Source organism: Simochromis diagramma, unplaced genomic scaffold, assembly GCF_900408965.1.
Source record: "Simochromis diagramma unplaced genomic scaffold, fSimDia1.1 OVJJ01000216.1, whole genome shotgun sequence".
NCBI lineage: Eukaryota > Metazoa > Chordata > Actinopteri > Cichliformes > Cichlidae > Simochromis > Simochromis diagramma.
Genome location: NW_024386883.1, coordinates 8,032,199 through 8,302,986, shown reverse-complemented (window position 1 = coordinate 8,302,986; position 270,788 = coordinate 8,032,199). Strand labels below are relative to the sequence as shown.

Genomic DNA, 270,788 nt, shown 5'->3' with positions numbered 1-270,788 from the left:
ATCCTGGGCCAACCTCTGACTGTTACTGTGTCCTCTGTATATAGGTAATGCTGTTCATGTGTTTTTAGACGTGCTCTCTCTCTCTGTAAAGTGATCGAAGCCCCATTGGATGACGTACTGTACGTGGGACAATTTATTGCTGTATCTGTGTTTGAATGGTTGTACTTTGAAGGTGTCATCATCCAGGGATGGGCGGGGTGGGTTAGGGTTGATGTTTGTGATGTTTGTGTCCATCTGGAGGAGTAAGGGTGGGGTCGGGAGGGCTGGGGTTTATGGGGGTAAACTATCACAACTGGTCTATACCAAGAGTGTCTTCATCAAGGAAGTGGACAGGACAGGGTCTGTCCTCTTCAAAACAGGAACATTTTTTGCACCAAAGTCATCATCAAAGCGCAGCTTCTTCTTATTCAAAGTCACTACGGATGGATGATATCAGAACTCAAAGGAATTTTTTCGTTCTTTTATTTTTAGAGACAAAGAAACTGTCTTTTTTTTGCATGATTAAGTGTCGTCTTTTTATTGGCTTGTGTGCCCGGTAAAAGCATGACCATTGTGTGAACTCTCACTTACCGGTGTGTTTGGAAAACGTTAAGGAAATTTCTCCATGAGATTTTTTACTTACCTCTTGACATGAACACTCATTGACATTCATAAATCAACTGTTTTACAATGTAGGGGTCCGTAACTGTTTGAAGGCTGCCTCGCATGCAGAAATGCAACTTGCAAGTAACCCATCAAACTTCAAACACAGTTACCATATCTGCATCTCTGTAAAACATCATGGATGTCAATGTCGATTATCACCTAGCTAGCTAGACATTGCAGTCTTGTAAAATCGCTCTTTATTAAAGCGTTGCTATTTTCAATACGTGTGTTTGAATGCTTGCTCCTTTTTCATACTATGCCAGCAGCATCATGAGAGGTCGTGATTGAAAGTCCAAGTACTGTAATACGTGTTTGGTCTGGTCCACATCGTGTGGTGTTCTTTATGTGTTTGCCCAGTCTTGTCCTGTCTGTTGTCATAAACTAGACTTATCAGTTCTTAGTCATACCCTAAAGCACAGACCGGTTTCCTCTTAAGCCAGTCTTAAGTCCATGAGATGCTTCAAGTGTGTTTTGAACAATTTTGGAAAACTAGGACCAGAAATGTACAGATGTGGGGGTTGGGATTTGAGATCAATGGCATCATTTTCAGCCCAACTGTGTTAGTGCAGATGGGTAAATTAAGAATCTGTAGCATTACCCACATCTCTTGGTCATGTCTCTTTTTTTCCCCCCCTTCTAAGAATAGTTTATTAATATTATATTCTTCCTCACATTCCCTCTACCTCGCTTTGGTAGATTAAGGGACACAGCATGAAGCCTTTGAGCCAAACTAATTGTAGTATTTTATCTGTGGTGGGACTTTCTAAAGCCCAATGAAATAAGGTTTGAAAGGCAAAGCTTTAGGAGAAAATTATTTGCCGTCACATCTTACCTTTCCATACAATACAATAAAAAGAACCTCCACTTTCAGTGTACACATTTACCTACACTCTAATGGTGCACAATGGATGTAGAAGGTTAACACAATGTTTCAAAAGTGGATGCTTATATTAAACATGGGTTTCATAAAAATGAAGTGAGTGGCCAAGTCCCCCCACCTCTCTTAGATTGGAATAGTCACACAGACAATATCCATGCAATAATTGCAAGAAATTCATTTTTTTTTTCTGAAACTGGAATGTTTATTGAACCTTCTGACAATTTTAAAATCAATTTGCATTTGAGTTGGTATAATTTCTACTATGTCCATAATTTCTGTCCAATTTATTGCGCCATTTCATTCAGCTTTTTCAGGAAAAAAAAAAACTAAACACACTGATTCAGAAGTCACAAAAACCCATGTATCAAATAGGCATTATAGGGTTAATCTGGTCATCGTAGGAACAGCGTACCAAATTGCTGTTCAAACCATCTGTTTGGAAAGGACAGCCAATCAGAATAAGACAGCTTTAAAAGGAAATGAGCTAAAAAGGTTTGTTTTAGACCCAGGATGGACAGAGGCTTGAACTGAACTGCGAATTGTGCCAAGCTACCCTAGAAAAGAATGAATATACAGAAATGAAAAATAAACACTATAGGTCACCTTTAAAGAGTATGTTTAACAATGGGCATTGCCCAGAATGGAAAATTCCAATTAAATTATTTACTGACTGCACACTCAACAGGAAACAAGTGTTTGTATTCATTAGTGAAGCTACTTCATAAACTCATCTGGCTGATGGAGGCATTTATTACCAGAGTAGAAACTGCTGCATATCCATACCATTATTCCAATGAATGGTGCATGATGTCTCTGCAGTTTCACCTTCACTGTTTCACCTTTGCCCATTTACGTACACAGGCCTACTCCTCATGTTACCTCAGTATATTAGTGTATACTGCTTTCACTACACCCATGCAGTACTGTAGTGTCCATTTGTAAACTTAATTGCTGTTGAGGGCATGAAACTCAGTGAGTATCCATGAAAAGGTCTTGTTTGCAGGTGGAAGTCCGATACCTTCAACTACTTCTTTTGTATATTAAAAACGACTCAATTATCAGGTTTGGATTGTTATCAGAGTATTGGTTTTTATTTGAAAAAGCATAGATTGATGTTTTTGGAAAAAAACTGAATAAAATGTCATCTGATGCTGAGCCCTGAAAGTTTAAATGGCAAAACCCGCCAAGTTTCTGCATCTTCAAATATTCACACAGAGATTGTTTCATTCAGTTGAAATTCATTTTATTGATAATTAAACATTTGAAAGAACATAGGACAAAATGTAATTTAAAACAACATGGTCGCATCCGTGTTCATCGTCATTCATACAAGTTGAATGCGGCATCAAAAATCGTTTTCAGACGGGGGGAGTCGAGCGTTGAACCAGCAACCGATCCTGAGCCAGGTTATTCAACTCTGAAGTGGAGGCCCTACCACTGTGCTCTTACGCAAGGCACTTAACCCCCGAAGAGGCCGCAGGGGCGCTTTTAGAAAAACTAAGACAACCCATCGATCTAAATGTCCCCGACTCTGGCTGTGGTGCTCTTCGGTGATAGGCTGAAACAGGACGTACTTACAACAACATGCCTGCTGCAGAGTGTGTTCAGATTTAGACTAAAGGTGGCACAGATGTCCTCAAAAACTTGTGTGAGAGTGGTCACATTAGGAGCAGGAATGTATGAGCAGAGAAAACTTGAGGGGAGGAGGGAGGGGAAATGTAAGGATTTGAACAGGAAAATTAAAAAAAAAAAAAAAAAAAAAAAAAAAAAAAAAAAAATCTCCCATTTAAAAAAAAAAAGAAAAAAAAAAAAAAAACAAGAAAAAAAAAACAAACAAAAAAACAAAAAAAACCCCAAAACCCCAAACAAACATTAATAAGAAGAAAAAAAAAGATGGGTGAGTTGTTTCAAAAAATAAAAAATAAAAAATTCCAAAATCCAGACAAATCTGAATCCCTGAAGGCAAGTGAGGAGTAAGAAGTATGGACACAGGAGCATCTGTACGGCGTGTGTGTGCTGGTGAGTGTGTAGGCGTGTTTCGGGGAGGGGTCTGAGTGTGTGGTCTGAGTGTTTACCTTAGTGGGGAGACCCCCCATCGTCCACAGCAGTTTCAGGCCTAACGCTGCTTTTTTCCCCCATTCCACGCTACAGCTGCGTGTGCCGTACGTCCAGGGCAAGGGCTCAGTTTGGCTCCCTCCCACTCTAGCTGCAATAATCAGCAAGAGGAAGAAGGTGGCTGGAGCAGCAGCAACAACAAGGCAAGCAACTAACAGTTCACATGGAGAAGGTGGAATAATGTGGAAATGTAGAGAGGCTATGTGTCACTGAAAAATAATCGCAGCACTATCGGTTCACGTGCTGAATGAGAAGTAATGCGAGTAGCTAATGTGTGGTACAATCACATCGGAGCAACTATTGAGAGTCATGAAATGCAAGAAGAATCAGGTGTGCATTAGTATTATTTGCACTGCATCGCACGTGTTGTCTGTTATAAATTATATGAACTAACCCAGTTATAAGGTGAAAGTTGTCTAGGTGTGATTTGGATGCTGAGAAAGCCTGTGTGTGCTTCTGGTGAGATCAGAAGAGAAAAGGAAAGGTCTTCGTGCCTTCTCACTTCTGCCCGGGAAAAATCAGTGGCCTCTACAAAATCCAAAACGACTTTCGCATCACCATCAGCACTGAGAACATCACCTGAAGTCTGCTCAGCTTAAAACCCTTCGATACACACACACAGTTGCTTTCTCTTTTTACTTCACTCGCCAATGCCACTACAACTCACCATCACTCACTACATGCTACAGCACAACTGTAATCCCTCCCTGCCATACAAACGGCTGCCTCTTTTTACAAGTCTGGTACAACTGAACTGTCCAACTACACCAGGTCTCCAACTGTTTAGAAAGAAATACAATCACTATGTTTTTATTAACAGTCAATATTCCTACCAAATGTTGGTTGGCATCTTTTTAAATATTTACATTTGTACCAAATTGTAGATTTTCTTTCCGTCTAAATCACCACAGCTATCCATGAGACCAAAGGTATGACAGCAGCTGATGAGACTTCCAAAAAAAAAAAAAAAAAAAAAAAAAAGTTAACTAATGGAAGATGTCAAAAAAACAAAAACAAAAAATAAAAAGGAGGAAAGAAAAATTAAAAGTTGAATTTTAATTGCTCAAATTCTATTAGCTCCATTGGCCATGCATCGCTTGCTGACATTCCTCCTGGCTCTTATAAATTCACATATATACAAAACCAACAAAAAAAAACCCCCAAAACTATTGAACAACTGAATGTTGCTTATAAGCAGAGAAAGATGTGGATGCATTGAACACAAAACAAGAACTAAGTGTGAATAACTACTAAATTACGTGAAGACTGTTCTGACGTTTAAAGGCAAAACCGACCTTTAAAGCAAAAGCTGACAGGACATATTCAGTTCCTGAGGTTGGAACATATTTTTGTTTGCACAGACCTCAAGATTTACAGAAAGCCAAGAGGGGAAGAAAAGTAAGGTAAATTATAATCATCTACCTCAACTGAAATCATGCACTCTTGTGGGTCTACTCTGCTTTAATCGATACTGCCCAAAATAGCAAAACTATGAAACATCAAGCAGGTTATTCACACACTGCTTATATCCATCAAAAACCAGTCCAACTCTTGTATGTTAGGAGGATGGTCTAGAAATTTACCTCAAAGTCACTCCTCTCACCCTGCAAATGAGTAAGCTCAGGAAATGTTTTCATGTGAACAGCCCCCATTCTTTTATTTTTTTAAGACTACACCGTCAGCTAAAACCCCTTTCAGACACAGCAATCTCACTAGGTCTACCTAGTAAGACTTACATATTTCTTTTAATATAGTGCATGTCTGGATGCATGCTGTCACATGTGCGTCAAAAACAATAATCAAGTGTACGCGTTTGCTTTATTCAGTCCAGAAGACAGGATGATGTCTCTGAGCTTGTGTGGGAGAAGCAGCTCAGTCGGCAGCCCACACACTCAAAATCAGAGAAACCCTGCTGGTACTGACGATGAAGGAGAGAACAAATGTTCTCAAGTGAAACTACATCTACAGAGTGATGCTTACAATGCCCAATGACACCAGTGAGATAGGTCTTTTGGATATATTGAAAGCTGTTTGTGTGCCTGAACGAAGCCGTGAGAAGAATTCATGTATAATCCAAGTGCTGTCGATCTACAAGACTGATGTTTTCTATCCCATGTCTGAAAGGGGCTTAAGTGAAACCAGCCTGATACATTATTTGAGATGCCATCTGGTCAATTTAACAACACAATTTCAATCTGTACGGGATCAAATTTCCTCAGTAAATGAAACAATCAATTTGATTAACCACTCAAACTTCCTTTTACCTCAGCTCTGCTTTCCATCTTCAAACACCATATTACATGTAGAGGTTGCGCGTCTCATCAAAACAGGTTTATTGTTACGAAAGCATCGCTACAAATGACTTCAGACTAAGCCTCATTACATACTCTACAAAAGCCACAACAAATATGCAAGCACAACTGTTTGTACTTTGTTATTGTTGGAGATGTGCTGAGTCAACTTTGTGTTCTTCATAGCAGACTGCAGTTTGAGGTGCTGTCTAACTGAACAACATTATACAAAGAGATGTTTCTTCAACACCCTGACAGATATATAAAGGGGACAAAATTATAGAAACAATTAGTATAAAGCAATACAGCTCAACAGCACATTAAATTGCAGCCAACCCAAAGTTGGCCGTCATGAATGAACATCATGGGCCTGTAGAGAAATTAGTGTTTTATAAAAACAATAACAAAGCCATACAGTCCCAGTTGGACAGGATATGTTTCCATGGATAAAACCGATTTATAATTTACTTATCTGTACTTTGTATTTTTGTCTGCAATATACGATGATGTAAAGAGTTGCCAGACTGCACATTTCATGCAGCAACAATCTTTTATGTAGAGTACATAAAATGGCTTCGCCTGACACCGAACAGAAAGCTCTTCTGAAGTGACAAAAACCCACCTTCTGAGTCCGACCTTGTTTGAGGCAAAATTTAAGCTTTAACATTCAACAAGGAACCAGCTGTGCCTCTATATCACATCTAACAGGAACTATAAATGCTTAACAGCACTCCAGTATCAGCTGCCTCCCTCATCTCCACTACTCCAGAGACCTTGCTAGCTCATAATCATCCACTTAACTGAGTAATCATCCATTGAGAGACTAGTTGGTCAAGATGGAGAAACAGGGGAGAATCACAACCTTGCCCACTCTCTCGTTTTTCGCCTTTAAACTGTCCCTTATGTATGCTCGCCGACGTACACACACAAACACATACACGCGCACACACACAATCACACATCTGCCATGTGTAAGGAGCGTGTGGGAGGGGGGTGGGACTATCGATAAGGGGGTTCTGGCGTGTGGTAAGGGTAATCGTGGCGCGGGGGCATGGGTTGCCCGTGTGCGGGTGTCTGCTCATACGGTGTGGAGGTGGAGTAGCTTCCCGCTCCGTAAGCTCCCGATGAATCATATGCTCCCGGTGCCCCGTAGCCTCCAGATGTGTCATAGCCCGCTGAGGCGTCGTAGCTTCCAGACGAGGCATCGTAGCTCCCGGATGAAGCGTCGTAGCTCCCCGATGAGGCGTCATAACTTCCCGAAGTGTCGTACGTTCCTGGTGCGGCATAGGAATCCGATGCGGCATATGTCGGGAGTGCTGTATATGTCCCTGGTGGTGCAGGGGTTGTGGTGGAAGCAGGTGCCTGTGTGGTTGCCGGTGGAGGCGGAGGTGGTGGTGGAGGATTGGTGTAGGCATACTGGAGGTACTGGTACTGTTGCTGGTACTGTTGATACTGTTGGTACTGATGCATTTGTTGGTAGTATTCTGTATATGACCTTGAGTCAAAATTTGAGTTGAAGAAAAGGTAAGAAATAAGCAGGAAAAAAAAAAAAGGCACACAAATCTCAATAATATGACCATGTTATATTATCATAAACTGGTTTAAGCTTAATTTTCTTCTATCACTATCTGCTGTTTAAATGTTATGTGTACCTCGCAACAGGATCCGCTCCTTCAGGAGTTGTGGTGGTGGCAGCGACGGGGTCTTCAGGTGCTCCAGGTGGTGTTGGAAGCAGGGCACGTCGTTTAGGGCGTATCTGGGCAAATGAACCCTGGAACAGGGTCAGGGAGGAGAGGAGCTCGATTTCCTCGTATTGGGCTGCGGTCCCGCTCATTATCTGAAGGTGCTGCCTTTCTCCCTGCCTGCTGCTCTGCCAGAACCTTGAGTCATAAAAAAAAACAAAAAACAACACAGATAAGATGACCGTTTCTGAAACACAATAATAGACACACAAGCACACAAGACATTTTTACTCCAAAGTTAACAGACCTTCTGTCCCTCCTGAAAGAACTTGGCTCTCGCTGCTTCGAAAAGAGTTGTTGGATCTGGTACAGTCTGGGGCTCCACCTCTTCCTCAACTGCGGCCGCTGCAGAATTGTGATTTGCCAGCTCATGAAACACCTGGTCAGCTACAGATCCATACACTTGGCTGGCAAGAGCTCCATATATGACTCCATCTGCACCTTTAGAACTGGTGATCCCTTTCAGAGCAGCGTAGGTGGGGTCAAAGGATGTGGTGTTGTAGAAAGAGTTATGGACACTTTGTTGAACCTGCAACAAAAGAAAATTCTTAAATCTAGTCCGTCTAAACTCTATGGTGCAATATAGGGAGTTCAAATTAAAGCTCATAAAAGGCTTGACTGAAAATAAAGTTTCCTAAAAAGTTGTGATATTCATTACTTTGAAAAACAAAGAGCAGAAGGCTTTCAAATGGCAGTGGACATCCTGGTGGAGAATATGCTTACTTGTATGGGTAATCCAGCTGCAGCAGCAGCAGCTGCAGCAAGCACAGCTGCTTGACTCTGATGATGCTCTAGTGACGGAGGCGGTCGTGGAAGAAGACCCTCTCTGCCACCTGCTGAAAACATGATTACAACATAAGCTGCATTTCATTTCTTGGAAAACAAATTGCCCTTTCATCATCACCTGCTGTTACAGCACCTGTGGGGTTGGCTGAATTTCCGGCTGTCATAATCTGGTTTATCAGAGGCTGGGCTTTGGACAGCTCTACAGCCAACTGACGCCCCTTGAACATGGTCCCATTGAGTGCCTCAATAGCCGCCAAGGCTTCCTCCTTCCTCTCCATATGCACGAATGCATAGCCGACATTTGAGCATAACCTTGCTGTAGTTTACAGGAAAGAGAAAGGTCAACATTAGTCTGAGGCTGATTTTTACAATGAAATGTGTGCATCCCATATTTTATGTCACATCAACTTGAAAGATTGGACCACGATGCAAACCAGAAAAGTCACTTGCTCAGAGTTTAAAGTCCCCAAATCTGTTCTTATTCAAACCAGCTCAAGTTAATTAAATCCTGATGCAAATTTCTCTCACACACAATCTTTACAGATTACAAGGCTTTATACGTTACCTTTGACTTTATCACAGTCTAAAACTCTTCCGAAGGTTGAGAACAGCCCATGCAAGTCATCTGCTGAACATGTAGCGCTGAGGTTCCCCACAAACACTTTAGTGGAGTTGGGTGGGCGTGCTCGTGACTCTTCGACTACCAGGGGTCTGCCTCGGTACTCTTTGCCATCAAGATGTCGTATCGCCCTGTTAACGTAAGAACAGCTAAATCATAAACACATTCAAAACCACAGATGAGACTATCAGTAATAACATTTAACTGCAATATACGGTCACTGCCTACTTCCCTAAGCACACCTATTCAAAGGCTCATTAATGCAAATATCCAATCAGCTAGTCACATGGCAACAACTCAATGCATTTACATATGTAGTCTTGGTGAAAACTACCTGCTGAGGTTCAAACTGAGCATCAGAATGAGTAAGAACGGCAATTTCACTTTGAATATGGAACACCAACTTCCTGCTATCCAAGACCAGGAAACTGGTGCTACAATTTGCACAGGCTCGCCAAAATTGGACAATAGAAGACTGGACAACAACTGCCTGGTCTCATGATTGAGTCAACATTCATATGGTAAATATTTATTCTGAATGTGACCATCAGTTCACTGTACTTAAATGTCCTTCGGTCACTAGATCTTGACCCAAAATAGCACCTTTGGGATGTGCTGGAAGAGCAGACTCACATTATAGGTGTGCAGGCAGGACAAATCTGCAGTGACCAGATGATTTCACATCAATATGAACCAAAATCTTTGATGAGACCCTGTTGAATCTATGCCATGAAGAATTGATGGAGTTCTTTATGGAAGAGATCAAATACCAGCATAACAAATACTGCTGCAGCCTTTCCTTGTTTTACTAACTGCACTTTAATAGGAAGTAAACAGCTACTGTAATTAGTCAGACCACAACAGTGTTTGGTGAGAGAATGGTCCTGTTCCTGTTTTCTTTTTAGTATCTTAGTTTTTCAGATACTGCAGCCTGTTGCTTCTTTCATACCTTTATAAACTTTGTTACTTTTGTTTGACCTAGGTCTTCCAATTTCTAATAATAATGAAAGAGACAATTCTTGTATCTGAACTGTTTGTCTCCACTCAGACATTTTTTTTAGGGTGTCTGCAAACTGTAAACTATTGCATGTGTTTTAGGCTTCTACTGTATTAGACTAGTATTAAGCAGGAAAGTGAAGCTAAGCAAATGGTCAAATTAAGCTGCTATGCATGGATCTTGGGATTTATAATTAGTCATTACTTTTAAACAGTCAAAGCACTGGAAAGGTCAAATATGTATATACTTGTTACTTTTAACCTTTAATTTATATTGTATAACTCATTGATATGATTGTTGTACTGTAACAAATATGTAGCTCCCAGAGTGGACTCATTTCTGTGTAGTTGTTTTAACACTATAACAAAAACATCATTTATTTACAATGCAGATAGTGCTTACCAACTGTATCGTTTAAGAGGTTCAGAATATGTACTACAATACCAAAAAAATCAAACTGTGAGAGAGAATGACATGCCATGTAGACTAAATCTGACTAAACTCTCAAACATTAAAACTAAAGACATTTCAACTTGTTTCAATTTATTTAACTAAAGTCTAGTTTATGACATGTTTTTTTTTTTTAATGTTTAGTTTTACTTAAGTATAATAACCTTGATGATAAAATAAATGAACGTTTCTGGTTTTGGAATAGATAGATTCTATCTATCATATGATGTTCCTAACTCACAATAGGATTTTGAAGGCCACTGTGCACATTAGTGCAACTGGTCAGAACAAAGTTAAGTAAAGAGACAGAGTATTGCACAGACATCTGCCGTGCATTGCTCTATTTAAGAGTCTGCTGATAAGCCATAATTATTTTGGGGGTTAGCTTTACTTTACTACACACAAATGTTGCATTTCTGACGCATGTTTAAAAACGACAAAGCTGGACTACTTTAAATGACTAAATACAATGAACTCAGTCTGCTCTTATACTTTGAGAAAAGAATGTATGTTTTCATGTAAACTAGATGACTCCTTTTGACATGATTTCCGAGATGTACAACAACATTTAGGAAAGCAAAACACTAATTATATCTAATAACAGTGATGGCCAGTGTAACAATTATACCTGTCTGCTGCCCCCTCTCCCTTCAGGGTAACGAAAGCATACTGTCTCAGCAACGAGCAGGTGTTGATCTCTCCATATGGACCAAAGAGCTTGTTCAGTTCTTCGTGCGTAGCATCTATAGGAAGGTTCCCTACAAACAACTTCACGTTCTCACCGCTCATCTCTGTAAAAACCAGGCATCTGCAAGAGAACAAACATGATGCGGGGAACATACGGTCATTTGTGATTTGAGCAATGGCAACAGGCTAGCTAGACGATTAGTAGATCTGAACAGGAAATTTGTTGTCTTGAAAAAAAATCTCGAAAGGCCTATCAAAGCTGATTGATCCCCCCCCACCACACACACACACACACACACACACACACTATTTGGCGTTATTACCAGGCGGGTTTTTTTTTTATAGCTATTTGCCGGATTGCCACTTGGCAGTCGCCGTAGCGACGCCAGGAGGTATTATTAGCTAAGCTAATAAAACCGTTAAGTTGGGCGGCGAAAATGCCTCCAAATTAAAGTCTGTAAAATGCCTAGGTTAGCCGCAGAATGGCAAAAGACGAAAAATAGCTACATGTAACTGTTTATATAGCTTACTATAAGCACCGTTACACGACCAGCAGCACGCTAAAACTCCAGATACTCCTGGCCATCTTGTTGAGCATTAGCTAATGTTAGCTACGCCAGCTAACGCTAACGTAGAGGGTTTTATCTGAGTGGTAGCAAACGTCTACCAAAGCTAAAGCCAGGTCTCTGTTACCAGTTATCATAAAAAAAAATAACTAAGCCCGTCTAGTTTTCATATTTGTACAAAAATTTTGAATTATACCAGCAAAGTACACAGAAGCCTTACCCAACGCGGTCCTGGAGCTGTCGTATTTAAACCTCACATCCGTATCCGGTTTCTTGAGGCAGGGTGGCACACATGGAGGGCGCAGTTTCACCAAGACGGTCACTTTACTGGCAAGCCACTATTTTACTTGCATATCTTCGCGCTAATGTGCTAAAGTAGACTGCAGCACTAACAAAATGGATGAACGGAGGCTATGGGTTCTGTAACTACAGGACTTTAAACCAATTAACCCCTGTTTAACTGCTCTTCTAAAACGACTTGTTACTATTATCTGTACTAAAAAGTAATACTATAATAATATAAGACATAACTCAAGTCTTATGTGGATCTAGAACACGTGAGTCTGACGTCATGATGACTTGACTCCAGGTGAGATCAGGTGGGTTAGGAGGAGGAGCAAAAGAAGGCATCTTCAGATCGGAGAGCACGCGTCATGACAGGCCAGAGTGAAAGAGAAGTAAACTTCCTATCGTAGTAAAAAAAAAAAAAAAAAAAAAAGCTGGTGGAAGAACACGAAGCATGCCATCATAAAGTGGATCCGGATGTGAAAAAGGAAGGAGAAGAATCGGAGCAGAGAGGTAGTAAAACAGTTTGAGTTGGTTGTTTAAAAATAAGATGAGAGTGCTGTGACACACAATTACATGACTGTAGCGCTAGAAGCCTGCGTGCAGCGCAGTTTGCGGAGGAAATGTGCAAGTTTTAGAGGAATGTACTTCGTGCGGGTCCAGACAGAAGTTGACATGTATAGGCTGCGGTCAGATTCAGCCCATTGATGTGTTCATATTAAGAAGGATAATTGTGTCAGTTTGACATTTGCTCCTTTTTTACTTAACATCTAATGACTGTTGTGGCGTTTGTGTTTGCTGTCGGTGTGTCTGTAATTTAAAGATGTTCACCATAGGTTGCTATTTTATTTAAGCTCTGTCTGAGCTGCTGTGCTTTACCAAGTCTGGACTTGCCGGTCCAATCCAGTCAGATTTATGGTACAGGTGTGTGTCTCTGTTTGTGTGCAGCAGTCTCACCCGTCTTTCTGTCATGACTGGGATCCAGAAGGATGCCATAACCACGTGTAGCATTATGAGACTGCATGGTGATTTGGAGCACATTAACTATGTTGTTGTATGCATATGTGTTTAGATGGCACAGCAAGAAGAACCCCTGTACGATTTCCCAGAGCCCACCCAAGTATCGGAGCGCAAGCTGAGGGGTCAGGGTTCCCTGAAAAACATCAGTGTACTGGATCGTCTCCTGCTTACAGTGCCCGTCTGGCTCCAGCTATCAATCAACCCAGCCACAGCACTGCACATACTGCAGAGGGAGCCTCCCGGGGTCTGAGACACAGACATAACACACATCCACATTTCCTCTCCTACCTTTTCTTATGCACTCCCAGTTGCGTTCAGTAATCACTTGTGTTGTCTTGCAGACGTTCCTGGTGCGAAAGTCTCGCACGTCCCAAAGAAACGTGCTCTGTGTGCGTTTGACGGATGACAGCGTGCCATCGTTTGTTCAGCAGTTTGGTATCAGAGAGGAGCAAGGCAGTAAGAGCATTACCTCAACACTTGGTAGTCTTTGGAAGAGTCCACTCACACTTTAGGAAAGCATCTTAACGTTTAATAAAGTGCTGTGAAAATTATTTAGCTTCTTCCTTATTTCTTTTATTCTTTTTGCATATGTGCCATATTTATGTTAGATCATCGAGCAAATGTTAATATTAGACAAAGTAAATACAAAATGCAGTTTTTGATTAGATCATTTCATTAATTAAGGCATCAAAGATGGGAAGGAAGTGTTTGAATTCAGCCATATTAGAGAGTTTAAGTTTGAATGGTCTGCCATCGTATGACATTTTTGCCCAGTCACTTTCTTATTGATGAATCATGAACACTGAGGCAAGTGAGGCCTGCAGGTCTTTTGATGTTGTTCTTTTGTGACCTCTTGGATGAGTCGTCGATGTGCTCTTGGAGTAATTTTAGTCAGCTGGCCACTCCTGGGAAGGTTCACCACTGTTTACTCCATATGTGGATAATGGCTCTCACTGTGGTTTGGTGGAGTCTCAAAGCACCAAACAAAGTCACTGATAGAAGTCAGTGACTTTGTTTCTCAGCTTTTCTTGAGTGTCTTTATATCATGGCATGATCTGTTGCTTTTTGAGATCTTTCAACCCAGATCACTTTGTCAGACAGGTTCGATTTAATTTATTTCCTGATCCAGCAGGTCGGGCAGTAATCATGCCTGGGAGTGGCTTGTAACATTGAGCAAAAAAAAAAAACAAGTGGTTAATCACAGTTAATTTCTCATTTAACAAGGAGAGGCAACAACACCGTACTCGTGTGCTGGATATAAATGTAAATCAGCATTTTCTTTAATTATATTCTTTTGGCTAGGTATTATAGACACAATTTGCTTGTTTTTACTTTATTATTTATTGCAACAAATAAAAATTTAAAAAATACACGCACACAGACCATGATGAGTGCAGTGTTGTCAGCAATTCTGAGTCTTATTTAACCTAGCTTTAAAATCTTTTCATTCTGAAGATGCTGTAATTAAATATCAGACAGCTTTAAATCATCATCATTACAACTACACACTCATTTCTGTAGTATTACACAGTACTTACACATAAATACTAGAATTCAGATAAAAGCAAAGATTGCCTTTCATTGTCTTCTTTTAAAGTAATACTCCAGGCCAAAGACCCAATATTCTACTCAATAATTCCTCAGATAAACTGTATTATTATTAATACCAGCCAGCGTTCCCTCGGACTAAACATCCCTGACATTTGAATTTTCTTCATCCGCAGCTCTGTCTCTGGAGACTTCAGCCATCAGCTTTCCAGACCTTCCAAGACTAATTTCCTTTTACTGTGTTAGCAGGTAAAATGTTGCCTTCCTCATTCTGTTTCCTTAGTGGTTCTTTGGTATAATTTTGATTCTTTAACCTTGCTCAAGTCCTATTACGTTGTCATCACTTCTTCCTCTTTTTCCACATTAATCCATTCCAATATCTGTTTATGTGCAAGAACTAATGCAGATCTTTTTAATCTCTGCGGCGCATGTTTCTTTTCAGAGATGTGCTACCATTCCCTCTGGAGCTTCCTGACGCAATAGCGAGGGCATCATCGCACAAAGAGCTCGAGTCTATCTCACACATGGGAATAGGTTGGTCATTTCATTTTTTCCCCGATAGAAGATTTTGTAAGCATGCTCAACTTCAAATACTTTGATCTTCCAGGATTTATTTAAGCACATCATTAATTATGTCTCAGCCACAGGTTAGCAAGCAGGCACTGGGGGAAGTTTGTGTGTAGGTGCATCGTTTCTGTCCTCTGCTTACTTAATTCTTTTATGTATAAAATGTGAGTTTAATAAAAAATAAATCAATAGTAAATTACTGTCACAATGATGTTGAATTTATGCAGCTTATAAAATGATAACTTTACTCAAAATAAATCACTGTTCTCATCAGAATCACAGTAAAATTTGGTTATGATGAACTTATTAAAATAACCAAAACATTTTTTTTGTTGTGTAGAGTTTTGGAATTCCCACCTAAATGTCCGTGGGCCACGGGAGACACCTAAGCCCCGAAAAGCTAAGGAGAAGAAGGGAGATGTTGCAACCTCCGCCCTGCCTAAGTCTCCAGCTCCGTCTGACTCAGCTCCACAGCCAGACTCAGACAACCAGCATAAATCTGCACCTGACTCAGATGCTGCCGCCCAGAAATCGTCTCTAAATTCCACCTTGTTCCACGAGTTTTGCCCGATCACCACGCGTAGTCCCTTAGAGCTGGACTGTGGCTCTGGGCTGGGCGCTCTCTGTTTCATCAACCCTCTTTTCCTGCAGTCTCAGAGCACTTTATCCAGACGGCGCATGTTCAAGCACAGCCTCAAAGTCCGGGTTTCAACAGAGACATCGACCATGCTGTCGCCCCCGCTTGCTCCACCACCTCCGCCACCTTTAATGCCAAAAACCAAGGGGAGGTGTAAAGCCCAGAAGAGCGGACAGGAAACACTCGAGCTGAGAAAAGGCCAAACTGCTCAAGATGGCCATACCCAGCCGGTGACGCAAAACGATCCCAGCGGTGGTCAACCGCAGCCTTCATCAGCAATTCCTCAGATCCAGCCAGGGATGCAGGAGCAGCAGATGGAAGCACGCCAAAGTAAAGAGCGAGTGAAAGAAGAGGAGGCTACTGCCCAGCCACCAGCAATAAAGGAGCATCTCCCAGCTGACTCAGACTACATGAAACCCTGTCCAATAATCAGTTTCCCCAATTGTGCCTCACTGTTGTCTAAGCCACCTCCTCTTTTCCCCAAAATGTTTCAATCCCTCTCTCCTCGTGACTCTCCCAGTGATTCTCCCTCTCTTTCCCCTTGTCAGTCCCCATCTGCATCTCCCAAGATGCACATTTTTCTCTCCCCTAATGACTCACCCAGCCTTTCTCCCTCCCATTCGCCTTATCAGTCCCCATCTCTTTCTCCTAAGGTCCCCTACTCTCTCTCTCCCTTCATCTCTCAACCCTTCTCTCCGTTGATAGAGCTGGCCAGCGATACATACTCCACTCCTTCAACACCGGATCAGTTGAGATCAGACAGTGAAGCTGAAGAGAAGGAGGAAGCACAAGTGATCGAAAACAAGGATGGAGAATACAAAGATCAGCACAAAAAGATGGAAAAGGTTGACTTGGTGTTACAAACGAATGCTGCTTCTGTAAACGATAGGGAGAGCTGCAGTACTGAAGAAACAGCAGAAACTCCTGATTAGGGCTGGGTATCGTCACTGATTTTTAGAATCGATTCGATTCAGATTCACAGGGTCCTGAATCGATTCGATTCTATTCAATTCGATTTGAATCTGGGAAATTTTGCCTCAGTCAGAAATATTATAATTCAGATCAGTACATTAACATATTTTTGTATCTATTAAAAGGGAAGCTGACACTTTCCAGACTTTATCAAAGGTGTGAGCATCACAGCAGAGGCCTTTGTGTCAAAGTAGCTGAAGATAAAACACAGAAAAACATGAAGGTGATTTTCCTGGCCTGGATTTTATAAAAATATTCCACAGTACATCAAAAACGAAAGAGAACCATTAATCAACATATGAACATTACCTCTAAAGTTACAGCGGTTTTATTAGAGACACGGCTAAGCGTTTTGCATTTTGTATAATTTTAAAAAGTTTAAATTTGTTCAGAAGCCTATTGAACGGCAGAAATTAGGTTTTCTTTTCGGAAGTAAGTAAAAAGAAAAAAAAAAAACAAAGGCCGACAGCGCTGTAAACAATGGTAGACTTGTGCGTAACAAGCAAGCGAATAATGCAGAAAACAGATTTCGGGGATAGACGGGAAACTGTTCTTGAAGTACACTGAGAAAGAGAGAGAGCTGTGCATGAAGTGTGATTTTTATCGTGGTGGAAGCAAAACAGCAGAAGTCAGAGGGAATTCATGATGATATTTATATGAAGCGTAGTTTGGATCTTCTTTCGCTGCTGGATCGGTCAATATTGTTTGGAGAGAGATCAAACTAACAGCTTTAGAATCAGCGCAAAAAGGGCGTAAACACAAAGCACGGACCCGCCGAAACATCAGAATCAGCGAGCTGTCGGCTTTCAGCCTCGACCGTGTCCGTGCCGTCGGTGAGAAAGGCGACATCTCACAGATTCTGATCCGTCGGCGGGTCCGCGCTTTGTGTGTCTTTGTGCAGAAGCCGTGTACCTGCTCTCATTTACTGTTTTAAATGTTTGGTGGTTGATGAAATTTTGTGAGGCTTCACCTGAGATTCTGGAATTTTGGGCAAAATACATTTATATAAAAAAATCGATTCAGGACTTTAATGAATCGATATCACGTTATCCAAGCCACAATCTATTTTAATCGAAGAATCGATTATTAAAACCCACCCCTACTCCTGATACATCCGACAAACAGGGACGATGGTACAAAAGCATCTAACGAGCAAACAGCTTAAACTGCCTTTCAATCCCTTACTAATCCCTGGGATTACTTCAGAATGCCAGTAGTTTCTTCAGGGTGACTCTTTATTGTTAACGTGTAGTAAAAGTAAGTTTATGAAAATGAAACCTGCTATGATTCTGGAAGGAAAGAAAAAATACCACCCAGATCTTATCAAATTGATTTTTTTTTTTTTTTTTTTTTTTATTTGTTCAGATTCAACATCAAAAATACTTACTAGTCCAACTCACCAGAAAGAGGAATAACACTAATCCAATATGCCTTAATACCAAACTGGGCAAAAAAAAAAAAAAAACCCCATGAGGTTTTACTTTGCCTTACAGTCAACATTAAGTTGTCACTGGAGCTAGTTAACAGTCCTAAACCTCTCAAGTCATTAACACCGAAATGGGCATAAAACTAAAAAGGACCAGCTGTGAAGACTGTAAAATCTGTAGCCATGAGTTGACTGTAAAAAAGTATTCACTTCAATCATTTTGAGTTACCATAAAGATTTGTAAAAGCATTTTTTCAATGCTTTAACTGTTTTTAAGTGTCAGGGTTACATTGGTTTAGTTCTTACTTCATTAGAAAAGTGTTTGCCAAAGACATCTGCAAGAGTGATGAGCTATTAATAATCATCTCACTCACACCGTGTCTGACAATTGCCATCAGAAACAGACGTGACACTGAACCAGAGTGCTTAAGAATCAGTTGGTGCTTGAAAAGTTGTGGCTGCTCTGGTTCTATGGCTTTATTGGATGTAAGAAAGAATCATTCTGCTATTGCATACAGTTGTAAAGAAAAAGGAAAAAAAGAAAAGAAAAATCTGATTTCTGTTGGTACTTTTTGGAAATTGCAAAGCAGATTCTCCCTCCCTCCACACATCAACACCAGCAGGGAGCGTCTTGTTTGCTCAGCTCCAGCAGGCCGGACTCCAGCTGCTCTGCATCGTCTTGGAAGCGCTCGGTAAAGGAACGAATCAAACCTGCTGCGCTGCCTTCGTATTCCACCAGCTCAACACTATCCCCTGGAAATCAAACACACACACAGACTGAATGATTAACTCTGGCAGAACAGAGCTAATTCACTTGTTTGTATGCTTGTATAACTTGTCTGTCACAACAAGTTGAACAGTTAATATATTTTTAATGCCATTTGATTTGATTTGATTTGATATGATATACCTTTATTAGTCCCACAAGGGGAAATTTCATAAGGCTGCCGACCTATTGCACGCAATGGCGGCGCCATCTTTCCCCTCCGACCATAAGACAGGTCAGAGAGGTATATTTGTACAATTGTTAATATTTCTATGCGAGGATGAAGCAGTGCCATTACAGATTTGACACGTGGTCTTTAAGCAAACTCCAAAAAGGTATTTTTGGAAGCTTCCAAATAAAAACTTGGATATAGAGAAGCGTAATCATCCTTTCCATTCATTACCTCACAATACTATATTAATCAGATTTTTTAACTGTAAAATCACATAAATTATGATTTCTCCTTTTTTCAACTGAAAATAATGTAGACATTGAACTCAATCAAGTCAATATGTTTTATCCAACCAGATAAGTTTATATCACAAGTTTTTTGCTGCAAAATGAGATTGACTGTCACTAAAAGCTACCATAAGACCATCTATCAGTCTGTAATTGAAAGGGGAGATAAGCTGCCAAATGCTTTCAACCTGTTTCTGATAAATCAGTCCAAGTCAGACTGCGAATGTTTGCAGAACACTTGCCTTCTATCAGCCAAACTGTGCAATTGGTAACAGAATGTCCAAAAAAAAAAAAAAAAAAAAAATCACATTCTCAGCCCTCTTGTTTGCAGTATTCCAATAGTGTTTTAAAATTGACACCTTACCATGCAAATTATCACGATACTATGCTGTTTCGTTTCCCCCGATCCCAACCCTAATCATCACATGCTTATGAATAGTTTTATAGAAGTGAAAACAGCTAGACTGGTTATCAAACATAAATAAATAAATCAGACAGCACCCTGTTAAAACAGAGTCATTTACATACCGCAGATTCTTGTGTTGGCTTGAACAAACATCTTGCGAGCCTCCTTCCTCAGCAGCACCGTCTCGCGCAGGCGCAAAAAGTTGTGAGCGCCAGTGTCGCTTACAGTGGAGTAGTTGTCATAGAAAGCCCTGCCTCCTTCCACGTCTGCCGTCGACTTAAAGACCTACAAATCAGTTTACAAACTGTGGATTCAGCTTAACAGCATACTGAGTGAAATCAACAGAAAGACGACAATAAAGCTTCGATGATGGCTTAGAGTAAACTTAGGTGGAAAGTTTGGATCAATCTAGTTGCAAAACAAGTTACAAAAGCTTGACTCATTTCATTGTTTTGTTCAACCCTCAAACTAAAATCCTAACTATAAGTTACTACAAAAGTAAATAATACACAAATTCACATTTGCCATGGTGCACCCAATTAAGTTTTAATATATATTTTTTAAACATAAAACACTCAACTGCTAATCAAAATTGTTGCTGCTTAATTTTCTGCTTCTTTGATTTTAATACAAAAACAAGGGTAGTGTAGTGGTGCATGTAGCTGTCAAATCGATTCTAGTGAATTATTCTATTTTGCATCCATTGATTGGAGAAGTATTGATTACCTGCAGTTTACAAAGGAACCTATGGATGGCGTTCTTGCCCACGGTGGGGATCTTGCTTCGGTCCAGTGTAATTCGTGCATCGGGCTTGCCATCTTCTCCCGTTACTTCCTCCAGGCCCACCAGGCCCTCACCAGCCTCCAGCAGCACGCGTAGGATGACGAATCGAGCCTGCATGTGAGCCTGACACAAACACATAACGCCACATACATTTGACATACTGTCTAACAAACAAATTGAAATTTACCATCAGCTTATTTATAAAAATGACAGACGTATCGAGCTGAGGCTGTAAGAAACACATAGTCAACGTTCTGTATGCTTGATTGTAGAAACTGTTCAGCTAATACTTTGCAACTTTGAAGAAGAAGTGAAAAGAGGCCACTAGTAAGAGGAAAACTGCTCAGTGAGCAGACACATTACCTGTCTCCAGCGCTTGCTCTCAGGTGTGTAGAACTCCAGGCCCAGCAGTCCCGCTCTGACCATGCTGAGCCAGTTTATGTACACCACATCATCTGCATCCTGACCCTCATGGCCAAAAATACTGGCAGAGAAACACATGGATGTAAACACACCGACCCCACAGAGAATCAGCCACACTCTTGAACATACATAATGACCACTACCTCCAACCCACTTTTATATATTTAACAAAAAAACAAACAAAAAAAAACAAAACATCCATGTCCAAAAACTGGAGTAAGACTGAAAAATAACTGTAAAAGTGGACTGAAGAGCTGCTTAAAGTTTCCAAACATCCAAATAAAGTGGGCACTATTTCACTTGGCTCTGGAGTTTGTTTTTTTTTAATATTCATTACATATTTAAATAGATTGAAAGCCTTTGTTTTTGTTCCCAAAAGATTCTTGGAGTGATTGTTACCTGTAGACGCCAATAAGAAAACTTTTTGGTTAAGGTGGGATGTGTAAGTTAGTATAACATATATAATACATATTTATTACAAGATACAGTGTGCGGGACATACCTGAGCACTTGTTTGTTGAGGCACAAATAGAGTCCGACACACTCAGCGCGGCATTCTTCATAAGAAGAAGCAATCGTGGAGAACTTACTGTCCCAGGTCTCGCTGCCCCGATACCAGCTGGACACCTGAAACGCATGTTCACACATTAAGTCTCTCTTTTATTCAGCAACTGAAAACTAAAGCATGAAAATGGCCATTAGATTTTAAAACCAAACAGAAAGGTGCACACAAAAACAAACTCACCGGTTCACCGGTCTCTGGGTTGATCACCTTACTTTGGTCAAAGTTAAACTTGCCCTTGTCATCCTATGGATGGAGATTGAGGACACAAAACTAGATTTATTCACTGATAAAAATACTGATATAAGCAGTTACGAAGTACACATGTCTGACAGACCTGGACAAACAGCTTTCCGCTCCCATGACCCAGAAGCTCGTGAAGTCCAACCTGCACTTCGAACGACGGGCCCTTCCATTTGATAAACAAATCCTGGAGAAAACAGAAGAATCAGGAGAATGTATTATTACACAGGTGTGTGAATGGGAAACAGAGATGGTGTTTAAGAGAATCAGAAAAATGTGTAAAATACCTTGTCCCCCTCCTCCAGGAAGGTCAGTTTTTCCTTTTGCGTTGCATAGGCTACAGCCAGCACGTTACCAAGCGACACGTTTTTAAAGCCCTCTGTCTGTCTGATGTCATCGTCTATATACAAACAAACAAGCAAGCAAGCTCAATGCTGTAATTAAGCTGGATTCAGCTGTTTGACAGTGTCAGAGATTTCTGCGCACGTACAGTTGGGGATGTTGATGCCAGCTGGTATTCCACTCCCAGCGAAGGTGAGAACGTCCAGTGAGGTGAAGTCCGGTTTAAGGAACGTGTCCTTCTCAAACTCCTGCGGCCAAGGCAACTCAGGAAGCAAGACTTCTGCTGAACTCACCAGTTTGGCGAAACGCTCACTCATCGCCTTGTTCACAACGGCCACAAAACCTAAAACAGCATGACGCAATAAACTTAGGAAATCAAATCCACCACGTAATTTTTTAATGCTCATTTCCAGGTCTGTATTTTTATTTTTCGACTCTACTGGAGTAGTTTTGCATGACTCACAGTTTAAATTGTTATTCATCCGTCCCTTGGTGCACACACTCAGATTTTCCACTGTTTCAAACAAGCTTTTTTTAGCTCCCTTCCCCCTCCCTTTAACACAAATTTTTGCTGATCGCCATGTGCCTGAAATAACCATATAAGGGATCGCCACTCTCACTGACATCACACAGAGCCAAGAGTAGGTTGGGAGAGAAAAAAAAAATCCTTATCAGTCTCAAACTGATAAGGATTCATGGACACTTGGACATATGCTGCCCAAATTAGATCCAGCATTTCAACAGTAGTACTAAACAACATCCTTTACAATGCGTGTTCATTTAAAGACCACAGGCTGCAATTACTATTGGGGCAAAACACAGAAATGTATCCAGTGGAGATGCTAAGTCCATCTACTTAAGTAAGCTCAGCCAACCAGCAGGAAATAAAACCCGAAGAGACCCATAAGATCACAGCTTGCACAACAATATTCATGACAGTATCGCTCTTCTTCATCAGCTTGGCACTTACCTTCAAACTCTCCTCTGGAGCCAAATGGGTCTCTGTAGCTCTCGATGAAACCTATATAACTGAGAGGAAGCAAGACCGGGGAGGAAATGAAGGGATAATAAGGAGTAGAGTGAAGAGCGGTATTCATTCACAGTGCAAAGGTCAGAATGAGTTTTATGGGGAAGTAAATAGGCAGGAAATATAATAAATCAATTTCACTGTGCAGCAGAATTTAAACGGTGCTAAAATAGTCCCTCTCTAAAATTCATCGGGATCTCATAAACGTACTGTGCTGCTGATTAGTGGACTCACCTCTCCACAATTGGCCCCTTGTCTTTAATCCAGTAGCGCGAACCCTCTTTATGTGCGTCAATGGAGCCTAAGGTGAAGCTGCGTGTGTACTCTTCAAGCATCTTCCTCTGGTTCTCATTGGCAGCATAGGCCTGCAAGACATTCACAAACAAATTCTCTTTTAACAGGGGTTGGGCAGGGCACTTTGTCACACTTGCAACTAGTGCAAAATGCTGCGGCACAACCTTTAACTGGCAGAAGGAAATTTGACCACATCACTCCGATTTTGGCCTCTCTACATTGGCTTCTAATTGAATTTAGGATCCGTTTTAAAGTCCTTTTATTGGTTTTTAAATCTCTAAATGGTCTGGCACCTGTTTATTTGTCTGACTAATGAAGCCCCATGTCCCCATTCGTTCCCTTCGGTCAGCTGAGCAGTTGTTGCTTTCGGTCCCAAAGTCACGGCTGAAACTTGGAGGAGACCGAGCGTTCTCTGTTGCAGCGCCGATGCTTTGGAATAACCTTCCTCTCCATATTAGACATCTACATCAGTGCCAGTTTTTAAGTCCTTATTAAAAACCTATTTTTATTCCCTGGCTTTTAACTCTGTGGGTAACTGACATTTTTATTAATTTTATTGCTACGTCTGGTTTCTGCTATTTTATTACTATATTTATATTTGTATTGTACAACACTTTGGTTTACCAGGTGTGTTTTTAAAGTGCTATATAAATAAATGATGATGATGATGATGATGATGATGATGAACAAAACAAAACTTATTTTAAACTAGAAAAACTAGAACTCTGACAGAAACATATTTTGGTTCACTCAATCTTCTCGTAAAGACAATTACTGATATTTTACTAACCCAACTTTATGTTTTAGATTTAAATGATAAAACTGGTATTCATGTAAGCTCCACTGCATTCTTAGCCGTCTCACCTGTGCTTTTTCAAGATAATAGCAGACTTTTTCCATGACACGGCTATAGTCTCCCCTCTTCACAGTGAACTCTTTGTCTTCAAAGCTGAAGCTGCCACAGCAGGACTCGCACTCCCCATCCACTGCGCAGTCTGTGAACCAATTATTTATTTATTTTCATTAATATATATTGAAATACTTTTTGCATGTCATTTTTCCCCCCTTTGTTTCGGCTTTTTTTAACTGCAGTTTGACCTTTTTGCACAGCTGAAGCCAAGCGGACCTCATAGCAGGCTTTCCCTCCGTCTTCCTTCTTAAACAGACGCGTGTTGTAGGCAGACAGTTTCTAGAAACAAGCGACAAGAATAAACTGAGTAAGACTCAAAGGCAGATTAAAAACATTTATTATAAGAAGGAGATTAAAAGAGATAAAAGAAACAATAAAATATTTATTTTAGATGTGAATTTGCTTACTTTTGAGTCGAGGAACTTCTGAGCCAGCTCAGCATCCTCCAGGCAGCAGTTTCCTGAGAAATAGGTGGTAATTCCCTGAAGCAAACAAAAACAAATTGAGTCAATGAGCCATGCATCCTCTCACAGAGAACAAGCATATTTACTGCTTTCCTAAAAGGCAGATAAAATCTCAGAATTAAGGGGGGGAAAAAGAAGAAGAAGAAGAAGAAGAAGCAGAAGAAGAAGAAGAAGAAGAAGAAGAAGAAGAAGAAGAAGAAGTCGTCAAAATAAAACCAAAGAGAACGAAACTTTTGCAGCTGAGGCCAAAACCATTTGTCACATTTCTCACATCTATGAAAACCACTGGCTATTTAATCAAAATTGTTAACCAGCCAGCCTGCACTTTGCTTTAAATGATTAAAAGATCCCACCTTGTCGCCCAGCCCCAGCTGTTTCTGTCTGTTTTCCAGCGAGTAGAGGAGACAGGAGCAGCTGTCCCACAGAGCCTCCATCTCAGCCGGCTGCTCCTGAAAGGCCTGGCTGGCCCAAACCAGCGCTTTCAGCTTGTCCTAGTGTACATGCCACAGATGCAGACAGATAAACACATCAGATTACACTATATCAGGCACACTTGTTCTGAACACCACTGATATCTTTCAGGTTTCTAAAGTTACATTTCGTTAGCTTCGTGTTTACACTCTACGAAGCTGCTTTTACAGTTGTCCTCAACCTATAATCTGGTTAAAAAGTATCTAAACTAGATTGACAACTCTTACTGCAGGCCTGTTTTACCTTAGGCAGATTTGGGATGAACTTTGTGTCTCCAAAAGACTTGTAGTTGCCCATGTTTGCATACAGACCTGCTGCATACACCAGAAAGGCCTGAATATCATAAACGAGAAAACATCGAAGAAACATTTTTATATGGCTGCAGCCGTTTGTGGATGAAAGCTTGTTTTAGAAAGAAATGAAACGGCAGAGAGACTGCGAGGCCGTGTACCTGATACTCCTCAGAGCTGAGCCCAGCTGCTGTGGCGACCTGTTCCAGCTGTGCAGGCGTCTGCTTCCTGAAGATTCTCTGCAGCAAGACAAAGATGTTTGCAGACTCGGGGGACGTCTGCAGCAGTACTACCAGACCGCCATACCTAAGACAAACGTTCAAACAGATGTATTTACATTTGTTATTTTTAAAACCAGCAGGATGGCAAATTTTAAATAACCTGAAGTCTTTTGTTGTTTCAAGAAGGTGAAACATGTAATTTCAGAGTGTTGACATTCTCACAATTTTGCATTAGTAACATACCAAGATGCGCGTGACAGGTAGTGGGCGTACATCTTCTCCTGAGGTGAAAGCAAACGAAAGGCCTCGCTGCAGTCGAGTGCGGAGATTCCAATGTCATTTGGGAGGTAGTACTGGGAGTCCACCATCTTGAGTCTGAACGTTAACACTGGCGATAATGTACTGTATTAAAATAGCAGGGAAGGAAAGTGGGGAACATGTTAGGAGGAAATGTGGGACAGCAAGATAAGTGGTGCTTCAAGTTAGAACCTACAACTTTCTTTTTTTTTTTTTTTTTTTTTAAAACCGTGGGTATTTGCACACCTGTCTCTGTCAGGCAGGACATGCAGTGTAGAACAGCTTGTGTACGATACAAACACACTGATATTTACTTGCAACAGTCCTACAGATACTAGAATGACTTCTATGTATAATTATTTTAAGAGTCTTTTTAAGAGTTTGTTTAGAATTCTGTATATAGAAGATAAAATCTTGAATAATCATCAAGTATAGCTTTGATCTTAAACTGTTTGGGTTTGCCAGCTTCTTGTCCTTCCTCTTCTTTTGGTTGGTCCCTTTAGGGGGTCACCAGGTCATCTCACCTAATATCTAGCATCCTCCTCTGCCACACCAATCCTTTTACTTCTTCTGTGGTTGTCTTCTTTTTCTCCTCCCTTTGCAGCTCCATATTCAACATCCTTTGTCCATTATATCCACTATCCCTCCTCTGCGCATGTCCAAAACATCTCAGCCTTGTCTCTCTAACTTTGTCTCCTAACTGGTGACTGTTAGTTCATTTCTGAACTTATCCATCCTGAGAGGTGAGGGTGGGGTGGTGGATAGGTGTGGAAAGGGGGGGAGACGAAGGGGATGGGTGCGTGTCTTTATGTAAAACTGATGTCTGTGTGTCCCCTTCCATTTTAATATCCATCCGATTTTCACTCATACTCATCTTTTTACACATCATACGCTCACACACCAACACATACACCGAACGTTTCTCTTTCAACGCAGAGGGCACATGGTTGCCATTGAGATCTGTAGCCTTGGGTCTTCAGTACTCTTGTGGTGGAAGGCCCCAAAAAAACTTCTCTTTGGCTTGTTGGTTGCGTTATTGCAGTTTCTTGCCATCATTATCAAGTACATTATCATGACACGCGTGCACATTTGGGCAACCCACTGTGCTTTTCTACATGTGCTCTGTCTCCTCTTTATAGTTCTCTTATTTTCTCCCCCTCTCTTTTTTCTTTCTGTCTTTTCCCCTGCCTGTTAGCTCTGACATTGATATATTTTGGAACTGCTGTGAAAAATTATAGTATTAATAATAATAATAGAAATTAATAAATAGATAAAGGAAGAAGAAAAATGAACAAGCAGCCTATAGAGCCGGGGTGGGGGAACTCCAGGCCTTGATTCAACACAGCTGATTTAAATGGCTAAATTACCTCCTCAACATGTCTTCAGTTCTCCAGAGGCCTGATAATGAACTAATCATTTGACTCAGGTGTGTTGACCCAGGGTCCTATCTAACACAGCACGACACTGGCCCTTGAGTTCCCCAACCCTGCTATAGAGAGTCTACAGAGCTCCTCAAGCAAACATGTTTGTCACAACAGTATATTTAGATCATAAATGTAATTGCAAAAGCTGCCAGAGCGGACAGGCTTAAAAAAAAAAAAAAAAAAAAAATTACATACCAGGTCTCACTCTTGCACATCTTCCCCTTCAGTTTTGCTGCTATCCTTTTGTCACAAATTATTCCTGGCACTCATCTCCACCACTCCAAGCTCAACCCTGCCTGCACTTGCTTCTTGACCCCTCTTGTGCACAGTTCGTCCCTTTAACGTCTTTACTGCCTCTACTTCATGCATCTTCACTGTTAAAAGTGCTTCCTTCTCATTCCCACACACATGTATTCTTGTCTTGCTTCAAAGACTTTCATTACTCTTGTCTCCAGAACATACTTCCACCTCTCCAGTCTCTCTTCCACCTGCTCTATATTCTCACTGCAGCCCCCAAAGCTGGAGACTCCCATCTGACCTCATCTGTCAGCCTGTCCATCAATGCTGCAAACAAGAAAGGGCTCAGATCTCTGATGTAATTCCACCCCCATCTTAAAATCATCTGTCACCCCTACCACACCACACCTCACTTACCTCATGTCCTTCACCACCCTCACATTCTTGTCTGCCACTCCTGAATTCCTATCCAGTACTATAGTTGCTCTCTTGGTACCCTAATATACTCAGATTTTCAGTTTGCAATAAAACACAAAAGGACTTCACCTAATGATTTTAGTTCCCAAATAAGTTTTTAATGATTCTTAGAAATTAACACTAATTCTTTAATAGATTGCCCTGTTTACATATTTTTTAATATACTTCAATTGGGAGCTGTAGTGGTTAAAATAGAGCATAGTGCAGTGGCAAGTAAATTAAGATAAGATAAGCTTTATTGACATTGTAAGCACAAGCGTACAAAGAAACTGGAATTACATGAATTGAAGTGTGGTTATATTTCATATAAATATATTTCGGAGAAGCAGTAAAGAGAGAAGCTTTTGTGACAACAGGCGCTGATCGTCCAGTGAACCTTGACTTGCAGGACCGTGGCACAGATTCAAAATCAGTTAATATTACTCGAGCCTGTTTTATTTTCCGTTTCACTTTCCCCCCCAAAAAACTACAGTAACTGATATGAAGAGAAGCGTCTACACACGAAAATAAATCCTGATTGTGTCTCTTTTAAAATCAGCAGCCTACTATCACCAACACAACGATAGTACGTGTCTGAATTAAGTATGCATACAGAGGCTACAGCTAACTGAATGACGTTAGCTTCCTGAGTGCATGCTAAGACGGCTGCATTTAAAGACTCGGCGACTTCTGTAAACAAAACAATTAATCACAAAATGTGCAAGTCATTAATCGGTATGACTGTCTGCTAACTGATACACAAGTGAGATAAATATAAATAAAGGTAAAAGTCAACTCAAAAACTCGTTACCTTGATTCCGTTATAGCGCTGAGCGAATGTCAAATTGCAGTCTCACGCTGCACACTTCCTATATTCATTCAACGAGAGAATCAGCCCTCAGCCAATCAGAGGTTGTATATCGTGGCCGATGGAAACTTTAGCCAATCACTGAGCAGCTATGCCGAGCTTTTTAACGCGTTTCACATTGTGAATTTGAACAAGATTAAGTTTGAAGAACACCGCCGTTAACCACAGCAGGAAGGTTCAGGAAATGCTAACAAGAAACAGAGACTATAGCAGTCAGATAAGTGTGTATATGTACCAAAGTCTTCGAAAAGGTAGAGCACATGACGAGGTGGCCGAGTGGTTAAGGCGATGGACTGCTAATCCATTGTGCTCTGCACGCGTGGGTTCGAATCCCATCCTCGTCGGTCTCATTTTACAAGCACGAAAAATTTTGAACATTGTTCGTCCCTGATACATTCTCCCTTAATGGTGCTAAACATGAGTTATTCAGTCGCACAACCGGAACATCGAAGGTTCAGAATCCTACAAACTCGTTGGGCTATCACTCAACAGCGCCTCCTGCCCTTCCTGACAGCCCTACACCATCTCCTCCTCTTCATTTCTGGCCCTGATATTGAAAATTTGGCTTAGGAAAAATCAGCAGTCTTTCAGCTGCTTAGCACACAGAGCTATAAAACCACAACCACACATTCTTTCCTTTCATCTTCATTTAAACCAACACAAAGCACACAAAGTTTTTTCAGTTTTAAAGGTTTTTATTGAATTCTAAAAAAAACAAAACAAACAAAAACAAAACAAAAAAATGATGGCAGACTACATTATTTACAAAAGCTGTGCAAGAGGACAAAAATGAAAAGTTTTCTTGATGAGTGGATAGCAGTTTTAGACAAATCTTAACAGACATTTGCATTTTAAGGACATCCGTGCGTGTTTGATTATTTTTGGTTTCATGCTTGGGTTTTCACTTCCCTCCTCTCAGGAGGCGTTGTGGGGAGTATCCAGCGATAGCAGTCTGAAAAGCGAAGGCTCTTGTCCACAGCACAGCTGGTGCAGTAAACAATCCCCAGAGCTAGCATTACTACCAGGAACACACACAGGGGCACCAGGAGGGCCACGAGCAGCCAGCTCTTGTCGTGCTTCCGTTGACCTTCAGCAGACTCTGCTTCTACCGTAGCTTTGACGCTAGCTTCTTCTGCACCATCCATGTTAGGTTCCTCTGAATTTGAACCATTTGCAGTGTCCTCTGCCACACCTGGACCAGAGTCTCTACTTCCTGCATCAGCATCCACGCCATTATTAATTTCATTGTCTATGTTGCCTTTTTGCGTCGGGGACGGGGATGTCTGATATCCCCTGGGTGACAGGGTGTCCCACTGGTTTAGGTGATTTCCTGACCTGTGAGACCCATCAGGGGGAAGTCCTTCAGGGGCCTCTGTCACCCAGTCAGCATCAAAGTTGGTGTCAACTTCAAAGTTTGGGTCAGGAGTGAATGAAGAGGACCAGGGAATATCATGGTCAAAGATGGCTACATGAACAGAGTTACCCGGGTCGGGGGTCAGAGTAGAATACTCTTCGTCTTCAAGCGAAGGCTGGCAGGTGTGTCTGTCTAACTGCAGGTCGTAGCCATTGTCGCAGAAACACTTGTAATCTCCGATGAGGTTGAGACAGTGCTGTTGGCAGGGCGACCTCCTTGCACACTCATCTATATCTACACACTCTCCTTCGCTGCCCACCTCATAGCCAGCACCACACACGCACCTGAAGGACCCCACTGTGTTTTCACACACACCCTCACAGCTGCCATCATCGAGGCATTCATCCACATCCACACACTCGCCCTCGTCGTCTGGCTGATACCCTGAAAGGCAGGTGCAGTGGAAGGTACCTGGGATGTTGACACAGAGCTGGGGACACGGTCCTTGCTGACATTCATCTACATCGGAACACCTGCGGCCATCTGGAGCCATTTGATAGCCTGGGGGGCATGTGCACCGAAGACCCCGTTGGGTCTCCATGCAGTTATACTCACACCCCATCTCCACACAGGCCGGGTTGATGTGAGGCAAGTCGGTGGGACCTGCAGAGTCAGATAGCTCAGGTGGGTTGGTTTGGCTCAGCGTGTCAGGCTTGCAGCTGTATCCATCCTTATCTACTGTGAAGCCCTCAGAGCAGTAACAGTAGTAATCTGTGTCTGTGTTCTGGCAGTGCTGCTCACATCCGTGGTTCTTGCTACACCAGTCTTGGCTCTGTGGTTCCTCAATGGGTGGACAAAGTGGAGAATCGGTGGACCAGCCCACTGTTTCGTCGTCTCTCTGGATGCACAGAGCGGTCATCTCAGTAGGATCTGGATTTGCGCCGTCTGCAGGGCATTGCACGGTGGCCACAGACCCAAATGGCACATGAGTCAGCAGACTGCTGACAAGGTAAAATGGGGTGGTGTAAACAGGTGGACCTCTACCCTCATCTTCAAGAGGTGGGCACATGCCTTTGTAGTTGTATTGGCAAACATAGCCATTCAGTGGAACCGAGCAGGAGCCGTCAAGCCACTGGAAGTTTTCTTCGCTCTCACGCCCGCTCTCAGATGTGTGAACAATCATGGAAACGCAGCGATAGACTCCACAAGTTGATGGGGAGTATTCTTTGAGCCAGTCGGTGAACTGGACATTCTGGTCTCCTGTTGTAAAACACAAAGACAAAGATTAAAAAAAATAAAATAAAATATGCAAGTTTACTGTGTATTTGAGTTTTGAGAGCTACTTGACACATTTAAAGGATGACCTTTATCATAAATAAAGATCCCATATTTACAGTCTACATGTGCTGATATTGTCATATTTGGAAAATGTTCTGTGCAGTCATTAATTGCATTCAAATGTGTATATGTGTGTGTGTTTGTGTGTTTTAAATTTGCCCCTAGGAGTCGCCAAAGTCAAAACAAAGTCTGACTCACAGGCACTTAAAAAAAACAACAACGCCACAGCAAAATAATGTTGTATTCTACCCCCCACGAGAGTGGAGGTGGGGGGTGGGCCCAACAAAATGATGGGGAGGTTTGCCTCTAAGCTGTTCTGTTAACAAGCAGGCTGCAGAAATGCCTGCAATATATATTTAAGGAGTTTGTTTACTCTCTCAGGAATGTGCTGCAGTGGTACAACCTAGCACAACCGTAAACACTGAATCCAAGGTTAACTGTATCATATGGAGACATCTGAGTGCACACATATGTACATTTACAACATTCACGGCCAGTTCCTCCACAGTAAATAAACTGTTTGCAACAAACTAGGCAGAAAAGTCTGCATCTGCAGTTACCTTAACGGGTGTGAAGTCTTAGTATCTAGTTACCACTATATGGAAAAGAGAGCAAACATGGCTTTGTCCTTTAAATTATGACTGAAGAATAATAAAAACGGTTGCATTTCTCTTTGGATTTGATTTCCAGCAGAAGAACAAGGCAGACACTTTGAGTGATGATAAAAAGCATCTGTTTTTTAAGTGGGTGAGGTTTCCATAATGACTAAATCAGACTGAGGGGTAGCAGTGAGGTCAAAAAATGGATTCCACATTGTCTACTGCACCAGCTGTGTCTGTGAAACAAAAGTAGTTCATCTAAATACCGTCCAGCCAGACTGGCCGAGGTATCAAAGTCTGACAGAGAGATTATAGAGGAACATATAGCGTGACACCTGTAGGTTATAATTTTAAAAAAACTAAACATATCAACATCAAAGTCTATTCAAACACTATTAAAATGGTGAATGGATGTCAATGTTATAAAGAGCGAAAGCTCAAATTTCAAAAAAGATGAGACTTTGCCTGTGACCCAGACGAATCCTCTGAGCGGTCGGGTGGATGAACACTGACGTGGAGGTCTGTGCAACCCAATCCAGAGGTAAAGCTTTGACTCAGATCCCTGTGTCTCGATGGCTGACAGCAGCTCGTGGACGACAGCCGCAGCTTCTTGGTTATAAATCGTCGCCAAGGTCCCTCCGCGCTCCCGGCAGCTGCGCCCAGCCTCCCTGAACGTCTTCTTCTGGAGGAAGACAGCGTAACATCCTTCTTGGTAACAGACTCCATCGCTCTCCATAAGCGGAACTTTCTCTGCTGGCTTCTCCCTCTCTGCTTCCCTCAGCCTCTGAGCTCGGCTTCCAGGAGCCAGACAGACCGTCAGCAGCCACAGCACGCACAGAAGACTCATCCTGCTGCAACTGCTGCTGCTTCTGATGATTGTTTGCATCCTCCAAGACATGAAGTTTAAACTACACCAACATCTAAATGAGAATGCCAACCTTGCTGTCAAAATAAATACTCCAGTAATGCAGCTGGTTTCTTTTCTGCCCTGTTATTGAAACTCACCTGAGCCAAACTGAGCTTCTATTGTTAGTTTTACAAATTACCGCTTTCTGCTCCAGACTTAACTTTTTTTAAAAGAAATAAATACATAATTTGGTCTAAAGGAGCTATTTGAAGCTATTTTTCTTTGCCTTATTTTATCTGGGATGGCCAGATTCTTCAAAAATTAAGGAACTGCAGTGTAAAATAAATCCATTCAAACTGCCAATACTGCTGCCTCAGATTTTATAAGAGCTTACTACAAAATAGATTGAACTGAAAGTCCGATAGAATTAACCCCAGAATGTCCAATTTAGTCCAGTAGAGTCCAAAAAACAGTCCAGTGAGTTACCAGTAGAGTCCAGAATTTTAAAAAAAATGATTGAATGGGTCTATCTATCCTTGAGCTAAGTCCAAAATAGATAAAGTTGATCCTTGTATGAATTTAGGTGAATTTCTGGGACAGAAATCCTGCACTGCATCTGATCCTGCTCAGGCTTTCAAGCCTCTGCAAAGTTCTGAGAGAACCTTAGGAGAAGAGAAAGATGGGGGTGGGGGGTTGGGGTGTAAAGGCGGAGAGGCTACGTAGAGGAAAAAGCAGAGGGGGCTGGTAAAGTATGTGAGACTATGAGGGAATAGTTGAGGGGATGATGGGTTAGTGGGGCTTGGGAGGTGGGGAGCAGGGTTGGTATTGAAAACCCTCAGAGTGTGTTATGAAAACCATACGGCACCATTCTGTCCCCCATCTTGCCAATGGCTTTGGACACACGTATGCAGTCTCACGCAGCCTTTAAGCCCTGCACGGCATCCACAGGATGGAAAGTGTCTCCAGCATTGTGAGATGCAGAATTTGTCCCTCTTCTTCTGACTCTTTCCCCCACCTGCCAGATTTTCTTCCTCTCAGTCTGTCATCATCTTTTTCATTTCTCTCTTCGCTTCTATTTTCTTTTTTACTCTTTTCTCATTTTCTTCCATTTCCCTCCCTCCTCTCTTTCCCCCGTCTTTCTACCAAGTCCATACCAGCTGGAAGACTTTACAGTCCAATGGAAACATTTGAGTGTGGAACAGAGGTCTACCTGTTGGACTGTTTGTTGGGTTCATTGCTGTTATAAAATAACTTTGAATGTGCACAGATGTTTAAGAGAATGAGTAGGTGTCCTTGTGTGTGTGATTTTGTGTGTATGTATGGGTGTATGTGTGTGTGGTTGCCACTCGGGGGCATATGGAGGAGAGGAAACAGGAAATGCCAGATGTGCATCAGCTTGACCTCTCAGTAACTGGGGAGCAGGAGTGACTTGAGGGGGTACCTCCCGTCACATGATCTGGACGTGATGAGTGGCATGTCTGGAAGCAAAGTCAAACATTGAGATGGAATTTTTCCAAAGAAAAATATGATCTTTCTATTTTTCCGTGAGTTTATGTAAAGAGCGAAGCCAAAGAACATTAAATGAAGCCGACAGCTGCAATTTGAAGATTCAGGTACTGAAGGGAAGGCTGCTGATGGGCACAAACAGCTATCAGCTGAAGGTCCACCATGCACAAGACTGCTGAACTGCTGAAAGCTAAAACACTGTATGGATGCTCATCGTGTTTCTTTGTGGGAAGCTTGACCTGCCACATGTCAATTACAAGCAGCTTTATGTCATTGCTTCACTCTCCAACTTTCCTCTTGGTCTGGCGTAAAAAGGCTTTTTGATACAAATTTAAACATGAAAGCATGATTTCACCTCTGTAGCCTCTTAACAAAGGATGATGGGATGGAAAAGTCACACTGCATTCAAAGTTGAACTTATTAGCTACACATTGTGTGGCTAATCCAAGCCACACATCCAAGCCCGTGTTTTCCCAGTGTACAGCAGATGAGTCGGCTGGCTGTGCTGTGATTGTGTTGGCAGGCAGACCATACACAATCTTACTATTCAGCAGTCTTTTCCAGTTATGTAACAACCACTGGAACTTGGGGGAGAACAAACATAAAACCTCAGGATCCTGGAGAACCTAAAGAGCCTTTCGATCTTGTTCCCCACCTCCCTTTCCTCCTTTTCAACATCCCTCATCCTGCTCCTGTCTCCCCACTTCTCCTGCTTTTCTTGGACTACCCCAACACTCAGCTGTTTCTCCCTTTCCTTATTATTCTTTCATTCCCTGTGTCTCTCCTTTATTTTTCTTTGAATTCTTTTGCTTTCCCCCCTCTCCTTCTTCTCCTCAGGTTTAGCTATTTGAGCAACCAGATCAGCAATCTTTTCTCCAGAACCCCAGTTTTCACCCCAAACTTCTGTTTATTCAATCATGGAGCCTGATTAGCCCCGCCCCCTGGCCTTATAGCCCCGCCCCAGAGACAGATTCCAGAATTGTAATTGACAGAACAGACAAAACCTCTCCTTTCCATAGCCCTGCGCTCCCAATCCCCCCTCTTCACATTAATCTAAACACAGTGTGTCCAAGACGTCTAATGGAACATACAGAGCTCTTGATTTAATATGTGCCGCCCCCTAGGTCACAGCTTACTTTCTACCTCCTTGACTCCGAGCCGCTTGCCACATATCATTACTGGCTCTGATACATTCTCAGATTCTGGATTCCAAGCAGCTGAACTGTACCTTCCAGCTCCAAAACCTCTCCATTTCTTTTTAACCACTAATTCATTTTTTAACAGCCCGGTAGCTGTTCTTGATCTGATGTTCTTCTGTGGCCACTAAACCTTATATGTCTTATATGTATTACACACTTTGGGCTCTTTTTTCCATACGGAAAAGAACACGTGACATGAATTTTAATAGACTGCAAGAAGCTCACATCTCCCCTCAGCAGGTAAAATTTTCACCAAATTCCTAATAAACAAATGCAAATGCCAGCTGAAGCTAAATGCAGTGCCAGTGTTGATGCTTGCACACGAGCACAATGAAAGAAAGACAGAAATCTTACTTTTGTGAACATGAGTGTCTGCACCAAATTCCATTCCAGTCTGAGTTTGTTTCACTTAAAAATCACAGATGTGAAGCTCACGATGGCTTTACAGGGAAAAACAAAGGGATTGCCAAAGTCAGCACAGTTCATGCGGTTGAACCTGTGAACTTTGACCTTCCAGGGATAAGCCAAAACTTCTGGGGACCATAAATATATGGACACTAAATCATGGAATGGAATCCAGTAGTTGTTTGGCTTGAAACACTTAAAAACAATTAAACAGTTACTTCACCTTCACTAGGATCCCCTTTTTTTAAATGGGAAATATTCTCTCAGATGAAAGGACGAGCCCGAAAAGTGTTATTTTGAACTCGCTGGACTAAACTGTGTCTGTTCTCCCAGAAGGCTGTTGGATGGATCAGTGAGTCAGTAGGATAAATCTGGGCAGATACATTGAAAGAGCCCCAGATGCTTTAGCGGAGCTGCTCAGTGTCAAACAGATCACCCTGCAGTTATACTGAGGAACTTTCAGGTGTGAGTGTGAGAGCAAGGCATTCCTGGCAGAAGAGAGCTCTGCTGGAAATGCCTTCACCCACATGGATTTTTACATTTAAGGACTGGTTGCTTTTGCACAAGAATCTGTCAGTAAATGGAACATAGAGTGCTGTATATAGAAACGTTTAATTCTTATGTTGTGACATAATTGAAATATATAAAAACGCAAGGCTTTAAATGCTAATAGAGGCTTTTTGGGACTAAACAAATTAGTTATGCCTCTGTTCCTGAGCTCGTCTGATGCCAGTGAAACTGTTTAGTTATTTCCTCATGGTCTTGGGTCACGGGAGTACAGAATCGCACCATTCAGGCCTGTTGCAGCATCTGTGCCATATCAAGTAGAGCAGGACACGTCACGTTGTTCATTTTTCCCAACCGCTGGTGTTTTAAGACACACACACACGCACACACACACACACACACACACACACACTGAAACAATTAGCAGTGGCCTTGTGGTTAAATAATAGACTGTAGGCATTCCTGGTAATTTCAGTGGAGGAAAAAGAGGATACTTTTATCCACTTCTTCTACAACGTCCACATGCTTCATCTTTCACAGCAGACACAGATGCCCTCCATCCACACCCACACTGTCAACAAATCTATACCACAAACATCTGAACCGACCTGGGTCGCTCTCCAGTTGTTAAATCGAGAGGAGATCAATTCCCGTTGGTTATAGTCTTCAATTACTGGATGCATCGGCTAAAAATGTATGGACGGTTTTGACAGCTGCAAGTCAGTAAATAAGCATTGAAGCTATGTCAAAGCAGTGAAGGTGTCTCATTTGATTTTTAACCTTTACGTATTAATAGTTAAATCATCACACAGTGCAAACATCGCCTCAACTGCAGGCTGAAAATGCTAAAAAGTTCCTTCATTACTTGCTTACGTGAAAAACAAGATTAAACATTCTCCACCAAACTCTGCAGGTAAAAAAAAAGAAGCTTAGCATGGCGAAATAAAAAGGAACATGAGTAGCAAAGGATAAGGAGGCAATGATTTATGTATTATTAACTGCAATAGGAGTCAGCTGCATGTACAGAATCACACATGTATAAACAAACCTCAGACAAACAGCGAGTCAAGGTTTAAAAACTGCTGAGAGGCAGAATGGGAGGACAGAAAACTGGGAAAGGATAATTCCTGAAAGATTATTTCTTTACCAGATGACAGGCTCAGCTTTTCCATAGACACACGCATGCACACATGGATGACACTTCTCTGCTCTGCATTTCACGATACAGTAATATTTCTCCAGGGAGGGAGCATTCGTGTGTGCGCGCGTGTGTGTGTTTGTAATGGCAAAAGCATCAACTGCGAAAAGAAAGGAGAGGACACAAAAGGAGAAACAAAGAGACAGACGGGCGTCTGATGTGTAGAACGGTCATGTGTCTGACTCATTTCTGCACCGTTTAATATCCTGGAAACTTCACATTTTGCACACATCCACGTCCCTCATTTGATCCGGGCTCATTTTCCTACTCTTTTTCTCCCAAAAAACAGCTTTTCTAAAGTAAATAAGAAAAAAAGAAGTCTAACCAAAGTAAATCACTCCCTAAAACAATGCAAAAATATGCATTTTCCCTCTACTGTCTTTGTTTAATACTCCCAGCAATGAAGCAGGTTCCACCTTTTTCTTTCAGAAGCTTCTTACAAAAACCTGCTGCCAAGTTTGAGTCAGTGCAGCAATGTCCCACAAATTTAGTAGACCTTGTTGAGCTGGAAAGATGCCAAGGATCACTGAGTTGAAATGTAGGAAAGCGAAGCAGGGAAGGAGCATGCTGACAAATGAGCAGTCTATCCCTGAATAAATAAAGATCTGGAAAAAAAGTTTTTTAATCCTTTTAAATCTGAAATATTCAATCCATCCAAGTGTGACACCCGCGGCTGACGCTACAACGTGATAAGGAGATGCTTGTATATCATATATCGTGAGCCGTGTGTCATTTTCAGGTGCAGACAGCTGCAGTCGGATAAAGCTACAAAACTGCCCAGCGCCAAACACTAAAGGTGAAGCTGCAGTGCTGTGGTATCGGCGACAGGATGAGATTGACTTATGAAGTGATTTTGGTTTGGAAAAATGTGTAAAAGTGAAGGTAGGGCTTATTTTTGTTCTATCTCTTTTCTGTGTTTCATTTTGAAGATGATCCCTAGTCCCCATCTTAGCCAGCAGCACTTTGAAACCAGTGTTACTTGCCCAGCTGAAACGTTAGTCAGGGTTCAAATCTGTTAATATTGTAGGTGCAGTATACTGTTGCCATATGTGCACGATTTAATGCCAATTTGAGAATGAATTTGGATGCAAAAGCATTTTGAATGCTCAGTGTAGTTAAACGTGGCCTTAATAAATCCACTTAAGTCAGGATGTTTTTGGATAGAGATGCATTTTTTTGGAGTTTTGCCTCTGTACACCACCACAGGTGATTTTAAATCAAACAATATAGATGTGATTGAAGTCAGATTTTTATTTATTTTATTTTTTAAAGCTTTAATTTAAGGGGTTTAACAAATGTATTGCATTTACCGTCCCCCCATTTCAGAGGGTTGAAAAGTAATTGGGTAAGGGCCCTTACCATTGAAAAATATCCCATTTCTTTTCTTTAAAAAACTCTTGGGTTGTTTTGAGCCAGTATCTATTTCACCATGAAGCGCTGTCGAATCAGTTTTTGCAGCATTTGGATGAATCTGAGCAGAGTGTACAGCCTTGAACGCTTCAGTATTAATCCTGCTATTTCTACCAGGAGTCACTTCATCAAAAAAAACCTCCACTAGTTACCTGGTTTCACTGAAAGCCATATATTATCATATCATAACATTACCTCCTCATGCCTGACACACTGTTTCTCTCCTTCTACTAACATTTCTCTTGCCATCGTTCTGGTAGAAGTTATACTTTGTTTCATCTGTCCAATATTTTTTTTTCTGAACTGTGCAGGCTCTTTTAGAGACTTTACCTCTACCTCCCAGAGAATCTTCTTACATTATTAGATATTGTAAAGTTGTTTTCCTTAACCATGGAAATAATTCTGTCATCATCCACTTTCATCTTCTGTGGTCTTTCAGGTCTGTTGGTGTTGCTGAGAGAACCAGTGCATTCATTCTTTTTAGAAATGTAACAGACTTTTGATTTGGCCACTTCAAAAGTTACAAATTAAACGGTTTGAAACAACTTCCAGTGTTACGTGTGCTACATTTATCATGAAAACAGGCCTCAGTGTGGCACGAACCTGCTTATGAGTCAACTGTCCAATTCATTTTGAGCTTCTGAAAATGGGGAACTGTACATAAAAAATGACTGTAATTCCTAAACAGCCAGTATAATATGTTTGTTAAAGCCTTTGAGTTAAAGCTGAAAGTCTGCGCTTCAATCACATGTTGATTGTTTGATTTAAAATCCACTGTGGTGGTGTCCAGAGGAACACTACAAAAATCTGATCTTTTTTTGCTGCAGGAGCGTCTGTACATGTGGTTAAACAGGCAGCCCGTATGCCAAAGGCTGTTTGTGTTCATATCTGCCACAGACCATCTCCTGCGTGCCATTTCCCCCACTTTTCTCCTTTTCCATCTAATAAAGGCTTAAAGAAAACCTTACCAGTTGAAATGGGATTCAAAAAAAACTTTAGTCAAGACCAGAGTTTACTGACTGAAGAACAGCTAAGATATGCATGTAGCACATGTGCAGAAACATGCGTGACTTTACCCCCACTGTTTTAATTTGTAAACATCTGTCTGACTCATAAATCTTAATTGTCCAATGCAACCTTTAACCATTTCCACAGACCCTGAATGACCTCCTCTCCCTCATCTCTGCTACTTCACATTTTCAGTTTCCCTGGGGAAATACTTTAAGCTTCTTCCCGCTCCACTTTTCCTTTACATTTCTCCTTTATTTTCTCTGCTTTCCTTTTCTCTGCCCACTCCAACCATTTTCCCTCACTTCTTTCTGTATTTACTGCTACAGTCTGACTGTCATAGCCTTATTTGTCCTAATAGCACACGTTTTAGTTGTGCCTCTCACTTTGGTTCCCTTTGTGTATTTTCTGGCAACATCGTCTGTGTTTGTGTCTGTCTCCATCTCTCTGTCTGCATGTGTTTTTTTCTACTGCCTTCCCTTTCACAGTTCATCTGTTTTTCTCAGCCATGCACACGCACACACCAACACACACACACATACCTCTTTTTCTCCCTTTTAACCGGGGAAAGTTGTACTGGCATTGAGTTTCAATACAGTAGGAAATATTTTTGACCATGCAGGAAATGTCTAAACTGCTCTAATCATTCTGCTCTCATGCTGACCCACCCACGCATAGCCATATATACACGCATAGATTTTTAGTTTTGTTAAAAAGAAAAAAAAAAACAGCAACTTTTTACATCACAAAATGAAATCCAGAGTAAAAGAAGGAGAGCTGGAGCGCATTTAACTTAATTCGATTTCATTCAGCAAACCGACCCTGGAGGGGGAGCCAGGCTGCAGATGGGAATGGGACCAGAAAAGTACTGGTCTGTCAGCGGGAAGAGCAGCACCAGAAACAGCAGGCCTCCCATCAGATATGAGAAGAGCAGAGCTGAACTGTGAGGGTGTTGCAGGGCAGAGCTGATGTCAGGCAGGCCCTGACTGTTGCAAAATGAATGGCACAAAACTGGACCGACAACATGCCCTTAAAAAAAACAAAACAAAACAAAGATTTCAGATGAAATGGGTTGATTACCGTAGGCTAATTATCGTATAGATCACATATCTTACCAGTTCTCATGAATATAAAGGCAGTAAAAGCACCAAAAACAGTTGTGTACAAGAACTGCATCCCTGTGAGAGAAAAAAAGATGCGATCAAAGTGCTCAGTTTTAGTTTTATCAGTCCATGTCACATAAAGATGATCAAAATCAAGCTAAAAGAAATGAGTCACCTTGCTCTGATCATGACAACATGGTTTGCCTTTTCAGCTAACTGACCTGTCACCAGAAGGATGACACTCATGCTCTCTTTCCCAAGGCGTCGCTCCTCAATGACATGGTGGAAATGAGCTAAAATGAGGCAGTTGACATTAAAGGCAGTCAAACCAAATGTAATGTAACACTTGCAAACATAGATTTGGAAGAAAAAATGAGGCACAAAATGCAACATTTATTATTCTCTCCTCCTTGGTGCAGAGGAAGGGTGGCGACTGGATTGGACAAAAGAGGGTGAATATGGAGCTGCCAGGCAGGAGGAAAAGAGGAAGATCACAGAGAGCGTTCATGGATGTAGGAACTGCTGGGAGAAGAAGAAGTCTCTCGAACTTGGTTTTAAAGTTTAATCTGAAATAGTTCAAATATATGCAAATATGGGTTTTTTTTCTGTTTGAAAACTTTTTCACATACCAACTCCAAAGAACAGTGGAGCGGTGACGATAGCGCCTGTGGGTCCCGTGCAGGGCACCAACATAGGAAGCATGGCCCCTCTGAACACCAGCTCCTCTGTCACTGGTGCCACCACCTGGTTTCTGAGCCACACTGCGTCCCCCGCACACCGCCTCCATGACTGAACATCTGAGAGAAGTGCATGAAAGCACACATGTGCAGCTCTCTGATTCCAGTTAACCCAACATAACATTCAGTTATTATAGAGACAAACGTACCCAGTGCACACTGCATTTCCCCGGTGAAGCCTTTGGGGTTGTCTATAGCGGAGTGAACCAGTGGGCCGAGATAAAAAACCTGACGTGGGAGAGTAAAACCAGTTGTTTATAAAATCTAGAGGATGTAAATTAAAAAAAAAAGATTAAACTGGAAACTACAGGGTACATTTGTCAGTGAGTGGTTTAAACTCGCCCATGGGGATATTACTGCAGAACGCAGACATTTAATGGAAGTTGCAAAGCTAAGCTGAGGCCACGCTTAGCAGGAATGGAAATAAATCTCTGAAATGTCAAGCATGCCTCAGCTAAGCATAAATATATTGCTGTATGAGAGAAACGGGATCTACAGATTACTGTTTGAAGCTACTGAAAAACTCATTGACTATGGTTTTCTTCATTTCTGACAAATCTTATGTTAATGATGTAAATGTAAATAAATCCTGGGTTTTCATCTGTAAGTATTTAATGTGCGCTACATATAAAACTTCAGAGATATTTGTGCCCTCAGTTAAGCAATTTGAAATCAGTACTATTCTTTTCCATCTCTAATGAAGCAAAATGTTACAAATGTATGCTAAACAAAATTTATATTAATATTTTGAATGCAGAATCAAGTTAATCAGATATGGGATCCCCTGACTTACCATAGTAAGTAATAAAGGTAATATGGATGCAGCAACCAAACCGTCCATGCGAAGTCCCATCAACTCCCACACAGACACGTCCGCCTGAAGGGCAAAATGTGTTTTAGAAACCGTGAGAATGACGTTTAAATGAGTCACTGAAGTGAAACGAGTCACCGAACTTCATGTGGCCTTCAGATTAGCTCAAGAACAGCGTGCAGAGAGTTTCATTGAATGGGTTTCCATGGCCGAGCAGCTGCATCCAAGCCTCACATCACCAAGAATAATGCAAAGTGTCATATACAGTGGTGTTAAGCACTGCGCCACTGGACTCCAGAGCAATAGAGACGTGCTCTGGAGTGATGGACAATCCGATGGGTCTGGGTTTGGCGGTTGTCTGACTGCATTGCGCCAAGTGTAACGTTTGGTGAAGGGGGGATTATAGTCTGGAGTTGTTTTTCAGTTGGGCTGAGCCCCTTAGTTCCAGTGAAAGGAACTCTTAATGCTTCAGCATATCAAGACATTTTCATGCTCCCAACTTTATAGGAAGAGTTTGGGGACGAGGGTGACTCCTTCCTGCTCCAACAGGACTGCGCACCAGTGCACAAAGCAAAGTCCATAATGACATGGATGAGCAAGCTTGGTGGGGAAAAACTTAACTGGCTTACACAGAGTCCTGACCTCAAACTGATGGAACACCTTTGGGATGGAAGAATGGTCAAAAATTCCCATAAACACTTCTTCTGTGGAAAGCCTTCCCAGAAAAGTTGAAGCTGTTATAGCTACATCATAGCAACATCACATTAAACCTTACGGATATTTCAAGTTCAAGTTGAGTTTGAAGAAAAAAAAGCAAATACTTTTGGGAATATTGTTCATAACATTTAATTTTAGATGAGCAGTAATCACAGATTTGATTTGATTGGTATAGATTACTGATGGAAAAGATCCTTTACAAAGGTAACAATCGGGACAAATAAACAAACAGATACAGAATTGAACGTTAGGTGGAGTTTAAATTGTCACAGAGTTGAGTTAAACTCATATTGCTGAAACTTGTCGGGTCACAAGGTAAATCCTCCAGGGGAAATGTTACTATCTACAGTATACTCACCTTGACATCAGCCCAGTGTATCCATGTCTTCACAACTGCAGGTGACACTACAGAGACCAGCAGCACACTAGCACAGCGACGCTTTATCACACTGGGATGATCCCTGCACGCACAGTTTAAGTTTAGTTGTCTGGCCTAACAGCACTTCTCTCATGCCTGTTGGTGAGCTGTATACCTTGGTGAGCTGCTTCTCCAGACGTACAAACTGCCAACGTAGAGACCAGCCAAGAATAGGCAGCTCAGCAAACCCAGAAAACACCTCGGGTGGGTGTTCTCTACCTGCATGACAAACGTGAGGGTTTGCAATCACAACTTCAGCTGGTTCTCCAGCTAAGCGGCGGCTAACAAAGGAGTGCAGGTTCACCCCGCTTTGGATCGGCTCGATCCTGTCAGTCATTTCAGATTAGTGAGTCCTGGTGATTAGCTGATTAGCTCTAATGCTCTATGAAGTCCAGTAACTGCACGCAAAAAACAAGCTCATTCAGGTAAACGGTACGAGTGTAAACAAGACTACGTGCAAACAAACATAATACATAAAAGTAAATATTCAGTTTTGGTTATGACTCAATATTTTTATACTAGGGTCAGAGATATAAAAAAAAAAAAAAACAAACAGGTGAAGCTTAGCCTCTCCGTGCCAGTAGAAGTAGTTGTGTAATTGGAAAACAAACATGTAGCCATCATAGAACACGAAAAAGCTAGTTCCCTGACCGGGAATCGAACCCGGGCCGCGGCGGTGAGAGCGCCGAATCCTAACCACTAGACCACCAGGGACATGCTGGAGATCGTTATTCTGCACCTTACATCCAATCGCATACAAAAAACGATTTTCATGCCTGTATTACAGTTTTTTCTGAATGCTTAAACCCTAACTGTGATTCCTGTAGCACAATCTCTAAAACTATTCAGACTTATAGCAAAACCACTCACTGAGTTTGCAAAACTAAAAGCACAAAAACTGCTTTGCACTCAGTTTGCAATTTTGTAACACACACTTTGCAAAACTGTAGGCACAATTCACTGCACAACACTCAATTACCAAATTTCCAACACACTCCTAGCAAAAGTATACACATGTATGGCTATCATTAACACTAATTTGCCAACTGTCTGGCACACTTTCACATGTGAAAACTTTTTTAGATAATTAGTTCACTTCGCAATCAGCCTAAGCACTATAATACAGGTAAGCTGTGTGTGCGGAGTACAATGGAGGGAGCAGAAAGAGTGAGAAGTAGAGGAGGCCGAGGAAGAGGACGTGGAGGTGAAGAAGTAGGATGAAGAGGACGACAAGGACAAGGAGGAGCAAGAGGAAGACGAGGAGGGGGGAGAGGAAGATGAGGAGGGGAGAGGAGGGTAGGAAGAGTAAGAAATAGAACTGCTGATGACATCAGAGCTACAATAGTGGACCATGTAATCAACCGTGGAATGACCCTGAGGGTAGCTGGCCAACGGGTCCAGCCTAACTCGAGCCGCTACACTGTAGCAAGTACCATAAGGACATCTTGAAATGAGAATCGGTTAGTACAGTCACTTCGCACAAAGAGTTGTAGCACTGCCATATGCCAATGAGAAACACACCAATACCACTGATGTAAAAATACTGAAATTGTTACTTTACAGAATTGCTAGATGACCAGATGCTGGGGGCAGAGGAAGCATGTTCACTGCAGACCAAGTAACCCATATAGTCATTATGGCGATTGCAAATAATCCTATACTTGGAAATAAACACTTGTGTTTGTTTTGATGTGTTTGAATAAACACCAGTACTTGAAGTTTGGATCCCTCTATGCTTATGGATCTATGACAGAAGTATGAGCTCAAACTGACATAGCCTACCTTGTGCACAGAGAAAGCAAAAGCCAGATGTGTTTTGTATTCATACCATCAGTGTGCAGTTGGCGCATTGTGTGCTTAGTAGATGATGGCTTGTGTGTACTGTTTGATACGGAAACACCATTTTTACGAAGGTGTGAAGAGTTAATCTAGCTGTGTTTGCTTTTGCAAGAGAACTACAATGTTTTGATTATTGGGTGACAGGTTTTCTTATTTGTGTGAAGTGTTAGGTTTTGTATTGTTGATTGTCATTTATGCTTAGAAATATTTACCCACATATGCTTAGAAGTGTATAATCATTTGTAGATTGAAAGAATGTCTCATCCTAAGGAGGTCTGTAACAGCTCTGAGTAGCATGAAGGGGGAGTGCGTTCACTCCCTCTACAGAGTGTTCTGGCATAGATCACACACCTCCTAGGAGAGGTCGTATCTTCTCTTGCTGATATATGGTATAGCAAACACACGTATATCTGTTTAAGTATAAGAGTCTTTTGTTCAGATGGACCCGCTCCTGGCACCAGCGTTTGGGGAGTCTTCACAGGGTCACACCTTGACCCCACACACACACACACACACACACACACACAAATACACACACACACACACACACACACAGTATTCTTTGTTCACATGTATACCTATGTAAGATGTCATATGTTAATGACCCTATGCATATTCATGTAACCACAATAAAAGGAGTGCTATGGGGAGCCTGGCTGAGAGTCTGACGGAGGTCAAGTGGTGGAACGACACTCGGCTCCAGGCAGGACTCCCTCATGCATGAGTAACATGAAGAACTTTGCCTACTCGTGTCTTGCTTCGCTGTGTAATTATATTGTCCTCAACGTTCCAGCGGATAGGTTCAAGCTACAAACCTATCATGAAGAGTTTTGCAAAATTAGCCAATAGTTACAAAAAATGTGCTTAAGCAATCAGAAAAAACTGTAATCTAGCTGTGTTTGCTTTTGCAAGAGAACTACAATGTTTTGATTATTGGGTGACAGGTTTTCTTATTTGTGTGAAGAGTTTTGCAAAATTAGCCAATAGTTACAAAAAATGTGCTTAAGCAATCAGAAAAAACTGTAAGATCTTTTGGGGCTGCATCAGTTCTAAACAGTGGCTCTGACTTATAATTTCTTTTATTAAACTGATCCATTTGATTTTTGTTAGCTAATTTATCAGTATCAGTCTACACGTCAAATAGATTATACAATGCCAAAAATATATAGTTAAGTGTATATATTCACATTTTAATTCATCAATATCTTTGGTTATATTGATAGTCTGCAGTCAGCAGGATTTACGAAGGTCTTATAAATAAAATAAAGAAATTACATGTTTTGTAAGAATCTTTATGACTCTGCGTTATTGTATGTACTTCTGTGTTCTACATTATAATCAATCCAATCGTTTTTGGCACTTAAAATATATTTATACAACTGTTATGTTATGGTTGTTGCTTCCCTCTTTGCCAGATCTCTTCTGAGAAAGACATTTTTTTATGTTAATGAGAGTATCATATTCATAAATAAAGCATAAATAATTGCCAGGAACTGATTGCAGCTTCTACTCTTTGGCAGAAATTATCTTTCTGGCTTAAAGTGGCTCGATCCCATTCACAAGAGATATATTTGACATATGTTTTACATATTAAAGGCCAACAAGTCATTTACAACCGTTTAAATACCGCCAATCATAAATACTGGAAATCACTTATTGGCAGACGGTCAAAGCTGGCCCACTGGACAACTTTGGAAACTTTAAAGAAGAGCATAAATTTTGGCCTTTTAACTAAAAGAAAAAGGTTGTTTTTTATGCATAAACAATAGCTTTCTGTTTTATAATTACAGGGCAGTCTGGGAAATAACTGTACACTGTTAAAACTGTTAAAATTACACTTTTTCCCCCTCTTATGTTAAGATATCTCAGAGATCACATGTGTAGTTAAGCTTCTCTACACTGGTCCAACCAACTTAACCCTAGTGGGCTGTATGTGGCCCATGATGTAAAATGAGTTTGACGTCTTTGGCTTAACAATTTAAGTAATTTCCTCACAGCTGGATTGCCAGTTGGAGATGCATTACCAAACCTCATTTGAGACACACCAAGCAAGGTAAAAACAGATATATACCCTGAAGTGTTGTTAAATTTAGATTTCAGCTGTATTGATCACTATCCAGCAATGTCTGTTTTGTGATCACTGCAGCATCACATTAGGGGATATTTTTGTAGCGTCCAATGCCTTTATGCTATTATGTGCACAGGGTGATTTTAGCATGTTATGACTATACATTTGGATCATATTACAGTTACTGCCCTGGGTTACATAATCTATGAAGTGTGATGAAGACTAAGTGATGAAAACAGTCATGACAGATGAGCAACCAGCCGATATGTTTTTATTTTCATCATCACAAACATCCTCGATTCATTATACGCAGCTACAGTATGAATACATAGTGGTGCTGTGGAGCACAGTGCCACTTTATTAGCACACCTCCATAAGCATGCATGCAGCAGTCGACACAGAAATGGAAAGCACTTTGATTTCTGTGAATATTGCAGACGTGAGCAATCACATCCACAAAGACTGCAAGTTACCAAGGTGTAACTTTAGGCTGGAAACATCTTTGAGCTCCATGAGGCTGCAGGGGGTCATCCTGAATCTGAAAACACGTATCCTCTGATAACAACATTGGGCATTCGAGTCCAGCTCATGACTTACCACATACTATTTTGATATCCAAAATGCTCGGGCGTGTTTATGGACTTTTTCCTCGGGGAAGTGACAAGTAGGGTGACATTACTAGAAACCTGCAGATTACAAACAACTGTAAACTAAACTTCCCCTCAAAGCTGCAAATATTTTGGCCTCGTTTTTCACAATGGAGAATAAGCCAGTGTTTGAATACTGAAAGTCACAGATTAGAAACAGAAACACACAAAAAGCAAATGTGCAATAGATGTAAAACAGTCAGATACATAATTTAAATAAATAAAAATAGGTGAAAAGAATCAATCAATACTTATATATTAAGACACACTTAAAATAATGAACATTTGAATTTCTTTTTTTTTTTTTATCAGAGAAAATGACATATTTTTTGCAGTGTCAAACTCAGAGCAGTCCTCAAGGCACTTTAAATACAAGAAAATACAGAGCCCCAGCATCCTTAAAAAAACAGCTTTCTATTTTTAAAAAAAGTACTCTTTTGGGGCTTTGGAGTAAAAGCCGTTTGTGCTTGTCCTCACTCGTCTCACTGTAACACACATTTTTCTTTGTTGCTGTATTTTCTCCTCCTCATTTCGAGACCACGCTCCAGACGCTCATCCTCCTCCAAGGCCCTGCAAACACAAAAATACGGTACGGTGCTGAGCTCATGGATATCTGCACCCCTCTATCATAGATAGGCATAAAGATCCAAATAACAAACTAATCTCTTTTGTTTTTTGGATGTATAATCTTCCTGTAACCCACTTTGTCTCTTTCACATAACCCTACATATACTGACCGTCTCTCCTTGGTGTCGATATCCCTGATGATCTCGTCCCTTTGGTTGACCAAAGACACCAGCTCCTGGAGGAGCAGCTGCTCCCTCTGCTGCTGAGCGGGTGACTTCTGCCAGTCTGCACAAAAAGCAGCACTCAAAAAGATCAAATTCATTGTGTTTTAATTTTTTTTTTACCATTTACATTTGTATTATTATCTGTAAATCATTTTGACTGATATTGTACAGATTACTTGTTTCCACTACTTTAATGACCTTCAATAGCCATGATTACGCGCAGTTCTCTGGTCAGAAGGTCAAATCTCCTCTCCAGATCCTGCTCCTCTTGTCTATAGATGCAGTTAAGAACGAGTCGGTTTAAAACAAATGTAAAATATACGTATATGAGTATGTGTATACTGATATGTGGGAGGTCTTACAGCAGTTCCAGGTTGTCTTGTCTGCGGATCAGAGCGTTCTTCTTGTTTACCAGAGTGAACCACTCCTGGATCAGTCTCTCCTCTTCATCACGGTCACTTCCTGCAACAGCAGAGAAAAGACATGAAAGCCTGTGAATATTTGAATACAGATAAAGATAAAGATCATTAAACATAAAGATCCACATGCAAGATACTATTATACTATATTTAACAACAAAAAAAGTGTAAATTAGACTGAGCTGGATCTGGAATTTACTTCATTATAATCACAAGTAGAAGGCAGGTTAGCATCATGGCTGAGGAGGGTATTCATCTGCATGCAGGTCAGGAGATTTAAGGTTCGGTTCAATTTAGTTCATCTTTTTATGCATTTACATGTATATTTTTTGGTGTCTTATAGTGCCACCTTCCCCTCTTACAAGCACTTGGTGATGTTGGAGAGGAAGAACTCCCTTTTGACGGGAAGAGACCATTAACACAGGCCTGCTCCTGACCTCCTTCAGTAAAATATATAAATCCTGTCCTTCTACTACTTCCTGCAAAATACTGCATTAATTCTAAGATTCATCTTCTTACTTTCAAGTCTCTCCATAACCCTGCACCTCTGTATCTCACCGATCTTCTGCACATTGTCACAACTTGCTCTACTCCACTCTGGGATCCTCCACCTCCACCATCCTCTGTTAGACCCCAGTTAGAGCTTTCGGACGATTGTCAGCTCGTCTTTGAAACTCTCTCCCACGCCACATTTGCAAAATTGATTTTCTCCCAATCTTTAAAGCCAACCTTCAAACACATTTTTAATATTGTTGATTTTTTTCATTCTCTGATGTGTTTTTAATCGCCATATACTCGATTTTGTTATTTCGTTGCTTGTAAGATGTCCTTGAGTGCCCTGAAAGGTGCCTATTAATACAATATATTATTATTATTTTATTATTATTATTATTAACAGAACAATGTTCAGGGAGGGGCAGCCACCTGCTATGACCAGGGGATAGAGAAGAGAAAACAGGAGTAATCCAGTGATGACACATAACTGCAACCACTTAATCAATGCAAAAGTCCATTGGATTAAATCTGCTTAGTGAATTCTGCACCGTTCACTTCTTGCTTATCAGAGGTTTAATTAAGTGACTCACCTGTTTCCATGAGACTTCGCAGTCGTCTCTCCACCACTGCAGCTCTGCTGTCGATGTGCTTCTGTTCTGTCTCCAATGCTGCCAGCTCACTCAACACATACTGGCTGGTGTCCTGCAGAGACTGACCACAAGCCACCATCATACACGTACAAAGACACGCAGACGAATAGAGGCAAACACACACAACCACACACGAACATACAGAATGACGACAGAAAGCCACAAATAGAGGAAGAAAAGAGATCAACAGAAAGAGGGGGTCGGACAGCAGAAAGGGGAGGGGGACATACGAAGAGAAGCAGAAGAAGAGGGTCAAAAAGATTAGAGAGGTCAAAGGATGGAGAATATAAGATGTGAATGATGAACTGGACAGCTGTTATTCAGTACTTTTTGGAGCCATCAATTAATGATGATGTGAGAATCAAAATGATATAGAAATGAAATAAAGAACAGAAAAGGGGAAGAACACATGACTGACCATTGTTTCCTCGTCTTGTTTTGGAGGCTGGGGCTCATCTGCACGCTGAAACTCTGCAAGAATTGAAATACACAAATCAGAGTAGGGAAAAAAGTGAGGGAAAGATTGCTAAAACAAATGCTTCAAATGTTAGAAAAGGCTTACTCTGCAGGCTCATACCTGTATTACTCGTGTTTTCTGTTGCAGAGTTAGACATTGTATTTTCATCCTGGAGAAGAAATATAAAACTTTCATATAGCTACAGTAAAGCAGATGTATAAAGTTAAACAGAGGTGAAAATGCAAAGTAAAAATTGAGAGTGTTTCAAGTATTTTTTGGCCTGAAAAGTTTGTTTGCTGATGGAAATAATAAAGGAAGAAAGACAAAGTGTTACCTGAGCCGGCCCAGGCTTGACTACCTTTGTAAGAGACCGTGGGGGCGGGACTGGAGTTATGGACTCCTCCACTAAAAGCAGGACAGACAAATGATTACATGTTATATTTCTTTAATTGTTTTAAGGCCTCAGAAAACTTGGTACAGAGTATTTATCCATGTGTACTTAATCCAGTAAAATGAAAAGCCAAAGAAAGAACTATCAAAGTGAAAGTAAAACATGTATCTGAATCTGCTCCATTGACACTTTGTGGATGTCTGTGATTACCAGGAGCCACAGCAGAAAATAATGCCCTAATGGTCATGACATATTAAATATTACTACATCGTGATTGAAGCACAGATGTACATGACATCACTTACTGGATGTCCTAACTGGATGCCGACCAGTCCAAACCATTGATAACAGCACAGGAGGGAAAAAGGCTGAGACGGTTTTCTCACATATGAAATCATCAGAACTTTTCCAACTTTGACAGAACACGCAGAGTTCATGCCAGACCTCATCGCTCATGAATCTATTTGAGATAACGTGTCTCCAGGGACATTCAGGAGTTTTAAATAAGAATAATAAATTTCACAGCTGTTCTACTGGGACTAATATTTACAGCCAAAATGAATATTAAACACATTTGCACTAAAAAGGCACATCTGGTATCTCTGGGAACCAACAAAAATCTTAAGCGAGGCATTGTGAACTTGATTTATTGATCTGTTTTCTGTGCCTCTTGTCGCCTTAGCTCTAACTTTGCTACTTCACATTCCTAAGTTACCCTGGGAAACACTAGTGTTTCCACCTTTGCTCCTTTCCTTTCTGCTCTCCTCGCTGTTTTTGCTTTTTTTTAACCCAGGTTTATGGTGTGAAAGGGCTTGCATAATAAAAAGTTTTTAACTATGCCTGCACAGTTTGTTATGGTAAGACAACAGAAACTGTAAAAGTTCCAAAAAACCAAAGTGGGCAAAATTAACCTTATTTGGTGAATATATAATAAAATAATCATACAGAGGGAATAATGCTAGTACCTTTAAGCTGTCGTTTAGCTCTTGGCGGCGGGACCACCAGCGTGCTGCTTCCTCCCTCTTCTAGACTCACTCCTTCATTTAGTCTGGCCATGCAGAAAGCAGCAGCGTCCACATTCGTGGGAGTCGGGCCGGTGAGAGCGACGCCGTAACTGGACTTACTGCTGTTGTGCTCTATCTGCAGCACGCTCAGCTCCTGGTTGGTGAAGTGTGAGCGGATCTGGCTGAGGTAGGTCATGACTATGAGCCTGTCAGGCACGGACAGAAGGACCATGTCTGACGGCTCCAGCAGGCGAGAGATTCCCAGCGCCTCGAAGCCATCAAACGCCTGATGTTGTTAGGAAACACAGGATTACAAAAGGAGATGGCAACAATTGCCCTAGCAACACTCTTTTAATAGAACAGCAGAATATGTGCTCTGGAGCAAAGCCTGGAAAACTATCATTCAGGACCACTTTAAAAAATACAAGAACGTCTGGCTGCTTGTAAGCAAAATATAAAGAAATAAGGGGTGGGCTAAGAATTATACTTATTGCTCTGGGTGTTAATCATCAAACATCTCTGACTATATTGCATGAAAAATATTGATCTAAAAGTTACCAGAACTATGTCATCATCCTTTCATGTGGCTGCAAAAACAAACTGATGGCACAGTGCACTAAACAGCCAAGAGCTAAAAACATTAAATCATGCTCACCTTTTTATTGTTGAGTTTGATATCATGAGGGTCCAACTGGTCAAAATCTCTAATGGCACAAAAGCAGGAACAGAAAAGTAGCTTACAACATTAAGATTAACAGTTTGGTAATATTTATCATTTCTAAAGAGAATCTACTCAAAACTAGTAACTTTTGTGTAAAATGTCGTACATTTTGTCTGGATGGAAGTGGTGTAGGATGGCACAGAAGGCCAGCCCATTTCTCCAGGAAGTGCTGAAGTTTGTGACCTTTACCCCCTGGTACCCACTAGTGATGCTCTGACACCACTCGAGCAGCGATTGGCTGGAGTTCACCAGATCCTGGAGAAAGAGGGAAAGAAATGTTGTTTCTGTGCATCTATGCAAATGAAAAGCCAAATACTTATGATGAGTAAAGTAAAGTATAAAGATGAGTATTCATTAAATTTACCTCAGCTGTGTCGTCCTTCCCATCAGCCTCCTCCCGGACCACTGTAACAGGATCCGGGGTCCTGGGGTCAGAGGTCTCTTCTTCTGGTAAAGTAGGAAGACGAGATGATGTGATCTCACAGTGATGGACTGTGCTGGGCGAGTCGTCTAGCTGGAATGGTGGTTTCTTAACTACGTCATCAGGGAGGTCAGCCAGCTGGTGTTTTGGCCTAGGAAAAAAAAGATATATGATGTGAAAAAAGCTTAACTTAGAAGAAATGAAGGAGGTTATCGATGCCGTTTCATCATTGCCATGTGCAATTTTTCAGATTTGACATGCAAGCTTGCCATGATGATGATGATGAACTGAACAAACTCACAATGTTAAAAGAGCGTGATGGAAAACATACAGCAGTCGTGTGATTTGCATCAGGATTTGCAGCATGGTTGCCTCAATGCAGGCCTACGCTTTTTGAATTTTATGGGCATACACTCATTTTTAAGCATCTCAGTTTGCCTTTTTGGGTCACATCACCCATGTGTGACCTAAGCAAAAGCCTTAAGCCAGCTGGTTGTCATCAGGGCCTGATTTTGACAGATCTTGCAAGCCTCTTTCCTCACTGTCACTCAGCCAAGCATACATCACACACCTGACACATTTTTTTTAGTTTAAATAATCTTGCTGATTATGATGGCCTTGAACACACGCCCTCTTTTTGTTGCAAGTTTTAGCGATTTGTAACAAAATGGGGTCTCATCCGGGATCTGCACCTAGGGCCTCTTTTCAGCGTTTCGGTGTAAAATACTCTTTGAACATAAAGTTGAAAAAAGTGACTTCTAGAACAGCCACATGCACTCATGTGTACAGATACACAGACTACACCAGAGCTTGTTTTTTGGGGTTCAGCCAAGTTCAGCCAAGAAAAGACAACATTAGATCTCAGCACACAAAGCTGTACTAAAACATTGTGCTTTATAAGCCAAGTCTCAAACGAGTTGGTCTAATAAAACAGGACAAGATAACAGCCTATCCTGACTTACGCATTTTCCTCTGCCTGTGGCTCTTCTGTTTCGGTTAGTGATATTTCCTGCAGGGCATCAAAGCTGGGAAAAACTAAGTGTTGATTGACAACAGTGAGATCTGTGGCGATGTCCAGTTGTTTTTTTGGCTGCTCAGTGTCACAGTCAATATCCCCCGGGGCCGGGATGAGTCGTTTCATATTGTGAATGCTGGACACCGGGGATGAGTCACCTGACATCAGGCGAATTTTAGCCAATAGGAACTTTTCCTCTTCTTGGAGTTGTTGGTCTTTGGAGTGATTCGTGCAAAGGTTGTTCATTTGTGCACTGTCACTCTTTTGGCTGTCACTGTCACTCTTGTTTAAACTGAAAGTCTTGGAGTTGTTCACATCTCCCTTAACCTTCATTTCAAGACTTGTGTGTGATTGTGTGACTGTATTTATTTCACTATCTACTTTAGTGACGCTCATGTCTGTGTATGTCTTAGTATGTTTTGTATCAGACTGTATGTTGGAAGTGCTTGGAGGGAGAGGCCAAGGAACCACTGACGACTGAACAAGTTCTCCCTCCTCATCAGCTGCTACCTCAAAGCTATGGCTAGTATTTGTAGCAACAGCTTTTCTCTGTCCTTTTAGCAGCTGTTTCTGTGATTCATTAAGTTGGGGAACGGGTTTATTCCTCACTGTCTGATTGACTGATATCCCCTGCTGAGACACAGACGGAGGGTTAGGATGTGGACTGTCTGTTAGACTGGTTAATGACTCAAGAACTTCTGGTTTATTTGGCTGACTGGGAGCAGGGCTCTGGTAAAGTGTTTGTTGGCTGAAAACAATTGAAGAGGACTTCTGGTTTACAGCTGGGGAAGGGTGGCTTGGTCTGAAGACAGAAAATCAAATTTCAGATCTCGTGTGTTTTTCACAAAACTCAAGAACCACAAACCTAGCCAGCATCCTTTTCATGCCCCATTCCCTTTCTTTGCAAACACACCTTCATTCATCTCAAGCAACCACATATTTACCCTTTCAAGATCACAAACGTCTAAAGATTCAAGGACAAACATTTTGATGAACTAAGGGTAGTGCATGGTGGATGTTAAAGCTCACTGTGCTTTTCCCACACTCAGCTATTTTTATGTCATTCCTTGGACATCTTGTTAGGAAAAGATTTTCACAGAGAGTCCCGGAGCATTAGTAGAACCGAGGCCTAGCAAAGAGATTATACTAGTTTTGACTTTCTCTAGCCTCGAATGCATCACAGCATCTGAACATCAAAACAATCAATGCATCCACGCCACTTGACATTCTGTGAAGCTGCACTGATTACAGAACTATGTAAGTAGACGTGTCATATTCATGTAGACAGCAAAAATAACTCATGCAGTAGATGCACATACATCCATTGCATGCCTTTTTATTTTCATGCTTGCAAGATTTACTGCTACACATTTGTCTAAACAACAACTGAAAGCCTATGGTTAACTACTAAAAGTTCATATTTGCAATTTTTCCATAGATTTACAGGAGACTATCAATGGGCTACACTGACACTGAAACACTGAAAGATAACATAATCTTAACTTTGATTATTACCCTCCTCAGTTTACAGTAAATGGAAATAAAGAACTGTTCAACTGAGTAGAAGCGTGCTATGTAAGTACCAGTCGACTCCAATAAGCATGGAGTTTAGGTCACAGTGAATTAGGAAGCTGAGGAGAAGATGGGACATATATGAAGTGTTTAGAGCACTTTGATATCCCACGTAAGTCCATAGCCAAGGCTGTTCTTTGTCTGCTCAAATAATACTAATAACTCTATAACATTAATCCAGAACAACAATAATGGTCTAATGATGTTCTTTGGAAGGTTGCATGTATGATTCACATGCAAATACATGACTCTTTCATGAGAAGGACATGCACGGCCAGGCCAAACGCTCAGTGGGGTTTAACTAACGTGATTTCCCCCCGAGTTAAAGAAAACACAGTCCAGAGATCCATTAGAAGCAACGAGCACAACTCTCTCATCTCAGCTCTATTTACTCACCTCTCTCCCTGTGGCTATTTATCTCTCCCATACCCCTTACTCACCCTGCTTCCCCTTCCATGTACAGCTCAGCCAGCCAGATGGATCCAAGATCTTCCTGTCCCCTCTCATATGATATTTCCTCAACATCATCCTCTCTCAGCCACTCTGGGATGGCTCCATGTTTAAGATAGGATTTGCCTTTTTTAAGTGATTTGAAGCCAGGATCATCCATGGTTTTCTTAACAATACAAACATAGTCCTCAGCTTTGCTGGTTTTAGTTTTGGCTGCAGGGGCAGAATCAGCCGGTCTGGTCAATACTTCAGCATTAGATATTACAGTGTTTGCTAGTTTAGGATCAGAACTGAATCCTGATTCCTCATTATTACCTTGTGACCTCTCATCATATGCAATATCCTCTAATTCTACCTCCCTCAGTGGCGGACAGTTGTTTTGTTGGCTGCTATCCACTTTTTGGTTGACTTTTTCTAAAGCAAGAACAGGAAGGGCCTCTGTCCTCCACTGTGGGGTTTCTCCATGGTTGTCCTCCTTTCCTTTTCCTTTCTTCTCTTTTTTCTTTACTTCCTCATTGACATCCTTTCTCTGTTGCTTTGTTTCGGGCTCTGTTTCCCTTTTCTCCTTATGCTCATTCCCTTGCCTTGTTTCTTCCACTCCATTCCTTTCTTCCTTTCCCTCTTTTATCCCTTCTCTCTCACTCATCCTCATCTCCTTTCTCCCTTTTTCCAACCTCTTTCTTGCCTCTTCTTTTTCCCTCTCCAACCTGTGTTTCTCTTTCTTTGCTTCCTCTTCCCGCTCCTTCCTGTCTCTCACTTGCTTCTCTGCCCTCTTGATGTTTTCCACCTTTTCTCTCTCCTCTCTCTCCCTGTTCCCTTCTCTTTCTTTCTCCTGTTCACTAGCAGCTCTTCTCAGAATTGCCACCAGATTGTGTGCCTCGTTTAAAGATGAGCACTCTTTTTTCTGAGTCTCAGAAACTTTTTCTTCTGCAGTCGCCTGACTCTCTGCTGTGTCAGAGAAGTCTGTGGGTGGCAAAATGTCCACATCAATGGGAATCGGTGGATCATTATCCGCCTCAGAGGAACACAAGATCTCCGGATCTACTTCATGTAAACATGGCTGGAGTTCATTATTTATAAGGTGGCATGGCTGTTTGATAGAGGGTTGCGGTTGACCTGCAAGAGTCGATCCTGATGTGTTCAGGATGGAGGCCACTGTCTCGTAGCTAAAGGGCAGATACGAACAACAGGAAAACTGTGAGACAGAGCTCACCCGAAAACGACCTGCTTCATGAGCTCTGAACACTGTGACAGAGGGTCAGACAACATGCTTGATTAAAAATAGTTCCTTCCCAGACTTTGTTTTGGTGCTTTTCCAAAATGCCGTGCAAAAGCACCCAAAAGAAACACTGTTTGCTACAGCGAGAGCAACTCTGCAGAGCATACCGATTTTTCTCTTTGACGGGATTAGGAACAAGTGAAATACTTTCTGGTGGCACAGAGCTGAGAGCTCAGATCGGCCACAAACAAGCCAGCAGCTACATATGCAAGATGAATCCTCAAAGAGCCACTCAATACTTAAAAACCACATTGGCAAAGCCAGCCCACCACATAATCAAAACAATCACAAAGATCCACTGGATGGTGCATTCTCCAGCGATGGATGCTTTTATATGCAGCCAGTTTAAATGCCACGAAAGCAGTTAATAAACATCAAAATGTTTCAGTACTTCACTGAAGGTTGCCACGCAGCAACTTTTGTAGAGATGAGGTAATAATGCATTAACGTGTAGGCTCTTACATAATGAGGTTAATGTATTAAATGTTTTACCTCGTCTAATATTTCTTCGGTCTGTTACACTACCACCCTTCATTTCTTTACATTTTGCTTCCAAGGAGCTAGAACTTTATTTTTTTTTGTGTGTGTAATTTTTAAAATCATGATGAGCAATAGTTAATAGTTCGTTTTTTAACATATCACAACACTGACCAATGAATCACTGCAGCATAAATAAGGATCCTAACTCGAGGGATGAACCAGTGTTAGTGTCTACCTCTCTGCACTGAATTATACTTGTTATTAATCTCTGGCTGTCTTCCACAGCATGTCTTTTGTCCTGTCTTCCCTCACTCATCCCAGCCAGTCATGGCAGATGGTCGTCCCTCCCTGAGCCTCGTACTGCCAGAGGTTTCTTTCTGTTAAAAGGGAGTTTTTCCTTTCCTCTGTTGCCAAAGTGCTTGCTCATATAGGGGGTCATATGATTGTTGGGTTTTTCTCTTTATGTATTATTGTAGAGTCTACCTTACAATATAGGGCGCCTTGAGGCAACAGTTGTTGTGATTTGGCGCTGTATAAATAAAATTGAATTGAATTAGACAACAAGAACCAATTTTAAATGGTATCTTTAGGGGCTTTGTTAATAGCAACCCGTTGCAATAAAAGCATATCTGGATAGAAAAACACACAGTAGAAGTCCACACAGTAGCACACACACATGGACACACACAGAGAGACTCACCCTCTGTATAACACCCCAACTACTGCTGACATGAAACCAGCAGGCGCCTCCCTCTGCTGCTCTGCAACACACACATCTGCCTCTGTGTGCGCACATTTCTCAGCACTACCAGACACACACACACACACACACACACACACACACACACACACACACACACACACACACACACACACACACACACACACAGGTCCATTATATACTTGTGTAAAGCTCTCATCAAACCGCTCCATTTGAAATACCACTGCAGCACTGACAGAGGTCAATATAAAGAAAACAGCTTCAGGTGAGGTTAGTTGCAGTTGCTGAGTAAGCACTTGATAGGCTGCAGCACCCAGAGGAACGTTAGCCATTAAAATGCGCATGTGGTGTCACGCCATGCAGCAAACACTGCAAGCAACCATCGCTGACTCACCCCCCTATTACACCTTCCTCCTCTTTCAGCTTCTCCTCCTTCGCTTCCTTGCTTTCACTACTTTCCATCCCTTTTTCCACTCCTATCTCGGTGGTGGTCTCCTCCACAGCTGCCCACAGCTGTTTTTCTGCCTCGCACACTGGGTCCTTATTGTTGATGAAATGCTCGTGACCACCAGGCACGGCATCGGCTGGTTTCTCCTCATCTGCTCCCTCCTGTTGTGGTTTTCCTGATGGATGAAGATCTCGTTCCGGCCGCAGTTCTGGTTCTGGTTTTGGTTTCGAGGGCTGAAGTGGCTCCAGCGCCAGAGTCACATGCTCTCCAGCTTCTTGGGGGGGAACCTCGACTGAGGGTGCTGATTCCACCCTGGGTCCCTCTGGCTCTTTAGGCTCCTTTTTAACTGCCGGTGCGCTGGGCTGAGCAGAGGGTGCGGCAATATGATGTTCATCTCCATCTTTTGCTTTAACTGGTTGGCTCTCTTGCCTAACAGGCGTGTGCACCTCAGCAGCATCCTCTCCGTGTGAGCTAGAAGAGAGGGAAAACCACATGAAGGATATATCCACTAATTGGCATTTCGTACAAACATGGTTAAGAAACCAAACAATTAGCGAGGCATGCGAAGCACAAACAAGAGGATTAGGCAGAGAAGCAGACAAAGATGTGCCCCCTAGTCTGTTCTTACCCTCTGCACAAAGGTTTTGTACCCTCCTCGGCAGAGATTTTTTCAGGTGTACCTTTCCCACTTCTCCCTTCTAGCACTTTCCATAGAGGAATCTCTGCATCAGACAGCCTCTGTTGAGGTGGCACCACCATCGAGACCTCTAATATAACTGCTTTATTCTGGGCTGTTGGCTGAACAGCAGGGCCAGGCAGAGTACATGTGGCAGAGACTTTCTTTTCTGGCACAACAATGTTTGACAGTGAACCCTCGCTTATGAGAGACAGTTGCCCGAGACTGGAGAGAAAGAGGAAAAGTGAATAATAGAAAGGAAAAACAGGAAGAAAAGGAGCAGAGGACAGCCATTATTAATTATAAAAAACAAACAGAAGTAGGGGTGAGCGATGACGGACAGCTGAGATATACCAGGGGCAAGATCACCGATATCAGTACCAGTTATTACAGCAGGATGCAAACCTCCACCAAAGCTGCTCACTCTCTGGGCAGTATGTACTTCTAAGGGAACAGTACTGTGTTTTGTATATATTCACTTTATTAAGCTGAATACCTTCAGCTTATTATAAAGCATTATACTATATATATTATATATATATATATTACATAAATTATATTTGTCTTCAAAGATGTAACACATTTTGGGATTAACTTAAATAAAAAGCAGATGTGAAATGTAAAAGTGAGGTCAGAGGTCAAATGTGACCTGATATTTGGATGCAAACTATAATTTAAGTGTTATTTATAATCCTCATATACCAGTATCATTTCCTGAATGTTGCCAATACAAACAAAGGCAGCTTATTTAACCTTTCACAAGAGGTCAGAGGTCTAAAGTAACCTTATACTTAGAATCGCCATTGATCATTCCATATATGGATATATGTTGTCAGTACAAGCAGTGGCAGTAAGAAACATAGTTTTAAATAGATCTATATAGCATTATTATAAATTTGGCCATCAGATCAATATTTTGAACTTGAAAGTGAGATGATATTTTAAATGTTTATACAGTACTATGTTGACAACACATAGCACACTTGTAAGAATCATACATTATAAATTTTAAGCCTTTTGTTGACTTTCAACCAATAATTCATCTTTGTGTTTAAGTACAGAATAACACACATGGGAAAGCTACAAAAACATGACCTCCTTGGCAGAAGTATTAGGCGAGAGAGCAGAGAATCCTGAAAAAATCACCACAAAGTAATCAGACGGATTCAGCTTCACGCAGCTTTAAGTCGGAAATAAGTGATTTTTAAGATCATGAACTCAGTTTCAAGTTTTGAGTCTCTCTGATTTCATTTGCTGATTAAGGAAGAAGCCATCTGTGTTTACAGACCACACAAAGCGCAATCAGCACGCACAAAGTGAAATCACCACTTATTTCAGAACTATAACTCACCGCTCGCTGGAGTTTGGTTTACGAACTGATGGAGGGGCATTCTCTCTGTCTTGTGATTGGTTGGGAATTTGTGAGGGAAGCTGCTTGGATGCAGTGCTGCTTTTGACCAGCGGAGGGAAGTGAGGAGCAGGAAGTTTTGTTTGTGTCACATTTTTAAGAGCCGTGTTGGCGTGTTTGGTACCAGCAGGGGTCGTGTGTGTGTTTAACTCAGAAATGGACAAGGAGGAAACTGTTTTCATCTTTTCTTTGTCTTCATCTGACTTGTTGGCCTCCAGACTGCAGACCGATGCTGCTCGAGCCTCCTCCTTCTTCTTTCTTCTCTCCATCTCCTCCTCCTGCAGCTTCTGCTTTTGTTTTTCTTCATTCTTTTTCCTGTCTTCTTCCTCTTTCACTTTCATTTCAGCTTTCTCTTTCTCCTCTCTCTGCCTCTTCACCTCATCTTCCTTCTTTTTTCTCTCCTCCCCCTCCTTTTTCTTCTTCTCTGCCTCCTGTATTCTCAGCTCCTCTTGAAGTCGCCTCTTCTTTTCTTCTTTTTCCCTTTTGATTCTCTCCATTTCCTCCCTTTGTATCCTCTCCTTTTCTTTCTGCTCCTTTACGAGCCTCTCTCTCCTCTCCTCCTGCCTTCTCATCTCCTCTTGTAGTTGCCTCTTCTTTTCTTCTTCTTCCCTATTAATTCTATCCATTTCCTCCCTTTGTATCCTCTCCTTCTCTTTCTGCTCCTTTAAGAGCCTCTCTCTCCTCCCCTCCTCTTCACGTCTTTTCTCTTCATCTTCCTTTTTCTTCCTCTCCATCCTTTCTATCTCCTTCTCTCTCTCCTCTTTGAGTCTCTCCTTTTCTTCCGCTTCTCTCTTCTTTCTCTCCTCTGACTCTTTGAGTTTTTTCTCCTCCTCCTCCCTTTTTCTTCTCTCTTCCTCCTCTATTATTTTCTGCTGCTCCTTCTCTTTGGCCTCTTTCAAGCGTTTCTCCTCCACCTTTCTTTTTTCCTCTTCCTCCGCGAGCCTCTTTTTCTCTTCCTCCCTTCTTTTTCTTTGCTCCTCAACTGCTCTCCGCTCCTCTATCTTTTTCTCCTCCTCTTCCTTCATCTTTTTGATGAATCTTTCTCTTTCAAGTCTTCGCTCCTCCTCCCTCTGGAGTTTTTCCTTTTCCTCCTCCAGCTCCAGGAGTCTCCTCTCTTCCTCTCTTTTTCTCCTCTCCTCCTCATCTCGCTTCCTCATCTCCTCTTCTACCCTCAGTTTCTCCTGTTTCTCTTTCTTCTCCTTCAGGAGTCTCTCCTCCTCACGTTTCATCCTTTCTTTCTCCTTCTTGATCTCTTCCTCCTCCTGTAAGAGTCTCTTCTTCTCCTCTTCCAACAGTCTCTTCTTCTCTTCCTCATGTTTTCTCCTCTCTTCTTGCTTTAAGAACATGGCCTTTTGCTCTTCCTCTTTTCGCCTCCTTTCCTCCTCTTGTTTCTTTTGAATTTCTGCCTCCCTCTGCTTCTCCTGCTCCTTTGCGATTGCTGCTCCCTCTAATTGCTTTTCTCCGTACTTCTTTTCATTGGTTTTTTGTTCAAGACTGCAGAACAGATACACAATATACCTTAAGGCTTTATTTCTCTGTCTGCGTGTATCACCTTCATCATCACTTCACATTCTGCAACCTTAGCATTCGTTTTCGAAAATAATTATTCCTGATTGCATCCTTGAATATAAATACTCACCCTGGGGGACACCTTTTGATAGTATCGTGCTTAGAGTCATCCTCTTCCAGAAACAAACCCCTTGATTCTTGTCTCTGGTTAGGCGACTCAAAGATGACATCATCAAAGTCAGGCTCTGGCTCTGGCTTTGCCAAGGGCGGCTTTTCTGTGTTAATGGAGCTACTAATACTCTCACTGGAAGGCTTTTTAACATCAATTTGCTCTGGAACATTGGGCTGTTTAGGAGTTATAAATGCTGCCACGACAGTGGTGGAGGGCTGCTGGGGAGTGGCGCGCTCGCAGGAAGCAAAGGGCCAAGGAGGGGGTGGCGCTATGATCAGCTCTGAGCGGGTCTGGGGAGGACTAGGGACAGAAATATTGGAGGTCAGGCTCAACAGATAAGCAGCTGAGATTACAGAAAGCTGAGAGTGCAGACCAGACCAGGATATCAAGGCAACAGGAGGCAGAAATCAAAGCGCTTTGCAACTGTTGGCATGGAAGCACAATCACAAACAAGAAGCAACTGTGATGCGCTGGGGAAGTGCACACTGACAATTATCATAGTCCTTCATCTAGAAACATGAACAGCAGGCTGAAGCACTAATTTGGGGATAATTTGGATGATTGTTAGAGCTGATAAGCCAATGATCAATGCTCCTTATTAGGTTTTTATAGTTCGTTCCATTTTTGTTTGAAAATAGGACCAAGCAATTGTAGGAGCGTTGCTGTCCAGCAGCTATGTTATCAGTGGTATTGAATAGTTAAATCTGGGTGTCTTAGATGGCTGTTTAGGGAAATATGCTTATTTGTTGTCTTGCAGCGTTCACAGATTTCCACTAAACATGAAGCCTCCACCAGCAGACGGTTACCTTTGTACAGCATCAAAGTCCAGACTGACACATCAGACTGAGTCGATGAGCTCTTCTAAAACTCGCTTATTAGGAGCTCATATCTTGTTTTTGTTGCCAATCCAGGTAAACTGTTTCCCCTGCTTCCAGTTTTTATGTGAGCATAACAGCTTGAGGTCATTTGGTTAATACTTGAGGTCATCAATTGAATTTTTATGTTTAAATCTGCCAAAAAAAGATTTCCTTATTCCTTAAAACAGTATCGCAAATTCAAACATACAGCACATCTAAGACTGCCTTTAAAAACAAATCAAAAAGATTACAGGAAGACGAAAAAAAAAGGAAGTGAGCCTTCTAACTTTTTGTCTTTGTTTCAATATGAACAAGTGTTGTCATCTTTGCTGTTTCTCCTGCACTCAGTTAGATCTGCTCCCAGTCCACAAGACACAGCGTAACCTTTGCGGTCTGACAGAATTTCCACTCACACAGCAGTTTCAGGCCAAACATATCTTCAAGGCACCAAACCTTGCAATCTAAATTTATCCCTTCATGTGATATCGTCCCATGACCTCACCTGATCCGCACTGGTCCAACTTTGTTTTCTGCGATGGTCACCTTTGAATCCTGGGCTGCTCTGACTGGCTGATTGGACATCTTGCTGTGTAAAGCTGTCCCTTTGTTTTTGGGGGAATCCTTGGATTGGTGCAGAGGGCTTGCGGCTGCTTCTTTCACTGCTGAGGTCGTTTCCTCATCCACCTGAGCGAGGGGGAATGTTAAGCCTATACAGAATGAGAAGGAAAGATCAGAACATACTTTGCACAAAAGGAGGAAAGACTGTTTTTGCTTTAAACTGGATATTTTCAGATAGAAGAATGAGGAAAATGTCTTTGAAATGAGGATGATTTGCAGGCCAGTGTACCTGACCAACTGGAGCTGGTATGTGCTGGAGGAGCAGAAGGACGAGTTACAGTGAGAGGTGAGGAGAAAAAGGCAGGCTTTAGGTAGAGAAGAGGATTGAGCGGGTGAAGTGCAGAGGATAGAAGCAGGACAGACTGGAGCCACTGGGTCACAGAGGGCATCAAGATCAGGACTAGTTAACAGAGGAACAGGGGCGATGTCCCCATCAGCTCTAACAGAGTCAGATTTCAACTTTGCTCCGTGAGCACCTGGAAAATGAGAAGGAATGACAGGAAGGATGATTTCCAGGATGAAGACAGAGGAGAAACACTGAGAAATAACTACAGAACCTATGAAAGATCAGAAATAGGAAAAGCTGCCTTCAATTACCTGACTCTGAGCTAGAGGTGGGAGATTTTGGAAGAGGGGGTACGGATGAAAGAAGAGGGGCATCAGAAGAAAAAGGAGAGGGAGAAGTTGGGCGGGCGACTGACTTGACAATTTGAGGTCTGAAAATGTGAGAATGTCCTGCCAGAGGATAACATAAAATGTTTAAGTTATTAAACAGAGAACAGAGAGGATAAGCATTGCTTTTGTTAACACTGTAAACACAGAGACAGACCAGAGGCTGAAGCAGAATCATCTGCAGTTTGAACCTCTGGGGGGCGCCGCTGGTATGAAACAGGAGCTGAGGAGAAGAGAAGTGTGAACATAAGAGGAAGAAAGAAAGACTAAAGTTGGTATGAGGAAAGAGTGAGCTAACAACATTATTCCAGTTTAAAGACATATAGAAAAGAGTTATGTACAATATTTTATTTTATTCACTTTATAACTATGAAATCCTTAAAAATGCCTTCTCGGGTCTGTATCTGTATGTGTTTTTGCATGTAGTTTTACAGGGCCAAAAGCTTTTTTAATTCTTTTCATTTATTAAGCCACTTAAAAATGACCTATGAATCACTGAAGGATAAAAAAGGCACCTAACTCAAGGGATGGACCAGTGTTGTGTTTAAACAGAACAAACCTAGAAAATAAATGGTATCTTTAAATCTTTAGGCACTTTGTTGCTGGCTGCCTGTCGCAAAAACACATCTTTTCTTCATTCTTATCTCTTCAAATTGTTGTCTATATGAAGAGCTACTGTCAGAGTCAGTCAAGTATATATTTGTAATAGTACATAAATGACAGATGGGTGGCTCATTTAAATATATAGATGTAACTAACGCCTGTACACGAGCCACATGGATTCAGTTACATGAAGGATTAAGCAAACAGCTAATATTAGACAGACAGAGCAGACTTTGAATGTTGACAGATGTTAAATGAAAAGAGGCAAACTATTTAAAAAATGAATATAAGAATGAGCATAAACAACTAATTTATCTTGCTCTGAGACAGTCACACAACATTCAGATGTTTCACTCAAAATTCTGAAATCATCACAACCTGAACATGCATGTAGCTTCCTCCCAACACAACACAACAGTCCATTCTCTGTTTCACTCTGTTTCCATGGGCATGAAGCTAAATCATACAAAAGTGGAAACGAAATCAGACGGTCACACATCATTCATCAGTTTGTCTGAAGCATGCAGCATGCCTACCAGCCAGCCTCTCATTACCTTTTGCAGAGCCTGACTGGAAGATTTTTGGCAGAGAGGGAGGCTGAGAGATGGTCCAGGTGAGTGGAGGGTGAGATGATGGAGGTTCAGAGGACAGGGTAGATTTTGTTGGGAAGGAAGATTTGATAGAAAGGGGCTGGGACCCAGTGGATTTGGGTTTATGCGGGAGAGAAGTAGATACGGTTAGTGAAGACTTCTGTAAAGTGATGGAAGATGATGTTACAATGGGCTCTGGTGATGACGGTGAAGTGGAGGGAAGTTTGGGAGGTACAGAAGAAATGCTCGTGGGAGGTGCACAGGCAGCCTTTGAGGACAGAGAAGAGGGTGTGTTTGAGTCTGCAGCACCTTCACTGCAACTGGATGAAGAATTCACAGGAACTGACACCAGTGAGGCAGGAGGTAAAGGAGACACAGATTCAGAGGATTTAGGAGATGGAGTGTGGGCGGGCACGTCAGGCAGAGGAAGGACAGAAGGCATACTCTGGATTGAAGGAGCATCTGCTGTGATCTGGGAGCTTGGAGCTTTAGAGTCAGTCAGAGAAGAAGCTTCAGGAAGAACAGGATTGGCAGATTTCTTATGCTTGGACCTGGGTGATGGCTGAGGGGAGGGGCCAGGGGATGGCTGGATCTCTGACTGGACAGGAGTAGTGGACAAGGGATGTCGCGAGCGGCGTGGAGAAGGGCGGGGGACAATTGGTAAAGGAGGCCGGGAGTGCACAGCGAGACTGGAAGGACCACCATCACTTCCACTGGCTGCATTAATACATGGAAGGATGGATAGAAGGATAGATTAATGAAAGTAGATTAGAAAAGAAAGAGTAAGAAAGAAAAGAGAATGAAATGTGCATATGAATATGATGCAATGGAATGGCAAACTAGGTTACTCTTGAGATAAGCCTATGGGTATTCTTTCTTAAGTGTGATACAAGAAGAAATAACCCAAAGTCCATTTATAAATCTTCATTTGGACAGTTGTGGTCACAAGTTAATATCTGACCATCATTGGCATGAACGTCATGATAATTTTGGGGGTTTAGTGATTTCTTTTGAATTGTTCTTTTTCCAGGGTGAAATAATTGTGCAGTAAACGTCTATAACGACTTTATTTAGGGTTTTCTCTAATTAACACAGGGTCAAAAGAATACATTCAGGCTCAAATACACCCCCACAATTATTTGGTTAAATGCTCCTCTTGACCTGATGATTTTGGTAGCCATCAACAAGCTTCTGGCATAATTCTGGCTGGAAGTTTTCAGCAGTCTTCTTAGCAGAATTGGCAGAGTTCATTTAAATTGGTTGGTTTCCTGGCACAGACCTGACTTTTAAGTGTAGTTCCCAAACCTTGTGGTAAAGTTGAAGAATTTGGAGGTCATCCTCCTTCTTCATTATTTCATAAACGTTGTGTAATCTACCAGTAACACTGGCAGCAAAACAGTCCCAGAGCATGACGCTACCACCACCACCATGCTTGACAGCTGGTGCATTGTTCATAGGTTTGAAAGCCTCGCCTTTAGTACTCCAAACATACCTCTTGTCATTTTGGCGAAATAGCTTCAATCTTTGTCTCGTCTGATCAAAAACTTTTTTTCAGAAGATATTTGGCTTCTCCATGTGAGGAGCTGCAAATCAACTTTGGAGCAGAGGCTTCTTTCTTGCTCTGCACCCTCTCAGTTCATGGTGATGTAAAACTCACTTAACTATGGACAGTGATGCTGGTGTTCCAGCACTTCCTGGTTCATAGCAGGCCTGAGCCTTGATGGTTCCTGGTTGTTCCTGAACACCTCAACCACATTCCTCTCATCCGACAGTGACAGTTTGGATTTTCTTTAAGACCTTGGCAAAATGTGCTTTTATACAATTATTTGAACTGATGATCTTGGAATTGCTGTTTAGAAGCTGTTCACAGCTTGTATAACTCTACAACCTACAGCTATGCTGCAAAGAGAAACTGCAAGTTGTAGTAAATCATAATCACTAAAGAAAAGCTAATAGGCACTGTCAAGCTAAAAGATACTGTAGAGCCTTCAGCACCACTTGTTGAAATATTTAATTGGAAGAACTCCTCTGTCTGAATGTCTCTCCAAATTCAAATACAACGTAGTTGCAGCAATCCAAAAAAGAAAACCGTATGAAGCAACGCTAATGTCTGTTTGGACACAAAAACCTCAGTGTGTTCAATGCTGTCTCCGTGTAAACTTCAGTATATTGGTGGCAGTATTTTACCATCACATGATTCTTAATCGTGTTTAGTATGTGGACGAGAAATATGTGGTGTCCAAAGGACTGTCCATTCATGCAGTAAGGACCACAGAATAAATGACAGAAGTATGTGAAATACTGCAATATATATAAACTTAGCTAGCCAGTGAGAGACAGGCAGAGATGCAAACAGTAAGTGAGAGTAGCAAGGGGGGAGAAAGCGCTACCTGAGGATGGCAAAGTGGATGCCGTGGAGTGTCGCTTGTCAGGTGGAGGGGGAGCAGGGCGATTTGGACGGATAAGAGTGTGTGGGACAACTGGAGCAGCAGAAAAAGGGCAGAGTGGAAAAACATACGGAAATAAGAACAGAAAAGGAAAGCAGAGGAAAAGGAAATGTCAAGAGGTCAAAAAACTGTGTTGGTGTAATCCTGCCTACCTGTGGCAGTCACAGACTTCTTATCCTCTTCTTCATCGCTCTCATTGAAGTCGTCCAGGTTGCCGATATCTGTGGGTTTGACGCTCATCAAGCTGGCAAGACTTTGCATGTCTTCATCACTGAAGAACAAGAAAAACACGCACCACAACCTCATTACCAACCCCACCAATAGGAAGCACTCTTTATGAAAAAAAAGTGTTTTCAAATGCTTTTACTCTTTAAGCTATGACTCATTTATTAAACTCAGGTTAAAAGTGCTATTGTCACACCTCCCTGATGTAGAACAGCAGTAAGAGTAAGTAAGTAGTGGTGACTTAAACTACTCACGTGGCTTTTCCCTCTCGAATAAAGACACATGAGAGGGACAGCTTGAGCGTGGCCTCCACAACTTTGACAGACAGTGGCTTCAGCTTCAGCGTCAGGTCAGTCTGGGTTAGCGTGGGGCTAGCAAACCGCTTCAGGTTGATGTCAGCGGATGCCAGCACCTTACGGTGACCCTTATTTTCCTGTAAATAACACAAACAAGTATTATACACCATATTCTTTGATTTCTACTTGGTGATTAAGCTGAGTCTGAATTTTATAACTGGATGTCTGAGCTATTTAGGTTTGGCTATTTTATTGGCAAACCTTTTGTTTATTTTTCTACTTATAAACAGTTTTAGTCAGGCATAGAGAGATACTTACACCCTCAATGACAAAGGTCCATTCTTTGTCTTCAAATTCATCAGCATTGGCATCCTGAGGGGATTATCATAAAAATACAGACTGTTTAGTGGGACATCCTCCTAAAATTGTATCCGCATATCCACACATATGTCAGAGTCTTCAGGTGTACTACATAAACTCTATAAAGTCCTGTGAAAAACAGGAGTACATGCAGTACACTGTTACTGTGTCCAGGAGGGAAGGAATTATCTGGTTTTAATTCTAGGAGACGGTAAGTAGCAGCCAAGTGATACTTATCAAATTCACTTGATTAAATAATCACTAACACATGTGAGCACCTCAATAAAAGCTGGAGTTTGGGCAGTTTCCTGGTCTGAAAGACTGGACTTTGCAACGCTCAGAAAGCTACTTTCAGTTTTTTCCCTTATTCACAGGGAGTCACCAAAGTAGGTAACTCTGCATATTGAATGTGGCAGCATGGCTTAGCTTTGCAATGCTGTATCTTAAAAAACTACAAGACTTCTGGAACAATGAGATGATACCAGAATAGAGATGTTTAGCCATATTGCACAGCACCGAGTTTGACTGAAACTTCTGTCTGACAGCTACAGTCTGGCTAGAATTATGCAGTTTATCAAGCACAGCAACAAATCTCCAACAGAATGACTGAAAAAAAGTCAGAATTCAGATCTCATCTTGATTTAAATGCAGTGGCAGGACCTTAAGAGCGCTGTGGATAAACAAATGGAAACTTCTAGCAAAAAAAGAGTAGCCCAAATTCCTCCACAGCGATGTGAAACACTGATAACGTTACACAGAAAACAATTACTTCAAGTTATTTCTGTTAAAGATGGATTATAAGCTGATGATTCATGGACTGTACTTAGGACTGATTTGAGTCCTGTGGAAATAACCTTTTTCACATGACTGTATATTGAATTTATTTAAAAGATGGACTTAAAAGCAATTCCAGTGCAGCCAGCACTTAAACATGCATTCTTTTTAAAGGCCAGCAGAGAGCAGCCCCTTTAGCAAAAAGAAGACTGGTTGTTTGGAAGTCTATGGAATAATAAGCCTCTGTTCCCTTGTCTGTGACCTCAGTCAACACTTTCCTGCTGAGTTTACGGTCTTAGATGCTGGTCTTGAGTCTTATTTACTAAAACACATTTAAATTATAGTCCCTTTTGGAGATACAAAGGATGATAATGAAAGGTATATCCATCATGTTTGGCTTCAGAATGCCAAATTGTCAAAATGCTCAGTTCGAAGTTTTACAACAGGACTTTGTTAACCCATGTTTAATGTCATAGTGTCTATATTCATCCTTATATATACTTACCGACCGCTTTTCCCGCATATATATTCTACATCTCTTTTATTCTGAGCAATTAAACTCTTTATCTATATTACTTCCACACCTTAAATCGATTCGGAATCACCAAACACCCTAAAATGACTAGGCATGACTAGACAGTGGGAGGAGTACCTGCAAAAAACCCCACACAGGAACAGGGTCCAGAGTCACACAGCAGACCAGTTAGAACATTTGAAGCCAGAACCTTCTTGCTATGAGATAATGCGACTAACCACTAACTAACCATGGTGTTAACTTGACTCTAAGGAAAGCCTAAGTTTAAACTTTGGCTTAATAAAGTATTCTAAACTACTGAAGGATTAAAAATGATCTTTCTAAAAGGGACTTTTCGTAACATTTAGGGCCACAGTAAACCATTCACACAAGGATTAACTTGTTCAAGCCACCCAGAAACAACTTGTGCCCTGACCTTTGTTATATGTTTCCCTCATTTATTCAGGTTTTTCATTTACTTTGTTATTACATTGTAAATAGTACACTCTGTACACTGGGTGTTGGTACCTTGAAGAGAGTAACAGAGATGTCGATGTTTTCCGGAACAGGCCACACTACCATGCCTCTGTAGGGGTTCTTGATTCCAGGTTGCCAACTGTGGAGCTGCAGAAGAAATAACGCATTAACAGAGCTGTGAGCAGGTGTGTATGTGTTTATGTGTGCGGTGTTTTGGTGACTTCACCTTGGAACACATTCGTCTGTTCCTCCTGGTCCACACCACCCTCAGCTTGTCTGGTTGCCTAAAGAAACACGAACACACATCAAAACAGAAGTGCCATTTTCCCTCAGGCCATTGTACGTCAGTCATACCTAATACACTCTTTGTTCATAAGCAAGCGAGTTCTCAGAACAAAGTAGACACGATCCAAACTAGATAACACAAGTAAGAGATCTTGTGACTGCTGAATAATAATTCCTCTGTGCCAATGAAAGAACATGATGTGTGTTTATTTGTGAAGATGGTTGTCGGCAAATCTATGCAGGTCTGTGAAGATGTGATGCTGTGCATTTACGTGTTAAAGTGTTAGAGTACAACAAGTTACCACATGAAACATGTTACAAGTGTGTACCTGTCTTTTTGTAAATGTGTGTTTTATAACATCTGTTTCTGTGTTTCTATTGCATTTCTCAGCCCTCTGTGGCACAGGAAGTGAGACAGGAAGCTGCACAGTCATATGACCTAAATTTGTATGACTATAAGGCGTGCCTATGACAGGAAGAGAGGAGCCCCCATAACAGGACACAAGATACTAACAAATGCAGGCACCGATCCACATAATACCCCTTTGGGCCGCCACTAATACTACTACTAATAGTAGTAATAAATGTCAATAATAGTGCTATAACAATGTTATAGATTACTCATATTTATTCCTTTGTCTGGGCCAGGGGAAATAATAATTCTGTATGTTGTCTTGCAGCACTTTACCGCACTATTTTTGAACATTTTTAAAAAGTGGACAACAAAAATATTGTAATAATACAGAGAAAACCCTAACAATCAGATGACACCCTATGAGCAAGCACTTGGTGTCAGTGGGAAGGAAAAGCTCCCTTTTAATAGGAAGAAATCTCTGGCAAAACCAGAATTATAGTGCATCATGGGAAGCCCTGAGCAACTTAGGTCTATTGTAAGTGTAAGTAAGGGAGGGTGCAGAGTTATTTGATCCAGTCATAACTATAAGCTTTATCAAAAAGGAAAGTTTTAAGCCTAATCTTAAAACTAGACAGGGCGTCTGTCTCCAGAATCCAAACTGGGAGCTGGTTCCACAGAAGAGAAGCCTGAAAGTTTAAGGCTCTGCCTCCCATTCTACTTTTAAAAATCCCGCAGTCTGAGAGCCAAGTGCTCTCTATGAGTCAAAGAGCACCGCTCTCACCGCTATGGAGGAATAACTCATAATACTCTTTAAATCTCATTGCTAAGCCCTACTACATTACATTTATACATGAAGTATTCCAATACATACAAAAACGACAGCAATAGTTTTTAGATGGTCCGTGTGGTCTCACGTTTCAGTGCATCAGTGTTCAAGTATGGCTGAGAAGGCTTTGTGAGCACATGTGTTTGTGCGGTATGTGTGTCAGGGGGTCAGGGAGTGCCATCAGAAATAGCCTGGTAGGCACAGAGATGCAGAGGAGACGGGAAGAATACATTAAATAAAAATCAGAGACATCAACATTTGCCGAAAGGAAATATAATCTACAATACGGAGATGCGAAAAGATCTATTGGGCACAGTTACAATGGGCAGCGGTGGAGAGTTGACACTGGTTTTAAAGAAGCAAACAATGGTGGTGCAATACAGCTCAGTAACATGTGATTACTGCACACCACAGCTCAACAGACAATAGTTTTCTTATCCCACGACTGCTTAGATGAGTGGTAAACATGACTCGCCTCTGTGTTGAAATGTCCGCATGCAGCGCTAAGTGTTAGATATAAGCGTAGCTGTTTCCTCAGCAAACCTGCTCACTTACTCACCAACATCTCTCATGGTTTGGTCACATGAAGCGTTTCTAAGACATAAAAATAGTCTTGTTGCTAAGTCTTTTATTATGCCTGTGTCACTTCACCGCCTCTGTCAACATTAGTTCATTTTCTAAATGTTGTCTCCGGGTCCTTTTTAAATCCCCTCCCCCCCTCTGTATTTTTGCTTCTTTTATCCAACCTGATTGACCCTAACCTTTCTTTTACTTAAAATTGCCACCTTTGTTACTATTGAACATGTGTCTCAGTACAGAAAGTCGATGATCTTAAATAATAGGCTAACACCCCCTCAAACACAGACACATGCGCACAGAATATTTGTAGAGGGACCCACATGTGGCCAAAGAGTTCACTTCCTGTCAGTAACCTCAGAGTTTAATCACGTTCAAACATGTGTTGATCACCAACACATACATTGAGCACACATGACTGAAACTTTGGATGGATCTCTGGTGGTGTCCTCACTTCCTCTTTACTCCTCCCTTTCCTTCTCTGTCTGTGGTTTCTGTTTTTTCTTCCGTCTCATTATCACAGTGGAAGTTAAAGACTCTGATTTCATCACTCTGAATGTAGGAAGTAAATCACTCAGTTGCCTTTATAGGTTTTACACCACAGATGTATACCTGTGTCTTTCTGCTGTTGATCAAACTCTTTAAACCTTTTTGAGCCAGTCTGGTCTTTATTGAGGTCTGTGCTGGAAACCCAATTAATACATCATTTAATGTAATCTGAACAGATAAGAAGGTGCAGTGTGGTCCAAACTGACAACTGGGTGAAAGTTTAAAGATGTTGCTGAAGCTGTTAACAGAGGAGATTGCATTTGGGATTTTAAGATTATGATAATGTGTAATACCACTTCCAGTCACGTGAAAAAGAAAGTTTTCACAGTCCTCGTGCAGTTATGTGAAACGCTAAGTACACACAATGATTCAGTAGCTTGTAGAAAAACGTTTAGCATCAACGACTTAAACTGAGCTTTTCTCTGTATCTTTATTGGTCTCGTACATCATTATGGGGGATTTTTAGCTCACCTTTCTTTACAGTGTTGCTTCAGTTCATTGAGGTTTTTTAGCATTTGTTTATACGCAGCTCTCTTAAGGTCCTGCAGTAAATTCAATCAGGTTGACTTTGAATGGGCCGTTGCAACACATCGATTCTTTTCCTTTTCAGCCACTCTTGATAGATTTGCTGCTGTGCATGGGATCATTGTTCTCTTGCATGACCCAGTTTGGGTCATGCAAGGACATGACAGATGTGACAATGACAGATGGCCTCATATTCAGGAGTTCATGGCTGATCCCATGTCTTCAAGGTCTCCAGGTCCTGTCGCTTCAAAACAAGCCCAAATCATCACACCTCCACCACCGTGCTTGGCAGGACTGCACAGAGTCCTGTGAAAACCTTCTGTTTCACATGACTGCATGGCAATAGTTTTACTTTCCTTTTTTTTAATGCCAGTGCCTCACACTTTTGCTGACAAATTAACATTTCTTTTTGTATTTTTTTTAATCGCATTGTAGTGTCTTTTCTAAGTTTTTGTTTTATTTGCATCAACTCTTTTATTATCTCTCTTTTTTTAAGTAGCTGGCTTAGTTAGCTATAGTCTAAAAACTTTGCCCTTGACCCCTGAAGCTGACACTTTTGACTTATTTTGCTTTCAGTATATCAGTTTGAGTCATATAACGTTTCAGCTTCCAAAAGTTTTGTGTAACCTAACGAGCTTTAGCCTCATAAAATAGTTTATTTAAATCCCAGACATGAACTAACAACGATGAGCATGACTGGACACTATAGAGGGTCCTACATGCGCATGGTCACAGCAGTGGACATATCACGTCCACGCAGGCGGGGTGGGGAATCGAACCCGCACTGTCAGCTCAGCACATGGGGGACGCCCTCATCGTCCTCAATGTAGCGGAAAACACCCACGATATGAGATAAACATCGCCGGGAGAAGGCTTATTATAGCTAATAACAGGCTTCACACGGTATCAGGAGGCTACTCACATCTCCAACAATAAAAATCGTGAGCAAATAGATGCAGAAAAGCGCATTTACTCACCATTTTTTAGTACACTCCAAAACGAGTTCCTGGTAAGAAGCGATGAACTGAAACTTTGAAGCCTTTTTACCAACTCGCTGCAGTCTTTTCCACACCGAAGTCATAACTTCCAGCGGTTAAAATAAAACCTAAGAAAGAGGAAAACTGAAGAAGCCCTCCGCCTGACAATAATCCAACTTTGTCCGCTGCTTGTGCTCCTTATAAGGCTTTCTTCTTCCTTCTCTGCTGCTGCTGCTCCTGTTGCTTATAATGAACTTCACACAAGCTGTGACTTGCGCTCATTGGCACCGAGTTGAATCACACATTGACACACAACAAAAAGGACAGAAATGTCGCCATGTACCGAGAAGCAAGAGCCGAACACCGTGAACAGGCAGCTGAAGAGTCAGTAAAGAGGAACCGATTCCGCTCTGTCATTAACACAAGCTTCAAATTAATACGACAGCAGCCCGAAGTTTCAGTCAGACCACTGCAGGAGCTCTCACTGACAGCTTGTCCCTCTCTTTCTGCCAGTAATCCACATGTGGAGACGGCGCAGCTGACTCAAGCGTGGGGTTGTTGTAATATAGGTCTGCTTCCTTTAGAGTTAGTTAACCCTCCCTTTTTTCATGGGTGAAAGCAGCCAGCAACAGAGAGACAGGCAGAGTCAGACAGGATATGCAAAGACTGATGCAGTGGTATGCAAACTCCTTTATCTTGCTGCTTGTGTGGAGGCACTGAGGTGACAGTCCTCAGTTATACCTGCAGACTTTGATCCTAGCTATCTTGAACAGCCTTATCTGACATTTAACTTAATCAGCCGTTCATAATCTCATCTCCAGCATGCTGAAAGCACACTGTGTCTTGAAATTGCGTTTTTCAAATTGGGTATATAACTGAAATCACTTTCTGAGTTTCGGCTGCGTCATCCAACGCTCACTCAGGAAAGTGTGGATCATGTAGTTAGAGGAATAGTTTCCACTGAGGAGAGCCAATAGACTACAGACCAGTGTGTGTTTGTGTGTGTATGCGTGTGTGTAAGCTAGGTCAAGGCACAGGGATTTTCCTCAGTGAGAGCAGGAGTGTATTTATAGGATGGAGAACAGGGATTGATGGATGGACAGAGGCAGCTGGAGTAGAGGAGTGTGGGGCAGCAGCAGCAGGGGGGTAACTCTCTCATGACTCAGAGTTGGGCTAATGTTACTCTTTGGTTTGGTATTCAACACAGCATTATACCTCTCAGTACCTCTGCCCAATCCTACTCTAAACATGTACACACACACACACACACACATAACAGCCTGCGGTGTCATCTCATCCCCTCATTTGTTAATTGGTGCTCTCTGCAGTCAGTAAAACTAATTTCTGTCTACTGTAAACACTTGCTGCTGTCTGGCCTCTTCTACTGTAGCACAAACATGTAATTTTTGTGTTGTCTCTTTTATTTTCATATCACTTTTGTTTCTCTTTGCCTATCTGGGTTATTTCCCAGCTGTAGGTACTGACCTCACAAGTCAGTGTATTGTAGCTCTGGTAGTATTATTCCCCTTTCCAGCTTTGCCTGCTGTCACCACCCCTTCTGATGTCTATTTGTTTTACTAATCAGCGACTGTTGAATTTACAGTAACTGAGTCATATGATACCAATAGAGATAACAAGGCTTCTATGAGACGAGCAGTGAGCAGTGGGAAATATGTGAAACATAAAAATTTACATTTGCATTGAGCCTAAAAGGCCAAACCACAAAAACATTCTGGTGATGGATGAGATAGAGAGCATGAACACAGACACACACACACAGAAATTCAGCCCAACTGTCATTTAGAGTGACAGAGAGGCATATTCTAACAATATCCACAACATGTGTTGATTATAAATAGAGAACAGCTTGAGACGTTCTTCTCAGACATCTCTCCAAAGCAAATGGTTTTCCCCATGCTGCAGCCATGTAGGATGACCTCAGAGAAGGAGGAGGAGAAGGTGGAGGACTGCAGGAGCTCTCTCTTGGCTGAAGACAGCATGTCCCCTGTTGGTCATATTTGGCAATACCACCCCCTGGTTGTCTTTAACCAAATTCAGGAATACTGTTCATGTCTGTGGCACACGCTGAAGTTATATTCCAAGACTTAAATGCAAAGTAGAAAGAAAAACCATGATGTGCAAAGTCACTTGTTAAACACAGACACTGACTTTCAAACATTTAATGACAGCTTAATATATCTGCATTCACCACCTCTGAACAGGATTCCATCAGGATTTACTCAGGAATCATTTCTGATAATCTGAAGGTCGATTTTGTTATCGCTGGAGTCTCAAGAGGAAGCAAAATGGTTTGTTTTGTATGCATAATTTTAAAAAAACAGGTTGTTTTCCCCCATACACTGCTGTTGAAAACCTATGGTCATTTAACACATTGAAGTGAAGTAAGAAAATCTTGAAGAACTCACAAACCTCCCTGATACTACTGTGTGAAGGATAAAACTCTAGGATTGCAACTCAGAGTCTCTAAAACCTCCCACTGTATCACACACAGTGGCAAACATCTGATTAGGAACATGAAAGCATCCTGTTCGACATAAAAAAAACAAGTAAGTTTCTTTGTATTAAACATGGACAGAGAAAAATGACAAAATCCTCATGAAACCACAAACTGCATGCCAACATTCACATCTCTGTGAATGCAGGCATGCATTTTCAGAATCAAACAACAACAAGCACGTTGGAGCATGTAGATGGCACAAAATATGCCTGAACAGTGCTAATGTCTGATCTTACTCGTCTCTCTTGATTTTCTTCTCCAGCAGTGGTTGTAAGTTCTCCTGCAGCACAGCGAGTGCAAGTTAGTGTATTTTTGCTTGGAGTAGCATACAACTTTTGAATGAGTGTTAATTTTTACCAAGTTGCAAAGTTCTGGATCCCACATAGATTAGGGAACCTTTACACAATTCTCATATCAAGCATGCAGCACGACGAGAGAAAACGGACTTTACAACTTCATGTTTTCAGATAAATTGAACTAATCTAAGGTTAAATTTCAACCTGAGGTTTATAAGAGGAAGAAACGGCCATATAAGTTGTTATAAACTGTTTCAAACTTCCCCTCTGACATTACCAATCACATCAGGAGAATGGCAAATAAAGCTGTCATGGATATACACACCAGTCAAAAGTTTGGACACAGCTTCTCATTTAATGGTTTTTCTTTATTTTTACTACTTTCTACATTGCAGACACATACTGAAAACATCAAATACATGAAGCAAGGAGTCATGTAGCAAAAAAATAAATAATTGATAAATAGCTCTAATTATGTTTTATATTTTAGATTCCTGAAAGTAGCCACCCTTTGCTTTGTTGACAGCCTTTGCCTTCTATCAATGAGCTTCCTGATGTAGTCACCTGAAATGGTTTTCGCTTCACAGGTCAGGGTTTATTTGTGAAATTTCTTGCCTTCTTGATGGGGTTGGGACCATCAGTTGTGTTGTGCAGAAGTCACAGCTGGTACACAGCTGACAGCTTTCTTTGACAACTGTTAGAATTCATATTATGGCAAAAACCAATCAGCTAAGTAAAGAGAAATGACAGTCCATCATTACTTTAAAAACTGAAGGTCAGTCAGTCCAGAAAATGGAAAAACTTGGAATGTGTCCCCAAGTGTAGTCGCAAAAACCATCAAGTGCTACGATGAAACTAGCACACATGATGACCGGCCCAGGAAATGAAGACCATGAGTCACCTCTGCTGCTGAGGATAAATTCATCCAAGTCACCAGCCTAAGAAATCGCAAGAGACAAGGAAGAAGAGAGAACTCTTGTGTGCTTATCTTTCTCCACTTCCTTAGAGAATCCATTATCAGTATTTTGAGACGCTGTTATGGAGTCATTAGAATGACTGAGTGTTATTGACAGGGCGTAGTAGTTTAAATTGGGTATAGGTGTGGATGCAAGGTAAAAGAAGCTCCGAAGTGCATAGAATAAACTGCTGTATAAATATTTGTGTGAAAAGATGTGGCTTGCAAAACAGGTCAATTTTATTTTATATGAAAACCCCTCTGTAATTCTTGTTATCTATAATGTTTACCAATACAAAAAAAAAAAAAAAAAAAAAAAAAAAAAAAAAAAAGCAAGATGATCACTTTTGGACTGGATGCTTCCTCACCTGATGTGCAATTTCTCCGAGCCCCAGCAGCATCCCCTGCTGGAGGTCAGGATGTTGCAAGTCCTTGGGCAGCAGCAGCAGCTTCAGTGATGAAAAGACACCACCCAGTGGACAGTCAGCTCCATGACACAAACTCTTCCATCACATCATCGGAGACGCAATGGCACAGATAAAACATGCAAAACAAACCTTAAGTGGAAACAGTCTTTATGTATTTCTGTTTTATTCTCACAGAAAATAGCTGCCCCATCGTACCACACTTTCCAAGTGCAAAGCAGACTAGATGTAATGTACGAGTAACAAATGTGAAGTCAAGCTTTCAGACAGCATCCCTGCTTCACCCGACTGCAACAGCACCATGATTGTCCTGATTTTCGGATAAAGTGCACAACTGTGTTTTCTTTAACTGAAGCACTTCTCTAACTCCAGTTAAATCCAGCCTGCCACGCAATAAGTCAAAACTTGCATGGAGATGATGCAAAAGCCATAAAAATTTATTTTGTACTTGCTTCAACACATCATTCTCACATTAAAACTATATTTTGATGTGTTTCTGTGCCCCTGTAAATGACTTTAAACCCCGCCTTGTGTGTAGATTGTGTTGTGTATGGATCCAGCTTTTATGAAGCCCTCTTGTGAAAAGAAACAAGCTGCAGAGCTCCTGAACAAGAAGTGCTTTATTGTGATACATTATTAGAAATCTTTTACTACCTTGATCAACACTGAAGCTGGCTTTTCCTCTATCAACAATACAATTCAGAGTATATTTGCTCTCAGCTTTTTTCAAAGTATTATGTCTGACTCCCAAACTCTGCGCGCTCTCATAGAGACATCGGCGAGCCACCTGACCATCACCATTAGGCATCAAACACATATACAACAAAAACTTTCTACAATGACCATCTTTGCACTGCCACAATGGCAGAGACAACAGAAACAGAGCCAGAATGAGCAGCAGGCTTTGTGAGACAATACAGGGCCACATTAGAGGAATGATGCGTTTTGGCAAAAATACTGACTATAAATCTGAATGTAGTAAAAGATCCCTTCTAGCTCTTTTCCACCGACATGTGACTAGTGTGAAGCCAGTTCTGCCCAAGGAGGACCATCCCAAATTTCCACAGGTTTGACAATCGAGTGGTAAAGAGAGGAAGAAAGGGTCATTTCTAAGGGGAGATAACAACGCAGGACCGACTCTGTTGGCTGCTTCAGCAAATCAGTGGTGAATATCTGGTGATAGCCCCTCTATCAGACACTGACATCAGTGGTTTCAACTCAGGGTCCAGCATTTGTGGTGCTGTATCAACAAAGCTGGCTTTTTCTCAATGGAAATGCATAGAAACATGTGTTAACTGGCATTTATCTCTTTGCTCTATAGATTAAACCATATTAGAAGAATTTAATCACAGAATGGGTTAAATTAATTGTGTTTTTAGATTAATATCAGCTCCAACTTCCAAAAGAGTGAAAAAACAGTCAAATTTGTAACATTTCTGCCAGCTATACAACTACATTAATCCAAGAGTAACCGGTGCACTTTTGATGTTATATTCCTATTTTCATAATACTTTCTGACCAATTTTCAAATCATCTCTAAGCAAGAGAGAAGCTGAACCAGAGTCATTACTCCAAGACAGAGGCAAGCAGAAACAGTGTTCCAGGGTTTCAGCCAGTCTGTGGCAGCTACTGGGTGAGCTCCTTGAGGCTGCGCAGCGAGTTGGCACAGCTGTTGATGAGGCTGCAGAGCTGGATGCTCGCTTCCAGTGAGGCTGAACTTTGTAACTGGTTAGTGGCCCAGCGAAGTTTGGTGAGGACAGCTTCCTCGGCTTCCTGCAACACAAGTCGCTGGGCAGAGCTCTGTGGAGTAACTGAGGGACGAGCTGGTGCCAGGGCTGCAGTGGAGGCTGGAGTTGAAGGAGGAGGGACAGCGGGTGGAGGCAGAGGAGTTCTTCCACCTGCGGCAGCCCCCTCACAGTGCTCTGGTCTAGGCTGGGGAACGGACATATTTCCCTGACTGCTGCTGGGGCTGTCATTGAGCTCAGGAGCCTGGGACGGTGTGGGGGACTGGGCTGCGAGCTGCCTTTCCCTCACCTGGGACAATGCAGCCTGAGCATTCAGGGCTGGGAGGAAGAAAGAAAGGGCAGACAATGTAACAAGAACACAAAGTGGGCTAACATATGTATGTTTTTTGAAAAGATATTTATAATTATTTACATGGAAAACATAAGACTATGTGATTTAAAAGGTTTAAATATCTATTGTGCAGACAGTTTGTGAAAGGGTGGTCGAGTAGCAATTTATGTTCAATTTAGTTTTGCAGTGTAAATGATGGTTTCCAAATCTTCTTCTAAACAACTTGAAATTTGTAACTTTAAATGTAAATTTGTCTGGTTGAGCTGAAGGGTTTTAAACAAATTCTAAGGACACTGGAGAAAGCATCATTGGACGGCTGCTCCTACTCTTAATGTGTTAATGCTACTCTTTGTTTTTTTAAATTTGTTTTATTTTTTCAGTTAATTGTTTATATGGATTCTAATGTTTTAAAATGTAATTCTGTATAGATATTTAAACAGGTCAATCTTGAAGATATGACCCCATGTCTCAATGAGGTTTACCTGTATAAATACATTTTAAATACATTTTTTTAAATGCATACCAGGGTTGTCTTTGTCAATATCAGAGTCCAGCTCCTGGCATGAGACGCAGTAGTTTTTCTGCTGTTTGTCCTGGAGAAGAATAGTCTGAAAAACACAAATACATAAATGATGCCACTCCTCACCTTCTGTTCATGATAACACCTGCATACATTTTACACAATAATAATAATAATAATATTTAAAAAAAAAAAAAAAAAAAAGTGCCACTTTGCACCATCAATGACACAGCAAAACCATGTTTTTATATTTCCTAGCACAGACGATGACACAAGCCCAGACATGTTTAACAAGAGATGATGATTTAGGACCCAAAGGAGCTACTTAACAAAAGGAAGAAAAAAATAAAAATAAAAATAAAAAGTTGTTTCACTGCTTGAGGCAAAAATACACTGTGTAATACAACCAGGCTATGAAGCCAAACAAAAAATAGATATCTGCAGCTGGTGATGTGAAACCGAATATAAACATGACTCCACTGAGCATCGCTGGGGCACTCCACATGACAGGAAGAGCGTACAGTGGATTGAAATTACTGATGCAGTTAACATGGTGGTAAAGGAGGGTTTTAACCCTCTACACCCCATAACAGTTGCTCTAAACATCCCCTTAAATGCACGTTTCTACTATTTGTATACACACTATATTTTAAAATATCTGAATAACAATTACACCTAACAACAAATTGGGGGGGGGGGGGGGACACACACACACACACACACACTTCAGTTAAACATTAGGCGATAATTTACGTTTTCATCCCAGTCACTTTGCCTGGCATTCATGTGTAGTAAGTGAAGACTCTCGGATCACCGTTTACCTCAGCTGTCAATATGCTGGGTGAGAATCCCCCACATGCATTTACAGTGGGGGAGTTTTACAGCTTCTGAAGGAGGCTGTAAAAGTTGGTGATGAGTCAATGAGTCAGAGAAAGTCACTCCTTCCTGATGACAGTGATACTGAGGTGAGTTGTTGAGGATATCCTGAACTTCTCTGTCAGTAACCACTGCTTTTTCTTTTTTCCCCCCTGATGTGAGCTTGTGTCAGAAGCTTTCTTTTAGTGGATCTAACGTTGTCAGCCTCTATGAATAAAATCTCAGACGATGTGAGAGTGTAATCAAACTGTTTATGGGAGGGATTTTTTATTTAGCTGGCACAATGTTAGCGTATAACCAGGTGGTGTTGTTATAGTTGGTATGTTGCCAGCTGTCTGGAGACAGGAGTGTCTAATCTGCTGACAACCAGGTGAAATCTGGACTAAATAAGTATTTTTTATGGACATTTTCTTATGTTAAAGCATGTAATTCAGTTCACAAGATGAGACTACAGGTGAGCAGGAAGAGGATGAGGTGGGCATAAGGGAGATGAGGCAGATGAAGAAAAGAAAAAAATGATGAGGAAAATATAAATGTACAAATCTCATATAGTTTGAAAGATCTGTGCCATCTTTACATTAAAACTAACCTATAAAATTCACACTTTACCCTATTTATTTAGTTTGTTTTTTTTTCAATATTTATGTGTTTGTAATACTTATCAGATTTCCCCTTTTTGGACATCCTAACAGAACTGTAACGCTTATAGACGATAAACACTAGAACCCTCAGGAGGGGTGATTTTGATCACCCAATCTGTGTGCTCACTCCTCTGCCTGCAGCTTTTCCCCCTCTCCTGCTCAAGACTAAAACTGATTTGGTTGCTGTGCTCTGGATTTCACTCTTTATTTGCTCGGATTAGCTCTCCATTCATTTCAGCTACGGCTCCTCTGCTGCTCTGCACAGCCATCAACCTTCCTGGTTCCTCACACATTCAGTCACACAGTGCTTCTGTACCACTCCACTTCGGCTTGAAATCCCATCCTCAGCTTTGCAATAATTATTTACTTTGGATCTAACTACAGTCCCCCTACATAGAGTTTTTAATCAATCATATCTGGCAAGTTCTGGCTCAAGTGTAAACATGGTATTGCTGGGCAACCCTGTGTGCTACAGCAGTGGTTTCACATCAGTTTCTATGGGGTCAAAATGATGTCCTCCGTGGTTCTAGATAAAAGCACTCATATTTTTTTCCCTTTTGATCCCACACTCAAAATTCAGTATTAGATGAAATACGAGATGATGAGGGGGTTTTAATTTAACAAAGTCACATAACTTTTAAAATGCCAAGAGGGTCAAAACGACCTCCTTGTGTTAAACAGGTGGTTAAAAAGCTCAACTAAGATATGACATCCCAGGTAGAAAATATTATTCAATTTTATTAGGTGCAGGTTAAGTTCCTTTAGTTGGAATAATTGTTGCTGCTATTGTTTTAACCTTTTTTTAAGCTCTTACTTAAAATTTCTAGGGATTACATTATTTAAGCCATTTCTGGGCTTACATTTGGCCTTTGCTCTCTCACTGTTTATCATGCAGTGTCAGTACTATTGCACTATAACCCTGCTGGCATCTTGTGACAATAGATCCATACTTCAAATTAGGCAGTCTTCATTTTGTTTGCTGCTGGCTGGGAGGTGCAATCATCAGGACGTTGATATTTTCTATATACTTAGAAATATAATTATTGCATATTTAATAAAATACCGTGATAACATATCAGAGGCTAACTCACCCAACCTGACAAACACAGCACAGCGTCCTGCTTCACTCACCCCACACACTTCGCAGGCTTCTCCAAGCATCTTGTACCCTTTCAGCAGGTAGTCTCCCATCAGCTTGCTGATTTTGTCTTGCCGCTCCCTACGAGCCTGGATCACCTTCATTTCTGCTTCTGTTGGAGGCTCCCACTTAAAATCCTCTTCATCTGCAGGTCAGTAACAGCCGAAACGTTTAATTTAATTTAATTTTATTTTCAGATTTCAGACCACAACTATCCTTCTTTCGTATTCTTAATACTTTAGGATTATAAACAGTCTTAAGCGCTGCTCTAACTTGTGGATACTATTATATGTCTGCTTCTACTTTACCGTTTCAGCGGGATTATAACAAAAACCCTTTTGGCACTGTTTTGAAGTATGACTATCACAGGTGAACTGCTCTGCTAGGAAATGACAAGCTAGCTAGCAAACCAGCCGGGCTACCGTTTGGCTAACAACATGTTTACGCTGGCAGCGACGAATTTAAAAGCAAAAATAAAGTAACCCAGAGGAACAGCCTCAATAAAAAGAATTTCTTTTTTTAAATAACAATGTAGAAAAGCAGCAGAAATGTCAAAGTCAGCTTGTTTTTATAACAAAAGTTCACAAACCTCCATTCAAAGCCATGTTTCTTCTGTGCTACACGTTGGACGTGATGACGCAATGCAACGCTCCTTCTTCCTCTTCGTCCGGCAAATATTTGAGCACAGCTACCTGCCCCTAGTGTTAATTAGTGGTAAATACCACAAGAGTGAAATTTGGTGGGCAGCGTTCCCACTCCTCGCTGTTATAGTCAAAAATGGTAGCAATAGCGCCACCGTATGCTGATTAGTTAATTAACCTAAACAATTAAATCGTTTCAGCTAAACTTCTCATATGAGGATTAAGTGGATGATTTCTTCTTCTTTTTCTTTTTCTTCTTCCTCTTCTTCTTCTTCTTCTTCTTATTAGTATTGTAATAAATTATTAAGAGAGTAGGAGCAGTGTGCTTTTTAGCACAATTTTGAAAATTGGAAGGGTGCCTGAGAAATGGAAGTGCACTAGAGAGGGATAAAGCTGATGGCTACACCATGAAGCCACCCAGCACATCAGCTGTTCTCCTTGTTACCATCTGGCAGACGTTACACGAGTCTGTCTGCTCGGACTACAAGACTTAAAAACAGTTTTTACCACCAAGCCATACGGCACCTCAACCACAACACTTAAACACACACACACACACACTCCACAGGACACACTCAGAAGCTACCTTGCAGCTTCACAAGTACTCTGTTTAATCTGCACTGGTCACTCCACTTTATTGTTATTGATGTTTATATTTAAAAAGTGCAATACTGTAATTTTCTGCTGCTCATTTCTGTGCAATATCCCATCTGCCAACACCCCCCCCCCCCCCCCTCATATTTCTTTTCAAGATTTTCTTATTTAATCACTAGTGTACATATATTTATATTTATAGATACATATATATTTAGTCATCTTTTCTCTTTTACCACATCTCTAATATTTTGCTCTTAACTATTTTTCTATTTTTTTTATTTATTTTTTTATTTTATTATATTTTATTATATTTTCTTCTACTGTACCATGCTGCTGAGTGACTGCTGCTCGTCAAACACATTTCATTGCAATGTTGACCCTGTGCTAACTTGCATATGACAAATAAAACTGAAAACTGAAAACTGTGGGAAAGACTTGAGGAAGCTAAATTACGAAGAGAGGTGACTTTTAGTGAACAGCAGTATGGCTTCAAGCTGAGAAAGCGCACTACATGTGTGATGTTTGCTTTGAGAGTGTTGATGCAGAAGTACAGAGAAGATCAAAAGGAGTAATGGTTGGAGCAGGACATGTGTAAGGACGGTGAGACAGTGGCGAGGTGGGTGGTAAGAGTCGGGTTTAAGATGGATAAAGATTTTAAGATTTCCACTGAGAGTGACGATAAAGGAGAAGATTAGAATTAGATCAAAGGGACAAGTATGGTTAGAAGAGCAAGGCTGTGATGGTTTGGACATGTGTAGAAGAGGCAATGTAAATATATTGGACGAAGGAGGTTGACCATGGAGCTAGCAGGCAGGAATAGAGGAAGACAACACAGGAAGTTCGTGGATATGTAAATATGTAGGTGTAACCCAGACATGATGTTTTTATGTCGAGAAGACATCTGCTATGGCCTAAATATATTCAACTTTAATTGAAATTACACATCTAAACTATTACCTATAGGCAGCACCTACATCCCATAAATTTATAGAACAGTTGTCTTTGGGAGCATTTGTTTAGAATCCAGTCCTTCAGTTCCAATACAGAATATAGTAGTGTTTTGATAGTGTTTTCTTGAAAGTCTATCTTTGGCATTCGTATTTTCTAAAGTAGTCCTCTGGCCATAAGTAAAGTGCCCTCCAGTATCTACTCTTATGATGTGAACAATGAAATGAAAACAAGACAACGAAATTAAGAAAGAAAGAAAGAAAACATTTAAAACTGTCTTTCAGGCGATTTTATTGTATTTTGGGATGTTTCATGTGTCCAGTCTAAACCATAATCCAGCACATTTCACATGGAGAAGTACATCATTCAAAATAATGAATGAACGCACCGCAATAATCAAAAGCACATCAGCTTTTGAGGGTTTCTCTCTGATTTTCTGTTCATTGCCTTCCAATCACATCCTGCAAACAGGCAAAGGATAATCAGAACATGCTGCTACAGAAGTCTGGGGTGTCTAAATGTTGGATACTAACATGCAATCCAAGCATTCTCTCTACGGCTAAAATTACATTTATTCAACATGACCACGAAATCTGCAAGAGGACTGATGTTACATCTGTACGCATATCCTTGGTGTGTCTGAAAGGTAGATGTCCTCGGTTGCTCTGTAACGACTTGGTGTGAGGACACCAGTCGTGTTCTTTCTTCTTTGTTTTTGTCACTTCCTTTTCTTGTGTTCCTGTGGGTTTCTTTTCAGTGTCCAGGGTAATATCCTCTCTTGAGAAGTAAACAGAAAGAGATGTTGGAATCTGTGATGTCATTATATAATATACTTCACTTTTTAGCATCAGAATTTCCTCTTTAAGAGTATAAGGTGTCATAATCATTCCTCATAATCTATTGCTTTCATGTATTTGTAATTGCAATTTACATTATTAAAAGCAAAGCAGTTATCAACTCAATGTCCTGGAGGAAGTTCTATATAAAACAGTGCATATCCTGTCAACGCATTTAATGACTTTAATTTTCATCTTACAAAAATTCATAAATATAGCAGATTGCAGGTTACATAGTAATAGCTGAATCTCACCTTGACTATGGGGGTGTTTTCATTTAAGACACTGTAAAAACAGGAAAAGGATACAGATAAATTAATAACAATGGCTCAATTTATTAATGAAATAATAAGAAAAAGAAACATAAAAACAAATGACACATATGGTCCATTTTTTAAAAAGGTAGAACTCTGTGTAATTTAAATAAAGAAGAATGAAATCATTGTTAATGAGTTTAAAGACTATATAATTAGGACAAAGACAACATGCTCAATATTGAAACTGACAGTCTGTTGGCAGACTAGTTTAGACTTTTTTTTTACTACACAGATATCCTCCTTTCATACGTGTAACATGTGGAAAGACCTTCAAAGTAACTAAGTACTTCTAAACTTTTATATTTTGTTCAGATATATTGTTCCCAAGAGCGTGATCTTCAGACATATTTTATAATGTTTTTTTCCCCTGTGCATGATTTTCTCTGGGTTTCCCACATCTTTACTCTTAGGATTAAAAAAAAGGATCGTTCCTAAATTATTCTTAACTTCATGCTGAACATTTTGACCAAACAATGCCATATCGAGGGGGTTAACTTCTTCCCATCTTCATTCATGAAACACAAAGTTGTATAAAAAACCTATTCTAGCTTTTTAAACATGCTGCTGATTTCAAATACAAATTGTTTTAACATTTTATATGCTTATGTACATTTTTCATTGTATTATATTTTACACTTTATGCAATTTTTAAAACATTTTCTTAAAATTCAGCTTTCATTTGTTAGCTTCTAAGTCAAGTCCTAATAAGGAAATGTCTAGGTGATAGCACCCAAAACAACATGTAAATAATAAAGTATTAAACACAACTTACATCAGTTTATACTCCTTATTCTGCTCGGTGTAGAAAAAAGATTAGCACAAAGGCGAGAACGTAATTAGGCATGAGAGTTAAAATCATTTTAAAGGCATTTATATAAATTTTTAGGAGTCTTTTAGGCTCTACAAGGTAAAAAAAATACCTTCAGGCTTGGGGTGCATGAGATTCAGTGGGAGCTCCAATGTGACATCACTGCAGAGAAAAATGAGCCAAATAATGTGAATGCATGCAATCATCATTTCTGTATGGATTGTGATAATATTGTTACTAAATATTACTCACCTGGAAGTGAGGCCACCCAGCAGACTACATGGAGAAAAGAGGGAAAATGTAAGCCGGCCTTTGCCGTTTCGTTCTGTTTAATCTTGAACGGGATTTACTTGTGTCAAAAAATACTTACCCTCCTCCAGCCACCATGAGGTTAATCTTAATCTTGTAGGAAACCAGGATACCCAGCACCTCTTTTTCTACTCCCTGCCGCAGCCTGTGGAGGACGAAGCGCAGGGATTTGAAGGATTAGAGGGGTTTAAATTAGCTGAGTGTACTACTGTAAGACATTGCGGACACTGAACAAGAAAGCGGATGGAAATGTGAAGCAACAAAGAACCGACAGAGAAGAGTGTTTCGCCCAAACTTTACACCAGTGTGCACTTACATGGTGGTGGAGGCCAAGTTGGTGTCCTCGTCCTTCAGTCGACCGTCCAGCGCCAAACCTCTTTTCTCCTTGTTATCAGCGAGCAGAGGTGTGATGGTCAGAGTGTTGTCGAAGCTGCCGTTAGAGTCCACCGTCTCTCTGCAGAGAGTGAAAAGAAACACATGAGCAGATTGACCCAATATTATATTTTCATTTTGCTTCTGTGACATTTGCTGTGCTTTCAGTTTTCTGCCCACATACCCGAACTCTTGGTTAAGAACACACTTGGTGTATTTGTCTGCCGAGTAGAGGACGATGTCTGTGGTTTGGTCCACTGTTGCAGGGAGGAAGATATAGAAAAATGTTATTTCTTTATAACATTTTCAGGATTTATTTCAGTATTTCAGTGAATAGAGGTACCCACCACTGATTTTAATTTTCTTGACTGTTTTGTTGCTCTCGTTTTTGATTTTGATCTTGATTGGGATCGCTTCACCATGAAAGTACAGCTGCGGCAAAACAGGAGAGAGATTTTAATTGGTTCACTGCACAGCTCCCAATTCAACATGGTGAAGCTAAAATTTTGCTGCCGTACATCTTTCTCCATTGAAGCTTCTAGATGAACGGGCTTGTCAGACATCATGAAGCTTTTGCAGATATCAGCCTTGGGCCCGGCGCCCACCTGAGACGGGGCGTACTGGATTTTACGAATGACGAGACGGGCGGTGTCCCTGTCAGGGCGAAGGAGAGGGAAGGGAGAAGAGATGAGGTGAGGAAAAATGAAATGGAACAAAGAGAGGCGAGATAGCAAGGCAAAGACATTAGTGGAAGTAAACTCACTTCTTTTCAATCTTTTCATCGGGGTTGTTCTTTTCCTTGGCAAGATAAGTTTTGATCTCAAAGTCAACGCCACAAGCCTGCAAAGTACAGTGCAGTTGTAAACAGCTGATATTTAAACAAGTGACATCCTTGCCTATATACTCTAAGGTAAAGGGATGCCTCACCTTTCCCTTGTCATCAGGTCCAGGCTGCAGAGAGACTGAGCAGGGTAGGTTGTTTGGAATCTATGGAGACAAAGACTAAGATTTATAAGAAAACGCAAGAGCTACTTCCATGAAATTACAAAATAAAGCCTAATTTTAGATATTCAGGAAGAAAGAAATTGTTAATTTGAGCTTTTCCTCGTTAAGAAAAAATACATAAATGTCTATTAAATACTCAGTATTAAAGTGGAGTAACATCATGTGTCATTGAATGTTACATGCACAATTTCTAAAAAAAAGCAAAAACAACAACTCTTTCTCACATGGCTGAGGTCATAAACTGCTTGTCGTGCTTAATTTTGTGGTCCTGAGTCACACACCTCAAAAGAGAAAGGGTGTGCGTTGTCTCCTGCCTTCTTCAGCAGGGTGTCGTGCATGGCACTCAAGGCAGGCTTCTCGCCATTAGGATAGAGTTGGGTTTGCTGCATCCAGATGTCCTTCCTGAAGCACAGGCCCATCACATCCAGGTCATCACTACCATAACGGAAGGCACATGCCAGCTGCACGAACACTGCAGACAGGTGTAATTACATCAGCTACTTCACAATGATTGGCAAAAGCTTCTATTTATAGAACTGAACCCAATTTAAAATGGCGCTTTTTGTGACGCTACCTTTTCTGTCTCCGAAATCTGCTGGGTCCAGCTTTACGACGCCGTCTGCAAGGGAGCAGGATTACAGGCACAGTTATTGTCTTCAAAAGTGACCGCAGGCAAACACAAATACAGAAAAAACACTCTGTAATAGGAACGTACCAACTCTGTCCACTTTGTCCACATGATCCACATAGTCTCTCTTCCCCAGGTAGAGGGTCAGCTGTCACATTGAAGAAGGGAAAGCGTAGTGTTTCAGAACCTTTTAAGTTTTACCCCTTTTTCAGTCTATTAAAAAAATGTTTTAAGAGAATAAAAGAGAACATACCCCTCCGTTTCCACTGGTCTTCTTGAAAACCCTGTGAAGCAAAAAGGAGAAACACCACTCAACCTTTAAATTAACCTTTTTGTATAGATTACAGTTAAAATATTAACCTCCTTATCCTGGCAACCAGGGCAGAAATAAGTGTGTGAAATGTTGAATAAAGCTGGAGAACCCGTGTTTTTAAAAGAAGAGTACATCCACTTACATCCATGGAGTTACTGTCAGGCTTAACAAGATAAAATAGTGATTCAATTTGGACCCTGTGGGTAAATTTGGTTTCTTGGCAAATGACAGAAGGGCTGGTAATCCTTTATTCCTCGTTATCCAATTAGTAATAGCTAAGCGTGGAGCTGCTTTACCTCATCAAGCCCGGATTGAGAGGCTGGCTCAGGTGAGGGAGCTACAAATGCTGTCAGAGGTTCCCCCAAATAACCAATTACCACTGTCATCAAATAAAGCTCAGAGCTGTGTTACCATATTTGAAAGAGCATGTTGAGAGACTAAGCCTATTACAGACCTTAAATAAATACTTTCTAATAATTGTCCCTTTTAGGAGTTGGCTGACCATCCTGTCTACAACTCCACAAATTTCAAAGAGATCATGATTCTTATCAACCTTTTGGCCCCTGTCAGATTTTCTTTAGGTAAAAGGGAAACATCTTTCCACTAACAATAGCTTTGGATTGTTATATTTTTTGAGTATGAGAGACTCAGCAGTTCCTCTGGGACATAAAGATAAAAACAAAATGTATCCAGTACTTACTTTGCCATCTCTAGAAGGTTTTTGGAAGTATTCTGTTGGAAGAAAGGTGAAAAAAACAAATGATCAAAAAGTGATGAGGAGGTCACAGATCTATAACTGAGAGCTCTCTGGCAGCTGGAGTGATACTTTTATTTGAGGGTACAGACGGTTAATCCTCTGCAATAAGATTACGCCACTGGTGTTAGGACTCTTCCACCAAACTGGTGTTTCTCTGTCTGCTAACTGACCGCCGTGACCTCACAACAAACAACCAAAAATTTACATTGCAAACGTGGTTATGTCACAGTATGTTTCTCCTAAAAGTGCCAAAGTCTTTGGACTATTCAAGGAACACTAAATGGATAAAACCCATTCATCACCTTTGATAGCATTCCAGGACTTTAGCTCTCTACAGCTCCGAAATAAAGATTAGTCCTGAAGGGTTAAGAGCACTACAAGCATTTAATTAAATACGTATTTTCAAACACATCTGCTCATCATCTTCCAAAATAATCTCCAGTGTTTAGGTTGTTTGGTCTTATATATTTTTAAACATCACATCATATTTCTCTTTAGAAATTTGTTGTTTTTTTTCTATTGGCACCTTCTGTGTCAACTCCAATCTCCAATACAAAGATTATGGATAAATGCAAAGAATGAGAATAAAGTCTTTGTTAATTACCCAGATGCCTTCAGTCTAAAGTTGCTTTGGGCTACAGTTACTTATTTCAGTGCCAGGAGCAGGTACAGCAGCTTCCTGCCTCTCTTCTGATTGGCTAATTGCTGTGCAATTTCAGCATATGTGATTGTTGCACACCTCTTCAAAAATACTGAACTATGCCTTTGTTAGATTCTTGCTCAAACCACAGAGCACTATATTTAATATTTATTGGTCGATTACTCTATTTTACAGTGATTAAATAGCATTCTTGTCTGCAGATAATTTAGTAGACATACTGAAAGCCACAGAAAGCAGATGTTTTTGTTACGTATGTATTATTGTAGCATCTACCTTACAATATAAAGCGCCTTGAGGCGACTGTTGCTGTGATTTGCCGCTGTATAGCTAAAATTGAATTGAAAATTGAATTGAATTGAACTTGCATTCTTATTTTCTTCTTATTTTGCACTATTTTGGCTCTTTTTTTACCTGGCCTCCATACACAAGCATTCTTACATATGTTCACTGATTGTAGATATGGCCTCAGAGAGAACCTGTCGGTTAACTTTAATGGCCTATTAAAACAATGCAATACGTATATACTGTAATGACTTCCATCATCCTTATTCAACCCCACAGTGGAGCATAACTCAATGATTTTCACCATTGCACCATTTGACCTTTGACCTCTATTCATTTTCATAGCCACTTATCCAATTCAAGGTTGCAGGGGGCTATCAGGCATAAAACTGTACTTCATAATTAGTTTCACCACTACACATCCATCCTTTCATTCATTCATCTGTGAATATGAAGAATTCTTACCTCTTCTTAGTAGTCTGGGACCGTGGTGGAGGATGTCAGGATAAGTTGAGAGTGCAGTCTACAGCTGAGCTCCCTTTTTATACCTGCCTCCCTCTGTGCATCCTTCAGGCTTAGCCAGTTCACTATTGCTGTTTTTGCCTGCTTCATAATCCTGTTAAGCAATCAGAGAGCAGCTTTTTTCGGACAACAAAAGGTGCAGCCATCTAAATCACAGGGACATAAATACAACCTCACAGTCGCCATGCGGCCGTAGTAGGCCGATAATCCCCCTCTGCACCTCCACAAATCACTCAAATCTCCTTTGATTCAGAAAGCACAACAAAACAGGCCATTTAAAATCAACGTTTTCTTTCTCTGATGGATTTTTTTCCCCATCAAAAAAATTGTGTTGAACATGTTTATAGCTTGCATTAAAAACTGCATCTGTGAGCAGCACCTTTATCTGTAAATATGGGTTAGCTGGGTATCTATGTGTTATTCTTTTTTATTTTCTTTTACAATCATAAAAACACAAACATTTTAAAAAATATATCAGATTCAAGAGTACTGCTATATGCTTGATAGGGAGATGAAATGATAAACTAACCTATATGATAAAGGTTTCAAATGTTTTCTTATTTTAAGCCTGTGTGCAGCCCTGTGTAGATTCCTAGTACTCCAGTCTGTCTGCTCTCAGCAGATTAACAGTTCCCTCTCCCAATATGGTACAGATGACGGGAGTATCAACGGTGAGGTCAGAATAAGCTTTCTTATTCAACAGTGTCTAAGTAACGTGCCAAAGATTAAGGAGAATCACCAGAATCCCCTTTGACCCTTGAAAAGCTCCTAATCCTCCAACAGGTCCATTATAACTAGCTTATGTTAAAAGAATGAAGAACACAGGAACGTAAAGTAAAACATTTTAGGATTGATGGGGATACTAGGGAATATTTTTTAGTTAAAAAAGATCCTTGATTATGAGACAGAAAGCTTTAAAAATGTAGTAAATGTAAATGTAGTGTTTTTATTGCATCCAAAGGATGACAAGACCTTTGCTGGAGTTAAGCCGAGGTTAACAGAGATTAGGCCACCTGGACACCCCACAAGTCAGGGGTTACTGTGTTGTACCAAACATGGCTTAACGTAGTCCTTAATGACAATCATAATCCTGGTGAGGTGTTCTGCACAGCCTTTATGAGCTTTAGCATTTTCCAGGTTTTGTTTTCTTTATTCGTTTGACGCAATGGGAAGATCTGACGCCAAGAGGGAGATGTTACTTAATGCCTTTTCCACGTTGGACTTTAACCACACGTATTCTTGATCTGGGTGGGATGAAATAAAACAGAAATAGTAGGTATAGGTTTTATCTGTCACTTGCTGATGTTTCTTGGAAACTGTGTCTCTGGCTTGCGCCCTTTAAACCATCAACCTAAACACAATGTGACAGAGCGATTGCCTCTAAGGAGGATCGCCCTGTAGGACAAACACACTCATCTGTATCCAAAAAAATGGTGGAAAAAAGTATCTTTGACTTTTGAATATCTACTAATAGTATATGTCTGGCATTAGACAAACTGAAAATATGTTTTTAATAGTATTTAACTTTAATTTAAGCAAGAAAGTGGGGCCGTAGAGATTTAAAATCTAATCTGCAGAAGTGACTTGGCCTTATTAGGCAGCAGTTTGATCAACAGCAGTTGCTTAGACACAATATGCACATAAATACTCAGAAGAAACAAAATGTTAGTATAGTACACAGATTTTATCTTTGAAACAGATTTAGTCTGAGTAGTTTTTGATTGGTTGGAAACTGGAATCAAAGGAGAAAATGAGACAAAGAAGTGGGTTAAAGAGAGAAAAACAGAAATACATCCCCTACCTACTTAATGTATTGTAAAACTTCATATAATAGATGCTAATTAAATGGCATCGCTGTACCTGCAATTGTTGATTATGTTCAGACAGCTTCTTGAGTCCTGGGGACACATTTGGATGCAGTATAATTACTGCTCTTAAATCATGCCGTGAGTGTTCCAGTGGCCTAAATTCATTTTATTTATGTGAACATTTGTTCTGCTAATACAAGCTTATGTATCCTATTTTGGGAAACAGTGCCACAGGTGAATAGGCATAAATAACATGCCTGAAAATAGAAGTATATGTGGTGTAACAGGTTTCAGCACCTGATCGATAAAGACCGAGTCGGTGCCTCTCGTGCTCCTGACAGGCTTTATTTTGGGACCAGCTGACTGAAGGCACTGACGGAGGCGGCTGAATCTTTTTAAGGCACACACTCCAGACTAAACAGACTAGTAATTATGAGGAGTGTCTGATGGGGGGAATCAGCCAAAGGCCAAATCCAGCTTAATCAATTATTTATGGGCTAAGACAGAATGAAATGACACGAGGTAAGGCACACGATATGAAGTATAAACAAACATAACAAGACAACATTACATGAGCTCAGATAAAACATTAGGCAAATGAAACTAATTTAAAACATATATATTTATCTGTTTAGGAGCTTTTCCATTAATTATGAGTTATGTGATGAAGACGCTTTTTTAAAAAGTTGAATTACCTGTGAAGCAAAGCAACAACTGCCCAGGGGCTCGGCACCCTCCAGGACCCCACAAGGCCAGTTTCATTGTATGCCAAATGATTTCTGCTGATTTTATTTACGGACACCTTTGCTGCAAATACAATAATATATAAACAAATATCTAAATAAATAGGTAAATAAAATAAAAATACCAAAGTACTGACTAACCTGTTGGCTGTGGCATGAGAAAGACTAGTCAGATAACATTTTTTTAAGACATTATCAATCTTCATGATTTTCTACAGGTTTCCAAGTTCAATATGTATGTATGTATATATATATATATATATATATATATATATATATATATATATATATATATATATATAGCATCTATAGCAGATGCTAATTTATACTTTGCAGCGTGAACATCACATTACGTGGACAGAAGCACTGGGGCACATGCAGATTACACCTACAGGAGCTGCCAGCACACATGCCATGAAGCTCCCAGCACACAGTGTTAGTGCTGAAGTTGGAACTTTGAAGTTCGTCAGAGCCTCGGCGACTTTTTATGTATTCAGTGACCCCCTCTCTGTAAGTTTACGTGTTCCTCTACTCGCTAGATGAGCTGCTGTGAATGCTTTCTGAACCCTTCCACTCTGCAGTAATACCACGTACAGTCAGGTCTGCATAAGGAAAACAATCAGCAGTGCTGCATGTGACAATTAAAAGCTACACTTTAGCCATTAGCAGGGGTCAAAGTCAAAGTACGCATTCATTTTAGTTGAATCCTTGAATCTCTCAGATCTTAATTATGTCCCTCTTAATTATTTTCTTACCACTTTACCACCTTCCTCAGTCTCTTCTTCAGTTCTCCACAGCTGGTACTAGCTATAGAAACCCTTTGTGACTGTGAGGGCTTGTTAGTTGTTGACAGTTAGCATGTCTGTTAATTTAACACATTTTATTCAATTTCTAGTTTCCTTTTCTCTCTTTTCAGCTACAGCTTTTCGCTTTTGTTTGTCTGTCTTTAATAGCTGTTATGCACTTACACATCTAAAATGTACAGGAGCGCACAGGGGTGAAGGGGGCGGGACGGTTGCGATAAGAGATTTGATTGGTCAATCCAGTGTCAGCACTGCCCTTCCTATAATTAGTTAAGACATTTTTCTTACATATTGATACAGTATTTGTTTTTATAGACCTGGAATGTAAATGTGCCGGGCTTTGGGTCACCTTCGGTTATTTAAATGTGCTATAGGTGAAAATATTTTTTCACTAAAAAAGATTAATTTAAAAAAATTATTTGACACAGTTCACTGAGATACAGTGGAGTTCGGTTAATTGGTGATTCCAAATTGCCCGTAGGTGGGAATGTGAGTGTAAATGATTGGCTGTTTCTGTGTGTTAGCCCTGTGACAGACCTGTCATTGCAGAATTGCGGAAGAGAATGTATAGATGGCTGGACAGCAGGATAAATACTGGACTTTGAAGATAGAAACAAAGATACTGATGCCAGTGTTTGTACCAATACTATCGATATTTGGATCTGCTGGTAGCGCTTCAGCTGTGGGATATTTTTCCATCTTTACTTGTCATTAAATTAATCTTTCCTCCCTCATACCATGTCAATAAATAAATATCATGCATGCATTCATTAATTCAGTGTTATACGCCTCTTAAAGTGACACCTCTATCTTCAGCTGTGCTGCCCCTAGATTTCACTAATGCCTCTGCTCCCTCATGTTCACGTGCTTCTGATGCCAAAAGGTGATCCGCAGGTGACTCATCGTATCCTGAGTTTCAAGCGCCATCTAGCGGGACCAGTGGCATATTTCCATACAGCTTTCAATGTTATTTATTTTTTAATTTATTTTTTGTACACCTGTTTCATAGATAATCTTCCGGTATCTTATGACTAACGATCAGTGTCAGCGATGTGAGATTTAAAGTTAATAAATTATAATACAAATATAATATTATTGTGCAGAGTTTGTCAGTCTCCGAACAGTAAGTCGAGTGATTTAATTCTAATTTCGTCTGGTCACAGGAATAATGATGATAATGTAGACTTGTGTAAGTGTAAAGCGGCCAACTTCCTTTTGCTTTGACGTCAGGTGAAGCACACCCCACCATCCTGGTCCAGAGCAGAAGTGCATCTGCTGAGGTGCGCGCCGCTCTGCCTATCCGGACACTGCAGTGGAGGTTACCGTGCCATCTCTGCGGCTGCTCGTCCCCGACACCACGTCCCGCTGCGGACTTTCCGGGTACCAGTGAGGACAGGGCAGAACAAGGAAGCGCTAAAAAGCCATGGCCGAGTCCAACCCGCTACGGGGGTTCCCCCGTCTGCGCCGGGCCGCGGTAAGATCCGCCGGGAGGTGGGAGGCTTTAAACGGGGTGGCGAGAATGAGGATGCTGCAGCGGAGATATAGACGAGCTTTTCTTAAGGCTGCTAGGTGCTGCGACACAGAGGCTGGGATGTGTTCGCACCGCATTACATATTTAACACGCCTAAGAAAAGGGGTCGCGGTTGGACGGCAGTTCAGTGTTAAAGAGCCTGTGTCGGGGACCAGGACAGGCCAATGACAAATGTTTGGGCTGTAGCTGCAGGTGCAGAACAACAAGAGGCTGTATCAGCTCTGGCTCTGCAGTCTGCACACACAGAGGGATCAAGTTGTGCAGCTTTATGTAACACATTTTGAAACCTGTGTATTTAAAGTACTCACACAAATCTCTGTGCAGTTGTTTGGTGCAGATGTGCCTACAAGTCTGCAGCTATCAAGTTACCTCCATCATGGCTGCTGTATTAGTAAATATCAAGAGGGACTGTGTGCAGTTGGGTGATTATTTACCTGGGACATTTGTAGTGTGCGCAGAGTATCAGTCTGTGTATTTGGTGTCCAAAAAAAGCTCCACAGCTATAGTTGATAACAGACTTGATGGCTTTTAATGCGCTTTAAAAAAAAAAAAAAACAACCTAATGAGGCATCCTTGAGGTTCTCCTTGTGTATTAGATTACACTGCACACGTCAGTAGATGAGCAAGTGAAAATAATGCATCATGAGACACAGATAAGCTTCCCTCCAGGTTTCTCAGATTTGAAAGAGACTTACATTATATATAGAAGTCTTCTCCATTTTTATTAACTCCTCAGCCTCATGTTATCTGAGCCTGCACACAGGAGAGGGAAACTGGATAAATGGAAACACTGGCAGGCTTATGAAGAAAGAGTAAACATGCTTGATGACTAACCTTGCAGCATGTGGAAAAAGTAATACTTCAGTGGCAACAGAAGGTGTGGCATTCTTTGAGTTTGTGAAGCGGATGCTGTTTACAGTCTGTGGTGTGGGAGGAGAGATGTGGACAGGTGATGTGAAAAAGAGAGAAGAGTGACCATAGATCAGAGTGAGCCAGAGAAGCTGACCGTCAGACCTTCTGAAGTGCTGCAGAGGCTGAAAGACTCCCCAGATTGACACAGAGGGATGCTGAGGCTGTGTTGAGCTTTGCTAGACTCCATGACAAACAACATCCAGCTGTCAGTGACTCTGAATGATTCGTCTGACTTTTTTCAACCCTCTCACACTGCAGTCCACAGTAACCACATTGTTAGGCTGTTGTTTTTTCTGTCCCATGAATTAGAGTTTGTTCACATTTCTGAATAAGACTGTTTTAGACTTCATTAGAAACCAATTAGTCCACCTAGTAGTAGTTAATTACATTGGCCCAACTCAAGTAGCTACCAGAAATTGACTGCTGTGCTTGTACATGAAGAGGGCCTTTTCGCATATTAGATATTGCATTTGGACACGTTGCAGCAAGTTTTTTCTTTAATTCTGGTGTTGTCAATCTGTGGGGTGAGCCCCCTTAGCAGGACACATAACCACAGCAGGGGGAGCATGAACAACATGGGAAAAATATCGCTTGTGCTAAATAATGCTTATCTTTATTTCACAAACATTTAACATACCAATCATTTCTTTAAATGACTGATAAATTGAGGGAATGATATCGTTTCTTCTTTCAGACCTCGTTTCCAGGCAATCTACATTTGATCCTGGTGCTCAACCCCAGCAGTTTGTTAAGCTCTGCGCCGAGTCCATCATCGAGCACCGACCTGGGCTTTCGCTTCAGTCAGGATGACTTTCTGTTAAAGATGCCGGTGAGAGAAGGGGTTAAAAACTAGAGCACTCCTGTGCATGTATATTTAATTTTGTCACCTTTTAAAATGCCAGCTGCAGTGCAACACTGGTCAGGTAACAGCCGGTTACCTCGCGTTTGTGTTTTCTAGGTGGTGATGCTGCGTTCTGTTGGCGACCTGCTGCGCTACATTGATGAAAATCACTTGACAACAGACTTCACTGCTAAAGTGCAGTTCTGCCAAAGCGACTGGGTCGTCCTCCGAACAGTACGCACTTCAGATACTAGATAATCCACTTTATCTAGGCATGTTTTCTGTCATGCTAATTCTGTTAGTATCCAGGACAACTGTCTATGCTGCTAAATTTAACAGGCCATGATAGCTTGTTCTGGGAATGTAAAAATGTGTCTTTATAAATATTCTAAGCCTTCATTTTTGATCTTTTACTTTATGTTTAATTCTTTTGTATTATATACTCGTGTGAAACAGAAAGTTTTCATATACAGTCATGTTACAAACTAAGTACACGTTTAGTGCTTCCTTTGGAGTTAAAAGGTTAACTACAATCCGCGTCCCACTAAACAAATGCACTTGATTAATTGATAATTGGCAAGTGTAACCAACTCTTATAAAAGGAGCATTTAAGTGGTTGTAAACACTATGCTACACTCTTCCCAGGAGATGAGTCTTAGCAAATTCACCCCAAGATCAGACATTGCAATGCTCAGAGAAACCTTAAGAGAGCTGTGCAAAAACAAATTCCTGCAAACCTCAAAGAGTGGACCAAAATGTGGGAGTTGATAAAGTCGTATAAAAAACTTCAAGTTATTGCTGCTAAAAGTTGTTCAACAAGCTCCTGAATCATTAGGTGTACTTAGTTTTTCCACATATTTATATGCCTAATTTTGAGAACCATCAAAAAACTGAAATACAAATAATTTATTTCTGTGTTTTTTTTCTTCTTTTTTTTTTTGGTTTGGGTGAAAATGTGTAATCCTGCAGTCCATCGAGACGTTTGCAGTGACAGTTAAAGAGATTGCCCAGCTGCTCCAGAGCTTCGGATCAGAGCTGTCAGACACCGAACTTCCTGATGAGGCTAACGCCATCGAATTCTTGCTGCACTCCCACACACACCGATACCGACAGATGAAGGTGGTGTTTTGCTCCCAATCATTTCCTGCCTCTCTCTGCTCACCCACACTGTATCTGTCACTTTCTGTACTTAATCATTCTCTCTCTCTTTTTTTTCTCTCTCTTTTTTTTGCATCAATTTGTACTGATCTAGGATGATATCAGGAATGTGCTGAAAGAAGGACGCCTCCTGCTGTCAAACCTGGAAACTGTCAAAGCTTCTAAAAGAGATGCAGAGGAGGAGAGGGAAATACAAGCAGACATGGACACTGTTAAGAGGTAAACCATCAGAGGATAAGTGAAGCTCGGCTTGAGTATGAAAGACACACTCTCGGTTTAATACCCTTTTCTAATGTTATTAAATCGTTCTTTTAGTAGACAGTTGTGTCATGCGGCCTGTGTGTTTTAGGCTCCTGGCACAGCTCGGAGACATGGAGGAGGCATTCGATGGCTTCTTTGAGAAACACCACCTGAAGCTGCAGCAGTACCTCCAGCTGCTACACTATGAAAGTAGTTTCCAGCAGGTGTGATAAATGGTGCCGATGTCTTTTCACGAGTCGTAGTAGTTCATGATCAGAGTCACACTGTTTTGTATTTGGTATCGTGTGTGTAGATGGAGGAGGTCCTGGAGCGGCTCTCTGCCCAGGAGAAGGAGATTGCCTCTTTGGGGAACACAGTGGTTCAGACAGAACAGTTACTTAAAGACCTGGATACACTGGACAAACGTGCTCAGGTGACACACATGCACACACACAATTAACATCTCACATGTGACTTGAAGAAATTAAGCAAGTGGGCCAAAATGTATATCTGTTTATCCAAAATAGGATTTATTCTCCTTCAGCAGTAATTACTGCTGAAGGAGAATATGTGGAAAGCCCAAAGGCAAAGAGAGCATTCCTCCTGCCCTTCAATGCTCATATATTGAATCCCTGCAGGCAGCGAGAGCAGCAGCAATCACCCACACAAGCAAACACACAATACCAGACAAATCTACCTTCCCTTCCATGTGGACACATAGGAAGCCTGAGGCAGGGAGAGCAGCAGGCCGAGTCATTTCAGTGATATCTGTAACTGGGTTATATACCCATGAAGTCTATTCTGGCCACTGGCTATCAAAACCAATTCGCTTTGGTGCACAACCTAGCATCCCACAGATTCTTCTAAACTTCAGCTATATGCACTTTCTTCAAACCATCATGAGAACTCTCAATATTGTGTTGGTAAAGTGCAATTTTTGTTCTGGCCAAAAACAGCTATGAACTCCAGCAAATATGACGTCATATCTCTCCAAGCACTTGCAAAGGCATTCTGCTAGCAGAAAACTAGTAGCAAGAGACCTCCGCACACAGAGCGGGTCAAAGTGGGATTTTAATTACTCTTTCACACATAGCGTGGTGTAGAGAGGACCCGTATGCAGGACCCAGAGACAAACAAATCAAGAAAATGCAATCCTTTTATATTTCTGTTCAAAACTAGACAAAGTTCACCATGAAAAAATTAGGATTAGAAAGACAGGAGTGCAATAGATAGTTCGAGAAGGACAGGAGGGAAAAGCATAACTATATATAGGTGAGAATGATGAGACACAGGTGGAAACAGTCCACAGCAATTAGAAACTATGAGGGTTGGGGAGACGATTATATGATGGAAATAACCTTTAGAGTTAAACAGGAATAAGCTAAAAACTAAATAATTAACATTAAGACATGAAACCTAACACCAAGTCTGACAAAGACAGGAGAACACAAGAGGAAGGAGAAACTAGATGCACAACAAAACTCACCAAAACATAACAAAGCCAACATAACACCCTTATGGCTTTTGGCAGGCTTTTCTTATAATTTGTACTGATGGAGTTTGCATGTTGTTCAGGTTCGTTCTTGTCTGACCTTTTCGTCATTAAAACCTCAAACCTCTGTCTCTGCTTGAATCAGGAGGAGATGGCTCGTGCCCAGGTGTTGATTCTACATGGTCACCAGTTGGCTGCAAACCACCACTACGCCCTGGCGCTCATCATCCAGCGCTGCAATGAGCTGCGACATTACTGTGATGTCATCACCATCGCCATACGCACCAAGAGGGCCTCGCTCACTCGAACACGAGACCTGCTGGGCTGCCTTGAGGAGGTAAAAATGTTCACAGGCCACTCTCACATGTGCAGAAATGCAAAGATGTGTGCATACAAACTTAAATGAAAACAGCAAAATTAATACACTGATGATTGTCCATTTTTGACTGAATGAGCTACTTGTGAATCTTCCTCTTGCCATTAATGAAAATCAGGTCATTTTTATTTATACAGCCCCAAATCACAAATATGCCTCTATTTATAGTTGTCTATAAATCTATAAATCTCTAGGCTCTTCTGTCCTAGAGAAACATTTGACAAAGAAAAGTCTCTCATCTGCAAGTCAGTTGTTGACTGAAGCAAATATTTGCTCTGTTAGCAATCATTCACCTTTCTTGTAGCACAAAGTGTTGCCATGGAATCGGTCTTGTATTTAGCAGTCTTTTGTGAGCAGGCCCTTCGCTGGTGCGACGAGGGCGCCTATCTACTGGCCAGCCAGATGGTGGACAAGTTCCAAACCAGAGAAGGAGCTCAGGAAGCATTGCAGTACCTCAGCTGCCACCAGGAGAGGGCGCCATCAGCCATGAAAAACAGCCAGGATACTCTCAGCTTTGAATTTCAAGCCATACTCACCCCGCAGCTACAGGTAACCTGAAACTGCTGACACAAACACACATATATTTGACACCACTGTTGTTTACTACAGTAGCTCTGTGTCTGTCCAGTCCCAGATTTCCATGGTGACAGAGAAGCTGAACTCAATGCAGTGCATGATCAGAAACAGGGAGCAGTGTCTGAGGAAACTGGCGGACGTGCAGGTCCGACCCATACAGCTGGTGGCCCCTCGGCCAGAACCGGACCAGACTTTCCAGCATTGCAAGTCACCCCTTTTCTCCCCCAAACATGGTATAACATCTTCCATTGCATTCTTCTTAACACATACTCAACAATTCAATCCTAATGGGGTTTCTTCCTGTTTTGCAGTAGAAAGTATGATAAAGCACAGGAGATATTTTGAGCATTGAAGAGGTTCATGTCTGTTGTTGAGTAGGATGTTCTTGGGCACAGTTATCTCCCTATCCTACCTCCATGTCCCTCTTGCATTCAACAGTTTAACCAAGCTTTGTTCTTGACTGCGCTCTAAAGGTCTTGAGCTGTTGCTCTTTTGCCAGCATTTCCTTTTTGTTCTTTCTTATATGTGCGATATCCTCCACAGGTGTAGACTTTAATGTTTTGAACTCCAAGTTCTCGTTTGATCTGCTTCCCGGCAAGAGGGCTGCAAGGAGGAACAACAGCCAACTCAAGGTGTGTGTCTATATATATCTACACATTAGGGGTGCAACGATACACAAAATTCACGGTTCGGTTCGGTTCGAAACTTTGGTGTCACGGTTCGATATTTTTTCGATACAAAAAAAATGTTCATGCCTTTTTAATTTGTCATTTATTAAAATTATAAATATATATTTTAACTCAAAAGTACAGTTTTTAAATTTAATGTTGCTGAAACAAAAGTAATTAAAAAAATAAATATATCACTGTGATTGAGGAATCACTCATCTTTGGAAAAGAGAGTTTATTACAGAGAAATGGCTCTTTCCAAAATAAAAGTTATACTATACGCTTCTTCTGGGCTATATTCTCAGCAGCATATTGTAGCGGGTCAGGGCTGTTCGGGGTTCTGTTTGTATAGTTATGTTTTGCTTATGTTGCCATAGTGACAGGTGACGCCCTCTCGCTGCGACGGTGTGCGGTGTGTCCTTCCGGGGTCAGAGGGCGCCCTGTGTGTTGTTGTTGTTGCTGTGCGGTTGCCACGCTGAGCAGTTAGCTAGCGGCAGTGTTCTTCTGCAGATGTCAATAAACTGCTGTGCTCCCTGGCTAGCTCACGGGAAGCAAGACCAAACAACACCCCCGTCTCCTCATTGTCTGAGCTCGCCACATTGGTGTCAGAAGTGGGATGATGGTGGCACCCCATGTTCTGACCCGAGTGACTTTTCCCCCGCCAAAGGCACCTGGACATTTGCAAAGTGAAAGCAAAAAACAAGCGCAAATTCAAACGCGATTTCAATATGTCACATATTGACAGTGGCTCACTGATGCCAATGACATAATTACCCAGCTACATTTCCGAAAGAATGCAAAAGCATTGACATATATTTTTCCTTGCTACAATACCCCAACGGGCAGGGCAGAGATAGATTTTGGTAGCCCGACTGGAAAAATCGCTAGCCCCGGGACGTCGGGCTAGCGATTTTGCAAGCCCTGTGTTACAGGCATGGCCCTTTAAGGATGAAGCCTGATGGGAAATGTATTCGGGATGTGTGTTAGCGGGACTGCCTGGTGTGTGTGTGTGTGAAGAGAGAGAGCGGAGAAGGGGGAAAAGTAACGGTTAGCTACAGAAGAGACGGAAAGAAAATAAATAAAAGGAATATAATAACTCCCTCGACAGCCAGAGTTGTGTCGGCGATGCTGGCTGTGAGTAAACTGTTTTAGCCCACTGTACGCGGTGTTCGTGCCTTAGAGAAGAAATGAAGTTCGGTGAAGCAGTTTCCTACGCCTCCTTCGATCTTTTTGCTAGCGGAGTTGACCTGTATAGTAAGCTGTTGCCGGCTACGAGTCAGTTACGGAACCTTCAAGTAACTGCCAGAGGTTTCCTTACTATGGTTCGGGGCCGCGGATCTGGCGCGGTAACACCTGTATCTGATTGAGGAATCACTCATCTTTGGAAAAGAGTGTTTATTACAGAGAAATGGCTCTTTCCAAAATAAAAGCTATACTATACGCTTCTTCTGGGCTATATTCTCAGCAGCATATTGTAGCGGGTCAGGGCTGTTCGGGGTTCTGTTTGTACAGTTATGTTTTGTTTATGTTGCCATAGTGACGGGTGACGCCCTCTCGCTGCGACGGTGTGTCCTTCCGGGGTCAGAGGGCGCCCTGTGTGTTGTTGTTGTTGCTGTGCGGTTGCCACGCTGAGCAGTTAGCTAGCGGCAGTGTTCTTCTGCAGATGTCAATAAACGGCTGTGCTCCCTGGCTAGCTCACGGGAAGCAAGACCAAACGACACCTCCGTCTCCTCGTTGTCTGAGCTCGCCACATTGGTGTCAGAAGTGGGATGATGGTGGCAGCCCATGTTCTGACCCGAGTGACTTTTCCCCCGCCGGTTGTGACCGGCCGGTGCGCCAAAAGAAGGCACCTGGACATTTGCAGGACTTTGTGTGGGGCAATGGGGTCTTCGGGGACGACTGACCCCTTAGGTGGGGGCTATGTAGCGGGTCAGGGCTGTTCGGGGTTCTGTTTGTACAGTTATGGTTTGCTTATGTTGCCATAGTGACGGGTGACGCCTTCTCGCTGCGACGGTGTGTCCTTCCGGGGTCAGAGGGCGCTCTGTGTGTTGTTGTTGCTGTGCGGTTGCCACGCTGAGCAGTTAGCTAGCAGCAGTGTTCTTCTGCAGATGTCAATAAACGGCTGTGCTCCCTGGCTAGGGAAGCAAGACCAAACGATACCTCCGTCTCCTCCTTGTCTGAGCTCGCCACAATATTAAACATATCAGGTCCCCATAAGGAGAATCATGTGCTAACGGCTGTCTAAATGACCCGGGTAAAGTTTGTAGCATGCATGCTTGTTGTTTTTGTCTGCTTCCACTTGTCTTTGCACTAGGATGATGTCGGCGTAAATGTGCAGTCATATTCGTTGTGTTCCCACTAGTGCTGTCAGCGTTAATCTCGTTGAAATGACGTTAACGCCACAACACGGCAAATCTCTGTTAACGAGCTACCCCTGCGTGGGGCTAGACGGCTAACACGTTAACGAGCTAACTGTGTGCTAACACACTAGTTCCCACCCATGTAATTGAGCATTGCGTGGCACATCCAACATACTGTTTTACTTTAGTCCATGACCAAAATAATTCCAAACGCCAGATCTGAATGAGGGTGGGGGAGATTCAATTTGCCATGTTGCAAGGAGAGCTTAACTTCTGTCTCGCTAGCTTGCCCTGCTCTCTTCCTTCTGATGATGCTGTCTGTGTTGAGCGCTCAGTGGATCTGCGCTCGACAGTGCAGCCTAGGCGGAGTAGTCGAACGCAGATTCACTGAGCGCTCAACACAGACAGCATCGTCAGAAGGAAAGTTGATAAAATAAATTTCAAATTTTGTATTGTTCGATACATATGCATACCGAACCGAAAGCACTGTATCGAACGGTTCAATATCGATACGAGTATCGTTGCACCCCTAGTACACATATACATGTGTGTGTGTGTGTGTGTGTGTTTTCTCTTTCACTGCAGGAGAAAACTTGAACTTAGTAGACATTACCCAATGGGCATGCGACATTAAACAATTTTTAATCTCCCAGCATGCACCAGAATAATATTTCCAGTAGAAGGAGTGTGTCTCACTGCTGTGTGCTCTATGAGAAAGGGCAACTTTGGCAACAGATCTGCAGACTCTCTGTTTATCACGTGTTTAAAACGCGTATTTTTACTCACTTTTCCACGGAAAGTTTAAGCTGACGTGATATGTATGTGTTTCGTCAGATCGAGGTGATGCATGATTACCAAGGCAACCGCAGCTGTCTATATGGACCCAACCCTGAAACTGATTCAGAGGCAGAGGACAACCCAGAGCAGGTCACACGGTACAGTCTTAAATGTTAATTGTGACTCTAATGTTGCTAGTTGTTTTAGGTGTATGTGTGTGATCCGTTTAGGAGCCTTTCAGCTTCTTCCTGTGCGAGTGTCAGAGCTTACACAGTAGTTTTACATTGTTTTTTTTTTTGTCTGTTTATGTTTACGTTCACTCTTTTTAGCCATATTATGAAGGAACTGATAGCTACAGAGAGGATCTATGTGGATGAACTGCTCTCCGTCCTTCTGGTGAGTTAGTTTAGATCATTTGATGGTATTGTGTGGTTTGTTGGATATTTCATAATTTTTATAGATATACAGAATAGTAATGGGCAGTATTTTAGGTACAGGGGCTTTCTAGATTTAATTTTTAGTCTGGGTAACACTGACAGAATGAGAAGGGAATATCTTGAAATCTTGGGCAATCTTGAAACCACTGGCTATTACCTGGTTATGATTTAGTTGTTTGTTAGCTTTTCTAGTTTGTCTTCATCAACGTCAACATTAACCAGGGCACAGAAGAACAAGTCTTGGCCAGAGTATCCACGGAGTGGTCATCAGATGACAGGGTTTCCAGACTTGTTTTGTCATTTTGTATTTCTTGACTTTTTTAATTAAAACTTTCTCCTTTTCTTTGGCTTGCATTACCATCTCTCCTCTCCCTTGACTACCTCTCGCCCCTGCAATTATCAGGGCTACAGGGCAGAAATGGAGGACCCCTCTGTGGCTAATCTTCTTCCTGTAGCTTTGCGCAGCCAGAAGGACGTTCTGTTCGGCAACATGCCAGAGATTTACCAGTTCCACAGCAGGCAAGCCGCACACACAAACACACAGAGCTCACAAGCTGTTCCTGTCCCTTTCTGTCTTTTCATGCTGATCCAATTTCCTTTTATGTTCCTCTTGGTTTCTCCTTGCAGGATCTTCCTCCAAGATCTGCAGAGTTGCCTGGAGACACCAGAGAGTGTGGGGGCTTGCTTTCTGAAAAGGGTGAGGGAAGATGTGATGAAAATCACGAGAACTTTACGTGTGATATAACATAATATGTTTAAATGTACATTTGTGTGTGAGCAGAAGGAAAAGTTCCAGGTGTACGAGCGTTACTGCCAAAACAAGCCTCGCTCCGAGTTGCTCTGGAGACAGTGTGCTGATTCGCTGTTCTTTCAGGTAGTTGCACACGTTTAACACGATGCACTCACTTTCACTTTGTAGTTATGGCACAGTTTTTGTTCAGAATGGATTTTGTGCTGTAGCGTTAATCTCATTAAAATGATGTTAACGCGGCTAGCCCCGTGCGAGGGCTGCATAGCGTCAGCGCGGTTAGCTCGTTAACGCGCTAGCGCTGTGCAGCCCCTCGCACGGGGTGATCCGCGTTAATGCGGTTATGGAGTTAACGTCATTTTAACGAGATTAACGCTGACAGCACTAATTTTGATCTCTCTGTCTCTGTGTCCTGTTCTTTCTTTCTGCAGGAGTGCCAGAAGAAGCTTGATCACAAGTTAGGTCTGGACTCTTACCTCTTGAAACCAGTCCAACGCCTCACCAAGTACCAGCTGCTGCTCAAGGTTTTCTACATTTGAGCTATAAAAATTTATTAGTAATGCAGGTCACTCACTGAAATGAATAATTTTTAGTCTGTGTTCAATGTATAATAAAGAAATGTAAATTTTGACTTATAATTTCATTAATAGCCCGACTGACGTATCCGATATTTTTGATATTAGCTATTTGCTGATTTATTGCTATTCACATTTATAAAAACGAGACACCGGAACACACTTAAACCATGTTATGAGTAAATCAATACATATGACAAATATCAGAGAAATCTGTTCGCACTTTGTGTGTCGTGTGTCTGGAGAAATATCATAATAGCAGATTTTTATAATACTGATGTTCATCAAATATCGATATGCCTATCGGTCTCTGTATAGGTCAGCTCTAATTACAACTGCTGATAACAAAAAACTTTCATATACCTAATAAAGATCAGTATGCTACTAACATAGCTACTAAAGCTTAAAATCAGATATTGTATTACAAATGAACAGTACATGCAATACATGATCTTTCACTATTTTCACTATTTTCTGGGGGTTTTACCGTCAACTTAGCACGACCCCTGCCAGTCACAAAATATTACAGCAATCAATGTTTTTACAACATGCAATTGTGTTAAAAAATCCTAACTTTCTCATGATTTACAGTGTGCATCTGTATTCATAGAACAAAAATATTCAGGGAGATCTTGAATGATTACTGATTCACGAGTCACTCAGAAGCTCAAATAAATACTCCGGTGGTGAAAATGTTAATATTTGCTTTCATCCACTATGTTATTGTGTATTACTTGGTAAGTCATGTACCAAAATCTTCTCAGACATTCATCATCCAGGCCATAAAATTTAACAGCACCCTCATACAGCGCAAAGTGTATCAACTCATCACCAGAAAAAAAGTGCTTCTAATGTTATTGGCTACAGCAAAGTAGGTCAGGAAAACAAACATGTTTCATAATTGAAAATGTCTGTGCGTTGAACTTTGAGCTGCAAGAGGGAGTATTGATAGAAGACTGAGCTCTGTGAGCCTGCCGTTCTTGTCCTGACCTCTGTTTTTTTTTTTCTTTCTATTAGCGGTAATTATTATTTTTGCTGTGCTTTTTTAATAGCAGTAATATCTCATGTGGACGAGCCGTCCATACAGTAATTGCTTTTGTCTGAATTGACGCATGGACAAAATGACGCTGGCACAGAGAGACAAGGTTATTTCAACAGAAACAGAGATGCAGACAAATAAAAAGGACTTTTGTTGACACGCACAATTTTAAAAGGCACAGAGACTAATCGACAGCAACAGGTTGGATCCATTTATTCAATTTGCAGAGTCACAGACAGGCTGACAATGATTTACATGTGCATAAAGCCATTTAAGTGGACAGACATCAAGGCAGACCAGATTAGATAAAGTAAGATCCACTGACATGTCATGCTGTGTGCCTGTCCTTGTTCAGGAGCTTTTAAAGCACTGCACAGAGGAGCGATACCGCTGTGAACTCCAGGAGGCTCTGGACTCCATGCTGGAGCTGTTGAAGTCTGTCAATGACTCCATGCATCAAATAGCCATCACCGGATATCAGGTACCAGCCAGTCAAATCAACAAATAAAACAGCAGACACACAATCACATTACTGGTTCGCAGATTTATGACCTTTCATCACACTTAATCTTATTAGAGCAAAGCACAAAATCTTTCTTACTGGTTGTGATGAGAATAGATTGTGCGTGTGGAAAAACCTTCAGTATATTACTTTGCTGGCAAGCTGCAGATTTGAGTCTTGAGTGTATCCATCTGTCTGTCTCCATGACACAGGGTGATCTCAGCCATCTGGGTCGTATCGTGATGCAAGGCAGCTTTAGCGTGTGGATCAGCCATAAAAGGGCAGCGGTGCGAATGAAAGAGCTGGCCAGATTCAAACCCATGCAGAGGCACCTCTTCCTCTACGAGCACGCCCTGCTCTTCTGCAAGCGCAGAGACGAGGACAACCACGACAGGACGCCCTTCTACAGCTTCAAATCGTGCCTCAGAGTAATAACACGAAAAACTCTCTCACATTATCAGGCGACTCAAACACTTTATGTTTCCAATTTACGGTTTTTCTCTCTGTCTGTAGATGAGTGCAGTGGGAATCACGGAAAATGTGAAAGGAGATGTGAAAAAATTTGAAATCTGGTATAGCAGCAGAGAAGTGGTGTACATAGTTCAGGTATGTGATGCTCTTTTTTTCTATTTTAAGTGTAACTGAAAAGACTTTTCAGTGTCTTAGTAGTGTGTTATTTTCACTCTGTGTCTCTATTAGGCTCCCACGGTGGAGGTCAAAGTTGCCTGGCTGATGGAGATTCGAAAAATTCTCAACAACCAGCAAAAACTACAAGGTTTCAATTAATGTTGATGTTGCTTTGTGACCTTTTCTTTTTCCTTTTTTAAAAGCCTGAGTTCATTTATATGACTCGTGTTCAGTCATGTTTTTTTTTTTTTAGTGCTTTGTGGTTTTTGTTGAAACCTTAGGCTCCTTCCTAGCAGTGTAATTTCCTTTACTCTGTTGTTTATGGATTTTTATTCCTTCTACATCTAACTCATTCCTCTATGTCATCTCATCTTCTTAGATGAAGCTTCTCTTCTGCTTTCAGACAACCCTCTCTCTGACAGGTGATTCTCTCTGCATGACCTCACATGACGTAGGGATGTGCAAAAACATTTACATAAGAATCATGAAATGTTTTTATTCAGGTCACACAAACCAAAAAGATTCAGTTTTTTTTCAATAGCTTTTTTCAAAAGTTGGGACGCTGTGTAAAATGCAAACATATCAAAGGTACAAGCTGAGGCATTTTACTGGTCCATGAAAAATATTTGCTCATTTTAACATTCATGATGGCAACTCGTCTCTATAAAGCTGGACTTTAGAGAGGTAGAGTTTCTCACGTGTGTTTTGACCCTTAAATCCAATTTCTGGAATGACTTCCCGATCACATAACACCCGCCTACAAGTCAGGATATCCGCCATCGCCACAATCATAATTCTCATAATAATCTTTTTACAGTTTATTGATGTTACTGAGTCAGTGTGCATGTGCGCAGTAGCTCCGTATGTGAATGTATCAGCATCTTTGTCGTTACCCTTGAGATTTGAACTGCCAAATCTTGCAGATGGCACAACATTGTCTTCAGCTCTGATATTTAAAGCTGCTGGTTTTCAGCACCATGGACAGTGCCATTCACTTAATTTAGGCCTGCTACACTTTCTTTCTGTGCTGCCGGGCTTTGATTCCTCTTCATATTCATGCATATTCACCTCACTGCAACAGTCCCTGATTAGATGCTTTAAAGTCCTATTGACTGTAACAGGGAGGCTGTGCATTACGTTCTTTTAAACACATTCTTTTAAGTGACTCTGTCAGATACATTCTTGATCCCGTGGTGACCATTAAAGTGATAGGATGTGCTAGAAGAGGTAACTGTAAGTTAGACTACTTTTAGAGCGGTTTTCTTTTTAATATCTTGCACTTGTTGCTTTGATGATCGCAAGCTATTCAAAGTATTGTCAGTGATGGAGCTTTGCAGTGTGTTGGAGTTTGCGGGTGTGTGTTTGTGGAGTTGTTCTGGAGATAACAGTTTTATGTTTACAGGTGGCATGCTAGCATGTTGTAAGGTCAAGTAATGGCTGAGCCTTGTGTGTGTCACAATATGCAAGATCATGGAGATTCAGTTTATGGGAAATTTATCAACACTGGTATATTTTCTCTTTGTCAGCAGCTTCCACAAAGAGATCAAAACTAATGTTGTTATTTGTAGTCTCAGCCGGGTTTTGCTTGGACCTCCACTGTTTATGAAACATTTTTAAACATATCAATGACACATACTGTTGCAGTGCTGTAATCACTGGCACTAGGTTACAACAGTTGCATTATTTATAATTCAAAAAATAAATAAATAAATAACGTGCACAGCTATAAAGAATTATTAAACCTTTGATGTAAAATTAAAATCCATATTTGTGAGCATTTATAGAAATCTTTAATAGGGAACCAGGAGATTCTAAAGGGTGTTAGAAGGTGTTGACAGAGACAGATGAGATGGTAGATTTGAGGGCCAAAATGTAGGATGCAAAACTAATTTACACACAAGCTTTAATGGCTGATTTCAAAATTCACAAGTTGAAAAGAGAAACAAAAGGTACCAGAGAAAAACAGGAAGAACCATAAAGCAAACCGGGTCCTTATGAAGCAAGCTCAGCATCACCACGGGGAAGTACCCAAAAGACAAATTCTAAACACAGAGAGAGGAAGAGTTTGACTGAACAACATGAATGAGAAAAGTGAGTACTGCTGCGTTTTCAGTCAGAGAAGCACTTCATAACACATCAGAGTGATTTCTTTGGTCTCAGTTGATGCATTTTTTCCAAAACATGTCTCTGTGGCTTTCAAGCTCAGAAGACCTTACACCCAAAATTGGTTCACACCAAGGATCCTATCCCCCGGTAAAAACAGAGTAATATAGTGTACACTGTTAAGTGCCAGGAGGATCGCTCTCAGTTATACATCAGGGAAAACTGATTAAGCAGAAGAGCTGCATCCTCTGGAAAAAACTCTATTTACACCTACAGACCGGTGGCCCTTGTTTTAGTGATAAGAATGTACACGTCCTGGACAGGGAGGAACGCTGGTTTGATCCGGCAGTCAAGCAGGACATTTACCTGAAAAAGGGAAAAATCATCTCTGAACTGAGGAAGGGACCGTAGCTACAGTTCTGTGATTGCATCCAGGATTTCCTTACCTGGATCCAGACTGAGGGTGAAAAGTCGTATGCAGAATATTCTGTAAATTCAAAAAACTAAAAGTCATCGTACCACAGGAATGAGGATTAAAGAGTTTTAAAAAGTACAACAAACTTTAAGCACTAGAATGATTAAAAAAAAAAACCCAAACAGAAATTCAGACTAAAATGTTTTAACACAAAACTCAAAGAGGACCACGACCCATTGTTAGTGTTGGTCTTATCATGGGAGTTGTTGACATACATTAAATGATACCAGCGATTTCTTTTAAGAATTTGAGCATGGTAAAACCCCGATCAGACATTGTCTTGAAGCACTTTTGGGTTCTTACTAATATACAGTATGGATGATGAAATACTGTAAGGATTGCCACTCTTTGAATGATATGTGGATCTAACAATTGTGTAGGCCTCACAGTATTTGTAAGTAATTGCAGTGTTTGCTTTATTTAGCAGATGGGAAGGCTTAAAACATTCGGACAATTATTATTGTACTGCGTTAATGTTCTTTCTAGTTATTGCATTAAATGGGACAAGCTTCATCCGTCTACTACATAAAGCAGGTTGAAGCACACGTGGAAATTATTTGCAAATGCCCTTTAATCAGGGCCTGTTATGCGTGTTTGTGTAGAATATTGTAGAAATAATAGTTCCATATATTGCAGCGATCTATGATATAAATGATTTTCATGTGATAACCTCGAACATCCTTTGAAATCAGGCGCTGAAATATATGTGACTGTAACCTGAGTGGAATGTTGTGTTAATTTACAGACTGTGTTTGAGGTAACGGCTCGTTTTGTGACACCGTGGATGTCGTTGTTGTTGTTTGTTTTGTTTGTTGTGCTCGTTGGTCTTGTTCCCATTGTGATGTGGTTTAGTGCATCAGAGATGTGTGTGTCGTGGGGCAGCGTGCCGGTGGGAGGCTGCTCAGCGTGTCTCCCTGTTCCTCACAGCTCCTCTACAACAAGCCACTCCCACATTCCCAGAGGGGAGGAGTCGCTACACACTAGCCCCGCCCATTCTGATCCTGTGGTTCATTCACCTCGACGCAGTGAGTTGGACAAATGGAATACAAACACACACACTTGTTTTTACACCTTAGCGAGGACATCAAATCGACAGGAGCTGTCCCTAGCCACTTACCTGAACCATAAGAAATTAATATTTAACCCTAAACCTAACCATAACCTAATTGTAACCTTAACCCTGAAACCGCAATTTCAGGTGTTTGTGCTGATATGCTGTATTTGATTTTTTATCATGCCCTACCATCTTTTTAGAGATTAGAGGTTTTCCCCTTTTTCTAATTGCACTGTCATGAACTTTAACATTTAACATGGGTATTCTGCAGCTTCTCTCAGCATTGCATGGTCTCACTTTAATGAACATTTTCTAGGATGTCCACCCCTGGGAAGATTAGCATCTGTACTGCATGTTTTCCACTTGTGGATGACCTTTATTAGTGTAGAATGATGGACTTCAGATTGTTTGGAAATGACCTTACTGACCTTTCTTTTTTACCATGAGTATTTCATTACTAACACTTAACTGTTCAATTTTCTCATTTACAAAACAAAGAAACAGAAAAATTCTGCAGTTTCACTTCACTTCTTTTAGCTGTCTTTCATCTGTAGGTTGGCCTGTGAATGCTCACTCAGTGGCAATCTGTGAGGGCCTGGAGGACTGGGGTGCTACAGACCTCTCCACTTTATCAGACTCAGAGGAGGAGGATGAGGACCAGCCTGCCCCACTGGTGAGATTTTGTTACTGTCACATGAGATATGCACAGAGTTCACACAGAAACTGAGATGTGGTTATGCAGAGAACATTGACTACTAAAAGCAGTCTAAATATGCTTGCCTGATGGGAGGGACTTACTAAAGCTTTTAAAATTCTAGCTCTTATTTTTTGTTTGTTTCTTTGTGTTTGCATGAAGCCTACCGCCTCTTTAAGGGAAAACTATGAACATTAAGCTGTGCAGCTACAGCAGGTGGAAGGTCCTACCTGAACCTAGTAGACCTCCCTCAAATGAGTGGTGGCATCCAGCCTGACATTTTCTTACACCAGAATTCAAAATATCATTAGGATAAGAGCTATAAGTCTTATGTCTTTGTTTTTTTACAAAGATCCTCCAGCTTTCTTTTCTGGCAGTTCCTTCCTCGTCTTCCTCATCTTCCTCTTTTCATTACCTCCTACTGGAGACTGATATTAGATAAGACCTGCCTTCTTGATATTTTTCCCCCATCCAATATGACTATGAAGGACACTGTGACTGACGTATCATCTATTGTACACTGATACTTTGTGCGATGATGCTCTTTGCGGCCTGTGGTGGTTTATGAGTTCCTAAATGAGTAAATATGTATTTTTCTTGTCTATTCATTCACGTGGCAAAGGGTTTTATACACTGTTCCCTCAGTTTTAATTGTTTTTACTCTGTTCCAGGTGGCGGGCAGGTACAGAGTGATGGTAGAGAGCACCATGGCCAGCTCTGATGACATCATCTTTAACTGTGGTGATGTCATCCAGCTGCTGCATGAGGATTCATCAGGAATGTGGTAAGACAGGCCACATTCTTCAGAAATCTTGAATTCAACCATTTTTAAATGTTGAGATGTTTAAAAAGATTTTCCGCGTTGTGTGTAACTGCAGGATAGTGAAGAATATAAGTCGTGGCGAAGAAGGCCGCGTCCTACCCGAGGACTTGCATAGGATTCTGGGAGAGACGTGCTGAGAGCCAATCAGGACAGAGGATGAATGAAGAAGTGTGCCTGTTTGTTCCTCACACTTTGCCTGAATATCCTTCCATGCGTACAGACACACACAGACTTATATATTCCATCAACTTCCTGAAAAAATGGGCATCTGAATCTGCTTGTCAATCAGAATGAAGCACAACATCAGCCACAGACTTTACTCCTCAAACTGCTGTGAGAGTTTCACCTCTGAAGACTGTGACCTCCAGAAAGAACCTCAGAAGACTTTAACAGTGGAAAGCACATACAAGCCATCCGTTGCTCTGCCTTCTCCGGCAGCAGTACATCAGATTATTTTGGACTGAAGACTTTAAACAGGGGCTTTTATTTATATGTTCAGAGTGGACTTTTGTTCTAGACGTCAAGCTGCATAATTTCTATTTTCTTATGAAACATCATGTCTACCAACATATCATTACTGTTCTTGTGCCAAACAGCTAAGCTAACTGTCATGCAGAAATGCCCTGGTTACGTCGTCGCCGCCTCTTAGCAGCCAAAGTGAACACTGAATGTCTGTCAGTTTTGTTTATGTGATAGAAAATGAAAAAAAAAAAAATGAAAATATGGCATTTTAGTTTTCCAGGTTTCAGCTTTCATACTAGCTCTAGACAATTTGACACTCAGTACTCATAGTGTGGGAAAAAATTACTGCATACCCTTGTTTACACTTAGCTTAATTAAAAGGGACCGATTATGCTTTACTTTTCTCTCTCCTTAAATAATTACCTGTTACAGCAGTGCTACTCATATTAAGCATGGCCAGAGTAATCCCTGTAAGCTAAAAGATAAGGCTTCAAATAGCTCCAAATGCTTGGTTTCACACAGCTCCTTCTACTCTCGGTCTTAATGACATCAGTGAGAATGGGTTTGATGTTTATGATGTGCAAATGAGAAACGAGCTAGCTTAAAGGGATGGGACAGGAAACTGCACTATTAGTGTAATTAGTATGAGATAAATGATTATTCTGAACTTTGAATCATACCAAGCTGCTTAAGTAGATTCCAAGAATAAAACATATGGAGCTGGAAATGAGAATAATCGGTCCCTTTAGTGACGTGTCATAGCAGGAAAGGCAGAGGCATAAAAACATTGTTGAAAGTTAGTTTGGGAGTTTGAAGTTTTTATAAACAATCTGCCAAAAATTTAGAAAACCAGAACATTTGTAGTTGTTATTATTCACACAGTATATGACAAAGTGAATCATCTTGGTGTGCCACCCCAAACTGTGGAAGACCAAATGCAATACACAAAATTTCGCCCCGGGTCATAACAGGACACCAAAGGCCTCGACCTCAAAGTCCTTCACCTGTAATCTCTGATCACAATTTTGGTAATTAAAAGAACAAGAAACCTCTGTCAGTGCACTTTGAACAACCAGATTAAATTAGGTCTAAATCCTACATCCTTGCTACTGTGTGCTTTGGAGTCCAGGAACACTGATACGAACAGATCCTCTCCTGGTATGACAAGTTTAAATATTTCCTGTATTTTATTGAAAAAAAGCATCGGTGAAAGTTTCAGTTGTGGCGTGATTCACTCTTTTATGAAGAGTCTATACTAGGACTAGGTTGCTGTTATTTATGGTGATAATATAGTTTTTAATGAAAGTTATATTCTCTGCTATGCTTTTTTTATTCATTTGATTCAGTAGCTTTTAGAGCTAAAACCCTTATCACTGTCAAGCTTTACCATATTGATTGATTGCTTGCTGCTGTGCACGGGTATCTTACACCCTACATATGACTGTAGCTTTATTTCCACCTGCAATGAGAAACGATGCTCAGTGTTTGGTACTGCCTTTAAAAAGAATAATGTGGAGTTGTCACCTGAGCATATTTGTGAATATGAAATTTGAGGGGGTTCATTGAGAATATGGAAATGCATTTTGAACTGCCTTGTTTTACAGCTGCCCAGAAAAGTGTGTGAAGTGTGCAGAGTGCTCACAAAAACACTGCCACTCAACCGGAAATGAGCTGAGAGCTCATCTCTGACTGATGTAGTGTAATTATCTGAGTTGCTGGCAGCTTATTTAGAGCAGCAGACTGTGACCATATAAACATTAAAAATAGAAACTGTAGACGTTAAACACCATTTTAGTCAGTGTTTTAGTCTGAATGGTGGTACTGCTTTGGACAGACAGACGCTCATACTCTGCTATCAAGTGAAGAAATGAATTTATTGCAAGAATATTTTAATCAAATCCTTGTAGTAGCCGTAAATCCAACATTAGCTTGTACACTAAGTAAAGATTAATTTTCACGGTATTCAGCACCCACAGTGGGAGCATTGAATCGTTTGACAGTGAGCGCTCGACCATCCAAATGAAGCATGTTCACTGATACGCAATACTAAATAACATTTCATCACTTTAAATTGATTTGAAATCCACCCACCGCTGGCTACACTGTAACATCAGAAGTTATTAATGGATTAGTTCAGTTAGGCTTTAGCGTTTTTCGTGGCAGTGCTTTAACTTGGTGTTTGCTGCTTTTGCTTATTTGCACTGTATTTTTTTAAATAATACTAATTATGTATAGAATTATTTTCTGAAAATATAAACACTGGACTTGTTTCAGCTTGACTGATGTGATTTGTCCCTTTTGTATAGCCTTTGCTTGAACGATACGTCTATAGTCCTCTTGTTAGTTTTATGGTGCGTCTTAGAGCAGGATAATGGCCAAGCAAAATTCACTACCACTTCATTTCATTGATAAAACGGGGTATTCATATAGAGCTTCCTGTTGATGCAAATTTGCTTACATCATATTTGTCATCATCATATGATACTCAAACGGTCAGATAAGTTGATATGTTTTATTGAGGTACTAAAAAAGAACACGGGGGATTTCTCACTTCATTCACTTCCTTGGGGGCTAAACTCAACACATGCTACTTGTTTATTTTTACAGCTGAGTCATGAATCCTGTTAATCGTTTATATTGATCTGTGTTACGTTACTGATCCATTTGTAGTAGTGTGAGACCCGGGTATAGATGCCATACTTCCCGTCTTTGGCACACTCCTCTCCCCAGCTGACGATACCTGTCAGGAACCAAGTTCCTTTGTAATTGGTGGCATGCGGCCCACCGCTGTCCCCCTGGCACGAGTCCTTCTGTTCACTTTCAAAGCCTGCACAGAACATAAATCGGGTGATATGGTCTCGGCTGCTCTGTTTACATTTGGTGCGGTCCACATAGGGGACTTCCAGCTTCTGGAGCTTGGTGGCCTCGGGGCCTTGAAACCTTATCCGGCCCCATCCACTCACAAGGGAGACCGTGGATTCTCTCACAATGTTCTGTATGAAGTCTTTGGGGCCCAGGCAAATGGGACGCCGCTTGTTGGACAAGTCCACTGGACTGCCAAGCTTTAGGAGCGCAATGTCATGGTTATATGGCGAGGTCTTGAAATCATACTTGTGGTGGGGATGCCTTTCGGCCACCTCATGGTCTCGCTCTGGACCCTCATCTTTGTTCACATCATGTTCACCTGGAAGCATAGATTAAGATAAAGATTTTCTAAGATAATGTAAATTTCTGCACAAGGAAGCAAAGTCTAAAGTACTAGACAACTTGTAAAAAAACATTAAAGAAACATAATTGAAACATAATTTGTTAAAAAGCCATGAAGCTGAAACGAAAAAGGATTTGCCTGATCCCTAATACTTTAGGACAAAACGGTATTATTTGTACTTTAGTTCAAGTGAAAGATTTAATGTTAAAGAATGCAAGTAGCCTTTGTTCTTCCTACCAGCTCTGATGAAGAATTTACGTTCTGTGCCATCGTTGTTCCACAGACAATGGGCAGCAGTGATGACCCATAAGTCAGCGAGCAGGGATCCTCCACAGAAGGGCCGCGCTCTCTGCACGCTGTCTGGGCGGGACATCAGGGCCACCTTCAAACACAGAAAGAAAGGCAAAGAAAACTTGCAACAGAAGAGCAGTTTTAAAGAACCTACCATTTCTTGCACATTTTTTGAGCAACTGAAAACAAAAAACACTCAAAAGCAGCACGTTCTCTCTGCATGGCACAGGCTTCAAACACGGGTCTAGACTTACACCTCTAATACATCTTTATTAAACCTGGCGCTCAAGTGCAAGTTTAAATGTCAACGTCTATTCAAAAGTCTTTCTATTTAAACTATTGCACAGATTTAAAAGTTGCTGACTATTTGAGGATTACAGCTTACATCTTACAGCTACATCTAAAACTCATGCAAATGTTCTTGCCCTGCTGGGATTTTTGGTTCCAGTTCTTCACACATTGGCCTTCACTGCATCCCCAGCTCTTCCCTCTCCAGCCTATATCACAGTACCTGCCAAGGTATCTCTCCAGGAATGGCCGTATCTCCTCCCACAATTCTTTGGTCAGTTTTCTCTTGAGCTGTGACGTTGGGGAGTGTGGCATACCCCCAGGACGACATCTCTGTCTTTGTTTTTGGTGTATCGGTGACACTTCTCACATGTCGACTGCCAATCACAGCCTCAGAGTCCAGAGAGTCATTGCTCGGGTTTGAGTCGGTCATGGGATGGTTCAGATAATCATACTCTGATATATCTTCATCATAGAAGTAATCGTTTCGGGTATCGTTGTAGGAGAAGTTTGACGATCTTGGTTCGAGAATGGACCTGGTGAGAGAGCTGGAGGACAGATTCACATGACCACAGCTGAATGGCTCTGGAGAAATAAAAGTGAAATAATAGGGGAAATATTACATTTTTGCCTCATAGATTTGTTTAAATTTTACATTGTCATTTTTTATGGGGTTGGAACTATAGTTCTTCAGATTTTTTCTCACATGTGCAGATTGCTGACCCAAAAATAGAAAGAAAAAAAAGAAAAGAAAAATACCTCTTTCCTTTCTGTTCCCTTTGAACACTTCATCTTTAGTAAAGTCCGGTTATATTATGTTTAAGCAGTGTATCATAGATGAATGTGATTACTGTTAAGTTCCCTGAATGTTTTTTGTGATAAAAGAAAAGAAGAATTTTTTCCCGTTCATATGATTTACTTAGTCCGGCTGCTGAAGCATGAACGAGTGTAAAAATGAGAACTATAAATTTTGCACCCCACCACTTCCACTGGAGACGTGTTAGGAAGACAACTTCAGGAGAAGTATGAGGAGGAGCAATTGCATTATGAACAATCATCATGAATATTTACATGAAAGTTTATTTCCTTTATGATTGTTGCCTCTCTGTGGAATACAAAATTTACATGTATTCATGGTAAAAAGGAAACTACACGGTTCGTCCTTTCTAAGGTTTCACGCATCAGGACATCGTAAAAAGCTAACTAATCTGTACTTGGTTTTTAAATGAGGTAAATACAACCATGGATAAACAACAACAAATGAAATATTATTCCAAGTCATTACTTATGTAACAAAAACTAAGCCGAAACACAGACGCAATATAAAAGAAACTATATACTTCTGTAATTCAGTAGCTTCCAGACCACCATTAGCAGCAATATCTTAAATTAATGGTTTTTCTTTGTGGCTTTATCAGTATCTCATGTGGCTGTGGAGCAATTTTGGCCCACTCTTCTTTACAACGTTGCTTCATTTCATTGAGGTTTGCAGGCATTTGTTTATGCACAGCTCTCTTACTGTCACACCACAGCATTTTAATCAGGTTGAGTTCTGGACTTTGACTGGGCCATAGCGATGCTTTGATTCTTTTCTTTTTCAGCCATTCTGTTGTAGATTTGCTGATCTGCTCAGGATCATTCTTCTGGACACATATGGCCTCACACTTGGCTTTAAACACTTTGGTATACAGAGGAGTTCATGGTTGACCCAGTGACTACAAGGGACTCAGATGATCTGCTTCAAAACAAGCCCAAATCATAGCCAATGCCATGCTTTACTGCCATGCTCTTTAGAGGCTTCTAAACAAGCCATAGTTGTTCAGTCTTTTTTTTTTCTAACTGTATTTAGCAAATATTAAAACCTGATAAAGATAAGGTTTTTTTTAAATTATGTCTTCATATGTAAAACCTTAGAAACTGTATTGTAGTTGAAGTCAGAATGAAAAATAATCCGATGTTAATGGAAAATGTATTTAGGAAGTTAAATTTTAAATTTAATGTGAATTGAATTTCTTCTATGGGTGCAGATGTTTCGCATAGACTGTGGTTACCTTTTTAGAAAGCACTCGTGCAGAAAAAAACAAAACAAAATGCTCTGAGCACTGCACTAAATGCTGTGTGTGGTTTTACCTATGGGCTCACAGCTCTTCTTGTTTGGCCCAAGTATGTAACCAGTTGCGCACCTGCACACAGCTTGATTAGCCTTCATTACACAGAAATGAGAACATTCGCCATTGTTCACCAAACACTGCTTGTTCACTTCTGGAAAAAGTCAGGAAAACAGAATTAGCTTTCGTTGACAAAACTTTATGGTCTTAGCTCAAACGTTGTTTCAGCCGAGTTATTCAGATCCACACTCACCGATCTCACAGTTCTTGCCACTGAAGTTTGGTTGGCACAAGCAAAGATAACTGTTGATCCCATCTTTACACACACCTCCATTCTGACAGGGGGGTGGCTTACACTGGTCACCATCTACACACCACAGATCACACCACAGGTTTAGAGAAGACTGTGTGCTATAAATTCTCAGCAAACATGAGAACTTGTACTTTGTTCGTCTTACCGATATAGCCTGCCCAGAACTCCATCTGCAAAAGGAAGATCAAATTAAATGGGAAGTTCACCAACCATCCATCAAGCTCTGATCACTAGACCACTGTAACTGCCCACTTTTGGAGATATAAACAGTCAAGATCTTAATACTGGTAAAGGCATAGGATTGTGTGTGTGTGTGTGCATGTGTGTGAGAGAGAGCGAGAGAGAGAGACCTACAGTTTTCTCATCATCCTCAAACACCTCTCTGGCCTCCTCCATGCTGCAAATTTCTTCCATACATTCCCGCTCCAGGTTACCTTGTTTAAGTTCTTCAAAAGCAGTGTTATATCTGCGCTTACGATGCAGCACGGTGTGTGCCGTCTGCTGAGACACGAACACAGCTCCTGAAAGGGTAACAAAAGACAAAGAGTCCTCACTAAGTTTAGCATAATTATTCAGAACTATTGATAAAGGCTGCTTTCAGGGAGATATATGTATATAAAACCTATATGCATAATATAAAAGTACATCAAAGATGGACAGGTACCAGGACTGAAAGTGAAACCAGCGCGGAAGTGTCTTAAATCTGGCAGCAGGGTTTGTTGGAAGCAGGCTGAGATTCTGTACTTTTTCATTCAGATCGACAATGCACTCATCAAAACACCTTTATGGTGACCAAAAAGCTCAGCTTGAGGCTGAAAATGTACAACTTTGCTGTCCAGTGACCATCTTCTATGTACAGTCTATGATATTCCTCTGCAGTAATCATATTATTGGTGTTCTCACTTGTGTAGAGAGTCTGCTATGGTCTCATCTTCATATATCTGGTGATCCCTTTGACACATGATGCTTTACCTTAATCATTTAATTGAGCCAAACAAAGAGCTGATACTTGCTACAGTTTTACATCCGCTTAGGATAATCCAGACTTTTTACCTGTGTTTTCTTCTGTGATCTCAGCACCCAATCCATACACGTCCAGCAAAAAACCAGCAAAGCAAACCAGTGCACACACTCTGGCCATCTTGTCGTTGTCAGTTGTCTGTCTGACTTTGACACTAAACTCAAAGCCTTATCCAGCGCTCCAAAGTACAGCAACACAGTGTTTGCTCACCGGTATGTCTGCAGTGCATGTGTGTGTAACTGTGGGTGTTTGTTTTTTCAGATTTGTGTGTGTGTGTGTGTGCGAAGTATGTTTGAGGGAAGGATGTGGAGAAAAACTTCATGTGTGCATGGAAGAAAAGAGAGGTGTCCCATAAAAGAATAAAAGAAGGTGCTTTTTTTCTACACGTCAGGCTGAAATTGAGCAACATCAGATATTGACTGCTGATGGGACAGTTTGGACATTAGCGTGTGTACGTGTGTGTGTGTGCACGCGTGTGTGTGAACATTACCAGCTGTTGTTTATCATGATGAGTCTTTTCCGATAAGCAGCTTTTGCAAGGCTTACGTGAGGTTTCAGATGAGTTGAGTGCACTCACACAGGCACATTTACGAAAACACCCACCCACAAGTTTGTACTTCTCCATTTCTGGGTAAGTTTGTACTGACGGCTCAGGTCATTGAGCTAGTGTCCTTGATCAAGTGACCGAACCCAAAGTTGATCCCAAAGGCAAGTAAGAACCTTGCATATCAGCTCTGCCACCTCTGGCACATAAACAGGAATTTGAGACTTACTGTAAAGCATTTTTAGAACTGATGCCACCATGCTAGACAGTTAGTACAGTGTTCTTAGGTTTGAAAGCCTCACATTTATGCCTCCAAACATACCTCTTGTCACTGTGAGCAGATCAATCTTTGTCTTGTCTGACCGTAAAACTTTTCAACAGAATTTCATCTCTCCAAAGATGAAAGTTCTTTTAGACCTTGGCGAAGTTAAAAGGCCGTCTCAGGTTAAAAGACACTGTAGAACCTTCAGCACCAGTTATTAAACTATTGAAAAATGATTTTATGTTTGGATTACAGAAAATCCAAAATGAATTCAAACTTGTGGATCCAATTCTTGTTTCTTAAAGTCATTAAAGATTTCCACCTTAGGGGAAAAAAAGTATTAATTAAACCACCAAAATTACAAAATTACCAAAAAAGTTGAATATATTAGGAAATAAAAAACAAAAAACAAAACTCATGCTTAAAATGTTTGTCTGTCTGGAGGATCCAGTAGTTGAGGGTGGATAAAGTCACCAACTTTGTTGTATAAGATATTCTTGTACAACTGACGCCACCAAATCAGGTTTTCTGAATATTGGATTTATTTCTATTTCTGCTCTCTAATGTTTTAATCCATTAGTCCATAAATTTGCGGTGACTGGGGCTCCTGTTCAGAGTTCACTTTAAATCTGAAGAGTAAATGTCCCCGATTTATAAAAATGCTCACTGAAATCTTTTTTTCTGTGTGTGTATACTCACATGCACACACACCTGGAGCATTTTCACAGCTGGCAGTTGAACCTTCCACTCTAATGTTTGTTAATAGTCCTTTTGTATGGAAACCAATATGTGTGTATATATTTATGTAATATTTTTGTCTTGTTTACTCAAGACCGTAGCTCTGGTGGAGGAGCAGGTCACCCACTAACACCAACATTTGATTAGCAATTATAAATGGCCTGTATTTGTAAAGCGCTTTTCTAGTCCCTAAGGACCCCAAAGCGCTTTACACAACCTGTCATCCACCCATTCTCACACACACATTCACACACTGGTGATGGCAAGCTACATTGTAGCCACAGCCACCCTGGGGCGCACTGACAGAGGCGAGGCGATTATAATTTAACTGCATGCTTTTATCAACAACGAACTGACAGGGATAACAATAGCAACATAATTGAATTACTTAAATGCAGTTACCTGCGTGTAATATTACAAATGTAAGCAGGGAAGTCACCTGAAAGCCATTCAGATACAGCAAGAAAAGGAAGAAACATCAACAGAAACTCATCAGTTGATGCTGAAACTCGCACACTGAAGTAAATAATGTCAGATCTGTACTAAGTGTTGAAGGCTGTTTGATTAGAACGTGAGCTACGCAGGGTTTGACTGGTGATAAATCACTGTGACTGACAGCTAGGTCAGCTGACCTTGAGCCAGCAGCTCCTTAGCAACAGCGCCCGTGTGGTCATTTATTGGCTGACGATGGCTTAGATGGAGCGAGCAGGGGGTTGCAGCCCTCTTTTTATGGCAACTTATGTAAGCCTTTAAATTCATCTCACTCGCAAATTAGATATTAGAGCGTAAAATGGGAAGGGGGATTTCACAATTAGCAGGTTTGTAGCAATTATGATTAGATCGCTGCCTGCTGATTGGTGTCCTGGGAACAGATTTGATAGCTCTGAAGATGAGGAGGGTGGTACTGGTTTCAAGCTTTACAGATGACAGAGAGAAGTAAAAAAAAAGAAAAAGTAAAAAAGTGGGTTAAAAGCAGGAAAATCCTATTACCACCAGTGTTTTTGATGGACTTTTATCTATTTGATATCAATGTTTGCTGTTAACAGAGCTGCTGAAATCTTGGTTTGATTTGCAGGACTCGATGCTCCAGATCTAGTCATGACATCGAGTCAATTACCTCCTCTATTCATGTCCCCATTTTCTCCAGTCAGTACAGAAGTGCCCCCTCTCATTCCCATTAAAATCATTCAGCTCGGTTGCCATTAGTGAGTCATGAGGTCATTGCTGTTCCCTCAACAACACTGAGTGGTGTGCAGCTGATCTCAGACACTCACACAGTGCGGAGGAATTATGACTGGCTGAATGAGAATATTTTGACTAATACACCTGCCCCTGGGTACAGTGTTTCCACTGTGGCCAGGTGTTTGCCCCACTTGAAAACATGCTGAAACTAATGACATGAACATGATCAGAGATGGTTAATCTAATCCCCCTGTAGAGTAAAGAGTATAATTCATTTCTCATTTCCACGTCTTTGCCCCAATGTGGCAACACTCACAAACAAGACAAGCAAACTCCCCTGTAATGGTTTCTGTGTTTAACTTGCGCTGCATTCAAACACACATGCACGTGTTACCTTTCTCTGTGTGTGAGATCTATATTTCTGGGCAGAGTGGGTTTGACTCCCCCCCGGAAATGAGAGTGGGTTTGACTCCTGGGAAAAGGAGCAGACTTATGTACCACTTTTTGTTCTAATAGAGCAGCTGGTCCCAGATCAGTAATCCTCCAGAAGGGGGATCTTACAGAGGGACAGCTGTGCTTTGGTCTGTTGGCTTAGAGTCAAAAAGCCACTATGACGATGTCACAGCTCCATTATACAAAGTCGTCATTCCAGAAATGTAGTAGCAGCATTTTGAAGGGTCATGCAAGGACAAAAATCTTTAACAAAACACAGTGACATCATTTTTCGTGGTGAAGGAGGAAATTTCCCTGAAGCAAATAATTCTATTCATGATATTCAGTGAATGCAGTGAGGTGAAGGTTTGGGAAGAAGCCGCTCCAAATAGACACTCCTTGAATATACAGGCTTGAATCAGTGTGGCCTGAGGATGCATATTTTCTTTTTTCACTGGCTTTTTTTTTTTTTTAAATTCATTCATTTTCTTTTGCTTATCCGATTTAAGGGCACAGGAGAGCTTCAGCCTATCCCAGGGCAAGAGACACAGTCCTTCCTGGATGAGTCGCCAATCAGTCGCAAGACTAACACAGACAACCGTGCTCATATTCACACCTATAGCCAATTTAGAGTCACAATCCAAAGACCTGAGGAAGCCAGAGTGCACTGAGAGAACCCATGCAGACACAAGGAGACCAACACAAACTCCACACAGAAACTCCCAGACTGGATTCAAACCAAGGACTTTTCTCCTATCAAGTGAAAGTGCTAATCACTGTGCCATTGTGCCTTTTTTCAAATCTCTAATATTTAATTTTCATGTTTTTATTCCATTGTACCCCTTCTTTAAGGTTTAGGTATTGTTTTCCTTTATTAACTTCCCAAGAAGGTTAATGCTTGCATGCATATGTGTCATTCTGTCTGTAAACAGGGTAGCTCGAAAGAATTCTGATAAAACTAGGGGTGTGGCCTGGGATTGTCTTAACCATCCATTAAAATTTTACATACATCTACCAAGGTCTTCAATGTCAACTTGGTTGAAAATTGACAAAAACTCTTATAACAACACTTATAAGAAACTATGATTCTTACAAGTGTGGTCTGTTTTGTCAGCATATCGAATGCACCATATCATGTCCCATTTGACCTTTGAACTATCTTAAAGGTCTTTAGATTGATTTGAAGGTCCAAGTGATAATAATGCTATATAGAGCTATTTAAAAATATGTGTCTTAATGCTTGTTGCGCTCTCTGAGTGCTTCTTGTTCTCAAATGAATGTATCTTGCATACACTTGTAGAGTGTTGTTGTGATTGTTCTTACTGCTGTTTTCAATGTGAACCAGTTATTTTTCAGGTCAAGTTTACAGAGAGGCAATAAAATAGTTTCGACCATCATAATTGCTGGGCTTCTTGTCAGCCCTTTTGTTTTGCCTCTTCAGATTACAACTGAAGACATGAAGGGGGTGGAGGAGGAACTGCCACTGTGACAACACAAGATCAAACTGGTTAAACGTGTGATTCATTTTAGCCAATGAAGTCACGCATTTGCAACCTGTTAGTGAAAATCAGGAGACACATAGGTTGCCTTGAGCTCAGCTCTTTATTCTCACTTGCTATTACCCTCTGCCTGGGTCATTTCACAGTTTAAAAAGTCCTTTATAATTCTTGACAATCTGCCACAGAAACAAGCAAAATCGAAGCTACTTCCAGCATCACACTCCTGTTGTGCCATATAAAAGCTTGATGTAGGTTAACAGAAGAAACTAAATTTATCTCTGACCCGACTTCTTTACTACGAACAACCATCACACAAACAAACTGAAGCCTTTAGCACGTGAAGCCACTTTTCATTCAGTCAACAAGAAATTAATCAAAAACAGGCCTTTAGGGCAGAAAAGTGCTGGAATATTATAATATGGAAAAGAAAAACACATTACCCAAAACCAATACTAAGTATGAAGTTTAAATGGGATCCAAAACAAGTGTTGACCACAGAAAAAAACACACACAGAAAAAAGGAAAAACTACTTTTCAGCAAAAATTGATTAAGTGATCAATAAATGGATTCATTTGCATAGTGCTAGAGTGCTGAGTGCAGTAGTGGATTTGCATTTCTTGGAAAGAAGACAACCTTGTGATTACACTGATCTTCTTTTCTTCAGTAAGAGCAAAAATGTGCATCTTTCAGTTTCTGTATGTCTGCTGTAACCAATGTCTTCATTATTGCTCAGTCTTTTAATGTTTGATGCAGTAGAGGCGTTATAAGGAGAACTGTTTGCTTTGTCAGCTGGTGGAAAGTCCTTCTCACTTGTTTTGTCTTTGTTGTATTTATAGCTGTTAAATTTGTTTCAAAGATCCCCTGACTACTCGGAGAAAGAGCTGCAGGATATCTGCAGTTTTTAAAAATATATCAGTTTAACGTTTAGAAATAGCGAGCCTGCAAAACACTTTATTAATGACGTATTTATTTAAACATGAAGGACTGCAGGTTTCCTATAAATCACCAATTCTTCATTATCTTCTTCATCTTTTTGCCATGGCACCTGGGTTGTTGACCCAGAGTTTTGGGTTTTGGAGAAAAAAAAGATAAAAAGGAAGAGCTGTGTGTTTCTAAAATAGGTGCTCATCAGCAGGTCATCAGATCTCCCTTTTTTTAGTTGAACCTGCCTTCCCAGTGTTACCCATGTATTGTCTCCATCTGTGATGTTCCTCTGTTTAGTCTCTTCCTATCTTATTTCTGTAGTCTTTGTCTTGTGTGCTTAGTGTTCAGTTTTAGTTTTCCCCAGTCTTTTCCCCCCTTTTTTTCAGATAATATCCACTGAACCTTCCCTGCCCATGTTCAAACCATCTCAACCTTGTCTCTCTAACTTTGTCTCAACACCGTCCCTCTGATGTACTCATTTCTAATCATGGGTGTTGGTCACCCATGAATACATGGCTGTGTGTTTTGTCATTTCTTTCGGACTCCGCAAAAGGCCATGAGGTCAGTGGTCCAACAGCCAGCAGCAAAAATAAGCCACTTACTTAAAAATATAGTAGAACATGAACAAACGCCAGTTAAGCCCGTGTAATGTTTTCAAATCCCTGCAACACAGTTACAGATGAATCCAGTGACTGCATCTCTGCAGAGCTGATGGAAAATGATAGGCTACTTTTAATTCCTCATTCAGTCAGAATACAATGAGCTGTCTTTGGCTCGTGCCCCCCCCCCGCGCGCCATCATCAGTTTGTCACTGTGCGCGTGCGAGTGCAGTTTTCGCGCGTGCAGGATCGGAGGGGAAGCGCTCCTGCTGGTACATGGTGACATGTAGGAGCACAGACAGAGTGGAACTGTGCAGAGAGCAGCATCAGAGGAGCAAGAGACAGGGGGACAAGGAGAGAGGGGAAAGAGCTGGACCGTGCGCAAAGGGACCGGACACATTAGAGGAGGATGAAAAAAGTGAACGTTTCACCTGAAGTTTGATTCAGCGACCGGTAGAAGCGACGGAGCTCCATGAACGTGATAACGAAAAGCAGAGAGGATAAAGATCATGCTTCCAAAGGTGAGTAACGGTGAACCCGAGTCAGGAGGGAGACATTTTATGTATTTATTTATTGTTTATAGAGGGAAGGAAAAAAAAGAAGAAAGATGTGGTAGCCAAAAGGTGTGCGATGATGCTGAGTCCAGCACGCTCCGTGGCCACTTAATCCCATTGTTCCCACAATACAGGGCATACAGGGCATACAGGGCATTGTGTGGAAGCTTCAAGATACACACTTAAACCATTTGGAAACGTGTGTTTAGGTATAATGCAAATGAAACACGTGGGGGTTTTTTTTATTATTATTTCGTGGATGTTTTCTCTCTATTGGTTTTGTATTTAACAGCTTTGAGGTATTTTAAATATGTAAGGAGAAACACAAACCTGTGAATTTATTGCTTTTGTTTAAGATTGAATTTCTTGCGTTCCGAGCTTGTAAAATCGTTCAAATGTGGTGTGTGCCCCCCGTGCACAAATTCATTCATTCCTCCCCCCTGGACAGCAGTAAAATCGACGTGGAGTACACCGCAAAGGAAACTGGGAAACTATGATTGCCATGGAGACAAAAAAAAGGGAGTTGCCTGCAAGCTGTGCTCTATCATGAATAATAAGCTGTACGTGAAACCCGTGTCATTCATGACTGTATCTTGCATGCATTTTATTTGCTTTATATAGCACTAAGAATTTGGCCAACATAAAAATACTAATTTTTATAACTTAAGAAAGACAAATTTAGCAGATACAGGAAGAGTTTAATATAACAAAAATCCAAAGATTGCAGTTTAAACAAAATATTAAAAGAGACTGGAGATCTAAAAGGTAAATGTGGGTCTATAACACAAATAAGTCACATTTGTGCTTAATGCTGGGGAAAGAGGCTAACGCTATCTGTTCTAAAAACATATGGAGTGCAAAAATAAAAAACAAGCATTGAGCCAGAAAGCTGTTGTTGGAATTATGAATTAACAACACATTTACTCAAACGCTGTAGCCCTGCTTAAGGGGAGGTGGATGGGACAGTTAGCCAGAGCACATTGGCAATTTTATTTAGTTTTTTATGTATTATTATCATTATTAGTGAAAGACACTGTTGTAACCTAGCATTTGTGGCTATGATTGGTTGTTTAGTTGACAGGCAGCTGATATATTAAATCTAGATATTTTGAGCATTTCTAACTAATCTTTAATGAGAAATTGTCTTAAATTTCAAGTATTTCTTCTCATTAGTTCAGCTGATTTATTTCCTTTTTGCATAAACATCACTTTGCACTCAAAAGCTCAGAGTTTAATATTTGCTGCTTCTTAATTGAATAAAGTCAAAATCTAGGCTACTTAATTCAAATAAGCTGTGGCCAGAGAGACTCGTCGTCTCTGGAAACTCTCTGACAATGGGTCCAAGGATTTCATAGCAATACTTAAAAGCAGTCAAGGTGCTGTTGCCTGACCTGTAAGTCTGTGTGTCCTAGACCATCAATCACAAACCACCAAACTGGTCATGCTGAACGATGTTACAGGCAGTTACATGACCAGTTACAGGCAGCTGCTCCAGACCCTTTCAGGACTGTCACATGTGCTTACGGTGAACCTGCACACATCCGTGAAAAGCACAGAGCATCAGTTCTGTTATTCTGGTCCTGCTGATGGGTCAAAGACCTTCTACAGCCTTGTCCAGCTTTCCTACAGTAACTGCCGGTCTCCTGGAATCTCCTCCATGCTCTTGAGTCTGGGATTTGCTGCGCCTCCCAGATGCAGCAAATCCTTTTAAAATAGCATGTACTGCTGTAAGAGCTGGACCTTTGTGCAAACTTTGTAAGGTCCAGGTATTTGCTAAGGCTCAGCAAAAGTTAAAAAACAGATGTATTTTGTTTAATGTAGACTATGCATTTACCTTTGTCTACCTTTGAAGAGTACAAGAATAACAATATTGAGCTAGAAATGTGCATAGTAGATCCAATTAAACTTCAGCTTCTTTGTACCATATTGCCCAACAACTAGTGACAGTGCTGTAATAAACCAGGTTAATGTTAACCTTTACTCACCTATATGGAACAAAGCAAACACATCAGTACACAGAAAACCCAATAAAACCAGAGTAGGGCGAAACCCTTATACATTGCAATGGATACAATAAAAGCACCTTGAAATATTGCTTTTGAAGGAACGCTTATTTTTTGTTTTTTATAAACAGAGTATTTGAAGTTATGCAGTATTACCTAAAACACCAGGCTTTGAATTTAGTTTGAATGACATTATATAAATACAGTGGGCAAAATAAGTATTGAACACATCAACAATTTTCTAAGTAAATATATCTCTAAAAGTGCTATAACGTGAACTTCTCCGCAGATATCGGTAACGACTCACCCAATCCACGCTTCAAGTCAAGTGGCTTTATTGTCATTTCAACCATGTGCAGTGGTACAGTACACAGGGAAGCGAGACAACATTCCTCCAAGACCATGGTGCTACATATAACATATAACAGACAATCAACACAGGACTAAATAAAGTGCAAGTGTGCAAAAATTGCAAAAAACCAAAACAAAGACAGAACAGAATGATACAGACACAAGACAGTGCAGAGACAACAGTGCAATAGAAAAAAATGCAACATACAAGACATCCAACCATAGACGTCCATAAATTAAGTTTTGTGTAATAATGAGAAATGACACAGGAAAAAAGTACTGAACACATGAAGAAAGGGTGGTGCAAAAAGACATGACACCAGCTGAAATCTATCAGCAATTAGAAAGCAATCCTGCCACTCAGGGCAAATTACTGTCAGCTGGTTCAGTCCCAACTGATTGCCTATAAAAATGTGCCTCATTACCAAGGTGCTACACAAGAACCATCTCATGATGGGTAAAACCAAAGAGCTGGTGCAATACCGTCACAACCTTATTGTTGCAAAACATGTTGGTTACAGAAGAATTTCAAAACTGGAAAGTGGAAAGAACATAATTTAACATAACCAGATGCTCCCCACAAGATTTTAGGCAAAGGAGTGAGAAGAATTATCAGAAGAGTTGTCTAAGAGCCAAGCAGCGCTTGTGGAGAGCTACAGAAAGACCTGGAATTGGCAGGTACAGTTGTTTCTGAGAAAACGAGTAATGTACTCAGCCACCACAGTTGTATGCATGCTCGTCACACAAGATGATGTTTGCTTTTCATCACTGATGAAGGAAAGCATGATGAAATATGTTTAAAATATCTTGTCTAAATGTTGCTCTAAATGTGCAACATTTGGACAAGCCTGTGAAATAATGGGAGAATATCGTCGGGTCAAATGAGACCAAAATCGAACTCTTTGGATGCCGTAATAAACACCATGGAAGAATGAACCAAAATCACACCTGAGCAATCCATGCAACTTGCTTTTCCGTACAGGAGGCGTCTTCAATAAATAAGAAAAAATCACTAAGGTTGTTCAACTTTTTTTCCCTGTTTCAGCTCTCATTATCACACATAACTTAATTCTGTGGTTTGATTTCTCTGCATGTGTGGATTGGATGAGTCGTTACTGACATCTGCTGAGAATTTTATTTCAATAGCACCTTTAGAAATATATTTAATTAGACAATTGATGATGCGTTCAATGCTTATTTTACCCACTGTATATAAAATAAAGAGACATGCCTCCATAGCACAGACTGAGGTCACAGTTAGTAAATGCATCAACTTATTGTGGCTTGTTCATGAACACAACATAAATTAGACACACACATGCACAGTCGTGTTTTCATATTTTAGTGGGGACATCAGTTGAGATGTTTTCCCTAGCCGCTTACCCTAACCATCAGAAATGAATGCTTAACCCTAACCTTTAGTCTAAACCGAATCATGTCCAAAGGACAACCCTGACATCAAAACCACATTTTGAGTCTCAAAAATGCCTTCAAAGTCATGCGGACAGGAATTTGTCCACATAACGACTTTTGGTCCCCACAAGTATAGTAATATTTCAATTTCTGGTCCCCACGAAGAGATGTAAACATGGTACACCCACACTGTGAATGACCACGGCAGACCCGATGGCATGAACATGCTTTGCAGCATACTTTATTCCAAACACGGTTGCTGTTACAAAACACAGAGCTGCAGCTCTCCCGCTGCCAGCTCAACATACCAACGATGACTATCACAGGACCCAGTGCAATACTTAAGTCGACGGGGCATGATTGCGGATGCCGTGCAGGCGCATCTGCCTTCCCTGCACATTCACATTTCGTTGTCTCCGAGCTCAGAGTACTGCTCAGCCTTTCCCATAGCTTTTCCCTTCAGCTTCCTGTTTTCCAGCATTATGTTATCTGATGGTGCCATCCAGTGGCTGATCGCTTACAAAACTGGTGACATTACATAGTTTGAAAAATCCAAAGGGAAATACATTTGCAGATGTTTTTCTTTTTTCTTTCTTTCTTTTTCTCATTCTCTTTTTTAATAGACTGAGGTTATTAAATACTGGCTACCTGCCCAGGAAACTGTCTTTGAAGTCTGAGCCAAAACATGCCAGCTGCCATCTTTGTAATTTGCTATTCAAAGGCAAGGTTACAAAGTTATTTTGGGAAAAAGAAAGAATTTTGGTACACAAAGAAAGAAAGAAAGAAAGAAAGAAAGAAAGAAAGAAAGAAAGAAAGAAAGAAAGAAAGAAAGAAAGAAAGACAAAACAATAATAATATCGGTTCTCTGGAAATGTTGATTCTGTAAAATCAGAATCTACAGAGTTATTTCAGAGAGGTTTTGTTTTAAATTACTTGTCCTGCTAGGGATGTTCTGTACTGCAGTGCATGCAGCAGCAGATGCTGCTGTCTGTTATTCTTTGCGTATCATGTCAGTAATATGGATGCTGCTGTCTGTTATTCTTTGCGTATCATGTCAGTAATATGGATGCTGCTGTCTTTTACCAGGCAGCTTCACAGGAAGAGCTCTTAGAGGACAGCAGTGTAATGGGCTTATAATACACAGTTGTGGATAATTGTGTAGAGTCTCTATATGGTTCATGGGCATGTCTCTGAGTGAGGCTGCTATTTAATGTGCTATGATGTGGAAAGCCCACTGTGAGAGAGCCACTAATGGTGTGTTTGCTTGTGTATTTGTGTGCACACTATGTGAGTTTGCCTCTGAATTAAAGTTTTTAGTAGTTTCACTTCTAGTTGTTTATCTTAACAGAATTGTGTGTGTGTGTGTGTGTGTGTGTGTGTGTGTGTGTGTGTGTGTGTGTGTGTGTGTGTGTGTGTGTGTGTGTGTGTGTGTCTGCCTGAAAGGCTCCAACAGCGAAACAGTGTAATCAGTTTTCTATATGAGACCTAAAATTTGAATCACCAAGCATGTTGGCTCCACTGGTTGAACTTGTAATCAGGGTTTAATTAGAAGCAAATATAAATAAGAATTTCGCCTGGAGCTTGTTTAAGGTCGATAACTACAATTATGGATTGGTGCAATTTAAGCTGTGACAAATACTGAAAAGAGCGATATCTGATGTAGACCTTGTTTCCTATTAATCTGATTTATTTCACCAAGTACAGCTGAGAAATTTCCTGCTTCTCTTTGTTAAAACTGTTTAGCTGGATTTGACATGGCATTTTAAAAAGGGTTGTGTTTAATGACTCACGCCCCAGTTTGGGCAGTAAGCACCAGAGTCTCTGTTGTAATGTTTACTGCTTTTTGAGGGAATGGAAAACATGAATCTGATTGCATGATTTTGGGGATTAAAACCTGATTATTTCTTTTTGTTCGTTTACATTTTTTTTTTTAGCAATTTTTTAAATAACCATATGTTTTGCTGGTAAATTAATTGTTTAAGTAACAAAAAACAAGTTTGGATACTGACCAGAATAGTCACAGGAGGCCCTTGTCATGTTTTTGGACAGAGAATAACTGTGTTTAAGTGTTGAAAGAGGTCATCAGAGAGTATTTATATGTCGGCTGCAGTAACATAGATTTGGATGAATGTGTCTCAGCCACATTACAAGGAAAAACAAACACAGACAGCGTTTCCTCGATAGGTCCTTGGATTTGGGAAGGGCCTGCTGGCTCTCTCCCTCTCCTATTGTGCCAGATCAGCGGGGCCTCGAGATGAATCATTAATGACCGGTTCCAACGGCTTAATGGCCTCTAATGTTCTGTAATGATCTCCCGTCAACGCCATGTACGCGGCCTTAATGGATCCAATGCCGTGGAGAATTGTCTGGTTTGAACTTCCATAATTCGCCCTGTTTTCGACGAGCGGCGCACAACAGGAAGTGCAAAAAGCCAGGAGCAAAAGGCTCCAGAGCTCCGCGGGCGCAGCATGACTTTCCCTCTCCGCCGATCCACTTCAGGTAAGATGAGAAAGGACAAAGTTAGCTAGAAAAAGGAGCCACATCTGTGCCTAAATATCACCAATATGTTCTGGTAATAAGATGTGCAAACGAGACGCGCTAAACTAAGTTCAAACAGCGCAACTCAGGCGCCGGACGTGTTTGAAGTGGCTTCTGAATTACGAATGTGAATTGTGGACCTTAGAATATTTAAAATGCTTAACTTAATGTTGATAATTTTCTATTTAAAAAAGTTTAACGTGGTTTTTTTTGTTTTGTTTTTAAATAAAATGGGTTTAAAGATGAAACGCTGTCCGTGGTGCTGAAAACACGGCAGGACGCGCCCTTCTGTTGGGAGGACAGCTGGACTTCAGCACACCTTAGCAACGCGCTGGCTCCTTAAAACACAAACACATTCACAATGAATCGCCTCGGCTCTGAGTTTATTTCACGGGCTTAACTTAAAGAAAAGAAAAAAAACACAACATGAAACTCAACAGAGAAACATTCTGAGTAAGTTTTGGGAGTTTAGTTAATGAATTCTATTATAAGTTTGCAACCAGTCCGTTAAGGCACAGCGAAGACTCGGATAATCCCTTTAGTGTAGAATCGGCCTGCAGTGCAGTTTCTTACACGGTCTCCTCCACTAAAACCACTTTGCATCCAAAGTTTTACGTTAAATAAAATATTCCAAGCGCGACTCAAACAACGCATTGATGGATTAAATGCGCAAACAAATTCCGGGTCTGAGCATTTCACTGAAGCTTTTGGCCTCGTAATGTCGTGGCGGCCAGTCGCAAAGAATTTAAAGTGTTGAATTTTGTACCACAAGCTGTGAATGTTGTTGTGCGTGGCTGATTTCACTATTTCCGACTCTTGTGTGGTTAGACTGAGTTTCTCACAGTTTTTAAAAAAAATCTTTTTAAAGTTTAGGCTGCTGTTTTTGTTTTAAGTATTTTTCTTTTTTCCAACTTTTTTTTTAATGTATTCAGTTCTTAAACTGCCAATTGGTGGCGCTAATGAACTCCAACCAAAGCTTAAAGACCTTCACTTCCTTATCATAGAGTACATACTACTCACATTCTTCAGACTGTTTGTCTCCATTTCAGACATCACTGTGTCATTTCTAGCTACACCTCAAATAGATGTTAATTATGGATAGCCATTTATTTATTTTTAAATCTTTGTACCTTGTCTCTTTTTTCATTGCTTTTCTGTTGGTTGATTTTATTGATTTGCTTGTTCTCTGTAAAGATGAAATGAGTTATTGTGATGGCTGAAGGCTGTGTTAATGTTCCTCAGGATCACTTTATATCTGATGTTTTTTACGTGGCTCTTATTTTGTGTGGCTCAAGCTTTTAGAGGCCTGTGGTTGGGTTTAAAGCCGTGAGCTCATAAAAGAAACATGAAGAACTAGATTTAGCTTTCAGTCACTTCTTTGCTCCAGCTGTTTTCCTTCATGTGATTGATGTTTTAGTTGACGTTACCGGTTAGTTATGAAATATTTTTGAATGTTGTCTCAAAGAGCGTGGGTTGAACTGCAAAGTAAAACTATATTTATCTGTGCATGTTTACAAGAGTCCTTACCTAACCAGAAGGCCATCGGTGGTACTTCAACTTCCTCGGTCAGCGGCAGGGTAAATGCTCCACTTTAGCAGTGTGGAGACCTCAGTGTCTGTCCACGGTCCATCACGTTCTCCAGCTGTCTTATCCTCACAGTGGGTTACAGCTCACTGGGTTTGGATCCTCTTCATTCGTGTAGTTTACTGCTCACCACATCCTCTTACTCCCCCAGCCATCGATCTCTCCCGCTGGAGAACAGCATGCATCGACTTTGCCCGCTGTTCAGCGGCTGTTGCCACATGCAGGTCGACCTTCGTCTGCCGGCTGTGTGTCCACCGCCTCCTCTTCCTCAGTACCAGTTGGAATTAGCAGTCACCATCCGCCACTGCAGCTGTTTTTGTCTCTGACAACTGTGCATCTGTTTTCCTGTGGGGGCTGCCTGTGGCCAGCCGACATGCACCGAGTGGCTGATTGCTGCTGCCTAGTGTGTGTGTGTGTGTGCACCTCTGCTCTGGTGCAAATGCAAAAAGGGAACATCTAGAGAACTACACAGCTCGCAGAGACACAAGTGCCGCCGTCTTTTTCACCTCCTTCTTGCATGCTGCAGCCTTTTCAGCAGTGGTGAACCTCTGCACCAAAATATTAGAGCCCCTCCTTTCTCTACCCCCCTTCTGATTTCTTCCCCTCATGCACACTTGCTGGGTCTTTCTCTCACTCTCTCTCCCACCCTCTTCCTTCATTGTCCCTTCACTTCATTTCTCTTATTTCATTATCATGTAGTTCCCCCTCATATACGTCATTTTTCCTGATGTGTGGAATAGTCTTGCACTTTCTTCTCCTGTCTTCTACTGGATTTATTTTTCCCTCCTTTTTCATTCATCATTCTCTTTTCCAATCCATTTGCAGGTTATTTTCTACAAGCGTCTCCCTCTCTCTCTGCATCTCTCTCTCTTTCTCTCTCCAACACACTCAGTATCTCATTTTCTCTCTGCCGCCCACCCCCTCTTTCATTATTCCTCCTCTCATTCATTCACCTGTCTGTCTCCTCTCTTATTTCATTGTTTATTCTCCCACCTCCCATGTTATCCTCTCCTTCTGTCTCTCTCAGTCCGCCTATCACACATCAGCATATTTAGTGTATCATGTAAATATCATGCCACGTGGGGGTACAGGGGCTACAGGTGCCCTATGAGAAAGCACTGCCCAACCCCCCCCCCCCCCCCCCCCCCCCCCCCCCACACACACACACACACCATCCAGCCCCCATCAGTCTCATCCGACACCCCCTCTCCTCACACACACACACACTGCACGGACACGCATACACACACACCCGCTCCACCTCCCCTTCCTCACTCTTCTTCCTCGCGGCGGGCAGGGCTGCAGCAGTTTTATGAACGGCACGGCTGCACCATGATCCCTTTCCCACTGAGCCAGCCCCGAGCTGTTTCATTGACAAACATCCCAGTTGCTGCATTTCTGTCACGGACAGCGTCAAGAAGAGGAGCATCGCCGGGGGAACGGTGCAGAGCGGCAGCAGCAGCAGAAGAGGAAGAAGGAGAAGAGGAGGCAGCAGCAGCTGCAGCGACCGTCAACAACCCCCGGTGTCGTTCACGCCAGCTTACACTCTGTTGATTTGCCACTCGGACCTGGAGAATCTCACGCACCGTCCTTCTCCGTCCACGCTCTCTCTCTCTCTCTCGGGACACTCGGAGGAATCACCAGAGGGGGGAATCAGAGCGCTCTTTGCCACTCAGACCCCTTGCGGGGATGTGAGGCGGCGTCGTTAGCGCTCAGTCACTGGCACGGTGCTGGATCTAACGACTTCCATGAAGCGCCGGGACGCACCGATGGAGGATTCTGGACGCTTTTTAAAATCACGGATATCCGCGAGACTGCATCGGTCGGTGTGTGATGCGAACTGAGCCGTGGGTGGTGTAGACCCCCACCCCTCAACCCCTCTCCCCGCGCTCCACACACCCCGACCGCCTCGTCCGCGATCGCCCTCTCCAACCCAGGACGCGCAGCCTTGTTTCACTCCACCGGGGGAACATGTCCCGGGCAGCGGCTATCGCCAGCTCCCTGATCCGCCAGAAGCGACAGGCGAGGGAGCGGGAGAAGGCAAACGCATGCCGCGGAAGCGGCAGCCCGAGCAACAGCAAAGGCGCAAACGAGAAACCGAGCAAACTGAATGTGTTTTCGCGTGTCAAGTTGTTTGGCTCGAGGAAGAAACGGAAGAGAAGGCGACCACCAGGTCTGTGAGGAGGGGGGTGGGGACAGTCGGATAGCCGGCGGGTAGCATCACCACCTCGTCCATCTTCACCATCACCTTCAGCATCATCGCCATCCTCATCTCTGCCACCATTCAGCATTATTTTTTTTTCTCATCACTAAGCCAGGTTCTTCATCACTTCATCACTCCTCACTCTGAGGACAGTGTCACAATCCTGTTGCATGAACCCACAAACGTCTCACATGAGTAACTTTATATTGTCCCACAGCAAAGTGTTGAAAAGCACAACCCTAAGTGATCCTACTCATGATACATGCGTCAATTATTAGCTGATTTATTTATTTATTTTTTTTAAAAAGGCATCTTTTTTTATGAGTTCCACAATGTTTAGTGGAACTGCCACGGATCGATACTGGTGGCCAGGGCCCTCAAGCATCAGTGACGGGAAATACAAACAGCGTCTCCTCCTCTGACACTTCTGGCTTCCTAGAGGCTGCTGGATTTGATGCATGTGATCACATGACAGCAGTAAGAAAAGAATGCACTTAATGTTTCTGTTTTCCTCTTAGAGCCCCAGTTAAAGGGCATTGTGACCAGGCTTTCCAGTCGCCAGGGCTTCCAGCTGCAGATGCAGCCTGATGGCACCATTGACGGAACCAAGGATGAAGACAGCACCTATGGTGAGGCTGGCTTTAACTAGATTTGTTGTGTGTGTGTGTGTGTATTTTACCCAACTCAATCATTTTGACCTAGGTTAACTAGGTAACCTAGAACTAGGTTATTTAGATTATTTATACTTTAACATGATTTATAAATAAAAGCAAAGCACAGGCTGAAACTGACTTTCTTCAGTGCAGATCTATATTACTTCTCGCTACAACAGAATGTTGCGACATGTTACTGCTTTAAGGGTCGATTTAATTTAATTCCCACATCCCTATTGTTGAATTTCATCTTGTGGAAATCTGTTTACTGCAGTGACTTTAATTCAGTCAGTCACTCAACAACAAGTCAAGTACTCATAATTAGCAAATGTCAAGTGGTGACACTGCAGTCTTTCTATATGAAATGCTTCCTGGTTAAAATCGTTGATCAAATGTCTGCACAACATACAGTGCCACGTTCAAATCCTTAGCATTCAGAAAGCTACCACACCAAATCAGACAACAGATTCATTTTTACCCACTCCATTTCATTCTCTCCATCACACATGCGCGCGCACACACACACACACACACACACACACACACACACACACACACACACACACACACACACACACACACACACACAGTGCAATGTTTGATTGATACGGCTAATTCAATTCTGTTGTTGTGGTTCAGACTGCAATCACTCTCCTTATGCACAGTTGGTGTTGCCAGCATCTCACATTAATCTCTGCTACTTCTCAGGCCACCAACTGTTGTCTGCATGCGGAACGACTACAGAGGAAGCACACTCTTTAATGAGATGATTACATGGTGTATACATCATGTAAACGCCTACCCACATTAAATCAGTCACCCGTAAATGCGTTTGAATACATAATCCCCGTAAACCACGTCTTCATATATTATGCACAGTTATTGTAAAGAACAGTATTGACTAAAAATGATGATGATTAAACAAGGGTCCTGACTCACAGAGCTATGGTTCGGTCTAATCTTTACGTTGATATGTTGCTACCATCATGGAGCCTTTAAGTGCTCATCCAGTTTGGCTGGAAATGCATTCAAATGAAATCTGACAGTCTGCGATTTAATGTCACATTCGCTGTAAGAGCCCAGACAGCTTAGTTTTGCTTGGGTAGCTTATGCTTATAAATCATGCTGTAAAAATTCACAAACAGACAGAGCTCATTGAATTTGCGGCGTTAAAGAAGCTCGGGAATGCACTGTTTACTCTGCATGCTCAAAACATTCGGCGACGGAGGACCACTTCTCCAGCAAATCGTCAAACATTTCCTGATTGCAGCTTCTTAACCGCAAGATTTGCCGCTTTTCTTCCGATTCACATCGGTGTAAAGTGAATATATTTCGAGGGCTTTTGGAGTGTTAATCAAACAGAAATTTGAAGGCATCGCCTTCTGTGTGGGGAAAACTGTAATGGGTACTTTTAACTACCATCTGACACTTTATAGACTAAATGAGTGATTGAGTAGAAAAAATAGCTGAAAGTGATCATTAAGTGCAGCTCTAGCAGGAACATTTTTCATTTGTATGACAGATGAAATTGCGCTGATTACTGGCTCTCTGGCTTTTCTGTTGAAGCATGTCCTTGCACTATCAAATGTTTACCAAAACTTGCTCTGCTGCTCGCCTTTTGATAATTTTATCCCACGCTTAATACCAGGAGCTAAATTGTAAGCGTAGTTCAGCCTCCTCAGCGCCCGACCTTCTAAAATAGCTTCTCTGTGGCAAAATGGAGGTGTCATCATGCCATTGATATTGATGAGTACTTTCCTCTGTTTCCCTCTGTGTTCGCTGTGTGAATGCTTGTTTGATTGCTTTGTGTTGTGCGCGTGGCTTTGCGTGTGCATTTGCAGCTGTGTTCAACCTGATCCCAGTGGGGCTTCGTGTGGTAGCCATCCAGGGTGTCCAGACCAAACTCTACCTGGCAATGAACAACGAAGGCTTTCTCTACACCTCTGTAGGTCACCACAGACACACACACACACACACACACACACACACACACACACACACACACACACACACACACACACACACACACACCATCACAACCAGCGTCATTAATGCTACAGACTCAAACCTGCTCTTTGGGTCAGGTTGAGTAATGAAGCAGAAGCTTTCACCGTGAGCAGACTCATTGTCATCACATCATCACATCAATACTTTAACTACAGTGTTGCTTTGTGAGTCAGCTGCCACGGGGTGTTATAATCCAGTGTCTGAGCCTCCCTTATCTGTCTCCTGATATTGTGGCTTCTCAGGATTGATTTCAGATCATCCCCCAGCCTCCTTTTGTTTATCTCCCTTCAGTGATTCTGTGATAGGAAGATTACTTTGTGTCTGTTTACACACACAGCTCCTAAAATTTGTTTTCATGTCTTTTCCCACTCAAAACACACGTACACCCCCCCCCCCCCCCCTCCTCCTCCTCTCCAATGCTACTGTGCCTACATTTTCTCAGACAGGTCAGAAGGTAGTGCTGGCTGCAGTGCAGTGCATTAAGTGCCTCACTTTAGCTGCACAGCTCTGATGGTGGGTGGTGTGGAAGCAATAACAACAACAGAATCAACAAAAATAACAGCAATCTGAACAAAACTGTGAGACCAGCAGATAGAAAACTAACAAAGAGGAAATAGAAGAATGGCACAGACCCCGATGTAATAAGAGCCACGCTGCTACGCCTGTGCAGACACGTATACCGCCACAATATCTGGTCCATCATGTTGTTATTGTGAGGGCTTCAGTCACAGCACTGATATCGCTCGTTCCATCTTCTCACCTAGTATTAAATGCAGAATACAGCCGCGCAATATTTCTGTGCCCGGGTCATATTTCTTTATGTTTTCCTGCTTAATCTATTTCAAGATCATGCATGCTGAAACTTCATCAAAATTTACTTAAGATTAATGGATATCGAAGAGAAACAGCTTTCTCTCTGGGCACCACCGTTCTCTCAGTGGGCTGGTTGGTATTCAAGGGAGTAGCCGGTTGCTATGGAGACGCAGGAATAAGGAAATGCAAATGTCAGCTGTCCTAAGTTGGTGCAGTTTGTTCTCGGAGGATACAGCCTGGCCGAGATAATGATTCAAAGAGCAGACCAGCTGATGGATGAATACACTGATGACTATATGGTGGAATGACTGAACGCTTTTTAATGGAGTCGCCGCCAGCAGCTAACACTTCACTCTCGCCACGTTTGCTTTATCACCTTCTCGTCTTCTTTCGTGTAGGATTTGTTCTCATTTCTATCACATTTTTCTCACAGGAGCATTTTACCCCGGAGTGTAAATTCAAGGAGTCGGTGTTCGAGAACTACTATGTCACCTACTCCTCCATGCTCTACCGGCAGCAGGCATCGGGCCGGGCTTGGTACCTGGGGCTTAACAAGGAGGGTGGAATCATGAAGGGGAATCATGTCAAGAAGAACAAGCCTGCTGCACACTTCATACCGAAGCCACTCAAAGGTAGGACTGATAGCCTTACTGACTTAAATACCGACATAATAATTCAGAACACGTAAAAGTTTAAATGTAAAATGAAGCGTTTATTCTGAAATTCCTGTCGCATGTTTAAAAACCCCCAAGAAAACATCAAAGACTGTTTGCTTGTTGTTGCTTCACTTGGATTTTCGTCATCATTTTGCATCATTAAAAGGATGTCTTTGCATTCACCTTCGCATTTCTCTCAGCTCGAAAGTCAGACCCTACACATCTTTTTATAGTCAAAACTTTAAATAAGAAGCTCAGCATGTGCACAAGTACGAGTTCAAGGCTTACTGTAGGTTTCAAACTGAGAAGAGAAAAGCTGTGTTTAAGAGACGCAGCCAATCAGAAGAAAGCTGGCTTAAAGGGAGGGTGGTCTTCCTGGGTGAGGGGTGGTTTGTTTCAGATAGTGGATGCAGAAAGGCCTATCATAAGATAAACAAGAATGTCTTTGAACTGTAAATCATGCAGAGGTACTCAAGTAGAGTCCAAGAATGAAAACCATGAGTCTGGAAATGAGCAGAGTAGGCCTGCTTTCCAATGAAACTTGCAGTATTTACATATTCATATATTCTGAGTTTGTCAGTGAGGGAGGAAAGAAGTTAAATTAAGATATGTGTTGAAAAAGAAAATCGTTTTAAGAAAAAAAATAGAGTAGCAATTTTTTTTTAAGTTTAAAACATGTCCAGAGGGGCTGTTTAAATATTAATGACTAAATATGCAGCGATCGGTGTTAACACTGGGAAAAAGCTATAGATGAGCTTATAACCCCCGTGTGTTCATGTAGAACAAAATAGACAGCTAATTGTGAAAATGGTTTTGAGCACCTCGGGGTGAGTTTGGCAGCTTAGTGAAAACAAAAGCAGAATCTCAGCGAACCTATAGCACTCGCTATTAAAGTGAGTCATGCTCATAAATGATGAAGTATAAAACTGTGCAGGTACCATTTACACCAGCAAAGCAAACATGGTGTGTCCGTTACCCCTGACCCTCGCAATTTCAGGGCTCTAGAAACTATGGCTGTGATGTATTACGTCACAAGTATATGTTAGGTTAAACAAATGAAGTTGTGATAGCATCTAAGAGAGCAAACTGTACTAAGGCTTCATTGATTAAGAGCTTGGGGCCGCTCTTGGAAAGTTTTCTCCCCTATAGAGGATTTAGGATTCTAAAAATTCAGAGGACCCCTGACCTATGGAAAATATCTGCCTTCCTGGACTAACTTAGAACCCATCTGCTATTTGCACTCTTTGCTTGAAGGTCTTATCGTCTTTAAAACTGATTTTGTGTCTTGTTAGTTTATAAAAGATTTAACTGGATTCTATACAAGGAAGGTCATTGTAGATGGTAATATATAGAAGCTTTACAGATTTACAGGCTAGAGTGAAAGCACACTGAAAAGAATGCCAGCGCCAGAAGATAAACATTGAAATGTAAATGCAGATTGGGTACTCATGAATAAAAACAATAATTGAGTCTTAAATGGCATAAAAGGAAAGTTTATGCCCAAATACTCTCGAGGAGGGGGAAAACATCAATAATTACATTCCTGGCCACCAGATATGATAGTGTTAGGCGACCCAATTCTCAGGTTTGATTTACCAGTGCCGGTCATCCAGAAAAACAAGAAAATACCAGGAAAATAGGAAAAGAGGGAATAATCAATATTTCTGAATAGCAAGGCGATAATGGATCCACAGAGATTGGTTATCTGACTCTGCTGCAGCATTTCTGACCATTTAGTATCACCACTTCTGGATGCATTAGATAGCTGTTTCCATTGAAAGAGCAGTAAAATGCACTGTGCACCATCTGACAGGCAGCGAACAGCAGATACAAAAAGTTAGCTGAAGAGACACATATTTCCCCGGAGACTTAGCGGAGGGCAAAACAAAGCTGAAAAGGGAATGAATATTGGAGTTACATCCATCAAACGGACATGAACACGACTCCATATAACGCTGCTAATGCAGCTAATGGATGTGTTCAGTGTGTGGCAACTGTTTGGTAACAGGCTTCCAGCCTAAAGGCTAATATGTCAGTGACCAGAAGCCATCAGGCATTATATGAAAGTGAGGAAAAAGGAGAAAAAAAACCTGAACTCTTAGTTAACTGTTTATTTTTTTTTCCAGTTATTGAAATTAAGATTATAATTTACCCATTTATGGAGTGTTACAGTCTTTAAATTTCTCTCTGATGATCAAATAGCGTCTTAAAATCAGAAATAATTAGTCTGTGGAAACTGAATCTCCCAGGTGCAGAGGAACTGACTGAACAAAGCTGTGCAGACTACACCCATGTGACAAAGACCAGTGGCAATAACTGAATTAATGATTCTTGTCTTGTCTTGTCTTGTGTGTCTGTCTGCATGTGTGTGTGTGTGGGGGTGTAGTGGCCATGTACAGGGAGCCCTCCCTCCATGACTTGACAGAACTCTCCCGTTCAGGCAGCGGCACACCGACCAAGAGCCGCAGCGCTTCGGCCCTACTTAATGGTGGCGGGAAGACACCCAGCAACAACGACTTATCCTAGCCCCCCGACCCCTCACACCGTACCACACATACACATGCACATACACATGCACACTCAGACACACTCCCATGCAGACGCACACATACACGCACAGATCTCAGGCCGACATGCCCACACATCAGACTGGTGAGGGGTGGGAGAAAAAGAAGGAGGACGGGGACGTGTTCTTCCACTAAACGGAGCCCACTGTGACTGACTGTGATGTAAATAAATCAAGGACAATCAATCCGTCTGGCTCTGCTGCCCCTGGTGTGCAGAGGGACGGGACCTGCGACTCTCTTCCCTCGGACGGGTCCTCCTGCTGTATCGTGAACAGTTGGATCAAGCGAGGGAGCGATAGAGAAGAAGGGACAGAGGAAGTCAGACAGTCAGTCACGCAGTCAGATAAACAGACTGTTACAGAGAACCAAAGAGTACAAGTATTAACCCACTAGGTTATTACTACGAAATGGCACGCGGCTGGAAAGTTACAGGGAGTTACAATGGAAGGAAGTCTTTATCTAATCTACCGTACGCTATGTTTACACAGAGCTCATGGGTTTAAGTCATATTTTTAAAACTGACAAACATATTCCTTGTACACTTATAAGGACTTATCATTTGTTTGCATGCAGGTGTGCCTGTGCATGTGTGAGAGAGAGCGAGAGAGAGAGAGAGATTGAGTACATGCTGTGCTTGCGATAGGCGTGCTGTGTGTGTGTGTTTGTGTGGGAGAGAAAGTGTGTGTGTGTGCACGCATGTGTCTTGAGGGTGGGGGTTGGGATTTTACCTTTTTAAGATCTGTTGTATATTGGACAAACCCCCCGCGGGCTTGAGCAGGTTACTGTAAGGTTTACTGTATATGCTTCCATGCTTACTTCTTACAAGCAATGCTGTCGTTTCTCTTTCCGTTCGTCGTTGTTGTCCCTTGCCGTTTGTTTGTTTGTTGTTGCATGGAAGCTTGTGGACCTCTGCTCAGTAGCAGCATGCTGAAGGTCCTTTTTCTTTCCCCCCCTCTCTCCTGGTCTTACGTGTTCCTGACCATAAGAGAACACTAGTGAGCCAATAGTGTGATACCAGAACACTAGTGAACTAATGTGAGGGTGTTAGAACACTACTGGACCAATAGTATTGCACCAGAACACGGGTTGACCAATGGTGTTGGACCAGAACTTTGGTGAACAGCACAGATTAACTTAATATTTTGGTTCCTGCTGTGGACAAACTAGAAATGCACTAAATAAACTCTTTCTAAGGAAGTGAACTGTCTCCCTTGTGTATTTATTCAAGCATTTTGCACCTGGCTGATGTCATGTCTGTTTCAAATGTTTGAAGTCTGGCTTATAATATTTGAATTTTATCAACAGTCAAGGCAGCGCTCACATTTCTTTTTTTTATTACATAAGACATATTTTTATTCTATTGCTCCAGTGGGCTGCTGATAGTTTTGGTTTCATGCCCAGCGCCGACGGTTTTACCACCACCAAAGGCGGAAGATGAATTAGTCCCTATGAAAACGTGCTGATAGTGGCTTGTGTGGATTACCGAGTGTAACAGTGCTGATTTGCTAGCACTCCATAGCGGGGGTCTGTGAATACAACCTCGCGGATTAATGTAAGACTTCAGGCATGAAAAATAATAATTAATGTAAAACCTCACCAACTAATCATGGTAAAAGCTCATTAAATAATTATGCAAACCCTCATGAATTATCAGGAGTACATAAATAAAACAGCTCTTGCATGAAGCGGTGCGTTAATTAATGCCACATGTATGTTATTCATCGTGAATTAGGATATATTAATCATGTTCATAGTCGTCTGCAGTTTACAGGGTGGGCTCCAAAACAAAATTTGCACATGTTTATTATGTTTAATTCCAGATGTTGCAGTCATGATGAGTTAAGCATGGCTCTTCATGTTTTTGCTTGTTATTATAAAGTGGTGACCTGCTCCTTCATTAACACTGTTAAATGCTAAATGATGAATAATGGTGTAAAATCGAGTGTACTCATTTATAGAAAGGAGTGGCAATGCTAAATGCTTACAGAAGAAGCACAGCATATTTAATTTTGACATATGAATGAAGGGAAATGACTCTTAATAAAGTAAAATATTTATTTTACATTGTCTTAACTTTGTAGTAATTTACAGTGGATAATACAGTCATGGTATAAAAAAAAGTGCAGCCTCTTTTCTATTCTAATGTTTTGCATATCAAATAATAAAAATCATCTGGTCCTTGGCAGGTCTTATAAACATACAAAAGAGTGTGTCATTATTTATTTAACGAAGATTAAGCCAAAACAAAAGCAATGTGTGAAAGCTAGCACCTTTACTGGTTCCACAGGGATTAAGATGGTAAGAAGTAGATGCTGCTAATCAAAAACACTTGATTGATACTGATAACCAACCAAGTGTGAGAACATCTATAAAAGCAAGTTTTGGCAGTTTGCTGGTCTGGAGCATTCACACGACGCCAATGAGGAACGACATCAGCACTGATTGTAGAAAAGCAATTGTTGCCGCCAATCAGTTTGGCAGATTTTCCAATTTGCCCTTCCAAAGTGTAAACAATTGAGACAGTGGCCGATGATCCCAGAAGTGGACTACGAAGCAAATAAAGACAATTAGAAAAAGGCTGAATAAGTTTATTCTTTTTCTGGAAGGCGTGCTTTAGGAGAAAGCCTCTTCTCTTTAAAATCAACATAGTAGCACGTCTTAGGTTTGGAAAGCTGTTTCTGAACAAACCACAAGACGTCTGGAACGATGTTCTTTGGGCATATGGACAAAAACCAACCACGGAATATCAGCACAAACTCCTCGTACTGACTGCCAAGCACAGTGACCTCAACCCGACTGCTACCCTCAAACAACTGAAACAACGCTGTAAAGAAAAGCGGGCAAAAATTCTCCCACAAAGATGTGAGAGACTGATGAAGTCATACAAATTATTATTTCAAGGTACTTCAAATTATAGCTGATAAAAGTGGTTCTACTAGCTTAAGAATCATGGGCGTGCTCAAATAAATAATGTATTATGCATTGCTTTTCTTCATCTGAGGTTGTATTAACTTAATCTTAAGAACTGGTGAAGACCAGATCAATATATTTAGTTATGCCCTGATCAAATGATGTAAAACAAAGAATCGGCAGAGGGTGCACTCTCTTTTTACCGTGACTGTATGTTTGATACAGATATTAAAAACACGCAAACCACTTTATCTGAAGGCTCAAAGAAGCCATGCTTGTTATTCAGACATTTGGAGTTTAACAGAGTACGTGAATGATGATGATCGAAAACCGCATGGTGCTGCACTGAACATATGCGTAAAACACTTAAGTTAATCACTGTAGGATCCCAACAGGATTCTGGATAAAGTGAATTTGTGTTTTTCATGCATGAAAACGTTTTTTATGAGTTGTACCATGAACAGAAATGACATTTACTGCCTTATCTAGCAGACGAAGAGAAAGAATTATAACGCTGTTTTATTCACACTCACCTAACGTTCAACTCCAACCAATAAGCCTTTAAAACACTTTCTCACTGTCTCACAATCAGTGAGGTCAGCTACAGTATTGGGCTCCGTAAACTGTCCATGGAGACCTCAACAACATGCAAGCTGGAGGAGCTGGGCATTGAACCACTGCCCTCTCACATAGTAGCTTTGACTGTAGTTATCTTCACATTAAGGAGCTCCTTGAGCTCTTATAAGAGAGGAAAAAACCTTAAGTATTGACTTATTTTAATGTTGAACTTAGCATAATTAACTTCAACTTGCCTTTGGAAGGAAAACAAGAACATTAAAACAAAAGTGGTATTTTATTTGACCACTAGGTGGTGCTTCTATTTCAGAGCTCTGTTGCTATTATTGGTAACTCATCTTGGGGGTGGATGAGAGGCAGCAATAAAAGAAACTCTGGTAAAGAATCTTAAAAGTCTAAAGAAATGAGGGAAAATAGACACGGGGGACATAAAATAAACAGTCCCAAACACAAATATTCTTTATAAAATTATTTACTCCAACATTTGCGTGTGTTCGTTTCTCAGTGAAGGGCAGGTAAAGCAGACACAGGCATTTATCTTCAAATGATTCAGCTGAGAGGGGCCGAGGACACATTTATGCAATCACAAAATACAACAAGATAAAGTGCAAAAGTCAAATGTGAAAAATAAGAGTCATATAAAGGTTAAAACCAATTGTTTCACATTGCAACAACAAACATTTATTCATTGCTTTTAGGAACAGTGTCTACTCGATATTTTTTATTAAACGTATAAATACACAATTAAGATATGAGATTCTGTACTTCTCTTACTAATAATGATAATTTAAGATTATAACTAAAAAAATTTCTTTAACCGGGTTTTTCATTTTTCATTTCCAAGTATCAAGTATAAAAATAATACAAACCAGTGGGTGTAGCTAAAACGTCTTGCCTGTAACGCTGAACTCACAGTGTTGAAGAACTACACTCTCCCTTTGCTACGCTTTCCTTTTTTTTTTTTTACTTTCTGCAGCCCTGTGCAAATGTAAACACGCATGCAAACTCACACCAACACGTACACATCACGTTCATAGTGATCCACATTAACACGGTACTGATGTATCAGCTGAGCATGTCGTATTTACAGTAGCTGGTGCAGCATCACGCTGCCTGTACTTTTCCTTTAGATGAAATGAGAGCGCAATGCCTCAGAGTCCATCCTTTCTCTCTTCAGTGCCAGTTTTCTTGCTCTTCTTGCGTTTTCCTTTCAAACGTCCTCGTCTCCATCTGTCGATCTGTTTATGATCACTCTATGTCCCCTTCTTTGACTCCCACTCCTGGAAACAGTAAAACGGGAGCATGTGAGTCAAACAGTTTTTGGTCCTCGCACACACAAACACACGCGCACTCTACCTTTGCCTTCTGCATCACATTCCCCTTGGAGGAGGCGTAAAGAGACGGAGGCCGCTTTCGAAGCTCAGATGCCGCGTTGACAGGCACAGTCTCCATGTAAACCTTTTCAACCTTACTGCCCTGCGCCTACGCACGAACACACAGGCAACCCCCCCAAAAAACAGTAAAAGTTTGATTTCACTTATTTGAGCCCAGTGATGTTACTTTAAAAACAACACAAGAAGACCAAAAGTTCTTCCAGTCAAAAGCAGATGGATTACTAAAACAAGCATACAAGAACACAGAAAGAATGAAGAGAGAAACACCAAAACAAGCAAACACAGAAACTCATTATAAATGTCTAAAATGAGAAACATATGTTAGCAAACAAACATATAAAGCCTGATAAAATAAAAGTCATATAAATAAGGGCCATATGGTCAAATAAATGACTTGTCTGGTAACAGACACTGCACACTGATTTAAAGGATTTGTCTTAATACAGTCCCAGCTGTCCATATGAGAAATCCCTCAGCTCATGTTCTGGACAAAAATCAACCGTAAATCTTCACTGAAGCTCATATGAACTTTTAGCAGTCGTTGATATTGATGTATTTTTAGTATCATCTTTTTACCTCCATCCTAAACAAAAAACCTCACGACTGCATTTAAATGTATGTATGTAAAGAACTCTTATAAGAGCGTTTGTATATATTTTAAAGTACATTCATTAAGAGTTTTCTAAGGAGAGCTTCAGTTCCAGCTGTAAACAGATGTGTGTGTTTGCTGCCTACCTTGACGTTGATCTTGGTATCAGTAGGTGGACCCAGTGCCCCTCTAGCCAATGACTTCTTCAGGTTTTCTTTGACCTCTGTCAGTCTCAGCTCCAGCTCCACCCGTTCCTCCTCCTTCTGTTTGCACAGTGTTTCCAGCTCAGCTAACTGCTTTTCCACACTATTACCTGAACACACGCACACCCACACACACACTCATAATTAGGACCGCTATGAAGCCTACGACTGAACAAGCGCTGTGTGTGTGATTCGTCTCTGACCTGTGCCGCTCTTCCCCTCCTCCTTCAACTGCCTTTTCTCCTTGCGCAGGGAAATCAGTGCATTTCTGAGGTCCTCCTTCTGCTTCTCCAACTCCTCTTTCTCTCTCAGGTACCGCCTGGCATCCTCCTCTGCCCGTGTCTTCCCATACCGCCCATACTGATTCACATCTACGATGTGAAAAAGAAGGAAATGAAGACAGATTTGGCCACATTTGAACCCAAATCACTTTCATGGAGACAGTCTAATGAATTATGAAATTAACCGAGACTCACTGGAGCCATGTCTCTTAATGGCAGCTTGTTGTTCAGTTTTCTCAGAGTCCCTGCTGGAAAACGAAGCGTGACGTCTCACCTGGCCTCCTCTGCTCTCCACATCCACTTCCTGCAACAGAATAATTTAATGAATTCTAATTAACAAAATGTAATAAGGGAACTTTAAGGAAAAGGAAAATACTATAAATACTATATGTTTGTATGACTGATAAATATAAGCTTTTTAAAGATCGGATTAAAAAAGAAAAAAGAAAACATATTTTGTTAATCTATTATCCAAAATCTTATTAGTAGTTTCACTGGGGCTCCAGTGAAGCTCAACACAGAATGGTATTAAAATCCTAAGTTACAAAAAAATGGTGCTTGTATTCTGTAAATCTGCAATAAATTTCAATGAATGAATGTAAGAGAGAGGAGAGGATCAGTGAGGAGAGAAAGAGAGTAGAAGCAGATTTAAACATCTCTGTGTCTGCTGTGTTCAATATAAAGGTTTTTGTATCTCATCACTTGCTTAGAATTAAAGAAAAATAAAGTTTTCTCACCGCAACACTTTCATAGACCTCATCGTAAGTTCTGGAGTCTATTGAAGCACTACTGGAGGAGTTAGCTGTTGTAGCCCACCTGGGAGAAAAAGAAGAGGAAGATATATGAATATAAAAATGAGTATTTCAAAATAAAAGCTGTAATAAAAGACTGTTGGGTAAACATATGCACAAAAATGCATACTGTTGACTCACAAGAAGGAGTGTCTGGCAGCATGCCGTATGTCAGTAAGTGTGTCCACATCGATGTAATCATAGTGCAACTCTTCAGGGAGAGTGCTGCTGCCGGTCTCTGCAAATAAAACTCCAAGCCAGCGGCCAAGATCCTCAGAGCAGCTGGCCTGAACAACACGCAAACACGAACAGACACATGCACATTTGTTAGTCCATGAGCAGAAAAATGTAAGGTGTGGCATGCCTGTGCGCACACTGATGATACCTCTCAGCTATATCAACAATGATGTAACCAAGTGGCACAAATAAAATCAGTCTGTATACACATTAAATCTCCTGTGCTGGATAAAATGGTTCAAGGTCTCCTGCTTCACCTCCAGAGCTGCCAGCTCGTTGCCTCCCTGTAGGATGCGGAAAGAGAACGGATGTTTAGGTCCAAGCCCGCCTGGCATCACCTCTGCCCCCTTGAGTGGCACCACAATGATTGGGGGTCGCTGGTCCCCAGGGTCCTTCTGCAGGTACAAACTTCCACCCCGGAGCACGCACCACCGCTCCCTCCAAGAGCCGCTCAGACACACGCTCAGATATCCTGATGAGTGTGTTAAAAAGAACGTGAACTGCAGGCATATTTACATTTTATTCATTGTCATATAATGTACCCAACACTGTTCGATGTGACGTTCGGTTTCTGGATCTAAATTAGATGTTATTATCATGAAATTAAAATGATATGATGTTTTTATAAGTTGTTATATTGGCATGAACACTAAAAATGAGTCATTTTAGCTTGTTCTTAGGTGTTGGCTAGGCAAACTGATGATGTCATAACAACAGATATGGAATAAAAACTTCAGGGACTTAATATCTACTTGTGCCCATTACAGCACATTATAATTGTTTAGCTCCTGATCATGGAGGAGGAATTTGTGGACAAATATTTGGTGTATTATAGGAAGAATATGTACAATAACTTTTACATCTCTACAGTTATAAGTTTTTTTCCTAAAAGGCATTTTTATTGTTCTGAATTGTGCATCATCAGCATTAATTTGTCCTTTAACACTCTTTGACACTGATGTCAAATTACAAATGCTAATGGAAAACAATCTAAACATCAATCAGCCACTTAGATGATTCTCTAACTAACCAGCCATTCAACAAAGTATTCATCAGGTCTTCTCACCAGAGCGGGGGTTGTCATGCTGGCCAGAAGACAAAGGAGACTCTCCTGGTAAAGGAGGTTTCCGCTTGGAAAAGGTGATGATCCGATTGATTTTCCTCCCAGCTGCTCGGCTCATCGACCCGGTCAGCTCTGAAAATGCTCCACGCTTCCCCCTGTCTGAAGTCAAACACATCCTGAAGTTGAACTTTATAACATCCAGCCAGTAAAACAGACAATGTTGCCTCATCATTTAAGTATCATGCTGTTATTTTTTTTTTAAGTTTTACATTTTATCAGTTACAATGTAACAAAAACATGATGAAAACTGGAATAAAGTAAAAGGTCTGAATTCTGGAAAAAATACATTTTTGAAAAAGACCCTGCACCCAAACAGGACTCATGAAGCTTTTGAAGAAATAATATCTTGTTATTTCAGAGATGGCTTGTATTTATTCAACCAGACCCCTACAGCCGGTTTGCAAGTTCACTCTGAATGTACCAGGTGCTGCAGTGCACTGTTCACACTACTTCCTGATGATGTCAGTGGGAGACAATTGCAGGAAGAGGACAGGAAGGATGTCATATCTGCTCGAGCCTCACTTCCTGTCTCTCCCTCTCTCTCATGTCTCTTTAGGATCAGAGTTCCTTCGTCCGTAAACAGATTTGAAACAACTGTTTCCCAATTTCACTGTGTTTGACCTATTTTCTAACCCAGCACCAAGGATCTCCCTGGTTTATCCTTCCTGATTTTGTAGATAGAAAAACAAAAATATTGTGTGTGTGTGTTTGCTTTTGTAGCCTTGTGGGGACCTGAGTTCCAGACCCTGAAAGTGGGGACTCTTAGAAACTGAGGAACCATTTGAAGAACCCTTATTTAAATATTTATGGTTTAAAAAGATGCTAGACTACGTAAAACACTATTCACACAAAACCCATCAACAACCACTAAACTTTGTAACAGACATACAGTTATCATTTACTACAGAGAAGTTGCATCACAGTCATTTACATTTCTCTTAAACTGTAACTATGTTGGTTTCTCTATGTTTAAGATGTAGAATAATGGAGGGAAAAAATCGTCTCCCTGACAGTTATTAGTTTACCTTTTTTTAAATTTGCTAGAAAGTATCAATGAATGAGTCAGAATAGTATTACTCATACAGTGTTCCTCTCTTTTCATAAAAATGGTAACATAAATTAAGCTAGAAGAGCAATGCAGTATATGATGTGTGTTACAAATATACTGAAATGAATCCTTTACCTCCTAATCTTACAACACGTGAGAGGAAGGTGTTATGCCTCTCCCCACAGATCAACAGTGTGCTGCATCTGCGAAACTGTGCCTAAATACCCTTTAACAACCATCTATCTAAATGTTTGTTTTCACTGTGAAATATGCCAACGAGACCAGAAAGATGCTTTGCTGTGATTTTAAAGAGCATGTAAAGTGTAAATCATGTTGAACTGTCCCAATATATCTGTGGTAACACTGAGAAATTACCCACAGACACTAATCTAACGTTAAATCTCACTACAACCACCGATTTAACCTGCAATAACATGTCTTGTGCTATAATTACTGAGAGTGTACACACAAGAAGCTTATTTCAATGAAGCAACCACAATAAAAAAGAGTCGGTTGCAACAAAAACATCTCAAAAACTGCTGGTGAAGGTTCACGTACTGAGTGAGTCAGTAGTGTCTCGTCCTGACCCGTGTGCAGTGGCCTGACTGTCTGCTGTTGGCCCGCTGTCTGAGTCTGAAGCCTGTCTCTCAGACTGTAGCACCTGGCAACAAAAGGAACAAAACACTTTTACTTCTCTCTTTTATAACATTTGAAGAGAGGAGACAAGGAATAGCAAAAATTGGCACATTTGTCTTTCCGTTTTCATGTTAAAAATAAAAATAAATAAAAATTAATGTATCCTCTGGGAGTATGACTATTTCTTTCTGCCAACGTGGGGTGTAACTGCCATGTCAGCATGCATTCAGTTTGTTCAGGACTTGAAGCTCTTTGAAACCAAGGCAACTCAGCAACCGCAATAATCACCTCACTCACTGCTTGTAAACTAGAAGCCAAAGGAATAGTTGTGTCATGCGTGGGCTGAAAGAGGGTGATGTCAGCGACACTGAAATGTTAAAACTGGGGTATATATTCAGTATGCCACAAATTACATTTGTCATAGTAAGACACAGTAAGAGCACAGCGTTAGACCGGCATTGGGGCTCCTCATTAAGACTGTTTTATGGGAAATTTTGGTCTTTGTGGCAAAACCACAAAGAGAACACTGCGGACAAACAGTCTGACATTCAAGGACATACGCAGATAAGCACACTCACCTTGTCGAGCTCCAGCTTCCTCTGTATAATTGGAGAAGTTGATCCATCCAGCCCCTCAGTGTTGCTACACTGGCTGCCAACATCGTGGACCACCTGAACAGAGAAAAAGAAAACATTCATTTACAGGCACAGCCTTGTGTCTGCTCGTCTGTCTCAGCACCGTGCGTCTAATGAGGTGAAAAAAGGTACCTTGAGCCATCGCTGGGCCTGTTCTTTACTCTGGACTGCCAAGACTAGCGCTTCGCCCCCAGGTAAAGAGAAGCGCAACTCGTGACGCTTTTTCCGGCCTTCCTTAGGGACATAGATGACGTTGCAAAGATTCAGTGGGAGCTCTGTGTTGGGAGAGCTCTCTTTGATGCTTTTAAAACACTGTGAAGGAAGAAGTGAAGAACATGCATTATTTGAGTAAAAGATAATCTATGTAAGCCTAGCCTCTTACTGTTATAAGCTGGAAAATAACTGTGTAAACTGTGGCTTACAAATAAGTGTGTTCAACTGTCTGATTCACCATAAATAAATAAGGATTTACCTTGAATAACACCAGAAAAAGACAATTCTTTGATTTGAATGATAAAATAAACATTAATAAACAGCAGCATCTATTTACCTGCAGTTTATTGTCTCGGACAACAACAAGCTGCTTAGCCCACTGGCCAAAGCGTTTCTTTCGCAGTAGGAAGGCACAGATGCGGCAGTCTCGAACCGGTCCATCTGTTCTTTCCTCGGCTGTCCATCTCTGAGGTTGGTCTCGGCCCTTTGCTTCCTCTTCCTCTTCTTCGTAAGACTCGTAGGAACTACTCAGAGCATCTGAGTCATTGTCTGAGTACCAAAGCAATTATTGTTTTACAGAAGATCCACAAAACAAATTGTGATTCACAAAATCCTAGCTCTACTACTAGACATAAACTAGCATGAATAAGGGTCAGATTAAGACTCACAGGAGCTTTTGGGAGGCCCATTCATTCTGGTGGTGGGGTAGTTATTGTCAGCATCTTCATAATAGGCGTCCTCCACAGAGTTCCTGGATGCTACAGGTGAACAGATAGAGTATGTGAGAAAGCAGAACCAAAGGTACTGATCTGATTACCATTATACATGAATGCGCACACACATGTGCGTTTGTATATGCATGTGTTCATACTGGTGGTAAAGTACTGAGGAGTAGATCCGGGATCTAGAGGAACAGCTTCTTCATAGTAGTCATCAGGAAGGGGTGTAGTTGGCAGAGGAGGAGGAGGTGTGTCAGTTGGGGTCTGAAAACCAAAGGTAGCTGCTGAACCAGAACTGGGGGTAAAAGGAAGGCTGATGTAGGTAAGTAGTTTCTGTGAATGACTTACAGATTTATTGGGATGAGTCTTCTCCTCTTCATCCTTGTGCTCTTTCTGCTCCACTGGAGATGCACTGAGCATGTGCAAATCACAGCCTGATAGGATTAATCATGATTAACTTTATAATTTTATATAAACAGAGGTATAATGATTGTAAATACATACACAAAGGATTTTTTTGTAACTGAACTGAACCGAAGGTATTTTGAAGGACTACTAACCAAAATCCTCAAACAGAGACTCTACAAAGCTCGTGCCATTGCCATAGAGACAGCTGTTCATGTAGACATCAGAGCCGTTCACTGTGGAAAAGACAAATTATGGATTAAAAACAGGATCAGAGTTAGGGTTACATAGCCTATAGCTTTTAGGTCAGGATTAAGAAGGGCCATAGAGACTGAATAACGAAGTATAAATAGTATTTCATCTGCAATAAAAATTAGATCTATGGTGACCTATGTACAGGGAGTACAGAACTGAGATTGAAAATCTTTGTACAGCAAGAACAAAGAAAATGTGTGTGAAAGGTCACAGAAAGGTTTGACAGAAAAAAACAGATACAATGATGCGAAATACACAGCAACTATTTAAAAAAGATGAGTATGGACACGACAGACTGGGTCCAGTCTAATATTTGTGTTCTGAGACCATCGGGATGTTTTGCTGTTCTCATTATCCTCTTTGCATTTCATTATCCTCTTACACGGATCCTTTTATCCTCCCCGACATCCTGTATTCTTCCAGATAAAAAGGGATTTGTCTGTAAGGACCTCAGCAAGATTTCATGTCACAGAGGCTGCATTTTGTAGCACAACAACTGCTGCACTCTCTCAAGTTGAGCAGTTTCCGTGTGGTTGGCTAAACACAGTAGGGTCACACCATTGCAAACAGACAAAAAAGAAAGACATGCTGTAGTACTGTTGATGTGACACTTCTGACTTTTATTTTCTTTTTTCTTTTTTTGGCTAAACTGCTGCCATCACACTCAGCCGAATTCATCCTGAATAAATAAAAAAACACTTCTACATTGAATATTCTTATTTCTACATTGTATTGAAATAAAGTGCTGCTTTTACTATTTTTGTAATGCCAGGACATCAAATGCTGCTGTTCTATCTGACCTGCTGGTGTGCAGAAGGTGTTTCTTGGCACTAGTGAGACAAGTCTGGCAATCAAACTGTTTATAATGCATGACTTTTTTCTAATGAAACACCATTTTAAATACTGCCCTGATGTTTCTGCAAGTCATATTTCATCCTAAAATCGTTTTACCAAAACCTAACCAAAATGCAGATGTCCAAAAGACAGAAACTTCAGTCTCTAGATGTCCAATCTTACAGTAGAACTATGCATGCTATAAGAAGCCAGTAGCACCTGACAGAAGAGCAGGAAATAAAATAAATAATAAAAGTAACACAAAAGGGCAATTTTATTATTACTGGGCTCTATCTGAAAGATCAGTTCTTTATTATCTTCAAGGGAGAATATATTACACAGTCAGTGGAAATCACAAAACCATCAATCAAACAGCAACATCAAAATCATAGTGAGTGACTTAAAAACAATTGGAAGTTTGGACAAATGAGTTTTTCACTTTATTGATGTAGTCTATCTGCAGCCAGACCTTAAACTGCTTAGACTACGGCTGGCTGGACCAGCCAGGACTGAGTGGACCTTCTTCGAAGTCCTAAATTTATACAATTGGGAAAGGTCATTCAGTGCAGTTGACTAAGTAAAGAACTGTAAGTTATTTCTGTGCTGTGTGAAATGTATTAACCTGTGCTGTACAAGAAACTGTACATGTTAAGAAATATTGACCTGGGTTATTTACATTGCCATCCTAACATTGGAGATTCTGTACCTGACAGCTGCAGTGAGTCCAGGATGTTGCGTATGGATGCCATTTTTTCAGCGGTGGCAGGACTGACCGTCTCGTGGTCCAACATCTTCAGCAGAGAGCCTAACTCATTTACAAGTCGTTCCATCACAACTAGAAACCACAAAAAAACAGACATCATGTAATACTCTTCTGATTTCAAGAACCACCAGGTTATTCACTTCAACTAAATTTTATTTATATCAATTCATCAAAATATTGTAATGTAAAGATCCCACAATATTAGAGAGAAAACCCCAACAATATGATGATCCCCTATGAGCAAGCACTTGGTGACAGTGGGAAGGGAAAACTTTCTTTTGACAGGAAGAAACCTGCAGCAGAACCAGGCTCAGGGACAGGCAGCCACAAACGGGGTGAGGGGAAAAAGAAAAAAGGAGGGCACAGAGAAACAAGGACAAAACACACACCGTGGGAGGGATAACACAAAGTGCAATGCCTTACAAAGCCATATAATGAATGGGGAATGAGAAGAGATAAGTGGAGAAGAACTGCTCAGTGCATCATGGGAAGTCAGGGAGGGATCGTTCTAACTGTATGCTTTATCAAAACGGAAAGTTTTAAGTCTAATCCTAAAAGTAGAGAGGGTGTCTGTCTACTAAATACAAACTGGGAGCTGGGTCCACAGAGGAGCAGCCTAACAGCTGAAAGCTCTGCCTCCCATTCTACTTTTAGAAACTTTTAATAACCACAAATAAGCCTGCAGTCTCAGAGCGAAGTGTTCTGTTTATGATCATATGGTACTGTGAGGTCTTTAAGATATGACGGCCCTGATTATTCAAGACCTTGTGTGTGAGGCGAAGTTTAAATTCAACAGGAAGCCAATGAAGAGAAGCTAATCTGGGAGAAATATGATCTCACTGTTAGTACTCTCACTGCAGTGTTTTGAAACACTGAAAGCTTTTTAGGGAGTTTTTAAAACAGCCTGATAATAATGAATTACAAGAGTCCAGCCACAAAGTAAAAAAGTATGAACTGTTTTTTTTAGCATCACTCTAAGAAAGCGTGTTTCCCATTGAATTTAGCACATGAAAGAAAGCATTCTCACATATTTGTCTAATGTGTGCACTAAAGGATATGTCCTGGACAAAAATGACTCAAGGATGCCTCACAGTGTTACTGAAGGCCACAGTAATGCAATAGATAGAAAGTATCTGGTTAGACAGCATGTTTCTACGATTTTAAGGATAGCAGTACAATAACCAGATTTGTCTGAATTCAGAAGCAGAAAACTAGAGGTCATTTAGGCCTTTATGTCTTTAGCTGCTGTAGTCACATTTTATAGATAAATATAACTGCGTACAATCTGCATGGTAATAATGCTTTATGCAGTTTTTAAGGCTATAATATTGTCTAAGGGAAGAATGTTTAAGGTAAAAGCAATAAAGTAAAATCCTGAGTGCTCAGCATGGCCATCAGATCATCACAAGGCCAAACTGTCAGTTCACAAGTGGCATGAAGTCAGTTTGGAACTCAGCTGTCAGCTGCTGCAACAGCTGACAGGGAAAAGATTTTTAACATCCTCTAATGTCACCCTGGTGATTTTGTCCCGCTCGGAGCAAGCCTTTTTGGGAACACAGCGAGTTTTCTGTGTGTCACTACTAAGCGTTAAATCCGACTTTCCACGTTGATATTTTGTGCTTTCTTTGAAAAACTTACTCTTTTCACTCCTACATCCTGTGTGGGTCAAGCGTGTGTGTCCGTGTGTGTGTTTTGTTGACCTTGACATTGTTTCAAATGCCCTGACACACTCTCACACATCCTGCCTGCTCACAGCCAACAAAGAGGAGGAGGAGGAGCAGGAGAGGGAGCCGGAGAAAAAAGAAGGTGAGGAGGAGGAAGCTTCCTTCCCTAAAGGAAATGGAGCCAAAGTGAAGAGGAAAATGTATAGCTTCACCACAGAGGACAGGAGATGGTTACCAAACTGCTTGAAGCCCCAAGTTAGTTCATTTACTTGTTTACTTCTAAATATAAGAAGATTGAAAGGCGTATCTTAGGATTAGTCTGAACCCGGAGCAAGCAGCTTTTCTTCTGATATTGACTTTTAATTAAACACTGAAGACATTAGAACTGCTTCTCTGATATTATCCACTGTTATTTGATGAAGTATTATTCATACACTTGAACAGGTCAAGTGCAACCAAGTCTAAAATAGTTTCATGTCACTTTGGTTTCCAGTGGGAGGTTTTAATAGCCTGTGGTTTTTATGTGGCTTTATCCACACTGGAAAGATTATAGTTTGTGGAAACATTTAAATTTTGTATTTTTTGGCATTAAAAATGTCAAATTTACAGTTCAGTTTCATTCATAATACAAAGCAGAAAGTTCATAGCTGGAAAGCTGGAAAAGCAACAGGATTTTTCAGGAATGATTTGAAAGAGCAGACTCTTTCGCCTCGTGTCCCTTTTTACAATCTGATCCACTTAATTTTATGGCTTTGTTAAGAAGAACATGCTTCACAATGATTAGTCAGATCAATAAGCTTTAGTATGTTTACAATTTATTATGGCATAAGTACACCTAATAAAAAACATAAATAAATGAATTGCCCATTCCCAGAAAAGAAATGGAACAAGGGTTAAATAAAAATAAGATCAAAACAGTCTGTTTTCCTCTCACACAACGTGAAGACAGAGAGAGTGAGCGAAAAAGCCCTGACTCTCCCACAAGCCTCTTCCGCCTTCCCCTCTCACTCGGACAATACTCTATTGTCTCCGCAAGCGCCAAAATTAGATGGCCACAATGCTCGGCAAGACCAGAGCAAACAATCGTATTGTCGGAGTCAGAGACTCCCGGAGAAAACAAAACAGGAACTAACACACAGTGTAAGAGGGGCGTGGTGCAACGCAGCTGCGCGGTCTCAATCCACGGGCATGCAGGGTTGTATCTCCAGCAGCTGTGTGTGTGCGTGCGTGTGTGTATGAGTGAGTGTACGTGCGAGTGCAGCTGTGGTTTCCTGTCTTTGCTGTCGACAGGAGCTTCTCTCCCCTCCTTCCTGATCTTGACTCTCCATTGCATTATGAGCCTCACCTCCTTCACTTCTTCCCACTTTCCCATTTTGTGTCCTGCTGTTTCTGTTTCTGCCCCAACATCTTCTCTCGCTGCATGCTCTCCTTCCATCTCTTGCCCATACTCTACATTTCTCCCAAACCAACTGAATAGAAAGATTCCTATCTGATGGGTGCTCAATTTGCAGATGCATTGTGCTCTACTTGAGGAAACGTCAATTAAAAAACAATCAACAAAGATCTCGAGTAATCAGACCAGTGCTCTGATCTATTTTCTGCCGGTCTCAAAGACACGCACAGTCAAGGACATCAGTCTGCTCTCTCTCTCCCCCTCATCTCTGAGTCTATATCTTTATTTCTCTCTCCTTCTATTTCCCTCTCTCTCTCTCAAGGGACCTGAGGGTTCAGAAGCTGAGAATCAGCTGTTCTGCAGGATTGTGGTCTGTCTCACCCACAGAGGGATCTTTGTAATCCCCCACTGCCCCACACACCCCCACTCCACCCAGAACCACACACATGCAAGCACATACACACACACACACACACACACACACACACACACACACACACACACACACACGGCACAAATTTCCTCTTCAAATCCTTTTTTCCCCACTGATAGACACAATCATTCACTTAACTAAGAGGAAGCACAAACACTCACTGTTAATTCGTCTCTCGCTTCCTCGTCTGAGTAAACATACAGTCACAAGAGTACAAAGAGGAATGTGTTTGTTTGTGCGTCTTCACGTTCCTTTTTCTGTGTGTTTCCACAGACAGACTTCCTGATGAAGATCAGTCATGAGACTCGGGCCATGCGACTCTCATTTGGACTGATTTAGTGTGTTTGGTTGCAGCTCAGAACAAAACAACTGCTACTTACTGCTGCTGCTGCTGCCGCTTTTCTCGCCACATAATACCTATAAGCAGCAGGTCAAAACAGGAAAGACACTTTGGCTCTCCTAAACTGAGGCTTTCGTTCCCATCCATTATAATTCGAACACACCAATTAACATAAATCCAAGGCTACCCATCCTCACTTGCCTCTCCCATTCAAAATATCCCTCCATGTTATAATTTTACCAACACTTCATGACTCAGAAGTACTCTATATGAATGCACTGAACTGTACTGCTTTTTGCTTCCATAGATTCTGTTACCTGATTGACATTAATATGTGTAACAAGGGTAATTTAAGACATATACTCTTTGCAAAAACCGTATGAAACTGTCCTCTTCCTGCCTCCCCCACACTCCTCAGCACTGAGGTCCCTCCAGATTGCATATTCTCTCTGCCACTCCTTTCTTTCCCTTCCTCTGAGATCCTTTTCCTTCAACTCCTCTCCCTTGCCTGTCTCCCTCTGTCCCTTCCCCAGACACCCATCCTCTTCAGACAGAGGCCAAAGTTCAAGGCTTGGCAGGCCCAGCATCTCCCACTAAGACAAAAGTCTACTTCAGAGACACAGCATCCAGTAATTCATATTTTCGTGACAACAAAAGATGGTGTCAGTGCTTGCCTGGGGTTAGCGTTCAGTCAGACACTTTAAAAAGTCCACAACAAAGATAGCAAGATACTTAAAAAGAAACAGCTGGGGGGAAACAGTAGACAAATTCTTTTCGCATTCTTTTAGTATCTTATCATTTTCTGCAGATAGCAAATGGTGTGGAAACACAGGAAACAGAGGGGCACAAACAACTTTTATAAATACTGAAATTCTTTATTTGCCCAGAGTGGAATGAAAATGGTTTGTAAAGATAACGCAGCAGCCAGAACACAGTTAGTATGAGTTGTGAAGGCATGAAATCTGGAAATTAGCTAGTTTTGTTTCTTTTCTTGAACTAAGTCTGCAATAATCCTATCAAGTGCACACGATTTAAAATGACTGGAAAAGTCCACACTTTACTGTTACTACCTGTCATCACTGTCTTTCACAAATGCAAACACTGAGGCGTACGTACACACACAGACACACGCACCCACTCAAAGGTTTTATTTTTTATTGCTTTTACGGGGAGTGACAGGGTGATGATGAGGACAAAATATCAGGATTCTCTGTTTTTCCACTTTGGTGGCGAGGGGAAGCTGCTATCATCACCACATCAGCTTAGCTTCCACCTACACCAGACACACATGGGACACATGTACAGACCTGCTGCTACAGAAAATGTAATCACAGCTGATTTGAAGCGCAGCTAATTCTGGCTTTGAGCTGCAGTCTCACTTCCATTCGTGAAGGTTATATTTCTGTGTGAAACACAACTTGAAATCCAATCAAGAGGGAGTTGTGCACTTTCTGAAAATGGAGCGAGGGGGTGTGTAGCGCACTGGAATGAATCGTAGAGGAAAAGGGATTGTAAGGCAAACGTGGCAGAGGTCAAGGCTTGTGACACATATTAAACTGAGGAAAATCATATGTGCAAATGCAATAAACCACTTATAGGCAGAATGCACGCAGAAACAGTGTAAAATTCAGTGAGGGGTATGTTTACCTTTTTAAATTAAAATAGGGTTGTGAGAAAACTTTGCAGCTCTTTAATCTCTCCTTTATCCACAGCTCAGAATCTACCAATTTTTCCCAGCCACTGAAGCTCTTGCAATATTTTGCCAAATCTCCAGTATCAAGTATTCACACATTTACTGTGAGAATATTTTCTCCTGCAGTGTACAGCTGCTCCAACCATTTGGCTGTGGATTTGCTGCTTGTGTCTGAGTGCTCTATGTTTTTCCCCTCCAACACATTTTCACATTGGAAAAGCAAAAGTGTAAATAAAATAACTAAAAGGGCAGCGAGCCCAACGTCTGCCAAGGCCAATGCAGCATTTTCCAGTTTTTAAGGAAAGAAAAAGAAAGTGATCCAGATGCACAACAAAACTGAATCAGTTCTTCAATTTGTCCATGCGCAACTTTTCATGAAAGTCAGGCTGATAGTTTTTGTTTCATCCTCCTGACAAACAGACAAATTTACAGACAGAAAGGGGACAATCTAAAGGAGAAATCCAAACCCTGACTTTGTTGGTGTTCCCTGCTTTTACAGGGAAGAATAACATAGCTTTTATCCTATAAAGAATCACTTCTGATTTGAATGGCCTTTACTAGTTAGCAACATCCGTATCCGTAAGACACAGGTGGCCAATGAATCTCTTAATTAATAATTTATAAAAAGTGATGTGTATAGTGTGCTGTAGGCTTCACAATCACCTGGTCTCAAGATGGAAGAACATCTATCTGTGATTTTAGATCAGCTTGTTAGACAGTGTGAGCACCACCATCACTAAAACACCAAATGAGTGAGAATCAGTTGGAAAAGAGACCTCCATTAGAGATCCAGAGATATTTAAGTTTAGTGCCATACTGTGGCATGTAGTGGCCCAACAATGTTATTTCTTTCCTTTTATTTGTCACCTGTCCATAAGACAAAAAAGATTGGCTTATTTACATTTAAATGCTTCAAAAGACGAATTATCAATAAATTCACACAAATCTTATAATAAAAAGAGATGAACTGCACACTAAATCAAAATACAGTGAACTGGGGAAGTTATGTGTTATAGGATGTTAAGATGAGATGAGATAAGATAAGATAAGATAAGATAAGAGTCCCAAATTCCAAGATAAGATGCTTAGAATTTAATTCTGCAGCTGCACTGAGCTATGCCATTGACATCCATTTAAATTTCCGTTTAATGCAAACTGCCTATTTAACCAGTTACCTCTGTGACAAACGAACCCCCTTTCTTATTATCTTTCAAATTAAGCCCCTTCTTCATCACCTGGTCTCCCGTAAAGAAGCTTCCTGTTTGCCACACAGTGGCCTGAAGGGTTTTGAAACAGAGCAGCCATTCAGCTGCTGCTGCTGCTTCCCACCAGCAGCGCTGCTTCCAACAGGGCACTTTTCTGTTGGTATCAGATTGCATCACTCTACCTGAGGATACCTCCTCCATCCACTCACACAGCGCACCACCCGGCGCGTGGCTGTATGACATCACTCCCCAGGAGTCAACCGGCAGCGAGGCGCGAGTCGCTCTGCTCGCTCACTCAGAGAAACTTGAGACAGATGCTACTTCTCCATTCACGTGTGTTTAACGAGAACCCAGATGTATTAAAACCACCCATAACATCGCTTTTGTTTGGAAAAGAACTGTATATCGTATCTGATACGGTGGATAATGTTTTTTAATGTAGCCAGTTGTTTCTGTTTGGGTTTATGAATGTGGCCTCGCTGTGGAGGAGCTCTTGCATTTACACTGGTGCCCACCCAACCTATGGAGGCTTTATCATAAAGTATTTACAGTTACCGTGCGATACATGGATATTTACTTACCACTCTGTCGTTTGGAGTCCATGTCTTCAGATGTTCTGAAGTCTGTGCCGCCCGTTTCCAGTAATAATCCCTCAGTTGCTTCGGTTACAAGTTCTGCTCATATGAGAAGAGTTGTACCCGCACACACAGCGGAGGTCTGTCGGCCTCTGTGCGGCCAAGTGAGTCAGAGTGGCCGCTACACTTTTTGAGTAGGGGCTGCTTGTTCATCATCAAGAGTCCCGCTGGGTCCTAGTGCTGGTGGTGTTCTGTTACAGATCCACAGTGACAATATTCATCATAGCATTACAGCTTGGTAGTAACATGGCAATACCGGGGTAGTAGTTTGGTACGGAAGGCATAATACTCACATGATCATGTAATTCCTACAGTATTAACCAGACAACAGGTTTTTATTAGCAAATATATCTGGTTGGAGGCTGGGATGCATACTGTTGGGGCCAGAAATATGCACTTTCTTACTTTAAGAGATCATAAACCATAATTGTTAAAGGTAGAATTGTTTTTTAACGTTAAGAAGGTCCTTACTCAAGGGTCATGCACATGTTTGAGTCTACAGTGCTCTGGAAAAGTTTTAAGCAATGCCTGATTTCCAGGAGCCAGACTTTCTTGGAATTTTTTTTTTTTTTTTTTTTTTTTGAAGCAGTCTTGAGCAATAGTTCTCCAGGATTTCTGAAGGTCTTTCTCTTTTTTTCCATTTTCTTTGAAAGTCATTCATTGACTGCTTTTGGCTCCTTGGACTTCACCATTTTCAGAGGAATTTTATTTGTTTGGTTGTTTGTTAGGACCCGAAGTCTGAACCACTCAGTCATAAAAAATAACCTAACTAAAGGAATGAAACAGTTTTGCTTCTATATATAAGTTAGCAAAGAATCAGTTTTAAATTGTATCTTTGGTCAATTCACTGCAAAAACACATAATTTGTTCCTATTTCTTTAGTCAAATCTATAATACAAAATGGCACTGATATCAAGGTTTGACAGGTATAAAATTGTATTTTTTTTTTTCATCCTTAAACTTGGGATGTCCCACTATGGTGTGCAATGTGTCCCTAAAAAATCTAAAGGAAATTGGAAAAGTGGGGGACAAAATAAGTAGAAGGGCTAAAAATAAATAAATAAAATCTACCTACAGCAGATGAACAATATCTGAAAGTCACATCATTGCAAAACAGCAAAATATCTAGTAAAGACCTGACACGGGACCTGAGAGATGCATCTGGCTCTTCAGCTGATTATCTACTGTTCACTGAAGCATCATCAGAAAGGAAAAGTAAGTGGGAGAAAATACTGAGGTATGCTAGATTATACAAGAACTGGACTGAAAATTACATTTTTGGTTTAAATCATATATGAACAAAGGCGATCAGGAGAGAGGTAAAACAGTGAGTTTCTAAAGCCGCCTAAAAACACAGTGGAGGTCTTTCAAGAAGCCTGGGAACTATTTCTTGAAGATGACTTATTAAAGAAGAGTTTGGCTGAAGGAGTTCAGTCTCTCTCAGACAAAAAGTCAAATATTAGTGTTGATGTTCTTTAGAATGGTGAAAACTGTCTTTTTGAAGAAAAAAAAATCAAATCCAGATAGTTTTGAAGCTGTTGAGATAATTACTAGAATTTTGTTCAGCAATTTGTCATATGTCACGATGGCTCCACCATGAATACGAGACTATTAATATGAAATAAAATAATAATAACAGTGAAAATAATGTTTCATCATACAGAGTAACCCACTGAGGTCTTCATGGCTGGCTGTGTTCTCTTAAATATGGATACTAATGGGTAAATTCAGCTGGTAAACCATCCATGTCAGGTGGTAAAACCAAAGTACAACCAGAAAAAAAAAAATAAACGTCTATGTTCATGATACCAAATAACAGCTAATACAAGTTTATGAATAAAAAAGATTGTAACGGTTGGGTGCTGTTGGGTGCTAATTCAGGTGGTGTAGCTGCAATAAATGTCACTCAGTTAAATAAATAATTGTATTTAAACCTCTCAGACTATGTATTATATTTCTAAAATGCACATTACTTTAATTAAAAAATGTTCATATAATAAACTCATATAAATTATTATTATTATGTGCACAAAAATACAAACCTGCCAAGAGATATATTCACTGATAGTCCTCCACTTTCCTAAAGCGTTTATCAAAATTCATATATTTTCCAGATAAGGAAGCAGCTCTCCGTACCCCCAGATCTGCAGTAAAACTGAACACTCTGAGAGATAAGAGAGGTCCAGGTGAAAGCACTTTAAAGATGAGCCCTTGATTAATGATTGTGTCAGTGAAGTCTAAAAATACAAACCATAGAACAGATAACATCATAACTTCTATTGAGTTGCATTCGAGGGTTGGAAAAAAAAATACCGCACACTAAATAAATCAGTGCATCATTTATTTAAGAGTAGCAGTGAAAGACATTAGGCTGTAAATGAAAACTCCAATAAACAAAAAGGCAAACGTTGTATATGTGATTAATTGCTGCAGCCTGTAAACACAAAAACCCTCCACTTGGTTCAACGGCATTACTTCACCTTTTACAGCCAGTTAAAACAAACTTGAGTCATTCTTTGCAACAGCTATCCAGTGATTTTTGTTTTAATTAGACCACTTTTAGCTCAGTCACTACATATTGCATCTTAATTAATCACAAACACAAACCTTTACTTCATATTTTCATATTTCTTCCTTCAATATTTCCTTTCTTGGCGTTCCTTATATTCAGAGTTCTTCACTTTGTTCAGATGGCTTTTAAATATTAATAAAAAAAAAAATTCTTGATTAACTGTTTACCATCATCAGTCATACACTCACACCCTCACACATACACGACACGTCAGAAAAACAGTGTTTCAACTGTTGTCCAGCATCTGAATTTCGGGCTTGTTTCTTGAGAATAACTGCAAATACGAACAAAAAGCTTGGATTTCCATATATAAGTGAAACGCACACATCTTATTTTAAAGTGTATAGTACTAAACCCCCACTTCTAAACTAACACCTCCCAGCTCTGAGCCATGACGCAGCTCATTTATGTCAAATGTCATTTCAAAGCAAACGTCGATGGACTGTCCAGTCTGCTTGCACATGTAGAAAAGAAGTGTGTAATATGGCTTCAGAAATACTGACATCAAAAATCAAACATGTTGTTTGAAAAATGTAGACGAAAACCTTTGGTTTTCAAGATGTGCACATTATAAAAACACATTATTTATACACCATGTTCAGTAACCCCAATGCTGAGAATCACACAGTGCTCATTTTCTTGTCTTGCCAGTTTATCAGACTTTGCAGCAACTCTCACCCCCCAAAACTAGATTCTAGAACAGCTGACATACTTCATAAGAATACACGTTTTTTGGCAGACCTGGAGTTTCTTAAAAAGCACATCAGTAGTTCAGACAAAAACTGTAACGCTCGTGTAAACACACTGCCATCTGCTGGTAGGAGAGGCACAAGCAACCTGTTGTAGCTCCAGTGAAGCTCTCTGCTCCTCTTTTAGTTTTCTACCACTCAGTTTTCCCTTCTTGGTGGGGATTTTTCCTCAATTTTGGCCACTTGGCAGACTTCACAAACATTGCTTAAGAAGTCCAAACACACAGCAGCTACAACAAGCCAAGAACATCTCTCTTCTGCCTTCTTATTTTGTTCAGTTCTTCTTCCGCTGAGCCATGGACTCAAGCTGGGTTCAGTGAAAGGATCTGTTGACTTTTCTCAGAAGAGTCTGACCTGTTTCTTCAGTTCATTTTGTTTCCACTGAGCAAGACGGTCAAAGGCAGACATGGACATGCTGAAGACTCTATAAAACTCCTCTGGGGAGAGATGACGCTGTTAGCAGGAAGAGACAAAGAAGATTAAAACACAATCTAATTTTTACATTTAATAAACCATAGAGAAAAAACATTAATAATGTGACACGACCAGTTGCACAGAGTTTCTAAAATTCATAAGTAGTGACCTTTACTGATATAGTACCAAATGAAAAGACATACAGTACTATACAAAAGTATCGAGTCACCCTCATTTCTATAAAGTTTGCTTTTAAGTAGCCTGGCTTTCTCGTAATTTTTAAGTGGTTTGAGCAATAACTATCCAGGCTTTCAGAAGCACTTTCAATTTTTTTCTTAGGACACTGGCAGTTTTTTCTTAGTCCACTCCTTGTACCTGAGCCTGGAATTCAACATTTCTGAAGCAGTGCGGGATCATCTTGACAAACAACTGAACAAAAGGCAGTCAAAATCTTTGAATGTCCTTCAAGAGGCCTAGAAAGTTCAAGCTCTTTGGAACTGTAAAAACTCTGTTTTTGCTTTGTGCACTCTATTTCCATTTACGTTTGCACGTGTTTCAGTAAATCACTGCACCTATTTCCCATTTTGTTAGCAAAATATAAAGAAATGAATGGTGACTCAGGACTTTTGCACAGTGCAGCACACAGGGAACACTGTGCTTTAAATGTTTTTCTCTGCTAATGATCAGTCTGTCCATTCAGCTTTACATTGCAGGTTGTTTGAGGCTACGGGCAACAACATCTGCCACTTAGTGCTTAGAGGAAGGCTCTGTATTCTGCTTTCTTTGCTGCTCTATGACTCGTAAAACATCTGCAGTGCTCATTGTATCCAACATGAGGGACACTGCAGGGTTTTTTGTTCTTTAGTGTTGAGAGCTTTCATCACAGTCTGAAAGATCAAAAGCAACGCTTGATGTAGACTTTGTGAAAGAGTTGGGTCCTATAACAGGTCACCTCTAGTCTGGCTCGGTCCACATCACTGGGGAGGCGCTGCTGCCCTCTGACTGACACCACAAGGGCTTCATATGGGTAGATCTTATGAAGAAAGAAAACATATTATTAATACCTGTCAAAGGGTTGTTTTATTATTAATATTCCTGTAAGGTTCCTCATCAAAATGCACCATGGGTGATTTAGCTGAAATAAGTATGAAACGCTAAAAGGACTTAAAAGGACTTTAAATGCTGACTTCTTTCTAAATTCTTTACTGAAAATGATTATTTGAATGAGAATGAAAACAAAAACATCAGTAAAAATTTTGGAAATTCAGTATATATTTTAACATGTTTGCATCAGAAGAATCTGAATCATTTTGCATTTGTTTTACCCTCTAGTGGTCAAATGCAGTTACAATGCCAACAACCCCTAAAACTGTATATGAAGAAAAAAAAGAACATTAAGTTTATTTTTTCAAATTTGTGATTTCACCAATGAAAATGTTAAGAAATGCTGTTTTTTCTGGTGTTAATGAAGTTCTCGGTTGATTTTCTTTTTTATCCTAAAATGATGACTTGTAAAGAACAAGTGAGAATTATTTACAATAATTACGCAGCAGAATCAAGTCTGCTGATGTCTGTTGTCAGCATAATTCTGATCTTCCTGAGCTATAAATTATAATCATCTAAATACAAACAAAAAAAAGCTTGAACGGTTTTACTTTACATGTATTTTTAATTCAGTGCCAAAAAGTACAAAATAAATAGGAGCTTTTTCAGGATACAGCATGTGAAACCAACATGTAACATTGTTACATAAAACTAAAAAGAAGAAATATATATTTATTGTGATTATATACAAAATAGCTACGCAATCAAGATTTGAGCAACCAAAATCTTCCCTGAAGGTTCTCATCTATAGCAGGTGTTGTGATATCATCATGTTGCCAAGAAACCACCTACCAAGTTAAATGATGCCTTTGTAGTTTATGTGCCTATAACACCTTAAAAGCGTCATGATTAAAATTTCACGACAATATCATGCAATTTTTTAACCACAAAACTTGAATTATGCATGCTATGTTGAGATACCATGTTGCCTAGCAACTGCCTAAAAAGGAGAAAAACTACAGACCAGACAATACTGGAGAATGGCCATGCACTAGTATATACACAATACATGACTATTATTTATTATTAACTTTCCAATTAGGCAGCTTGATCTTAGAGAGTACTGTCATAGTACTGTCAGCCTGTGTTTACTCATATTCATGAGTACAAATATACTTATCTTGCCATAAAAAGACAAGGCTGGTACTACCTCTTTTGTTAACGTCTATTTGTGGGTTTGACTTTGCTGTCAGTAAAATGAGTCTGTCACCCTTACAATTTCTCTGGTTGAAGTGGGTGCTACTGAGTGAGATTAATTCATTATTCAGATTAAAGAAGCAACATCATCATTCTTATCCACTGATACAAACCTGTCACTCTTTGCTCAGCAACAGATTTCTTACTTTCTTACTTCTTACTAGCAACTGGATCTTACCTTATATTCTAAAAAGAAGGAGAAAAAAAGGAGTCACTGACAATTGCTGTTCCAACAGTTCTGACTAACATGTGTTAAGGTAGGCAATCGATCAAGAGAAAAATTCAAGTAAGCAGATTGAGCTGAGCAATAGGCTTACCTCTTATCTGCCAATTAACTGCATTAGTGCTGTCATACTGGTAATAATCTCCACCAACACTCCCAGGCTGCCGCAACAGGAAAGTGCATTTTAGGAAAACATGGAATAAAAATACACATTTAATATTTTACAATATTTTAGTGTTTTTTAGTCTAACAACTTATCACACTAATGTATCGACAGCATCATGCCACTTGTCTCACTTGGCCTTAAGAAGCAACTGATACAAATGGGTTTCAGGTCAGTAGCAAATGAAGGACTTTGCAATGTATTACAGTTTAGCAAATGGCCATGTGTATCTTATTCTCTCTCTGACTCTTGAGAGGAAACCTACATTCATTATCTGTGGACTGCAATCATCAATTATGGGAACTTGGTTTTTGTCTCCAAACACAAGGCGAGTCATCACACACACTCATCTGGTGTTGCTATCCTCGTGGGGACATCTCATTGACATAATGCTTTCCCTAGCCGCTTACCCTAACCATCAAAAATAAATGCCTAATCCCAATTGTAACCCTGACACTAAAACCACATTTTGAGTGTGAAAAATGCCTTCAACTCCGTGGGGACCTGGATTTTGGTCCCCACGAAGGCTGTTGGTCCCCACCAGTATAGTAAATTTCAGATTTTGGTCCCCACCAAGATAGGAAGAACCGGAACACACACACACACAGCCAAAACCCATTGATTCCTTACCCTGTTCAGTGCATTTCTGCCGTAGCCTGGCAACGAGGCTGATTTGGCAATGTAGGAGTCTGGCAGAACAAACAAAAACACATAAACAAGCACATGAAGAATGAAAACTGATACCGACACACTTAAATTAGAATCGAGAGTACACTGCCTCTATTGTCTGTGGTGCTTTTGGTTTATTTATTTAATTATTTTTTTTGGGGGGGAGAGAAGTTACTTCACAGCTTCAAAATTTTTAATTTGATTTTGTCAAATACAGCAAGAAATAAACTACAAATACATTTCTGTATCTGATTTTAAGAAAGCTATGGGTTTTGAGCTGTGGGTAAATGGGGGAAAAACATTTTGCTTTTTTTCTGTCAATGAGCAGAAGCTATATTTTGCTGTTTCATCAGGTTTTCTTTCCACTTTTTTTCTACTGAAGTCTTGCATAAGAAATGTTTTCATGTCTGAAAAGTGATAATCTAATGGTTTTTCTGTCTTATGCTCATTTTTCTATCTAATATCTTTCACCCAACTCTGATCTTGAAACCTCTCATCTCAATAGCTCAAACAGCGAGTTACTGACATGTTGCTGGGAGTTTGGAAAAAGGCCTCCGATCAACTTTCTATCGTTTCATATAAGAATTCAAAGCAGAAGTGCCCTTTTTTCATATATTTGAAATCTCAAGGCTACAACACAATGTCTCAAAGACCCAAGCTGTGATCTGAGATGGCTTTTAAGTTGCAGAAAAGAGTTGCATTACTTCCTTTATACCAACACAGCACCTGTCTTGTAATCAGTGATAACCACTGGTGGCAACCAAGTATCTCTGGGCATCCTTGCACTTGTTGTGTGCACTGCTGCAGTGGAAGCAGCAGTGGGCAGTGTAATCCCACTGTTCCTCTCAATTCATTTGGCTTATCAACTGCCTTTACTTCACTATCACTGTTTCCTGTTCCTGTTCTTCCCCTGTCACTAGATTTTCCCTCCTTTTTCCACTCCTCCCTCTAACTCCTCTGTTCATCCTTCCTCCCTCCTTCTCTCTTTTACTCTGGTGTTGAAAGGAATTAAATTACCCTGTAATGTCAAAGAGCCCTGGCGAAACACCATGATGCAGCAGAATACAGGCTGCTGTGTATTGGCAATGCACAGTGTGTGTAAAATACTGAAGTATAATGAGTTTGTCATCTACTACTTTCTTTCTCAACAAGAAATGAGATATAGTCAGTGTTCATCTCAGATATGTACTGCTCTGTTGCCAGCATGAAAACTACTAGCATAAGCATCTCATGTATCACAATTTTTGTTTTGTTGTTCCTTCACTATAATAACTGAATCTTTGAATCTTTATAGCTAACGTTTGGTGTGTTTAGTGCACCATCAAAATTACTTTATTGGGCACAAATGCACAGTTTTCAAAAACAAATATGGAAGCCCAGTTCGGACTTTAATGCCTTAAAATTCATTCTAATTTGTGTTGTACAGTTATTTCATTTTTAACGTTAATTTATATTTTATTCTGTCCTAGTTAAATTTACCCTTTTTAATTTTTCATATTTATTTCCTATCTTATTCATAGCCTTTTCCTTTTTTTTTTTTTTTTTTTCTCTTTAGGTCACGAGCAGTTGTCTAAGCATTTCACTGCATATCGTACTGTGTATGACTGTGTACGTGACAAATAAAATTTGAATTTGAATTTGAATTTAAAACATAAACAACTATTAAAAGCAGAAGAACAGCATCGGAATTCCCCAAAATCTTTAAAAATATTGTCACATGTAACAACAGCTTATAGAACAGATCACTGTGGATGATGCAGCTTCTGAAAAAAAAAATAAAGACAGGCCTTGTTGTCATTCATCTTCCTACCCGTAACTCAAAAGATAGAGGTGTCTGTTCACGCGTCAGTGTGAACTGATAAAAATCTCCTACTTAAAGCTCTGCTGCTGTCACAGCAGAACTAACAGGATGAAGAAGATGAGGGGAAAAGCCGTCTCTCTGTGCCGCGGCTCCCATTGGGATGAACAAGCAGATCAAAACACATTGATGAACCACTCACCGCTGTCAGCGCTGCAGAGGGACCTGGGAGCTGAAAGACAGACAAACAAAGGAGTGGGGAGAGGGGCCATATGAAAATATTGTAATTTCACCAGTTTCATACTGTGAAAATTTTGTCCCAAGCCCCAAAAATGCAGTTTTTTAAAAATGATTTAGAATAAGAACTTTAGCTCAATAAACACTTTAGTGGAGGGACTTGTTTCCCAGAAAAGAGATGCTAGTAAAGAGCAGAATAAAATACTGCTAAAGAAAAACAGCAAGATGGATTTTGAATCCATCTCCGGTTCAGTTAAAACACTGAGGAACAAATCGTGCAGTGATCTGTGGAATCTAGTGAGAAAGTTATAGTATGTTATGGGACACAAAGAGAACTTTAGGAGGTCACTACATCAAATTATCTATCTCCATCTCCCTAGCACAATCTTTTCTTTTCTTCCCGCCTCACATCGTCATTTTCAATCCTTTGTCCAATATATGCACTATTACTCCTCTGCACATGACATCCTACTTAACACACGTAAGAATCCAGGCATTCTGTTGTATATATCTTAAAATACTGAAATTGTAATAGTAATTAGGATATCTACCAAATGAAGAGGACTCCATGTTAAATATAATGCAATGAATTTGAACATTTGACAAAATAAAACCCATGAAAAATACATTATATGCACAGTGTGCGAGAACAAAGGCATAGCTGAAGTTAATATTGGGATATTCATTCTCGTCTTTAAAAAGCATTGGCAATCAGCAGATGTTCTTCATCCTGATCCATTAAACTGACTAAAGCTGCAATAATGCTGCTGTCCTTTGTGGACCATGTTGGTCTTTTGGTTTAGTGTGCGCATAAACATGCATATCAGTTGCTGGGACAACATGAACAGATGTCACACTCTGTTAAGTAGGGTTAATAAATCTACCACATAGTAAAAGTATTAGTTTTCAGTGGCGAGGGTATACATATTTAAAAAAGCCAGTTGTTTTGGGAGATGTCTATAAAACATCAGCTGTGTGAGAACATGTCCCTAAGAAGATCTGCATGCAGGATTAATCACTACCAAGACCTATACATCATTTAAAATATGAAGCACTATGTGCATAGGCATGCAGTACGTTAGATATTTATATGCTTATGGCACATACCCACTGCACTTATTTCGAATAGAGTTTTGCAGTTATTTTTTCTCAAACATAGATAAACAAACAAATAAATAAAGGAAAAAGTTCTTTCCCTTTTTTCCATTTTATTATAATGACTTACTAGCAAAGCTTGCTACTGACTGTTTCTGTCACTATGGTGAAATAATTACAGTGAGAATGCTAACAAGTTTAGCAGCCACAATTTGCTTAGTTTCGCATGATAGCGTGCTAGCAATTGCTAATTACAAAGCAAAACTACAGCTGAGGATCTTGTAAAAACATCTTTAAGTCTTTAAACTGAACAAATAATCAAAGATAATAATGATTTATTATAAAAAAAATAAATAAATCAAAAGCACTTAGTTGTTAACCTTGCGCTTTTACGGCTAGTTTTCTACTAATTTAAATGCAGCTGCTTCTCTAGTATTAGTGCTAAACTTAAGACAGCTGCATCACTGCTGAATATTAATTATTGATCCTGTACACACTTAAGTACATTTGAATGATTATGCAATCACTTAACAATCTACAATCAATGACTCTGAAGGCTGAATCAGAATAAAACAAAACAACTGCAATGCTCAGTTGTTAAGCTTTGACCTGATGACTTAAGGTCATCACTGAGAATGATATAAATGTGTTTACCAGCTGTCATCCTCTGGTGAACATGAAATGTGAAATTGTCATGGCCATACCACCATGCTGAGATATATTAGACCGAAGTGATTGACTAACTAACTGATGGACAGATACTGCCATCCTTAGGGTCACGCTGCTAGCGTGGATAAAAATGGTCCGAATCAATTCAGTGAGAGGAAGTCACCAAGCATGTCAGTCAGTTTGTAGCAGTTCATTCCATTTCTGAAAAATGGTGAACATCCCATTTTGGAATTAGCTTCCTCTGAAGAACAGATGAGAGTGCGCCTGTCAGGATTTTCTAATCAGTGTAATAACAGCAAGCACCATAAACCCATAGTGATTACACAGCACTGAGCACCCACATTATTCATACCTCTCTCTCTCTCCGTGACCTCCCTATGGACAGAGCTCATTTCCCTCTTTTTCCACCGCTCTCTGACCCTGATTTACTTCTAAGGCTTCATGTCTTACATCTTCTCTCAAAAGCTCCAAATTGCTTTAGCTTCTGATTCTCTCTCTCACCCTTATATCTATACACTTTCTATAGTGTTCACTCTTTGTTCCGCTTTAACAGGCTTCCTTTTATTCCTGCTGGACCCCCAGCACAACACAACACAACGCACGCTTTCTTTGCCTTTCTCCGAATCTCTCCATCTTTGTCTCGCGTTATCTGCTGAACACAATGAGGAATGGGATCAATTAAAGAGTTAACACAGAAGCGGGAAAACCCCACCTGCTCAGGCTCGGTCAGCAAACAGTACAACACCCAACACTGTTCCAGCTATAAAGGAAACTACATTTATTTCCTAACATCTAACCTTCAGTCACTGCATCCTAATCAGAATTAGCCCAAACCAAAACTAATGTTGTTTTAGCTACTAAAGCCTCAAACCTTTTAAACATTAAATAAATAAATAAAATACTTCAGGGACTGGGAATATATCCATAAGCCATGCAAACTTAACATCATTAACCTTTCACCAGAAGAGAGACAGAAAGGACGTAGCCAGGCTAGCTACTATTTGAAGCTAAAATTCTTTATGAACACCAGCATGCTAACATGGTCACACTGATAATGCTAACATGCAAATGTTTAATGTTTTATTACTATATAAATCATATGGCAAACAGAAGATAAAACAATGGAGTCCAGTAAATACGGAGATACTTTAGAGAGATGGTTTATCCCGTAGACAGGGAGATATTTCTCCAATATTAGGAACAAATGAGGGAACAACCAATAGACAGACTTTCGTTACTTAACCAGATAAAAGGGGTGTTTGTAGCATTGCCGCAAAAACAGTCTGTTGTGGCTCCTTTTCCTGTCTTTTTAAGTAAGCTTTCTTCTCATTAGCTGTCCTGCAAAAACAAACCGTTTGAACAACGGATGACTTAGGCTGCCCTGCTCACAGTCCTGTGTGCCTGAGATGACCATATAAGGGATATTTGCTCTCAGTGATGTCATATGAAAATACGAGTATAAAAAACTGTGCATTTAGAGCTATCTGAAGCCTGTGTTGACCTCATTATTTCAAACTTTAGCCACGTTTAATGTGAGCATTCACCAGTGTAACAGTATTTATATATATACACCATAAAATAAGAAAAAAGCAGAATACATCCACTTGAATATTTCTGCTTTACTCCAGCTAATCAACTTATAGCCATGGCACCACCTCTTAAAATCATCAGACTTAGTTTGTTTTTTCTATAATGAATTACAATATAGACTTTTACTAATATATCTGCAAAAAATCCCACATCAAATTCATCATACTAAAGACAAGATTACGAGCCTAACCTACTGTCATGTGACAATGCATGGTAAATAAAGTTGATCAGCTTACTGGCATATTCAAGATGTAAATAAACACATGTACACACACACACACACACACTTACAGCCATTAAGGGAGCTGTATCCCAGATTGCTCAGCGCCTCCTTGCTGCTACAGCGGGAGCTGTGTCTGCTACCCCACTGGTCATTGTCGTGACAACCTGCTCGTGCCTTCATCTCCTCCTTCAGGATCAATCTGCCAATTCCCTGCATGGAGTGAAGGAAAGTAGAGCAGAGGGGAGGAACAAAGAGAGATGGGAAAACAAGGTGGAACAAAAGGACAGATAGATGGAGTAATAAGAGTTGATTGAGTGGGATGGGTGCATGAGTTGACAGATGGTGATGGAATAATGCAGGATAAAAGCGAAGGATGGATGTGAGGACAGAAGAAGAGAGGAGTACAGGGGCATCACTTTGTATCATGTCAAGTGAGGCTGGAAAGAAGCATTTAATTAACTGGCTCATTAAATATTAACCCTCACTTAAAATATAACAGGAAGAAGCAACAGATGTATTTTTACCCTGTTTATATTATGATTCAGTCCATCCTCCTCTCCTCCAGATGAAAACCTCCTCACCCTGGAGACTAGACAGAGAGATGGAGGAAATGAAAGGTAACAGGGAGCAAGTGAGAAGACTGAAAAAGTGAACATCAAAGTGAAAAAACTGTCACTTGGCTCTCTGGGTTCAGTTTGTGTATAGCAGTAAAACATGCTGTTAAGTAGAAGGTGCTTTACCTTTTGGAGAGCCAGTATATGGGTAGTAGTTGGAGTTCGGGTGATAAATGCTGTTACAGTTTGAGGTGGAAAGGCGATTTGAATTGGTGAGATTGTCATTGGTCCTACTCTTATTGGCTGTTGGAGAGGCTGATATTTCTGACAGGAAAATAATTAGAGAAGCTGTTGAGGGTATTTTTTAAAATTTATTGTTAAAGACACACTTTGAACATTTGATTTGTGACAGAAAATCTTTTTGTCCTAGGATCTTGTGCTGAATTTCATGCTAGAAATAACAACAAAACAACCAGAAGTGAAATGTCTATATGGGTAGAAAACCTTAAAGATGTTCTTGTTTAATGAAAGTGTCTTTTTCCTCCCCCTCCCATTGTTGGCTTTAAAATGATTTTCTGACCAACGTGTTTGCTGATGCGTGAGTGCAAGAGAAACAAGACAGATGAAGTAGTGCATATATTTACAGAGAGGGGAGAGAGCACAGTATGTGAGAGGAAAGGAGGAGAAGAGGGGAGACGCATCAAAAACAGGGGAATGGAAAATCGAAAAGAGGTCAGAGACAATGGGAGGGGGTGTGATACAAAACTTCAAGCAGGCGATAATGCTGACTCTGAATAAAAAATATGGACAGAATGAAACACTTTAAGGTATTATACAAGTGTGTAAAGTTTCTGTTAGGGCTGAAATCTCAGTAATTAAGTAATTAAGAAAAATGCCAGCAAACAGAAAAACACTGTAAAAGCACACAAACCACAATGGAAACACGAAATCACAAAACACAATGGAGTGTTTTTGGAAGACAGTAATGTGACAGCACAGCTGCACACGTGACAGAAACCAAACCACACGAATACACATGATACACAGAAGTGGAGGAGTCATCTGTGCTGTCAGGGACCAATGACTGTAGAAAAGATGTGAAAAAGACACACGCATGGTGGGTTTTTTTTTAATCAGATGATTCATATAACACTGTAGATTCATATTTGCTATTAACTGCTAGTTTGTCACTTCTGCAGCTGGTCCATCACACTGTTGTTTCCCCAAACGGCCCTTGTGTTTTGTGTGCTTTTTGAGCATTTTTCTATTTGCTGGTGTTTTCTTAAGACGCAGTGCATTTGTACCTTCAGGGCCACTGTAAACTAATCATGTGTATACATGAATGGCATTTTTCTTCTTTGAAGGACAAATAAAATCCATCTGTTTGTGTGAATTTGTTATCATTTTTGTATTGTGATGTTTTTTTTCTATTTAATTTGAGCATTCATTTAACTTAAGCATTTGATCAAGTGCAATATGGCTCCACCTCACCCCCATTTTTAGTATCATTTTACATCTAAAACTGATGCTACCTTTCAGATGCACTAAAACAGATGCAATGTATTTTTGGCCTGACTTAGATCATTTGATACAGCTGGAGCTGCTAAAACATTTTATTTGTGATTCCTTCTGTGGTATATCTAGATGTGGTAGATGTGAGGAAATAGATGAAATAGTGTTATTGCATAGTGTTATAGGCAGATGTGGCTGCCACATCTGCCTATAACACATTATGGTATCAATGTATCGTATATACACCTGATTATGGTATTTTGCCTTAATATGAAACCTGCTCTATACATGATTAATGGTGTAAATGTAAATCCACATCCACACAGCCCAGTTTGCAGACTGCCCAACAGGAGGGAGAGAGGCTTGTCAGCACTTTGTGGCGCAATGTAAATCATCCAGAGGTCTTTCAGAAGAACTGTAACTCTGTTGGACCTGCCATGTGAGCACAGATAGATCATCTAGACACTATTTGGCACTGCTTCTCTCAGTTCCACCAGCGGAATCTGTAATCACAGGTTTGATGTGGCTGTATCAAAACTGCGATCAAACTTTACATCCACCTCAAGTCTGCATACCTTTATAGTTGAGCCAAGTAACCTTAAAGTAACTTTATCAACATGATGTATGGGGAATGCTACTGTCATAATTAGGAATGCACCAATCCATCAGCTCTGACTGTGATTTAGTATGTGCATTTTTCCAAAAGTCTCATGAGGTAGCATTTGGCTAGAATGCTAAAAAACTGAGCAGACTAGTCAGTGTGACTGGGTGATACAAGATTCAGTCATATTAAGGTCAATCTGGGAACTCACTGAATGGTCTTCTGACTTATGAGATATTTGGTCATACAGAGAAAGGGGCTGGCAGAAATCAACCTACATAGAAGCTACGGAGAGGCATTTGCATTCAGTTCTCCAAACTGCCAACAGCTCATATCTTAAAATTGATGTTGTTATGCTCAACTCCAATGTCGATTGTTTGAAAAATTGAGCTGCTCGGGAAAGGGAGTGACGCTGGAACTCATCTTGAAGATGAAGAAGTGCAAAAAGAAAAAAAAAGCATAGTTTTGCATTTTATAAAGTTTATGGCTCTCTGAATTTTATATTTTAAGTAAGTTTTTGAGCTTTTAGTCTTGAGTTGTGGTTACTTTTTATCATCTGAGATCTGTTTATATCTTGAGTTTCTTAAGTCTTCTTAAGTTTTTGTCTCCGTCCCCCAGTTGTTAGTTCCTGATTTTTTTTTGTTTGTTTGTTTGTTTGTTTGTTTGTTTTTTTTTGGGGGGGGGAGTATTTAGTTTTATTTCCTCCTTATCTTATTACATACAGTGGCTTGCAAAAGTATTCGCCCCCCTTGAACTTTTCCACATTTTGTCACATTACAGCCACAAACATGAATCAATCTTATTGGAATTCCACGTGAAAGACCAACACAAAGTGGTGTACACGTGAGAAGTGGAACAAAAATCATACATGATTCCAAACATTTTTGACAAATAAATAACTGAAAAGTGGCGTAATTATTCAGCCCCCTGAGTCAATACTTTGTAGAACCACCTTCTGCTGCAATTACAGCTGCCAGTCTTTTAGGGTTTGTCTCTACCAGATTTGCACATCTACAGACTGAAATCCTTGCCCATTCTTCTTTGCAAAACAGCTCCAGCTCAGTCAGATTAGATGGACAGCGTTTGTGAACAGCAGTTTTCAGATCTTGCCACAGATTCTCGATTGGATTTAGATCTGGACTTTGACTGGGCCATTCTAACACATGGATATGTTTTGTTTTAAACCGTTCCATTGTTGTCTTGGCTTTATGTTTAGGATCGTTGTCCTGCTGGAAGGTGAACCTCCGCCCCAGTCTCAAGTCTTTTGCAGACTCCAAGAGGTTTTCTTCCAAGATTGCCCTGTATTTGGCTCCATCCATCTTCCCATCAACTCTGACCAGCTTCCCTGTCCCTGCTGAAGAGAAGCACCCCCAGAGCATGATGCTGCCACCACCATATTTGACAGTGGGGATGGTGTGTTCAGAGTGATGTGCAGTGTTAGTTTTCTGCCACACATAGCGTTTTGCATTTTGGCCAAAAAGTTCCATTTTGGTCTCATCTGACCAGAGCACCTTCTTCCAAATGTCTGCTGTGTCCCCCACATGGCTTGTGGCAAACTGCAAACGGGACTTTTTATGGTTTTCTGTTAACTGCTTTCTTCTTGCCACTCTTCCATAAAGGCCAACTTTGTGCAGTGCACGACTAATAGTTGTCCTATGGACAGATTCCCCCACCTGAGCTGTAGATTTCTGCAGCTCGTCCAGAGTCACCATGGGCCTCTTGGCTGCATTTCTGATCAGCGCTCTCCTTGTTCGGCCTGTGAGTTTAGGTGGACGGCCTTGTCTTGGTAGGTTTACAGTTGTGCCATACTCCTTCCATTTCTGAATGATCGCTTGAACAGTGCTCCGTGGGATATTCAAGGCTTGGGAAATCTGTTTGTAGCCTAAGCCTGCTTTGTACTGACATTAGATTACACACAGGCACACTCTATTTAGTCATTAGCACTCATCAGGCAATGTCTATGGACAACTGACTGCACTCAGACCAAAGGGGGCTGAATAATTACGCACACCCCAATTTGCAGTTATTTATTTGTAAAAAATGTTCGGAATCATGTATGATTTTCGTTCCACTTCTCACGTGTACACCACTTTGTATCTGTCTTTCACGTGGAATTCCAATAAAATTGATTCATGTTTGTGGCTGTAATGTGACAAAATGTGGAAAAGTTCAAGGGGGGCCGAATACTTTTACAAGCCACTGTAGATTATGTTCACCTGTGTCTCGTTTCCCTCAGCTGTGTTCACTTCAGCTAATCCCCCCTCTTGTGTATATATAATGGCATCTTTCTGTCAGTCCTTGTACAGTGTCTGTTATTGTGTCTTCTGTGCCTGAATTGTTCGATTCCTGTATACTCTTTAATATTTATAGTTTGTACTTTTCAACCTAGTTAAGTAAAGGTGTGTTTTCAATTTCTGCTGCTGCCTTAAGAGTCTCCATATGAGTCCTCCTCCTACAGATACATGACAGCAAAACTGAGAAGCACAGACAATGGCTGCAGTGGTGGTGTAACAGATTGGCTATTTTTACTGTTTTTAATATTTTTAGTTTCTCCAGCCTCATCTGTTCTTCTGCCTCTGGCATCATATTTAATCTTTACTCTGTATTATTTGTCTCTTGGTCACTTCTTTTTGATATGAAGTGAAGGTTAGTTTCTCATGTCTCTTTTTATGGATAATAGTCAAGTAGTCCTAAAATTGACTCCTACTTCCTTTTACCTGATTTTGATGGAAAACATCAAGGAAAGGTGTCCAGAAGAACTTATAAGGAAACAGGAGAAGGAAAGCTTTTTACTCAGAGAATCTGAATGCACATATTTGTAAATGGTGTACCATGTTAAAACTACAATGTCCCATAGCTGGACTAAATTACAAGAAGAACTAGTAAAAAAGGCTGAAATTCTATAAAATTAAATGAATCTTATTTTATTTATTTTTTTCCTGCCTAACCAATGATGCAGTAACTCTTATCCTACCTACTGTTGAAATTTTCTGTGACCAAAGTAAAATTCCCTCCATCAACAACTTAGGCTGGAGCCTTTCCCAGCTAGCCCCAAGTAAAAATGTGTATCATATGATGATGATCAATCTAAAGGGTGGCAATACAACCACAGACATGACTAATGTATATCTTAAACACACTTTGATATAGTTCATATAAGTGAAATTAGTGATTGAAATGTATGGGCAGAAATCTGTGCCATCAGAAACTGAATTTGAATAAGTTAAATTTGAATTTGAATTGCTCAGATTGAATCTGAATTGTAACTTGAATAAATGCTTTTGAAAACTGAATTTGAATTAGTCTAATTTGAAATTGAATTTATGGTTTGAAAATGATCATCACTAAATTGAAATTGAATTTTATATTTTGAAAATGAATTGATTTGCTTTGAAACTGCATTTTATCCTTTAAAAATTCAGCTCTCGAATAATTTCAGTTTCACTTCTCACCATTCAATTTCAGTTCTACAATTCAATTTCAGTTCCAAAATTCAGTTTTTTGGAACTTACATCCGGTTCTGGTTCAAGCGCAGATTAATAGAACTACGTTTTACTAGCGGACCGAAAGTGTTACCGACGGGAATCTACAGCATCTTGAGCTGAATTAAGACTTCAGAAGTCATTCGTCATGTCGAATGACCAGCGGATAAACTCTCAGGTTGGTAATAAATGTATTACATGTATAAGAACAAGCGTCATGTTAACAAATGATAGCCGTACGGTAACTTTTATGCTTATTGTAGCTGCTAGCTAAAAACGCTAATTTAGCGTAGTTTGCCCTGAATTCAGCTTTGACGACAAATATGATCGACTGTTTCTAGTAGAATTCCAAAGTTGTCATCTTGGACCCTCTCAGAGTACCCCCTCTGTATGCTTGCAGAGACCCCTACAGTAGGGCAACATGCAAAACAGTGTCCAAACCTTTGTATTTTAGCTTTATTTATGTCTTACACAGCATCCCAACTCTTTAGCTAACTTAATAACTTTAGCTAAAGTGAATAATTAGTCTAATTCATTAGTGCAGCATTACTGGATCATCTCTGTTTGAAGTGATATAATGTGATATACAACTATCACTGAAACAGCAAACTTTGTAAATAAGCAAACAACACTTCTCATTCTCTAAACGTTTGGCCACAGCTGTAGATTACACTATCAGTGCTTGTTCACTCTTGACAATAATTACATTTCTAAATTTACTTTGTGCATTTACAGGTAAACAATATCTAATATTTTATGTAAATGACTGCTTTGTCTTTGAAAAGGGTGAAGAGCCTGAGGCCGGTGACAGTCCAGTTCTACTCTAAGTACATCCTTACAGTGGCTCACAGGACAAGGCCACATTCCTGTCCTGCCAGAAGAGAAGAGAAACTTCAGTCTTCATGCAGTTCAACCACACCTGTCATATTCCATATGACAGGGGTCTCAAACTCCAGTCCTCAAGGGCCAGTGTCATGCAACTTTTCCATGCCCTCGAGGACTGGAGTTTGAGACCCCTGCCATATGGTGTTCATGCTGTTTTCCACCCCACAGTTACAGCATGTCTGACTGCCTGTTCAGCATATGCAAAAATATATGATGAGTTTAAGCATGTGATGACTAAGGCCTTCCATTATGGTGTTTGTCATCACATATCACAGACATCTGGATGATCATTTGGAATAAACAAAAAACTAAAAACTTGTTACTTCATCTTATCTTTATTATTATTATTGTTCTTATTTTACATTGTTAGGCATTAGGTTTATTTGTAGTAGTCCTTTCCAACTTCTTTCCCTCTTCCATGTTACTGTGGCAGCTTGTCAGCATCTATTTGTGGTTGGGAGTGGAACAGAAAGTAAGGAAATCCAAAGTGCCATTAAAACCAGGAGAGGTTCTTATATTTCAGAAGAAGGGATTAATTCAAAAGACCTCAATGCCATATTTTATTTAGGAACCCGAGAGAGCACTTTGCAAAATAACACATTCTTATAATTTCACCCTCAGATGAGCCAAGCTACGACTGTCAGGGAAGGTGATGTAGGTACAGAGCATATGAGAGTGGTTAAATTTGTCTCTTGTCTAGAAGAAGGCACAAGAGGGATCGATGGCAAGGCGTAGAGATTCAGTATCTTCAGTCTTCAGTGGACACTCCATTTCTGGCACAAAACACCTGTAAAAGATGGTCGATTTAGGAGGTGACCCGACAACTTCAGCCTGTCAAACATAGTAATGGAGCAGTATGTTTTTAAAAAAAAAAAAAAAATCTAATTAAGCATGCACTCAGCACCCTAAGAATTATTATGGTAGTTAAACACAGTGATAGTTGTATATCACATTATATCACTTCAAACAGAGGTGATCCAGTAATGCTGCACTAATGAATTAGACTAATTATTCACTTTAGCTAAAGTTATTAAGTTAGCTAAAGAGTTGGGATGCTGTGTAAGACATAAATAAAGCTAAAATACAAAGGTTTGGACACTGTTTTGCATGTTTCCCTACTGTAGGGGTCTCTGCAAGCATACAGAGAGGGTACTCTGAGAGGGTCCAAGATGACAACTTTGGAATTCTACTAGAAACAGTCGATCATATTTGTTGTCAAAACTGAATTCAGGGCAAACTACGCTAAATTAGCGTTTTTAGCTAGCAGCTACAATAAGCATAAAAGTTACCGTACGGCTATCATTTGTTAACATGACGCTTGTTCTTATACATGTAATACATTTATTACCAACCTGAGAGTTTATCCGCTGGTCATTCGACATGACGAATGACTTCTGAAGTCTTAATTCAGCTCAAGATGCTGTAGATTCCCGTCAGTAACACTTTCGGTCCGCTAGTAAAACGTAGTTCTATTAATCTGCGCTTGAACCGGAACCGGATGTAAGTTCCAAAAAACTGAATTTTGGAACTGAAATTGAATTGTAGAACTGAAATTGAATGGTGAGAAGTGAAACTGAAATTATTCGAGAGCTGAATTTTTAAAGGATAAAATGCAGTTTCAAAGCAAATCAATTCATTTTCAAAATATAAAATTCAATTTCAATTTAGTGATGATCATTTTCAAACCATAAATTCAATTTCAAATTAGACTAATTCAAATTCAGTTTTCAAAAGCATTTATTCAAGTTACAATTCAGATTCAATCTGAGCAATTCAAATTCAAATTTAACTTATTCAAATTCAGTTTCTGATGGCACAGATTTCTGCCCATAGAAATGACTCAAAAATGAGAAACACACACTTAGTGTTAACATTTATGTGACCAAAATCACCATCAGTTTGATTTAGGCCTAAATCACAGTCATTGTTTTGGTGAACAGTTGGATGGTTTGTTGCACGTAATAAAGGAAGGGTCTTTTCTTAGCAGGTGGAGAATTTGATTTGTTATTATGGCTGCCATACAGATACTTCCGGGTCACTTCTATTTGTTAGAAACCTTCCTAAGCAACATTAACTGCACAACCACACCTCTAATTTTATTTCATGGTCTTTTTCTCTGCTGTGACTATCTGCCAAATTATTGCTTTCACCTGTGCCTTGTTCCCACCTGTGCTTCACCTCCAGTCACCCCTCTGTGTATATGTGTGTGTGTGTGTGTGTGTGTGTAGTCCCGTATTGTCCCCTTTGTCAGTTTGTCGGTTTACCCCAAGAGGTGCTTTGCTTTGTGTCTGCCATCTTGCTTTATGTTGGGTTCATTTCTTGTAGTTTTATCATTTTTCACTTCACTATGAAATTGCATTTTAAACATGTATTTCTTAGGCTTTTCATAGATCGTTTACCCCATTCTACCAAAGCCTACTTAACAGGGACAAGTGATCAGTACCCAAAGGCCATCAACCTTTCTAGTTTCAGAAGGTGAAACTTATCTAGTGGACAACTGACAAGAGCTGAAAAATTGGGGAACAAAATTAGAGTTAATTCACACCATAAACTTTTTAACTGAACGGGATGGGTCAAACTGCAGCTACTTTAAGGCTGTGTAAGGATCCAGAAGAAATTCTTTCATTTATTCTGAGTGTTTCCATGTTGAGAAAATCCTAAGAAGACTGAATCTAATCAGAGGTAGCAGATTACAGACAACAAAGAAGTGTGTCCATAAATCTATACTGCAGCTTTAACTCAGATCTTTTCTGTAACTGGTTCGTTAAGTCAGACACACAGAACTATCACACTAAGACTATGCTACAATGAACACAAGAATCAACTAACTGGACAGATACACAGCCCCAAAAAAGGTTTTGAAATCACAAAAATTTGACCAATTAACCAACCTTGTCTCTTGTAGATGGGTGGTTTTCTATAGATGTTAGTTTCTTCAGAAGCTGAGAACAAAAGAGAGTCAGTTGGTGAGAAAAAGCAAAATAAACATTCAGAGAAGAGGAGAACTTTGACCTTTAACTAATTCTTTAATAAACCAATTTCTTTGTACAATTAGACAGACACTTTATTGATCCCACAAAGGAAAGCTACTGTACATATTTACAACCCCAACCTGTACATAGTGTGGCTACAACACATAAATATGTTCAGAAAGTGAGATCAAGTGATCCACAAGTTACTCTGCAGAGGACATTTCTATCACTCCAAAATCGATACAATCATCCACATGAACTCTATTCAGAGAAAAGCAACCACTGGACTCTGCCCACCTTCACACAGAGGTGACAACAGAAATGCACATCTGAGCCAGTGATATCCTCCCAAGAAAAAGTTAGCCAGTCCTATTTGTATTTCCTTTAAAAGTGTACTTGAAGGTTCAACAACAGTCAAGTGGCAACAAAATAATTCACAACCAAATACCTCATCCTATAGTCAAACTGTTGCTAGATGGTTTGGGCAATGATTTTTCTCCTCTGAACCCTGTCAGTTTCTTTTCAGAATATAATTTTTCCAAAAACACAATTTTTTTCATCCCTTTCTGCTCCAGTGCATCCTAGATGGAAGTGCCAGCTGCCATTTACATCTCGAACCTTCTTCAACCAGTTAACTCTTGGAAAGGGTGTGCTCACATATTTTAGTGGTGTTTTATGCGATCATGTGCAGAATTGTTATGACTAGTAATCAACACAGCTGCATCATCAGCATAAGCAGGCACATTAGTTCATGTATGTGAAACTGCAGCAAAGGTTAAACCTGTGAGACCCCATCTAAGCTGATTTAAAAGGCAACAGCATATGGCTGACCACATAGGGGCCAACCCTGCCTAATGCCTCTTTGTACAGTGACGTAGCTGCTAAGTCCTCTTATTTTCAACAATATAGCAGTATTTGAATACAACAGCTTATCCCATGAAATAGCATCTGCAACAAAGATGATCTGCTTTTTCTTCCTCTAGACACAAAGGCCTAAATTGTCCAATAGTGCGAGTTATTGAAAGTCTGAATATAATGAATAATGGCTTCCAGACCATCCTTAAATGTATTTAAAAGATTCAGCTATTTTTATAGTTTGTACAGTGAAGTGAAGCTGGTCTCTGATTTCTTAGCAAACCCTAACATCTCTCTCTCCTTTTTTTTGTTGCCTATAGGGCTCTTCAGGGAGTCACAACTGAGCTGCTGAATGGTAGTAAAAAAAAGTCTTCTCAAAGGAAAGTTCAACTTCAGTGTAGGTAATCCCTCCATCTACATGACTGGCATCCATTCAATTCAGTTCTATTTTACTTAAATAGTGCCAAATCACAAGAAGAGTCGCCTCAAGGCACGTTGTATTGTAAGGTAAAGAGTCTACAATAATACAGAAAAAAACCCAACAATCAAACAAGTGCTTGCTTTGACCAAGCACTTGGTGACAGTTTCTATGGTCTTGCCCACTTAAAATGGGTTGTATGTGGCCCATGATGTAAAATGAATCTGACATCTCTGATCTATATCATTAACAAAGATTCTAATCAAGAACCTCTTTGCCTTTCATGTGAGATTTCTTTCCTGTCTCCTAGCTTTTTGCAATTCTTATTACTGATGACGATGTTGTGTTTTTTACCAACTCCCAATGTTGAAATAATGATATTAGTGATCTTTTCTTAATCTCCACTGACTTCAGAAAGACTGACAGGAGGGGTCTGCTTCTGAATGTTAATTTGCCACAGTTGGTGCTGAGGGTGTCTTCTGTAGCTGTATGGTGATCTGGAAAATCATTAGGGTGACATCATGGCCCTAATGTGCAATATTGAGTGCAGAGCTGTGAATGGCACACTTGAATTACAAAGCAAGATTTTTATTCAGGGTAAAATCAAAGTCCAAAATGTTAAAAATCCATAATGTGGCATTAACAGAAATCCAAAATAAAACACGTAAGCAAAGGAAAACAGGAGACCAAAGAAGGTGCACACAGGAAGAAAGGGAACAGGAATATACCATATGTTGTGAACACTGATGGTGGGGAACGAGGTACAGGTGAGAACATACAGGAAGTAAACCTAAAACATATGCTTTTATAACACAAACCCAAGCTCAAAACTACTGACTAGACCTCCAAATCAATGAAATTTTCTTCTCACAACACTGAGGTCATTTTCCTTCACCACACTTGACAAAGGTGAAACGAAGGTAGGTCGGATACGTTTGCCTTGACAGAAATGCTGATTATCAGAACTATAGTCATCAGTAATTATTTTTTTTGCAGAAGTCTAGAATTTGCTCAGATGCAGGGAGGGGGAAAAAAACAGTATTTCCACATTATGTCAACCATCATCCACCATTTTTTCATCTTTAATCTCATACAACTGAAGCTGAACCTGCTGCATCACCTGCCACAGCGACACTTTCTCCTTCAATTTTTTTTTCATTAGTTGCACTATTTGTGTTGTTAGCATCACTTGCTTTTCCCCAGAGAGGGACACCATTTCTGGGGAGAACACCAGTACCTCAATGCATAGCTTTACACCAACAATTAATGAGATAATTAATTAAATTACCCTCACGTTTCTTTAAAGATATCATGCAAACTGTACATAAAGGTAAAACTATACCAACCACCTTCCCGTACAAAATCTCAGTATGCAGTGCACAGAGGAGAGCGGAGGAGTTAAATATTCTGGCTTTCCTTGTTTAACCTCCCCCACCAAATTAGTTGTATACATTTACAGTCTTAAGCACGACAGAAGCTGACAGAACAGGTGATAAACTGGTACTGCAGAGGTGCTGCCTTGCATCCAGACAACCTGACTAACATGCCGAGGTTGATTAATACAGCTTCCCAAGCTTAATACAGGAAAGAAAAGCAGGCGGCACAAGAATAAAGATGAGGGTGGAGAGCAATTGAAGTTGATCCAAATTAAAAAGAAAAAACTAAGAAGAGACAAGAACAGGAAAGCGGCACAGCAACATGCCACAGTAAACTATAAATGCCTTTTAGCCTTTAATACAACAATAAATAATGAAAAAAACGGAAAACATTTCCATTCACACTGTGTGCCACAAATGCAACCAAGTTTGCAACCTTATTTGTATGCACTAAATGTGTATGCACATGACACTCTGAGACACTTTGAATAAAAGCATCCAGCAGATACATTTCGTACTCTGTTGAAAGTAAGCAGGAAATGCTGTTTCAGGGCTGGCGAGAGGAAAAAAAGCATGAGGAAACACAAATTGAGAAATGGAGTGGGGGCAGGAAGAGGGAATGATGGAGGGAAATCAAATATGCAGCTCATATTGAGAAGAAGAGGCCTTTTATAGTGAAGGGAGCAAAGACAGAGTGAAGCATTCAGAGAGGAGAGAGGCGTTAAGTTGTTAAAGTGGAGGGTTGATGGGCTCTTAAAATAAAATTAACCGATATTTGTTGCAAGATGACAGTGCTAAAGTACTCATATGTTACACAAAAGCTGCAAATGAGTAAGACAAAATAGACAAAGAGTGCCCATTGGTCAATGAGAGAGGAGGATTAATACATTGTATGGTTGTTAAAACATCAATGAAATAAGGACAAAGGCAAAAGGATAAAAGAAAATAAAAAAAGATGAAAATGAATGAATTACAGAAAAACTTTTGTTCCTCTATCTAGATGATGATGGATGGATCGTGCTCATTAGTAATTAAGATCTCAAATTACTTTTTTGTGACTCATTTTTTAGGGGGGTAGATAAATTGGAACCAGCAAGAAGACTGTTCTTCCATCACAATAATTACTCAATATTCAAATTTACTCTTTAGTTACAGTCATGGTAAAAAGAAAGTAAATCCTGAATTTTAAGGTTTTTACTATCACGACATTATAAAAAAAAAAAAGAACATTAACAAAAACAAAAATAGTGCTACCCCCTCAGCCTCCTAGATACAGCTATACACCTATCTGAAACTCCTATGTCACTTATCATATTCACAAACTTGGGTGTCGATGTCGCCCACCCGCCCCCTCACCCATGGATCCCCTGAAATCTGTCACCACAAATCAATAAATATATAAAATTACAGAAAAGGTCTTGTAGCTCAATTTTGATAGTAGATAGTGGAAAAACAGTATATTTTCTGTGTTTTATTATCAATTACTTAACTACTTGTTGTAGTACTAATGGAAATGTAGGAGATATTTATTGAGAGGAAAAACTTTAAAAGTTATGAAAATACAGTTAAAAGTCCAAAAGCAATCCCCTCCTTCACAAAGGAGGAGATTCAAAGCCGTCCAGTGGACCGGATTGGAGTCTTTCCTGGGCTGATTCTGGCCCCAGGCCTTATGTTTGACACCCACGGTCTAGAGCATTCAGATGGATTAACACAATGGCAAAAAAGAAAACAGAAGTGCCAGGAAAAAGCTGATTATTTCTAAAAATTAATATTATACCATGGCTCAGGTTTGCAAAGGTGAATCTGGAAAACCCTCAATACCTTTGGAACAATGGCTTTTGGACAGATGAGACTAAACTGTGGGTATTTGGCTATAGTGCACATAATGCACCATGTTTGGTAAAAATCAAACACAGCATACCAACTGTCAAGCACAGTGGCAGAGGGGTGATGATTTGGGTTTGTTTTGCAGCCACTGGACCTGGGAACCTTGAACTCCTCTGACAGCTAAAGCTTGAGAGAAATTTGGCCATGCACCAGGATAATAAACGAGCACAGCAGAAAATATATGAGAGGATGGTTGAAAAAGAAAAGAATCTAGGTTGCTTTGGCCAAGACAAAGTCCAGACCTCAACCTGAATAAAATGCTGTGGTGGGACTTTCAAAGAGCTGTCCATGAACGAATGCCCACAAACTTCAATGAACTGAGGCAACGCTGTCAAGCAGAGTGAGCAGAAATTCCTCTACAATGATGTGAGAGATGAATAATGTTGTATAGAAAATGTTTACTTCAATTTACTAACGGTGATTCTACAAGCGACTGAATCATGGACCGTATTTTCTCTTTCACACACAGCTTCTACATTTTGGCTCAGCTGTTGTTAGTTAGTTGCTTGTTGTCCATCTGAGGTTGTATTTACCTCATTCTAACACCTGCTCAGGACCACCTTATTTTTTATTATGTCCTCATATGTAAAACCTTAGACTTGAGACAGTGTACTTTTTTGCCATGACTATAAAGGATTTTTTTATTTCAAAAATGACAACAAAATATCAAATTATTATTTTAATCCAATTAAAACATGTGTGCATGAATGCAGGAGAACAGCTGATAGCTGATATATAGTAATAACAAACGAGGTCCATCAGTGAACTGTGGATTAGTTTTGGTCTGACGTGGTGAAGTTTTGGTTAGTTAACAGGTTAGGGTCAGGGCTACATACACAGTAACGGCCTACCTGGCACATGGAAATGCTTGGGGGCTTGGAAGGTGTTGGTGGGTGTAGCACACCTGGGCTCTGGCTGACTATAATAAGGAGAACTCCTGCCACTTTCACTGCCTGCACTCAGCCCAGCCAATCACAATGAGAGAAACCAAAGCATCAATGACCCACATCCACAAACAGTAAGACAGACAGGGTATTGAAAGATACACTGACAAATAACCCGATGGATTACATGTGCATGCAAATGTGAGTTGCACCCACACAAAGACTTTCTATCCAGCTATTTTTCTCTGTGTGTGCGTGTGTGTGTGTGTGTGTGTGTGTGTCTTTGCTTGAGTGGGAGTATTACCAGGGACATAATAATGCAGTGGGGAGCCTCCGTGACGACTGTGTACAGGTGAGTCGGTATAGGGGGAGCTGGAGGAACGTCTTGTTCTTAACTCCATGCCATCCAAGAGATCCTGAAAGGAAAGGCTGCTTTAGAGGCTGTCTGAGTAATGTGCTTTAATTTACTAAAGGCAGTAAAGTAGACCACAAGGTTACTTCCACAACACAGTTTTAATCATGCTGACAGCAGTTTATTAACCTACATGGTGCGTATGCTGCTAGCAGTCCTAGTGCACAAACATGTGCAGATGTAGTCTAAACACAGACAGTGAAGACTATCACGGTGCTGTTACAATGATGGCACAAATTAAAGAAATACTTGGATGGTTACTTTCCTTCATGCCAAAACTGAAACAATAATATTAGCATATAAATAGATGCGCATTAAATATGAAAGTGGTTAGGTTAGCGTAGCATGTAGACTGGAATCAGAGGAAACATGCAGCCTGATGGGAACAAAATCCACCTACCAGCACTTCTATAGTTTACTAATTAAGATGGTATATCTCAAGGGTACAAAATTATGTCCCAAAATATCAAACTATGTCTTTTTGTATCCTTTTTGTATCCAATCTGCTATTATTGGTAATTAATTTTCATCAAAATCTGCTTCCAGAAACCCAACACTTTACAGTACCTCAGCTTATCTGCCAATAGTGAGACACCGGTACCTTATATTACCATGAGTTTAATGTGTTTAAAGTACTGAATACACTAAAGTAATCAACCTGTTATCATTTCGATCTATTCAAATGTTGCCGGTGTTTGATATCACTCAACTTTACTGTTCTGAGTTCTAAAATTAAAACCGGTTTTTCTTTTGTATTTAATACTTTAGAGTAAGGATTACCTTCTCAACCATTACACAAAGAGGTGGGGGAGTACTTACATGAGAGTATGGTGATAAGGAGCCCAATGACTGGATATGAGGAGAAATAAAAGATATTTGTTACTGTTCATTATTCTTAATATGTTATGGTTAATTTATTTTTACCGGAAGAAATTCAAATAGTGAGTTTGTGCGTGTGTGACTACCTGCCTACGGTTGCATCTCTCCAAAGTGTCATCTGAGAGGTGCGTCTGTGCATGGTCGGCCTGATAAGGAATAATGTCGGGCCGCTGAATGTCATATATGGCTTTAACCCTGGGAAGTGCTGCCACCTGCTTATATTCCAAAACATCCCCATCACCCTTAGCCTGTTAGAGAGAGACAGGTAGACAGGGATACACATTAAATGAAGACCAAACCATAAGTAGAAGACTGGCTGTAAACAGCCAATCTCGATCACCAACAGAAGAGGCACCCAAATTCTTGCATAGAAAATCACACATATGGAAGCATACAGGAAGGGAAATGAGGCAATGGTAAACATTCAGGTGAGCAGGTTAAACTGAAATCTTTGATGGGCCAGTAAAAATTTAAACATGACATTAAACGATCTAAGATAGAGCTAAAAAGTGTGCACTGTAAGACAATAACTCTGGATAGGAAACTAAAGGGCTTAAGATAAAAGCCTGCTTATTATAAAAGGCATATTAAGGCTTTAGTAGTCTAGCACTTTGCTTTTAGTAGGCATACAGTAAGGCAGGGAGAGGCAACAGACAGACAAGAAGTCTGCTGAGAGACTGATAGCACAGACCGCCTGAGCTTTAAGGGTCTCTTTTGTGCTTCTGTCTATGCTGGTTATGTTTGAGTGACAGATGTGACTGTGACAGCTGAGGGCGCAACCATGGCGTAGCCATGGTGACGGTTACTCACACAGATGAGCCGGTGAGGAGAGCCAAGGAGAGGAGAGGAGCCTGGAGGAGAAATGGATGCTGTCTCGGAGGTACGTCTCAGCTGGTGGGACAAATGTCAGTGAGAGCAAGAAGGTGAATAAAGTTAGCTTAAATACAACAGTGAGCGCAGAAAAGTACTTTAATTTAATGCATTACTCAAAAAAGTGAACCTGGAGCAGTAACTCAAATAATCACTCGTTACAGCCAAGGTATCCAGAAGATCATCTCTGAAAGCACATCACCTCAAACCTTGAGTTGGTTACCCAGTACCACCAGTACCTCCAGTACCACAGGAAACTGAGGCTATAATTTACATTGGCTCACCAAAACTGGGCGGCAGACAATTGGAAAACGGTCACCTGGTAATAAGCCTTGAATTCTGCTCAAACATTTGAACGGCAGGGTGAGAATTTGGTGTAAACAACATGAAAGCCTGGATCCATCCTGCCTTGTATCAACACTTAAAGTGGTATAATGATGGTGGTATGATGGTCTATGGGGGATATTTTCTTGGCACACTCTGGACTCCATCCTTACTACTCAGCATCAAGCCTCAGTGTGCTCATCTTCTAATAGCTGTAAGTTAACGCACCAAGTCACACCAAGCTAAAACCACCCCAAAAAGGGTTTCTGGAACATTACAATGAGTCCAGATGGCCTCCACAGTCACCAGATCAACATCCAATAGATGTGGTAGAACAGGAGATTCACAGCATGCAGGTGCAGCTGCAAAATCATGCATCAACCGTGTGATATTAAATGTCAATATAGACCAAATTTAAAATAAATAAGTAAACTAAAATACTTTATCTAGCCTCTCACTTAAAAAAGTGTGTTTTGTTAATGCTGCTTTTTTGTTTGTAATATAAAGCAAGTGGATGGAGCTTCTCTGCTCACAGCCAGAACTGTGTAATATTATAGATATCAAATCTGTTTGACTTCATACAAAGACTTAAAAAGGCGGATACCTGACTTTTTCTTCAGTATTAATCTTTCAGGATAGAGAACCACTTTGTACTGAATATTATAGCTGCAAACTAACACTTCTGTACCTGTTATGTTTTTACTGTGACAGCATTATTAAGCCAACTCTTACCGTAATCATGTAAGTGTTCTTGTAAATGTTCCTCTATGTGCTGGAATAGCTGAATCTCACTTTTTTTCTTGACGTGTTCACTTCCCGGTTGAGCTGAGCAATCATTTAACAACAAATGTTAATTTCCTGCTTTTAACATTCATATTCCCTGTGTGTGTGTGTGTGTGTGTGTGTAGGTGTGTGTGTGCGTGTTGTAAAGTTACAACTTCCTCTTCTGCCATGGTGTGATGATTATTATTTGCATGTTCAAATGGCTGTAGCTCAGGTGGCAGAGCAGGTCAGCCACTAATCAGAAGGTTGGTGGTTCGATCCCAGGCTGCCTCCTGGCTGCATGCCAAATATCCTTGGGCAAGATACTAACCCCGTGTTTGCCTACTGGTGGTGGTCAGAGGGCCCGGTGGCGCCAGTGTCCGGCAGCCTCGCCTCTGTCAGTGCACCCCAGGGCAGCTGTGGCTACAATGTAGTTTGCCATCGCCAGTGTGTGAATGTGTGTGTGAATGGGTGAATGACTGAATGTAGTGTGAAGCGCTTTGGGGTCCTTAGGGACTAGAAAAGCGCTATACAAATGCAGGCCATTTACCATGTTCATGATAACACCAGGCTCTGGCAAGAGCTGTCAAAGTGCAGGTCTGCAGCTCTACTTTCGATGAAATGCTTTGAAAAAATACAATAAGACTTTATGAGCCTCTTTGGACAATTTCTGTTAAATAAAGCTGCAACAATAGTATGAAAAATCTGGTGACGAACTATATATTACAATGAAATCTTTTATAAATGAACAGCAAAATAAAGTCTATTTATCCAAATTTTTATATATACAGGGAGTGCAGAATTATTAGGCAAATGAGTATTTTGTCCACATCATCCTCTTCATGCATGTTGTCTTACTCCAAGCTGTATAGGCTCGAAAGCCTACTACCAATTAAGCATATTAGGTGATGTGCATCTCTGTAATGAGAAGGGGTGTGGTCTAATGACATCAACACCCTATATCAGGTGTGCATAATTATTAGGCAACTTCCTTTCCTTTGGCAAAATGGGTCAAAAGAAGGACTTGACAGGCTCGGAAAAGTCAAAAATAGTGAGATATCTTGCAGAGGGATGCAGCAGTCTCAAAATTGCAAAGCTTCTGAAGCGTGATCATCGAACAATCAAGCGTTTCATTCAAAATAGTCAACAGGGTCGCAAGAAGCGTGTGGAAAAACCAAGGCGCAAAATAACTGCCCATGAACTGAGAAAAGTCAAGCGTGCAGCTGCCAAGATGCCACTTGCCACCAGTTTGGCCATATTTCAGAGCTGCAACATCACTGGAGTGCCCAAAAGCACAAGGTGTGCAATACTCAGAGACATGGCCAAGGTAAGAAAGGCTGAAAGACGACCACCACTGAACAAGACACACAAGCTGAAACGTCAAGACTGGGCCAAGAAATATCTCAAGACTGATTTTTCTGAGGTTTTATGGACTGATGAAATGAGAGTGAGTCTTGATGGGCCAGATGGATGGGCCCGTGGCTGGATTGGTAAAGGGCAGAGAGCTCCAGTCCGACTCAGACGCCAGCAAGGTGGAGGTGGAGTACTGGTTTGGGCTGGTATCATGAAAGATGAGCTTGTGGGGCCTTTTCGGGTTGAGGATGGAGTCAAGCTCAACTCCCAGTCCTACTGCCAGTTTCTGGAAGACACCTTCTTCAAGCAGTGGTACAGGAAGAAGTCTGCATCCTTCAAGAAAAACATGATTTTCATGCAGGACAATGCTCCATCACACGCGTCCAAGTACTCCACAGCGTGGCTGGCAAGAAAGGGTATAAAAGAAGAAAAACTAATGACATGGCCACCTTGTTCACCTGATCTGAACCCCATTGAGAACCTGTGGTGCATCATCAAATGTGAGATTTACAAAGAGGGAAAACAGTACACCTCTCTGAACAGTGTCTGGGAGGCTGTGGTTGCTGCTGCACGCAATGTTGATGGTGAACAGATCAAAACACTGACAGAATCCATGGATGGCAGGCTTTTGAGTGTCCTTGCAAAGAAAGGTGGCTATATTGGTCGCTGATTTGTTTTTGTTTTGTTTTTGAATGTCAGAAATGTATATTTGTGAATGTGGAGATGTTATATTGGTTTCACTGGTAAAAATAAATAATTGAAATGGGTATATTTGTTTTTTGTTAAGTTGCCTAATAATTATGCACAGTAATAGTCACCTGCACACACAGATATCCCCCTAAAATAGCTAAAACTAAAAACAAACTAAAAACTACTTCCAAAAACATTCAGCTTTGATATTAATGAGTTTTTTGGGTTCATTGAGAACATGGTTGTTGTTCAATAATAAAATTATTCCTCAAAAATACAACTTGCCTAATAATTCTGCACTCCCTGTAAAACTAAATTCGCTGAGGGCAGATTTGAGCACATTTCTTACAATGCTAAGAGCGACATACCTGCTTTTAAAACAACAGTGAGACATTTCAGACACAGCATGAAAGAGAGAACCACTGAGAGGACAAAAACAGAAACAGAGAGGAAGAGCAGGGGCTTGCAGGTATTTTGAGTAACACTCACCCTCAGTTTCCTCTCCAGCCGAGCTGCTTCTTTACACATGGGGTGCCAAACCTCTGAACCTGCACATACACACATGCGATTTTATCTCAGTTTACTTTGTTTATTGCGTGTGGGCAGCAGCCATACAGTTTTATGGGATCCTATGAAGAGCAGATCAGCTTTTCTCAAGTGCATCAACATCAATCAAAGGCACACACACACACACACACACACGAGACACTGTGTGTGTGTGTGTGTGTGTGGAAGCAGTTTATCTAAACTGATAAGAGAGGATGTAGCTCTTGTGGTCTCCTACACAGATAAATATCAAGAGGGAAAAATAAAAATTCTGTCCACTCCTTTGTCTAAACTGAAATATCCCAACCATAATTAAACAGATGTTTTTCTCACAGTAACTCATCTTTTTAGTTTGGCCAACTCTTATTCATGTCATCATCTTCACCTGTCATTAATATTTAGTGACATTCTGAATGTGTGAAAACAATTTAAGACATGTGATCCCCAAATTTTGTTGTTTTTGCCATGTCATCTTTTAGTGACTCCCTATTTTATTTTGAAAGCCTGTCCCTCATGTAGCTCTATTTCCTGCCTTTGCTCATTTCCCACTATCCTTATTGTCTAATTTAGTTTATATGAACCTTATACTAGCCATTTCCACCTGGTGGGTCTTTAGCATGTATGACTTCTCAGTCTGTCATTTTATCAAGCTTTTATCCTGTGTCTTCTTTCAGCTTTTATAAAACGACTTAGAGTTGGAATTTGCTGCTAACGCTCTGCATTGTGTTTTGTTAACAACTTTATGGTCAATAAAGTTACTATTTGCAACCTGCCTCTCTACCTCCTTGTTGTGGTTTTGCCTAAAATGCAACAGATATTAGCAAATAAGACACAATAAACAGTATTGCACAAATAACAAGAATGGAACTGAAAAGAATGAACAAGTGAATAATGCTGAACTGCATGTTGTATGTTTCTAATAATGTCCACAAAGTTATTAATATTGAAGTAGAAGCCTTACTTTGCTTAAACTTGGGTCTTCTTGTATTCTATAGCAATGATTTAGCCAGCTGATTTATCATCAACCATATGGAAACTTCTATCGCTGTACTTGATTATAAAAAATACATTCAGTACTTTTTCTTTAGTTTTGCTATCATGTTTTCATGCTGTGCTTCTGTGAATACTTCTCATTGCTTATATTACATTGTAGACTAAAAAAAAAACTAAGTACGTTTCAAAATTGTTCCATTAAGGAAGCCGGCATGATTGTACCATCCTTTTTAAACAGAAAAGGGAAAGTAAAACAAGTGTTAAAGCGCAAAAATGTTACATCAAATATTGCAGGATGCAACATTATAATTGTGTTGTTCTTTATATTTTTTGACTGCGTTGGCATAATTGTGCTTTAACAGTTATGGCAAAAGAATTTTGTGAATGAAAAAGAAGTGAAGTAATTAAGGGGAAAAGAGAGAAGAATGAGCAACAGTAAACAAAGAAGAGCAGGGTGAACTACAGCGCAAGAGAGGAAAGAGGCAATGAATGAGATCTCGTAGCTCTTATAACAATCGACCACTAATGTCAGGATATTATATCCATGTAGATCTGATAATGACAGTAATATATCCACCCTGAGCACACGTGTGCACACACACACGCACGCACACACACACAAATAAATGCATGTGTACACACACGCTGCCTATGTATCATTTTTCTTGAGCCCTGGGGCGGTGCAGGCCAGCTAAAAGAACTCAGTTAGTTGATCATGACTCTAATATACAACCACTATCAACACCATAAATCTGCAACACACATACACACACACACACACACACACACACACACGCACACAAAGCAGGAGGCTATGCACGCCCAATAAGTAGACACACCGCTCTCACACAAACACCCACACAAAATCAATAGTGTAGACAGGAACCATGCGTGGTGATTCAGAGCACCCCCGTCCCACCCACGGTCTTCAACTCTGCTGTCGAACAGATGTGTGGCCTTGGACTTGAAATCCTTTTTCTACAGGATGAGGAGAATTTAAATTGTGCAGTGAAAAAGAATTCAGTCTCAAACACAGTGCAAAATAAACTCTGAGAAAACTAGCTGCATGCCTATTTATTTTTTCTTTTAACAATAGTGCCATTATAAAGTAACCTGAGATATTTGGGTTTTTTTTTCTTACATGCAGATGTGGGATGTAGGAATGAAGGCTCTGCTGTCTTTGTACAGACTTTATGCAAAATAAGGGTAATCAGTGGAACAAACTGGCCATGTGATCTTAACTCTATTCAAAAATATGGGGCGAAGGCAACCAGTGTGAAACCCAGGGAAGTAGTAATAACATTTATATATTTGTACCATTTGAAATTCTAAGTGTAGTCTATAAAAATATATTTAAATATTCAGAAAATTTTCCTTATTGCTGAGCCATGCTGCCAATACAAAGTGTGTACACACTGAGCACATGAAATGCATACTGTATGTCTTTTGAAATTGAGACTACACCGAGTAAAGAGCAAATATATGTGGTTAATCATCAGTTTCTACTTGGAAAGGAACATTTCATTCAAACAAAAATGATTCTCTTTGGCATCGCTTATCACTCAGCTGTGGTCAGAAATACAACCCACAGGCATCCAAATACTCTTGTGTAGTCAAAAATTACTGTGAGCATCAAATTAATTCTTTTCACCATTAAAGTCTTTTTCACTACAATGCTACATTGATTGGCTGTATCCTGAGTCAGTGGTTTATTCTGTTAATTTTAATTTAATTTAATAAAACTAACTGACAGCAGCGATCAAACCGCTTCTAAAAGATGTGCTTTCTTTTATCACCATTATATTTATGTAATGATGATAAAAGGAATTAAAAGACGTCTTTTAAGCAGCGGCCCCAAACCTGAAGGAAAAATGTAATTCATCATTTAAACGAAACACAAAAAAACAAAAACACCATGGTCTGCTGCTTATTTTTAAAGAAAGGAAATTACTTAACATTAAATCCAAGTTTTTGTTGAGAATGTTGTTGCGAATGAAGCGAAAAGGAAAGCATAACAGCAATTCGATCCTTTAACTGTTTTGAATATGCTAGCATCCATTTTTAGCTCATAAACCGGTTCTTGCACTCGAATTACAATCAGCTGATTTCAGTTCACGTGTAAGAGGAGGAAAATAGTGACGCAGTCTAGAGCGTGGATATGAACGAGATAAATGGCAAAGTGGAAAATGGCATCCAGGACAGAAACAACTGCTTTATGCTGCTAACATAATTTTGGTTCTTTGCAAGCATCCACCAAGAGAGCATGCTAATGCTAAACTAGCCAAGAACCCCGAGTGAAAGCTCAGTCAATACCGACCTCAGCAGCCAGACCCTGAACTTCAACAGGTAACAAGCAGAGGAGCAAACAGGCTGCAGCCTCCGTTTCTACCTGTTCACGTTTCTAAAGCGGAAGGCGATTGCTTTTTTGTGCTGGTTTTCATCTTTGCTTTGTTGCAGCTAGCTTTGGATTCTACTAAGAGAAAGATCTTAGAGATCTGTGTTCTCACTGGGAATTTGTGTTGGTGTGTGTGTGGGGTTTTTAGATTTTTACATATTGTTATGAAATTAATATAACGAGTAGGATCACAAATTACTTTTTCCTGGGAGTAATCAAGTAATGTGCCACATTACTTGAAAGAAGAATGTCCCGTGTAATATGTGTAATAATGACTTTTTTGAGTGACGACTCCAACACTGATCAAAGCAAAGAGGGCAAATACCTCAGCAAACATTTGACCCACAGCATGCAATTAATTTGCATGAATGTATTTTCTTTACTGCTGCTTAGCAATGATGGTGACTCTTGAAACTGAGCCAATGAGAACCTCATGACAATCAATAAGAGAATCGATAAGGGATCAAATAATGGAATTGGAATCTCTAAATTCTCATTAATTCCCATTCCTAATCCCTACCACCACACAAACCTGTTTTTGTATGCACTTGCACACACAAACCACTTCTTATTCTAGACATGTGTCATGAGATGGATTTCGAGTTTGTGTGTGCATGTACGAGTGGGTGTACGTGTGTGTGTGTCGTAATTGAGTGTGCCTCATGTGGGTGATTGCTCGGGCCTCCTACATGTCTAAAGTAATCAAAAGGAGTGAATGTAACCTTGGGGCAGTTTACAGGAGCTCAGCACACAGACATACATATTAGTCTCAAACACATCTATAAAGAATATAATGTACACGCTTACAGGTATAGATTAAAAAGCTCACATATGTGGTCTTCAAGTACTATATGCAAATGCTTAGTTTTACTGGTGGCTTTGAGAGGTAGAGCAGCAGAATGACAATGAGCTGAAACAGGAGGTGCCACCCTGTGTGGCAACTCTGACACTGTGTCTGTCGGCCACATGTACACCACGGTACAGCAACTTAATATTAAATTTAAATTTCCCTCCATTAAGCCAAGTGTTCACAATTTTTTTTCTTGTCCTGTCCTACTTTTTTTTTTTTTATCACTTGCACTATTTTATAATATCTGTTTTCATCTTGTATTTTCTTGGTGTGTGTTCCAGCCACCCACTCCGGGTCTGTGTGTGCTCCTTTGGTCACTTCCTGTTTTATTCAGCAGTCTCCTTTCTCATGTGTCCAGTTGGTTTGCTTCTTGTCTTTACTCACTGCTGTGATTTGCTGCTTTTTCCTAATTGTTTTCACCAATTAGGTTCCACTTGTGTATTTAGCCTCTGTTTAACCTCAGTTCTTTCTGTGTGCAGTGCACCCATGTTTTTCTCATATGTTCTTCATAGTATGCCTTTCAGTACACTTAGTTTGTTATTTGTTAAGTTTTTGTACATATTTTCTGTATTTTTGATTTTTTTTTATAATGTTTCACTCCCTGTTTGTTATTTGTTTTTCTTCTTTGCTGTTGTCTGCTAGGCAGGGCAGCATCAGCACCAGAGATGCCAGTAGTATCAACAAATTGATTCACAAGGCTGGAACCATCACTGGCCAGAGTTTGGAGCCGTTTGAGTCAGTGAGGGACAGGAGGTCACTGAACAAACTGCTCTCCATTATGGACAACCCATCACAACTCCCTCCACTCCACACTACTAAGGAAGCAGAGCTCCTTATCCCTCTGACTGATTCAACCCGATTACCATAAATAACGCTTCAGGAAATCTTCCTGCTGTTCTCTGTCAGACTGTATAAAAACTCTTTGTTCTATGACAGATGAACACACCTGTCAGGTATAAGAAATCTGCCAATTTTAATACATACTTAGCAGTATTATCATGATATAAATGTTGCGTGCTCTTTGAATATGTGGGACTCAAACTAGATTCATCATATATATACACAACAAGAGTTTTCTTTATCTTCATGTATCTCCATGATTGAACTCATTAACTTTAGTCATTGTTATCTGATTTGTAAAACAACATTTCCTGGATGATTCAATTTAAAACCTGGTGATGGTAACATCATTTAGGATAATTCTGTCAGTGACAGCTGAGAGTAATGGAAACAGTGGAGGAGGTGAAGGCTGACAGGTAATTGACTGTGTGACAGAGGAGGGGGATGTGTGGGTTTCTGTGTATTTACCACAAGTGTTATACTTGAGATCAATAACCTATATAATGGCTGTTACTGCAATCTTTTATTAGGTCAAGGTATATTTCACTGACATTCCTGGTCTTTTTAAAATATATACACATACACACACACTCAGACATAAACCCCCAAATCCTTCTCGTGCAGTCCTTTTCAGAGGTTTCAGGAAATGAAGCATGGTACATTAGTTGGAACTGAGGACATTTTAGCCAAGTACCAAGATCTAAATCTTAGTCTTATGTCTGTGTCCACCACAGATGTAAACATACACATACATATACACTTACCTAGAAGTCATTAAATTATTATAAGTATTTGCTTTTGTCCCCAAATGGGAAGCTTGTCCTCAAAATATGAGTAAACATGTTAATGTCCCCACAACATTAGTAATACCAACACACAAAAACACACACACACACACACACACACACACACACACACACACACACACACACACACACACACACACACACACACACACTTCCACAGATGCAGAATCACACAGAGGCCATCTGGATACTTGCAGGGTACTAATTCAATTGAAGCTAGAAGTCTATTTTTATGCCTGTTAACTGTACAAATGCAGAAGCACATTTGTGACTATAGAGACATAAATTCAGACTAAATTGATTTCCTAACAAATATATTCAGACTTTTATATTCAGAAGTTATAATTATTATTAAATGTTAAGCTTTGTTTTATCCAGGTTCAGGTTGATAGTGGAATTTTCTTCCACTTCATACAAGGGAAGCTTATTTTGCTAGTTACCACACACAATATCCTGATTACCTGTCAGGTACATTTCTTCTCCTTCTAGGAACATCATGTGACAGCGGGCACATCTCGCACAGCTGGGGTGGTAATGTTTTCCTCCAGCCTGCAGGAAAGGAAAGGAAAGGAAAATCAGACACAAAATGGCAAAAGCAAATGGTACAGATGAGAAAACGGGAACAGAGTGGTGATAAGAAACAGAAAAACAATGCAGAGTGAAGAAGGAGGAGAGGCATGATAAGAAACAGGGGAAAAAAAGATGAATAGTGTGAAGGAGATGGGGAAGTGTTGCTTTGTCGGGTTTCCAAAGCTGCTTCGTCATCAGTCAGCACTTCATTTAAAGAGGGACAGCTGCATTTTTTTGCAGCTTTTTATAGACCAGCTCACACTGACAAGCACAGAACACGCACATTCCCACTGTCGTTCCCAGCTGTCTTTAAGCATGCATGCATATTCCCAAAAGCACACATACACAACAAAAAATGCACTCACCTCAAGTACTTTGCCACTTATGTACCTGTTACAGCTCTCACACCTGATCCCAAACTGACTGTGGTAGTCAGTCTCACAGTAAGGTATCCCATCTCTGAACAGTGAGAAACAGTGAGAAAGACAAAAAGCTCACAGTTTACTCCACAACTATTCATCCTGTAAAGATTTACAAAGCAAGTGCTACATTTCAATTTAATTTTGATAGTAAATAGTAGAAAAATGGGTAAAAAACAGCAACCTTTCCACAACTTAATGGCAAATGTTTTAAACGTGCAATTTTCTAGTACGGTAGTTTCAGAATTAAAAGTCTGGATACAGGAGGCAGTTTCTGTGCAGTGGCTTTTGATGTGGATTGCTTGAAGAAACGTTTGATATTTGCCCAAGCACACCTATGACTGACTTGAGATAGGAAGGATCAAGCCACCTACTTGCTGATGTACTCTCCAGTGAGGGCGCAGCCGCATGTTCGGCATTTAAAACAACTGACGTGCCACTGTCTCTCCAAAGCCAGCAGAGACTGACCCTGTTTGATCTCCTCACCACAGCCGGCACAGTCTGGAGGGGAGGGGAGGAGAGGGGAGAGGAAAAGCAGGAAGCGCGGTAATGAGAACGCACACATGTACGATAGGAACAGGCAGGAACACTTTGAGCATTTATGCATTTATCACTCCCCTTTTATGTCCTTGCCTTTCTGCTCTGCCAACCTCTCATCACTTCTCTACCTCCTCCTCCTCTCTTCCTCATCCCTCTCTCCTGTCGTGACAGTTACACTGTCTCTGCCAGATGGAGCTACCAGGACTACCTGAAGCAGCAGGCCACCTTCTGTGTTTGTGGGTGTGTTTGGAAGTATCTCCCTGCAGCTACACACCTACAAAGATGCTGTGTTTTTGCAGCGTTCAGCAGGTGGACTGTGCAACTCTAGGTGTTCATTTGTAGGGGAACAAACAGTCTTACATGCTGGATGAATCACAAAGATATGAGTCAGTTAAATATCATTAGGCAGGGAAAAACCATAGCTAATAGCTTTTTAAAAAACAGATGATCTGGCAAAGTGCTGTAAAATGAATCTTCTTCTGCTTGTGTTAGGTTTGATGAATGGGACTTGATGGGATTTAGTTACACACACAAACTTAAATACTCAAAGCTGGACACATATTTATTTCTTCCATTTCTTTAATTTGTTGGAGTATCAAACACGACATTTTGCATATTCTACAGGCTAGTAAATGAACCTTTGAGTTGAGTATATTCTATTTAAAACACCATGCATTTCCTTGAAATATTCATAGAAAAATAATTATTACAAAGTAATACCTGCACAGCTTTTGAAGAGCTGGATAATGTGTGTTGGCTTATCCTTTATGTCTAGTGAAGAAAATGTGAGATATGTTGTTGCTGTGTATGATGTTGTACACGTCAGTGAGCGTATATTTTCATTTGTGTGTGTGTGCGTGTTTGTTTCTTACAGCTTGGTCCGTGGACCTTGACGGGCTTGTCGCTGTTCAGAGAAAGTGAACACTGCTGACACACACACTTTTTCCCACAGAAGGTCACTCTGTCTCCAATTGGAAATGGGCTTCTGAGAAAGCACGCATAAAAAAAACATTTCAGTAATGCCATGCAGAATGCAGATAGGGTGATAGATAATTCACAGTTTACCCAATCAGAAAACACACGAAATTCCAATTTGCTTGTACTCCCAAGTTGAACAGTATCGATGTACGTAAGTAGTATTGGTGCAGGTAATTCCAAGTTTCTTTAGCAGAAGTTTCACACAATATTTGCCATTATTTCTGCTACCCTTACATTATACATGAAAATTTGTCTTTCCCAGCATTGAAAACGAACATTTAGCAAATTCTTTTTTACACTGGGACATTTTTAATAACATAAATACTGTCAAAAACTACCATCGGCAGTGTCAGAGGAGTATTTCTGCAGTTTGAATGTAGCAAAGAATAAAACGAGATCTCCAGGCTGATGTCAAAGTTGCGAGGATTAAATGTTGCTCTCAGCTCTGGAAATCTTTGTCAGATTCTCAGTGCGTAACAGTTAAAATGAATAACGCTTCATACCCAGTGAGGTATGGGATAATATTTCAGGGTAAAAGCAGAGGCGAGCACAGAGCCCGTGAGGCAGACACAGGAGCTGTTCTTAAGAAACCAAGAACATTTTAACACACAGCTTACTCGTACACAGTAATCTAAGCAGGCCTCTTCTAAAGTCGTGTGAGAAACAACTACGATGTCTTACTTTTAAAAAAATGCTGCCTTGCCACAAGGGGTCACCACAGCAGGCAGCTCTGCAGGTTTAATTTGGCTGAGCTTTACACCAGATGCCCTTCATGACACAACCCCAAAGGGGATCTGTGCCTCCGGCTGGAAATGAAGCAGCATCTTTTCACTTGGCAAGCAAACATGTAAACCACTACACTCAGGCCAGGGATTATTTTTATGTGCAGCAGAATTTCAACACAAACATCTTGCAATTATGTTTTTAATCAATCTTTTTTTTTTTGAAAGGTTTGCATCTCTGTGTTATGACAGAAAACATTCACAAAGAGTAAGTCTGTTAATTTTCTGCGTAGTTCATTTTGCTCACAATATCTACTTGTTGATCGTCATGTTTAAGTTGTACTTGTGGAATCACAGCACTTCTTTAAGGTTAGAGTAAGATAATCCCCTCGGTTAAATAATACTTTTATGTCATGATCCATAAATCTGCTGACACCAGGAGCACCAGAACACTGAACCTTGCCACTCGAGTAAGTCATCAGACAACCTGTCCTGACCGGTCTTCAATCCCCACTGTGATTATTAAACTGTGGATTTTATTCTTTCTGTTTTTTTTGTCTGATCCCTTCGTCTGAATTTATTACTGATCTCAGACAGACTACTACCAAGTATAGATTTACAAGATGAATGCGAGTCCAAATAACTTTTTTTTACTTTGACTGCCTGACTCAATCAGTCTGTCTGTTTGACTATCTGCCTGCCAACATTTAGGTCTACATGAAGAAACACTCATTCTTTACTTGCAGATGCTGCAGACAAAGCAGTCTGGGTGGTACGTTCTCCCCAGGGCAGACACCACCTCTCCGGTGATGTACTGGTTACAGCTGTCACACTGGGTCCCGTAGAGCCGCTGGTAGTCCTTTGTACAGATGTACTCACCAGAATGGTGGAAGAAACCCGCATGCACCAAGTCACAGCCGCACACTAAACAGAGACACAGAACTTCATTTCTCATAAACAGAAGCAAAAAAAAGGATGTATAGTTACAATGTGGCAAGGTTGCTCATGATAGTCATGTTATTGAGGGCAAACTGTCATGACTAATAAAAGAACAGGGTGTCAAGTTGGTCAAATATGTATGTGATCAGTATGTATGATGTTCCACAAGCTGCTGAAGTAATTAAGAAACTTTAATTGACAGCCTTCTTTGACACAATCAACAGTATTAATCCACTTATCCACATAAAGGTTTCACCGGCTAATTTAAACTCACAATTAATATTCTGTGTGTGTGTGTGTGCGTGTGTACTGTTTGTGGGTGTAGATTAGTACAGTACGAGCTGTTGTCCTTTCTGAGCTCAGAAGGGTTAATACTCTGATCTGCTTTTAGGGATTAGACCAGCGACCATCGTATCTTAACTCATACAGTGTGTTATGCTTGTCCATCCAAATGAAGGTGCAATAAAGTTTCAGCCACTTCAAATGTTTGGAGTCTCACCGATTATGTAATACCATTAGGGAGGCTTCTGACTGGCCTCACATTGTGCATGGAGAACAGCGACTCCAAACACTGAGTAGGAGACACACAGAACTATCTTCAGGGACAAGAAGAACAAGAAGTCCTGCAACAGACGGTACAGCATCTACAGAACCCTGATCCTAATTTGTATTGCTTTTAACTTGCACGTGTTGTGTTTTATATACTATATATGGAATTTTGTCTCTATCTGCATGTGTCCAATTACAAATCACAACTTTAAATACATTTATGTGGAGGCAGAGCTGTGTGATAAGTGCATATCCAGCAAAAAAAGGGCACACAGATAGACACAGTGTTTGCGAGATATACTGGCAGTATGATCTACGGCTTTCATTTAGCTAATACAAAGTCCTTCAGCCAAGTGACTGCTTCTAGTCCGACTGTGTGTGAAGGTTAGGCGGCCTCTGCTCAGCTGGTTGATTAGGTGTTTTAAAAGGAACTGAACAGCTATTTGCTCCAGCTGGAGGGAGCTGAGTCCCTCGTCTGCCATCAGTTGTGCTTTATAGTATTTATTACAATATGTGTCAGCCAATGGCTTATATTAACCAAAAATTCTTATGTAGTGGAACCAGTGTAAAGATATTTTCCCATGAAAGTATCTAAAAAGAATCAAATTACTGCTATGCTTTCACCTCTGCACGTCTGTCACTGACAGATAATTTGTAACGGACTTGCCCAGGATACGCTGCATTATCCACAGAGGCAGTATGATGAAACCTTTACGTACTTTAGGTTAGACGACTGAAAGGCAGCCAACGGATCAAGATATCTGACAGTGAATTGAACGTCTAGTCTCTAATTAAGCTAATGGCTCTAAACCCAACAGAGTGAGTGGGTCTAATCTGAGCCAGTGTGTTAAGAGGCTCAGACGGATAGAGAGGAGCGAGAGAGATGTATAGAACTGTATAGGAAAGCTGAAGACATCATAAATATGGTAAAGCAACATTAAGTAACAATATGAGCCTGCAGCCAAACTGAGGAATTTTCATTTAAATATATTTAAAGGGTTTTGAAAAGGATCCAACTCGCTTTACAATTACCTTATAACACCTTAAAAGTTAGATTTATATGGTATTGCTGTTCAATATACATTTTATTACAATAATGCCCGTAATCATTTGTGGACTGCTGACCATAAAAAAGAGTGGAATAATAGTAAACACTACAGAGAACTATGAGAAGTTTATTCAATCCTTATTCATTCAGTGCTTTAGAAATAAATGACAATATTTTAAATGAAGTGTCTGACAAATAGGATCCCAAAGTAAAGACAACACACTGACTGCTGCATTTAAACTGATGACTTTTACAGTAAGGTTCTAATTTCTCTCTGACCCGAATTAAAGCACAAAGCTCACACTGTGATAGACTTTTTTGTAACTCTTCACAGTGAAGGCTAACAGTCTGTCTTATGTACTAAGTATTTCGTTACTTATTATTTAGTTAGCCTGAAGATTCTGAAGTAAACTTTTGTAGTGTAGGACAAAAGATAACAATACTGTATTAACCGTTCTTTGGGTGGGGGTGGGGGGTTCTTTTCTCCTCTGGCAAAGCGGCTGTTGTACAACTTTGAAATGCCAGCCTGACCTTTATCAGTCGGGCTGAGACTAAAGCAGTTCACAGAGGAAGAGTTACAGTTACTGAAGCACTCATTCTCGCACTCATTGTACTCACATACTGCATGTCAAAACAAAAGCCCATTTTTACGTGACATATAAAGGGTAAATATTGTCAAGCCAAGCAAGTCAACCTGTCATGGTTTTGAGTTTTTAGGATGTTTTGGGATTTTTCTCATTTTTGATTATTTTTGTATTATAGTTCTGCGCTTCTGTAGGTCTTTAGGTTCATTCTAGGTTAAAATGAGTTTTGTGTTTGAGTCCTTTGTTCATGTTCTATATTCCTAGTGCCTCTGAGTTTTAATATCGATTATTGTGGTTCGAGGTTTATTTTTTTTAATGTTGGTTTCCTTTTGTTTCCAGTCTCTGTTCCTCATTAGGTTATGTAATCTTTAGTTATCATCTTTTATGTTCCCTTTGTGTCTCCCCAGTCAGTCATGTCGCCATGTTTGTTTATCTCCAGTCACTGTGTCAAGTTGGCGTCTTAGTCCTGGCATTAGTGTTTATTACTTCTTTTTTTATTTTAATGGTCCCTCGTCTCCTGTGTGTTGTGTTTGGTTTTGGCACCCCTTGTCTCGTTAGTGTGATTGTGTTCAGCTGTGTTCCCTGGTGTTTCCCATTTCCCTCATTACCTGGTGCATCTATATTGTCTGAATCTCCCTTTGCTCTCTTTTACATCATCCATCATGGTTGTGTCTTCTGCAGCACGTTTTCCCAGTTAAGTTGAAAGTTTGATTTTCCTCATGTTGTTTTGTACTTTGTTTTAGTTAATAAAGCCACTTTTTAGTTTTCTCCTTTGTGTTTCCCAGTCCTGCGTTAGGGTCCAACTCTGCCAGCCACACAACCAGCCTCAAATACACATCCCATCATTTCTCACCATGCAGTTAACGTTCACACATTCATCACTGTCTCAATGGAAAGCTATTAAGATATAGAGGAAACAGGGAAGAGTGGGAGCTGTTAAGACTTGGCCTCTCCAGAGGCCTCTCTGTTATTTTTGGATTTCAAATCGTAGGCCAGTTTCCAAAAGCTGTTCTCGCTGACAAAAATCAATGCATGAATTTTATACAGGCTGCTATCCTTTCATATTTATTTTTCAAATAATCAAGATCACCAGAGAGCATTCAACAAATATTTATGTCATTTTAATTTTCACTGGTGAATTTAAACATATTTAAACCTTTTTATTAGTTTTATCTTACTAGGGATGGCAAAAGCAGTCAGTTAGTAAGTCTAATCCCACTGCTGGTCCAGACTGAAATATCATTTCAACAATATCCACGACAGACCTAGTGGCATTTTGATCATTTGTATTTCACTAATGACGGTTGCTGGACACGCACAGCTGCAGCTCTCCCGCTGCCAACTCAACATAACAACAACCTTAACTCAAAATCCAGACTTTTAAGCCGGCAAGGTGTGATTGTAGAGTATTGTACAGGTATTTATTGTCGAACTATTTGAACCTGGTATTTAACCAATTCTCCTTTGATGATACTCACATTCAGCCACTGCTTTGGTTTATGACTAAAACACAAACTTATCGTTATAGTGTCAGCTTTGTGTTCAGTGATAACTAGCAATTGTTAGCTTAGTAACAAACTAAACTAAGATAGTAAATACGCTTATCCAGTTTAATATTTGCATGTTATACACATATCAGCTGCTGGCATATCTTTACACAATGCTTTGCTATTTTTTTGCGAAACTGATATAAACCCACTTCAGGTCCAATCCATGTAAAGAGGACTTTTAGGAAAGTTTAACAGACTAGGCTTCATGTGCCCATTCAAATATTAGTTAGCTTTAAATGATTGTTTTCTGAAGCATTCAAATATTTTGAGTCTGGTGAACCATGAGCCGTTGGGCTACAGTTACATTGTAAAGTTTTTAAAACTGGGCTAAAAGACCTGCTGCACATAGTGCTGCACATTTTATTAGCATGCTAGTGCTAATAAAAAGCCAGAGAGCCTGACATTGACCACTGATTATTTTTAGGGGCTTGTTTACATCACATAAAAGAAGATACAAAGCATTAAAGCACGTTAAAAAGACAACGGCTTTAATGAACACAGTAGGACCCAAGACCTGGAAGGAGGGCTGATACATCATCAAGTAGCTCACCATATCTTATAAAAACCTTTTTTTTTCCTTTGCAGTCATTTCTTTAAAATGTACGCAGATACTGCCACAAAAGGCCCTTCCCTATATGTAGTCTTTTAAAATACAAGGGCATGCCTGACCACAAATAATTCCATTGAACTAAAAATTTCATTTGACACATTTACAGTGTAATTATAATAGAAGACGAAAATGTCACAGCAGTGAACTCCCAGAATATAAATGAGCATGTGCCGGCCTGCTACCATCCATTATTCTCCCTCTGTCACATGACATTTTACTCTTTCATGGACAGTTGGAGCAAATCTTCCCACTGCTACTTGAACTTGCTGACTGAGCCTTAATGTTCATATAGGTCAGAGACTTGTCAGGCACTTCTATCCATACCCTGTCAAACAAGACCTTAGGACAATGTGACCTTACCCCTGACACTCCGTGACCCTCACCTGCTGTCCCAAACTGAAGGAGGGTTTTTTTGTTTTGTTTTGTTTTTTTAATATTTAGACTGCTCTGTGTGTTGAATCAGCATTAACCAGTTCCTCCAGGAGCTAAATAAAACCTGACATATCAGAGAGTCCTATATGCAGTGTAAGCCACAAACGATTATTTTGATAGTCGACTAGTCACCGATTATCTTTGCGATTAGTCAACTAATCAGATCATGCATCCATTGGACGTAAAACTTACATCTTATTGCACCAGCATGCATCTGCTCTTATATAACTATCATTAGCTTACAGCTTTAAGTGTTTAAGGTATGCGCTAACTAAAAATAAAGACAAGACGATAGTTTATTGAATTTAAATGAAATTTGCAGATTGTTTCGGTGAAGTTTAATAAACTCCTTGCTATCTAAAATATAACAGGACACCGGAGTATATTCTCCAGCATCTCACACTTCTGATAACCAGTTGTCTGCTTGACGTTTATTCAGCTGTGTAAAAGTTGCTTTTATATTATATTTTGTGCAAAACTGGGGATCTCAGTCTGCATCATGCCTGCTTTTTCAAAGTTGCCTCACATTTGTCTTTTATTCCTTTAATTAAACAGGAAATCAAGTAGTTTAATAACAAGAAGCTTAAATGGGTACAGATGAATATATTTCACATTAACTAATTACTTTGGTTTCTTAATAAGAAAAGCAAGTGAAGTGAGAGGGGTTTGAATAAATTCTGTTTAATTAGCTCATTCATCTGCAGTTCAATCCATGTGTAGAGAGCAGTTTTTGAAACCACTTTAACTTGCACGACTTCTCACTTGACATAAATAACAATCAATAGAAATCTAATTTCTCTAACAAAGTCTCACTAATAACCCTAATTTGTGATTTGCAAAGCAATGAAATTAAGGCACTATTGAGGTTATAAAATTGTCCTGTAATCACAAGGCCTGCAGAACAGTCTATAAATATCAAGAAGTAATCTATTTATCTTCATCACAACTCCTAAGGCCCAGAACATGATTATCCATGAGTCCACTCTGATATGTACTTATGGAAAGTTGAGGGAAAAAAATTGGAGGTTGGAGGAGGGGTGCTGGAGGTGTAAGTCATCTTAACCTTACATACATATCACAGTTTTTTCATTATCAATATGTATCTTGGTTAAGGTTAGGCATTAAAAGTACTGTCAGTTAAAAGTGTTTAGGCTTAAAAAGTTTCACGGCTTGGGTTAAAATATGACACGTCTTTCAAAACTTGTTTTCCTGATTGCCGTGGTCACACCTACCTGCTTTGTGCCCATAAACATGGAAAAATTTTATTTTTTATGATTTTTTCACAAACTGCCGTGAGACTGGGCTATTCAAGAAAACAATAAAAACTATTCCCAAAGCACAGATAAATAAATTAAATATTAACCATTAAATAAATTTGCTTCGTAAACTGTATTCCCTTTTTTCACGCCCTGCTTCATCGATTTAATTGTTCCCCAGCCTTCTATTTATTCTCCCTTTAAGCGACAGGTTCAGCTGCACTTTGTCAGAGGCACTCAAGTATCCAAGTACTTTTTCTTTTTACAGCTGTTAATAGTGATTTAAAGCCTATTAGACTGAAGTGCTTCAGGTGTGAATGCATTTATCCACAAACACACGATATTGGCAGAAAGACTGCAAGTAATGATTTCTTTATTTGATGCCTGAAGCAAAGCATTGAGTGAATGAAGGAAAGATTCAAAGAAGAAAAATGAATAAGATTTAATAATAATAGATATAATGAAGATGCAAGACAAAAGGAACTCCTGGAGGTGTGGTGTGGACTGTCTCATCTTTGTGATTTGGCTTTCAGTTACACGTACAAACACAGAATACAAGCATGTATGGAAACAAACAAGGACATCAGCAAATGTTCATACAAAACCACAAAAAAGTGCTGAAAAGCAGAGCTGATACAGCGATTAATGCTTTAGTTTGCCCTTGAAGTCTGTTCTGAAGAAAGAGCCAGGCCATCCATGACTGTGTATGGCTGAGCACACACTAATGGTGATAAAATACACAGACTCTTGCTCCTGGTATGTTTCACTTGTGAAACACAAACTTGTTTTATCTTAAAGTGGGTCAGCCTTGGCAGCAAGCTTCACTAGAATCATAGGAGTCTGTTTTAAATTCATTTGAGAAGGCAAAGCACCTGCAGCTGGATGATCTATCAAAATAAATTAGTGCGTGCCGATATTTCACCGCCTTTGAGGGAAGACATTACAAGCCTTGTCTTGTCTTTTTTTCAATACAAAGGAAAATTCCGAGCCTTTCCTTATTGCCAGTGTTCGAATAGATTTACCAGAAAAGAGATGCTGGAAGGTTTTAGATGATGTAGATGGGGAAGTTTTCTTGCCTGAAAAAGCAGAGATGTCGAGGAGAGAGGATTATTTCAGACACAAGGCTCAGACAAGACAGAGGAAGACGAAGAAGAGCAAGATGGGAGTCGAGGGAGAGATTAGAGGAAGCTGAATAGAGAAAGAGCATCATATGTGAGGAGAAAGGAAAGCAGACAGCAAAGTGAAGGGATGAGGACGTAGAGAAAGATGCGGGGGGACTCTAGGGAGGTATCAATGAGGCTATTGATCTGTCCATCCAGCACACATCTACCATCCCGTCACTGTCTTCCCTCATCTATTAGCATCATCAGTTTAAGATGGATTTCCTTTTCTGTAGCCCGTCTGGATTTGCATGAGTGTGTGATCGGGACAGAAGGATCAAAGAGAAACTGATGAGGGGAAAAGGGAAAAGCACGAGTCTAATCAGTCTGTGGTCTAACTGTACAAAGGCAGAATTATGTGCTACAGCATGGATTTTGGCAGTATTGTTTGACGCTGAGGTTGTGAATAGTCAACATTTGTCAGTCAGATTTTAAATGAAATGCTGTATGAGAGATTTTCAGAGAAATCATTATGTGCAGCCACATTTTTTTTATCTGTTTTATGAAAATTCACATTGATGACAAGTATATTAGAATGTGTACAAGGCCATTTTTTTGGTACAACTTTCAGCTCTAAATTGCACATGGGATGAAGTTACTTCTGCACGGTAGTGAGCTTAAGTTTAAAAAAAATTGGTTATATACTGGACAGAGTGTTACATACAACGCTCTGACCAGTCCTCTAAAAAAGTACATCTTTACTGCTTCCATAGGAATTAAGAGGGTAAGTAGCAGAAGGTGCGGCTAATGAGATGCACTTCATTAACTGATCATAGCAGGTGCAACTCTCTCTATAACAGCAGATGTTTGCTGTTCTGTAGCATTCAGGTGTGTTAACACAGTGCCCTGGTGTTCCCAGGAGTGGAGTTTCCATCAAATTTATGCCAAGATCAGACCGTGCAATGGCTAGAAAAACTGAAAAAACCCAAGAGCTACAGACTCTACAGGTCTCAGTTAGCATACCAAATGTCAAATTTTATGATAGTACAATCAGAAAAAACTGAGAAATTATGTCTTTTTTGGAAGGGTTACCAGAAGGAAGCCTCTTCTCTCTAAAAAGAACATGGCAACACAGCTTAGGTTTGCAAAGTTGCATCCAGTGGCCACTGGACAAATGAGACCAAAGTGGAGATGTTTGGCCATAATGCACAGAGAACACAGTATATCAGCACAAACACCTCATACTAACTGTTAAGCATGGCGGTGGATGAATAAGGATTTGGGCTTGTTTTACAGCCACCGTACCTGGATACCCTGCAGTCACTGAGTCGACCATGTACCAAAGTATTCTAGAGTCAAATATGAGGACATCTGTCCAACAGCTAAAGCTTGGTCCAAACTGGGCCATACAAAATGAGAATGATCTCAAGCACAGTAGCAAATCTACAACAGAAAAAGAAAATAATTGGGTGTTGGTAAATGATATCCTGTGGTGGGACTTGAAGAGAGCTGTACATAAATGAATGCCTGTAAGCCTCGATGAACTAAAATAACTTTGTAGAAAAAGTGGTCCAAAATTCCTCCACAACCATGTAAGAGACTGATAAAGTCCTAGAAAAAATATACCTTGATGTTATTGCTGCTAAGTCACCAAATTACACAAAAAATTTACTGAATACTTGTTGAGACATTTCAATAAAACAAACTGGTTAATATTTTCACGACTAAAAGTGTCAGAAAAACCGTGCACGGTCTTTTCTTCATGCATCACATCACAGACTTCTTATACTGCCAGTCTGATCTAGATTTCTATTCTCTGACTCAATGAAAACTTATAATTAAATGTCATTAAATAGTTCCAGGTTTTCAATACGTTTAATTTATATGTCATTAAAAAGGCCCAAGATCTTGATTTCATTGCATACCACCATCACCACTAGTCACTTCACAACACATTAAAAAACAATTTGAGTCACTCTAAAATAGAGTGTAGCTGCCTCATCCATCTCACTCTAATGTCTTTGTTCCCTAAAAATACCCCTGTTCTTTCCTGAATAGTCACGTTAACAGGCAAGCTGTTTACCAAAGATGCATTGTAACTCACTGACATTCACATCTACAAAACAAAGAAGGTGGGACGAGAGAGTGACAGCACGGGAGAGCAGAAGCAAGAAGAAGATAACAAGCAGAAGAGTGGAAAAACCAGACATCTGTGTACTAAAAGCTGACGTTTTGATTCTTATCTGCTCCATCAGCTGACGTCTCCTCTGCTGATGAAGTACTAATGGACTGTGCCATTAGCTAAAAGTCATTAAGCTTACTCTGCAAGATCAATTGTCCATAATAATATGAACTTTAATATCAAACGGGACACTTCTGTCAGTACATCTGGCTTATGTCCCGTCAGGAGGAGTGAGTGCTTCAATCGAGCAGATAATCAATTATTCATCCAAACAACCAAAAGAGTCATTTCACCTCAGGCTATTTTAAGATCTGCATCTGTAAGTAATGGTGTGTGAGATAAAACATGGCGTTCCATGAAAGAAAAGAAAAAAAAATAGAAAATCCTCTTCTTCTGTTCTTTGTGACTGAGTGCATTGATGCGATGCTTCTGTCAGATCAAACAGAGAAAACTGTGTTGTCTTGCAGTATGCTTTGGGACTGTGTAGGTCCCGGCCCGTGAAAGGAGGTTAGCTGGTTGGAGTCTGACTAGGGGCTGAAAACCTGCTGACTGCACTGCTAAGCTAGCTGCTGACTGCAAAGCTGTGTTAGTGCCTTCTGTCCCACCTGCTCGCTGGTGGAGCTCAACCATGCAGAGACATCAAGTGACATATATAGTTCCGGGTTTGCACGCACAACTACATGCACAAATGCACACTGTCATGCATAAACATGTTTTTAAAAAAGCGTATAGCTGTGTTACTAAAAACAGGGCCTCACACTAAATCTAAATGATTAAATCTTTCCTCTGCTTCTTTACACCTGCATCCACTGCTTACAGCTAGGATTTATTTTTGGAGATTTGCTCACTTTATACAATTTTTTGCCTATGTGTTACTACCTTACTGCTAACCTTAGTTGCAAGAGGGTCAGTTTTTCTTTTGGAGAACAGCGATATTCATACCCATGCTACCTGTTTCACCCAGACTGTGTCTTTGTGCTATGCGAAACTAATAGGCAAAGCTAAGCTTTATCTCTGCAAGCAAGCGTGGTAAGCGTATTTTCCAAAAAAGCCGCTTCCTTAACATCGATATAATTTAATTTTCCGCTAGGGTAAATTAGAAATCCTTTATTTATTTTACTTTATGCATGGCATTGATGCAGCGCTGCAGCTCATTTTCAGTGTCAAATAAGCCACTTATAGCTCCTGTTTCTTTAAGACTTGCATCCCTGAAAGCCTCTTTTTTTTCTCATTGGCTGCCCCTCGCCTGTTTTTATGTACAGAACCCAGAGCTTATAAGCCCTGTCCCCATATAAGGAAAACCGTGGCTCATCATTCCAAGATTTCAGAGCAGTCTCAGGCATATGCGTTTGGTTCACACGAGCTAGTCTTTAAAGCTGAAAGCTCTTCAGCTGAAAGAAGAAGAAATTTTGACTTTGAGTTTTAACGGGTGTTTGAGAACCGAAGAGACCAAATGTAGTGGTTTTCAAACAACAGTGTCCCCATTCCTGCTTGAGATTGAACTGTGTTGGCAACAAGCCACAGGGTCCCAGTTTTCCACTACACTTCAATCCTCCTTAAATCGGCACTTCTGGAACTTGTTGATATGTGATTCTTTGCATGGTGGAGTTTTCCATTAATGGCTGCAGCTACAAACTGTTTATTTCAGTGTCTCCTGAGGGCCTGAAGATCACAGTCATTCAATCAGTCATTCTGTCTTTTTTTTCTTACTTTGGTGCTTTTTCGAGCATCCCCGAGAGACTGAACTCTCAGGAATGCTCAGTCAGGTGACGAATTAACCTTGTTCATTTGTAGACGTTATCATTAGACCATTTTTTTCTGAAACATTTTGCAAGAATCAAATTCTATAAGAGGACAATAAAATAAAAAACAAAAACACATTTCTTAGTATCAAGTCACCTACTGTTTTCTTTTAGTTAGTTTTTTTAGTTTTTTTTACTGGGGGCATTTTCTATTTAAAATATATGTTAAATGACTTCAAAACATTGCAGTCTTTTAAATAACTTTCTACACAGGACCTCAGTCTGTCTAAAAACACAGTTGTACATATTTCAGTCTCATTTTCTGACCAATTAACCAGGTTTTTCGTGAGTATCCAGAATTGGAACAACATGAAAAAAGGAGGAAAGTTATTTAACAGACCTTGAACAATTATGCATAGCAGTTTTCTTTACATGTGCATCTGGGTGATTTAAAATATGATATTATGCATGTTATGTGGCCGGAAAATCTGGACAGAAGTACAATGCCTTATATGTTTAAATGACCAACGATCTTTCCACTGTGCTAAATGATATTTCCTACATCAACATAATTTTTGTCTCTGGAGACAGAACTATTTTCCAAATCTGTGTCTCTAATTTGTTCTGGCTGTTCCCGGTGAAGTTGTGGTTCAGCCTCCATTTCAGTGAGCAAGAAGAAGCTAGCAATTATTCAACTGCCTTGGTTCCTTCTTGTCTGAGTAATTATTTAATATTTAAGTATGTAAATTGATGCGGATGAAATGCATTAGACCAAGACTGAAAAACAAATGAATTTAAACCCTTGTATGTAAGGGTAAGAGTGGAGTACGGAAGCAGATATAACTGTGGTGCACACTTAATGAGTTTTTTATGTGTGTGCAATGTAAAAAACAAACAAATAAATACATACATAAAGCATGTTTGTGTGTGGGTTTATTAGTTTTTTTTCTTTTACCTTTGCAAGTGAAGCAGTTAACGTGAAAGTGTGTGTTCTTCACACGCACCACCTCCCCACGACAAACCTCCCCACAGCGCTCACACACGATGGGTGAATTTCCACGGCTGGAGACGGGAGAGCTGCTGCTGCTGTTTCCTCCATAGAGGCTCGACTGGTACTGAACTGCTGGCAGAGAAAAGAAGAGAGGCAAGGATGAAAAAGCATGTTACTTGTTATCTTTTTGCTCCACAGCCTCAAAATGACAAGGTTTTAAACGCCTTTTTCAGCCAAGCATGTTGTTACAGGGATGGCAAAACAATGAATCTTAATGAATTTGAAAACAGTTTCTCAATTTTGCCTCATGAGTTAAGATGAAAGCAATCAGTTCTACAAGGCAACAATTACTTTCCAACATCAACCGCTCAAAAAAAAAACGTCAGTGTGGCCTTCAGATGACACTCTTGTTAAATGGTGCACAAACACTATGGCAACCAATCCTGTTGGATCAGTAAGTCAGAAAACATGAATAAAAACATTTACAGTAATAGAACAGACACACCAGCGTACACACTTGATTGAATGTTCACAAAACATGAAGAGATTGACTTTGTACCCAATGTCTTCAGAAGCCTCTTAGTCTGCAAGGGAGATCAGCCTGACTTACAACCATTATTATTGCAAGGCACATAGACAACATCTATCATCTGTCTTCTTCTGTCTGTCCACCATTACTATGTCCATGTCCATTATCAATGGTTAGCCATCACCAGTTTATCTGGAAGTCCCGCAGCATCTTAGCTCAGTCATTCTCAATCATCCTGGAGGGGGGTCTCACATTTTGACCTCGGGACTTCCAGGTTATACTCAGCACAGATGTTCCTCTATACTATGCCGGCCACTTGGTTATGGCGTTTCATGTATGCCCTGCCTGCTAGCATCTTGCACCCGCTGTTATGTGCTGGATTGTCTCAGGGGCATCTTTACACAGCCTGCACCCGGAGTCTTGACTGGTGTAATAGACCGCAGCCTCTATGGATCGTGCGCTCAGAGCTTGTTCCTCTGCTGCCATGATTAATGCCTCTGTGCTGCCTTTCAATCTAGCTACTGGTAGGATTTCCCAATATCAGCCACTTCTTCTATGTAAAGGTGGTCCATGCCATGCAAGGACCTGTCCTTCCATGATGGTTCCTCTTCTTGCTCCTCTTCTTTCTCAGATTTCTGCTGCCTGTGGTATTGACTAAGCAAGTGGTCAGTCGTGGTCATCTTCCTGATAATAGTGGTTCTGACAATCACTAGTCCTCCACCTACTTCCTTCCACTTAGCATACAGTCTCAGGGTGCTGGACTTCCATGCATGGAAAGCAGCTTTCTTGCCTTGATATCAGTGGCTTCTATCTCCTCCTTTGATCAGCTGATTATCCCAACAGGATATCTAACGGGCAGCAGGGCGTAGGTGTTGATGGTTGTTCTTCCCATTCGACTGACTCCACAGGATTTGCCTTAGTCTCTGCAGGTATTTGGTGGTTGCAGCTTTTCTAGCAAGCTCTTCATGTTTCCCGTTTGCCTGTGGGATTCCAAGTTCTGTCCTCTATGTCTACAATGTTGCCTTCAGGTAGTGCAATCTCCCTCAGTCCTGACTACCTTCCCTTTCCTATATATTTACTTTTTCCATTTCTAATCCTGGATGGCAGCAAACCACTGCATTGCATTTTCTGACTTAATCTTTTTGCATATGTCAATAAAGCTCTGAATGATGTCAAATCTCAACATACATGCAGAATAGCAAAGATACACACACTGCTGGAGAGAGAACAGTGCACTCTGGGGTCTTTGTGAGATTACACCTCTGTCATCCTTATGAAACTAGTCAAATCCATTTTAATGAAAAAGGCCTTTCTTTAACTTCTCCCAGACACACATGTCCATGTACCACATCTGTGTGATGAAAGGACAGCACAGGAAAAGAGCAGTGGGAGGATTAAAATTCACTGCCTGACTCATTAAATTTTGTTTTGCCATAAAAGTAAATTGCGCTCAACAGACCGTACAGCACTCTGAGCAACAATTCTACTGTATTCTGCTCAATTCAATTACATTACAGTTAATGCTGCTGCATCTCAGAGTATTATGCAATCACAGCAAACACCACGCTGGCAGGTTAAGCTGGTGACAGCAGGAGAGACACGGAAAGAGAGGGTTGTGAATCTAAAAATGTTTTCATGATAAAGAAAAGGTAAAACTGGGACAAAAATGTTTCCTAACAAATTGTATCATCAAGTACACGTGTGTGTGTGTGTGTGTGTGTGTGTGTGTGTGTGTGTGTGTGTGTGTGTGTGTGTGTGTGTGTGTGTGTGTGTGTGTGTGTGTGTATATCACAGAAGCTGGCATTGGTTTTGTAGCCAGATGGCAGCACAAGAACTGGAACAACAGACATAGAAAGATTTGAGCCACCTGTGTGTGGCTGAGAAATTAAATGTGTTACTGTGTGCGTGTGTGTGTGTGTGTGTGTGTGTTATTAGCAGGTTTAAGTGATCTAAATTTTGGAATTTGAACTCGTGCTGTGTGCGTGTACTGTATATGCAGTGTGTGTGTGTGTGTGTGTATGTAGCATGGGTACTGCTTTCTTGATAATGGAGATAGGAAAAGTTCTGTCCACACAACAAATAACTGCTCTGTATAACATTTGCTTCTTTAAGCAATACATGACCAATACAATAATCAAAAATATCTGTTTTTATTCAAAAAGGGCGGTCTTCCTAACATATTACCCTGACTAAAACTTTCAGGAATTTGCAGATTTGTGATGAAAAATAAGAGGCTCCCATTGGAGGAAAGGAAATGAAGGAGCTAGTTAAAGGAAATTAACATCACATGACATTATTACTATTTAATAATGATGATAATACTGACAATAACACCAGAGTGCAGTGAAAAAATACATTTTCTTTCCAGTTACAGATGAGAGAATCGCTGTATCATTTATATATACAGTCAGAGCCACCTCATTAGGTACCCTGTGTACCCCTTAATGCAACCTGCTGAAGCTCAAACTGAGCATCAGAAAGAAGAAAAAATGTGATTTAAGTGACTCTGAATTCAGCATGGTTGTTGTGCCAGTCTGGTCTGAGTTTTCCACAAACTGCTGATAAACTGGCATTTTAAAGATAAAATATCCAGTGAGTGGCAGCTCTCTGGGAGAAAATGCCTTATTGATGTCAGAGGTCAGAGGAGAATTGCCACATTCCTTCAAGCTGATAGGAAGGCAACAGTCGATGAAATAACCTTTCGTTACAGCTAAAGTATGCAGAGGATAGTCTTAAAATGCATAGCACCTCAAACCTTGAAGCTGATGGGCTACAGCAGCAGAAGACCACACCAGGTGCAGTTCCTGTAAGCTAAGAAAAGGAAACTAAGGCTACAGTTCACACCAAAATTGACAATAATAAAACTGGAAAATGTTTTCCTGATAATGAGCCCGATTTCTGCTGCAGCATTTGGATGGCAGGGTCAGAATGTGATGTAAACAACATCTTTACATCACAATTCAGGTGGTGGTGGCGTTATGGTGTGTGCGGGGCCTTTTCTCGGACCCCTTAGTACCACCTCAGCATCATTTAAACGCCACAGCCAACCTGAATATTGCTGCTGACCATGTGGATGTTTTTGTGACCTCAGTGTGCTCATCTTCAAAACTCAAATCATCTCAAACTGGTTTCTGGAATGTCACAATGGGTCTAAATGGCCTCCGCAAGTCCCAGATCAAAATCCAACAGAGTAACTTTTAGATGTAGTAAAACAGGAGATTTACATCGTGGATGTGCAGCCAAAAAATCTGCAACAACTGTGTGATGCCATGAAATCCACATGGACCAAAATGTCTGAGGGATGTTTCGTGCACCTTGTTGAATCTATACCATGAAAAAGTAAGTCAGTTCTGAAGGCAAAAGCGATGCAACCCAGTAACAGGCAGGTGTACCTTGTGTAATGGCTGGTGAGTGTTATTGATATCACGGATGTATGATGCTGATAAATTATTAAAAGTAACTAGAATTTCCAATCTCTCTCTCACTTGGCATTTGCCAGAGAAGACCAGAACTGGCAGGTCCACCAGAGGTGCTGTTCTCTTCACAGACATCTGCATATCCTTGGTGAATGCCAACTGAGCTGCATTGTGCTTGATTGTGAGCACAGATCCCATTAGAGAACATCAGCATCTCATGCAATGCTCATGGAGTCTGTTTGTAATAGTTAGGTCAGAAACATGCACATGAATTGCTCGCTAGAGGTCATTTAGTAGGGCTCTGGCAATGCCAGGCCTCCTGTTTTTATTCAAACCACAGCTGCGTTCAGTACTCCTCATTTCGCCCAGTCACTCTGGAGACTGTGCTGAGAGACACAGCAAACCTTCTCATAAAACCACGTATGAATACGTGCTGGAGCTGGACTACATGTGCAATCTCAATGAGCAGCAGACATCATCTGGTGCTAAAAGAATTGACAAGGACACCAGCAAGAAGCCGAAGTACAGAAAGGAGGTCAGGAAGGATAAAAAGAGACCACAACAGTGCACCTGTTGTTGCATTCAGCTGCACTAAAGCAGGTGAAATGCTTTCTGACTGGTCAGATTTATGAAGTTTAACTGATTTCATGTTATATTGTGATGATCAAGAGTTCCCTTTATTATTTTTGAGGAGTGCATTAGTGACCCCTTGAAAATAAAATGGCACAAATGATGCCTAATATGCAGTAACTCATAAGTAAAACCACTGAAATTTTTACGTTTGTATAATTGAGACCTCATGATGGGTCCCAACGAACGACTGGAAACCACTGATTGAACAAGTTAAATTATTTGAATAGTTGAGTTGCAGTAGAGTTGAGATATCCAGTGATTCACACAAAGCATGCAAAAAATATAAAAAACATCTAAAGCATGAATCATTTAACAGTCTGGGGATCCATCCGATTTATCTCGTGACTTCATAAGTCACCCCAGTTATTCTGCTCTGTTTGAAAGCGTCTCATGTTTATTCTGACCTGTGACTTCATTGGTAAAAAGCATGAATATACCAATAAAGCTCTGAACCAAATCAGCCAGCAAACAGATAATCCTCTTCTTTTCTGTGGCAGAGTTTGTGGGGGTTACAGTCACTCAGCTGGGGGTGGCCTCAGCTATACTGACATGGTACTACTTGTACAAGTGTAGCACCACCAAAGCCCTTATAAGGTTAACTATTCCCTGTGGTGGGAGGTATAAAATTGAATGGCTGCTAGGAGGAGAAGGCAGCTGCTTGGTAGCTCTTACTGGAAAGCACTGTGTAGAAGCAGCAGATCCACTTTGTTCTATGTTCCTTCAGAGATACAATTCTGGGATTAGGTGGTTTCACATTAATAAAAAACCTGCTTTTATTTGGTGCTATGTTGAGTCACTGATGCATTTTAATATGTGCACCCAGCACAGTGTCAACTACAGATGAGCTCTTTTGTCTTCCAGCTATCAAAGAACAGCAGGCTTCTTCTCTCCAAAATACATCTGACAATACATCTGACAAGCCATCACAAAGTCTTCTGAACGTCTTACTTGTATTGACTACAAAAATGATGTCTCTCTTTCACACACACACACACACACACACACACACACACACACACACACACACACAAAGAATAATAGAATAAGAATAATAACAATAAAATCTGCCTCAAAAAGTAAATGTTCGAGTAGTGATTTTAAATATTGGGTCAATAAAAGGAAACAGCCTGCTGGGTGATATGACTTTGGAAATTTCTCTACTGTTGGAGTCCTTCATGAGTCAGTTCATACTGCTGACAGTCCTCAGATCTGGCAATGACATTGAGGAAAACATTGATGAATCCGATCTATAACCAATATCATGCTCTGTTTCAAAATGCCACAGCCAAAAAAAAGCTAGTTAACAGCCTGTCAATAAGTGAGCCAGTGATCAATAACCTTGGCGAGGGGCTCTTTATGTCTACTTCAAGCTAAGCCCTCTCAGGACACTGTGGTATTGATCAGGCAGATTCGCGCACACTGCTTACCGTCCGTCGGTCCGCTCATGGTGCGAAGTTAATTCCCAGAAGCTTGAATGAGAGTCGCCCCGGGCTCTGGAGCAGATCAGTTAAACCTCGAGTGGCAGGGCAAAAGCTCCGAATATGACAACTCTCTCGTTCCCCGTCCGACTTAAAACTCTCCCTCCCTCACTCTGCCTCAGCCTTGAAAGGGCTTTCCCTGCTCCTCCCGGGCAGAGGATTACTGTCAGGCGGCGGATCGCGCTGCCTCTCCACCCTGCGTAAAGGCAGGAATTAAATGGAAACTGACGATTTACTACTTCTCCTCAAGCTTACAGCTTCTTCTGCCTCCTCCACCTCACAAACCTCAGTGGTCCTCGGTTCCGGTGCAGACGTGTCCATTGCAAACTGTTCTGTCACAGCAGCGCCTCTGAGGTCGCCTGTAAACCGGTGCGCTCCGGCGTCAGGGCTGAAATGCTGGATGCTGAGTTTCTGGGGGTGTTCGCAGACTCTGGAGATGCCGGAGCATCTTTGGCCGGGCAAGGCCGGGGCTTTTCTCGCGATGAGAGAGCGCCGAACAGCGTCCGAATTCCAAAGTGCGTCAAAAATAGTCAATAGTCGTGCCTATATTTTTGTGAACATTTCTATCAGCTTTGCTTCGGTGTTTCTTCGCCTTTGCTCTTTTATATTCCAGTCAACAAATGTGCATCTTTTTTTTTTTTTTACACTTATTTTAAATTTGTACCTCATTTTTAGCTCCACAGGGGGTGTAAAGAGTGGAAATTCTAGTCATACGTATTTAAATTAGATTAATTTTGTAGCGGATAAGTGATTCTGGCGAACAAATTATTTCTGAAGTTCCGCGTACCAAGGATTAAAACGAAAAAAATATGAACTATTAATAGTTTATGACTTTGATTCCAACTATTAAGTGTAAATTCCCACACGTAGTGAAGTAGCTGTCGTTACTGGTTTACAGTCGCTTATGTCGGGTATATGAGCTAAATTTGGACACCCAAGTTTGTGAGTGCCATTACCTGAGAACGAGGCAACGTAGGATTTTGAAATGTACACCATACGTGCATTTACTAAAAAATCCCAGAGGAGAAGAATCTCGACCTCAAGGTCAAGGTCAGAGTTCAACTTTTCTGAAAATCACCTAGGATTTTCACATTTATACCACAGATGCAACTGTCTACTAGTTCATGCACCTATTTGATAAGTACAGCTATGAGGAGGCTGGGCTGCCTATATTTTTCTTACTTGTGTTCAAGTACAGTTCTGAGCCTGGTTCTGCAAGATATTTTTTCCTGTGTTAAAAGGGCTGGGCGGGCTGTATGATTGTTGGGAGATTTTTTTATAATATTGAAGTGTCTTTACCTTGCAGTATAAGGTGCCTTGAGGCAACTGTTGTTAATAAAACAGAATTAAATTGAATTGAATTATTCCATGAATAGATAATTCTATTAATGTATAGCTAAATAAATAGCTAAAAAATTGACAGGACAGACCAAAGAAAATATTATCTGTAGATATAGAGAAACACCAAGAGGTGGCAGTGTATGTCTAGAAAAAAAGCACTGCACTATTAGTAAAGTCTATAAGTTTGGATAATATTAAAGTAAGATGTGACAAAAAGAGAGAAGAAAAAGTGAACATAGCTGGAATGCATTTATTATTGTCCATAGAAGAAGAACTGGGTATATTTTTGATGCCGCTGAACAAAATCACAGGAATATTTGGATTTATTTGGTATATTCTACTACTCTTTGAATTGCCAAACAGGTGTTCTATATATATATTTCTTTTGAAGACTTTGGCATGTGATTGTTCTCTCCTGCAGGCAGCAGCCCTCCAACCAAAACATGTTTATACTGTTAACTCTCAGTCTGTCCTGGCTCACTTCCCTGTAATTGAGAAACAATGCACAGGATATTTCCTGCAAATGCTGAAACTCATCTAACCTCTACTGCAAAGATGAAGTAAAAATAAAGTCGGGGAACGCCTAAGCTCAAAATCTAACAATCCTCAGTATATTAAACCTGGCTGAGGTGTGTGTTTAGTTTTTGATCAGTTTTAAGACATTAGCAGCAGCAGAGGTTTGAATCCTCCTGGGAGATCGCTGCCGTGTCTGCAGCGGCTGCACTCAGAATCAAAAGGTCAAAGCTTTGAGTGTCTGCTCATGCCTTCAATCGTGAGTCCACCAAGGTCAAAAAAACAATATGTCATGCATGCAGTTTGTGTGTCTCCGGCGACTCTCAGATGTGATTAATGACCCATTGTTAAGTCAGTCTGTCAGTTTAAAAGCAGTTGGGAAGAACTGAAGTACACAGTTAGGCAAGTGCACCGTGCGTGTTTGTCTAGTTCATTGATTTTCTACAGTTAGCTGATGTATTATGTTCCAAAAGAGGACGCATCTGTTGTTTGTAAAAGATGAAATTACACTGTTTTTGGTCAGAGCAGACACGCTGAGAGGAAGTTAAAACAGTAAGATCATCTGAACAACGGGATTTATGTACATGCATAGGAATATTGTATATCAAGAAGGAAGAAACAGCATACTGACCATTATATGTGTAAATATAGATCGTTACATAAATGTTAGTACTGGTGTTAGCACTGTTGTCTTAAAGTAAGCAAGTCCGGAGTTCGACTCCACCTCTGGTCAGAGGCCTTTCTGAGTTTGTTTAGTTCTCTGCGTGTGCTCCCACAGCCATGCCTTCCAATACCTCCCACAGACATACAATTATTGTGAATGTGAGTTTGTCTCTATGTCTTTTCCTGCATCAGGCTGCAGACCTGTCCAGGGTGTACCCCGCCTTTCTCCCTGTGGTACCTCGGACAGGCTGTGGTCAGATAAATTGAAATTTCATTATATCCTCTGGACTAAAGCAGAAATGGACAAGTGCTGTTTTCAGCGCTCAGTTGAAAAATTGCATCTCTGATGGTATGGGGTGCATTAGTGCCTATGAAATTGACAATTTGTGCATCTGGAAAGGCACCGTTGGTTTTAGTACAACAAATGCTCCCATCTACCAACAGAAGGATCACAGGCTTACCTCTTTTTCAGTGAATGCCTTCTGTATTTCAGCATGACAATGCTAGACAGTATACTGCATATACAGCAGCAGGGCTTATAGTAGAAGAGTAGAACGTGTTAGGACGTCATGGAATTAAAAATAAAACAAAGAAAATCCAGAACTGTTGAGCAACTGCATCTTATATCAGATAAGAATGGGAAATTTCTCTCCCGCAAGTCCAGCAGCTGGTCTTTTCAGTTCCCAGATGTTTACAGACTGTTTTTAAAAGAAGAGGGGACGCTACACAGTGGTAAACAAGGGCAATGTCCTAACGTGTCGGTGCCATCAAACCATGTGCTTATTTTTTGGTGCATTTTCTTGGCTTAAACATTTGATATGTTTTCTATTTTCTACTCTGAATAAATGTGGGTCTATGAGATTTGGATTCTGTTGCATTGTTTTCATTTACATTTGACACTTTTTTGGAAATGGGCTTTCAGATTCAAATCTCTGAGTGATATCATTCGTGTTGTTTCTGCACCACATTTTGTGTTACACACAGTTAGACAACAGAAAATCAGCAGGATTGACAGTGTCATAAAGAGGGCGCTGCTGTTTTATTGCAAGCAGTTCCACCACTTCCCCTGCGCAGTACAGAAGCTTACGGGATGGAGCAAATAAGAGACAGACAGAAGTACAAAGATTGTGTTGTGCCTTAGCAACAAGTCACCACATCCTCCTGGACAGGAAGTAACTGGCTTTGAAGGAAATATGACATAACACCTACCTATAAACAGCTCTGCAGTAACAGTAACATTTACCCTTACTACTGTTTCATTTACTTGCACAGTTCTAAACATGATAATGCCAATACTATTAGTAAATAATAATGGTAACTTCATTAAATAATAATAGTAAAGAAACAAACTGCAAACACAATACTGATATTGTATTCATTGTAAAATTGCTTATGACCTCATCTGTCAGTTATAAATAATTTATGACAGTAAATTCTTTTTGCTCTGTTTTTGGTCTCTACCAACAGAAGGGATTGTGAAGGTCTTTATCTGCTGAATGCTTCTCTGTGTTTAGATGTGACCTTGTGCTATTTCTGTTCAATGTATAGCATACAGTGGGTGTTTCAAGCGTTCTTGCTCAAAATAGCTTCCCGATGAGATCAGTGAGGATGAAATAAAACGTTTAACCCACTGACATAGACAAAATCAGCCAAATCACCCGTGTAATGGATAAGCAAACTCACGGGTGGATGATGGTTGAGCAACAGGCCTCTTTGAAGTCAGAATTGCAGGCTTGCAGCCCTAACAAGGTTTTTCTTTTCACCGTCCATTTTGCTGTGTAAAAAACCCTTAAAACTGTTTGAGAATAATTCTGTGCAATTGCTTCAAAACCTTTATTTACAGGAACACACACAGAAAAGTGAGACTGTGCACTCTTTGCACTTTTTGGTTTTGCAACTACTTTTACCTTTAACCCATAAAGTTGTCTTCACAAAGACTGGGTATTCTGTGTGTCTATTTATAGCAGAAAGGAGACACAAGTCTGTACATAAAGTCACACTGTGGAGACTTTCTTCCCATCTGAAGACAAAAATTATGATCTTGACTTCAAGGAACAAGGCCTTGGTACATATGTGTTTACTTGTGAGTTCATCAGTCAGGAAATGAAACAAGTTGAAGGTGAGGTCAAGGCTATTGTGTGTTTCAGTATAATAAGTGATCCGCCTCTGCTTCCTTCATTAAAGGGTCGTAAGTGGACTCTGTGGGTCAGGATTCTGTTCTTTATTGAAGGATTTGTTACATAAATCATAATCCAGAGATCAAGAGTTACAACATACGCCCTAAAAGCTTCAGATTTATAGATATACGGGATTAAAATATGCCTGAAAAATCAAAAGGTGATGCTAATTATATATCATGCAGACATCCCCTGCAGCTGTCTTTTGTCTTACCTCGGGGCTTTCAATGAGTGTCTTTTTCATGAGTTCCATCATAACTGCTTGTTTGTGTTATGCTAGTCTACAATGTGCAGATTAAAATGCAGTGAATAATTTGGCTCAGAAACAGCTGTATTTCTCACAGCTTCTTGAAAAGCTTGTGGTACTGAAATTTTCTCTGGTAGTGGAGTAGAACCATCGCCCTTGGCTGACTGCCACTTTCTTTTCACACATTGTTCAAACCTGGATGCCGAGCGAGTTTTTCACAGCTTTGGTTTTTATCCTTAGTCGTTCTAGCAGCTGTGTTTGGACAGATAGGAATTCTCTCAGCCTTTGGTCTACGGAGGCATAGCAGGCGAGTGCAGCAAGTAATGTGTCTTTGCCTGCTGTGCACCAAAGAGGAAGGTGAAACTCGGGAAGTGACAAACAGCACTTAAAATGTGTTCATTCGCACAGAACCCGTGGAGCTTAGAGATACAACCAGTTTTAAATCACGCTGAAACACGAAAACCGATGAAGATTTCCTCTGACGAGCAAAAATACCAAACATTCCTCACACCCAGCTTCTCCAATGTGATGATTTGTTGTAAACGACATGTAAAACGCTAACATGCACTATGACAAGTAGTCTGAGTAGAAAAGAAAAAAACTGTTGCATGCTTGCATTTTAGTCTTAACTGAAGCATGTGCAAAAGTCTTGAGTCAGCCATCATTTCTTCACCTTTTGCTTCCAAAGAGCCAGACTTTCTGGAAATAGAAAAAAAAAAAGGTTTTCTGAAGGGCTTTCAAAATGTTTCATTAAGGGTTGTTTTTAACTCATTTTCTGTTGTGTCATATATAAGATAACACTTGGCAAAGAACCAATTTTAAATTGTATATTTAGTCTCTATATTTAGCCTGTCACAAAAACACAACATTTCTGACCAGTTCTTTAGGTGAAAAACAGCTAAGAAAAATGCCAAAGATAACAGTTACAGATAACACAAAATAGGATTTATATACCAACAAGTTGATTCTCAAAAAGCTATTAGCCAAAACCTTTGCATATCTCCGTATGATGTGCAAAGACAAAAGAAGTGGCAGGCCTACAAGCTATCTACAAGCAGATATCTACAGTATCTGAAATTCATGTCTTCAGGAAATAGGGAAAAGAAAGATGGCTGGTTAGGATAGAGATACAACGGTGAGTGTCTACAGCCATTTGTAAAACATGCTGGAGGCTCTGTTATGGTCTGGCAGTGCATTTCAGCCAGTGTTGTTGGGGATCTTGTCAAAATTCATGGAATTATTAACATAGAAAAGTATGATCAGACTTTAATCCAACATGGAATACCATCTGGAAAGTGTCTGGCTGGCAATATTTCATCATGACAATGATTCCAAACATAATGCCAGTGAAGTAAAAGCATACCTGGACAAAAAAAAAACAACACAGTGGAACACCATTACTCATGGATTGGCCTAATCAGAGCCCAGATCTCAACATTATTGAAGCAGTGAGGGATCATCTTGACAGAGAACAAAACAAAAGGCAGCCAGCGTCCAAAGAAGAGCTTTGAGTGTCCTTCAAGGAGCCCGGAGAACAATTCCCGAAGAGTGCCAGGAATGCCAAGAAAGCTTGCAGATGAGAGTTGGAATAAAGGTGGTCATATCAAATATTGACTTTCTGTCTCATTAGAATTGTTGCACACGTTTCAGTAAATTGCTGCACCTATTTTTGCACTTTCCACAGAAAACGAACATGATAAATGATTTGGAAACGAAATGGATATAAGCATGGCTACACTGTCTATAGGTTAAGGTGTTTTTTTAAATTCACCAAAAAAAAAGTCCACAGTATCAAGTAAACCGCGTGTGAGGCCGTCCCTTACAAATCTGTTGAAATGTGGAAACACTTGATGCATCCGGCCGTCCCGAAGAGATTAAACTGCTGACAACTGTTTGCAAATGGTGCTTGAAAATGGAAGACAAATGACACAAGTGGGAAGAAAGTACCCAGAGGGGGTGAAATTGAGGAGAGATGAAAGATGAATGGCAGAGATACACACAGGGGAGAAAAGAAGAAGCTAAAGAGTTATGAGTGAAAAGGCAGAGGAGGCTAGGGAAAGTGGAGAGAGTGATGAGGCCGGGCAGAAAGAGTGAAAGAGCGGACAAAATGAGAGAAGGTGAGTGATGGAAAAAAGAAAGGAAGAGAAAGAACAACAGCAACCTGATGAGAGGATGGATGAGGGGAGGAAAAGAAAAGCGCTGACGGGCAGAAAGACTGTTTTTCTTTCTGCTCGTGTGCTTCGTTCCTGTTCTGGATACCTGTCAACACAGAAAGAGCCACCTTTTTTGAACACACATACAGGTGGTACTGTACATGGACCCCTGCATATATGTGTATGTATGAAACTTGTGTGATAGCTCAAAAAGCAAATGAAGAGATGGCCATTTTCTCATTTAAATGCATTCTGTGTTTGTGACCCTGTGTTTTTTTACCAACTTGTTTAACTCTAACCTAGCTTCAGGGATTACGTCAATCATCTGTCAGCACAGCAGGTCCAGCAAAGTAGAGGGGATGTTTGTTTTTATGTGTTTCAATGCACATATCAGCCTGGCTGAGGTATTGAAAGGTAGTCTAACTGAAGTCCCATGTGGCAGTCAGAGCAGCTCAGTCTTCTGTGTGTTGTGGTTTCTGGGTGTAGTTCTGTAAAAAAGAAAATAGAGCTTTCATGACATTTCTCACAACAAGTCTCTGTGGGTTTTTCCATTCACCGGCACTCTTTCGCTTTTTCCTGGATTGCACACATGCAGTTCCTGTCCTTGACTCCTCTCCTCACATCCTAATTCCTTCCACCACTGCAGAGTTGGTGAGGAAGAGATAGGAGAAGGGAGGAGTCATTAAAAAAAAACAAGTAATTCTCACTTTGGAGCCTCATTTTGAAGCATTGTGAAAAGAACATGACTTTTGGCCAGCTGCACCTTTTTTTAAACCCTACTGCAGCCATAGATCTCAGGCATTATAGAGGTCAGAAGATGTTATATAATTAGGGCTACTTTACATTCAATTCACAACATAGTACAATGCGACTATCACTGTTTTTAAATGTACACAGGCACTCAAACAATGAAGGGTAACTGAACAACTGAAGCAACAAATGAATAAAAGGTCCTTTGAAGGTCCTCTTTACACTTTATTTTGCATATTGTGTGCCATCCCTCTTTAATACACTGAAGCCATGGAGTACTGTGATAGATTTCTGGGTCACTAGCAGGAGGAGAGAGGACACAAGAAGGAATAAAAAAGAGAAATGAGAAAAGCCTTGGGTCTTTTTCTGGAAAGAGAGATTGCTTCAGACTTTTTCAGGTGTAATTTTTGGTGGTTGAGCAACAGAGTGCTATCCTGTTCCACTGTAGTGAGAAAGGGTGGGTACACTACAGCTAATATCTCAAAATCTGGGAAAGTAATTGGAAATCTAGATGGATAAAGAGCAGCAACAGGCCGGAGGGAAAATACAAAAATGAAATTTAGCAATGAGCTGTCACTTTAAGCAATGTCTATATTGACATGACAGTATCACACAGTTGCTGCAGATTTGTTGGCTGCACTTGTAGCTTGCCATCGCCAGTGTGTGAATGTGTGTGTGAACGGGTGAATGACTGAATGTAGTGTTTGCTTTGGGGTCCTTAGGGACTAGAAAAGCGCTATACAAATGCAGGCCATTTACTTCCTTGATGCAAATCTCACATGCTATTGGATTGAGATCTGGTGGCTGTTGAAGCCATTTGAGTGCAGTGAACTTTTTGCCAGGTTCATGAAACAGGTTTGAAATAAACTAAACTTTGTGATGCTTTATCCTGTAGCCATTAGAACATGGGCACGCTGCAGTCAAAGAAGGGTTGGGCATAGTCAGCAACAGTACTCAGGCAGGCTGCGGTATTTAAATGATGCTCATTTGATACTAAGCGGCTCAAAGTGCGACAAGAAAAAATCCCCCACACCACTGCACCAGCAGCAGCAGATTGAACTGTTGATACAATGCAGGATGGGGCCATACTTTCATGTTGCTTACATCAAATTCTGCCTCTACCATCTGAAGCAGAAATAGAATAATCTTCAGCATTTTCAAATCATCTATTGTCCAGTTTTAATGAAGAAAAAAGGAAACCACTGCCATTATTGCAGTTTATGTCAAATACTGATACAGGAAAATACATTGTCTGTCATGGTCCGTGGTCCTGTGTGTGATGCGCGGGTAGCCACACCCCCAGGCTGGGCCATCACCGGCACACCTGCTCTCCATCGGGGTGAATACCTGAAGAGCTACTTAACCCGGCGCTGACGGATGCTCCACGCCAGTCCGTTAATCACCTCTCTGTGGTAACTAGACTCCCGCGAAAGCGTTGCATTACTATCTTGTTGGAGCTGCGTTAAATCTGCCTACTTGTGTCTAGGTTTCGATCCGGCGTTCAGCGTCTGCCACCTGCCTGTCCTCCTGCTCAATTGGATCACCCGGTGCATCATCTGGCCCATCCACTACCTCCACGGATTTCCCTCTCATGCACGTCCCTCTCCAGCTCCCACGGTCCCGCTCTAATCGTAAGCCAACTGGTCTAACTCAGTTTTGATTTGTTTCCTCCGCTTCCCGGCTCCCTAGTAATCTTCTCCCCTTTCTGTTTCACGGTCCCGATTCCGGCTTCCTCGCATCATTGTTTCCGTGGGTTTTTTAGTTCCTCGTTTTGCTCCTTTGGTTTTCCCGGGTCGCCTTTTGTTATTATAATAAAGTGTCCTTTTCTGCTAGCGCTTGAGTCTGCGTTTGGATCCTTTTGTGCACGCGCGCCATGGCGCATGACATTGTCAAAAATTGAACATGTGGTAGGATGTGGTAGCAGCATGGTTTCAGTAATACCAGTGAACATTATGTACAGGATATACTGTTCAGAGTGAGCATTTCTTAGAAAAACAAAGGGGCCGTACCAGAAATCCAGAAGAGGTTGAAAATGTGTTTCCTATAGACAGTCAGTCGCTTCAACTTGACTTAATTACTCTTGTAATAGACTGAAACACATGCATATTTGCGCACAGTATGTGTGAGATATTTTCCTGCAGTAACTGTAGTTCAAGCTACTAAAGATCAACTTTTGAGATCGTGTATCTGGTCTCTGAGGTTCTGGAAAATATTTGCTGTAATTCAGAAAACAACCGTCTGCAGATCAGATTCAGCGACTGCTCTTTTGTGTGAAACTTTAAGGACAGTCGTCATTGACAATATAATTGTTCCCAGAACTTGGGGAGTGAACTCAGTACAGAGGTTGACTTCATGTAAATTTCTGATGAAACTTCTCAGTGATGATGGATATTTGTTTCGGCAGAAAGTAATAGAAAACATTAGAAGAAGAAAATCAATAAAAGAGACATGTTTATTTATCAAATCATAACAGAAGTCATCCATTTTCTTAACTGTTTATCCAACATCTGATAGCCGGCGAGCATACAGATCACAGCTGCACAGGTTGCCAGGGGGAACAGAGAGACAGACAACAGCATACTCCCAAATTCACAACTGCAGTCAATTTATCATTAACGGTTAACCTATTAGCCTTGATAAGAAACCCATGCAATCACAGGCAGAACAAGCAAACCCCACAGAAAAAAAGACCGTACCAAGAAGCTGCTTCTAAAACCGACAAGCAGCGTTAACCCCACTGCCCACCACTACAAAAACATTTTCTCCACAGTTTCCTTACAAAGATTTGCTCCTCGTCAGTCAATTGCTGTTATAATTTGTTCAAATAAAATCTAATTTAAGTGCTTGTGAGGACAGAATTTCAGTCACTTTGACAAGCAGACAAAGAATCAACTGGTGCAGCGACATTTTAGAAACTCCTCCAAAAGGACTCGTGTGTTTTCAATAGTGTGTAATGTTGGAAAGGCAATGCGCACTCTATATATTACCAAACGGATAATTGCACAGATAACAGAAAGTAACGTAAGAACACAAAACCAGACATCACTGTATCATATATTATATTAACACAATGAGGAAATGCTGGAAGTATTTGGCAAGAAATAAAAACATTGCAGCTAAAAATATCATTAGAGTGACGGCACATGGTTACCGCATTAATTTAAACATTTTACAATCAAGTTTACTGGCAACACTCAGCAACATAAGACTTTTTTAAAAAAATGTCAATGTACTGTGTCTTAGCGTTCTTTCATTAAATGGGACTTTGGTTGAAAGAACTGGTGAGCTCAAGTGTCCAAACATGATGTATTGCTGAGGACAGATGAAAGAAGAAACTGACAAAAAGTAACAACAAAAGAGTGACGTGAAGAGGGAGCAGCCCTGGATGGATACTTTTTGAAGGTGTGACGAGGAGAGAACGTGTGAAGAGATAGAGGAAAAGATAGGGCGCAGACGGAAGAGGCGCCAAGAGGAATGTGACAAGAGGAAGTGGCCATACTCTCTGTTCTGTCTCTTTTCCCAAAAGAGGAAACATTAAAGAGCAGAAAACACAAACATAACAATAGAAATATTAGACTTTTTATGTGTATGTCAGACGAACACTGGTGCCAGCTGTGGTTTCCTCAGTGAACTGAGTGCAGGCTCAGCTTTATGAGAGCTTTCATTTGCACGCTCGGGGTGATTGTTGTCTTCTGCAGTACAGACCGTAGGGTGGTCGGAGCATAACTGACTAAGATCCTGAATTTCAATCATGCTGCTCAAATGTTCAGCTTTATCTTCTACCAGTACGTTTGGACAAGAGGATGTTGCTCTGGGCTCTCTGACAGACATGCTCCAAAAGAGGCCATAAAAAAGGGAAGAAGCGAGTGCTCGTGTGATGCTCTCACTGCAGCGTGTTTCTTGCTTTTCATATACAGCTAAAAGTCTGAATGGGCTGACAAAAAAAAGTACTGCCCTAAAAACATAACAAAACATAACCCATCAGTGGTGTATATTTTTAGATGATATAATTGCTTTGGAGAAGCAATATGTATATATATTATCAGACAGAGATAAGCCACTTTGCAATTTTGAGACGCTGATGCTCAATCAGCCTGCTGAAGCATCTTTTTTTTACTGGTTCACATCTGAGTGGTTTCAATGCGCTGCACATGTGGGAGTCTATTGTTCACGACATGTAGGTCATCATGAGCATATAAAATGACGGCTTGTGGTGATCAAGTATGAGAAATTCTCTACATGAAAGCCTTGCTGGGTACATTCTGTGGTGTGTGGGAACCTTTAGGTGCTTCCTGTTGCACGCATCACCTCCTTGAGATATAAGGTTCGGGGAAGACAGAAGACCTTCATTTGCAGCTTCAGTGGAGTTCATTCTACCCATTTTGGTTAATGCCAGATGCCACCAGATCCGTTTACTTCGGAAGTCAGATGTCGGAACTTGGCAGTGACATCACTGCTAAGTTGAGGGTGTTCCAGTGGTAAAGTCAGATAAGCAAGAAAAAATTGGTTTTTGATTGCTTCTCGGCAAGGTAGAGCAATTCATGCAGAGGAAAATTTTGAATGATCAGTTCTGACTTCCAACTTCAACTGGAACACATTAAGAGTCTTAACGTAGTAAGCACACAAGGTGGCATGATGGAAGGTGCAGGATTTGACTTAATGTCATAACTCAGTTGGGTGGCTCTCTACGAGGTAGCCTCTTTCCAAAACATTTTAGTGGCCTAACATTTGGTTGGGTATGATTACTGACACTACCACTGGTTGCATCAGAGGCATTCACGATCTTGAGCACTGGGTTGGTTTTTTATTTTGTATGTACACTGTATTTATGATTACTAGAGATCACAGATCACATTAACAGCTTTGCACACTTATGGAGACTTACCTTGAACGCTTTAAAAAAAATATTTTTTTTGGGCAAAAGAGTAATCGCAGTGTTTTGTTTATATGTGACCAGTGGTGACTTGTCTGTGCTGTGATGGATCAGTGAAATGAGGAACACTGATGCACAAATGTGAAGCAGCAAAGTTCATGTTCTATTGTGGGTTATTTTCATTATGAATACAGTTCAAATGTACGCAGCGCAGTGGAAAAAGTAAGTACACCCTCAGTGCTTCCTTATGAATTAAGTTGGTAAGTGGCAGCCAAGTGCTGCTAATGAAATCTATTTGATTCATTGATCATCAACAAGTGTGAGCACCTCTATAAACACTGAGATTTTGGCAGTTTGATGGTCTGGAGCGTTCAGTGTGTGGTAACACACAACTGCCATCCCTATATACATCCCCTCAAGGTGAATTTGCTGGGACCATGCAATGTTCAGGGAAATAAAAACAACAACAACAAAACGAGCGCTACATTTCAAACCTCACAGGCCTCAGGAAGCATGTTAAAAGTTAAAACACAATTAGAAAAAGATGTAACAAACCTGGATTCATTGGAAGGGCAGCCAGGAGAAAGCCTCCTGTCTCTAAAAAGAACATAGCAGCATGGTTAAAGTGTCCTTAGCTCCTACCAAAGCGAAGATCTTTGGCTATATTTCACAGCACCCCATTTGGCAAAACCAAACCCAGTATTTCTGCACCTCAAACAATGGTGGTGGAGAGATAATGATATTTTGCAGCCACATCATCTGGGGACCTTGTGGTGTAAACGAAAGCTCAATGAACTGAACCAACACTGCAATGAAGAGTGTGCCAAAAGTCCCCCACAAGCATATGAAAGACGGATAAAGTCATTCTACCAGCTACTGAATCAAGATGTGCACTTAGTTTTTCACAGGATTGTGTAGTGGTAGAGAAATCAAGGAAATAACTCATGAATTTATGTCTTTTAGAAAATTCAAAATTACATAATAAAACACTTTGTTTCCCACATCCACTGCCTCTAAGTTTGTCTTAATGAGACTTCATGTAGTCCACATTGTATTAAACATTATAATATAAAATTATAAATATTAAAATCAGCCCTGCAGTTCGGAACAAAGAAACAATCTAATTTAAGGTTTAATGCAACAAGAGACTGGTGAATGGATGTTTAGCCTTGACTTTCTGTCTGAGCATGCAAAGTGATTCTTATTATATCCTCATACTGATACTGAATGCGCAGGTTATGGGAATACAGTATAATGCCATATTCAGTTTGAATAGTGTTGCTGTTATGTTTTGCACTGCTGTGGTGCAGAAGTACAGCTAAACAGCAGCCAAATACAGAAGTCTGTGGTTTTGTTTGGCACCTCCTATGTGAGAATGTGAGGAGGGTGGTGCTGAAAAGAAGCTCAGAAAAGCTGCCCTGAATAAATAAATGTTAAAACCCTAAGGTTTCCCAGAGAGCACTGGGTGCTGTCCGGCTGTCAGTGCACTGCAGACATATGATATATAGCAAAAGCCATTCCTTGTCCTCTGATAGGCTACTATCCTGCTGTGATGTCATCGTGGCTTGCTTATAAAAAGGCTGACAGACTCAGCTGCTTCAAAGGGGCAAGTGTGCTTGAGACCTGAAAGTGTTTATACATGTGTGGGAACAGAAACAGGGAGCGAGACAGAGCACGCGCGTGTGTGTTTGTCTGTGCATGTCAGTCGCACACTAACTCCTGAAATTAACAACTCAGCAAAAAATGAAGAAAAAGCTGCTGGCAGACACTTTATTATGAATCTTTGTGTGGTGGATTTAAAAGCTTCTGGAGTATGAAATCACTGGACTGAAGAAGAGGACAAAGTCTGGAGGTAACAATTAAAGAACACCTGAAAATAAAAGTCTGTTTTACAAAGTGCAAATCTTGCAGGCAACCTATTTGTCACGGGTGGAAGCACCACTCTCTGTGATTTATTTGGACTTATCAAAGCAGTGAAATTAATATAGATTTAAAGTAAATGCTAAGGGATCAGTGCAGATAAAGAATCTTCAAGTTTTTCTAGTTTTACAAGACTATTTGATGATGACATTGTTTAAAACATGTGCACCTAACTCTGACATCACGGGAGATTTGAAGATTACCTATCATATAATCGTTTAAATTGTCTGACAAAACCAACAGATATCATTGATTTTCTTCCTTTTCTTCCTATCTTCAATTTTTCAAATCTTGAGAGGAAAAATATAGGAAATCTGTGTGTAGATACTGAACCTTTAGAAAGACATTTTTGTACTCCTTTTAAGGGTTCTTTTTTGTACTTTATACTAAGGGTACAACTTTGCCCTTTAAAGTACAGGTTTGATGTGTAAAAGGTACAAATTACAAGGGTACAAATCAGTACCCACAGTTTAGGGTACAGAACGGTACCTTAGAGGGTACCACCCCAGTGACAAGCCATTGTACCCCTATAGGTACATTTCTGTACTTTAATTTCTGAGTGTGTATCAGGACAGAAACTTGTTTATCTTTTCCTATTAAAGCATGTGTCATTTTCACAGTTTGCTCTACCGCCATGTCTTTATTTTACCGATGACAACAAAAGCTGGGTGTTGTCTCTCTCTGTGTATTTTCCACACATTTGCAGCTTCATGCTTATATTTGTGCAAGAGCTTTTGTGTGTTAAGTGCTCAGTGTACTTACTATCGCCATGCTCCCTCAGCCTAAATATTGGGACTTTTACGTCTCAGTAAATCTTTTGTGTTTGATTCTGTCTCAGCTGTTTAAACAGTTTTGGTTAGGGAGGCGACTGGAGTCAGTTTTCCAAGTTTGACTTGGTATTAATGTGTGCAACCACCTCCTGCAGTACTGATCCCCTCTGCAGGGGTAGTGCAGGGGTCATTAGGGCAAAGAGTAACAGGGTAAGTGACTGGTGTTGTGAGAAAAACAACAGCGACTGTCACGTCATGTAAACATAAATGAATTAACAAGTACATGAAAGTCTGATTTTTGTGTGTGTAGCGCACAATCACACACATTATTGTCTAACAGAACTCATTTCAAAGCACAATTAATGAAAATGCTATTTTTAAAAGGAGTCTGCACTTACCTTTCCAGCAGATCCATCATTTTCTCTGCACTTTTAGTTCGTATTTACTAAAATGTTAATGTGCTGACTTAGGGACGTTTTCCAAGCGATGACGAATGTTCGCACAAACACGCTGCTGTGGACGCAGACGGCATGATTGACAGCATACCTGCTCTCCAAATTAATGTGCGGTGCCTCGCACTTGCAAAGTAATGACACCGTTTAACTTTCATGTTTAGACGATTATGCCACTTACAGGATGACTGTCATAAAAACAACAATCGCCCGACATTTAAAAAGCATCCCAAAATTCAACACTTTGCTCATTGACCATGGGAGAACTGGGTAAACACTCGTGAATCAATGCACCTCTTTACTGCTGCCAATTAACATATGTTGTGAGTGTTTGGACTGCATTGGAATAAAGGCAACATTCACATGCATCTAAGTGCAAATGCACACAGAAGATCCAGTTGGCCAAACAGCCTTACGATTAGCATTAAGACATAGATGTGTTCTTCTCTTAATTGCACATATTGGAGAAAAGCAAAAATAAGTCAAATGCCACATGTGAAGGGCAAATAGTCCATAAGTAGCAGACATTTAGTATCTGTCTACTACTCATGGACTGTCCAGACAGGATGACTTATACAACGTACCATCCCCCGACAGGGATCTACATCAGAAGCGCAAACAAGGATCGCCATATGTCTGCTGTCAGTTAGATGCCTGCTGTGGAAGAGCATTTATATTCAGTCTTGTTTTTATTATTACTATTTATGCTGGAAATAACATTGAGGAATAAATGCGACTGATGCCAAAACTTTATTGTTATGTATTTTTTAATGTATCACTGGAATATATCTATAAAGCATCAGAGCAATGTGGGGATTATTTATTTAAACTGCCTGTTGGTGCTCTGCCGTGCACTGCTCCTTTGCAAACACCAGTATACGGGCTCCTGGAGCCTATATAGTATTTCACAAGCCTTGCTCTTCCTCAACATCAGTTATTTGTGCTTAGTAACACCCTGAATCGAAAGTGTACACTCTGTACCATGGCACTAAGATTAGTGTGTAGAGGAAGTCCTGATGGCCTAGTGGTTTGGACAAGGACGTTTACTTCCTGTAAAAGTTTGCTGCTCACTTTTCTCCTGTTTTCTGTCACTGCAGTATTCAGTATCAGTTTTAAAAAAAATGAAAACTAATAATCTCCCTTTTTCTGTGTTGACAGAAAAAGGGAGATTATAGCAACACAAGGCAAGAAAAACATGTTGGATGCTGATCCATGACATTATATCACAGGACGTATGTTGTCACTGGGGAGGATACGTTTAAATCATGACAATATAGAGGAACATATAACTTCCTCTGTGAACACATATACACAGTATGTATGTTTCGATAAGATAAAAAGCAGGCTAGCTCTCATGCACAGACTTCTGTGAAAGCTATTTTTCATCAAATACTGCTCAAAGTTTGATATCTTTTCATTCTTTGATCATCCTGGCAGAAAGAATGATCTGTTGGAATACAAACAGCTTAAATATACTCCTGTGTGTGTTAATGGCAATTTAGGAGCACAATCATCTGCCTGTGCATTTACTTATGTAAGCACTATTATATAACAAGGGCATATAGTGTCTTCATTTACATGTGTTGCAGGAGCCATCCTCTTGCTTTTACCAGCACTGGCATTTGCTTTTTTGTTTTAATGGCATTAATGGTGTAAAAAAAAAAAAAGGAATACCCTTGTTTGTTAAAGAAGGCCAAACAGATCAAAGGGTCACATGTAATCTTATTCAAAAAGCATCAGAGCCCGAGCAGATAACACCCCACTAGGAAGTGTGTGTGGACTAGTTGCAGCCAAATGCTGATCCTGTGGACTGAGGCTACACCAAAGAAAACATACAAATCCCATAAGCTGCTGCACAAACTGCTAAAAGCATGACAAACACAGAGGCATACCAAGGAACAAATACAAGCTGTCCAATCTCTTGTATACCTTTTAAACGTCTTCCCTACTAAATTGATCATGCATGCAAAACAATCAGTTTATGTGTCTTTATCTTTCGTGACCAAAGCTGTGTTTTTGTGTGTTTTCACTGTAGATCATGGGAGGTGTGAGTACTGTGTTAGCACAGACTAACCATTCACAGCACAGTAACTTCACCCAGGTCTTCAATTCTTCCAGACCAGAGTACAGTGATGCAGAACTCGTGCTGCTTGGTGTTGCTATGGCCATTCTGGTCCTGGCTATAGTTTTCGGTAAGCTGTGACTCTTTCGGTTCAATCAGACGACGGCTTGTATTTGAAATGCGCTTTTACAATTGATCCAGTTCATAGTTTCGAATGCAGTTTGCTTTCTTCTACACAGGAAACGTGTTGGTGATTACCGCCATCCTGCGGTTTCAGCGGCTCCAGACTGTCACCAATCTTTTCATTGCCTCACTGGCTGTTGCTGACCTCATCATGGGTGTGGTTGTGGTCCCCTTTGGCTCTATCTCCATCCTGCGGGGAGTCTGGCAGTTCGGAAATTTCATGTGTGATTTCTGGACAGCGACCGATGTGCTGTGCGTGACTGCCAGCATCGAAACGCTTTGTGTGATCGCACTGGACCGCTACCTTGCCATCACCTCGCCGCTCCGCTACCCAACGCTGCTCACCAGGTACAAAAGAGATGGAGCTTGACTAGTATGTAGTATGAGGTTAGATCAAGCTGCTAATGCAAATATCGCTACATTTTCAAACTTTCCAAGATGTTGCACACTTTGTTAAACCCAACCAGTGATGTCACATCAGGTGCTTTCTGTCTCCTGTTAAAGGCAAACACTGTTGACACGTGTTGCGGTACAACCAGAGGTGCAACATACTGGAAAATATGAGACTTGATTTTATTGTATTTGTTACAATGACAATGAAGATATTCTGATTCTCAAATACAGTCGTGGTAAAATATGGATATAGTAACATTAAAATAATCGTTAGCAGGTCTTAAAATTAGTTAAATAAAACTTTAAATGAACAACAATACATTGGACATATTACACTGTGTGACTGTTTATTATACAAAATTAATGCCTGATCGCAGAAGCAGTGTGTGAAAAACTGAATACTTCCTTACTGCTTCCGTTGGGATTAACAGGGTAGGTAGCAGCCAGGTGCTGCTAATCAAATGCACTTCAATAAATGTGTAATCGCCTCAATAAAAGCAGATGTTTTGGCAGTTTGCTGGTCAGGAACATTCAGGTGTGTGTTAACACAATGCGAAGAAGAAAAAACATCAGCAGTGATTTTATGGACGGGGTTATAAGGCCATTTTTAAACAATTTGAAATCCATCATTCTAAACTGAGAAAAAGGATTCACGAGTGAAAAACATTCGAGACAGCTGCTAATCTTCCAATGACTTCTCAGCAAATTCCTCCTGTCGGACCGTGCAGTGCTCAAAGAAACTGCAAAATACCCAAGAGCTACATCTCAGACTCTGCAGGCCTCAGTTAGCATGTTAAATGTTGAAGTTCGTGGTACAATTAAAAAAAGACCGAACAAGCATGGCTTGTTTTGGCCGAGTTGCCAGGAGAAAGCCTCTCCTCTTGAAAAAGAGCATAGCAGCACAGCTTCGGTTTGCAAAGTTGCTTTTGAACAAACCACAAGACTTCTGGAACAAAGTCCTTTGGACACATGAAACCAAAGTGGAGATTTTTGGCTATATTGTGCAGCGCCACATTTGGTGAAAGCCAAACACAGCATATTAACACAAGCACCTCATGCAAAATCTCAAGCCCACTTTTTGCGCCTTGCAGTCAGTGAGTCGATCATGAACTCTGTGTACCAAAGTATTTTAGGTCAAATTCGATCATGCAACACGACAATGATCACAAGCACAGCAGGCAATCTTCAATGACTCAAAAAGAAAAGATGTTCTAACTCAGTCAGATCCAGTTACTGTCCAGACTTCTAGCTGATTGAAATTCTGTGTGACCTTAAGAGAGCTTTGAGTAAATGAAAACCTGCTCACACTGATGAACGGAAACACCTCTGTAAAGAAGAATGAGTCATAATTCCCCCATAATGATGTGAGAGACTGATAAAGACACACAGAGAAAGACTATTTCAAGTTATTGCTGCTCAAGGTTGTTCTGCAAGCGAATAATTCATGGTTTTGTTTTTTTTTACACACTGCTTCCACATATTAGCTTTGTTTTTATTGGAGAAATAATGACACAGTGCAACATGTCATGTGTTGTTGTTCATCTCAAGTTATAGTTACCTCGTTATAAGACATGATTATAAAGACTAGACAGTGTTTAAAAGAATTAATCCTGATATGTAAAACCTTAGAAATTATAGATGCTGTACTTCTTTTTTCTTTTTTTACCATTATTATATCTGACTCAAATTCATCAAATTAATACATGTATAATGTAGGTAACAGTAAAGAAGAAAAGCCATTATCTTAGCGATTAGCCATTTTAAATCTGAATGAATCAGAAGGACATATTTAGCAGAATATAGTTAACCAGACCCGAAACTCATAATTACCCACAAATACGTTACATATAGAATTTAAAAGGAAGCTTAAGTAGACCACCAAACTGAAAAAAGAGTGTATTTGGCATATGACATGGGGAGAATGAGAAGAATGAGGCATGTTATCTCTGCATGACGCAGTGCAGCTCATGTTACCTGCCTGAGCTAGATCCTGGGCTTAGCTGTAGTTAATTTAGAATGTAGTCGTGGCTATTATGTTGCTTTTAGAGCTCTTTTACATTTTTGGATAACCAAGATAATATTTAACTAAGAAAATATCTCTGTGTTGTCACTCACATCTACTGTTTGCAACGTTCTTCACTTCTCTGCGCACTCTTATGAAGCGCCTTGAGGCGACTTTTGTTGTGATTTGGCGCTATATAAATAAAATTGAATTGAATTGAATTGAAATTGAATTGAACTCTTTTGTCTCCTGCTGATAACCAGGGGTAGAGCTGTTGCAGTGGTGCTCGCAGTTTGGGTGGTGGCCTCCCTCATCTCCTTCCTACCCATACATCTGAAGATGTCGATGTCACATGATCCCAGAGCTCTCTTATGTTTGGAAAATGAAAACTGCTGTGAGTTCAACACGAACACGGCATACGCAGTGACTTCTTCAATTGTATCATTCTACCTGCCACTGGTGGTGATGATTTTCCTGTACACCCGCGTGTTCCAGGAGGCTCAGAAACAGCTGGAGAAGATCCGAGGAAGGGAAAGACATATGTATAACTTGCATTGCGCTTCACAGTTTGCTTATCCTGATGATAGCCCTGCATTAAATCAAAGCAGGACAGGAACTGAGGTGGGAGAAGAAGCAGGAGACGATAGTCTAAATATGCAGAACCCAAGTATGGACACTGGTAAAGAAGAAAAGGGGAAAGAGAGAAGATTGAGGACAGACAAAAGGGACGGAAAACATTCCGCCACAAAGCGTCTTAAGTTTTCTCTTAAAGAGCATAAAGCTGTAAAAACTCTGGGTATCATCATGGGAACTTTCACACTGTGTTGGCTACCATTCTTCATCCTCAACATCCTCAGAAACATACTCAGCTTGGACAACACTGAGGTACCCTTTAGACTCCTCAATTGGCTTGGATATTCCAACTCAGCCTTCAATCCTCTCATCTACTGTCGCAGCCCCGATTTCAGGCATGCCTTCCAGGAGATACTCCATTTGAGGAGTAAGGGAAGACAGTGGAGCATAAGGAGACTATTGGGACTATGCAGCGAGAACAGCGGTTATCCCCCACAAAGGCTGAATGGGAACTCAGCTCTTACTGATGTTACAGAACTTGACATTCAGCATTCTAGATGGAAGGGCAGTGTGGAGAGTTCAATTCAAGGCAGCTCACTGAATCTGGCTCCTCCATCTTCTTGCTCTGAGCAAGTTTTAGATGTAGCTCCAGGATCCTTGACCAACGGGCAGGCAAACCGTTCTGCCACCTGGAGCTGTAAGGACAGTCTGAGTTCAATAGCTTGACCAATTAGAGCATTAGGATTTCCATTGTGTGTGCAGTAAGCACCGATTTGTTGAAGTTAATAATGTTTGTGTTTGAGAGTTGAGTAACTCAACCTTTTGGTCTTTTATAAGCGTTTTTATTTATGATCCAGGGTCCGATTTTTCCTCATAATGGCGTGAATCAAGAAGGCAGCTACATGGGCAAACTATATTCAGCAGTGTCTCCTTTCAAACAGGTATGAAGTTTGTCTCGATCATGAAGGCATCATGCTGTAGCTTATTTAATGAAAAAAGGGCAGTTTTTTGGTTCACAAGCTTTAAACACAGGAAAAGTTTGCAAAGCAGCGCCTTGAAAAAAAACTCACAAAGTGACATCAAACATTATCAACTTCCTGAAATTGGAATTACTACAGGGATGATATTGGTACCAAATAAAACATGTTTTAAGAGTACTAAAATATCATGCATGCTACTTCATTCCAAAATGCTCCTCAACTAAAGTCATGAGATTACCTGTTGCTTAAAAACAGAAGAGGAGTGAGCCGTCGGCGAGAAGGTTGCTGCTTCAAATCACTGCACATTGTCAAAAAGATCATTGTCCTCATAATAAGAGTGCAGCACAGCAGCATTAGAATGTACTGGAGAGCACTGAATGCTCTGTAGGTGCAGTAACATTTGAGAATGTTGAGCAGAAAGAGGACTTAGAGTCAGAACATTAAAGACTTTCAACTACTGTTGATCATTAACAGCCCCTGAGTTATCAGGTGGGATGAATAAGATTCGCATCAGTAGATGTACTTCTACACCTCCCAAAGCTAATATTTATTTTAGAATCAATGTCAAAATCCTACATTGCCTTGTTATCTCATTCACAAGATTTCCTGAAAACTTCTGACCTTGAGGTCAAGGTCTCTGAGATTCTGACTCGTTCGAGATTTTTATCAATTTGAATATCCTGCGTCGCCTCGTTCTCAAGTTATCTCCATCACAAACTTGAGTGTCTACCTTGCCCGCCCACTTGCCAGGGTTACGATAATACTCAATCAGGTTTATACAGCTGAAGGGTAAAAATGAATTTTAGAATAAGTAAAAGTGTTTTGACAGAACATAATGTGTTCTTGCAAAATACCAGATGAGGACTACCTGTCTTGAAAAGCTGCCACAGTAATGGAGCCTTTTAAGTCAAAAACGGTGGTTTCTTACATTGTTCCACAAAGGATTAAATGTGAAATTTAAATAATATATGCAGTTAAAATAAACTTTTTTTCTCAGAAACCAAAGTTTATGTACAATATCAAGATAAACTCTCCATGAACCAGAACCCAACAGGACTGAGATAAAAAACTACATGTTTGCCCAGTGGCCAAAGGTTTTATTTGAAACGGGGAGTATATTTTAAGGCTCGCAGTTTGCCTGTTTTCTTCATTCCTTCTAACAAAACTCACAACTGGTCTGTAGTTATTTGGTGGTGTATAACTGTGTATCAGATAAACATGTGAGACCCAAACTTGTGACTGTCACGAGTGTCCTCCCCATGTGTTGGCTTCCTTTCATCACGCATTCCCTTAAACTATATTCCCCACTTTGTCCCTCCACCAACAACACCATGAACCCACGCTTTCCTTTTATCCTGTCTGCTTTTGCTCTGTTATAAGTACGAACGGTGCACTCTGTCACAAGAGCTGGGAGATCTTTTTTTATGTAGTTGGATCTGGTTCAATAACATTGTCTGTTACACTCCCTGTAAAAACATACCAATCAGGTTACACATATTTTAAGTGCTTACTTTATACATCGCTCTCAGCAGAAGCTTTGCAGAAACAAAAAATTTGTTTGGATTAGTCTTTCTTTCACCATTTCCTAAATTCAAAGTGATGATAATAAATTTGTCCAAATACGAAGCAGAGCAAGTCAGACTGCAAATGATCTCTCTTGTTCATCTTTTATGTGCACAAATAATTATTTGATATGTGATTTTTTTTTTAAATACTCTTGAACAATGTCAGTTACTGTAAATATCACCTACATGTATCTGTCTCAGTGTACAGTATGTTTACAGTATGTGAAAATGAGTATTTTTTGCAATGTAAAGCTCGAAACATCCACAGAATCTTCTTAATGTACTGTTGAAATTTGGATTACCTTTCAGGTGGGTGTTGTTTTTTTGCATTGGGGTTCAAGTTCATTAAGTTATGGGAAATAAAACAGGTAGAATAACTGAAGTGTGCCTTTTGATGATAACTGAACTTACTGAAACGGACTTGATAAATCTCACATTACACCATAAAAAAAGAGTTTTAGTGTAAAATTTTATACAAAATTTTCTCTGTACTTTTGAAATCACACTTTTTAACCACATACAGAAACTTAAACAAAAAAACAAACAAACAACGTACTGACTGAAAATTGCTCCTAATTTTCTGTTTTTAAAGGAACTTTTTTGTCAGTGACATGGGAAAGAGGAGATTATGAATTATATCTAGTTGATACATATGGACCCTACAATAAAGCACCAAAACATGAGGCTACAGTAAGTAAGAAAGAAAGAAAGAAAGAAAGAAAAAAAATATATATATACATATATATATATATATGATGATGATGTGCCGTTAGCATGCAGTTATTTTCTCAGTTACAGGTTACGGGGAAATCTGGGTGTATTTTAATGTCACTGTATTTATTCCTTAGATAAAATAAATAAAACACTGCTAATCCGGTCCTTCCTAGCTTTGTCTTAGCCTTAGCACTCACTGAAACAATGATGCTTTTCAAGTAGCCAGTGGAAAATACAACTCAGTTACATGCTGTTGACCAAGCATGTCTAAAATATTATACAAGAAATTTCCACAACTGTGGAATATTTAAGGAAAATGCTTCCTCCAAATCCTCTCAGGCTGTCCAGTAAAATGACATTGAGGAAATGTGATTTTCACTGTGCTGCACCTTTATCCTTCTAAACTAACCCCTGAGACAGGAGCTTTTTGTGCTTATTCAGTCATCCAGGTTATTCATGAAGACTCCGCTGTCACGTATGCATTCAAGTTAAAGGTTACGGGCAGGTGGGGTGGGTTGTGTGCTGTGAGTTTGGCGTGAGTGCATGTGTGTGTGGGTGCATGTGACACATAGTGACAGCTGCAGCTGGTCACAGCAGCTACAGTATCAGCTGCTGGAGAGGAAATACAATCAGCTTTGCTGCCTCAAAGCACTCATACACACTTCTTTACCCTCACGCATGAAAACAAACTGTGGATGTGTCCAAGTGTGTTTGTGAAGTTTGACCCATTTCCAATTTAGGTATTGGAAGATTAGCGTGTGGAGGCATCCTTTTTTTGGTGCGTTTCCAAAATGTTAACGATACTGTTGGTGTCATGATTACCTTAGATACTATGCGACTGAGCTCTAAATGTTTGGGTAGGAGTGCCTTATGTTTATGTATGTTTTTGCACACAGCCACCACAGTCGGCACATAAAACATGAGTGTAGCCATCTGTTTGTTAAGTCCCAGTGTGAAGTGTTACACCAAGCTTTTGGTCATCACCATCTATCTAGAACTGCATTTCACAAAACGAGGCAAGTCGGAGTCTCGATATCCAACAGAGGTTTCTCTCATGACAGCATATGCATATTTTTCAAGAGTTGTCGACCATCTTGGATGTGATACAGTCACCAGTTGCAAGGGGAAAATGTGCATTCCCAGACTGGTTGGCAAGTGGTTGGTGTACGTTGCTGCTCTAGATGGTGCTTTAGCTAAAACCTCCTTGTGCTTTCTTTGGTCACTAACAGGCCACCACGCTTACCTCACTAATCCCAAAATGCTTTTCTGGCATTTTGGAGGCATGACAGTGCAACAAATTTAACCCAATGACAGCTAGCAACCTCCACAAGCCACTGCCAAGCAGTCAGGGAGTACATGTTTACTTACAACCGGTATAACATCCAGTATGGAGGACTATATCTTCAAGCTCCTCCAAGTCCAGACCCAAGTCTCAAGCACTGTGTACATGACATCACAAATGAAACATCAATAGACTTATTTTGGCTACCAGACAAGTTTCCACTGCTGGAAAAAATCCAAATTCCAGTCATCAATTCATTAGCTTTACTTTGAGGAATAAACAGCATGTTAGTTGTTTATATACAGCATATAGTATATATGGTATCTAACATATATGTACTTTCTATTTCATAAAATAAGGTTAATCTGTAAAGCAACAGTTTCAAATGATTTTTATTTTTAAAATAAAAACTTAAAATAATTTTGATGGAACACTGACATCTAAGAGGGAAAATGAAATTTCTTTTGTTCCTACCTGTCATTTGTGTATTTGTAGCATTGGTCGAGCCAATATAATTATTCAGATAAAGACCATTGAAGTTTTATTTCCAAGATGCTAGGAGCAGCTCTTGACAGATTATGCCTGCTCACACAAAACCCTGCTGCAGGAGACTGGAGTTACAAACTCCAGCTGCATAAATACAAGCATGCCTGTTAGCTAACTATGCTAACAGCTAGCAAAACCAGGTCAACTATTCCTTTGCTTATTTTTAGCCAACTTCCGCTTAAACTTTTATTATCTCAACAGGTAATTGTTGTTATTGTGTTGTGTGAAGTAACTTTTAATAATGCTTAGCGCTCACCTTCTTTCACAGAAAAGAGATGAGGGATGACTATCAACTCTTACCATGGTGGGTTTGATGTGAAAGCTCTATCGAGCACTTCCAGATCAGCACATAAGAGAACAAATCTAATATATTATTTCAAAAGAGTTCTACAGCAGCAAAATGCAACACTTTCTTTTCCTTCTGCCTGCTATTCATCATCCCTTGTCCACAACCCCCCTGTACATATGTCCAAACCATCTCAGCCTTTCCTCCCTAAATTTGTCTCCCTCTGATGTACTCACTTCTGATCTTGTCCAGAGCTAAATTCTGCCATCTTTAACATCAGCTCTGCTTCCTGTCTTTTTCTCAGTGTCACTGTTTTCAAACTTCATAGCAGTTCCCACTACTATCTTGGGAACCTTGCCTTTTATTCTTGCTGCTATCCTTCTGTTACATATCACCCATGACACTAGTCTTCACACACTCCACCCATCTCCACTGTCTTCTTCGCATCTCTTGTGCACCATTGGTTTGGATGGTTGGCCTTGCTCCTTGTATCTCCACTGCTACACCTCTGTCTCTCATTGACACACACTATTCTGTCTCGCTTGTACTGACCTTCACTCTTCTTCTCTCCAGGTCATAACTCCACCTATTCAGGGTCTCTTCCACTTGCTCCCTGATCTCACTACAGATCAGAATGCCATCTGCATACATCATAGTTATAGAGACCGATACCTGATTTCATCTTTCAATCTATCAAACATCTTTAGCAAACAAGAAGCCAATCCCTGATTTGATTCTACCCTCACTGCCTCCCGACATTGTCTCACTGCCGTCCTGCACCACCCTCATATACTTCTCTGCCACTTCTGACTTTCTCATGCAGTACCACAGTTCCTCTTTTGCCACTCTATGATATACTTTTTCTAAAGCCACAAAGACTCAGTGCATTCCTCCTGACCTTCTCTGTACTTCTCCAGCAACGCTCACCACCTCTTTAGAGCTCTTTCTCAGCATAATGTCTTCATGACATGGCTCACGCCTGCTCTTGAAAATGCAGCACAGTTATGCATGTGCACTATTAGAATAGTTACTGTAGAATAGTTACTTTTAATTTTGATATTTTACTTTATAAAAACAGCCAAATAATGCTCACACATTTTAATGAATTGTGTTCAGGATTTTAAATTGTAGTGGAGCATTTTCATAGTGTTGTACTGTTGCTTTTATTAAAGAAAATTTTGCAAATACCCCCAAAACTGGTCACTGTCAGCTGATGGTAAATATCTTTGAGGCTATCTTCCTTTCTGTACAATGCTCATTCTGAATGTTTAGAGTGAGTTAGGGTAAGGTGATTACTTTTCTTAAAAGAGTGTTATAATAAGACAGCTTCTTGCTTCAAATGCTTCTTGATTTATAAAGATTGTTCAGACTGGACTATATTAGAGCTGCATGCTGTCTGCATCATCTGGGTTAGCTGTGGGGTTAGCAGGCAGTCAAACATCTCAGCAGAAATAACATCTGATTTAATCACCTGGTAATCAAACTTTAATTGCTTCTACTATATATGTAAATTGCATTGATATGGCAGGTGATGTAGAAATGACTATTTTCATACCATCTCCAGCTGTATTTAATATTCACTTAATAACAGTTATGACTAAACACACAATTTTTATTCAGCTGAGCCATACCTAACACTTAGTTTATGTACCAAAATTATTAAATTAATAATCGGTGTTGATTCGTATAGCTCAGACTTATAGAGCTGCGTTTAATGCACCACAATCATCTAATTTCTTGTTGCGTCTGTTTATGAAATGATTTAAATTCAATTGGAAGGTTTTGGGTGGGGAAAACCACACAAATCAACTCATATCACACTGCGCTGATTTATCTTTGAGAAAATAATGTGGTAAAGCACCACTGCTTTGAAGACTGATTTAACTTAAAACTGAATTTTAGTGGTGATGTTCTAATGTTGAAATTAGATTTCGTCAAGACTGATGTGACAGATTTGGACAGCGGATCATTGTGAATATATATATATATATATATATATATATATATATATATATATATAGCTAATAATTAAAATGGAATTATAGCTAATTCCATATTAAACACTGTTTTATTATCTCCACCTCTTCCTGTCTGTGCTTCTGTTTACGACTGCTGACCTTTGGCCTATTTTAAGGTTTTGGTGTCATATATAATTCTTTGAATTGTGAAACTGAGAAAAGAGTCAGTGGTAGGAGATATGATTTAAATGTTTTACATCCTGTGCACTTCCTTTCTCTACATGTGAATATCTGCTTTCACTTCCTTGTGAAAACTTTGCCTAGGTGTGTCTGCGTATTACCCCTGTTACAAGATCTAAACTTTTATAACACAACTGACAAAAAGGCAGTCACATGTGTCCTGTGTGATCACTCACCCACAAACAGAAATGATGCACTACTTTGGTTAGGCTAGCAGATGCACACACAGTGATGTACGCATGTTGTTGGACAGAAGCAGTTTATTCTTGCTCCAGAGACCCACCCTGGGCTGTGTCTCAGACATTTCCTAATAGCTGACAGGCTAAGGTACGGGTTTGCAATTACCTGTACACACAAACACCCTGTATCTCTCAGATGCAATGATAGTGCTTGCAAATGAGGCACAAACGGGCACTAACACAGTGAAACCCCAGTATGCAGGCATATGCATATGCCTGCACGCAGGCTCTCTCATGTAATGTGCAAACAGACATGCAACTGCACATTAGCACAGCCTGGCTATGCAGAATATTCCGAGTGTGCATGCACAGATACACAATGTCCTGAGAGTGTGTGTTACACAGAGAGATGTGCCAAGTGTATCTTATGATCACAGAGAGTTTATAGATGGTGAGCTTGTTTTGCTGCCTGAGCTGATACCGACCCAACATCTCCTGCCAAAAAAAGAAAAGGCAGGACTGTGAGAACAGACAGACGGGCTGTCTGTGTGTCTATCTGTCTGTTTGTGTCACACGTGTACAAACACCCACGATTCTTTAAATCTGGCCTGATCCACAAAGGCTGTGCTGCAGGCCTACATGCAAAGGTGAACTGATCCTCTTAAATATCTATAACCTGCAAAATATCTTTAGCTGAAACATAAGACTATCAAATTTTTTCTTTTTTTAATGTATTTTTTTAATGGTGGGTAGTCATAAGGGGAGAGAGCCAGAAATGGGACACAGTCATATAAAGTTTGGGCTCATGTGATAAGCACTACAGGGGAAATTTACTGAAACTAAGTATAGCAAGATTTGAGGGTTTTAGGTGACATTTCACCTATTTACTGTTTTTAAAGGAACATGTGGATAGATGCCTGACTGAATCTGTGTAATCTGTGCGTATCTGTGTATGTGTGATGCAGGTGAATGCTCTTTTACAGTAGAGTGCTGTTTGTACAGTGACATTACATAATGTTTGCCTGTCCTTCAGACCTCGGGTGGAGGCATCTGAGAGTCACTCGACACGAGTGTCCTCCCTGAACTGAGGAAATAAAGGGAAGGCAAGAGATACAATGCAGTATCATGGCAACACACTGAGTGGTTGGTTAACTAAATAGGTTAAAATGCTGAAAATCTTACACAGACTAAATTTACATGGTTATATTTTCTAAGACAACTTGGCCTCTATTCTGTATACATATGCAGTACTTTTCTGTGAAGATGATCTCACACTGCTTCAGTAACGTTGCAGTCCGTGCTCTGGGGAGGCCCGTCCATGGCTGATAGCGTTCCACTTTGTTTTGCCTATCTGTGTATGCTTTTAATGCACATGCAGCGTCTTTGGAATCATTGTATTGCTGAAAAATGAAGCAATTACCAATCAAACACTTTCCATATGGTATTGCATGGTGAATCAACATCTTTTCTGTGTTCATAGTTCCATCAATTATGACACAATCACAAATCCCAGTGTTCTACATACACGCTGATCATGATTTGAACCAAAGAATTTCAAATTTAGATTCATCTCTCTTTAAGGTTCTTGCCTGTTCTCTGTTTCCCTGTTGAAACTGTTTTCCCAAAATACTTTCTGATGGGGATACAGTGAACAGCAAATGGATGGAACTAAAGGGCCAGATGCATCTCTCTGCTCAGGTCTCAGCTCAGCTCTCAGCTGGATTTTTTTTTTTTGGGGGGGGGGGGGTCAGATGCTGTTCATCTGCTGTAGATAGTTGTTTTTTTTATGAATTATGCAGAAAAAATGAGAGTTGGGCTGAAAGGTCTATAGATTTATAACATATTCGGGTTGTGTATCGTGTTTTTCTAAAGTAACTAAGTAATAAAGTAACTAATTACCTTTGAAAATAAGTAATCAGTAAAGTACTAGGATTACTTTCTTGGAGAAGTAATCAGTAATTAGTAATTAATTACTATTTTCAAGTAGCTTGACCAACACTGGTCTTTACATTCTAAAACACCTGAGGTGTGATTTGGTGATAATTGAATTGAATTGAATTGAATTGAATTGGTCCCTGCTAAGGGGCATACCAAACAAAAACAAAAAAAAAACTGGAATGAAAATGAGTGAAGAACCAGCCAATCACCAAAAACAAAGACTTTAAAAGACGTTCAGAAAGTCTGGACCAGTGTAAAAAATTACAACAAAGTCTGGCTCTGGCAAAATTTGAATAAATGAAGAATGGCTCAAGACCTTTGAACATCACTGAATGACTTTAGTATTTTGTTTTTTTAAGAGCCCTGTGACTCAGAGGAACTGGTTCATGGAAAGTGTTATTTATGTATGAGAATAAACTAACAAACAACCAAACATAACCGTGGCATCTTTGGTTTGTGAATAAGGAGTTCTTTATTTTGTTCCAACATAATTTTGTGACTGTCAAGAAGATGTTACATCTGGTTTCAGAAGCAGGCCCCCTGTAAATACTGCAGGGTATCTTTAAGATGACAGGCACACACATTTCTGTTTGTTTCTTTGGTTGTTTGTTTGGTCTTTTTAGCTCCTTGAAAAGCTGGCACCAGCACCGAACCACAAGACTGCTGGCCCTAATGTTGAAACCACTCGGCTGGTTGCTATGGGAGGGGTAATCACCTCCGGTTATGTCAGGGCACCAATGACGCACAGACATAGCCGGAAGATTCTGTCTGCCATGAATTACTTCACACTGAAATTACCCCATCTTTCAGTACCTAGCACCTAGTGGCTGGTTCTTAAAAAGACTGAAGCATAACTGGCAACACACCAATACTGGCACTCCATCTGTGAAAAAGGGGGTATATGTTACTTGATCTTCAAGTACCTGGTACCTCTTCGAGTTGTGAAAAAGCAAACTATGAACCACTGCAATTGCCAGCCGATCCTCATACTATCAGATGGTCCATAACAATAAATTTTGTTGCCTCTGAGGACTGTGTTTGGGCACACTGTGTGGCCCAAACATAACAGGGCCCCTGATGGTGCTATGACAGAGAAACAAACCGGATAGTTTATTTCCCTGCTTCCAGCAAGATAATGTAGACTACACCAGAAGGCAGGAGAGCCTCATTGCTTAGTGACCATAAGTGGACCAATATCAACTGGACAGCTAAAACGATATTAAGTGATACCATCTGCCGATAAAGTGGAGTCTTTCCTCAGAAAAGAGAACAGGGAATGAGAAGATAATAAACCAGCATCTCTGCACGTACAAACCTCCATTTTAAAAACAAAGCAAACACATGCTGTTGTCACAAGTACTGGTTATAAGCAGGGATGTTTCGATCCCCAGGATCATCTTTCACCAGCATGACTCCACTTCTTCACATTTTAATGACTACTGGGTTTTTTTTTCTTTCCACATACTGAACTTAGAGTAATATCGATAGAGGCGGGTGGATCGATCCATCCTCCTCTACTACACACAACATCAAGCTTAGCGGAGCCTGACTTAACTTGTAGGTGGTCTTTGGGGCCCTGGTGATATTCTGGGAGCTGAAAGTCACACAGTCTTCAGCTTAACATAAATTCCCACTGTATAGCTTTACATTACATGACCCATGATCTATGTGCTCCTGAGGCGAGCCTTCAGCTCCACCAGCTCAGCTCAGGACTAGCCAGATTTAAAGTCTGGTGCCAGTTTTTTAGCTTAATATTATATATGAAATTAAAATACTGTCATAAGATTTCTTTTTCAATTTTTTGTCGTACATTTTTGAACAGACAAGAGCACAAGTGCAGTGTGTGCATTCATTCCCTCCACCCTACATTCGAGCACTGAACTCAGATTTCAGTGACTGCATGTGTCTTTCCTTAGTGCAGGAATTTCCTGACTGCGTTTATAGCTTCTAACCGGTTTGTAGTCCTTCAAATGAACATTTGCTGCCAACACTGCAACATATGGTGTCACACCAGCTGATTGGTCTTGGCAATTGGCTGCATTTGTGTACGTGTGAGTCCATGTATGTATTTTTCCACATTCATGTTTGCGTGCAGTCTTTCTGTGTGTGTGCATATTTATACCCCGCTACCTTAAACGAACATTTGTGTGCATCCATGGTGACGTTCCAGAGCAGCACGGGAAGTTAAATATTTCCCTATTGTCCCGCTGTCGGCCGTTTGGCAAGCTTTGGTTCTAGTGTGTGTCTCTCATTTCAAATTCATGTCACGCTGAAATCTGTTCTGAAGGAAGGCTTTCTTTGATGTAGAAATAAGAGTTCCTCAGTCAGCAATCTAAATAATAACCATCAAACTGTTACTTGTGTTTCATAAATACAAACCACTAGTGCGTACAACTCAAAGGTCTCCAATCACCATCCTAAGAAATCCAATCAGCGCACATAAATGGATTACATCAGGCCCTATTAGATTTAATTAGATTAGGATTAGACTTTCAGCTCAACACCTTCTTATCCAAGCTGACAGAGAAAACAGATGCAGCCACTTTAATTCAGGACAGCTTTTTGAAGCTGACATCTCTCCTCTCGCTTCATTGTGACTTTTATTATCCAATCATGTCAGGATACATTAGGAGAAAAGTCTGACACAAAAACCTAATTTGACTTGAACTGCTATTGCATAACGCAAACAAGACACGAAGGTGTCTGCAGCTCACTTTGTGATCACATTTCCATGTTGCCTGGAGACAAACCAGCTGTGACACACTTTATGGCAATGTACAAGAAGAGATGTAGAAAAGATATAAAAAGGCACAGGGGAGATGTGATGTGTTGCATCATAGTCACTGGACCGAAAGGGCATGAATTTTTGTACGGCGCTACCAGCTGGGAAAATGTCTTCTTAATCCCACTCTTGTCAAACACCAGACTCTGCTGGTTTATTTCATTGTTGCTAATTAGCCCTTTAAGCTCTGCCAAAGCCTGCTGGATTTTTCCATTATTACAGAGGATGCTTGAGGAGATGAGAATAAACAAGTTAAAGAAAAAGGTTGTAGTGTACTGAAGAAGTTAAAAAGAACATTCTAATTGAAAGTTATGTGGAAAACAAAGCTGTGGGCCAGAACCAAACTGCTAATCCACACCGCTGCTTGACTTTGCAAATGTGTGAACAATGCAGAGAAAAATGGTTTTGTTTTAAATTTCACAGATTTTAAACTAAGATGCTGTACGTCATTTAAAGTAAGACTTTTTTCAGAACTATTCATTTAATCGAAGCCAGAGCAAATCTGAATAATTGTCAGTTGTTCTTACTTTACCCATGGCCTTACATACCACGCCTAGGAGCCCAGCCACAGGCTTTCTTTACAATGACAATGGACTGAAAGAATGCAAAGAATTTTCAGAGAATTGATTACATCATTATCAGTTTTGTAAATGATGTAAATGTAAATCTTTATGAAGTTGTTGTTTTTTAACTGGTTATGATGCAGTGGTTTTCCTCATTCAGCCCTAGCAGTATGAGATTCAGTGTCTTTCCCAAGAGCACATCCACTACCTGAGACCCTGATGTATATCTGGTAAGGTTTTGTAATTAAATACATATATAATACATACCAGATATGGTAAATGAAAAATTTCAGTTTCATAAATTGTTGCACAAATCTTATAAGATGGATATTATACTGGGCGGGATATTGCATGCGGATTCACTATTGTGCATCGACGTATAAACAATAAGAACTTAGAGTGTCCAAATTGTATATTATATTTTGTATTATTACAAAGAAACCTGCAACTGGTCTGATTGCATTAGAGTTCCAGATAAAACATATTATCATCTGTAAAATACACAAAAGACATTACGTTCTCTCGAAGACACAAGCAGGTGCTTCCTGATGCGCTGTAGAAACGTCTGATGGTTGACTGTGAGAGCTTTCTGCAGAGGGTGAACAGTACACCAGATTTACCACCCTTTCGGGAAATCTTCCAGCAGCTGGTCAGACTTTGTGGCAGAAACCGGTTTCGGATCCTGATGCACAAATCTGCCGCTTGTGTAGAGTCTGACCAGAAAGCGTCTATATGTAAGCAACTCGTATGAAAAGACAAGAACAAGCATGCAGAGCAGTGACCCTTGACTGCAATCAAGTGTATCTTTGTTTTCTCATGTTCTTTCTGTTTATTGTACTCTGTACAAAGAACACTAAAAAAAAAAAAAATCCTTTCCTGTAATTTTTTAAAAATTGTCTTCACCTAAAGCGTATTTCTTCACATGCGTAAAACTTGTGCACAGTGCTGTGTACAAGCCTTCTTTTCATTTCCTTGCTGTTAGCGCCTGAAGCTCTGCTGAGCATGATAACATCTCTCCTGGTCATGTGGATGAATGGTTGTAAATGCTGAGCCCTTACACAGACAGATGACTGAAGAAAGCATTTTGTTAAGACTGTGAACAGACAAACTAGCCCTACGAAACAAGATTGATCCTCTACAGCCTTTTAGCCTCTGCTGCCTCTCGGGCTGTTAACACTGTAGCATCTGCAGCTGTTTGGAAAAATGCTCAAGTTTATCTACTTCAGGGTCCTCCATTATTTTTTTTAAATAATTGCCGTGTCAAAGTAACAGTCTTGCTCTTTAGGCAGATCAGCATGATCAGTCTTTAGCTGTGGAAGCAAGTGCTGTGGAAAAAAGGGTTAAAAATGCATCGCAATTTATAGCAGCTTAAGTTTGTCATTTACTGATGAGTTCTTTAAATGCTCTATACTAAATCACACACTGTAATAGAGAGGTTATGTAACGATATTTCTGCTGAACTTCAAATATACACACATGTACTGCAATGTAAAAAGCATTAAGGCGTATATCAAGAGAGCTTATCCCCGTGTTTATGGAGCATATGGTGTATGTGGTGTGACAAACTAAAGACACATACAGTGGACTGATAAACCGCTACAAAACTGAGCCTTACCAAAACAGGTCTCAGTTTGGGCTTTACTCCGTGTGGGATGTGCTCACACACACACACCCACACACACGCACACACACACACACACACACACACACACAGAAAGAGAGAAAGAGACAACAAAAGAAAGCAAGACAGACTATGGACAGATAAGATGTACAAAGTCATCAGTACAACAGCAACAATGCCCAAAATTAGTAAGAGCTCTATCAGCCCCCATCATTTTTCTCTCTAGCCTCCTCTTTCAATGCAAACATGGCCATTTTAGCTGTAATTACGGTCATTTAACTTTTAATTATGGCTGTGTTGATGTATCAACAGTGACTTTCTCTGAGCCAGACTCATGTTATGGTCTCATGACTGTGCTGTCCTTTGTTGAGATTAATGGTGACGACATCACATAACACTGCAGACTTAACCCCTGAGATCGCATTTGGACAGACACGTTAAAATATGAAAAACAAAAAAGCTGAACTGTATTAAAAGGATCAGCTTTTTTGATAAATAGCTCGGTAACTCTAATGCTTTGTAAAAACCTGCAGCTTTGACTTGTCTGTGTCAGTTTAGCATGTCTGGATTTATCCCAGCTTGGGTCAAAATTCTGGAGCGTTTCCCTGAACACTCCATAGATTGTCAAAGGGAATGAGAAAGCCTGGGCTTGGATTCAAAGGCTTTTTTCTTCCAAAAGCCACTCCAGTGCTTGCTGTAGCTGGATGCCAATATCATTGTTCCGTTAATACAAACACTTGTCTCAGTGTTGTTCTGACCCTCAAAGCCAGCATTTTTGCCACGTAGTAAAATGTATTTTGCCGTTATTGAACTTTGCAATTTCACCATAATTCTATAATTCTGTACCAGATTCTACATCTTAAGAAAGCCGAGATCCTTTAATGTGTGCAGCAAAATGATGTCAGTCATCTGCGACAAGTGCAGTGCACTTTGCTGTGCTCTGCTGGGGGAGCAGCACTGGAGTTGGTTACCAAACACACTGACTAAACTGATTAGAAAGGCTGGCTCTGCGATTGGCTCCACACTGGACACATTTGAAGCTGTGGTGGAGAGGAGGTCACTGAACAAGCTGTTATCCATCAATCCAGTCCAATCCTGAGCACCTTCTCTAACAGACCGGTTCAGCTCCACTGCCACAAGGACAGATACAGGAAAGCTCTCATAACACAAGCAATAACTTTTTTGATGCTGATATATTCTTTCATTTTTTTCACATTTTATTCCTATTTACAATTCATGTTTGTATCCCTTTATTATATATATATTAGGGGTGCAACGATACACAAAATTCACGGTTCGGTTCGGTTCGATACTTTGGTGTCACGGTTCGATATTTTTTCGATACAAAAAAATGTTCATGCATTTTTAATTTGTCATTTATTAAAATTATAAATATATATTTTAACTCAAAAGTACAGTTTTTAAATTTAACCCTAACCCTTGTGCGTGTTTTTTATTTTGACAGCGAATGCGCACCTGCGGACCACTTATGTGCAGCCCTGGTTATTTAGCTTGTCATATTGCAGCCACAGAAATTCTTTTGTCCATGAAACCATAAAGCTGCACTTTCTTTTTGCCTTATAGTCTGATTTGTCATAACTTCTCCGTTTTGTGGTAAGCTTTTCTTTGGCTGTCACTTCTTCACCCTGACCTGTCTTATTTGGCTCAGCAGAACTGAAATGCTTTTACACGCTCACTCACATAAGCTCAGCGATTCTCTGCGCGATCAACCTCTCACATGTTTAAGCTTGCTGCGGGAGATTTCACTTGTCATGTTTGCATAGTAAGCTAACGATTAATAAGACGATGTCAGAGGAATTGGTGCACAAATTATCATCACTCACAGATCAGTGCTGTCGCTCTCTATACACAGTTCGCACATTGCAAAGTGAAAGCAAAAAAAACAAGCGCAAATTCAAACGCGATTTCAATATGTCACATATTGACAGTGGCTCACCGATGCCAATGACATAATTACCCAGCTACATTTCTGAAAGAATGCAAAAGCATTGACATATATTTTTCCTACAATAGCCCGACGGGCAGGGAAGAGATAGATTTTGGTAGCCCGACTGAAAAAATCGCTAGCTCCGGGACGTCGGGCTAGCGATATTGCAAGCCCTGTATCTGATTGAGGAATCACTCATCTTTGGAAAAGAGAGTTTATTACAGAGAAATGGCTCTTTCCAAAATAAAGCTATACTATCCGCTTCTTCTGGGCTATATTCTCAGCAGCATAAGGAGAATCATGTGCTAACAGCTGTCTAAATGACTCGGCTAAAGTTAGTAGCATGCTTGCTTTTTTTGTCTGCTTCCACTTGTCTTTGCACTAGGATGATGTCGGCGTAAATGTGCAGTCATATTCGTTGTGTTCCCACTAGTGCTTTCAGGTTAATCTCGTTGAAATGACCTTAACGCCACAACACGGCAAATCTCCGTTAACGAGCTACCGCCGATCGCT

General features: G+C 40.5%; 13 protein-coding genes, 1 long non-coding RNA gene, 2 other non-coding genes and 1 pseudogene across 36 annotated transcripts; 5 read left to right on the top strand and 12 right to left on the bottom strand.

Annotated features, from left to right (window-relative positions):
* Positions 1-4,278: 4,278 nt before the first annotated feature.
* On the bottom strand, positions 4,279-12,198 carry LOC120733738 (annotated as a pseudogene).
* A 111-nt stretch (positions 12,199-12,309) lies between these two features.
* On the top strand, positions 12,310-16,852 carry LOC120733737 (ras and Rab interactor 1-like). The gene is made up of 6 exons (XM_040032116.1): positions 12,310-12,576; positions 13,136-13,327; positions 13,425-13,539; positions 14,808-14,880; positions 15,074-15,165; positions 15,539-16,852. The coding sequence occupies exons 2-6, from the start codon at positions 13,136-13,138 to the stop codon at positions 16,765-16,767; spliced, it is 1,701 nt and encodes a 566-aa protein (XP_039888050.1). The 5' UTR covers positions 12,310-12,576; the 3' UTR covers positions 16,768-16,852.
* Positions 16,853-18,099: 1,247 nt separating this feature from the next.
* On the bottom strand, positions 18,100-29,435 carry dpp3 (dipeptidyl-peptidase 3). Of its 3 annotated transcripts, none has more exons than XM_040032111.1 (19): positions 29,412-29,435; positions 26,138-26,296; positions 25,835-25,979; positions 25,627-25,716; positions 25,266-25,403; positions 24,856-24,930; positions 24,637-24,727; positions 24,403-24,533; positions 23,479-23,609; positions 23,188-23,246; positions 22,366-22,560; positions 22,163-22,275; positions 21,970-22,062; positions 21,816-21,878; positions 21,573-21,697; positions 21,011-21,131; positions 20,591-20,770; positions 19,987-20,149; positions 18,100-18,986 (listed from the first exon to the last, which is right to left on the bottom strand). In XM_040032111.1, exons 2-19 carry the CDS (start codon positions 26,260-26,262, stop codon positions 18,844-18,846), a joined length of 2,181 nt encoding a protein of 726 aa, XP_039888045.1. In that variant the 5' UTR covers positions 26,263-26,296; positions 29,412-29,435; the 3' UTR covers positions 18,100-18,843. The 3 variants fall into 3 exon arrangements, with proteins under 3 accessions (XP_039888045.1, XP_039888048.1, XP_039888046.1); XM_040032114.1 differs by lacking the exon at positions 29,412-29,435 and adding an exon at positions 29,120-29,329; XM_040032112.1 differs by lacking the exon at positions 29,412-29,435 and adding an exon at positions 27,811-28,144.
* A 3-nt stretch (positions 29,436-29,438) lies between these two features.
* Positions 29,439-29,520, top strand: trnas-gcu. The gene has a single exon. It is a non-coding gene; the product is annotated as a tRNA-Ser (tRNA).
* A 524-nt stretch (positions 29,521-30,044) lies between these two features.
* LOC120733736 (endosialin-like) lies at positions 30,045-33,996 on the bottom strand. Its single transcript, XM_040032115.1, has 2 exons — positions 32,933-33,996; positions 30,045-31,790 (listed from the first exon to the last, which is right to left on the bottom strand). The coding sequence occupies exons 1-2, from the start codon at positions 33,363-33,365 to the stop codon at positions 30,064-30,066; spliced, it is 2,160 nt and encodes a 719-aa protein (XP_039888049.1). The 5' UTR covers positions 33,366-33,996; the 3' UTR covers positions 30,045-30,063.
* Positions 33,997-40,360: 6,364 nt separating this feature from the next.
* On the bottom strand, positions 40,361-45,045 carry LOC120733861 (CAAX prenyl protease 2-like). Its single transcript, XM_040032347.1, has 8 exons — positions 44,449-45,045; positions 44,274-44,376; positions 43,181-43,264; positions 42,537-42,615; positions 42,280-42,447; positions 41,872-41,943; positions 41,663-41,725; positions 40,361-41,576 (listed from the first exon to the last, which is right to left on the bottom strand). Exons 1-8 carry the CDS (start codon positions 44,556-44,558, stop codon positions 41,356-41,358), a joined length of 900 nt encoding a protein of 299 aa, XP_039888281.1. The 5' UTR covers positions 44,559-45,045; the 3' UTR covers positions 40,361-41,355.
* Positions 44,976-45,047, bottom strand: trnae-cuc. The gene has a single exon. It is a non-coding gene; the product is annotated as a tRNA-Glu (tRNA).
* Positions 45,048-48,489: 3,442 nt separating this feature from the next.
* On the bottom strand, positions 48,490-77,409 carry ehbp1l1b (EH domain binding protein 1-like 1b). Of its 9 annotated transcripts, XM_040032105.1 has the most exons (26): positions 76,493-77,407; positions 72,626-72,683; positions 72,451-72,546; positions 70,593-70,646; positions 70,233-70,411; positions 69,906-70,024; positions 69,697-69,786; positions 67,271-68,023; positions 65,326-65,530; positions 60,148-60,672; positions 59,733-59,837; positions 57,589-58,439; positions 57,264-57,486; positions 55,199-56,053; positions 54,180-54,387; positions 53,922-54,070; positions 53,750-53,798; positions 53,056-53,380; positions 52,034-52,104; positions 51,820-51,868; positions 51,661-51,713; positions 51,183-51,303; positions 50,041-50,140; positions 49,877-49,950; positions 49,625-49,739; positions 48,490-49,457 (listed from the first exon to the last, which is right to left on the bottom strand). In XM_040032105.1, the coding sequence occupies exons 1-26, from the start codon at positions 76,594-76,596 to the stop codon at positions 49,370-49,372; spliced, it is 5,619 nt and encodes a 1,872-aa protein (XP_039888039.1). In that variant the 5' UTR covers positions 76,597-77,407; the 3' UTR covers positions 48,490-49,369. The 9 variants fall into 9 exon arrangements, with proteins under 9 accessions (XP_039888039.1, XP_039888036.1, XP_039888037.1 ...); XM_040032102.1 differs by having other exon boundaries at positions 57,264-58,439; positions 76,493-77,408; XM_040032103.1 differs by having other exon boundaries at positions 51,183-51,294; positions 57,264-58,439; positions 76,493-77,408.
* A 3,879-nt stretch (positions 77,410-81,288) lies between these two features.
* znrd2 (zinc ribbon domain containing 2) lies at positions 81,289-86,646 on the bottom strand. 2 transcript variants are annotated; one of them, XM_040032100.1, is made up of 4 exons: positions 86,527-86,646; positions 85,931-86,082; positions 83,286-83,370; positions 81,289-82,749 (listed from the first exon to the last, which is right to left on the bottom strand). In XM_040032100.1, exons 1-4 carry the CDS (start codon positions 86,540-86,542, stop codon positions 82,313-82,315), a joined length of 690 nt encoding a protein of 229 aa, XP_039888034.1. In that variant the 5' UTR covers positions 86,543-86,646; the 3' UTR covers positions 81,289-82,312. The 2 variants fall into 2 exon arrangements, with proteins under 2 accessions (XP_039888034.1, XP_039888035.1); XM_040032101.1 differs by lacking the exon at positions 86,527-86,646 and adding an exon at positions 86,246-86,394.
* Positions 86,647-88,560: 1,914 nt separating this feature from the next.
* Positions 88,561-98,456, bottom strand: arr3a (arrestin 3a, retinal (X-arrestin)). Of its 2 annotated transcripts, XM_040032096.1 has the most exons (19): positions 98,240-98,456; positions 94,877-95,027; positions 93,412-93,443; positions 92,652-92,682; positions 92,486-92,546; positions 92,345-92,389; positions 92,052-92,242; positions 91,693-91,752; positions 91,529-91,605; positions 91,284-91,419; positions 91,113-91,197; positions 90,950-91,022; positions 90,710-90,847; positions 90,455-90,538; positions 90,337-90,360; positions 90,197-90,246; positions 90,049-90,068; positions 89,214-89,244; positions 88,561-88,900 (listed from the first exon to the last, which is right to left on the bottom strand). In XM_040032096.1, exons 3-17 carry the CDS (start codon positions 93,417-93,419, stop codon positions 90,064-90,066), a joined length of 1,068 nt encoding a protein of 355 aa, XP_039888030.1. In that variant the 5' UTR covers positions 93,420-93,443; positions 94,877-95,027; positions 98,240-98,456; the 3' UTR covers positions 88,561-88,900; positions 89,214-89,244; positions 90,049-90,063. The 2 variants fall into 2 exon arrangements, with proteins under 2 accessions (XP_039888030.1, XP_039888031.1); XM_040032097.1 differs by lacking the exon at positions 98,240-98,456 and having other exon boundaries at positions 94,877-95,222.
* An 817-nt stretch (positions 98,457-99,273) lies between these two features.
* On the top strand, positions 99,274-121,026 carry LOC120733726 (proto-oncogene DBL). Of its 3 annotated transcripts, none has more exons than XM_040032089.1 (26): positions 99,280-99,761; positions 101,425-101,559; positions 101,689-101,805; positions 102,541-102,690; positions 102,824-102,948; positions 103,079-103,193; positions 103,283-103,402; positions 104,607-104,798; positions 105,195-105,386; positions 105,466-105,646; positions 105,957-106,045; positions 109,276-109,376; positions 109,548-109,614; positions 110,059-110,174; positions 110,283-110,352; positions 110,437-110,529; positions 110,835-110,927; positions 112,373-112,498; positions 112,732-112,947; positions 113,033-113,125; positions 113,219-113,294; positions 113,526-113,568; positions 116,652-116,749; positions 117,333-117,451; positions 118,144-118,256; positions 118,351-118,468. In XM_040032089.1, the coding sequence occupies exons 1-26, from the start codon at positions 99,711-99,713 to the stop codon at positions 118,430-118,432; spliced, it is 2,973 nt and encodes a 990-aa protein (XP_039888023.1). In that variant the 5' UTR covers positions 99,280-99,710; the 3' UTR covers positions 118,433-118,468. The 3 variants fall into 3 exon arrangements, with proteins under 3 accessions (XP_039888025.1, XP_039888023.1, XP_039888022.1); XM_040032088.1 differs by having other exon boundaries at positions 99,370-99,761; positions 116,577-116,749; positions 118,351-121,026; XM_040032091.1 differs by lacking the exons at positions 118,144-118,256; positions 118,351-118,468 and having other exon boundaries at positions 99,274-99,761; positions 116,652-117,442.
* On the bottom strand, positions 118,980-141,129 carry f9b (coagulation factor IXb). Of its 2 annotated transcripts, none has more exons than XM_040032095.1 (8): positions 140,554-141,129; positions 125,320-125,486; positions 125,111-125,135; positions 124,906-125,019; positions 124,675-124,806; positions 122,768-123,129; positions 122,203-122,347; positions 118,980-121,941 (listed from the first exon to the last, which is right to left on the bottom strand). In XM_040032095.1, the coding sequence occupies exons 1-8, from the start codon at positions 140,567-140,569 to the stop codon at positions 121,382-121,384; spliced, it is 1,521 nt and encodes a 506-aa protein (XP_039888029.1). In that variant the 5' UTR covers positions 140,570-141,129; the 3' UTR covers positions 118,980-121,381. The 2 variants fall into 2 exon arrangements, with proteins under 2 accessions (XP_039888029.1, XP_039888028.1); XM_040032094.1 differs by lacking the exon at positions 140,554-141,129 and adding an exon at positions 126,019-126,484.
* On the top strand, positions 126,757-151,280 carry fgf13b (fibroblast growth factor 13b). 2 transcript variants are annotated; one of them, XM_040032099.1, is made up of 5 exons: positions 126,757-132,688; positions 143,332-143,442; positions 145,308-145,411; positions 146,720-146,918; positions 149,329-151,280. In XM_040032099.1, exons 1-5 carry the CDS (start codon positions 132,640-132,642, stop codon positions 149,466-149,468), a joined length of 603 nt encoding a protein of 200 aa, XP_039888033.1. In that variant the 5' UTR covers positions 126,757-132,639; the 3' UTR covers positions 149,469-151,280. The 2 variants fall into 2 exon arrangements, with proteins under 2 accessions (XP_039888033.1, XP_039888032.1); XM_040032098.1 differs by lacking the exon at positions 126,757-132,688 and adding an exon at positions 141,818-142,783.
* A 2,169-nt stretch (positions 151,281-153,449) lies between these two features.
* afap1l1b (actin filament associated protein 1-like 1b) lies at positions 153,450-170,605 on the bottom strand. 2 transcript variants are annotated; one of them, XM_040032092.1, is made up of 19 exons: positions 170,431-170,603; positions 163,065-163,193; positions 161,425-161,505; positions 161,213-161,298; positions 161,017-161,128; positions 160,814-160,903; positions 160,483-160,694; positions 160,065-160,244; positions 159,876-159,968; positions 159,220-159,322; positions 157,557-157,712; positions 156,748-156,962; positions 156,395-156,540; positions 156,200-156,278; positions 155,658-155,766; positions 155,385-155,552; positions 155,125-155,291; positions 154,352-154,477; positions 153,450-154,275 (listed from the first exon to the last, which is right to left on the bottom strand). In XM_040032092.1, the coding sequence occupies exons 1-19, from the start codon at positions 170,450-170,452 to the stop codon at positions 154,249-154,251; spliced, it is 2,301 nt and encodes a 766-aa protein (XP_039888026.1). In that variant the 5' UTR covers positions 170,453-170,603; the 3' UTR covers positions 153,450-154,248. The 2 variants fall into 2 exon arrangements, with proteins under 2 accessions (XP_039888026.1, XP_039888027.1); XM_040032093.1 differs by lacking the exon at positions 154,352-154,477 and having other exon boundaries at positions 170,431-170,605.
* Positions 170,606-173,983: 3,378 nt separating this feature from the next.
* On the bottom strand, positions 173,984-233,147 carry LOC120733723 (actin-binding LIM protein 3-like). Of its 3 annotated transcripts, XM_040032085.1 has the most exons (24): positions 232,887-233,147; positions 232,551-232,797; positions 226,510-226,677; positions 214,303-214,486; positions 212,735-212,847; positions 211,697-211,823; positions 211,269-211,362; positions 210,795-210,882; positions 204,393-204,451; positions 200,715-200,795; positions 199,991-200,152; positions 199,845-199,874; positions 198,918-199,029; positions 198,581-198,682; positions 193,113-193,163; positions 183,928-184,065; positions 183,712-183,776; positions 183,256-183,397; positions 179,576-179,605; positions 177,537-177,595; positions 176,838-176,904; positions 176,699-176,706; positions 175,172-175,252; positions 173,984-174,258 (listed from the first exon to the last, which is right to left on the bottom strand). In XM_040032085.1, exons 2-24 carry the CDS (start codon positions 232,567-232,569, stop codon positions 174,145-174,147), a joined length of 2,094 nt encoding a protein of 697 aa, XP_039888019.1. In that variant the 5' UTR covers positions 232,570-232,797; positions 232,887-233,147; the 3' UTR covers positions 173,984-174,144. The 3 variants fall into 3 exon arrangements, with proteins under 3 accessions (XP_039888019.1, XP_039888020.1, XP_039888021.1); XM_040032086.1 differs by having other exon boundaries at positions 226,510-226,674; positions 232,551-233,146; XM_040032087.1 differs by lacking the exon at positions 198,581-198,682 and having other exon boundaries at positions 232,551-233,144.
* Positions 190,381-191,626, bottom strand: LOC120733725. Its single transcript, XR_005695897.1, has 2 exons — positions 191,574-191,626; positions 190,381-191,008 (listed from the first exon to the last, which is right to left on the bottom strand). It is a non-coding gene; the product is annotated as an uncharacterized LOC120733725 (long non-coding RNA).
* An 8,308-nt stretch (positions 233,148-241,455) lies between the features above and the next one.
* On the top strand, positions 241,456-256,600 carry LOC120733722 (beta-2 adrenergic receptor-like). Of its 2 annotated transcripts, XM_040032083.1 has the most exons (5): positions 241,456-241,857; positions 241,932-242,076; positions 250,496-250,652; positions 250,762-251,053; positions 253,364-256,600. In XM_040032083.1, the coding sequence occupies exons 1-5, from the start codon at positions 241,823-241,825 to the stop codon at positions 254,397-254,399; spliced, it is 1,665 nt and encodes a 554-aa protein (XP_039888017.1). In that variant the 5' UTR covers positions 241,456-241,822; the 3' UTR covers positions 254,400-256,600. The 2 variants fall into 2 exon arrangements, with proteins under 2 accessions (XP_039888017.1, XP_039888018.1); XM_040032084.1 differs by lacking the exons at positions 241,456-241,857; positions 241,932-242,076 and adding an exon at positions 243,230-247,170.
* The last annotated feature ends 14,188 nt before the right edge of the window (positions 256,601-270,788 follow it).

Coding starts and splice junctions, on each gene's coding strand:
- LOC120733861 (XM_040032347.1), bottom strand. CDS start 44,558: ATGCAGGTAGAGAACACCCACCCGAGGTGTTTTCTGGGTTTGCTGAGC. Junction 42,448..42,536: donor GGAAATGCAGTGTGCACTGG/GTACGTTTGTCT, acceptor CACTTCTCTCAG/ATGTTCAGTCATGGAGGCGG. Junction 41,726..41,871: donor TGTCATCCTTCTGGTGACAG/GTCAGTTAGCTG, acceptor TTTCTCTCACAG/GGATGCAGTTCTTGTACACA.
- arr3a (XM_040032096.1), bottom strand. Junction 92,243..92,344: donor AGATTTCGGAGACAGAAAAG/GTAGCGTCACAA, acceptor ACCTGTCTGCAG/TGTTCGTGCAGCTGGCATGT. Junction 91,198..91,283: donor AAGCTTCAATGGAGAAAGAT/GTACGGCAGCAA, acceptor GTTTTGCCGCAG/CTGTACTTTCATGGTGAAGC.
- afap1l1b (XM_040032092.1), bottom strand. CDS start 170,452: ATGGACTCCAAACGACAGAGTG. Junction 160,695..160,813: donor TGGGCCTCCCAAAAGCTCCT/GTGAGTCTTAAT, acceptor TTTGGTACTCAG/ACAATGACTCAGATGCTCTG. Junction 156,963..157,556: donor GCATGACAACCCCCGCTCTG/GTGAGAAGACCT, acceptor CACACTCATCAG/GATATCTGAGCGTGTGTCTG.
- LOC120733723 (XM_040032085.1), bottom strand. Junction 184,066..193,112: donor ACCCATCTACAAGAGACAAG/GTTGGTTAATTG, acceptor TTTTCCTGTCAG/AAATATCAGCCTCTCCAACA. Junction 183,398..183,711: donor TGAATCATAATATAAACAGG/GTAAAAATACAT, acceptor CACTCCATGCAG/GGAATTGGCAGATTGATCCT.
- LOC120733736 (XM_040032115.1), bottom strand. CDS start 33,365: ATGTCTTGGAGGATGCAAACAATCATCAGAAGCAGCAGCAGTTGCAGC. Junction 31,791..32,932: donor AGGATTCGTCTGGGTCACAG/GCAAAGTCTCAT, acceptor GTTTTACAACAG/GAGACCAGAATGTCCAGTTC.
- fgf13b (XM_040032098.1), top strand. CDS start 142,582: ATGTCCCGGGCAGCGGCTATCGCCAGCTCCCTGATCCGCCAGAAGCGA. Junction 143,443..145,307: donor GGATGAAGACAGCACCTATG/GTGAGGCTGGCT, acceptor GTGCATTTGCAG/CTGTGTTCAACCTGATCCCA. Junction 145,412..146,719: donor AAGGCTTTCTCTACACCTCT/GTAGGTCACCAC, acceptor TTTTTCTCACAG/GAGCATTTTACCCCGGAGTG.
- znrd2 (XM_040032100.1), bottom strand. Junction 83,371..85,930: donor AAGCCTGCGAAGTGTGTGGG/GTGAGTGAAGCA, acceptor TGTGTTTTTCAG/ACTATTCTTCTCCAGGACAA. Junction 82,750..83,285: donor TATTGACAAAGACAACCCTG/GTATGCATTTAA, acceptor TCTTCCTCCCAG/CCCTGAATGCTCAGGCTGCA.
- f9b (XM_040032094.1), bottom strand. CDS start 126,106: ATGGCCAGAGTGTGTGCACTGGTTTGCTTTGCTGGTTTTTTGCTGGAC. Junction 125,487..126,018: donor GATCACAGAAGAAAACACAG/GTAAAAAGTCTG, acceptor TTACCCTTTCAG/GAGCTGTGTTCGTGTCTCAG. Junction 124,807..124,905: donor TGGCAAGAACTGTGAGATCG/GTGAGTGTGGAT, acceptor GACTTTTTCCAG/AAGTGAACAAGCAGTGTTTG.
- LOC120733726 (XM_040032088.1), top strand. CDS start 99,711: ATGGCCGAGTCCAACCCGCTACGGGGGTTCCCCCGTCTGCGCCGGGCC. Junction 104,799..105,194: donor TGCTGGGCTGCCTTGAGGAG/GTAAAAATGTTC, acceptor TTTTGTGAGCAG/GCCCTTCGCTGGTGCGACGA. Junction 110,928..112,372: donor AGTACCAGCTGCTGCTCAAG/GTTTTCTACATT, acceptor GTCCTTGTTCAG/GAGCTTTTAAAGCACTGCAC.
- ehbp1l1b (XM_040032102.1), bottom strand. CDS start 76,596: ATGACTTCGGTGTGGAAAAGACTGCAGCGAGTTGGTAAAAAGGCTTCA. Junction 69,787..69,905: donor GAAGTCTGTGACTGCCACAG/GTAGGCAGGATT, acceptor CTGCTGCTCCAG/TTGTCCCACACACTCTTATC. Junction 53,799..53,921: donor CACTTCCATCCAGACAAAAT/GTACGACATTTT, acceptor TTGTGCCATTAG/AGATTTTGACCAGTTGGACC.
- LOC120733722 (XM_040032083.1), top strand. CDS start 241,823: ATGCTCCACGCCAGTCCGTTAATCACCTCTCTGTG. Junction 242,077..250,495: donor CCCACGGTCCCGCTCTAATC/GTAAGCCAACTG, acceptor TTTTCACTGTAG/ATCATGGGAGGTGTGAGTAC. Junction 250,653..250,761: donor GGTCCTGGCTATAGTTTTCG/GTAAGCTGTGAC, acceptor TCTTCTACACAG/GAAACGTGTTGGTGATTACC.
- dpp3 (XM_040032112.1), bottom strand. CDS start 27,830: ATGTGCAAGAGTGAGACCTG. Junction 25,404..25,626: donor TCATCCCAAATCTGCCTAAG/GTAAAACAGGCC, acceptor CATGTACACTAG/GACAAGCTGAAAGCGCTGGT. Junction 23,247..23,478: donor AAGGGGCCAATTGTGGAGAG/GTGAGTCCACTA, acceptor GCTTCCTCTCAG/TTATATAGGTTTCATCGAGA.
- LOC120733737 (XM_040032116.1), top strand. CDS start 13,136: ATGGCACAGCAAGAAGAACCCCTGTACGATTTCCCAGAGCCCACCCAA. Junction 13,328..13,424: donor TGCAGAGGGAGCCTCCCGGG/GTCTGAGACACA, acceptor GTTGTCTTGCAG/ACGTTCCTGGTGCGAAAGTC. Junction 13,540..14,807: donor TATCAGAGAGGAGCAAGGCA/GTAAGAGCATTA, acceptor CTTCATCCGCAG/CTCTGTCTCTGGAGACTTCA.